The sequence below is a fragment of the Xenopus laevis genome, chromosome 2L (assembly GCF_017654675.1).
Source record: "Xenopus laevis strain J_2021 chromosome 2L, Xenopus_laevis_v10.1, whole genome shotgun sequence".
Taxonomy (NCBI): domain Eukaryota; kingdom Metazoa; phylum Chordata; class Amphibia; order Anura; family Pipidae; genus Xenopus; species Xenopus laevis.
Genome location: NC_054373.1, coordinates 83,484,453 through 83,708,736, shown reverse-complemented (window position 1 = coordinate 83,708,736; position 224,284 = coordinate 83,484,453). Strand labels below are relative to the sequence as shown.

Below are 224,284 nucleotides of genomic sequence, written 5' to 3'. Positions count from 1 at the left end.
CTTTGAATAATAGTTAAATGTGTTTGATGATCAGAAACATTTTGTGTGACAAACATGAAAAAGAATAAGAAATCAGGAAGGGGGCAAATAGTTTTTCACACCACTGTATCCCCCATGTGCCCTCCCCCTCAAGTCACTGATTGGTTACTACCTGGTAACCAATCAGTGGAAACCAAGAGAGCTGAAAAGCAGAAAGTAGTGTTCTGGTTATTATAGACTAATCGTCACTCAATCCTTATACATTACATTTTGGCTAACTAACTATATTAGAAACATGTTTTATTTTGCACAGCCTATCTATTTACCAAATTTTTATTTTTACACTGAACAATTTCTTTAAGTTCATTGATTGAGGGCAAGTTCTGCATCTCTCAGTGCATTCCTCCAAGAAACTGCAGGTTGAAGATCTGTTCTCCACACCGTTTTAGCAATTAGTGCCATGCAGTATTTAAATAAGCATGAATACAAGTCTATCTTTTACTTGCCATAAGCCCCCACCAAGAAACCAGAATATGGTTTTCAGAGACACATTTTAAGTAGCGTACTCAGACTCATGTTATTTAAATAAATCAAATTCACTGCCCCCACCCTGTCTGGCTTCCAGAACTATGGTGGCCACAGACAATGATGCCACAGAGCAAACCCTGTATGGTTCCAAAGATAGCTGTCTAGCTTCCTCATGTTTTTACAGTTTCCCTGTATCTTTACATCAAGCAACACAGATGTTCAATATCTGCCCTGCACATATTAGCTCTCTTATCACTTCCAGCAGGTTATTTGAGGGATTTTGGACTGTGAGGTGCCAATTTGCGTCATTAAGGGCTCTTACTCACGCAGGAATAGACGCATGTCATTATTTCAAATGGGGCTGTACTCACTCAGGCGCGTGTAGGCGCCGAACGCAGGTTGAGACGCAACATGCTGCCTGAGTGAGTACAGCCCCATTTGAAATAATGACATGCGTCTATTCCTGCGCTCCCCTGCGGCTGAACGCCAAAAAACGGAACGCAGGGGAGCGCAGGTCAGAACGCAAGTGAGTAAGAGCCCTTAGTACGGAAGAATGCCTGCATCTATTGCACATGCGTGAAAAACTGCATGAACCATTCTTACCAAACTAATACCAAGAAAATAAATGTTTGCAGTGAACTACCTACATTATCTTGAGGAAACCATAACTGTTATTCATACTGTTTTTTTTACTCAGTGTGCAGTGTAAAAATTCCCATTGTGTTTATGTATTTATACTATGAAAGTTCACTTGCAATAGTGTTAGATACAATTGTGCACAATAAGGTAAATAAAAGGCACATATATTGTGTTTAATATTGACCAAATAATTGTTTAAGCAGCAAAATAAATACTGATATAAGTTCCAGTCATCTACCACCAGATCTCTTCAAGGATCTGATGATGCCAGAGTAATTGGCTTCCTTCTGCATGTTTTCATTACATGGTAAAGTCCACTCATAAAAAAGATGAATGATATGGCAGCAAAGTATCCACCATAAATTTTAAACTGTAAGAAAGAAAGAGAGGGTTTGAATTAATACGCATTAATCAATGTGACATACTGATAATATTCATTTTATCGGTCAAAAAGGTACTTTCCATTAAACACAAAAGAAAATAGGCTAATGTAATGCAAAGTTTTGTGCCTTTTAATATCATCTTCAGTCATTTTGCAGTGGTATTTGTACAAGAAATCCTGGGAGCAATGGTTACAGGCACATGTGTTGTCTGCAAGAAGAAATGCAGAATAACAATGCAGTGCATTTATACTCCCTGCCTCTATTAGGGCACTGCTTAAATTCATGGTGCTGTAGCCACATGCATTTTTGGCCAGTACAAGGAAGCAAATTGTTGCCGAGTCACATTGCTGCACGTTTATTTGCTCAGCACAACCATACATTAAGAATCCATGCAGGCTTCTTAATTTTATTGTCAATGATAATCATTCAGGTTTGGGTCCACATAACCAACTATGTGATTTCATAACCATGTGCAAAGTGCAAAAATGTCCATGCGGTATGCCACATTTTATTTTATATTTTTAATATGCAATGTTCTTATTCGGCATCATTTAAAAGCACCACAAAATGTCTGCTTGCCTGCATCTGGTGTGTCGAACATGTCTCAAAACATTGCCCAATTCACAAATAAAGCAAAAAGTTGCATTGGCCTTGGTGTGGGCATTTAGGGGGCAGAATATGGTTTGCAGATAATTTAACTAGTGCACCTGGAAGCACAACAATCAAAAACAGGCTCTACTGGGAAATCGACAGATGACAAGTATACAGGCCTGCATATAGGTTAGTGTGCAATAAATTGATAGTGTCTAACAATCATGTCTGAAATGTGCATTCTCTTGCATTCATCTATTTTGTGAGCTACAAGGAGATAGCTTGCAATTATCAATAATATTCAGATGACGGAATCAGGAAACAAACAAACACAAAACATACAAAATAGTGATACTCACTTGTGTAAATATATCCAAGCCAAGGCCAACCGAATCCACCACTATTAAGGTCAAAAGGGTTTGCAAAACCAAGGCAATAAATGTATTTACGCCAAAAACAAGTGCATAGCACTCCATACTCAGATTTGCCGCAATCTGAAACCTTCACAAATATATAAGGGGGAAAAAAATATAAGTCATCCCAATACAGCATTGGTAAACAGTGAATATCTAATGTTAACAGTATAGAACAAATTAGTTAATTTACAGGAAAAAAAAACCTTCCGCACTACTTTGCAGATATTATTAACACCAGTGGAGCTTACAACAACATATTATAGTATAGTCAATTTTATCAGAAGCCAATTAATTTGCTAAATGTTCTGGAGTGTGGGAGGAAACCAGAATACCCGGTGAAAACCCATGTAACCACGAACATACAAAGTCATTGAGCTGTCTGAGCTGGTATCAAACATGGGACCCAAGGATCACACTTTTATGAATTGAATGTCTGGGTGCTAGTATAGCAAATAGAAAAACTACACTCAGGACTCAATTTGTGAAATAAAGTGGTTTATTGATCTAATTCAGTGTTTTGCTCACACTATAACTTCAGAATTAATCTAAACAGATGGGCTGCACTTTATTCAGTTGCTGCTGGACTACAAATCATAGAATAATGTAACATTATCAAGGTTAATGCATGCTGAAAACAGTAGACCAGCACATCAGAGTTCTATTTTTAAAGCAATATTGCACAATAAAACATTTAACTATTTAGAGTCAACAGCTGCATTGAAATGAAAAATAAGTATCGGTTTAAATCTGGCCCCATGTTCTTTGTTACTGCAACTGGAGTTTGAAACAACAACCCCATGTTTCCCAGCACTGAATAAATGTGTCCTTTATCCCAAAGTGTGATTAGAATAATATAAAGGAATAACTCAATCTCTGCATGTAAAATAACTGACAGTGCTGGTAATTCAATATTCTCATCTGTATATTCTCATGCGTCTATAATTGCTTTTTGTGTCTGTAAATTCTCACTGGCAATTAAACTTTTCACCTATTTTTACAAAAAATAGGGTGCACAATGGTTGGTTTAAGAACCCCAATAAATTGATAGTGTCATTTAAGTCATACTAAGTGACCTTTTGGTTTGTGTGTGAGCACAGTGAATGGTACAAGCCAAATGGCAGATAATAGACAGAACACAACTTATTAGTCAGCGACTTGAAGGGATGGCCAGACGAGGCACAACTTTTGATCTGGACCTGTGTGCTCAGGACCAAAAGCAAACAAATTGAAGTTATATACAATTTTCACCAGCTTCAAGTCACTGATGAACAAGTTAAAGAGTTGCAAAAGAGAAAGTTGTATTCTAGCTATTATGTTGCACATTCATTTACTCCAGAATTTATAGATTACATTTTTGGCTAACTATATTGAAAAACACTGAACAGTTAGTTTAACATGTGTCATTGTTACTGTGCATATTTATTTTTATTGCAATGTTTGTACCCTAGTTACTGTTCTGTAAACATGTAGAGTGCTTTATACACAGTAGCACTATGCAAATAAAGCATAAATGTGCAACATTCATATCAAGCAAGAAGGGAGATAGAGATTGTGATTGCATCCTTATTGACTCGCCTTTCAACCAGTCAGAAATCATGGTTACCCTGCACCAGGCCCGGACTGGCAATCTGTGGATTCTGGCAAATGCCAGAGGGGCTGCTGTATAGCTCCATAGAAAGTTACCATATAGTGGGCTGGTAGGAGGCTGTTTGGGCCTCTGTGTACTTGGAATGACAGGGCCTATTTTGACTCCCAGTCCGGGACTGCCCTGCACTGGTAAAATGTAAGTGTTTGATTCAGAAACTGTATTGTAGTTTATAATAATGTATGTTACACAGCAGATAACAGATCAGTCTAAATCAATGCTTTTAGCTTTTACACAGGAAAATACTACTCATAGCGCTCTAAAGGACTGCAGCATTAAAGCCTCTATGATAAAATAGGACATCTGATTTTAATAAATTGTATTTATTCATCCAACATTTCCAAAAACTAACCAAGGGCCCTGACAGATGGGGTGCTTCATTGCTCAGTGGGAAATCTCTCTTGCGGCAATGAAACGCCAGACAACACCTGCCCCTTGCATTTGTTTAAATCTCGTCATGTTAAGCAGATAACATGCAGCATTTCTACTAATTGTGTGAAAATATGGAGGAGGCATATTTGAGCGAATACCTGGGATCACCGTATGTAACGTGGTTTGTCTACAGATATTCAAATTAATGTAAAGGGGCAGGTATTGTCAGATACTTTATCACCCACAGGAGTGGAGATGAAGCGCCCTGTCTGTCAGGGTCCTTAAGGTAAAAAAAAGTACCACTTGATAAACTTAGAACATGGAATGCCATGTTACCAACTAACTAGCCTGACAAGCAATAGCATGGTTTTGTTAAATGGACTTAAAAGATAATATAATTTAGAAATAAATTCCATTACTTACGTTGCTATTGTGATTAGAAGCATATAGATACTTCTGAAGAAAACATACGACACATAACAGACCCAAATATTTCTAATGGTGTCCATAATGTATACCGTAATAGCAAGGACTACTGAAAATAAAGCAAGAAGTAATTCTCCCCATGTAGACCATGACGTTTTTATGTATCCAACAGTAAACACAGCAACAGCTCCTGGAACAACAACAAAGCACTCTCAGTAGATCAAATTAGAACAAGAAGGGCATGAAACCCTTGGTTTAAAACTATTGTCAGAAAACACATCAGGCAGGTAATTGTGCAAAAATTCCTTCCAAATCTAAACTTGAATTTTCGGGTTAAAAAAAACTATTTATTTAAATTTTTCAAGATTTGTTATACCCCCGATGCTGGAAATAGCTTGAATCCAAAAATACACAATCTAAAACCTGTGGAGGTCATGTAGAATTCAATTGCACCATTTGGAGATGTTTGTAGCCTTCATGAAGTTTTTGTTGGAGGGATTTCGCTTGAAAACTCGATCAATTCGAGTTTTTTTTCTGCCGAAAACTCGATCAGAGTATTCAAGTTTTTTTTACATTCAAGTTTTTTCTTAAATTAGAAACCATTTGGGTTGGGAGTTCATTAAAGGTCTAAAAAAAAAAAAAAAAAGCTCACAAAGCTCTAAAATTTGACCTTTGATAAATAACCCCCTAAAAGTCTGAAAATATCCAACCACATGGACAGGGGGCAGCATTGTATATTATCTTTACAGCCTTTCCTGAAGTTACAACAATGAACAATCACTACATGGGTTTGCTGAATTCAGTGATATAGCTTGATTCCCTAAACAAGCTACTGTGATCTCATTCAACCGAGGCAGTTTGTATAGTTTAGCAATACCTTAATATGACAAATTGTCATCTGGCATTTAAATGCCCAAATGCAGCTGTTGTATCATTCAATTTATGGCAAGGCACATTTTTACATTTGGGTTGACATCCTTTAAAGGGGACCCGTCACCCAAAAAAAAAGATTCAAAATCCTATTTTATCACATTAGTCAAGTAAAATGAACTTTAATTACACTATATAAATTATTTTAATCTGGTTTCCTTCAGTCTGGGAATTCATAATTATAGCAAGCAGGCAGAAGTTATTTTGTGGGCACTGTTATTAAGGCAAGCCTTGCATCATCTCAGAATCTTGTTTGTGCACCAGAATGGGGGGGGACCCAATGTCCATCCCCATGCCCTGGTTACACAATTAAATAGTGAAGAGAACAGGGGAATGTGTGAAGAGCAGTGACATCTAGGAAGTGCTGAATGGAAAATGAAAGTAATTGTCTGCCCCGCCTCTATGCCCAATATTTGATTGACAGCTGAGATTTTTAAATGAGTTTACAACAGCTATGAATGCTTTAATAAAAAATAGAAATTGGGTTTCATGTTTAATTTGAAAAGGACTTTTATTATACAGATTTTCGTGTCTCTGTGACAGGTCCACTTTAACTGTATTGTTTAAATTATTAATGGTGTACAAGGTTAAAGGGGAATAAAAACATAAGTATTGCTCTGTGGGGCTCCAGGAGAAGAACCCCGGGCCATACAGCTTTCTGCAAACAGGAGAATCAACCCAGGATATCAGGTATGAATACAATAACTGAAGGTACCTAACATTTTGTACCTTCCAGTGTTTTAGACTTTCCTTCTCCTTTAAAAGGAAAATAAACACTGTCAATTTAAAATAAGTTCAATCAACTGAACTTACGATAAACAGGTGTATAAGCCTACTCTATAATGTAAAAAAACTGCATACATTTCTTTTTAACATATATCATTTATATTTATGGACAAGAAAAATGAATGAATAAAAAAACATTTTTGCAATTGTGCAGTGCAGAAGGTATAGAACCTTATACAGTAAGTGCATGTTGAGATAATCTCTGTTCAGACAGTTTATATCAGACCTGTTTTCTGAATCTGTGAACTGGGGACATGCAGGAGATTTGCTAGCTCTTTAAAACTCCTGCGCACAAATCCCCATGCTCAGGATACAATGAGATAAGGCTTGGGGAAATGGGATGGGGAGACAAGTGATCCTGGCCTAGGCGTGTCATATATCTATAAATCCAGCCCTGTTTATACAAAGAAAATTAATACTGACAAAAACTTACCTAGGAGGGTAGAAGCAGCTTCCACACTGCCATTATATATATCAGAATGGGAGGATGGAGCAACTTGTTCCCAGAGACCCTGAGCGTAATTTACCACTTGACAGTAGCCGCAAGTCGATAAAGCCCACCATGCTGACCAGCATACAAGTGTGCGTGACGAGTAACAGTGTAAGAAATACTTCCAAAGGGTCTTCAGAACACTTTGTAAACCGTTACTATTCTTTGTGGAACACTAAAAATAAAAAAAATATAAAGTTAAAAATGTTTTTATTTTTTTGAGCTTTCAGTTCTTATCAGACACTATTACTGTTAACATGCATACTAGCGACTAATCCTTAAACATTCCTTAAATTGCATGTTTGCTAGGGGATAAAAAGCCATAGTTAAGTAGGAGCTGGTAACTGATTTGGAAATATGCAGCTTCCGACAGCATACACAGCATGATAGCATGCTGTAATATTATATGCAAGCACCACACTGTAGGTTGAGGTTTTTTGTTGTGTAATGCTCATGAAGCATCCAGACTGTTATGTGCCATGAACTAATTTCCTTAAAAGGAAATCTACATGATATTTTTTATAAAAAATGTCATTTTGTCAATGGACGTCTACAAAAACCAGCCTTTCTGCTCAACAAATTAAGACAGTATTTCTGGGGCTGGTCTCCTGGTGGTACCTGAATTACATTAAAAGAGAACCAATCCCTTTATTTTATTTTAAATCCCTACCCTGCATAGACCCCCCTGCCTGCTCTCCCCCAGCCTAGGTGTTACCCTCTGTAAATGCCCCTAACTCTTTACTTACCCCTCGTTGCAGATTCATTGCATCTGAATTCACAGGCGCAATCTTCCGGTATCCTTCCGTCGATTCGGCAATTTCCGTGACTTTCGGCGCATGCGCAGTTGTTAAAAACCAAGCAGACTGCTAAAACTGAGCATGTGCCGATACAGCACTTACTTCAAAATGATTACCAAAGAGAAGAAAATGGCGCCCATGAACTCTGATGCGCTAAATCTGCATTGAGGGGTAAGTAAAGAGTTAGGGGCATTTACAGAGGGCAACACCTAGGCTGGGGGGAGCAGGGAGGGGGGTCTATCTAGGGTAGGGGATTTTAATATAAAGGGTCTGGTTCTCCTTTAAGGATGATGGCACATGGTATGTTTTATAACCCATACTTAATCTCCTCCAGCGCAGGCTATTAAACATTAGAAAACAACTTTCCATTGGTGTGGTTCTGAATTGAGAGTGATAAAACATTTGTAAGCAATTTCTGTTGGTTACCCAATTAAAATGTTTTACAACTGGCAATCACACGGACACCAATGCAAAGGTATTTACTGATTTGTGGTTGCCGCTTTGGAGTATATTATGTGCAGGCGACAAACCGAGTAAAGTGTAAGATTTGGGTATAAAGCCTCTTTGCTCTTCCAAATAATCCTGGGAGTTTAGCATGAAATTCAAACAAAGAGGGATATGGGTATTGCCTCTTATTTGCTGTTCTATGCATTGTTGGAACTATAACTGAAATGCTGATACAGTCATTTAACCATGTTGATGAGTTTTTCTTCCTAATAATTTTTAAAGCTAGTCAAACAGCATGCTAAATTTCCAGAGATCATTTGACTCGTTAACAAGCATTTACTGTAGGCTTTATAAAGGTTAAACTATCTAGTATTTTTTTTTTTAAAGGGAAGCATTAGAGGGAAGCATTAGACGTAAATATAAAACATCACCCATTTCTTTTTTTTTTAAACTAGAAGACGGTTGGATGGCACCAGTGCTCAACGATCACAAGGAGCTCTACTGGCACAGTTTCTTATTCACATGACTTGTCTTCTCTTGTCTGGAGTTGAATACAATTGTGTAATAAACCTATAAAATCCTTAAAAGAATGTTGATGCAATATCCTGATTATTCATACAACCCACTTCTAGATTTAGGGGTTTATTTATCAAAGGTTGAATTTTAGAGCTTCACGAGGTTTCCTAATACATCGAATGAACTCACAACGCAATCTTTTTCTGATTTAAGCAAAAACTCAAATAAGTGAATTTGAGGTGAAAAACCTGAAAACTTGAATTGATCAAGTTTTCAGAGGGAAAACAACTTAAATCGCTCAAACTGATTGAGTTTTCAAGCGAACCCACCAAAAAAAAACTCGAACATAATGAAGGCTTCAAATAGTTCAAGGGACCTCTGCCATTGACTTCTACATGACATCAACAGAGTATTTTCGGATTTTAGGTATTTCCAGCTTCTGGGTATAAGTTTTGAAAATGCTAGAATAAGTGTGGGGAAATATAACCCCCCCCCCCTTATCGGACATGAGCTCATTCAGTTGGACTTATATAGAAAGATAGATATTTGAAGTTCAGGGAACATGAACTTTAGTGTAGTTCTGAAGAATCCAAAACAGAGAGGTCCACCAATACAATTTCTTCATAAATATAAAGTATAAAGAGGCCTTTGGGATAAACACCTTTAGAATAAAGTTTAAATAATGTTGAAACATACATTCACTCTCATAACTGTTCTATTCATTCTTTACCAAATCACGAATAGATCATGTGAAGTTTAACTCTCAGGGTTTCTCCAGTGCTATAGAAAAAAATCAAATACTTTTAAAAGTTCAAATAAAAGGTGTCCTCTGCCCCAAAAAAATCAAGAAAATGTAATTCTTAGCAACTTTCCAATATTTTCAATATTTTACATGGCTTTAAATTTATTTGTAATGTGTGCAATTTCTGCGGAAAGTAGTGTTTGTGTATCTCTTTCTGTTCTCTGGCTCTGACTATTAAAACATGGCTCTGACTATTAAAACATGGCTCTAACTATTAAAAACAAAGTAACAGCAGTCTGATCTCATTTAGATCTGTTAATCAGCTGGCTTAACGTATTGTTTCTAGAATCAAAGCCATGAGTGCAGATAATATAAACAATCAGAAACTGCTGTCAACTTTTCTTAAAATTATAATTTTTTTTTACTACAACAAAAAACAGTTTTTGGGTGGAGGACCTCTTAAGAAAAAAAATTAGAAATGTATGGGAAGCCAACATAGGCACTACTAATGTGTGGTGGGAAAATTTAGGGCTTCTCAAAATAAGATTAAGTACCACGTTAATAGGGAACAATCGCAAAAATGAACATGTAGAGGCACATTTATCAAGGGTCCAATTTCAAATTCATCTGAGTTTTTTTTTAAAAACACCATAAACTCGAAATTTGATCGAATTTTATAAAAATCCAATTTTTTTTTAACTCGGGTGAAATAAGATCAACGCAAAATTGATCCCTGTGCATCTTCCATTGACTTAGGGGCTGATTCATTAAGGGTCGAATATCGAGGGTTAATTAACCCTCGATATTCGACTAGGAATTGAAATCCTTCGACTATCGAAGTCGAAGGATTTAGCGCAAATAGTGCGATCGTACGATCGAAGGATTATTCCTTCGATCAAACTATTAAATCCTTCGAATCAAACGATTCGAAGGATTTTAATCCAACGATCGAAGGAATATCCTTCGATCAAAAAAACTTAGGAAAGCCTATGGGGACCTTCCCCACAGGCTAACATTGACTTCGGTAGCTTTCAGCTGCTGAAGTAGGGGGTCGAAGTTTTTTTTTAAAGAGACAGTACTTCGACTATCGAATGGTCGAATAGTCGAACGATTTTTAGTTCGAATCCTTCGATTCGAAGGTCGAAGTAGCCCATTCGATGGTCGAAGTAGCCGAAAAAATACTTCGAAATTCGAAGTTTTTTTACTTCGAATCCTTCACTCGAATTTAGTGAATCGGCCCCTTAAACAGCAATTTGTCAAGTTTTAGATGGCAAATAGTAGAATTTGAGTTCTACTAAAGAGCCAGAGTATGATAAATCTCGAAAATCGAATTTGAATTTTTTGAAAAGCTTGAATCAAATTTAAATAACTCCCTAGCTGAATTTGACAGTTTTAACCTTAAAAAAAAAAAACTAGAAAATTAGAATTTTGAATTCAACCCTTGATAAATCTGTCCCGTAATGTTAGTTTCATCCTGTGGACATAAGGGACTTTGATTATTTCAGAAATAGTACAGAAATCATAATTATAGAATTTATAATTCTATGCAGATGATTCACTGTTCTTCTTCAGGACTTTTTCCGGCCGGCCAGATTGCTTGTCTGCATCCTGAAGGGCAGAGTGGGGTTGTTTTTCACAGAGATGAGACAAACAGTGAAATCAGCTGCACAGAATTGGTTATTTTAAAGTAACAGTACAAAACTTCTAATTGAAGTACATTGCAAATATACTATCTGCAATATTGTTTTTTGACTTTACATCCCCTTTACAAGAGAAAATAGCGGGTATGGGATCCGTTATCCGGAAACCCGTTATCCAGAAAGTTCCGAATTACGGAAAGGCCGTCTCCCATAGACTCCATTATAATCAAATAATTCAAATTTTAAAAAATTATTTCCTTTTTCTCTGTAATAATAAAACAGTACCTTGTACTTGATCCCAACTAAGATATAATTAATCCTTATTGGAAGCAAAACTGGTCTACTGGGTGTATTCAATGTTTACATGATTTTCTAGTAGACTTGAAGGTGGGAAGATCCAAATTACAGAAAGACCCGTTATCCGGAAAGCCCCAGGTCCTGAGCATTCTGGATAATAGGTCCTATACCTGTATAAGGACTCCAAACAAAAATACCATTATTTTAGTACCAAAAAATTACTGAAAAGAAATATATTTACTTACGTTTTTTACATCTGATTCCGATCTGTTTTCAGAATTTAATGCAATTCGAGATTCAATCTCTTCAGCCTCAGTGCCATTTGCCAAGGCATATGTATTACTGTCCATTTGTAACTTGTCCGATATATACATTTCCTTATCTCCAGGATAAAGCAAGTTTTGGTGGAAAAAAAGACTTTTGGCTGGCATTGGTAAAAAACAAGCAGTTGCAAAAGCAATGGAAACGCATGTTAAAGAAATGACATTCAATGAGAACAAAGACCAGTTTGCCAATGAAACCAGAATCTGGCCAATGACAGAACCAACAGTGAAACCAGTTAACGTGGCAGTGCGGCAGTAACTGGTAACTTTTTGGTACAAGCTAGGCTCCACCATGCTGTAGATGTAAGAGTAGTAAGCCACTTCTGTTGCAGTTGCAATTCCATAGAAGAATTCAAGGAATTGAAGAGCCAGGGTACCTTGAGCATACAGTAGCATAAACCATGTGATTATCAGACTAACACCTTGCAAAACAATGACTGGCTTGTATCGCAGATAGTCTGTTGCAAGGAATATAGGAAACAGCAACGCCAGGTAAGAATATGTCCAAACAGGGTATATTTCGTTAAACACCTAAAAAACAGGAAAAAATGGTGTATAAATGCTTTTTGAAAAGGTTTAAGCATTAAAACTTAACCAAACTAAAAAGGAAGGAAGCAGCTGTAAAGGCAAATATTATGGTGAAAGAGTGGATGTGGAAATCATTAAAACAAAAGTAATGTATATTATGAGCAGATATGGCACAAGATAATAGTAGAATGCATATTGTTGTCCAATTGGATTTGTGGCCTATTTTGTTTTGCGACAACCCTTAGCCAAGTTCATATATGGATTGAAAGATCCTTGCCCATAGAAGTACTAGTTTCTCAATAATTAAAATACATGTACTGCACTAGACTGGGGCTACTGTCACCAGTACTCCAACTGCAAATTTAGTGATAACCCTAGGTTGCACAGTACAGTTGTAAGGTAGATTTCTGCAGTGTGTCGGGTACCCTGCGGGATGAGGGAAGAATTTTCCGGTGCAGGTATAGATGCGGGTCTCATCTATATTAATTATCTTATTTTATATTGTCTATATTTTACTCTGATCCAAATGGGTAGATATGTGGGTTGCAGTTCGGGTCGTGGGCTGCTGGTTGCAGGTTCAGGTCTCAAAAATTGGTAGAACTCTACTGTCAGATAACTGCATGGCTTGCTCCTTAGATATATATACATACACATACACATACAGATATAGATAGATATATATACACACTACCATGTACTTGATCCAAACTAAGATATAATTAATCCTCATTGGAAGCAAAACCAGCCTATTGGGTTTATTTAATGCTTACATGCTTTTCTAGTAGACTTAAAGGGGTTGTTCACCTTCAAACACTTTTTTCATTTCAGTTGGTTTCAGATTGTTCACCAGAAATAAAGATTTTTTCCAATTACTTTCTATTTTCTATTTGACACAGTTTTTCTAAGTGTAAAGTTTTATTTTTGACCTTGTAAACCAGCTCTGGGAGGGGAGCTTGCCAATGCTTTAACTGTTCTAAATTGATACATTTAGAACAGTTTTATTAAAGGCAGCTGTTGATACAATAGTTGCTAATATGCCACAGATACAGCTGAGAAATGTATCAACTACATGTAGCAAATTGTAACACTTCAGATGCTCCAGATTACTGAGCTGCCAGACTGAAACACAAGAGACAGGAACATTAAACTTTAGTTTTGGCAAATAAAACAAGTCTTTGTTTATGGTGAACATTCTGAAAACAACTCAAATGAAAAAATTGATTGGAAGATGAACAACCCTTTTAAGGTATGAAGATCAAATCTACAGAAAGACCTGTTATCTGCAATGCTTGGGACCTGTGGTTTTCCAGATTACAGGTCCCATACCTGTATTTAGATTTGGTCACTTAATGCACTTGTCAATCCCACTGCATTGAAAAGAAGGTCCAATGACTAATAACTGCACTCATAAGTCAATTTTCCTAGTGGGGAAAAACCATAATTTCCAGGGAGCAGCAGTTTTTTTAATGCTAAAGAACTGTGACATTTAGGGCATGTGTACTTGAGTGTGCCCCGAATCGGTATGTGCATATTAAGGAACAGCATCTCATGGCAGTGTATTCATATCTATTAGTGGCTATATGGTTTCCCTCAACTGGAGACCAGTTTGTGCAGGAAGACCAATAGGACAGGTATACACCCTATAAGTCATGTGTGACGTGTGTCGTCTCATCCAAACGAATGAGTAAGACAAAAATTGTAGCATAGAGGTAGATTAGAGTGTCACTATGACATGACAAGCAGAGCTGTGGAGTCGGGAGAAATTTGGGTACCTGGAGTGGGAGTCCCCAAGGTTGTACTGACTGATAAAAATATATATAATATACTGTTAGCATGCACTGGTAAATGCTGTGTGTTTGCTTAAGAAAGACTACATAGTTCATATAAACAAACTGCTTTTTTAGCCATGGGGGAAGCCATTTAAGCTAGGAAAAGTAGAAAAGACACAGGTTACATAAACTCTGTCCAAAACAATGGTGTTTTATCTGTTATGCGCTATGTAACCTGTTCCTTTTCTCCAGTTTGAATGGCTGTCCCCATGGCTACACAGCAGCTTGTTTATATAAACTATAGTTGTCTTTCTGAAGCAAACAAACAATGTTTACCAGTGCAGAGAAACAGTACATTATATTTTAATTACTTTGATAAACGTTTAAAGTGTCTGCTGTTACTGTTGCTTTAAAAACGGAGGAGTCGGAGTTTGAGTTGAAAGTACCATAAACTGAGGAGTGGGAGTCAAAGAATTTATGTATCGACTCCACAGCCCTGGTGAACTGGTTCGAACACTCGCACTCAAAACGTAAAAAACTGCTATATATCTATGGACAATAAGGGATGTTCTGGTTCACATTATTTTACATACTGTACATCTATGGATGAGGAGTTACTGAGCAAAGTTTCACAACTAAAGGGAGAACAAATGCTAAGTTGAATGTCTGATCTCCAAACCCAAAATAATAACGTGTAACTTTAGGTGCCCAACAATCTCAGATCTGCTCAGAGCAATTTAGGCAAGGATGATTTTTTAATGATTACTCCTGTAAGCATCAGTTTTGCCAGTCTATCCACATTAAAAATGCCATGTAGAGATTAGCCCTCTAGGGGGTATGTTATCACCTGTATGTGCCTACGCTATGGCTAATTTTTTTTTAACATTCAGTTGTTACAATGCCAACACTCAGCTATCTTCATAACACCCAATTGTTACAAGGCTATGTCCTAGCAATTAAAAAAACATCAATAGAGAACAAACGTTCAAACTGTACAATCTCGGGATCGTGCAATTTAGAGCATCATTTTATGTTACCATTATTTACATTTAATATGCTTTATGAAGCTACACAATTATTGTTATTGCTACTTTGTAATAATTATATTTCTATTCAGCCTCCCCAATCAAATTCCAATCTCTTATTCAAATATGTGCATGGTTGCAAGGATAATTTGGACCCTAGCAACCAGATTCCTGAAATTGCAAACTGGAGAGCTGCTGAATACAAAGCGAAATAACTCAGATTTCACAAATAATAAATAATGAAAACCAATTGCAAATTGTCTCAAAATAGGACTCTTTACATTACACTAAGGGGCACATTTACAAAGCTCGAGTGAAGGATTCGAATTAAAAAAACTTCGAATTTCGAAGTGTTTTTTGGGCTACTTCGACCATCGAATGGGCTAGTTCGACCACGAATCGAACGATTCAAACTAAAAATCGTTCGACTATTCGACCATTCGATAATCGAAGTACTGTCTCTTTAAGAAAAACTTCGACCCCCTACTTCGGCAGCTAAAAGCTACCGAAGTCAATGTTAGCCTATGGGGAAGGTCCCCATAGGCTTGCCTGAGATTTTTTGATCGAAGGATATTCCTTCGATCGTTGGATTAAAATCCTTCGATTCGAAGGATTTAATCGTTCGATCGAAGGAATAATCCTTCGATCGTTCGATCGAAGGATTTGCGCTAAATCGTTCGACTTCGATATTCGATGTCGAACGATTTTAGTTCCTAGTCGAATATCGAGGGTTAATTAACCCTCGATATTCGACCCTTCATACATCTGCCCCTAAACGTTATTTAAAAGGTAAAGAACCCCTTCTACAGCAGAAAAGATTATTCTTTTGTGTTTAATTATCACACTTGGTTTATTACTGAGGTCTCACTGAATGGTTTCCAAAAGGGATAGACGGTCACTCTCCTAGCTGTCCTAATCAAATATTATTATGAATTGCTGTCTGTTTCAGTATAAATACAGCATAGTATGACCTTGAAGTGACTGCCTGGCATCTGATCGGATAGCACATGATACCTTGACACCCTGGCTACAGACAAGAAACAAAGGTCATAATGGTACAATCTGCCACTTCCAGAACTACAACTCCCAGCAGTAACTGCTTGCACATTTTAAGAGGAGAAGTTTAAAGGGGAACTATTGCGAAAATGAAAATTTAATATACGCTTCACCATAGAAACCTATGAAATAAGAAACTTTCTAAATACCATCAATTAAATAATCTGCATAGTTTCTGAAATAATCAAGTTTATCTTTACTATCCCTCTCCATCTATTTCACTTCATTCTGTCTTCATGCAGCAGTTGGGTGACAGATAATCATTGGCAGTTAGACTCCATATATTTTATAGGGGGAGGAGGGCTTCCTTTCCTAGCAGAGATATTAGAGCTCACTCAAATAACTGATTCCAGTACAAACAAAATCTAACAAAATAACTGCCTTTTGCACAAATACTGCATGTAGAGAGACATGATGTCTGGTATTTTTAATAAAACTCTAATACATCTTCTAGGCAAAAGGAATCCCCCTATAAAATATATTGGATGCGTTAATGAATATCTGACACCCAACTACTGCATGAAGAGAGAATGAAGAGAAGTTTCTTATTTCAGTGTGATGAAGCTTATATTAAATTTTTATGATAGTTTCCCTTTAGGGCTAGTCAACACGAGGAGATTCGGCGATTAGTCGCCAGGCGACAAAATCTCCCCGAATCTCCTCGTGTGGCCTTACCGTTAAAGAGAGAGTCAAACTTCTGTGCAGTGTCTATCTGCCTACAAACTCTGAAATGTACAAGCCCACTGGCAGATTCGGGAAGATTTAGTCACCTGGCGACTAATCACCTCTTGTGCGGGGCGACAATCTCCCCGAACCGCTTCCCCCTGCTATAATGACAAAGCGCCAGCGTCAATGCACTCGCGGCGCTTCGATTTCCAAGTCACCCGAAGTTTCCAGGCAACTTCAGAAATCAAAGCGCTGCGACTGCATTGGCACTGACATTTTGTCATTATAGCAGGCGGCAGGCAGTTTGGGGAGATTGTCGCCCCGCAGAAGAGGTAATTAAGTCGCCAGGCGACTAAATCTCCCCAAATCTGCCTGTGTGCTTGAACCCTAATCCTACCAGATTGGAAGGAGGTTTCACACAGGCCACTGAAAGGATGGAGCAAGTGACCTGTAAGGGTAGTAGTGTACAGTGGCAGAAGCAATGTAAAGTCTGGACAAGCTTTACCCACCTGCCTCTCCGTGAGGTTCTTGTCCGGCCCCAGTAGATAAGGCGTGAGAAAAGGCTCAGACGGTCTCAGATTAGCGAAGAACCCGTAGGCACAGAGGAGACATGTGGGAAGGAGCCAGCTACCCACCGGCAGAGGCAGGCTTTTCCTCTTAGTAGGAGCCCCATTCAGCTCCATTGCCACAGGTAGCCACTTACAGCACAAAAACGTGACGAGTCATAAATAACAAGTACTTCTAGGCACGCTAAACACGTATCTGTAGGGGAACCGTGTCACTGCATTCATTACCCCGAACACCTACGCACTACATGGAAGCACAGCAGCCACCAGCCTCCACAGCAAGGTCACACGCACTGAAACCTTCTTGGTTCATGCTGCTAGTATTTAGCAAGCACTGCTGCCAGCAGCGGGAAAAAAACATTCAAACATAAAAACTTTATTAGAAAGGACAAAGCCTGTTGGTTTTGCAAGGTGATTGGGCAGCAGGGGACCCACCCCCTCCAACTGTGCTCGAGTCAAGCAGTTCAATGCTGCACAGGAGCGGGAGCAGTGCAGATGTCCAGAGACAATTAATCCCCTTCTCTTATCTCGATCCTTTATAGTGTCATTCTACGCAATTAACACGGTCCCATGGGAATCCATACATAAGAAGCATAGGCATAGCGGTGCAATCATAGCAGTAGTGGCGGCGGCGGCGGCAGCAGCAGGAGCAGCAGCAGCATGAGTCACATGACAGTGTGTCTGTATTAGTCCGGCTGCAGCTCAGACTTCAGTGATCCACTTGATCTGGCCATGTCACTGTCTGTCATGAAGTGCTGGTGAGGGGCACACTGTGAATATCATAACATTCTGGTGGGCCACACTGTATATCAAGAGATGCTAATGTGCTGTATGTTGTGTGGGTCATATTTAGGCTGGGCTTGCAGGGAGTAGATTTGGGTAGCTTGCAGGGAGTGGCGCTTTGGGAATAAGAGGGCAAGTTGTAAGGGGTGAACAAGTTAATGTTACTGAGTGATGTGCAAAAGTAATTTTATTAATGTGAGAGTATATTTGTTAGAAAAAATTAAAATCTTACAGTGTAATGTGATAAAACAGACACGACATGGTGCAAGAGGATATTAGAGGAAAGGATGCGATACACTACCCCACCATCAGAGGGTGAGTTTTAGAGGTAAAAAAAGGGGCCACACCCTGGTTTTTATGTCTTTGTTGGGAGGAAGTGGTCAGGAATGGAAGACTGGAAGAAAAGAGACTTGAAAGGAGGAACTAGAGCAGGCTGAGAGTAGGTAAGGGGAAGTAGAGCAGGCACTAGGTGCCTGAGATAGGACAGCAAGCTTGGGCCGCCTAATGCACCAACGAGGAGGGTAGTGGGGATAGTACCCTAGTGGATATTTCACAAGATAGGGACCCCAGAGAAAGGGTTTAGATCAGAAAAGGGTGTGATGGGCTTCGGGCCTGAGGTCTGCCAGTAGGAAAAGGCCTGGTCAAAATAGTAAAAGGGTACCGCAGGGAGTACCTGATTACTGAGACATGTGGGGAACAGAATTCCTGGTGATTGGAGACCAGCGTGAGTACCCATTTGAGTTGTCCAATTGTAACCCTCTGGGATAAAAGAGTAAACCTGAGATGCCTGTGTGGATTTACAGAATGTTGGATGTATGTTCCTGGGAAATTCGGATCTGAATGGAAAAGTGAAGAACTTGTTGGAAATAAAATTCCTGATTGTTTTCCTTTTCACTTGGACTCTGTGTCTATGTGGGAGAAATACATTTTCAGCCTAATAAACACCTGCAAAACATTCTGGAATTAGTCCATATTCCAAAGATTTCTCACTAGATAGAGAAACATAGGATTAAGAACCCTATGTTATGAATAAATATAATGTTGGAGGGCAGAACCACGATCAGCAACTTTTGGACCCTGTACAAGTTATTAATCGGAGGCTCGTAGGAACACAAGCACATAGTACGAAACGTTTTGGCCACTCAACTTGGTGTGCACTACACAAATGATCAATAAGCATGCAGGTAAGTTTTGCTAGGAAAAAAGGTTGACCTTGATGAATATGGTTTTTTGCAACCATACTGTAGCTACTACGATTCAAAGCTACAGATCATTTTACAGAGAAGCAGGGTGTAACTATACAGAAAAGAGACCTAGCAACTGCAGGGGGGGGTCCAAAGAACTATAGGGGACTGATAAGCAGCTGCAATGTATGGAAAATGTATTTTCCCCAAAGTTTAAGGGCCCAATGATCTTGCTGTGGGGCCCAATAACTAATCATTCTGCTTCAATTTGTGTAGGTCACAGTTCAGTTCAGTAAATAGATCCCAAACTAAACAGTTTTTATTATTTTTTAATAAGTATTGCATATAAATAGCTCCATTAATTTATGTTATTTATTGGGGGGGGTCAGTGGAGTTTGCACTCCTACACTCCTACTTGCCCCTGTCACACTGTTCTGCATTACCATTGCTTTATACATAAATTATGCAAGTATCTATATAAAATACGTACGTTTCATCAAAATTTCGCTGGGCCCGAGACAGTCCACCTCTCCTCCCCAATGGCGGACCAGTTTTATTTCACTTTGCACTCCTTTGAAACCAGATTTTGTGTTACCAAGTACTGACTTGGGGTGTACACTAATGCAACCAAAGAAAATGCACTAGTGACACCTTCGCCGCACTTCGCCAGATGAAGTTTCGCCAGGGCGCCGCTAATTCACTAAAATCCGAAGTTGCTCTCAGGGAGGCAAAAGGTAGCGAAGTTGCGCTAGCGTTAACTGTCAAGCAAATCGAAGTTACGCTAGCGATGCCTAATTTGCATACGGCGATGCTGCACAGTAACAGAACAGGCACGAAGTCTGACTGTCTGTCTTCTTCTTCGTCGTGACTCAGACTCTTGCCAATTTGCCTATTATCTTAATTGCTTGGCAACTAATCTTGCCCAGTTGCCTGCAGCCCTGCACCTTGTCCTTCAATCCTGCCTAACTGTCTGTCTCAGTCCCAGCTAGCTAGAAAGCGGTGGGCAGCCAGCATGGTAGCAGCACCCCATGTCCTGCAGCAGTCAGTTGTCAGAGACCTTATTTTTTTAAATTAAAAACTCAGGCTCAGGGGTCAGGCAGCAGCAGGTATGCCTGCAGACTATTCAGACTTAGTGCAGAAGCAGCCACAAACATCCCAGCCAGACTGCACTGATTTTCAAAACATTTTCTCCTGCTTCCTCTGACCTTTTCTTCTCTGCAGCCCGACTGTTCTTTTAACAGCTCCCCTGGTGCCCTGGCCACACAGGCAGATTCAGGGAGATTAGTCGCCATGCGACAAATCTCTTCTTCACAGCAACTAATCTCCCAGATCTGCCTTCCACCAGCTAAAATGAAAATCGACTGGGGGCAGGCACTCGGAGGACTCCGTTTTCTGAAGTCACCTGTAATTGCATCACGAGGAAACTTTGGGCGACTCCGGAAAATTAAGTGCTCTGAGTGCCTGCCCCCAGGTGATTTTCAGTTTAGCTGGCGGAAGGCAGAGCGGGGAGATTTGTCGACCTGGCTATATACATCAAACTTGCCACTGTGCCATCCTTTGGGGTCCATGGGGGGGCCCTGTGGAAAGTATAGCCTAGGGGCCTCAAATAGTGTTAATCCGCCACTGGCCCTATACATGTGCCCACTGTATAGTTTAGGTGCCATAGGTTAGGAAATGTAGGGGGGAAGGAGGGTACCCCCAAAATAATGTACGATCTTTTTCAGCCTATCACCCTCAAAAAATTAAACGACGCCAGTGGGACTTAGACTTGGAAAATATTTCAACTTTTTTTGAAGCAAGCCATATCTACTCTATTGCACTTCGCCTGGTCTGAGGTGGTGAAGGCAAGTCTGGTGCAAGAGGTAACGTTCAGTAAAATGCGCAAGTTAAGGAATCAGCATAGTTAGGTCCCTTTGCCATAGCACAACTTCGCCTGGTGTAATGGTGCGAAGTAGCGCTACAGTAGGTCCACTTCGCTAGCAAATTTACACCAGCACCCGTTAGTAAATCGGCGAATTTTCACTAGCGTTAGCCACTTCGCCCTTTAGTAAATTTGCCCCTTTCAATCTTTCAAATGGAGTTCACTGACCCCATCTAAAATCAAATTCTCTGTAAGGCTACAAATTAATTGTTGTTGCTACTATCATCTTTCTATTGAGGCCCTCTCCTACTGTATTCATGTTCCAGTCTCATCTCTCAAATGAGTGCTAAATAAACCACCAATACGTCCAAAACCACAAATAATAAAAAGTGAAGAAAAATTGCATATGGTCTCAGAATATGCCAGTGATCCACAATCAGTAGCTCGTGAACAACATGTTGCTCCCAGTGGCCTCAGAGCAGGTGCAAGTTTTGGTTGTATAAAAACCATGTGTATTGCCAAACAGAGCCTCTTGTAGGCTGCCAGTCCACATAGGGGCTATCAATAGTCAATCACAGCCCTTATTTGGCACCACCCAGAAACATTTTTGATGCTTGTGTTGCTCCCCAACTCTTTTTACAACTGAATGTTGCTCACGGGTGGAAAAGGTTGGGGACCCTCGGTCTACATCATACTAAAAGTTAATTTACAGATGAATAACTTTAATTTTAATGAATGTAGTCACAAATCTTCTGTATTCCACTTCCAATTAACCTAACCATTGTGAATTTTCCCCCAGTTTACTCATTTTAAAAATATAAATTGGAACTCTAATTTTATGCACAGAGCATTGACTGGAGGGATGACAGCATACATTATACAAAAGAGCTGTAACATCTCACCCTGGTGGTACAGTGGGCGGCGGGCGGGGACGCCCGCCAAAGGCTTCCGCTTCTTCGTATCATGGGGCATGCAGCATGCACTTCCGGGTTTTGCGTGTCGTGCACGTGACGTCATCACGCCGAGAGGCATGAAATTTGAATATTTAAAGGGGCTTTGAATCCAAACTCATTGCCCGTTGTTAGGTCTAACTTGTTCAGTATCTGGGTGCGATTCCTGTCTGTTTTGATCTTTGCCTGCCTGACTATTCTGAATTCTGACAATTTTGACCCTTGCCTGCCTGACTATTCTGAACTCTGCCGATTTTGACCCCTTCCTGCCTGACTATTCTGAACTCTGCTAATCCTGACCCTTGCCTACCTGACTATTCTAAAATTTACTGGTATTGACCATTCCCTGCCTGACGATTCCTTGAATGCTGCCTGTACCGACCCCGGGCCTGTTTGACCTTGCTTGAACTCCGCCTGTACTGACCACTGCCTGTCTGACCCTGCTTGAACTCTGCCTGTTCCGACCCCGGCCTGCCTGACTACACTTTTCTTCTATTCCCTGAACTGTTGCCTTCTGTCCAAAACCGCTTTGCTCTTCTCAAGGTAAGACCTGGCGGCATCTGAGTAGCTGAGGGCTCCTCCCGAGCCCAAAGGAGGCTGCTACAGGCGGAAAATTGAGCTGTGACCAGGGAGTTTAGCACTTGTTCTGAATTTAGGGAGCCGTACCTGACAAGAGCCCTTCTAAGTGGTAGGGGGGGGGAATATTTTTTCACACAAAAATGAAAAAAAGACAAAAGACAAAGTAACAACTGTGATTCTTCAGGGTGAATGCAGTGAGGCTGTGGAATGCTCTGCCATATGATGATCCAATTGCAGATTTAATTCATGAAAAATGGTCCTGGATAGGCAAAATATCCAGAGCTTGTTTTGTGTATGTATGTGACCGTAGATCTATGCATGTGCCAATATGTGTAAGTGTGTGTGTAAATTGAACCAAAGTCCCCAGCACCGCAAGGCTGTAACCATCAATTTCACATTGAAAAAAAACTTGGAAGACGTAGATATACATGAAACTGAATGTGAAAATATTTTTTCTCATAGCAAATTAATTGCAGCCTATTGTTTATACTAATCTAGTGTTAAAAGCCCTTAATTACTGTGTTGCTAAGATAAGAAGGTTACAAAGTTAGAGAGGTAACTGATACTGACACATTCCTAAAGCATGCCAATACAGTATTACAAACTTCTTTCCTGTAGATTTGCCCTCAAGCCACCATCCAGGCCAACCTGTGGTACTTAGACAACCTTTAATAAGTTTGGGTATTGTTTACATATTTTATTCAAAACAATGTAACAATCACATTTCTACCAGTCTGGCATGAAGAAAGGAAGGAGCTGACTCTTTTTCAACTCTCTGTTCAAAACACGTCTGGAGGTGGCTTGGTGGCAAATTGCTAGCCAAAGATATTTGCACCAACACTTGCCTACTAACACTGTCAGGTTCCCAACTTTTTTTATAGACTAAAAGACTGGCCAAGTTGGGTTTATTCACACTGGAGAAGAAGCGTTTAAGAGGGGATATGATAACTATGTATAAATATATAAGGGGATCATACAATAATCTCTCTAATGCAGTGATCCCCAACCAGTAGCTCGTGAGCAACATGTTGCTCTCCAACCCCTTGAATGTTGCTCCCAGTGGCCTCAAAGCAGGAGCTTATTTTTGAATTCCAGGCTTGGAGGTAAGTTTTAGTTATATAAAAACCAGGTGCACTGCCAAACAGAATCTCAATGTAGGTTGATAATCTATATAGGGGCTACCAAATGGCCAATCACAGCACTTATGTGGCACCCCAAGAACATTTTTCATGCTAGTGTTGCTCCCCAACTCCTTTAACTTCTTAATGTTGCTCACGGGTTGAAAAGGTTGGGGATCCCTGTGCTTTATTTACCAGTAGGTCCTTCCAGCTGACACTAGGGGGCCCATTCACTAAGCTCGAGTGAAGGAATAGAGGAAAAAAAATTAGATTTTTGAATGTTTTTTTTGGCTACTTCGACCATTGAATTGGCTACTTTGACCTTCGACTTCGAATCGAACGATTCAAACTAAAAATTGTTTGAATATTCGACCATTCGATAATCGAAGTACTGCCTCGTTAAAAATGTCTTCAACCCCTAGTTCACCACCTAAAACCTACCAAGGCCAATATTAGCCTATGGTGAAGGTCCCCATAAGCTTTCCAAGGTTTTTCTGATCGAAGGATAATCCTTCGATCGATGGATTAAAATCCTTTGAATCGTTCGATCCAAAGGATTTAATCATTCGATCGAACGATTATTCTTTCGATCGTTCGATCAAAGGAATTGTGCAAAATCCTTCGACTTTGATATTCGAAGTCTAAGGATTTTAATTCGGCAGTCGAATATCGAGGGTTAATTAACCCTCGATATTCGACTCTTGATACATCTGCCCCTAGGTCACCCATTCTGATAAGAAGAAAGAAGGTTCTGTCTTAATATTCGGAAGGGTTTGAGAAGGGGTTGGATGGATTTTTTTGCAAGCGAGTGAATACAGGGTTATGGAATATAGCTCATAGTACAAGTTGATCCAGGGACTAGTCCGATTGCAATCTTGGAGTCAGGAAGCAAATTGGAGAGGCTTCAAATGTTTTTTTTTTGCCTTCCTTTGCATAAACTAGCAGTTAGGCAGGTTATATATAGTCTTAAGGTTGAACTTGTGGCTTTTTTCAAACTAACTTACTATGTTACTATATGATAGGTACATTAAAAGAATAACGCACAAGCAACTTTAGTTTTCAAATACGTAATTTTATAAAAAAAAAATATTTCTTGGCAAACATAAAACACATTAAGCACACATTTATTCTGCAGGGATGTTACAATGTTTTAATGACCCTTTAAAGGTAAATGCCTCCTCCATTTTTTTCATGTTACAAGCTTCATTTTATTTACTATCACAAGATTTCAGTTTTTCTGTAATACATTTGCCTCAGGGATACTAATATTGCAACTGGTTAAAAAACTCCTTTCCCACAATGCAGAACATATAAAATCAATGTACAGCAAAACAGGAATACTGTCTATATACAATGAAAACATACACCAGGTAAATGTAACAAAAAACAATTATTCACAGAATGGCATGTAAGTATATTTCCTCTTGTTTGCATTTTTCATATTTTATTTCCTTATGAGTCAGCTGAGGAATCCGATTTCCTAAAATATCTTGTGGAACTGGAAAATAACTTTTCAGAACATTCTGTTCAGAAAATATAATGAATTGGTGTTTGTTATTAGTCATAAGTCATAGGGTGTGGATTAATCATAGCCTAGGGGTATTATGCCATTAAAAGCCATTTTTAATTGGCCTTTGTTTTGGACTGAACATGTTCATTGTGTATCATTAGATCAATTTAGTTCCCTAAAAACCGCATGATACCCCTGCAAGTTATTAAAGGTCATTATCCAATGAAGGAGGAATGTTGTACACAATATATTTTATTACCTCAAATCCCAAAGATTCCATTTATTTTATTAAAAATAAGAATTGAGGAAATTCTGTTTGTTTGGTGGTCTATTTAAGTTTACTTGATAGTCTATAACATTAGGTACAGTAGTATATACGGTTGTACTGATTTAATGTACTTTGAATTCAATCATTTTGCAATGATTTCTTCTAGAGCAGATCTAGTAATTATGTAAACTCTGTCCTCCAACATTTCAAGGAATAGGACACAACAATGAATTCTTCATTTAGGGGGTTATTTATCAAAGGTTGAGTTTGAGGTTTGTGAGGTTCTTTTCTACCTCAAATAAACTCACAACTGGAATGTTTGCTTATTTAGCAAAAAATGCGAATGTAAAAAACTCAAATGAATGCAATCAGAGGGAAAACTCGAATCGAATGAGTTTTGCAAACTAAGGAAAAAAACGGAAAAAAGGCTAAAAACATCTTCAAAGGGACCTCTGCCATTGACTTCTACATGACCTCGACAGTTTTTAGCTGTAGTATTTTTGGATTCAAGTTTTTTGCAGCTTCGGGGCATAATAAATCTTGAAAGATTTGAGTTTTTTTTATCCTGAAAAATTCAAGTTTTTTACTGAAACTACCCTTGAAAACTTGAATCTAACATAGTATTTATAAATACTGAAATGTTCTTGGGAATGCCAGAACATGGGAGACATTATGATATGATTGGGATTTACAAATTAATTTTGCAGCATTATTTCATTGTTTTTTAAGATGATGATGATTTTAATCTTTAGCTGTGCCAGTAACACCCCCAGCTTTTTATTGAGTGAGCAATCATAAATAATACTCAAAAAAAAATGAAAAAAAAGTGGTTTTATTCCATTGCCAAGTCTGCACACTTGATAACGTGATGCAAATGAAATCCACAGCTCTGCCTTGTAGCTGTAATTCTAGAGTTGTTTCAGGTAAGTGCATAATTTTCTGTTATAATTGTTCTCATAAAAAGAAACTTGCTGCCATTAAATATTACAGCCAAAGATTTCTAATCTCAGTGTGATGCTATTGTGCCAGGTTTTAGGGATAATCCTTAAGAAACGTGCTAATATTGGTGGTCTGATTTCATTCTTAACATGCCCATTGCTGTTTCCATTTCCTAAGAATACCTGAAATGAGTAAAAAAGAATTATTAGGAATTATGACAATTTTGAGCATTTTTCTAGAAATAGCTCAAGCACAAACCTGACAACAGGGTTTTTTAAACAAGCCATAAGTAAACCATCTGAACCAAGACTAAAGGCTTGTTATAGTGTCTACGTTAATTAAAATGCTTTATACAGAAAGTCACGGGGCAACAACCTCAGACTGCCAACACAAGAATTCTTCTTGTAATGTTTTTTCGTTATATATATTTCTTAGCCACCAGTCTTCTTATTACAAACAATTACAGTATTTGTAGATTTTATCATTAATACATTGAAGCTCATTTATCATCACTGGGCAGATTTGCACCTCTGTATGCTATCAACAGCACATCTGAAATTGTATTGTATTAATTAAAGGGGTATGTACTTTAAATATACACCCATGGTCTGCCTGTGTGTTGCCTAGAATGGCATGAGGGAAACATGGATGTCATTTCCAAACAGGTGCAATTTATATAAAATTGTGCACCAGTTTGAAGCAGATGCTGAAATTCTGGGAAGAAACACTATATTGTGTGAAGTTCATTTTCTGAACTGAGACTGCCTAGTTCTTTAAGTAAGATCATACCTTTTCCAATGGTGCTGATTCATCAGTGTATGGCTTCCAGTCTTTCCCATTGTCACTGTACTGGATACTGTAAGACTTTACATACATATCAGTTGTCATTGCCTTGGCCCCCTGTGTTGCTATACCAGTAATCTTCTTTGTCATCAAAAAATCAATTTGTAGCCACTCGCGGTCGTTACTTGACTGTAAAGAAATCCACATATTTGACTGGTTATAAAATATATAACAGTGGAAATTTGAAGGATTAAGATTTAAGAAAAAACAGTTATCCTTATATTCTAAATTGTTAGCAGTGCTGAGAGAAATAATTAAAACTAGGGGGCAAACTCATCAAATATGGGATTGGGAAATCCAGAAGGATAATAATGTATAGTAATAAAATATTAAGCTCTGCTCAGTACCTTTGCTTGCCAGGCATTGGTTTTGCTCATTTTATTGAGACGAGCCAAAGATGGCACCCACGAAGACAACCAAGAACTCTTGTAAGAAGAAGCCGTGATCTGCTCATCCTTTATAATACTGTTTTCCATGCCCAGAGGCATAAAGCACCCTGTAGATGTGAGAAACCATGCAAAACATATTATTAAGTAATTAATTCCTGCTACAATGTGGTTTTAAAATTACTCAAAAACTTGATTGTCGAAAAATATGCATTTTTTTTAATTTCTGGGATTACTTTCTAGTATGTGGTTGTACATTGCCTTAATACAAACATCCATATTGTCTTGAAGGCTTAGACTGGCAATCTGTAGATGCCAGAGGGGCTGCTGTAAATTGCCATTGACAGTCACTATTTAGTGGGCTGGTGGGAGGCTGTTTGGTCCTCTGTGTAGTTGAAAGGCCAGGAGCTATTTTGTATTCCAGTCTACGCCTGCAATATTATGGCCCTGTCAATAACAAATGCAAGCCTTATAAAAACATACACCCATTTAGCTAAAATACAAATAATGCCCCATGGTTTGTAAATATAAAAATGAATCCAAATTTGATTTACCATGGCAATAGAATTGTTATATGATTTGGGTAAAGATTCTACATTTTAATTTGTTGTATGAATTCTGCAGCAAAAGCTGAATTATATTTAATGCTGACTATATGCCCAAATCCCTGGTATCTGCATGTTAAGGGCATAGGATTACATTTTTTTGCACACATGAAAGAAGGCTGCTTTCTCAGATGAGCCAGAAAAGGAACATTGATTATAGTTGGAGAACATCAGGCCCTAGTTATTCTATAGTTAAACACTATTTTAAAATTCTAGTGTGATGCATCATGGGGCTGCTTCTCAATAAAGGCTGGGAATCTTGTAACTAAAGGAGATATTGGTAAAAGTATCAAGCTTGTGCAGGGAATTGTATGTGAATTTGTGTATGGGATAGAGGGTCTTTCAAAAACATTTGCAGTGTGAAAAATAACAGGATTGGATACGTTATCTGTTATCCAGAAAACACAGAATTATGGAGAGGCCGTCTCCCATAGACTCCATTTTATCCAAATGATCCAGATTTTTAAAAAATGATTCCCTTTTCTCTGTAATAATAAAACAGTACCTTGCAAAACCGGCCTGTTGGGTTTATTTAATGTTTACATGATTTTCAGGTATGAAGATCAAATTACGGAAACAGCCGTTATCTAAAAAACTCCAGGTCCCATGCATTTTGGTCCAATACCTGTATTGCTTTGTGGGGACAATAGGTTTTTTGAACCTGTAAAGTATTGTGACTTTTATAGGCTGCTCCAGTACGCAGTATATATCATAATAATTCATACTGAATGAATGCCTCTTCTGATCTAGGGAAATGGTACACGCTAGACTCCACATTCTACTGAACTGACACATGTCTCTGCAATGCTACATTTGTTAACACATTGCTTACTGTGAGAAAAACTTTTCTGAAGTCAGTTTTTTATCAATGTAAATAATCTCTTTTTAATCTCTGGTGCATAGTAATGAGCATTTTATTCACAGTTTTTTGTGTTATTGAAATCATTTTTAAAAGTATACTTTACCCAGTATTTCACACCCAAATAGCTCCATACGAAGAGTTGGTCTGTTGTAGTATTTGATTGGATATACTCTTATATATTGGGCAGAAATTGGTGGATCAAATACGTTATCCTTAATACTTTGTGCATTGGTATTACCATCAAACAACTGTGGAGACCCAAGAAATAACTATTCACTTTATAAGCACAGCTGAAAAATAAAACCACTAAGCAACAGTATGTAATGAGTAAGCTATCTAGTACCCATGTTGGCTGATGGCAAAAGTAAAAAACAGGAAAGGAAGTAAGATGAGAGTACTACAGAAAAGGGTAAAGAAATAAGAACAACTGGTGGAGGGTAGGCATTAAGCCTTGAATGCAAATAGGACTTAAGGTTCTCAGTATGTGCCTTACTTGTCCATTAACTAAACAGGCAGAGAAGATCCCTTCAGTTACAGGTTACTTTATACTTGTGTTCCATGCCAGATTTATATCTAGCACAGTCCATTGCCTGCCCCTTGTGCATGACAGTTTGTGCTCCTCCACCCCCTCAAATCTGTTGTCAGATTTAGCCACAACTGTCCACTAGGCTGGAAGATTTTTAAAAGATTGTGGATTCTTTATATAAGTACTGTACCTACAGTATATAGAAATTATGGCCCTGCTTCCATAGCCAGCAATACATCACCAGTAATTAACAAACAACATTACTACGACCAGCAAAATAACACATGAAAGCCTAAAAGCTATCTACTGTATGCATTGAATTAATTCACGTCAGTATGTAAGGAGGTAAAATGTAAAATGGGTGATAGCTAGGATATAGGTGTAGACTAGAGACGTAATAAAAGAGGGGCCTCAAGCGGGCAGGCAGGGATTCATGGAAGCAGTAGAGACAGCCCACAGAATAACATGCTGAACTTAGCTAGTGAGAGGCCTAGCTTGTGTCATAGCCCACTATAGTAGTGTGAGGTGAGATAGGGTCATTAACATGGGCAGCTATAACCCCAACTAGGAGTGAGTGAGTTTAGCGACCCATTGGGTCTCCCACCAGTCAGGGTTAAGTGGATAATGAGGCACGGTGAGGGGAGACTTCCACTGGGAGCACCTGGAGAGCCTAGTGTCTAGGCAAGGCCCTGGAAGTGGGGGAAGTGTTGACTGGACCCCTAGGTAGACACCGAAGGCGGAGGGTGAGAGTAGGAAGGGACACCAATAAAACTGGGGAGTGTACTTGAAAGGTACATGCATTCCCCCTGACTAAGTGCAGTTTTTACAGATTTGCCAAGTGGGAATCTGAGCCCTGTGAAAGTGTACCTGCCTGTGTTAAAGAAAAAGTAACACCAAAAAATTCATGTGTTTTAAAGTAATGAAAATTTTATATATTGTTGTGCTGCTCTGGTAAAACTTGCTTGCTTGTTTCAGAAACTCTACTACAGTTTTTCTAAACAAGCTGCTTGCCATGGGGGCAGCCATTCATAGCAGATAACAGATAAGCCCTGTAGTATACAATGGGATTCTTCAGAACATATCTGTTATCTACTGTGTATCCTGTGCTTGGATGGCTACACAGCAGCTTGTTTATATAAACTATAGTTGTGTTTCTCAAGCAAATTTATTATTTTTACCAGTGGAGGCCAACAGTATATTATATTGTCATTCCTTTAAAACACTTTTAAGTGTGTCACCTTCCTTTAACAATGTTAATAAAATCTTGGTTTAACTGCTAGTGTAAGTTCCCGTTGTGATGAACAGCTTATAAGTATATAACATATAATTGTCTCAGTGTATTGTTAAAACCACTAAGATGGAGAAGAATCAAGCAGGATTTTCACATTTTAATAAAGCTTTCCTTGAATTTATTTACTTCATTTGTGTTTGCATATAGTCAAGTTTATTGTATTGTACATACTGTTTAAGCATGTATAATCGTACCTTTTGCTTTGTTATACTGTTTCCTTTAAAAGATATCCAATTCTTATTATCCAAGCTGTACGCAACAAAGAATTCTTTGATGTAATATGACTTGAAATATTTACTTGCACCTTGTGTTTTAATACCGGTTATTAAAAATGGCCTTTGCATATCCACCTGAAAAAGCAATAAGTATACATTCAAATATAGCAGAAATTGGCATCTAGTATTTAATTACTATCAATAACCACTAATTCATAATTATCATGACATAAGTGGGTGGGTTTAATTGGGGATAACCAACTGCAGTTCTCTGGCTGTTACTGCATCAGTACTTGTATCTTAGGGCTGTGTTTCTAATCCTTTTTCTCAGGGGGGCATACAAATTAGTTTATAACAGTCATAATTCTTAGTGTAGTACTAATTTCTACTGTAGGAAGAAACTTCACATTATAGAGGAATACGCGGAACTAGTCTAAACAGCATGGGAACCCATATTTGGGTCTTGACTCATAGGTAAGAATCCCTGACTTAAGTTGCAAACCTAACTGCCAAACCATTAACATTCTCTGTTATAGATATGGCAATGATGATTGTGAATTCTGATCCTGCCTTACCCTTTTCTTATATCTTGGAATGCAGAAAGAGCTATTTCTCTGGCAAATTCACAATACAGGAATATAAAAACTAGAAGATGTTACCCCATTATCCAGAATGCTCAGACTTATGGAAAGGTCGTCTCCCATAGACTCCATTTTATCCATATAATCCAAATTTTTAAAAATGATTTCCTTTTTCTCTGTAATAATAAAACAGTACCTTGTACTTGATCCGAACTAAGATATTAATCTTATTGGAGGCAAAAACAGCCTTTTGGGTTTATTTAATGTTTACAGGATTTCTAGTAAACTTAAGGTTTGAAGATCCAAATTATGGAAAGATCCATTATTCACAATACCCCAGGTCCTGAGCATTCTGGATAACAGGTCCCATACCTGTATATACAAACTAGAAGATGTTAACCCAATGATTTTCTTTTTCTCTGTAATAATAAAACAGTACCTTGTACTTGATCCAAAGTAAGATATACTTAATCCTCATTGGAAGCAAAACCAGCCTATTGGGTTTATTTAATGTTTACATGATTTTCTAGTAGAATTACTGTATGAAGATCCAGATTACGGAAAGATCCATTATACGGAAAATCCTAGGTACTGAGCATTCTGGAGAACTGGTCCCATACCTGTACTATATAGTTTATTCTCCATTATGTACAGATCCTCTTTGCATAGCTTGGATATTGATAGAGTTTATATAGAGGCTACCGTATATACTTGAGTATAAGCCGAGTTTTTCAGCATCCAAAATGTGCTGAAAAAGTCTACCTCGGCTTATACTCGGGTCAGTGGGCAGTAGCTGAGATTGCAGTCACTTTTAATCATTCCTATACCAACAGTTCACTTGGGGAGAGACTGCAATATCCCACAATGCCCTCTGTTGGTTATATGAAAGAATAACAGTGCGCCCTCTGTTGGTTATATGAAAGAATAACAGTGACTGCAATATCACACAGCGCCATCTGTTGGTTATATGAAAGAATAACAGTGACTGCAATATCACACAGCGCCATCTGTTGGTTATATGAAAGAATAACAGTTGCGTCTAGGCTTATACTAGAGTCAATAAGTTTTCCCAGTTTTCGTAGGTAAAATTAGGTACCTCGGCTTATACTCAGGTCGACTTATACTCGAGTATATACGGTACAACAAAGCTGGCTGCATTTAGGAAGCTAAAGATGTAGGAACAGACTTGATAAAAAAAAACTGTTCAAGACAATGTTAAACTGGGAGAATACCAATTTTATGGGAATGAGGGAAATAGGACAGGAAAGGTAGATGTCCCATGCCTGTCTGTTCAAGGATTCCATTTTGATAAAATCCCCTTGCTGATAGCAGATTATTATATATTTATTGAAAAAATACAAGCTACATACCTGGATCCATGGTAATGTTGACATATTCATTTCAGTGCTCCAAGCATTGTACGATCCTGCATTGTTTAACCTAGCCAGTCTCGGCTCCCAATAATCTATAAAATTACATGTATATTAAAATATTTACATTCTACAGGGTATAAGGATATACAGCATAAGAGAAAATACAGGTAGTTATAAGTTCTAAGAATTAGAATTCTAAGAATTAGAAGATTCAAAATACATTGAGGGACAGACGAGTAACCAGTGACCAGGCAGCGGCCGTATGTATAAACACAGAAATGTGACCTTATGGCCAATTAGGCCCCTTATTTATGAAGCATTGATTTTTTTCTGGCGGAAAAACTTGATAATACGCATTCTTGCTAAGTAATTTTTACATCAATTTTAATTTGAACAATGTAATAAAGAAAACATAGAAACGTGTGCTCTCTAGGGTGCGTCTATTAATCTGTATGGTCTTATAGTTATTGCCTGTTTACTTTATGTTTGCTGCACCAGAAGGGGGTGAGGTAGACGTTGGAATTTGCAGTTACTGCGTGTTCCTGGATTTGGCTATATGTTGTTGCTATGGCAACCAGATAGTATTGTGCAATTCTCTTTTATTTTCTCTAGTAGCTGCTATTTCGTCCATTTGTTCATGGGTGGAAATTAATGTGAATAGCTCCTGTAGAGAGTATTCTGTTTTTAGTTGCCATTTCCTGGATATAATTGTGACTGCTGCCGTAAATATTTGAAATAATAATTTCCGTTGTGGAGGCTTTACATTAGGTGGAAGTACATTTAGTAGTGCTTCTTATGGTGGGAATTGTCCATTCTAGGTCAGTTCATAGAAATGTGAATATGGACTTGCGAAATTCGGTCACTTGAGGGCATTCCCACCACATGCGATATAACGTGCCTGGAGTATCACATCCTCTCCAGCATTTGTTGGTGTAAGTGGGATCTATTCTATGTATTTTAACTGGTGTTAGGTGCCATCTGAATAACACTTTTTTGTTGATCTCTATTTGATTTGTGCATCTTGTGGCTCCTTTAGGTGCTGTGAATACTTTGTCCCATTGTTGTGATGTCAGTTGGATGTTTAAGTCTTGCTCCCATCTAATTTGATATAGGAGCTTAAAGGAGAAGGAAAGCTACGGAGGCATTTTATTGCCAATAGATTAGCTGCAATAGTGCAAGCTAGAATGCTATATTTATTCTGTAGAATGTTTTACCATACTCGAGTAAAAAGCTCTAGAAACTCTCTGTTTGTTTAGGATAGGAGCTGCAGTATTAATGTGGGGTGACATCACTTCCTGCAGGAGTCTCTCCCTGCTCTGGGCTCAAATTACAGTAGAGAAGGGAGGGGGAGGGGGAAGAGGAGCAAACTGAGCATGCTCTTGCCCAGGGCAATGAGGTTTAAGCTGAAGGCAGGAAGTCTGATACAGAAGCCCATGTGTACAGAATAGAAGGAAAGAAATGCTGTATTTCTTTTGACAGGGGACTCAGAGCAGCACCACTTTGGGGGTTTACTGGTATATTTCGATGGACCTTTCTGATAAGGCTTACTTAGTTTTAACCTTTCCTTCTCCTTTAAGGTCTGGTCTTTCTTCATAAGTAATTTGTAACAGTCTGATAGTACTCCCTTCCCATACTTGCTTTCCCTGCAGAGATCATCAGATGTTCTTATAGTTCCGAAGATGTGTTTGTAATAGATGGGTTATCTGTATCAGGGGGTATCTTGCATTTTAAGAAATTTGGTATTTCCTTTGAAGGTCTTCAAAGGGTCTTCAAGTGTTGGCAAAGTCTAGGTCCCCCAACGTATGTATACCTTTATTAATTAGTTCACCCATGTTAATATTTGGGATCAATGTGTTAAGCGCAGTCATTGGGGTGAGAGTTGATGGGAAGTTTCCAAAGTTATGCTGTTTGTGACATCTGTCCCAACATTTAACGAGTAGTACAGTTGTTTGTTGTCTTTCTGGTAGTGGTGGACGAGCTTCCATAATATATCTGCTATTGTACGGCCTGATAGATAAAAAGTTTCTGTATCTACCCATTTTTTATGCCCTGGGGCACTGCAATCTTATTACATTTTTGACAATGGACGCCTTATGGTATAGGGAGATGTTAGGTATTCCCAATCCTCCCAAGTGTGTGTGGAGCTGTAGCGTTCTAAGGTCTATCCTGGGTTTTTTGCCTTTCCAAATAAAGATCAGTATTGTCTTCTGAAGGTTCTTTATGAAAGTCTGTGGTATGTATGTTTGTAGTGTTCTAAATAGGTAGAGAATTCGTGGTAATAGTGTCATTTTGTTAGATGCAATCCTACCTATCGATGAAATTTCTAACTTTCACCATTTGTTGCAGTCTGCTTTGATGTTATTTAGCAATGAGATAGTTCAGTTTATATATTTGGTTAAGAGTTTTAGGTATCTTAACACAAAGATAGGTTATAAAAGTGCTTCTATAGTCAAAATGATATTTTTGTTTCAGCTGGTTAACTACGGTGTGTGTGAGACCTATTGGAAGGGCCTGTGTTTTGTTTTGGTTGATCTTTTAGTCTTTTAGCTCGTGTCTTGTATTAGCAATGTAGCTGGATTTGTAATGGTCAAAACTATGTCATCTGCAAAAAGCCGAATCTTGTGGTGACCACCTGCTGCTCTGACACCTTCAATTCCTGGATGGAAGCGTATTTTCTCTGCAAGAGGTTCCACCATCAGGGCGAATATAAGGGGCGATAGGGGGCATTCCTGTCTGGTCCTGTTTGTTATATCAAAGGCATCTGACATGGCGCCTGGAATTCTCACCTTAACAGATGGTTTAGTATATAGGAGCATTATTGCTCTGAGGAAGCTGACTTTTAATCCAACTTTTTGTAGGACTTTTTGCATATATATCCAGTTCACCCTGTCAAATGCCTTTTCTGCATCAAGCGATAGGGCCAGAAAGGGAGATGTCTCCTTTTCCGCAATATGTATGTAGATTTAACTTTCTGGTGTTGTCAGGGGCCTGTCTGCCTAGTATAAATCCCACTTGGTCGTTTTGCACTAAGTTTAATATCTGTATTTAAAAGTGCTATTGGCCTGTAGTTGGTGCAATTATCTGGAGCTTTCCCCAGTTTTGGGATGGTAACTATATGTGCTGTGAGAGAATCTGGGTTTATGCTGTTATTCTCTAACCAGTAGTTATTCTCTAACCAGTAGTTAAAGAGTTTAGTGAGCTTGGGTGCTAATATGTGGGTAAACATTTTGTAGTTTTGTTGTTTGAGTACCCATCTGGGCCAGGAGATTTGCCATTCTTTAAAGTTTTGATCGTATCTGTCACTTCTACTTCTGTGATGGGGTCATTGAGCCTATCTAATTGTTGCCTTGTTATAGAAGGCAGATTGACTGTAGCTAAAAATTCATCAATCTCTTGAGGTGTGGGGTTGTGTTCTTGTCTGGTGTTTCAAACTGTAGAGCCCTGTTTAGTACTCCGTGAAGGTTGCTGCGATTTCTTTTGGATTTGTGGTGTGGTTCCCTTTATGATTTAAGTATTTGATTCTGTCTTGGGCTTGTACATTTTTTAGTTTATTTGCTAGCATCCTATCCGCTTTATTCCCTTTAGTATTTTAGTTTTAGTAGTTTGAGTCTATATTCTGTCCTGGCTAGTATAACCTTATTAAGCTGTCCACTAATTTCATCTGCTTGCTTGTGAATGGTTTTTTCCAGTTTGGGAGTTGGAAAGTTGGGAGATATCTAATTGTTTTAATTGTTTCTCTAGATTCTCTTATTGCGTTTCCCTAGATTATTTCACTTGCTTGCTTAATTTAATTAGCTCTCCTCTAACTACCACTTTTTGTGCCAACAATATAGTGTGTGAGTTGGTTTCAGTGTTGTCGTTAGTGCGGAAGTAGTCTAATAGGTGTTCTTCAATCTTTTGTTTATGTTCCACGTTGGTTAACAAGGAGTCTTTAATCCTCCAGGCCTGAGAGTGTGTTTGTTCCTGTTGCGACTTGATATCTGCTATGACTGGTGCATGGTCTGACCATGAGCGTGTTGTGATAAATGCATTTGTTAAAGCACTTGTTGTTTGTGGGTCAGCAAGGATCAGGTTGATTCTAGAATAAGAGTCATGCCTTGGGGAGTAGTATGTGTATTCTCTAGAGTTATGGTTATGGGCTCTCCAAGTATTTATCAACGCATTAGCAAAAATACATTCCGCTATTTTATTTGCTACTCTGAGGGGCAGATTCATCAAGGGTCGAAGTAAAAAACGTTGAATTTCGAAGTCATTTTTGGGTAATTCGACTTCGACCATTGAATAGGCCAAAATTCGATTAGAGTTGAAAAAACTTAGAAAATTCGACCACTCGAAAATCAAAGTACTGTCTCTTTAAAAAACATAGACTTCAACACTTCGCCACCGTAAACCTATGGGGGACCTCCTAGAATCTATCTGAGGCTTTTGGGCAAGTTTTGAGAAGTCAAAGTTTTTTTTTGTAAAATCCTTTTAATCGTTCAATTAGAAGAATTAAATCGTTCGATTTTACTTCGATCGAATACGGCCATTTCCGTTGGAAAAAATACTTAGACTATCGAAGTATTCAAAATTCGATGGATGAATTTCGAAGTTTTTTTAACTTCGAAATTTGCTCCTTGATAAATATGCTCCTTAATGTATTTGGGGGGGGGGGGGGTCGTTTTTCCCTTGAGGCCTATGGGTGTCTATTGATTGGTTTAATGCAATATTAAAATCTCCTGCCACCACAAGGCGTCCTTTTTTCAAATCATAAATCATATCAAGGGTTTTATGTACAAATTTGTCTTGATTATCGTTGGGTACATATAAGTTTCCTATGGTATACAGTTGTCCATTAAGCGAGCAGATCACTCCCAGTTTCTGTAAAATTTGGGTGGGTTACGACTTGAAAAATGTTTTTCCTGGATTAGCAGCACATCTGCACGCAATCTGCACTCCACTTTTAGCGCTAAATTATGTTTTTGAGGGGTGTTAAGGACCCTCACATTATGCGTAAGAAAACAAATCATGATTACTGTGATTTATGCAAATGTCCAACAGACCGCAGCACACTGACACGTTGTTTCTTGTGAAAAAATCTTTTGTGATTTATTGGCTCAGTAGACAAAAAATGCAACGTTTCGAGTCTCACAGGACCCTTTATCAAGCTTGATAAAGGGTCCTGTGAGACTCGAAACGTTGCATTTTTTGTCTACTGAGCCAATAAATCACAAAAGATTTTTTCACAAGAAACAACGTGTCAGTGTGCTGCGGTCTGTTGGACATTTGCATATGATTGATACCCATGGCAGAGTGGGATTTTGACTGCTAAGCACCTGGTCCTCAAGGGATAAGAAACGGAGGTGAGCGCTTCATTCTTGTGTGGATTACTGTGATTTAGACATTTGCTGACCATTGGTGGTGACCATGTTGGTTTGGTTGGGAAGGTGCATGTCTGGTGCAACAAGTCTCGGCAATAATAATTTGAAAACATTTTCACACCATTTTTTTAGAGCATAAACATATAACATTAAAATAACAAAAAGACATAGTAAATTCTGGTTCCTCAAATGGAGGATTGTTTTCTATGTTCTGCAGTGGTTGTATCACCGCGGGGGTTCCTGTTTATCAACAGGTGTTGTGGGGGGAAATATGGAGCTGGTGGTCTTCTCCAGCCCTTCTGGGTTTAGGGACCCTGTGGATGCAGTCTATTGTCAGATCGATTTGTGACACATCTGGTAGTAAGTTGTGTCCATAAAATAGGCCTCAAGGTCTTCCGGTTTAATCCCATCCAGGATTCCCCGTACTCTAATATTGCATTGGCGGGACCTGTCTTCCAGGTACGCCACTTTATCAGTGAGTCTGGACAGTTCTTTCTCCTTATTTTACTGTGCCTCGGGTACTTCATTATGGGCTGAAGCTAAGTCGCTCAATTTGCACCGCATATGATTGGTGCGTTCCGCGAGGTCTCTTACCTCTTTTTTAATTTCAGCAGAGAAGAGCTTGAAGTCATGCTGCAGCAATGTTCTGAGCTTGGTCAACATGGTTTTAATTTCTGCTGCTATGACTGGAGAAAGCCTTTTTGGATTCCTTTTTCACCGGATTCCTTGGTCCCATCTTATCCCTTGGAAGTTAGGCTCTCAGCCGGTTTGTTGGGTGAGCGAATATAGCGGGGAATGCGCTAATTGGGCACCTTTTTGGGCTGTTTAATGGAGATCTCCGGGAAAAGGCTTCCACTCACATGAGAAGCTTAGCTCGCCCCCCGCAAAAACTCACATTTTTTGAGAAAAAAACTTGAATTTTTAGAGATTTATTATACCCCAAAACTGATAAAAATCTGAAAATACTCCATCTAAAACCTGTCAAGCTCATGTAGAAGTCAATGGCAGATGTCCCTGAATGAGTTTCTTGACACCGCTTTCTGAGTAGGATAATTGGATAATGAGCTGGGGTTTTCAGGCGACAACTTGAAAAGACCTCTTGATTTCAGCGACAATTCGTACGATTCGAATTGTAACAACTTTTTCCTCAAACCAACTTTTTTGAGCTGATTTCTTGATAAATGAGTTAAATTCGTAGATGGGAGTTAGGTCAACTTTGTTTTAATAAAACATTAAATACATTTGAGATAGTAAATACTAGTGATGGGCGAATTTAATCGCCAGGCGCGAGTTCGCAGTTAATTTGCGCGATTTGCCACCGGCGAATGAATTTGCGAAACGGGCGCGATAATTCGGCTTCAAAAACAGCGGCGTTTCGCAAATTCGAAGCAAATTCACCCATCACTAGTAAAAACCTCTTAACTAAATGTGGAGATTTAATAAAAGATAATATTTATAACTTTCTGTTATAAATACAGTGGGATCAGTTGTATAAAATGTAGTTTTGTTGACTACTTATTGTATCCTGAAGGTTGCTGGCTAGTTATCAAAATCGATATCCTTATTCCGTAGGCCTAATTAGCTACTGATCTATCAATGCAATTTCAAAGAATATTTTCACAATAGCACAGGAAACCTAAAGGGCTGAGAGCAGCAAGCATGGACACGGAAGGGAGGGCAGGCACAATGAGAGCAGCAAGCATGGACACAGATGGGAGGGCTAACAGCAGCAAGCACAGAGGGGAAGGGAGGGCTGACAGCAGCAAGCAGGGAGGGCTGACAGCAGAAATCATGGAGGGAAAGGGAGGGCTGAAAGCAGCAAGCACAGAGGGGAAGGGAGTGTGTTCAACTTTCATAACCAGCCAAATTTTGTAATATGAACATGGTAATTAGGGGGTGTGGTCACAAAAATGGGAGTGTCAAAAAATACCCATGTTATCAAGGTAGATCTTCTGATGGGGCCAGGTATCGAAAGTAGATCTCAGTGTAACAAAGTCTGAAATCCCTGCTTTACTGTAAGTGCAATACAGTTCCCATTGATTGCAATTGTTCTGTGTCATGGCATAATGGCCATATTTATACTGGACAAGAAATGAGAGGCCCAAATTTGGTTGTTTTTGAGGTTTTTGAAACCACGATTAAACTCACTTTCTCTAAAATGTCATGAAAGTTATTAATAGATCCCAATATAAAAAGTAAAAACGATGCGCTAAAAAAATCTGATAAAACTCTTAAAATTCAGAAAACCTCTAAAAGTCTGAATTGAATAAAAAAGGTCCAATAAGATCAATGCAGCTCCCATTGACCTCTATAGGACCTCAACAGCTTTTACCTGTCAAATTTTTGTATTAGAGGGTTTTGTGGTTTTAAATCTCACATTTTTTTATCAGATTTAGCAGATTTAAGGTATGGTGATATAAATTACAGAAAGACCCCTTATCCAGAAAACCCCAGGTCCAAAGCATTCTGGATTATAGATTTGTATAGATGTATTTTGAATAGCTGTAACATTTCTAGTGGAGCTCATGGGAGCTCAAACTATGCTTGTAGCTGTACTTACCTATATAGTGTGATGCAGTGATTTGATTGTCAGATATAATTCCATTTGAAAGTCCCATTGGTAAACTGCATTCTGTAAGATAGAGGCATTGGAACAATTATTCAGGGGTTTTAAAGTAACAACACTTTATTTTCACTCTCTCCGTTGAAATATGGCCCAGGATCTCCACAATGGAGCACATTTATTCGTTTTTGCTTTGGCATCTTGTCATGTTTCACCTAAATTGCTTTAAATACATTACAACTATTTTATAGAACTATTGTGCTACCTGTGCTCAGAATGAATCACAGAGAACTAAACTCATTCAGTCATCATGGGGTTCCAGAATCAGGTTCTCAGAATTACCTGAACCTCACTTGTCAAAAAGTCACTACTCTCTCGTACCAGTTTTCCTCAGGCAGAGTTGCATCGTGGGGTTGGCAGCTGCACTTCATTCACTCGTGCCAATTTGTAACCAGGGGGTGGCACACTAGAGTTCAGGACTAGATTCAGGTTTAGGGCTTCTATTGAGTATATTCTCCTTTTTTGGGATCGGCACCAGTGAGAAAAAAGTAAAAGAAAAGTGGTAGAACAAACCCTGCTGTGCATTTCTGCTGAAGTTTGGAGTGAGGCTCAGGTGGTTTCGAGTGGAGAGAAAGGCTAAATATTTTAGCCCTTTATGCTGCTAGGCTGGGGTGATTTTGAAGGAATTTTTAAAATGCAGTCATATTATAGGAGCATGTTGGTACCAATTTAAAAAGGTCTCATGCACTATAACGCAACTTTATGTAAAATCGCTTAGGTTGCTTTTCTACCCCACTTTTGCAATTTAAATAAACTATATTTTTTCTTTGGTTTTATTATTTTAACACTAGAAACACTGCTAATGAAAGTACAACGCAAGTGTTTAATGCTGTTGTACATTAATCATCACCTGTGCGATAATACAGAATAGAGAAGCATCAGGTGATACTTGCTGCATAAATTAACTCCTAGAAAGAACAGAAGGGGTGCTTGTGTTGCACATTCATGTAGTCCAGGACTGGCGGCCAGTTTTCCCCCTTTGTGTGGCCCTCCAAATGAAAGTCTGCCTGCTGTGTCTGCTTACCTTGTGTAAACTTTATTAGGTATCACTACAGAGATTAACTGGCCCCTGCATTGTTTAAACCTCAAATTCAGACTGTAATCCTCTGTATTGTTCACACATGTAATCCCCCCTCTATTGTTCACACCCTAACGCCTGCTGTTCACACCTGAGACCCAGACCTTATTCAAAATGCTAATGGAGCACTGTATGTAGTACATCTTAGAGTGGTCCTGATGGGTTTCTCTGTCTCCTGCTCTGTTCTGCCCTATGCTCCCTGTGTGTGCCATGCTCTACCTGCCATATGATCCCTGTGTGGGCCATAATCTGCCTGCCCTGTTCTCCTTGGGTGTGCCAGACTCTGTCTGTGTGTGCCATACTTTGCCAGTGTGTGCCATACTCTGCCTTCCCTATGCTCCCTGTGTCTGCCATGCTTTGTCTGCCTTATGCTCCCTGGGTGTGCCATAATCTGCCTGCCCTAATCTCCTTGGGTGTGCCAGACTCTGTCTATGTGTGCCATACTTTGCCAGTGTGTGCAATACTCTGTCTGCCCTATGCTGCCTGTGTGTACCATGCTCTGCCTGCCCCATGTTCCCTGGGTGTGCCATAATCTGACTGACCTATTCTCCTTGGGTGTGCCATACTCTGCCAGTGTGTACCATACTCTGCCTTCCCTATGCTCCCTGTGTGTGCCCTGTTCTGCCTGTGAAACATAAACCTGGTATTTGTGGGTGTGGTCTAAAACAGGGAGTGGCTAACACTAGTTTCATTATCGGCCTCCACCATGTAGACCAGAAAAATTCTGGCCCTTGATAGCACAGAAGTTGGAAAGCACTGATGTAGTGTGTGACTGCTAATATTATAAAAACCGAAAATCATAGAAGCATGTTAATTTTTTTATTAGCTAGATGTATTTTTGACACCACTGACATTATTTATCATATAAATATATATAGTATTTTAATAAAAAATAAATCCAACCGCATTAGAATCCAAGATTGGACCTTATTTGTTAATAAAAAAATCAAAATATAATCGGATCAAGATAAACAAGAAGAATTAAAGGGAAAATCCGAATCGTATGATTTTTTTTCAGAGTTTTTTCCTGCATTTCCCCAATTTTTCTGCCTTTATCCCAAAAAACCCAAATTTTGCGTATTTTTGCCCAAAAAGTCTGAAATACTTGGATTTTTATTCCAGCTCAGACCACAAAAACTTCCAAATAGGATAGTGACCTCTCCCGTTGACTTATATACAACCTCAGTAGGTCTGAGATGCCGGATTTTCAGATTCTGACTTTTTCCATCCTATAATAAATCTTGAAAAATTCTAGTTTTTTTTCCACAAACTTTTTCAAGTTTTTGGCATTCAGACTTTAATAAATAACCCCCTTAAAATAAGTGTGTTCTAAAAATGTTTAATTTAACCTACCAGCCTCAACAATGTGAAACATTGCCTGCATTCCTGCTTGCTGGTACTCAGCAACTTCTGTATCCAAGAGCCATTGTCCAGGCTTTGATGGCTTCATTTCCACTGTTGCAAACGATCCTACATACAAAATAAAAGCAGAACTGGGGTTAGGAAAAAGGGTCCTAAGGTAAGGCTATGGCCTATAATATGAAGGATGGGAGGGGAGGAACTATACAGATCATAGCATACATCCTGTATATATATATATATATATATATATATATATATATATATATATATATATATATATATATACAGGATATATATATGTATACACTCATAGGTCTTGCAAAAAATATAAAGGTGTTTGTTAGAAAAAGAACAACTAACGTTTTGGCTAGCACTCTAGCCTTTCTCAAACTCCAGGTGAGTCCAAACGCGTTGATACACCATGCACAAATAAAGACTTGCTGATACACGCTTTATGGCGGTTGCTGTGAGTGCTTTCGTGGACTGTTATAATCAATTTTGGTTAGCACCCGGCAAATTGCTGCACGATTGGTGAGTGCCGATAAATTCTATGTGTATATATATATATATATATATTTATATATATATATATATATATATTTAACTTAAAGTGAATAGTTGCTTGTATGGCACCAGCACTATCATCAACATTTTGTTTAGACTCATTGCCGTCTCAATATATACTGGTATATAGGTATGGGATGTGGTATATGGGTATTACAGAGAAAAAGGTAATAATTTAAAAAAAGATTGGATTATTTGGGTAAAATGTTTGCTATGGGAGATGGCCTTCCTGTAATTCAGAGCCTTCTGGATAATAGGTTTCTGGATAATTTATCTGTACTATTAAATTCTTACTGTTATATTCTAGGAAATATTATTTATAGACCCACAGTATATTCAAACTAAACTTCTAATGAAGGTTGCCTTCTTGGAAAATGTTTTGTTCTGTGTTTAATTCAGTGTTTTGGCCTGCTTGTAAACTTTCGTGAAAAAATGTCCATACACTGGCTGACCTTAAAAGCATCTGACTGATTGGCTGAACAGACTGATTTTATACAACGTTGCCATACACAGCTATGTCTAAATTCTATTGTTATTTTACAGCAAAATACTTGTTTATTTTTATAATGGCCCTCAGAATACTAGGCTTTTTGCCTGCTGTCACAATTAATTGCTACATGTTACAAAGTACTCCCTTTTCACAAATAATTAACACAGCAAGACACTTTGCATGGATGATAACCACACTGACCGATGGGGGCTTCTATGAAAGTAAACAATTTCAATTTTCACTCTATTTACCAGGCAGAAGAGGGTAGACTCCACGTTGAGACTCTCTTTTAATCTTCTCTGTCATGGTCTGACCATGGAAATGAACCACATGTAAATCCTTGGAACCTCCCATATTTATCAAATGCCATCGCACTGATTCATTCTGATACATCACCAAGCCTTTCAGATTGTAGATGATGCCATTTATAGCTAAAAGAGAAAAAGCAAGAAATACAATTATTTAATGAAACTAGAATCTTTAAAATGATTACAAGCTTTTATGGGAAATGCATTAAAAATAGGTTTTGATACGCAAAACAAAGGTTGACAGATTTTCAAGCAGATGAAGAATAACCCTTTCTGAAAAAAATCTTGCAATAGAATTCATGCCAATAGCTTTAGAACGCAACACTGTAACCTTACTAATGTTTCTCCAATCCCCTTGGATACTTTGCCAGTTTTGCTGCACCTTAACGCTGGATTTGAAGTGTTTGAGGTCTGAACACTATAAATGACCAAAAATATCTGGACATGTTTTTAGACAAAAGTGTCTAGACACTGTCTAAAATGCCATGTCCTTAGTTACTCACACTGCTACAACTGGTCTGAAAAGCCTGGGTTTGGCAAATGACAGGAGAACGCTACTTGCCTGAATAAATAATGCTGATAGTAAAGTTTGATGGAGGAGGAATTATGGCCTGAGACTGTTTTCCCTGCTTTCGGTGAGGCACTACGTTTAAATTAAAATCAAACCTTAAGGTTACAGTGTACAATAATATTGTTGACAATTTTGTTTCCTACTCTCTGGCAACAATTTCTGGAAGCACAATAATACCCACATGCATTAATCAATGTCCATAGAGAAGGGGTTTGCTGAGATGGAAGTGAAAGAACTTGACTGATCTACAAAGAACCCTGACCTCAACACAACTGAACACCTGTAGGATGAACTTAAACATTACTGGGAGCAAGGCCTAATTTCCAATATCAATGCCTAAAATTAATCGCTAATGCTCTTGTAAATGAATAGGAGCAAATTCCAACAACAATGCTCCAAAGATTGATCTCATGCCAATATATTTATCTTTCTAGGGAGCTTCGATAATAAAGAAAGAAATCATACCATGAAATGTATGACATTTTGCCACTTGCAAGGGTTTTTCCATGACTTCCGTGCAAGTCTTTTTCTTGTTTTTTTCAAAGTACCAACTTTTCTCTTCTTCAAATGTCATGAATAGCAATACGAATTCTCGGGTATCTAATGGTCTGTTGCTATGTTTATGAAGTGTTCCACTTTTACAGATTAGTAGTGGGCCCAGGAGTCCTGAATGAATATCCCTTTCCTTTGAAAGAGTAAATTTGAAAAATCACACGATTTGCATCCCCAAAAAACTAAAATATTTGTTCTCAAAATCAGGGAATTGATATAGCATAATCAGGAATGTGAACAAAATTAACTTGAACTTATGCTTCTGTCTTTAAAGGAGTGGTTCACCTTTAGTTGACTTTTAGTATATTATAGAATGTCCAATTCCAAGCAATTTTGAAATTTGTCCTCAATTTTTTTTTTTTTAATTATTTGCCTTCCTCTTCTGCATCTTTCTAGCTTTCAAATTGGGGTTATCGACACCAACCACCAAACATCGATTGCTCTGTAAGCTTATAATTTTATTAATATTGTTGCTTGTCATTCCTTATATTTCTGTTCATTCTATATCCAATTCATATTCCTGTCTCTCAAATCATTGCCAGGTTGCTAAAGTAAACAAGATCCTAGCAACCAGATATCTTCTGAAATTCCAAACTGGGACATGCTGACCAAAAAGATAAATAACTAAAAACCATGATAAAAAATAAATATTCTATACTAAAAATTAAGGTCAAGGTGAGCAACTGCTTTAAGTGAGTTATAACCATGGCACTTCCATATTATCGTGCAACATTAAACATTGCCCAAACTGTATTTTTGATCTTGAGTTCCTAATTCTGAACTTGGGTCTATATGATCTGTCTCAGCCCTTGATTACATTGCATTTTTCTTACCGGATTAACTCCAGAATAGTAGATCCATGTTCTGCAATCTGAACCTTCCGATTCAGGTGCTGATTGATGTGTGGCATACCAAACATAGGTGTAGGTTTCACCTGGTTTAACTGCATCATCTTTCTTAAGCCAGTCTGGGGTACCATCATCGTATCTAAATCCTTCAGATGATTTTTCATAAGAAACCCCATGTGCATGAAGAGAATAGGGACGTGACGCTAAGTTTTTAAATGTTATCTAACACAAAATAAAAAAACAGATAAGCAATTTTGTAATGCAGCAGTTAAAGCTGAAAAATAGACAAGGAAAGACAAACTAATGGGGGGGGGAGCCAATTTGTTAAATGCCCAGGACTAAAACTGCTCCCAGGACTGGGATGATTCTCCTTTTCTTTATACAAAATTTCACACCCTGGGTAATAGTGATGGAGCAAATTTGTCCTGTTTGTACCACGAAATTCACAAAATGGCGAAAAACACATTGAAGTCAATGGGCATCAAAATAATTATGACGTGCGTCAATTTCGATGCCCGCAACAATTTTTATATGTGCCCATATTTTGTCCAAATGCATTTAAGTCAATGGGTATCCTAATAATTTTGCCGCAGTTTTGCGAATTTATTCGCTGGTGGCGTAACACGGAAATTCGGCGGAAATTCACGCCTGGGTACTTTATTCTACAGTGCCATGCTGCAATGTCTCCCCTGCTCCCAAGTATCCCTTGCACTATTCAAGCTGGGTGCATGCAGGGGCGCGCCGCCAATGAGGCGAGCTGAGACGCTCGCCTCAGGCGGCAACGCCGGAGCGGTTTCCAGGGGCGGCAAAAAGCCACTCCTGCACCTTTAAGAAATTCGGCTTTACGAAATTGCGCTCTCCGCATTAGTGTTCCTGCCTCCCCTCCCAACAGGTAAGTCGGCGGGGGGGGGCGGCATTGCAGGAGCCGCCTCAGGCGGCCCTAAGGTACGAATCGGCGCTGGGTGCATGTTCAGTACAGTAATGAAAAAGCAATGGGCAGCTGAAGGGATAACTGGAAGTGCAAAAAAACTTCTCAGTGTGGTTCTCTGCAGGAAAATACTGTCTGGTTCAGATCAATGAACAAACCCCCCCCCCCCCGGTGTTTTTACATTTCATTCTGTTTAAAGCAACTCTACGGGGCCAATTTACGAACATTCGGATTTCTATTTTTTTCACAAATCTCAAAATTTGTGTTTTTTCTATATCTCTTTAAAAGTCTAACAATTTGAGATGTAATAAGTGTAAAAATCAAGAAAAGCTCTACTACAAAAAATCACCAGGTAAAAGCTGTCAAGGTTTAATGGAGGCGGAGGCTCCGCTAGGATTTTGCGGACCAAGGAGGAAGCAACTAGTCCAACACAGTTCGCGGTATCAAAGGGGTTAAGCAAAAGATAAATTAAAGTCCAGGAAAAAGGGTCAATCCAGGCAGCAAGGTTATTAATCGAAATAACAGGCCGAGTTCAATAACAGGAATCAGAGTCAATAACAATAGATCACACCCATGAACCTACAATTGGGCAAGGTCAGTAATGTTCTGACGTCTATTTAGCGCCAAACAGGCGTGATTATGTCATGACACTGGCATCAAGACGTTGCATGCTGGCGTAAAGGTTTTGCGCACTTTTGATGCACTGGCGTCAGAATGTGCCACGAGGGAGCCTGGGCATCTTGCCGTAGAGGACCAGAACCGGAGCGAAGACCAGAACAGTGAGTTTTCCTTACACAAGGTCCTATAGAAGTCAATGGGAGCTGTGCTGATTTTATTGGATAATTTTTAATCATTTAATCAAAAATTCAGGATAGTATTTGTCAAAATTCAGAATTATTTATTTTTTTATATTCGGATATTTTAATATCTTAATGACATTCGTTATTATAGAGAAAGTGAGTTTAATCATGGTTTCAAAAACCTCCAAATCACCAATATTCGACCTTTGATAAATTGGCCTCCATGTGTCAGTTTTTTCAGAATACTATAACAATTTACAGAATCCTAAATTGCCAAATATTAGAGCACAAAATTAGTTTTCATAAGAGCAAACAAATTTTTTTATATTTCATTTTGAAATCTGACATGGGGCTAGGCATGTTGTCAGTTTCCCAGGTGCCCCCAGTCATGTGACTTGTGCTCTGATAAACTTCAGTCACTCTTTAAAGGAACAGTGGAAACCAAGGAAGCTGCAAAGCAGGAAGTAGTGTTATGTTAGACATCCAGTCACTCCAGCCTTTATACATTACATTTTTGGCTAACTAACTATATTAGAAACATTTTTTTTTATTTTACACAGTTTTTATTTTCATACTGAACAATTCCTTTAATGCTGCACTGCAATTACCCCCTCTTTCTGAAATCACATGACCAGGCAAAATTATCTGAGGGGGCTGCCTACAAACCAATATTACAACTATAAAATATGTAGGTTTATTGGCTCAAGAATAACATTTTAAATGGTAGATTGAGGTACTTTCAATGCAGACAGTGCCATTTAGTAATAAAAGCTACACCACAAAAACCACAGAATTCATTTCAACTGATATACTTATAAAAGAATATTATACCACATACTCGTGGATGTTGACAGCAGAACAAGGATGTCTTTATCTTAAGGAATGGTAATTAAAGGATACGTTTTAATCCCATAGGGGTCCTTTTTTTGCATAATGAAAGAAAATATAGCTCTAAACAACTTTTCAGTGTACTTTCATTAAAAATGTTAAATTCTTATTTGTAAACGCAATTAACCTAATGGTTTGAATTTATGGGTCTGACTTTTAAAACAGTGTAACAGGGGTCAGTTCTACTATAGGGGAGGGGTTATTTTTGAAAGGTCGAGTTGTGTTTTTCCTGAAAAATTTGAGTTTTTTGAGGGCAATTTCAGAAAAAAAGTCAAGATTTATTATGCCCCGAAAGTGCAAAAAGCTAAATACTATAGCTAAGGTCATGTAGAAGTCAATGGCAGAGGGTCCCTTGAACCATTTGAAGATGTTTTTAGCCTTCATGATTTTTGGGGGGTTTCCGGTGGGTTTCGCTCGAAAATTCAATCAATTCGAGTTTTTTTCCGCCAATAACTTGATCAAATCAGATATTCAAGTTTTTCGACCCGGTTCGAGTTTTTTCATAAATAAGCATTCAAACTGTGAGTTCATTCGAGATAGAGAAAAACCTCACAAACTTGACCTTTGATAAATAACCCCCTAGGTCTTTTAGTCAGTTTTATCCAGCTGGCTTGCAATATTGTTTCAAGTGTCAGATCCAGGAGTGCAGTCTGTAAACAGTAGGGCAAATACAAGCAATTACATTTATATATAAATTTAAAACGAGTGAATATTTTCAATTGATGAGTATAAGAACATGTCTTAGAATTACACTTTCACAGTGTAATAAATTGTTTTTGTGTGCAGGGGACCTTTAAATTAAATGCTGGTATTTCACACCTCATGACTGTAAAATATGAATGCACACATCGTAGCATTCAAGTTTTGTTTTAATAGATTGTTTCAATGTTTCATTTAACCCGAGTAAAAAGAAATCTGTGCTGTATTTTGATTGGTTGATAAAGCATGTGGAAAAAGGGAAGCATGTTATTGATTCCAGAGGTCTTTTAAAATTCTATTCTAGAATGATTTAGATCATTTAAGTTCCATTGGTAGCATGTCATCTAGATTTTACCTGAATGATATCATCAACTTCAGCTCGGATTACAGGACCAAGGATACCCAAGTGTTCTCCATATTCACCAGGAGCATCAGCCTTGCTAAAACTGGAATCGAGATATTGCTGAAACCGTGCTTTGGTGTATTGGGTAGTCCTTGTTTCACTGTCTGGCCTTTCCTTTGCAAATGAACTAGAACAATACAAAGGAGTCAAATTAGAAAAAAAACTTGGATTGCCATAGCAAAAAAGATAATTAAGCACTTAACGTTACTTCACACCTTTTGTAATAATCCCACTGTTCCTCTTCTGCAGCAATGTAATAAATTCTTTTCTTTCCTTTTGGACTACGCAGGTATTGCTGTATTATCTTTTCTGGGTTAATGTACTCTTGTGCTTCTGTTTTGTAAAGTTCTTCATATTCAACTTTTCTAATATGTATATCGCCATCAATTTCATCTAGATCATGCTCAACATAATCACCCTCATCAGCCCCAGGAAGTCCAATTACAATTTGTGGTCTCCTTCCTCTGGGAGAAAATACTGTGTCATTGCCATCCTTTTGAGATGAAGTTCCATTACCATTTAAGTTTCCCAATCGTTTTTTCCTTCGGGGTAAAATTCTAGTTCCATTACTTGAAGTTTTGTACCTGAATGGTCTCACTTGAAAATACTGAAGTTTTGCTTTAACATCTGTGTTTCTTGCTGCATTTTGCTCTTCTTGAGTTTTGTTGATAAAAAGTGTATGTGACTGATTTTGCACACTTTCAATAGGGGTTTCTTCTGTAACAAGGTGCTGTTCGACGTCTGTTTCATGTATTTCCTTCTGATAGACTATGGCTTGGATTATATCTTCAAATATCTGTTGTCTGATTAGTCAAATGATATTTAATAGGATATTTTTAGTAATTCAATTCAAAACAAAACATCAGTCCATCAGTGGAGTTAACATTGAATTTGTATGTATGTGGTGTTATATTTGGTACATCTGCTACTTGTAGAATAAATATACAATACAGGTATGGGACCTGTTGTCCAGAATGCTCAGGACCTGGGGTTTTCAGAATAACAGATCTTTCTGTAATTTAGATATTTATACCATAAGTCTTCTAAAAAATCATTTAATTAAATAACAATAAATAAACCCAATAGGCTGGTTTTGCCTCCAATAAGGATCTATTATATTATTACTATAGAGAAAAAGGAAATAATTTTTCAAAACTGTAATTATTTGGATAAAATAAAGTCTATGGGAGATGGCCTTTCTGTAATTTGGAGCTTTCTGGATAAAGGGATATACTGGATCCTATACCTGTATATACAAAATATCTACAAATGGAACTCACACGGAAAACGTGTTTTGACAAGCATCAAATAGAATATTGTGTATAAATACCTGTAAACTTTGTAGTAGGTAAACTCATTGACGATCACATCATGGCTTTTTCTGTGATGTATATAAATAAAGAATGATAATAACTTACCCAAACAATTCTGTAAATTCTGTGTCCGGCTTCATTTCAGGAGAATCAAAATTACTTGTTGCAGTTTGATTTCTATAATTATTATTCTTAACATCGGGTAGATTACTCTCCTCCGCACTATGTAATGTCCTGTTAGGCAACAGATTTAAATTGCTGTCTACCTTGAAGTATGGCATTACTTTATCATGTGTTTTGTTGTAATCTGAATAATCAGTTAAGTTATTCTTTTCTGAAGAATAGAGCTCTCCATTCATACCACTGGTTACAGTTGTTGAAAGTAGTGAGTTAATAGTTGTTTCATTACTACTTAAGTCACCAGTGATGTCATTGCTTCCAACTGTCTGATTTTTGCTGATGTCATCAATATTGTAATCGCTTTCCCTCGTCTGGTTTTTCATATAATCATGAATAGTGTCATTGCTGTCAGGTGGTTGATTTGTACTAAAGAAATCCACTGTGTCTAGTGAATGTGGCTCCTCGATTTCTGTTTCTAGAGAATAATCTGTATCTAAGGCAGAGTATGTGGGATTCTCTGTTACATGTTCAACAGATCTTTTTACCACATTTTTTGCCAAATGAAGATCATCTTCTTTTAAATCTGTGTCACTGTATAAATCTTCTTTTGCAGGAACAACGTCCGTTGTTACGTGTAACGTATTATTCTTTACAACTGTAGCTTTTTCTTCCTGCCTGGGAACTTTTTGGCGGAACTCATTTTGCGGGGTTTCAGAATTTTCTGTATCATTATCATAGGCTGTGACCAAATAAAAAAATGTTTTGTTAATGCTGTATGATAGTTCTTTCTGTATGAAATGTCTGTTTTCTGTATTTGTAATATTTTCCAATACATTTGAGATCTTATCCTCATTGACCATTCCAGCTTGGTCTTCCTCGCTATAAATATTTGTGTCTGCTTCATTAAAGTAAGTAATGTCATTTAATAGATCTTTGTTTAATATTTTGTCAGTAGTAAGATTTTTCTCAGTGATAAATTGCCTTTCAGCAGTTCCTAAAGGATTATGTAATGTGGCGTTTTTCTTTTCCATACTAGTCTCCTTAGACACAATATTCTCCAAGTGATCTTCATCTTTAGATGGTATTTTGGGTAAGCCATCTTCTGTTAATGTATCTGCTTCACTTAAAACTTTGTCTGTTTCAGACATTGGATTCAAATTAAAATGTTCATTGTCCTCGATAGGAACAATGTCATATTCATCTGAAATATTTAAGCTACTATAGTCACCTGTGTCTTTGATCAGTCTTTCATTGGTGTGTTCTATGGCCAAAGCGGTAAGATTTACACCTTCTTCTCGTGTTTCTGTCTTGTTTCTAAATGACCGGATCTGGTACATAATAGCTAAATTATCTGTGTAGTCTAGCGCTTCATTGTTTTTTACGTCATCTTCTTCACTGTAGTCAGTTTGAGTATGTTGTGCAGTAGGGCCTTCTATTTTTGTACTTATTTCTTCACTCAGTCCAAACTGTATATCCGGTTCATCATAATCGTCTTCTTTCTCTAAACAGCTGACATCACTGAATCTCAATTGCAATCCCTGTTTATTTTTAGAAGACCCAAGCAACCCAAACAGCCATAATCCTAAAATAAAACACAAAGAAACAGTTATGTGTTACTGGTAAAAGTGAAAGATCTCAATAAAACAGCATTCAACTGTTCACGTAGCTTTATATGCCTTTCTTTCTAATTCTCCATAGACATCGGTGTACTTATATAGAACAGGATTGTGACTGCATTGTTTTGAGAGATTGATATAATCTGTATGAGCTAGGGATACACTGAATCTACAATTTTAGGATTCGGGTGAATCACCCGAATCCTTTGTGAAAGTTTCAGCCAAATACCGGACAAAATCCAAACCAGGGCCGGACTGGGGGTAAAAAGCAGCTGGGCAAAAAAAATCAAAGCCGCCCACATGTAAACACGCTTGTACACATCCACTCATATATTGGGGTACAACTGCAAAAAATTTATGTGCATAAAGAGCTGCCTTTCTCACTTAAAGGAGAACCAACCCCGAAATTGAAAAAAACCCTACCCCCTACTCTGGGAAGACACCCCCTCCCTCATCCCCCCAGCCTACCTGCAAATGCCCCTAATTTTTTACTTACCCCTCCATGCAGATTCGGGCCTCCGGAGTTCAAGGGCACCATCTTTTTTCGGTATTCTTCTGAAGTTTTGGCACATGTGCAGTTGTTTCCGGTCCCGAACCACTGTTCATGCACCGAAAGTCACGAAAATTTATCGGAAATTTTCGTGACTTTCAGCGCATGCGCAGTCGTTTGGGACCGGAAATTTACTACAACTGCGCATGCGCTGAAAAACAAAAAAGCCAGTCTGATTCCGAAGAAGACCAAAAAAAAGAAGATGGCTGCCGTGAACTCCCAAGGCCAGATCTGATCTGCACAGAGGGATAAGTAAAAAATTAGGAGCATTTGCCCAGGGGGGCAGATAGGCTGGGGGGGGGAGTAGGGTTTTTCTATTTCAGGTTTGGTTCTCCTTTAAGTGTAATTCAGAGAGAGGGGCAGAGGGAGACAGAGAGAGGGGCAGAGAGAGAGGCAGAGAGTGCAGAGAGAGAGACAAAGACTCACAGAAAGTGCAGAGAGTGCAGAGAGGGACAGAGAGTGCAGAGAGAGACAGAGAGGGCAAAGAGAGAGTGACAGAGCGTGCAGAGAGAGACAGAGTGACAGAGAAGGACAAAGAGTGCAAAGAGGGACCGAGAGAGACAGAGCGTGCAGAGAGCGAGAGAGACAGAGAGTGCAGAGAGAGAGAGAGAGACAGAGAGTGCAGAGAGAGAGACAGAGAGTGCAGAAAGAGAGACAGAGAGTGCAGTGACAGAGAGAGGGACAGAGAGTGACAGAGAGTGCAGAAAGAGAGAGGGACAGAGTGCAGAAAGAGAGAGAGAGTGCAGAGAGAGAGAGAGAGACAGAGAGTACAGAGAGAGAGACAGAGAGAGACAGAGAGTGCAGAGAGAGAGAGACAGGGAGTGCAGAGAGAGAGAGTGACAGAGAGAGGGACAGAGAATGCAGAGAGAGGGACAGAGAGAGAGTCAGAGAGTGCAGAGAGAGAGTGACAGAGAGACAGAAAGTGCAAAGAGAGAAACAGAGAGGGACAGAGAATGCAGAGAGAGACAGAGAGTGCAGAGATTGACAGAGTGCAGAGAGAGAGAGACAGGGAGAGGGACAGAGAGTGACAAAGACTCACAGAAACTATCCGGTCTTCAGCAATATCCACAATCTTAAGGGGGGTCAGCACAGCCAATCCCCCTTTAAGTCTAAATCCTGCTGGGCCCCGGACGACTGTGGCCTCCTGATGGCGCGCGGGTCTGCACAGTGCACGGCAGCACCAGAACAGAGAGGAATCAGAGGGGCAGAGCCCAAGTGGTAGAGAGGATGCAGGAGCGATCCTAGAGCCCGCCTGATGCATTGAAAGTGGCATCAGGAGCTGCCCACTTAAAGAAAAAATAGATCGGCCTCTCAGGCAAATGCCCGAACAGACAGATTGTCAGTCCGGGCCTGATCCAAACCCTAATTTGCATGTGCAAATGAGGGAAATGAGGGGGGAAAGAGAACCGCTTACTTCCTTGACTTCCTTGTTCATGAGATGAAAAGTCACAGGATTTTTTGGATTCGGATTCAATTTGGCCAGGCATTTGGATTCAGCTGAATCCGAATCCTGCTGAATAGGGATGGGCGATTTTTTTCGCTTTGTTTCACCGTGGAATTGACGCCCATAGACTTGTATGGAGCCGTGCGACACAAAAAATTAAATAAAATATAAAATAATGGCGGCTAATTTTTGGCAAAATGGAACGGGTCAAATTCGCCCATCCCTACTGCTGAAAAAGGCAGAATCTTGGCCAAAACCCAAACCAAATGCTGTATTCGGTGCATCCCTAGTTTGAGCAGGTCATTCTACAGAGGACTGCTCAGTGGACAGCTGCTTTGTTTTGACTGTGCTTGTGTTAACAACAGTAGAATGTGGCTTTACTTTTAATTGCAGATATTTAATTTCTAAAAGAATAGGCAAAAAGTATGTTCAACGCAATTCCTATTCAATGAAACAATGGGGTATACGCTACCTTTAATGTGGTTTAATTATTAGGCTGTATCTGTGCTATTAAACCAGTGGTTCAGGATGCAAAGTTGGCCACAGGGACATTAAGAAGTCACTGCATGTCTCCGCCTATAACTCCTTAAGTGAAGGTTAAAGCTTCTCATTATGGTTTTAAGGCGGTGCCACGATTTGCATTATGGTTGCTCAAGGGTATTGAACAAATCAGAAAAGGATTGTTGGGTTTAACCACTGAATAAAATATTATTTAAAGGGCTACTATACATTTTTTAAAAAGTATTTTCTTTTTGTACCCATATTCATAATTTCATAATTATGTAATTCTTACTAGATGTTATAATAGTAAGCACATTATAACATTAGGTATACTTACCAAAATTTTCCATATCCACAGACATGCTTTCACCGCTCATTGGGAATATATTTACTGTATCTTCACTTTTTCCCTTGTATCTGAGGGTATGGCCTGTGAGATGTACTCCAATTATTTCATCTTGGGCACCCACGCTGGAAATATGCCAGTTGATCACCTGGCTATGACAAAATCCCAAAGGCTCAGATTCAAAAGCGTATCCGTTTATGGCTACAAAATAACAGGAAAAAAACTTTGCATTATTGGTATTATTCATAATACATTAAGTCATCTCTTAATTACCCTCTCAGAATCACTAAGAACTAATTATAGTTCTTCTAGTTTTTCTTCTATCAGGGTTAATATTTTTACCCCTACCAAAATGGTCTTCTTCTGTTTTCTCACTCTAGGAAGCCGTACTGCAGAACCTAAGCACCGATACCCCCACCCCAGTTTCTCATTTTATTCCTACCAAAGATCTGTCCAGTTACACCCTCAGTTTTGCTTAACCCATACCGCTGCACACCAATAAGTCATAAACTCATAATGTTCTAAAAATTTTCATTTAGTATGTTCCAGATGCCTCTCAGCTTACTTTGTCCAATATTCTCTCAACCCAGCAATGTCTAAAATGTCCTTATATTCCACCCCACCCAAAACTGCTCCACATTCCTCTGCTGCTTCTGTGCCAGATTCACTTCTTACTGTTATCTTGAGTTGTCAAATTGACATGGATAGGCAACCTTTTACATTCCAGCTGTTAAAAACCATCATTAAAAGACCAGTAAAATCAAAAAACTATTTATTTTTGCAATTAAACTTTGTATTTGTTGCTTAAACACCTAAACAACAAGTTTTTGGCAACAGATGCCATATTTAATATTAGTTTATCTGTTATCTGCTGTGAAATATGTGTTTTCACCTACTCAACATATTTTGGCAGCCCCCATGGATGCACAGCAGCTTATTTATAAAAACTGTAGTAGTGTTCTGATGCTCTAGTGCACAGTAACATTACAATATATTTTAATGTATATAAAATGCCTTCATTATTTGGTTTAACAGGTTCTGTGTACCTTGCAAATCTACTATAGGTATGGGACCTGCTATCCAGAATATGCAGACCCTGGGGCTTTCCCAGATAAGGGATCTTTTTGTAATATGGATCTCCTTACTTTAAGTCAACTTAAAAAATAATTTAAACATTAAATAAACACAATATGATTGGTTTAACTCCAATAAGGTTGATTATATATCAGTTTGGATCAAGTTCAAGTAAACTTTTTTATTAATACAGAAAAAAAGTAAATCATTTTTTTACATTTTTATTATTTGATTAAAATGGAGTCTATGACAGATGGCCATCCCGTAATTCAGAGCTTTCTGGATAACGGGTTTTCCAGATAACAATTGTAACAGTAAGGCACTGTACTATCCAAGTTTCTATATATGACTTTTAGCTTTTGAGTGAATCTGCCCATTTCAATACGCTGATTTGTATAACTGCAGGAAAATTATAAATGGTGTCATTGGTCGTTTTTCTGACCAAACTACATTGAATATAATCCGTAAAGTAACAGAATAGCCAATGAAGTAACTCTAAATATAATAGCTATAAATATGTCACACCTAATATTACAATAGTAACTGCAGCATCTACAATTTCAACAGAAGGGACCTTAACAAGTACATATAATAAATCATGCAAACAGCAACCATTTCCAGGGAGCAAAAATTAGTATACAAGTAGTTCCAATAGCAACTGTTCCCAAATGCTATAATCAAGTATCTTTATCGTATTGCAAGTAATGATGTATCATAACTGATCAGATAAATGCTGTAATAAGGTGTGTGAGAAGGAAAAAAACTTTGGCGCAGCCTAAATGTCTGGACACTTAAACAGATCTAATATACTCAAAAAAGTAAAGCTGGTTGCCCAGATTCAGACAGAACACCAAATAGCCACTTGGTCATACTAGCCTGCATCAGATTAAATGTGAACTTTTACGTTTTAAAGAGTAAGTGTGGTACTGTAAAACCCAACACGTGTTTTTCGCTATAATGGTGCTTCTACCAGGGTCTGAATGTTTTGTTGCCTTTAAAGCGAGTAGGAGGCAACATGGACTGTTTTGGCCATTTCTCCACTCACTAATATAAGGGGCAGGTTTAGCACATGCTATTAGCCTGAAGCAGAGCAATGGTAGCACAATATACTGTAAATAAGGAGCCTACCTGCTGAGTCTGCTTACCATGAGTAAACTTCAGAGATTAACTGGCCACTGCATTGTTTACACCTCAAACTCAGACTATAATTAAACATGTAATCCCCCCTGCATTGTTCACACCTGTAACACCTCTATTGTTCATACCCTAAAGCCCTGTACTGTTCATGCCTCATACCTAGACTGAAGGTGCCCACATTGTTCACCTGTTCACACCTCATTCAAACTGCTGAAGGGGCACCACCACTGTGTCACTGTATGTAGTATATCTTAGAGTCAGTGGTGTAACTAGATAGTACTGGGCCCCAAAGCAAAACATTTTTCAGGCCCCCTAGAGGTTGACTTGTTTTACAAATATTTATTGAAATTGTATATGAATTAGGGCCTTATGGGGCCGCTAAAGCTCATGCCCCCCTGAAAGCCGCAGGGTCTGCTTCCTCTGTAGTTACAACCCTGCTTAGAGTGGTTAGAGTGATAGGTTTCCTTGTCTTCTACTCTATTCTGCCTTCCCTATGCTCCCTGTGTGTGCCATACTCTGCCTGCACTATGCACACTGTGTGTGCCATATTCTGCCTGCCCCATGCTCTCTGCTTGTGCCATACTTTGCCTGCCCTATGCTCCCTGTGTGTGTCATAATTTGCCTGCCCTGTGCTCCCTGTGTGTGCCATACTTTGCCTGCCCTATGTTCCCTGTGTGTGCCATACTTTGCCTGCCTAATGCCCCCCGTGTGTGCCATACTTTGCCTGCCCTATGCTCCCTGTGTGTGCCATACTTTGCCTGCCCTATGCTCCCTGGGTGTGCCTTACTCTGCCTGCCCTATGCTCCCTGGGTGTGCCATACTTTTGCCTATTTGTGCCGTACTTTCCCTGCCCTATGCTCTCTGTGTGTGCCATACTTTTGCCTGCGTGTGCCATACTCTGCCTGCCCTATGATCTCTATGTGTGGGCCATACTTTGCCTTCCCTACTTTGCCTGTGTGCCATACTCTGCCTGCCCTATGCTCCCTGAGTGTGCTATACTCTGCCTGCCCTATGCTCTCTGGGTGTGTCATACTCTGCCTGCACTATGTTCCTTGTGTGTTCCATATTTTGCCTGCCCTATGCTCCCTGTGTGTGCCATACTTTGCTTGCAGTTCGGGGAGATTAGTCACCCCTGAAGAAGAGGAGATTTGTCTCCAGGCGACTAATCTCCCCGAATCTGCCTGTGTGCCTGACCCTTAATGTGGACATGGTCTTGTGGTATGGGTGTGGTTTAAAGTGGGTGTGGTATTAAAACAGGGAGTCTTCAACACCGGCTTCCATTATCAGCACACCACCACCAAATTCCGGCCCTCGGTACCACAGAAGTTGAGCAGCACTGATTTATCGCTCATGAGGACCAACCATGGAGCTGCAATCTGCTTGTTTACCAGTTAAGCAAAAAAAAGTACTGAAAACCAATTATTAAAACAATAACCAGAAGTATGATCAGCACGAGCAATGCTCACTGATCTCATGCTAAAAGGGGTGCGAGTATACTGCATCCTTTAAATTAAATATTCAAAAAAATTTAAAAAAAACAATTTGCTCTTTTAAAAAAACTTATTCATAGTTATCTATGGCAGTATCCCTTTAAAAATAAGATGCCATCTTGAAACAGTTTAAACACAGACTCCAAGTGTGATATCTAATAAACAAAGTGTACACTTAGGGGCATATTTATCAAAGGTTGAGTTGTGTTTTTCCGAAAAATTCAAGTTTTTCAAGGGTAGTTTTCAGTAAAAACTTGAATTTTCAGTTAAAAAAAATTGAATTTTTGGGGTTAAAAAAAACCCCCTCAAATTCTCAAAAAATGCCACGAAGCAGGAAAATATTCCATCTGAAACTTGTAGAGGTCATGTAGAAGTCAATGGCTGAAGTCCCTTCAACCATTTCAAGATCTTTGTAGCCTTCATGATGTTCAGGTTTTTCTCGGTGGGTTTCGCTCGAAAACTCGGTTAATTCAACCGATTCAAGGTTTTTTCTGTCAAAAACTCGATTAATTAGAGTATTTGGGTTTTTCACCCTGAATTCACTGATTCCAGTATTTTGCATTCAAGCTTTTTCATAAATTAGAAAAAATTTGAGTTGTGAGTTTATTCAAGGTAGAAAAAACCTCACAAACTCGACCTTTGGTAAATATCCCCAAGGCTTATATTTAATTGTTGGTATTGATGTATATTCTTTCTTAATGCTCAATAATATAACTTTAAATTAATAAATCACAAGAAATCAGACTTACTGGGTATAATATTAGGGCTGTAGAACTCTGTTTGATCGTTGCTAACGGCATGACAATGCTTATGCTTATTTTCATTCTGGTACCAACTTTTGTTTTCATCAAACAGAGCAAACATTGCAATTTGTTCCAAATCAGCCTTTTCCTAAAAAGCAACAAACATGATAAAACTAAACAATGTTATATGTGCTACATGCTCACAAAGTAAAAGAAGTCCCTGGTGAAGGCTACTTCAAGAAAAATATCCATAGCCTTATTTTAGTTGTTATTTTAATGAGTATAAACCCATAACAATTAAAAAACATTTGATTATACACATCACATCCCGTACTCTTTATAGCCAACGTGGGAAGTGAAAAACATATACAGTATATTTCCATTGATAAATAAACTCTTCATTTCATCTGACACTTTAAGCACCAAGGTCAATGTCACATGGGGAATTTGGACAGCAGAACATCTGCAAGCCAACAGGCTATACTTCCCATTGGCATGCATAAGAAGTACCCCAGGGTAATCTTGTGTAGGTTGACTCACAATGATTTCAATTCATTTCAATGGAAGCATTCACTGGAGACTAATGGGTATTTTGAACAATGGTACAAACACGGCAATCAAAACACCCCATGTGCTACAGGCTTGTTTAGTGTTGGTGGATGGTGTTCAATTTCAAAAATAACCAGTAAACATTTTTAGTCCAAAACCTTTTTAATTTACTGGCCAAGTTAAATAGAAGTGTACAGTATCATGCACCACTGATTTCAATGTGCTGGCCAGGAGAATCAGAATTTCTTTAGTAACTCTACAGCAAGAAACCAGCAGAGAAACTCCAACATATCAGCCACATTGCCCAAGGAGTTTACTCATTAACCACCCCACTGCTGCAGAAAAATAAAGTATTTTTTTTAGTTGCAGAACCAACAAGGTGTATGTAACCTTAAGCCTCGACCCTTTGCTGGTTGGAAGTGCAGGAAAACAGTTGGAGTAGGGTTCACTATGTTTCTCCCCAATCACTGGCCATTTTAGGTATGAAGTATACAGCCCAATACATTAAAGCTGAGCATGCAACACATATTGCAATAATAGTGAACCTATTGAGACAGTTTTGTCCAGTAAAAAGAACAGCATTTAGAGGGGGCTTCATCAGGTATAATGGTGATGAACAATAAGCTTTAGGATCTTGTTCAGGGTATGAAGCATTTCAAATAGAGGGGTGCAATATACCCAAGTATAAATGCATAAAGAAAGTTGTCAGGCCAATCCTCATCATTAGCCAGAGGAAATTTAAAAGCTTGGCAGCAGCATTCATTGTCCACGCCAATGAATTCCCCTGTTCTTTGGAGTAGGAAGATGTACAGTAACAACTTGCTAAACCCTTCTTTTAGGCACCCTTTTAGTTTGCTTATGTGTGTCTTAAGGATGGTATAAAATTCATCCCACCACACTATATCCACATGTCCGTGGGGATATTGATTAGATGTTGAACCCTGACCCATGTTCTGAGTCTTTCTACTGCTATATATTTTGTATATGTATATTTTATGATGATGCTTAGTGAAACAATTTTTTAATTAAATTGTGAATATTCGGCAAGTCTCCATTACTAGGGGTTGGGTAAAATTCAAATTAAGAAAGCTAATAACATGAGCTATTATAAAGCTTACCTGCACACCCCTTATATTCAGAGACCTTGGTTTGCAAATAAGGAGCGGACCGATCAAGCCAGATGCAATATCCTTTGTAATATTAACAGCGCTATGGTACATCTTTGTTAAACAACGGGGATCTTGCGCCGTAGGTTCATCAATTTCAAGAATATTCCAGTAATATGTCACCGTTTCTCCTGGCATTACTGCTTGATTTTGTGTTTCATTCCCTAGTCAAAGTTAAAATGTATTTTTTTATTGATTCCAAAGACTATTGTTTGCTAAATCATTCTTGTGAAAAGACAAATACACAGATGTTTATACATAAAAATCACACAACCATGCATTAGGTAAAAACATACATAAACCCTCCTCAATCCCCTAAAATAAATAAACAGAAGCATCATATAGAGACAGAAATATGCAGAGAATGAAAATGTATGTATGAACAATTTGAAATTTATCATTTCTTACATTCAGGGCAGGATTGGAAGGCAGAGCACAAGAAGAGTTGTATTTATGGGGTATGGTGACTGTAAGCACAGAGATATGCAACCAAAGCCAACCATTCATTGAGGCTGGAAGGTACTGTTTAGTGCAAAGTGCCTGACAATCCGTTTCTTGCACTTTACACACCTTAATAAACCTGAGTGGCAATTCATTTAGGCAGCACACTGTCTTCCCAGTTGTAAATGACCCCAAATAATAAGTTATAAACACAGTACAGTGTGCAAAGTACAATCTTTGGATGTAAATCATTATCTTTTTTTATACACACAATGAAACATTCCCCCCTCCCCCGACTATTCCAGCATCATTGCGGCCACATGCTGATTTGTGTCCATGCAAGGTTTTGTAAGTAGGCTCTTCGGGCAGATTGGTGAAGGCTGCAAGAATTAACTAGTGGTGCACTGTCCAGGGGGAAGGAAGGTCATTCTGAGTGAACACGCACTATAGAGTTGTGTTTGAACACAGGGTGTCATTGAAACCAAATTGTAACTTATTGCACTATATGCTGTTTCTGGTTTCTGATCCACTTTCATTTGTGACTTTACATGTACAGCTCGGAGACTGTGGAAAGATAGGCAGAAGGATTTAACCCTAACTTTCTTTTTTTCCTATTATTATGAATGCTATATTGCAAGACTAGGCCCCTGGTCTGCATAACTGAGGTAATCAATATATTACAAAATTTAGGTCCAAATATAAATGCAGTATCTCAATTTTGACACACAGTTACATGCATTTTAGTGCATGTGTTCTATGGGGCAATATGCAAGCTGTATACCAAACACCAGCACTGATAGGATAACATTATAACTGGCGTAGAGTCAGGGGCGGCAGCTCTCAACTGGTTTACTGGGGCAGCAAAAATGCAGCTCCAGTTTTTAAACTGGAAATTTGTCTCTTCTAGCAACATTGTGGACCTCTCTGGACCCCCTCTGGCACCAAAAAGGTGAGTAGGGGAAGGGGGAGAGGGAGGGCGGCAGCAGCAAGTCGCCTCAGGTGGCAGAGGGGCCAGGATATTCTAGTAACCCAGAACATCCACTTAGATGCTTGCTTATAAATAGCAGACCAGTAAGTGCTACCTGCTATAGGTTAGTAGAGCTAGAATAATCTTTGCAAGTTATTAAATTCCCCAAAGCATTCATTTTCAGCTGAATGTTAAAATTAGTAAAAGGTGTAGAATTCATATTAAACTTACCTCCTAACATTCTGTAAATAAAAAGAGGGACAAAAAAGTTGCCGCACGTAGCGGGTGAAATTTTTTTGGCCACGCAAATTTTTGGGGCCACGGTCCCTAATTACCATGTTCATTTTACAAAATTTGGCAGGTTACGAAAGTTTGAACATATTTCTGTGTTTTTTTTCAGTTATTACAGTTTTGCTAATGAAGGTGAATTGCCCTTTAAGCTGTGAGTCTAGCTTTTCCCAAGGGACCGGTAATCTTATATTGTTACAATTACTTATTTGCTTATCTAGATATTGTTACAAAAGTATCTTATCTGCTGCTGTGGCTGTTCTGGGCTCTCTGCCAAAAGCCAATTAAGTTAGAAACGTTGTTTCTTTTTCTGGCTATTCAGTGCAGAGAAAAAGTGAACTTTCCAGTACAAACAAGGGACTGTCTCTCTAAAAACGGGACAGTTGGGAGGTATGTATTAATTAGTTCTACATGACAGTCTCTTTTTATAATTGCAATGGCAATGCTGTTTTTATATGATAAATCAAATTACAGAAATGAACAAACCTCTTATGTCAGGTGGGTAGCTGGCACCTTCATAGGCCTTTTGTACCGACACACCATGGGGATATATGCTGTAAGGCCGTTTGGCCTTGTTTTTGAAAACAACCTTAAAACATGCAAATATGAAAAAGTGATATATTAGTCATGGGTGAATATAAAAGACAGAATGCCAAGCTATATGCCAGACTTTGTGCACTTTGCACCTGGGTTCCTTGGAACTGCCTCATAGTGGCCAAAGAGTAGGGATGTAGCGAACTGTTCGCCGGCGAACTTGTTCGCGCGAACTTCGACCGTTCGCGTCCGCCGAATGTTCGCGAACGTCGCGCGACGTTCGCATTTTGAGTTCGCGTTCGATTCGAATACAAATCGTTCGACCATTCGACCATTCGAATTCCTTCGACCGCTAAAAATTGAAAGATTTCCATTCGTTCGAACGATTGTAAGCATTCGATCGAATGAAAAGCATTCGATCGAATGCTTCGATCGTTCGATTCGAATGAAAATCGTTAGATCGAACGATTAAAATCCTTCGATCGTTCGATTCGAACGATTTTAGCGGGTGTTCGAAGTTCGCGAACTGTTCGCGAACGTTCGCATTTTTTGCCAGTGTTCGTGAACGGCGTTTGCGAACACCAAATCGGCAGTTCGCTACATCCCTACCAAAGAGCACAACGAGTTGCATCTCTCTGTATACAGGAGGGCTAAGGATAGCTTGTGTGTTATTCAGAAGGTACTATCCAGGAGTTCCAACTGTGTTTTAACACTACACTTATCAAAAACAGTCTGGATTATAATTGTCTTGTTTTTCCAAATTATTTCTACAATAAAAGACAGTCTGTGAGATACTGGATTCATCAGAGAGCGAGATTTAAAAATTACTTCTTTGGTATAGTCAATGTAAATTTGTGCCGATTATCAAAATTAAATCGTAGCTTGTATTGTTTCCCAGTAGGGAATATTCTTTGTATCATAAAATTAAAAAAATGACAATTAACAGCGATAAGAAAACAGGAATATATCAGCCTAGTAACCTCAAGGCATGATCTTTAGGCTACAGGCTACATTATTCACATTCCCATTTTTCTACAGTAGTGCTTTCATTTCCATGTACATGTATGGGACTTGTTATCCAGAATGCTCGGGACCTGGAGTTTTCTGGATAATGGATCTTTCTGCAATTGTATCTTCATTCCTTACTTTTACCACATATAAAATCCTTTAAACCTTAAATAAACCCAACAGACTGGTTCTGCCTCTAATAAGAGGCATGTACTGTTTTATTATTACAGAGAAAAAGGAAATATTTTTTTTAAAAAAAATGTGGATTATTTGTATGAAATGGAGTCTATGAGAGATAGCAGTCCCATAATTTGGAGATTTCTGGATAACAGGTTTCCTGTCCATACCTGTACTGTAATGGGTTGATTATCTGATAATATTAAAACAAATTTGGGGGGGCATACAATTTCTCTGAAATATAATAGAATATTTCATGTTGTATAATCAAACTAGAATTTACAAATCCAGTAATGGATAACCCAGGACATAATTCTAATAGGAATCTAACATTTTCCCAAGAACCAAAAAGATCAATACAATAATTCTCTTTAACTTCAACTCACATGTGGATATATAAATTAAAGGAGAACTGAAGCCTAACTAAAGAAGTAGGCCAAAAATGTTATACATTATATTTTAAGCTTCTGTACCAGCCCAAGGAAACCACAGCCCGTTAGCAGGGCCGATCTGTGCCTCTGAAGATGCCCCAGCAGCTCCCCATCTTCTTTTCTGCTGATTCACTGCACATGCTCTGTGCTGCTGTCACTTACTTGAGCTTAGGGACCAACTCCCAATATATTGTATATGCAGAATAGAAATGTCATTATATAAGTCTGAGTAATTAATACAGATAATTACTACATGTCAGCTCAGAAACCAGTGCAATTAGCACCAGAATTTATAAATCTGCCTTGTAGCGGCATCTTATATTACAGGCCAACCTCATTTTCTCGCTTGATAATTTGCTACGACCCCTAAGCTTAGCTTCTCAACAGCTGCTCAGAGCCCACCGAGCATGTGAGTGTCACAGATGGTGACCCCCTGTGACAAGTTTGAAGTCCTGGATCATCGCTGCTATTGAGACGCTGAAACGTTAGGCTGGTGCAATAAGTTTAGTATATAAAATATGCATTTTTAACCATTTTCATTTTTAGGGTTTAGTTCTTCTTTAAAGAGTGACCAGAGTCCTTACATAAATGAATCTGTCCCTATGCCAACTGGATGTAACTAAAGGCTTTGCAGAGCCTGAATCAGCACCAGAGAGCTCAGCTGATAATATTGGCATTAGGAATTAAATCTATTCTGTGAACTGAAGAAACAAGCAGTAAAATGATACTGGCAGATTAGCCACCAGATTTAAAACGCAGGTAAATCTCCCCAAAATGCTTTTCAAAAGCAAATTGCCAGAGTGAAAACAAATGCAGTCGTGAATGCCCTTGCCCTAATATATAGCATACTAGCTGTATGCTTAAATGGTACAGAATGCTGCAGCTCCATCCATCCATAATAGAATGTGGGCTAAGGCACATGCCACATTTGTACCACTACTCTCAGATCTAAGGACATGATAAATATAGCACTGTGTTTGGTAGCACTGTATTCATGTGGAGCAGTACAAAGGCATTTGTGCCCCTTAGTGCTTTTATGTGGGAGTGGGGTATGGGTAAATGCTTTCTGCAGTAGTTCTCAAATAATTGCTGCACTACTACAGGTATGGGGCCTATTATCCAAAATGCTCGGGACCTGGGGTTTTCTGGATAATTATTGACTATATTATGAATAGACAGCATCGATTTCAGTACTACATTTACTGTGGATGATATAGCTTGCATGTTATTACAGAGGACTGCAAATTTTCTTTATGTAACTTTCCGATACAAAAAAAGTCCTTACCGAAATTAGGAAGCTATATATATATATATATATATATATACATACAGTTAAACAGTGTATGATAGCAATACTTACTGTAATGTTATCTCTGACCTGGGCTCTAATGACAGGCCCAAGAATGCCCTCCTGCCCTCCCGTCAAGCTCTTTGTAAATGTTTTATCGGTATATGCTCTGTATTGAACTTTCTTATACTTTTGTTGGCAGTTTATCCTGTTGGTACACAACACAGTTATGAAACATTTTAAACCAGGGTAACAAGAATAATATTTATGATTTATCTATTTATCAATAACACCATTTATTTTTGAGGAGCTGACAAAATCCACTCACTCGTTTCTCTATTAAACTGCATACAAACGGCATGGGCAAAATTGGCTTCATTTGTAGCAACCCATTGCAAGTAATTAGCAGGTAGCATTAACTGCTTTGCTTTTTGAGAGCAAAAAACTGATTTGTTGCTATAGCTTTTAAGGCTTGCCTGGAATTACAGTTTCTACACAAACTTTTGTTTGAATATCAGCAATTGGCCTATTATCTGGTTGCCCAAGCCCTTTTGTCTAATAATAGCATTCACAGTCAGGGATTTACAAACATACTTGGAACAGTTTTGTTCACCTGTTTCTCCAGACTTTTACACAGTGGCAACTTGGGAACTGAAAATTCAGAAAGTGTGATTATGGGGGGGGGCATTTACTTTTCCCCAGTGCTAGAGCCCTAAGGGGTGCACAAGCATGCCCCATAGTAGTTCTCATCTAACATACAATTGCACCCCAGGGAATCCTGCACTTTGCTCTTCCTCCTCTAGGAGCCGTAGTGTCAGCGGGTGCAGGCCAACTCCTCACTGGCTGCCATAAAGCAGACCTCAGCATCAGGAGGAGCAGATCAGCCCTGCCAAAGGGTCATGTTGTAAGGACAGGGATCCATTATGGCCTATGTCCCCTGAACACAAGCTAAGGGACTGATAGGAGGCTGAAGGGGGTGCCTGCGTTCCCCCCTATAAATATAGTACTGACTAGAGCAGTCAGCATTATATTGTCTGTGGCAATTGCAGATCTCTGTGCTCCAAAAAAGGGTGCAGGGACTTGAGTCCATTCTGCAAGGTTGGGTGACAATGTGCAAAGTGAAAGAAAACTGCCATTTTATGGTACAGATGTATGGTTCAAGTATTTTCAAGGGAATCAGTTTAGAGAACTTCAATGACAGTTCTTGATAACTTATATTTTCTCAATTAATTAATATGTGCAACACATACCTGTCTGTGTTCTCTACATTCGAAGGAACATAGTTCCACTCAACTTCCTCTGCTGCTATGAAGTACTCCCATATTTTAATGTGTCGTTTTTGAAGAAATGACAGTTTAGGTGCTATGTATCCCTTATCATTGCAGTTCTGCACATCAATATATCCATGCATTCCAGCTTTGTAGAGAAAATAAAATGTAATATCAGACCAACATATACAAACAAAATCCAGAGAGAGAGAGAGGAGGGAATAAGAAGGATGTGAGAGAGAGAGAGAGAGAGAAAGAGAGAGAGAGAGAGAGAGATGTATGGTAAAGGGGTTGCTTACCTTAGAGTTAACTTTTAGTATGATGTATAGAGTGATATTCTGAGACAATCTGCAATTGGTTTTTTTATGATTTGTATTTTTAGTTATTTAGCTGTGTATTCAGCAGCTCTCCAGTTTGCAATTTCTGATTGCTAGGGTCCAAATTTCCCTAGCAACCATGCATTGCTTTGAATATGAATATGGAAATCTGTATAGTAGAGGGCCTAAATTGACAGCAAAAAGTAGCAATAAAAATACATTTGTAGCCTTACAGAGCATTGTTTATTAGATTTCCCTTTTGAAAGCTGGAAAGAGTCAGAAGAAAAAGGCAAATAATTGAAAATGAATAATGAAGACCAATTGAAAAGTTGCTTAGAATTGGCCATGCTATAACATATTAAGAGTTAACTTAAAAGTGAACCACCCCCTTTAAAAACACAGGCACTACAAAAAAAAAAAAATCAAATTTTTTTACTGAGGATTGTTTGTTTCTTGATATATTAAATAAACTACTAAACATGTTTAAGATTAGAAAATCACAACACAATAAATGCCCTAGAAGATGGGCACTTACCCTCAAAATGCTTTTCAACTAAAGATGATATTAACCATTTCCCAGTCTGGTATACTGTCATGTTGCCTGTCGTGGATGAAGAAGCAACAAGACTAACTACTGAAACCTTATGTTGGTTTTCTTCTAATGTTTGACCAAAGAAATGAATAGAAAAAAATTCTGGTTCGGAGCTCATTGCTATCAAATGCCAGCTCACCGTGTCCCCAGCACAAGCAGAGATATCTGGAATAAAACATATTGAGTGTTGTTATGCTACAGTACTTTTATTTGCAACTCCCATAAGGCTGGAAACGAACAGAGAAATGGGTGAAGGCTTCTCGTCAATGAATACTGTAGATTTGCTTGAGTTGATCTGATCCTTTGTCCCCTTTGATTGTAACATCATGGGGACACAACAGAAAAGAACTGAGGTTGGATGCCTCCTATTTCTTGCTATTGGTTTATCCTCTCCCCAAGCTGAGGGCCTGGGGCTGGTGCACCTGGACCACCTGATCTATGCGAGTGCTTCAGTCACTGATTCCTGTGCTAATATTTGTTATTTTGTACTATGTGATCCTTGCCCAGTGAATTATTTATACGTGCCCATCACATATCTGTACGATCCTTGGCCAGAAGTTTGTTTGCCCCCATACATAGACCAGTAAGTTATTGACTGTGTCAGGAAGCATTGGAGAACTGAATATTGGCCTCTGAATAGCAAGCACTAAACCCAATGAATGACACTATAAACAAGGCTTCCAGGTTTACAAAAGATACAGCTGAATACTGAACCTAATCCAAACACAAATTGCATATTCAAATTCTGTTGTCCAATGATGCAAAATTATATGACATTGTTGATTCAAAAATATATTCTTCTATAATTATACAATGCAATTATAATATTCTCCTGTGCAAAGCCTTCCATTGGTAGCCTCCCCAAACAAAAATGTAATATTTTATGCAATGTAAATAGCATAACTATAAAGACATAAAACCAAAATACGCAACCTTCATTTCTTCAGCAGTTGCAGGAAAGGGGTATGCTGGCATTTAATCTGCAGTGCTGTAATTTCTTGACTGCAATGTTTGCCTTTCTCTGATCAAAAGATCTCTATTATATTGTGAAATTAGATAGAAGGTGTACCTGGAATTGTCCCATTGATGTATCCATTGATAGTATACATCACAGAGTGTTCTTTATTATTTAAATGTTGCCAGCTTTTGTTTTCATCAAATACGGCAAACATCAGAACATACTCTTTATTGAAATTGAGTTGCTTTCCAAATTCATTTAAACTTCCTATAAAAAAAGACAAATCTTTATTTAGAAAACAAGGGAATCACGCAAATAAATTCACTAGACAAAAACAGATTGTAATAAAAGTCTTCATGCATGGGAAGTTATTTGTTACCACTGAATAACGTAAAAATGAATGCATTATATCTTAATACAATGCCCTTTTCTCTACTGGCCTTTCTACAGCATTCTATGCATTTTGTCTTAGGCATCAAGTGGTTCTTTGTGCAAAGTAAATTCAAATATCTTGTCTTAAATTACACTTTTAGGGGGTTATTTACTAAACTCTGAATGCAAAAATCACAAAAAATTCGTATTAAAATCAGACTTTTAAAAAATCATGAATTTTTCAGAATTTATTAAACCCTGAGGATGGAAAAGTCTGAATCTGAAAAATCTCAGACCTGTCGAGCGAGAAGTCAATGGGAGAAGTCCCAATGATTTTTTGATGTGCACTGGGTTTCGCGCAATCCCCCGAAGTTTTTGGGTCAAAATTCCGAAAAACTGGAAATTCAGGAAATCCGATGAAAAAATCTGGAAAAAACCCTGTGAAAATTGGATTTTATTCCCACAAAGCAAATTGGGAAAATGTAATAATAAATAAGCATAAAAAAAACCCCAAGCGGATTTGACCAGAGGTTGTAGCAGAAAATATTGAGATAAATTCAGACTTTGATAAATAACCCCCTTAAAGTTGGCTGTAGCACAACCTGATTAACACTAAATTCATTGTAATACCTTAATTTAATCGTGTCCTGGTCACCTTGGTGAAATTGCAATACGCAGAACATTATTTGAATGATAGAGTGCTTTGAGTGCTGCAAATACATCTGGTTTACCTTTTTTACAGATAAGCAATGCACCAATCAATCCAGAGTTAAAATCTTTCACCATGTTTTCATGGGAGTAATAAATATTTGTGAGACAAGCCGGATCATATTCTTTGGGTCCTATTTCTTCAGTAATATCCCAGTTGTAAGTGTAAGTTTGTCCCGGTAGAACAAAATCATCCAGCTTTTCAAAAGGTAAAGTGCCGTCTGTATATTTGGCCCCTAAATTGAAGGTAGAAATAAAGATCATGTTAGAATATTTGCTCCACTTGGAGTTATTCACCTTTAATTATTATTATAAAGCGCCAACATAATTACCGGTATATGCAAACTTTTATTATACTTTTTTCATTGCAGAACAAATGCAAAGGCATAACTAGAACCAGAACAGTCGGAATGCATTTTTATGTTATAATCAGGCTTAAATTGTGACTTTTAGATTATTTTTATATATATATATATATATATATATATATATATATATATATATATATATATATATATATATATATATATATATATATATAGTATACAGTAAAGTGTGAATAGGTCCCCAAGCTCATGTAAGTGACAGTAGCACAGAGCATGTATTGTGACTCAGCAGAAAAGAAGATGGGGAGAAATTAGGGCAATATTTAGAATCACAGTTCCCCAAAAACTAAAACGTATATTATTTTCAGTCTGAACCCCTTCGGCGGCCTTGGCGGTGCATGCGCTGTAGGAACATTTGCCGGTTCAACTCTACTGCGCATGCGCCGAAAGCCACAAAGTTTTCCGATTTCTTTTTTCGGAAACTTTGTGACTTTCGGTGCATGTGCAGTAGAGCTGAACCGGCAATTGGTCCTACTGCGCATGCGCCACCAAACGCCGGGGAATCCAGGAAGAAGACTGCACGGGAGAAGATAGCGCCTGTGAACTCCGTGGACAGGACCTGCGCCGAGGGGTAAGTAGCAACTTAGGGGTAATTGCCCGGGGGGGAGGTAGGCTGGGGGGCAACACAGGGGAGGGGGAGGGATTTTAGTGCCGAAGGGGTTGACTTCTCCTTTAAGCTTTAGCTCTCCTTTAAGCTGAGCATAGTTTTTTTCTGATGTTACCATACAGTGTAAAATAGGCTTGTGAAATCTTTGCTCCTGTTTCTAAAATGCTGTGTCCAAAAGATTTTCTCTTTTTTAGGGATTAAATTAAATTCTCATTAAATGGCAGTTCAGAAACCAATGAAATTTGCAGCAAAACTTAAAGGGATCCTGTCATCGGAAAACATATTTTTTTCAAAACGCATCAGTTTATAGTGCTACTCCACTGAAATCCATTTCTCAAAAGAGCAAACAGATTTTTTTATATTCAGTTTTGAAATCTGACATGGGACTAGACATTTTGTCAATTTCCCAGCTGCCCCTGGCCATGTGACTTGTGCCTGCACCTTAGGAGAGAAATGCTTTCTGGCAGGTTGCTGTTTTTCCTTCTCAATGTAACTGAATGTGTCTCAGTGGGACATGGGTTTTTACTATTGAGTGTTGTTCTTAGATCTACCAGGCAGCTGTTATCTTATGTTAGGGAGCTGCTATCTCGTTACCTTCCCATTGTTCTTTTGTTTGGCTGCTGGGGGGAAAGGGAGGGGGGTGATATCACTACAACTTGCAGTACAGCAGTAAAGAGTGATTGAAGTTTATCAGAGCACAAGTCACATGACTTGGGGCAGCTGGGAAATTGACAATATGTCTAGCCCCAATTCAGATTTCAAAATTGAATATAAAAAAACCTGTTTGCTCTTTTGAGAAATGGATTTCAGTGCCTAATTGTGCTGGAACAGCACTATTAACTGATTTATTTTGGAAAATCTTTTTTTTCCCCATAACAGTATCCCTTTAATAATCAGCCTTGTAGTATCAGCTTCTATTACATTCCAGCCTTATTTTCTGCTTGATAATTTGCAACGACCTGTAAGCTTAGCTTTCCAACAGCTGCTCAGACCCCACTGAGGATGTGAGTGACACTGACACTTGTAACAGTATCCAAAATGGTGATGTCCTGCAGCAACTTTGAAGGCCTGGATCATAACTGTTATAAAGATTCAAAACCTTTAGGCTGGTGCAGTAAGTTTAGTATATAAAATACAGCATTTCTAGTCATGTTCTAGTTTAGTTAATCTTTAAGGCACACTATTTTATATTATTATTCTAATTAGAGTAATATAAAAAAAAAATACAAAAACAAAAGTTATTTTTTTACATTCTGAAAGGAATTATCAGATGCACCTATTCAAAGATTAAAATAGCACTATGCTATACACTATGTTAAAGCGGTGGGTTTTCAAGTAAAATAAATACTTTTGCCTCAGCACTTTGCAATGACATATGTTATCCAGAAGAACATGAATGGAATTGACTGTGAAGTTCTAGTACATTATTCTGTAAAGCAATACGGCATGAATGGCTTTGTGAACCAGCACAAGAAAATGTAATAATAAAACTAGTACTAGGTGACAAGTGAGCTTGTATGTTTAAGTGGCTGTACAAAAGCATTCTTGAGTCCAGATGTACCCATAGTTACAATTTCGTTTAGTATGCTAGAGGTATAATAATAATAATAATAATAATAATAATAAAACAAATCACCTTCTGATTTTTTCCCATAAGCAACACCTTGGGGGTGAATAGTTAGCGTTTTATTAGCCATATTTTTAAAATGAACTCGTAGTATGTCTCCAACTTCTGCATGCAATGTAGGGCCCAAAATACCTGAAAGAAAAAAAACATTTGATTAGTTTTCTGTTTTTTTTGTAGAAACACAGTTGCAGCACAAGCATGGCAAAATCTCAGCTAGCAAACAGCACATCATTTCATCCTGTATGGACAATATTTGACCAAAGAGCCTGACTTCAACCAGTATGTCTGCTTCAAAGAAAATAGATTCTCATTGGACATGTTGCTAAATCCCTTTGGCAAATAATCGTATCATTGCTTGAACAAGATAACCTGCCAAACAGATTTACTGTCTCTTAAATTGGGCAGACAGGCAGATTAGGGGAGATTTAGTCGCCTCTTCTGCAGGGCAACAATCTCCCCGAACTGCCTTCCGCCTGCTTGAATGAAGAATCGCCTGTGCTAATGCACTCGCAGCGATTCGATTTCCAAAATCGAAGGGCCGTGAGTGCATTAGCGCAGGCAATTCTTCATTCAAACAGGAGGAAGGCAGTTCGGGGAGATTGTCACCTCGCAGAAGAGGCGATTAGTCACCAGGCGACTAAATCTCCCCGAATCTGCCCGTCTGGCCAACCCCAAAGGGTCACAAAAATAAGTATTTAACTGCAACTAAATTCCAGAATTGGATGTTTTTGCCTCATGCTGAAAGTGTGTAGACTTGCTTCTCCTGATAATATATACAGTAGCTGTATAATTCTAGTAAATTCCATCCAAGGGTTTTTTCACCCTGGCCTACATGTATGTTCTAGCACCTGGACTTTGGCCAATTTAAACATCACTAGTGAAAATACAATCTGGGATACCGGTGCCTAGTTTTAGCAGTAGTTACTGACATTTACAGGAAGTAAGGATTATGCTTGAAACTGCTTTCAAGCAGGCCTTGAAAATGTGGTTGTCTCAAGTACTGTATAAAGTACATTCTGGTCTGAAGTACTGCTTTATATTGTTATTCCAAACTTTTGCTTGGAATGTTCTGTTATCTGTTTAGGTTTGCTTGGCACTTTTAGCTAACTCTGTGCATAAACATTGAATTTACCAGCAGGGACAAAAACCTGAAATGCTAGGAGTACTGAAATGGAGGTCATTAACTGTGATTTCATAAGCAAGTGTACACCAGCTCTACTTTTTTTTTAAGCAATATTCATGATATGGTAACTCTGGTTGTGATCTAGGTGGGAGGTGTTCAGTCCAGTGGTGTAACTACCTGGGGTAAGGAGAGGTACAACTACACCCTGGCCAGCACAGAGTTTTTCATTGTGTGGGTGTGCCACTGTTGAAAAAGTGTCTGTAGGGGGGGGGGCTGGTTGCACATCCTGCCAATGGGCCCAACTAAGGATAGTTCAATTTCTGGTTTAATTGGAAATGCAAGCCACACGAATAGTAAAGCAGCACATTCTCCATTCAGGTAGTTCACTCACATATTCCTGTGACTGAAAATGTTAAAGGGGTGGCTCATCTTTAGGGTCAGGCCACACTGGGCGTTTTGGGGAGATTTGGTCGCCTGGCAACTAATCGCCTTGTTTTTGCGGCGACCAATCTCCCCAAACGCCTTTCCTGACTCTGCGCTGGCTTAAAATGAAAAAACGCCAGTGAAAATCAGACGCAGCGATTCGTTTTCCAAAGTCACCCAAAGTTTCCTCATGAGGCAACTTCGGGAGACTTCGGAAAATGAACCGCTGCGTGTGATTAGTGCCGGCGTTTTTTCATTTTAAGGCGGCGCAGAGTTATTTTCTTCTCCTATTCATATTCCTGTATGTTATTCCAATCAAAGCATGGTTGCTAGGGCAATTTGGACCTGAAAATTGCAAACTGGAGAGCGGCTGAATAAAAAGGTAAATAACTCAATACCAAAAATCATAGGAAATAAAACCAATTTCAAATTGTGTCAGAATATCACACTCTACATCATACTAAAAGTTAATCTAAGATGAACAACCCCTTTGAATAATGGCATTGCAATCTTGGGGACATATCTTACCTGAATACTCCATAGCCGGTTTTGCCTTTTGAAATCCTGCTTCATATTCTCTATAAATAATCTTCTTGTATATAGAATCTGAACTGGGTTACAAAAAAGAAAAGTATTGCTACTTAAAGATATGTACAGTACCTTTCATAGCAGTGTTGTTCCATCTAAATATCATTAGACTGCAGTGTTCAGCATTCATCAGCATTTAATAGCGTTTTCCAGGTAAAGAATCTTTCAGTAATTTGGATCTTCATACCTTAAATCTACTAGAAAATAATGTAACCATTAAATAAACGCAATAGGTTGGTTTTGCTTTCCATGTGATTAATTATATATTCGTTTGGATCAAGTACAAGGTACTGTTTTATTATTACAGAGAAAAAGGAAATCATCTTGAAAAATTTGGATTTTTTGGATAAAATAGAGTCTATGGGAGATTGACTTTCCGTAATTTGGAGCTTTCTGGATAACGGTTTTCCGGATAATGGATCCCATACCTGTAAATTAAATCCGTAGAAACGAAAATGGATACAGTTGCTAGACACCTGCTGAATCCTAACATAATTTATAAGGATATCTGTCCATATAAAATTACAAGGTATCAAGATAATTGCTTTTATACAGGACTTACAAGTGAGTTTTAATATACCCATATATTCTAGGGTATAAAAGAGCATTCTTTTATTGCATGTGCTTTTTTAATACATGGTACAGTATGATTATAATCGAAGCTGTTATCCAGAAAGATCCAAATTACAGGAAGGCCATCCCCCATAGACTACATAACAATCAAATAAATCAAAATGTATACATTGATTTCCTTTTTCTCTGTAATAATAGAACCTTGTACTTGCTAATTAATCTGTATCGGATGCAAAACCAGCCTGTTGGCTTTAATTAATATTTTAAATATTTTTTAGGAGACTTAAGGAGATCCAAATAACGGTAAGATCCGATATCTGGAAAAGGTCCCAAGCATTCTCGATAACAGGTCCCATACCTCTGTATTAACATTATTTACACTATACCATATGGCACATTTTTCCAGGATATTTCACGTATGCAATAGGATAGAGTGCTAAAGCACCTTTGTGAATTGTAGCTGTATGTATCATTTGTTTATGAACATAAATAGTAGGTAATGGTTATGGAGACTAGAGCTCATCTTATAGGGGCAGATTTACATAGGGTCGAATATCGAGGGTTAATTAACCCTCGATATTCGACTGCTGAATGTTAATCCTTCGAAGTCGAAGCATTTACCACAAATAGTTCGATCGAACGAAAAATCGTTAAATTGTTCGATTCGAAGGATTTTAATCCATCGATCAAACGATTTTTCTTCAACCTAAAAAAAAAGCCTATGGGGACCTTCCGCATAGGCTAACATGGCACCTCGGTAGGTTTTAGGTGGCGAACTAGGGGGTCAAAGGTTTTTTTTAAAGAGACAGTACTTCAACTATCGAATGGTCGAATAGTCAAATGATTTTAGTTCGAATCGTTCGATTCAAAGTCGTAGTCGAATGTCGAAGTAGCCAATTCGATGGTCGAAGTAGCCAAAAAAAACATTCGAAATTTGAAGTTTTTTTTATTCTATTCCTTCACTCGAGCTAAAGTTGATTTTAAATATTAGAATCAGTTTATACTTAATATGTTAACTTCACCAGAATTAAAGAAGCAAGTTGTGGTTTCCTTGGATGTTCAGTCTAGAAACATTTTAAATAATAAAAATAAAAAATAATAAAAGCACGCTATAGAGGTGTATAGAAGGCTTAATGCTGTAGTGTGTAGGGTTTTTGGTTTATTCAGATTTTCTGGATTTTCAGGATAAATGAAAAACGTTGGTGGCAGCATTAAAAACTGTTGCCCTGGGAGGCATGTTGTTGTTTAACTATCCTATCCTATCCTAGTCCGCTGCCAGACAGTGCACTATTTGTCAGAGTTATGCATGTATGCTTCAAAGTTAAAGTGGTTTTTCATCTTTAAATTAATCTAAGCTGGAACAACACAATGCATCTTCATCAGATTCGACGCGATGAGAGGAAACGGATGCAACACAAATAAGGTAAGTAATAGAAATGTCGTACCTTGTCGGTGCGTGCATCCGGCACTACACGACTGTCGGATGCGAACACTGCATGTTGCGTCTTCATCCGACAGTCGTGTTGGATGCACGCAGCAGCAAGGTCTGATATTTCTATTACTTACCTTATATTTGCCGCATCCGTCTAGTCGCATCCGTTTCGGATCTGTTGGAAGACTCATTATGTGGTTTCAGCCCTAGAGAGTGATATTAAGTGCCAATTTGGTTTTAATTTCTTACTATCTGTGGTTTTCGATTTATTTTTTCCCAGCAGCTCTCCAGTTTGCAATTTCATCATTATGGTTGCTAGGGTCCAAATTACACTAGTAACCATGCATAGATTTGAATAAGAGACTGGAATATGAATTGGAGAGGGGCAGTATAGAAAATCGAGTAATAAAAAGTAGCAATATCAATACATTTTTTAGACAGGCTCAGTGACCCCCAACTGAAAGCTGGAAAGAGCCAGAAGAACGCCAATAATTCAAAAACTATTAAAAATGAAGGCCAATTGACAAGTTGCTTAGAATTAGCCATTCTAGAACATACTATAAGTTAACTTAAAGGTGAACCGCCCATTTAAAGTGTTTCAGTGCCAGCATCTGTGGACTACATAACCCATAATGCACTGTGATGTCTTGGTTTACATACTAGCGTCAACCAGAAGTTATTATAATTGCCTTTACACTGTCACTAAACTGCAAACTGTTGTTGGAGTGTTTTTATCACTGACTATAGTACATTCCCCACAATGCACACATTCACACACACAAAGAAAGCCTATGAACTGTATATGCCTCGGCAATATTTACCTGTGTTTATATTGATTGGTGTAGCTCCAGTCTGTGATCACAGCAGCAATATAATATTCCCTCACAGCCCCTGAGACTTTGGGAGCACAGTGCAGTACAGTGCCCAGAAGGAACACAATGAACAAAGAAGGGGAGAGCGTCCTCTCCAGGCCCATGATGCTCCAGAAGGCTCTCTCAGCAGGACTCCCTTTAACCTCTCTAAGCAAATCCTTCCCTACAGAGTGGACTGAAGTGATTGCCCCCAGTCTGTTCAACAGAGCTGACCTCCCAGGCACTGACACCAGGGTCAGATGATAAGGGGCCGCCCACTTCCTCCTAGTGAAACAACATTAGTGGCCCAAAGCTGGCAGAATCTGCAAATGATTTCAATCCCTATTACCGACATGCTGAGATATGACAGGGGGAGAGAGTCTTGCAACATCCACAAGAGAGCTGTACACATTTCAGCCTGGGTTACAAGGGGGAGGACGTTACACTCTGTACTGCAAATATTTTCTTGCTTTCTGCACAGAGAGTGGGTGTAAAGGCTTTAAGCAATGCCATCTTATTCCCTCCATCATCAAGTAGTATCTCAAAAAAGATGTCCACCCAAAATAAGTATTAACTTTGCAATAAATATTAACTTTTTAATACACGATAATTACATAGTTTTTTTGGTTTTAGAACTTATTTATTTACTCAAAGTAACTTTCTAGTATATGTTAATTACATATTGTTTTGGTTTTAGAACTTATTAACTTTAAGTAACTTTTGAGTATATGTTAATTACATATTGTTTTGGTTTTAGAACTTATTTGCAAATGCAAGCACAAGTTAAAGCAGTGTCTGCCTGGTTATATTATCTGCACTTCTAGTTCAGACTAACAATTTAGCCTAAGAGCATACCAGACCTGGAGGAGAAATGACTTCTGCTACAAAAATCAGAACCAGAGAAACGAAAGGGATAAACAAATGTTGCTTCCCATTGCAATTACATGTATAAATAGCTCTAAAACTACTCAACTGAGGTATACTGAAAGGTTGCTTTGAGTTACACTTCATAATCAGATTCAGAATTACTGTCTTTGGGTGGACATCTCCTTAAATATATACTATTTAAAGCTTGAGTATTAATGTTGATGTTTTTTATATCAGAAAGAAAACCACATTAGGGACGGCCAAAAGGATGCCTGCATACTACTCCCTGCCTTCTCCTTATGAATACAGAGCTGCAGAATGCAGACAGCACTGTATAAATGAGAAAAGTTCAGGTGTGTGCACTCCATACTGCATCCCAAAACCGTGTGACAGCTACTGCAGAGCAGGCTGCAGAGTGCAAAAAACATGATGGCTTGCACCTTTTTTTTTTACACTTTGGACCCTACTAGTCACTTAAATGAGGACGAATATGTCTTATACAGTATTACACATTTCATGGGGATGCCTCAGGGCTGTGATGGGCTATTTGGAAGTCCCTATGTGGACTGGCAGCCTACAGGAGGCTCTGTTTGGCAGTACACATTTGTATGAAACTAAAACTTACCTCCAAGCCTGGAATTCAAAAATAAGCACCTGCTTTGATGCCTCTGGGAGCAACATCCAAGGGATTAATGAGCGACATGTTGCTTGAGAGCCATTGATTGGGGATCTCCGTATTCAACTAAATAAAAGGCAGAGTTGTTCATTAATTGAGTTTTACTGACTAAATCTGGCTATCCATGTTACTCAAGCGATTCACTTTTAGTGGGAGCAGTGCCCTGGCACAAATGTTACTTGCATGTGCAACTAAGACCTATAATCTCCAGGCTGCATATCTCCTCCCAAATGAAGCATACTGTAGTAGGACATGGTCATTCTGAGCTATTGCTAACATAGTACAAGTAGAAGATTCTTCTTGTGACTATAATATAAATAACAGATAATAGTAAATAGGACACCTGAGGAAGGAAGGGGGTTACATTCCCTGAAACATTGTGTACTGTTGATAAGTTGTCACCTTTTATGCAAAACAAGTTGAACTAAGCATTTTTGTCTATATAGGACTGGGTGGAAGGTACCAGAATTTCCACTTGTGCCTGTTTTTGTGTTTTGGTATGAAATAGTAAAAAGGGTGCAAGGTAAGGCACACTGATGCCACACCAACACTTGTGAAATTCACAAGGAGGTGGAAGGTCGGTACCCATGTTGTAACGTTACTTGTTTCTAGCAACCCATTTACATTTTACAGCACCTTATAATGGGTATAGACTTGACAAACTGCACTGTTTCTTTTGCATTTAGTAGGGCAGCACAAACTAGGAGTCAGGTTACAGATTTTCGCATTTAATTCTAATCTAAGTCTCCACTAAACCAAATCAACAATCTTCTTTTTCAGTGTATGTGGCAGTCTGCACTATAAAATGAATGTCACGTCTGGTTGTTTTTCTGTCCATGTGTTTTCAATAGCAAAGAAACGCCTAGATTCACCCCTGTGGCTTGTCATTGACTTTAATGGGAACCTCATGTCACCACTTCTACAGGTGGCTTTCAGTCCTAAAATTCAGAGAAAAGAAATTGAGACATTATCTTTAGAGCTTCTCGAGTATATTGTTCCATTTCTAATGTAGACTCAATTAAAGGACATGTAAAGTCTAAAATAGAATAAGGCTAGAAATGCTGTATTTTTTATACTAAATATAAACATACTGCACCACAAGCCTAATCAAACAAATAATTTATGCTTTCAAAGTTGGCTACAGGGGGTCACCATCTTGTAACTTTGTTAAACATCTTTGCAAGACTAAGACTGTGCACATGCTCAGTGTGGTCTGGGCTGCTTAGGGATCGTCATAAACAAAGCTGCTTGAGTTCTGCATGGCTGGGAAGTAAGGCTGGGGCTCCCCCTACTGTTCATAAGTATGATTGTTTCCCTGCTCAGCAGTTAGGGACCACCTGACAATTCCTATCCACAGCAGGGAAGGGAGAATTTCACTGCATACAGTCAGGTTTCTTATAAAAACTGTACACATTTTTTAATTAAAGTATATTGGAGATAGGTTTTTTTTCATTAAAAAAAGTAAAAATGGGATTTTATTTTTTTGCCTTTACATGCCCTTTAATGGAATGTAAGAGATTCTGGCTGGTTCATCTCTATAGCGCAGGAATTCAGTTTATACAGCTACGGATTTCTGTCTCTTCTCACCGCTTACAGCTCCTGCTGACACTTGGCCGACCTCTTGCAGAAAGAAGTAAATAAAACAGCACTGGCACGGGGGTTAAATATTCTGTTAAAATTAGCAGTAAGAAATTATAACATTTGAGATATTCATTTACTGTAGAGCAGAACAATTTTAATGAACTATATCAACTAAATCACAGTCAACAATGTCAAAATGCATGTACAGGTATGGGACCTGAGATCAAGAATACTTGGGACCTACGATTTTCCAGATAACTGATCTTACTGTAATATTCTTCATATCTTAAGTCTACTAGAAAATCATGTAAACATTAAATAAACACAATAGGCTGCTTTGGCTTCAAATAAGGATTAATTATATCTTAGTTTGGATAAAGTACGTATAAGGCACTGTTTTATAACTGAATAACAGAATAATCTAATAACTGTTGCAGCTTGCTTGGGTAAGTCCTTGGGTAAGTCTTGTGGACAATTTGGTGCCACTGGGGTGCTATTATTGTGCTTGACCACCACATATGAAAAAAAGAGTTTCTTGGTTGCCACCAGGGACGGTGGTACCTTGACGTGGTATGGTGGCTTATCAATATTATGATCATAACTTTGTAACAAAAAAACCCTGTTTCAAAATTACATGCACTTGCATATTTACTTGAATCATTTAGACAGGGCTCTAAACGTTTTAAAATTGGCCTCAGGTGTGCACCCACAACCCCCCATTTTTGCCACCAGGGACAGGTCAATTTATTTTGGCACCCTAGGCAAGGGCTTCAATCAGCGCCCTCCCCCCAAACCCGTTAAGCCTTACCGTTTCCCACCATACCATTACGGTTAGGTTTTTCAGTGGTATAATTTTATCACATTGCCACATCGTACTTGTACCAGCAAGTCATCATATTGCCATCCTGTACCAGCAGCCATCATACTGCCCCCTGTACCTGTGCCAGCAAGCCCAGCAGCCACCATCATACTGCCCCCTTTGCCTGTGCCAGCAGCCAAACTACCCCCTGTGCCTGTGCCAGCAGCAATATTACTCCCTGTACCTGTGCCAGCAGCCATACTACCCCCTGTACCTGTGCCGGCAGCCATACTACCCCCTGTACCTGTGCCAGCGAGCCCAGCAGCCACCATCATACTGCCCCCTTTGCCTGTGCCAGCAGCCAAACTACCCCCTGTGCCTGTGCCAGCAGCAATATTACTCCCTGTACCTGTGCCGGCAGCCATACTACCCCCTGTACCTGTGCCAGCAAGCCCAGCAGCCATAATATTGTCAATCTTTACCTTGTCAAAAATCAGATCATATTGCCCCAAAGTATCAATGTTGCGGGCAGGTTCCGCCCACAGTATTCAAATAACGCAAGAGAGTGTTGTGGGTTAAATTCTGTTAAAAGAAAACTAAAAATAACCTTTTCTCTTCTCGATGATGGAGTCCTTGGAAGCCGCCTACTCTGCCTACCCTTAGTTCCGGCCCTGGTTGCCACAACCCCACAAGCATAGTGTGGGGGACGTGGGGTTTATTTTGACAATGTGCTGGGGTGTCAGGTGCCACCTGTATAGAAGCTTGATGTGGGTCCTCAATTTGGTTTGTACATTTGCATGTGTGCATTCGGAGTATCTTGCCATTGTTTGGTTGCAAGCTTTTGTTTAAGGTCCTGTTCTCATTTTTAAATGTATGGCAGTTATTGATCCAGCTCCTGTGTTAGTAGGATTTTGTAGCAGCTAGAGATGAGTCTTTTTCCATTCCAAGCATTTTCCTGTTATTCCATTTATGTTGCGTGTCTGGATGTCTTATAGTCTCGGTTACGGTTAAGGGTTTTAAGCCAGTGTATTACTTGGGTATTGATGTAGTAGTCTGTTAGTTTGAGTCCAAACTTCTCTTGGAGGGCCTCAAATGTTTTGAGAGTATTGATGGAGTATAGATCCTCTAGGGTTGAAAGTCTTTCCCCAGTTCATCTTGTTATGAGTATGTTGGGTATTATTTGTTTCAAAGCGGAGAGTGGAGTTAGAGGAGTTGGGAATATCCCAAAATTGTGTTTTTGTGTCATTCCGTGCCAAGTTTTTAGTAAAAGCTTAGAGGTAGGAAGTAGATCAATTGAGGTGGGCCTATGTGCTTTTGGGAGCCAGAAGTATTGGGTAAGTTGGAGTCCAGGGGTGTATTTAGTTTCATGGTCTACTCAATTCCTATGGTCCATAGGGGCATGCATTCGTATGGCTGTTTCCAGAAGACAGGCGATATAGTAGGTTTTAACATTTGGTATTCCCAGCCTTCCAGAAGCCCACAAATATTGTGCCACTTGGAACTTTATCCTTGGGATTAGATTGTGCTATATATATATCTGTTGAGTTGGAGTGCATGGAAGTATTGGTGTGGCCGTGAAATTTGTAGAGTTCGAAATAGGTATAATATGTGAGGTAGAACATTCATTTTAACAGATATATGTCCAAATCACCAGGACCTGTTTTTAAGCCCAATCCAGACCTGTTTATGTCCCCAAATTTACATTTCCCCAAGTCCTACACTTGTACTCTCTGTTTGTTTCTTCCTGGATTTACAGTTTCCCCGAATTTTACGTTTGTTTCGCCCAGTCCCTTGAGAAACCTAAAAGTGGGGTTCTAATGTATATGTAAAGAATTTGCTGTCAACTTTTTGTCGTTATAAAGCAGAGTATAAATGATGTACCCCTGCTTTACAAGTTTTAAGAAAGTTAAAAACATGCTTAGAACCTGAATAGATAGTGAAAATGCCCTATACAGCTCTTTATTCTTGTGGCTTGGCATGGATTTTGCCATAGTGCCCCACAAACGACTGCTTTCCTTTGAGATCTGTTGGTGTGAAGTCGTTTGCACGTCAATAGGAAACCGGCTACAGGTTCGGGTACAGAGGGTGATTGTAACTGGGAATATGGGCAGCTAAGTGGCAGATGATATTCAATGTGTCATGCACCTGGGATGTAAAAATATCCAAGTCAATTATACCCTTAACGAGACTGCAATAGGCAAATCCATAATGGCAATGGACCTTGGAGTTATTCCGGTAAGTCACATCTTGAATATGCTGTGCATTTTTGGCCTCCAGCACTCAAATAAGATATAACTGAATTACAGAAGTCCAAAGTAGGTCAACTAAGCTGGTAAAGGGTATGGAATATGTAGCTTCAAGATGGGGTTGGATGGCTTTTTGGCAATTGAAGAAATACAGGGGTTCAGAAATCAGTTTTTAGAACAAGTTGATTTAGACCAAAAGGTTGAACTCAATGGAAGCGTGTGTCTGTTTTCAACCTAAATTGTATGTATGTATATGCAAAATCTATGTATATATTCAACAAACCAAATTCTCATGTAAATGTGAATAAAGAAAGAGGTGACAGTACAACATAGTTTCATGTGTTAAAAAATATTTTTATCTTTCTTCCCTAAAACATTAGGATCTAACATCATTTGTGACAACCCTAGTTGCACGTAATTTGTAGCCACAAATAGTTGGGTTTTCCAGGACTAGGTTGAGTACATAGTTTGTTTGCTTAAAAGATACGTGCTGTACAGAGCAAGCAAAGACGATATTTGCTCATTTAAACTAGTTAATATTTAGCTCAGGAAATCAATGACGTTCCTATGAAATTTGATAGAAATATGTCAATATTACTGGACAAGAATGGCCACAAACTTATTTTTTTGCAAAATTGTCCTCCCAGGTGCACTCAGCTTTTAGTATGATATAGATAGTGATATTCTGATATTGGACTTTATGTCTTATTATTTGTGGTTTTTGAGTTCTTTTTGGCATTTTATTGAGCAGCTCTCCATTTTGCAATGCCAGCAAACCCCAGCAACCATGCACTGATTTGAATAAGATACTGGAATATGAATAGGTGAGGGCCTGAATAGAAAGATAAGTAATAAAATGTAGCAATAACAATACATGTGTAGCATTAAAGAGCATTTGTTTTTATGCCATTCTATAACATACTAAAAGACAACTTGAGAGTGAACCACCCCTTTAAAAATGATGTGGACAAAGATCTACAGGAGCCGACAGGTCATGGTGTGATCCTACTGAAATCAGGAACCGACTGAAGGATTGCATGGGGTATCAGAAATAAGCACTGATGGCCTTTGCTAGGGATGGATTGGGAGTATTTTTGGTCCAAAAGAAGGTTGCAGTCATTCTTGCCTAGTAATCCTGAATATGATCTATTTTAAGGCATCATGTTCCAAATAAAGATATTACCCCTTTTCTGGAAAACTCAGGAATTCTGTATAACAGATCCCATATGGAAGTTAAACCACAGAATATTACCTGCAGACTTTTAGTATTTTTGAACATTTGTACTCTTCCACTTTAGAGACATTTCCTAAAGGAGACAAAAAATATATATATATATATTTTCTATAATACAGAGAAATCATAATAGATTCCATATGTGTATAGTTGTATGGAGATGTTCCACTTTTATAGATAATACACAGTTTTGCAAAATACACGGATTAATATGTATATCCACTCCAAACTAACTATCTGGGTGATTAGGTCCCGTGTATATTAACCAAATAATTTTGCATTTCCTCTTGTATTTTAAACATGTAAAAAAAGATAGAGAAGCAACAATATAATTCCATTAAATGCAGAAATTTAATCAAAGAATATTATTATACATTACAGAAATGTTGCACAATTGTATGCATGGGAAAACCAAAAACACTTTGCAACAGTCTTAAAAAATGGGGTTTAATGTGATCTTCATGTCGGATGCAAGAGAGTTACATAGTAAAATGCCTTGTGTAATCATATTCTATGGTTGGTATGACCGCCTGTACAAATTTTAGAAAAATAAGAAGGTACCTGGTGCACAAGTTAAAGAAAATATTGGAGGATGTTACCAAAATGCAAACTGCATGTTTATAAAGCAATTTCCAACTGATAGCTGAAGTGACGGAACTAGGTGGGGGCGGGCCCTGGTGCGGGCCGTGCAGCCGGGCCCCGCCCCCACCATCGTCCGTGCGGCAGCTGCAGAATCCAGTCGGCGCGTGACTGCCGGGGGGCCCTGCGGGGGTGCGGGCCCTGGCCCAATTGCACCCCCTGCTCCCCCGGTAGTTACGCCACTGGATAGCTGGCTTTCATCTTACCTTACTAACCGATTATTCACTGTCTCCTATGATAACAAAACCTCATCTCCAGTTCCACTCAATGTGGGGGTGCCGCAAGGCTCTGTACTTGGTCCGCTATTGTTCTCTCTGTACACTCCATCTTTGGGAGATCTCATGTGATCATTTGACTTGAATTATCATCTGTATGCTGATGATACCCAAATATATTTATTAACAGCAGCTCAAATCTCTAACTGCCTCCTAGCTATCTCAAATTGGATGAACCAGCGCCACCTCAAACTCAACCTAACAAAAACTGAACTTATCATCTTTCCACCTAAGCCTGGCCCTACTCCCCTTTTTACTATCTGTATTGATGGCATGCTCATTAACTCTGTCAACTCAGCTCGCTGTCTGGGGGTAATCTTTGACTCCTCTCTCTCCTTCTCTGATCACATTAACACCACATGCTCAAAACCTGTCAATTTTTCTTATGCAATATTGCCAAAATCCGTCCCTTCCAGTCAAGTCAAATAAGTACGTTCATCCCACATATTTTTGGAAAGTACACATTCCCTCGATTCCAAATTGGTTAAGCATGTCTTTGTACCCCAAAGTACCAAGTCACAAAGGTTTCCTAAATTTGGCTATTGTGGTGACATTTCCGAAAACCACTTCAAAACTTCCATTTTGAAGCATCTTATCAATATCAAGGTAAAATACGCTAAATATGAATGCCAGGTATCTGATGAACAGTTTTATGCCCACTGTACATAGGTTTATCAAAATACACGGCATGTAAAGACCCCAAAATCTACCTTGTACATACTTATTTGATGGCTTCCATTTACCCTAATTTCTAAACACACCACCAGTTTTATGTGTGGTAAAAGCTATAAAAACGTATGGTGATCCCTGAAAATCATATTTACATAAGTACACATTCTGACGAATCCAAAATGTGTTATTATATCTTTCTACTTCAAACGACCATACTGCAAAGCTACGCTAAAGGCAGTGTTTTTTTTTACATTTCTGAAAATCACTTAAAAATATTGAAATTTGCTGCATTAATCTCACACAACTGGAAAACACCCTACATATCGATGCCAAGGGTATACTGAACAGTTTGATAGCAATATTCAATGATATACCAAAGTAGCCGTCATGCACGGAACTGAAATGAAAATAGTGCAAAAGTTTTCTCGGCTGCCAAATCGCCTTCTGTGAACAAAGCCCCCTGACTGAGTTTTAGGTGTTGCAAGAACCACCAAACAGTACCAAGACCCCCAAGAACCATATATTTTTGGAAAGCACACATTCTAACCAAAATAAAATTGCTAAAATTGTGTTTCTACTCCAAACGATCCAAGTGCAAAACAACACACAAAAAAAACAAAAACTTGTATGCAAGCATAAAACAATTAGGCAAATCAATGAAATAAAATAACTGATCTGACAGCGTGGTTAGCGGTCAGAATGCTTGATCCAATGGTCGGGTATAATAAATCTCGAATTAATGTATATTATGATGTTGCTTAGAATTACATTTTCTTTCATTATGCAAAATTAGATTTTAGGTTTCCATCCTCTAATTTCAGAGTGCTAGTCTTGCTTAGAGATACCAATTAACATCTACAGGACACCTTGTTAAAGTGAAAACACCATATATCTTTAGTTCATTAAAAAGGATACATGTGTACTCCCAACTCTCCTCCACCTTCTGCAACAGTCTCAATAATTTTTTTCATGACCTCCGCGTGCCTGAAAGAAATAGTATTTCCTTAATGTAGTCAACTTGTCTTTATTCCTACATACATCATCAGATATTGAGGACTACTAATGCCTGAATGAAACTTAAAGGGGAACTATCGCGGAAATTAAAATTTAATATAAGCTTCATCATACTGAAAAAATAACTTTCTAAATACAATCAATTAAAAATTCTGCATTGTTTCTGAAATAATCAAACTCTTCACTATCCCTCTCTCTGCATCGGTTTCTCTTCATTGTGTCTTCATGAAGCACTTGGGTGTCAGATATTCATTGAAAGTTTGATCCAACATGTCTTATAGGGGAGCTCATTTTGCCTAGAAGATGTATTAGAGCTTGCTCTATTAAAACCACCAGACATCATGTCTCTCTACATGCAGGATTTGTGCAAAAGGCAGTTATTTTGTTAGATTTTGTTTGTAATGGAATCAGTTCTTTGAGTGAGCTCTAATACATCAGGTAGGAAAGGAAGATCCCTATAAGATATATTGGATGTAACTGTCAATGAATATCTGACACCTAACTCCAGCATGAAGACAGAATGAAGAGAAACAGATGCAGGGAGAGAAATAGTGATAAACTTGATTATTTTAGAAACTATGCAGAATTGTAATTGATTATATATAGAAAGTTACTTATTTCAGTATGATGCTTATATTCAATTATAATTTTCCCCTTTAAAGTTAATAATAGAGCATAAACCATGCATGCTCATTTATAGACCCCATTCGAGCACAGACTACCTTACAGCTTCCTTCTTCATTGAACCATAAGTACAGTGCATGTGCAGTGTGCTCACCCCAGGGTGCATGGTATTATGGTAATGGCACATGGAGAGAACTACAGTATTTTGTCGTCCCAGCAAGAACTTTAGATCATATTGTATTATACAAATATTCCTAATGCTTTTTTTCAGTTTTAAATGTGGCAATTTCTGCTGGGGACAGAAGCTTACTCAGTGCAACAGAACAGCCGCTATAAATAAATGCAGTTATTAATGGGCACACAAGACAGTAAGATGCTATCATTGTAAAATTAAGTACTGTAACCAGGTAAGTCTGGATGAATATCAAAAACTGAATATCAAAACTGAATTAAAACAAATGAAGTGGCTTTATATGAAGATGTGTGAAGCACAAAGAGGCAATTTCATATTACTCCAAAATACCTGCATGGGTGAACTGAACACATAGGAGGTGGGGGGAGATGGGGATGGTTCTCAATCGTCACAGTTTTCTTCACATGATCTTGACTAATATCTTCATACATGTTTTCTACAGTTAATGGTTGTCGTTGCTACAAATGACAAAATAATCAATTAACAATAATATATCTAAGATAGGAAACAAAGACTTTCTAGCAGTGGCACTGTTATGACAAATATGAATTAATAATAAAAATACAATAAAAAGCCCATCACATAACCTACCTAGGGATTTAAGATAGCCACAATGAATATTTTTATGTGATCTGTTGGCGAGTCTTTATTTGCTGATAATCATATAAGCAGTGATCTGTTATACATCTGCATAGCTTTCCCTATTTTATGTCATTTAGCATCACACAAAATAACGAAACCAACCAAGTGTTGCCTACTTTGCCATGAATCATTGGTGCAAAAATATATTAATGAGAGCTATCCAGGAGCAAATTATCTAGGTCTTCGAACTGACCACAGGGGCTCCTCACCTTAGATCTTATTTTTGAGTGTCAGTGACACTGCACATGTTCAGTGTGCTGTGGGCTGCTAAAGATGGGGCACTTCTGGGGGGAACAGTCAGAGACACACAGATCTTCACAGATTAAAGGTGCATTTGCCTTAGCTTGGTCCAGAAACTCAGAACCTTATTTTCAGCATTTATAGCCTATTTCTTTGTTAAACTTTAGAGCTCCTTTAACTCTAATTAAAGTGATACTGACACGTTCCTATAAAAATCATCGGAACGTGTTAGTATAAAGTAAATGCTGCAACCGTAATTGTTCCCCGAAAAGCCCCCTCCCAGCCCCGCTGTGACTGCCGACCCGCTGATACTACTAACAGATCTTCCAAGTTGCTTCAGTGATGCTGGGCTGGGGGTGGAGTGATCCTTCCATAGGCTGAATTCCTGTTTCCATTCGTAATCAGCCTATGGAAAGATTGCGCCGCCCCTCAGAAGTTCTTTTAGCAGTTTTGGAGGGTTGGGTGAATGCAGGTTTGCAGGGGCTGGGGGCGGCTTTGCGGGGAACAATTATGGGTGCAGCATTTACTTGATACTGACACGTACCTATGATTTTTATAGGAACGTGTCAGTATCGCTTTAAAGCAATATTTCATCTCCATTTAACATTGTAACTGATCTAGAAGTGCCACGTGTCATCCCCGGGGAGGTTTCACTTTAACATTCTTTGCGAAAACGAATATCAAATCCAGATCCTGAAAATGATAGTATACATAAAAATACATTACCTTTATTGTAGCTCCATCTTACCTCATCATAGCCAAATAGCCAAAGTCGTGGTGTTTGATAATACTTGTCATATGTGATATAAAGGTCATAGGTTCTAGTCTGTAAGATGGCATCTTCACCTCCAAGGTCAGCTTTTGGTTTGCAGGCTTCTTTTATTTTGCTAGTGTCCACAGTTGCCTGATTTAAAACAAAGAGTTGCAAATAAAATCTTATACAGTTTTGAAAAATGAAGAGAGTGATCAAACAATAATACTGGTTTAAGCAAAGCAAAGTAACCTCCATGATATTATTTTTGCTTGGAACAGTAAATGCTCATATTCACCTGGAATCTACAGCCCTATGATACTCTACTGTAAAGGAACTACACATCAATATGATGATAGTGTATGTTTTGTAATTTCCCCCCAGTTTGGTCTTGTAGTTAGAATAAAAACATTGACACTGTGCATGTTAAAAGGTCAGCATATGTATAGCTAACTTTATATAACATGGAACAGACATCTGCACAAACTTCTTTAACTGTGTTTGTTCTGTGTATGGATATGGTACAATTTGTTATTGCTGCCTACTCAGTAAAAGGGATGGGAACCCTACCTGTAAGAGGTGTGTTTCCTTGGGGCTAGGGACAATGGGAGAGCTTACTTTAGCACCAATGGTGATGTAGAGCAACACTCCAATACAGCATCCTAAGTTATAATATTGTAATTGTAATGGTATCAACTGAAAACAGAGACATAAGATTAAAAAACAAAAAATGGTAAATATAAATGTACAATTCTTACATCATCATTCTCAAGCAATCCACTTTCCTCATAATCTGAAATGAAAAAGTTCCACAAATGAAGAACTTTTCTACATAAAGCTGCAAACCTCTAATGAGGGCATAAACCATCTGTAAAACTCTCCCCAAATGAACAAAAGTATACATCTCAAAATCGCAAAATCAAAGACACAACAAGATTCTACCATAAGAATCACCCCCTTCAACACTACATATGTTATCTTACTGTTAACCTAACAACTAACCTATCAGCTGAGTTTATACGTGGAAAATACATTTGTATAAATAAGAACAAAAGTTTGCAATTCTCCATTAGATATGTATTACAATGTGAATTTTATTTGTTTATTATAACAGAGTCTCAACATTCTCACTTTTTCCAAAAATGTTTGCAATTTATTATAACGCATATCACTTTCATTCATATTGTATGCCTTGCTTCAGAATATTTAAGCTTACCAGTCACATCACAGTACAAAGTATTTTATTACTCCCTATCCATTTACTGCATATAATATGGAGGTATGCAAAGCTCTGCTTCTCTGTTGTTATATCTCTTTCACAACCATAAAACTGCAGTATTGCATTTCTGAGACTCTGTACATTATGCACTAGGTTGGGGTGAGCGTTCCTATTTTTGCCTATTGTTTTAACTAGGAAATATGTTTTTTTTCTTCTCCTGGTCCAAAACAAATCAGCAGTCCACCAAGAAACCTCTGTATACTGAGCTGATCCTCCAGTCTCACAGACTAAAAAGCTGCAGCTGGGTAAAGGGAGGAGGTTGGTTTATACAGAGGCATCTCAGTGGACTGCTATGATTATGTGTGGAAGAATCAGGAGTAGAATGTGACTTTATTTTAGTTTACTACATTTTTTATAGGAAATAACAAAAAACATTGCTATTTCCTAATTAAAACAATAGGCAAAAGTATGTTCAGCACAAGCACTATTAATTTAAAAAAGGAAGGTATACCGACCCTTTAAATACAGAGCTCTTGCCTGATGCAGCATGCTATGGCCCTATGTCATATACAAATGGATGCTTCTTGCCCAAACAATGACAGAGGTCAACTGCTGATGCATTACAATGTGCAGGAACACACTGTGTTTTGGGGCCTGTACTGTGGATCAGATAATATATACACATTGTACAAACGTTTTTAAGACAATTACCTTCCATATCTGCAGCTTCACCTTCATCATCGTCATCATCATCACAAACTGCAATATTATCTGTTGTTTTCCCAGAATCCTTATTAAACAAGGCACACAAGTAGAAAAAGTTGTGGATAACTATAACTGAATAACATACAAAACTATTTGCCTTCTGGGACATTACTGTTAGTCATGATAAATGTAAGAGGCTCCCACTAGTCCTCTCCACCTTTATCCCACATGAAACTTTCCATACCTCCCTCTATGAAGTATCCTGAAACATGGTGTGAGTCAGGGTCAGACTGGGCCAGGACACTGGGAAAAACATGGTTGGCACTGGCCCAGGCCTGCTCCTCATGCCTCTCCCTGAATTTGCCTCCTGGTCACAACCGCCGTGCATCTTGCAAGAAGAAAGGTACACGCAAGGGGGAGGGCCATCGGAGGGGGTTGTGCCTGGGGCAGGGGGCCTGGTGGGTGGTGTGGGAGCGCTGACATTCGGTGGGTCCCAGACTCCCAGTCTGATGATGGGGTGAGTGCAGCAAATAAATGTGTCAATTTAAAACGCTCTGGATTCTGCTAGTCTTCTTTTATTATTTATGTACACAATACAGTTTGTGCAACCTCACTTGCCCAATTTACAGCTCACTAGTGCTAAATGGGACCCACAATATTTCTACTTTTACACAACAGTGCACAGACCAGATAAAGTCTCTCAACTACCACTTGTTAAACCCAACAAGGACCTTGCACTTTGTACAAAACAGTATATCTGATATCTCACATGACAGAAAATAACAGCACTGTTTTAAAACAAATTGCAATGATATTACCCTATATATATTTTTTTGTAATTTCTCTTTATTGCATTTTGTTGATTACACATTACCAACTTAAGTAAAACAACTTTAACAGCATAATTTCAGTTATCAGTTTAACAGTACAGTTATGAATGCACTTGTTAAACATTCTGTTGATTCAGTTTTAGGCCTTTACATATAATTACAGTCATTGAACAACTGGGATGCTAACTTTCAAAAAAATAAACTAACTTGATACCCACCAATGTATGTGTTTTGCTTTTTCTTTTCCCTGGCTAACTGGGGGGGGGGGGTTGGGTCCCCTGGGATACTGTTAATTGAGATTCTAGAGCAGGAAGGTGCTCTGAGATCCAGGGTGACCATAACTTTTTGATTTTTTTTTTGGCAACCTCTCTGCAAGTATATCAATTGGTAGAGATGGACAGTATTGTTAACCATTAGAATCCATTGTCTTTTTTGGGGGGGAATGCATTGATTTTCACAGCATGGCTGTGAGTCTTTTTGCCTGTATGAAGAGAAAACTGAGGAGGGTTTGTTCAGCTGATGTAGGGGCTGTTTCCTCGACCTGGTTTAACAGTAAGGTTTCAGGTTTACTGGCCGAATTGTGTTTTTAGAGCTTGGTGGAGTTTCAGAAAGCTTAAGAACATTGTGTTGGGTAGATTAAATGTGGTTTTCAGTTTATCAATGGTTAACAGATTTCCCTGCACAACAACCTGTCCCAGGATTACCCTATATATTACCTGTGTCTCAAGTGTTATTTCTTTTACGGCCTCTGTGACACCACTCAAACCTTTAATGAGATGAAAGTGTTAATTTTATTCATTTAGTACCATAAGTGTCTTGTTTATTAACCAGGGTGCAGATTGAGAGCGCAGGGAGGAAGGAAGAAGAAGGAATTAGCTAGAAAGAAAGAGGAAATGAGAGTCTATGTGGTGTGGTCAATATAGATCAGTGAAGGAACAGAGAGGATGGAAAGATACATGCAGGGAGGAGTGGGAGTGTGTACAAAAGATTAGGCGAGTAGTTGGTAAGGGCACAGAGATGTGGGAAGAAGTTACAGAGGGCACAGCAGGGCTGGAACTAGGGGTAGGCAAAAGAGGCACCTGCCTAGGGTGAAATGATAAGGGGGCACTTGGCAGGTACCTATTAAGCATCTTCTGCCTACCCCTAGTCCACGTTCACTGCCCTCTCTTATCTCTCCCCTCCCCGTTGCTCTGTTACTGCGCACCTTATGCAGTCTTGGCCCGGCCCTGGGGCACAGAAATGTCGAAGTAGTTAAGAGAGGACACAGATGTAGGAAGTAGTCAGAGAGGGCACAGAGATAAGGGAGATGGGAAAGGACATAGAGATGTAGGAAGCAGTCAGAGAGGGCACAGAGATGAGCGAGATGGGAGAGAGCATAGAGATGTAGGAAGTAGTCAGAGAGGGCACAGAAATGAGGGAGAAGAAGTAGGGGAAAGAAACATGGGAAGGAGCAGGTGGAGAAGGCTTAGAGATGGGAAAGGAGTGGGAAAGAGTTAGAAGGGTTTGTGTGAATACTTAAAGATACAACCTTCATTTTTTTTACAACCTTCATTTTTTTCTAACTGGATATTTAGTTAGAGCACAATTCTGCTACGAATAGTTAAAAAAAAGGTCTCTTTTCAGCAGTGACATAACTATAGAGGAAGGGTCTGAGTGCCGGGCCTTCCGAAAAATTTTCTGGCAGGGAAGCCCGGCATGCTCTTGTTACTCCCCTGCTTTTCAGTGTAAATAATATCAATCTCTTTGCAGAATATATAATAAGAGATATATATATATAAATTTAATTGCCTGTATGATGAAATGTGTCGACCCAGCCTCCATCTCCATCATCTTCTTCTATAATGGCTTCTAGCTCATCTGAATACTCCATCTGTTTGCATCTTTTGTAGCATGGCACTAGGGAAACAAATGGATTATATAACTAACAGCCGTATCTGATGCACCTTTAATTATTATTTCATTTATTCAATACCATTAATACAAAATATTAATGTTAAAGAATACTATAGGTGATTTAATTTGTGTATATATATATATATATATATATATATATATATATATATATATATATATATATATATATATATATATAAGCACAATAACAGGATTTTTTATACTTACCGTTAAATCTGTTTCTCTGTGATCAATAGGGGGACACAGGGACGATGGGGTTAAGCTCCACCCTCCAGGAGGCAGGACACTTACTAATAAATTTGTGGGCGTGCCTAACCGGCTTAACCCCCACACTCCAGCTTATCCATTCAGTTTGTCACAAAAATGCTGTAACAAGATTACGTAATAATCAAAATAATAATAACACACGTAGAAGGTAAATCAGGGAATTATCCCGACATGACCAAATGGTCAATAAACAAAAGTTTTAGGGCGGGCCGCCCTGTGTCCCCCTATTGATCACAGAGAAACAGATTTAACGGTAAGTATAAAAAAATCCTGTTTTCTCTGTCATCATAGGGGGACACAGGGACGATGGGGACTTAACAAAGCAGCCCCCAAAACAGCAGGGCGGGAAAACGAATTAACCATTACTTCAGCACAGAATGCAGCACCTTGCGCCCAAAAGATGCTTCAGCTGAAGAAAAAATATCAACTTTATAGAATTTTGAAAAAGTATGTACAGAGGACCAGGTAGCCGCCCTGCAAATCTGGTCCAATGAGGCTGAATTACGCCAAGCCCAGGAAGCTCCGATTGCTCTTGTAGAATGAGCTCGAATTCCCTCCGGTGGAATCTTCCCTTTGGCCATGTATGCCTGTCTGATGGTCTCCTTGATCCATCTAGAAATGGTAGCTTTAGATGCAGGATGACCCTTCCTGGGCCCTGATGGTAATACGAAGAGAGTTTGAGACCGTCGAAAAGACCTTGATTTTTCAATATACCATCGTAAGGCTCTAACTACATCTAAGTTGTGTAGTCGACGTTCCTTATCATTCTTTGGTTCCGGACAGAGAGAGGGAACAACAATGTCTTGGTTGATGTGAAATGACGAGACCACCTTAGGAAGGAAAGACGGAACTGTGCGTAGGACTGCCTTATCCTTGTGGAACACTAGAAAAGATGGATCTGCCGATAGTGCACTCAGTTCTGACACTCTTCTAGTGGATGTAATTGCCATTAAGAACACTACCTTCCAGGTAAGCCAAGTATCTGAAATAGATCCCATCGGTTCGAATGGTGGATCCAGAAGGGCTTCAAGAACAACATTCAAATCCCATGCTGGAACTGGAGGCTGATATGGAGGAACTATATGTGCCACTCCTTGTAGAAAAGTGCGTACTGTATCATTCAAGGCTAGTTTGGACTGAAATAGGATTGACAGAGCTGATACTTGTACTTTCAGAGAGCTGAGTTTTAGACCTCGCCTGAGCCCGCGCTGCAGGAAAGACAGAACTCTCGGAATGCTAAGCTTGTGAAAGGATAGATTGAACTCCTCGCACCAACTCCGATAGGATTGCCAGACTCTGTAGTATGATTTTGAAGATGAAGACTTACGAGCTCTCAATAATGTGGCAATAACTTCTTCTGTTAACCCTTGTTTTCGCCAGATGTCTGCCTCAACAGCCATCCCGTCAAAGCGAACAACCCTGGGTTGTGATGTGCCACGGGCCCTTGGAACAGAAGGTCCGGCCTGTTCTCGAGACGTATCGGTTGTGCTATTGACATTTCCTGAAGGTCGAAAAACCAAGTCCTCCGAGGCCAGTAAGGAGCCACCACAATTACCGTGATGTCTGACTGTCTGATCTTCTTGAGGACTCGTGGAAGCATGGGTAGCGGAGGGAATATGTACGCTAGATTGAACTGCCACTTCTGTGTCATGGCATCGACCCCTGCTGCCAGTCTCTCTCGGTAACGAGCAAAGAATCGAGGCACCTTTGTGTTGTTTCTTGACGCCATTAGATCGACCTGTGGTTGTCCCCAATGGAGTACTAGTTTTGCAAACACTTCTGGGTGAAGTTCCCATTCTCCCGGATCTAGACGAATTCTGCTGAGGTAATCTGCTTTGGTGTTTAGAACTCCTGGGATATGGATCGCGGACAGCTGTACTTCGTTGGTTTCTGCCCAACTGAGAATTTGTTGAGCTTCCAACAGCGCCGCTTTGCTGCGAGTACCTCCCTGGCGATTTATGTACGCCACTGCGGTAGCATTGTCGCTCTGTAATCGAACCGGACTTGCCTGTAATAACTCTGTCCATTCGGCCAGAGCTAGTCTTATTGCCCTTAGCTCTAAGATGTTGATTGGAAGTTTGGACTCCCTTGGAGACCATTGACCTTGGGCAGACAAGTTGTCCCAGGTTGCTCCCCAACCCCTCAGACTGGCATCTGTGGAAATTATCTTCCAATCTTGCGTCGCCCAGGATTGACCCTTGGAGAGATTGGTCGGTCGCAGCCACCACTGGATGGCTACTCTTGTCGACTGAGATAGATTGAGCTTGCGAGTGAGAGCTCCCCCTCTCCATGACGTTAGAATGTTCGCTTGCAATGGTCGTAAGTGAATCTGTGCAAATGGAACGGCTTCTATGGTAGCAACCATGAGTCCCAGTACTCTCATTCCTAGATGAACAGTTGGACTCTGATCTCGGAGGAGTAGACGGACTTGCTTCATGACCTTCATTTGCTTGTCCAACGGAAGATGCACCATTTGTGTAATGGTATTGAACTCGAGACCCAGGAATGTCATGTGATGACTGGGTCGCAAATTGGACTTCGACCAATTTATGGTCCAGCCAAAATTCTGCAGAAGACTGATTGCCTTGCTCCGATCTTCCTCTGCCTTTTCCTCTGATCTGGCTTTCAGAAGCAGATCGTCCAGATAAGGAGTGACTGAAATCCCTTGCAGACGTAATGCCGCCGCCGATACTGCCATTAGTTTTGTGAACACTCTGGGGGCTGAAGAGAGTCCGAATGGCAGAGCCACAAACTGGTAGTGTTGGTTCCTGAATGCGAATCGAAGGAAGGAGTGATGCGGCGGCCAGATTGGTACATGGAGGTACGCATCTCTGATATCGATAGACATCAGCAGTTGATTTTTCTCCATCCCTCTTATCACTGATCTCAGAGTCTCCATTTTGAATCGTACTGATCTGACGAACTTGTTCAGCTGTTTGAGATCTAGTACCGGCCTGAAGGAGCCGTTTTTCTTTGGCACAATGAAAATGTTGGAATAGAATCCGGAAAATCTCTCTGAATGTGGCACTGGAACAATCACTCCAGTTTGTTCTAAATTTGTGATGCAATTTAGAAATGCAGCAGCTTTGTCTGGATCTGCAGGAACCCTGGACATGATGAATCTTTTGCCAGGAATGGTTGAGAAATCTATGTGGTAACCTTCGGAAATAACTTCGTTCACCCACGTCTGACGCATGTTTGATCCACACCTCCCGGAATTGGAGTAACTTGCCCCCAATACGCTCCCCCGACTCCGGAAGGGGTACCCCGTCAGGCTGACGAAGACTTATCTGCTGCGGGCTTGATAATCGGTCGATTGGTCTTCCAATGCATGCGACCTTTGTCGTTTGTTTTGGCTCGAAAGTGTGACCGCTGTGGTGAATTGTTTCTTCGTGTGTATCGTCTACTTGAGCCACGAAAAAACCTTCCCCGTCTGGTGGTAGTAGTTGTTTTACTTTTGGCCTGTGGAAGAAAAGTGCTCTTTCCTCCCGTCGCCTGCGAAATAATTTTTTCGAGCTCTTCACCAAACAGGCGCTGTCCCTTGAATGGAAGAGATGTCAAGGACTTCTTAGAACTCAGATCTGCTGACCAATTTTTCAGCCACAATGTTCTACGTGCTGCAACAGAAAGAGCGGAAGTACGTGCCGTGACTTGAACTGTGTCTAGTGCGGAGTCGCACAAATAAGCCGATGCCTCTGCTATTGCATTGGCTGATGATAACAAATCGGATCTGGAAACTGCATTCTGGATGTCCTTGACAAGCGACTCGGACCACGCTTGTATTGCTCTGGCCACCCAAGCCGAAGCCAGGCATGGGCGAAGAGCTGACCCAGACGAAGAATAAATTGACCTAAGAAAACCTTCCAATCTTCGGTCAGATGGGTCTTTGAAGGATGCCGCATCTGTGACTGGCAATGTAGTGGACTTGGCCAATCTTGATACAGGTGCATCAACTGCTGGGGGATTAGTCCACTTTTCTACCAGATCTTTCGAAAATGGATAAGACTTAGAAAATTTCCTAGACGTCTGAAACTTTCTTTCTGGAACACTCCACTCTTCTTGTATTATGTGAAGAAGATGCTCATGAGAAGGAAAACAAACTTCGGACTTTTGCTTCCTCTTGAATAACCCCAAATCATCCTGGGATTTGGGCGTTTGTGATATATTCAACACATCCATAACACCCTTAATAATACCCTCCACATCATGCTGACTATCATGATCTCTGTGATCCTCCACAGTTTCTTCCTCCCCAGACGAAACTTCAGAAGGAAGTAATTCTCCCTCAGATTGTGAGGATGCCTGCTCAGCTGCAGATTCGTCAGACAAACAATGAACAGACGTAGTAGGCACTTTAGTTTCTTCAGACCGCTTTCTCTTAGAGCTAGTCTTTTGATCAAGTCTGGCTAACATTCTTCCTAAATTGTCAGCAATAGAGGGAAGACCCTGCAAGGAAGCAAGGGACTGTGTTAAATGAATGGCCCACAATGGTGCTGGCACATCAGCATCTGAGCTGAGCCCCTGACCTTGAGAAATACTCTCCCTTGAAGGATTCTCTGGCTGAGCCGCTGGTGGGCTTGAAACATCTTCTGAAATGAGCGCTGTACTCTGCCCCACTAAACAGGACTTACAGAGCGGCTCCCCCTGCCCTCGAGGCAGCTTAACATTGCAATTGGCACAGGCAAAAAATGTAATCTGCGCTGTTTTGGCAGCCTTCCCCCCTGCCCTGGTGAATAACCCCTCTGACCTACCTTCTGCCATGGAGATTGGGTAAGTAGGAGTGTGTGGGGCAGTCAGCAACCGCTTACAACTCGCTAGTACTTGCAGGAGCGGAGAAATGGGCCATCCGGTGCGCAGCAGAAGCACTATGCGCAAGATGGCCGCTGGAACGCATACGCGCATGCGCACAAGTGCGCAAAATGGCCGCTGGAACGCATGCGCACAACGTGCGCAAAATGGCCGCCGCATGCGTTCCAGCGCATCGTGATCCGGCCCTCTCCCCCCTCAGTCGTCTCCCTCACTTAGACAGGAGGCGCAGCGAGCGCCCAGACAACAGAATGGAGGGAGAGAACCAGTACAAGAACACGTCCTGCACCCCTTGCCAAACAGTAAGGATAAGGGGGGGAACGGGGGGAGGGCTTCCATGTGCTAGGGGGGAGGCTGCCAAGCCAGACCTGTGAGGTGAGTTGTTATGCCCAAGGCAGGTACTCACCTCGTGCCCATCCCGGCCAGACCATCTGCCATCGCCAAACTTAGCAGGGATACGTCTGGGTGGTCGTTATAGCCTATAGCGGCTAGAAATGACCCCGGTGGGCGGAGAAATACTGGGACTGTACTAAGGACAAACATGCGCTGCCCAGAGTAAGACCACAGAAAGAGAATAGTCATCCTTGACTAACATCGCTGGACGTCCATCCTCCTGGTAACAGGACACTTAAAAAACTGATTGGATAAGCTGGAGTGTGGGGGTTAAGCCGGTTAGGCACGCCCACAAATTTATTAGTAAGTGTCCTGCCTCCTGGAGGGTGGAGCTTAACCCCATCGTCCCTGTGTCCCCCTATGATGACAGAGAAAACATATTTTTCTGAGATACACTGGAGAATTGGAATTAAGACTATTTGCTAGCTTTTCTCTGCACATTATGTATTCCTTGCTGTATAGTGTATATTGCAGTACTGTATGTTTTATTACAGTAGTGTGTGTGTCTATGTACTGTATGGCTTGGGGCAGGAAGGGAAAACATTGTAATTTCATCTCACTATGTATGCTTTCTTTTATGCAGAAGAGATAACAATAAATTGGAATTGACTTTAACAGTTTTATGAATAAAATTGATACATATATACAAAATCACTAACCAAGACATAAATCAACAAATGATGCTAACAAATAATCATTGCCTATAATAACTGCTTATTTAAAAAATATTGAAAGAACAATCAAGCTAGAAATGCTACACTGTATGTTTTAGCCTTCTGTACCAGTCCAAGGCCAACCACAACCTTGCAGCAGTTAAATACAGCATGTTTATGAATCGGAGACGATATCACCAGCGATCTTGCCCATAGCAACCAATCATAACTTAATTTTCTAACTTGTAGGTGACCCCACTATGGTCATATTGTCACTAAGCAGCCAGAACAGCAAACAAGCCTTACTTATAACCTCTAATAAATATAATATGCAGTTATTCACGCATAGCATTTTAAAGTGCAAAAAAAGTAGCAAATCACATCAGACATAAATGTTAAAATTTAGACTCCTTCTGTCCACATAGCTCATGTACGCCTCTTCTTCCTGGCACATTTCACATCACTAGGTACATCATCAGAGGAGGTGTTAGCAGATGTGTGGTGTTACATATGCACTTCCACATAGATCACTCAGTGTTTTTGATTTACCGCTACTAAATACTACAATTCTATCTTGATAAGAAAAAAACAAACCCCTACCATTTTTTGTCATTAAAAATTGTTTATCATTTGGCAAGTAAGGCTTTATCTTCGATTCTTCACCAGCTGACCTGAAGAGGAAAATTTAAAAAAAAAAAGTTTATCATGGGCAGAATCACAGTCAACTAATTCTAAGCAAGATAATAACAGATGTCCAAATATAGCATTTGTAGTTCATAGCAGCATTAAAGTTAAGATACAAACACAATTTACTTAATGTACTTTTTGTCAGGCCAAACACCAACTTACAAAGTGTTGTAGAACTTCTCACCACGTCACAATAAATGAGATACCCAGTGTGAAACTGGCCTTAGTGTCTCTAACCGGTTTATGCTCTGGGAGAATATCAATGAACTGCTGCTTAGAAGCAGTGTTATAAGTTTTACGTACTTCACAGTGACTTGCAGGCAAGCAAATGAAAGTAGCTTTTCATTGAGGATATACCACAGACAGCACAGACTGAATGACAATATTCTTTATTTGCCTACTCTCGTAAAGTGCATGGCAAAGTTCCCTATGTCAAAAATGTTACAGGTTCCAGTAATTAGAATTGACTCCACATGAAACCATCTGTCATTGGAGCTAACAAAATTATTCCTGCAACTGCTTTAATGTAGAAGAGCAGCTGTGGTGCTATTACCTGTAAGATATATATATGCTACAGTCTTTCCAGTTTTTGTAACTGTGATGAAAGTGGTTTTGAGTTCACTGGCCCTGAGGAAGCGGTAAATGTACATTGGAAGATGTTGCAATAATACAGAGAGCAGGCCTTAGCATCTACTACCTTACACATATTTGTGGACACTCATTTGTGCAACTCTTTGTGTAAGTCGAATAGAACATACAGCATATACCACTGGCCAAGTGGCTTTTGGAAATGGTGACATCTGCCAATACTTTTGGGGTAAATCTATTTACACGAGTAGGAAACCAGGTGCACATTTGTAACTGTATTCTTATAATATAATAATGCACAGGCTTTATAATTTGTGTGTAAATTGCCTTGAACTGGTTGGAACAGTTTTTTAGGGGGTTGTATTGTCCACAATTATTATAAAATTGTGTGAGTTGTATATGCTATCTAAATGTGGATTCCTATGATGGTCTGTAAGTTATGGTAACATTATTCATGAATGGGGTACAGTAGTCATTGCTCTCATTTTATATCTGAATGTATACATAGTATTTATGCTTCACTAGGAGTTCTGTCATTGATAAATGGGTGATGGCTCTGCAACACCAACAAAAAATCCCAGAATGGGGTATATATTTAAAAGTGTGGTCTGAGTGCTTTTTAAAAGGGTTGGGCTTTTGCTTCTTCTTCCTCTTGTTACACCTGTTTTAAGACAACAACCCAGCACCACCACATACATCTCCCACTAATTACTTTAGTTGGAGTTTTGGGTTTAAGCCCACTTTAACATAAGAGATGTGGCATTTATTATTATCATATAGCCTGGCTGTTGTGCAATGCTCAGCTGCACCCACCTTCTCGATGAATGAAATAATGAATGCAGTAGGATATACCAGAGCAACAAGTAAAGGCTTTTTGTATCACATTACCCCTAATTTGCCACAGTTACTTTCTGATGAGGCATAACCAATCAACCCCAGCCTGTGGGTATCTGCAGTTTGTTTACCCATGGACTGGGCAGGTTTCAGCTGTCCAATTGCCCCCAGGGTTGCAGGCTGAAATTGCCACCCTCAAAGACATCTCTGTACCAGAGAGGTCCAGAGTTTGTATACTTGTGCTTGCCCCACCCCCTTCAATGACATCAAAGAAGAGACTTGTTAGACATGAGTGTAGTATATTGGGTGTGGGTTAGGTACTGTGCATTAAGGTCAGGTGTGTGTCGAATATATTTTGATCCACATATCACTTGTACACTGTTATGGTTTCCACCTTTTCTGGAAAAAAATACCTGCCTTCCTATATATTTATTTTTTCTCCATATTAATAACTGACACAAAGCATAATTTTTACCAGCCAGACAGCTAAAATACAGGACTGGATGGCAACTATATACACTGTATTCCTTCAAAATAGTGTAGGAAAAACAAGTTAAATTGTTATTCCTCAGAACAAACTGTGGTAAATAAAACTGTGCCAAATACAACTATAATAGTTTAATAGTAACTACAAGTTTCCACCTGAGTTAAATATTAAACATTGTTTTGAAGGATTTAGGTTGAACCTGTACGAGTCTGTCTGCTGCATATCTTACTATCCTTTTACAGCGAAAGCTGGGCAGAAATGATATAGTTATTTGTTTAGCTTGGGAAAAATTAAACTTACCATTGCCAAGTAGGACAGTGGTGGACTATATGATCTCCAGCTGCCAAAAACTGTTGAGAAAAAAGAAAACAGAATGTTTCAAAAACAAATGTTTTAGTTAAAGGAACACCAAAAAATGTAAGTGTTTTAAAGTAATGAAAATATAATGTTGTGTTGCCCTGCACTGGTAAAACTGATCTGTTTGCTTCAGAAACACTACTATAGTTCATATAAACAAGCTGCTGTGGAGCAATGGTGGAAATTGAAAAATGGCTATATGGCACAGGTTAACTAATGGATAACAGATAACACCATTAGTCAGACATAGCTTATGTGCCATCTGATGTGTAACCTGAGCCTTTTCTCCTTTGAATGGCTGCCCCATTGCTACACAGCAGCTTATTTATATAAACAATTGTAGTGTTTCTTAAGCAAACACAGCCGTTTTACCAGTGCAGGGCAACACTGTATTCTATCTACTTTCATTTTTTGACATTATTGTCCCTTTAATGCACAGATGCTAACTTAATGCAGCACAGGCGGTATATATCTTAAAGGAACAGTTCAGTGTAAAAATAAAAACTGTGTAAATAGATAGGCTGTGCAAAATAAAAAATGTTTCTAATATAGTTAGTTAGGCAAATATGTAATGTATAAAGGCTGGAGTGAACAGATGTCTAATAAAACAGCCAGAATCCAACTTCCTGCTTTTCAGCTCGATAACTCCGAGTTAGTCAGCGACTTGAAGGGGAGCCACATGGTACATTTCTGTTCAGTGAGTTTGCAATTGATCCTCAGCATTCAGCTCAGTTTCAAAAGCAACAGAAAGGACCCATGTGGCTCCCCCTCAAGTCTCTGATTGGTTACTGCCTGGTAGCCAGGGTAACCAGTCAGTGGAAACCAAGATAGCTGAAAAGCAGGAAGTAGTGTTCAGACTGACATGTTATACATCAAATCACTCCAGCCTTTATACATTACATTTTTGGCTAACTAACTATATTAGAAACATGTTTTATTTTGCACAGCCTATCTATTTAGCCAGGTTTTATTTTTACACTGAACAATTCCTTTAAAACACAGAGGAAATATACATCCATATAAAAGCACTAGACCATATGCTAAATGCTTTAATACAGGACAAAAACTCTGTGGTAACTTTTAGGGTCTTTGTAAATTACCGTAGTTGGTTGTAAGACACCAATTACTATTTTGAAGGATACACAAATACCAAAACTTCTCTTATTGGAGGATACTTGTACATTACGTGAGCTGATGGGGAGTTTAGGGAGATGTGTATGCAGTTATTTATTTAGCTGTTATGTAACAAATAATACAAGTAGAAAGACAAGTGCAGTTCAGATGGGAGTGGGAATAAAGCTATGGAACCTGTTATCCAGAAAGCTCGGGACCTGGGGTTTTCCGGATAATGGATCTTTCCATTATTTTGATCGTCATACCTTATGTCTTCTAGAAAATCATGTAAACATTAATTAAACCCAATAGGCTGGTTTTGCTTCCATAAGGATTAATTATATCTTTGGTTGGATCAAGTACAAGGTACTAGTTTAATATTACAGGAGCCATTATGGGAGTCATTCAGTAATTCAGAGCATTCTGGAGACCAGGTTTCCGGATAATGGATCCCATACCTGTACAATCTTGCAGTTTGTCCAACACATGGCAAAAAAGGAGGGGAATAATAATAGGTCATGCATAATCATTTTGACAGCTATAGGTCTAGGTTGGAAAGGTGCCACAGTGTGTTGGGTCATCAGGGAGATCTAATATTGAAAGTGTTCAACAAGGAGCCTGTGTATTTTCAAATTTCAACAGGGAGCCTATGGCTATCTATGTATGTTATTTTTAAGGGAAATGGTTTTATTAACAAATGTTAACCAGTCTACCAAAAGGGGGGAATGGGGCTCATCCTCTTCATAACGATTATTTTTTTTCTTACAGGGTAGCGCTCATCAAATTTCTGGAGCAGTTACAAGGAAACCAACTCCTACAAAAAAGTCATATTACAAGGAATTTAACTCTAGGCAGTAAAGTTGTCCAGCTAAATACTGCTTAATTTCAGACACATATTTATCAATATATATACAATCCCAGACCAGATGCACAAATGCTGAACTGACACTGCAGCAACAGGACATTCAGCATTTTGTGAAGTGGGGTAATACATACTTGGTGAAGAAACAATAAGCAAATGATACAGGTGATCAGTACTTCTTCCAACTGTGGAACACACCATAAAGTAAAGTTTCTGTCTGTAGTGGAAATTATAATGCACCTGCTTCCTTCATTTTCTTTCACAAAATGGATTCTATTAATCCATTTAGGCCTCATGTGATAATCAAGAAACACTTGTAGTAAAGCTTTACATCTAAATTTAACCCCTGCAGCTTTAACACTGAAGGGGTCATTTCAAATTCTGACAGCACAATGTGAGGTCAAACATGCAAACAAGCCTGTCCAGCACTACAGTAGATTTCAAAAGAAATGTTCCCCATCCTCATTTAAGGCAATGGTTTCTCAATTGCCTTACTTTGAAATTCAAAGAGAGCATTGGAGTTCTTCTCTGTGGGCAGTGATTAAGCAAGCTCAGAAAAACAGCTTCCCTTTATAAAAACCACAAAACTCCAATAAATCTCTACATGCACACACAAATATATCTATATCTCTCTCTACTAACATTTCAGCTTAAACTTGCAGTTTTGTTAACTACATATGTAATACAATTTTGGAGATTATTTTTAATATGTAAGAAAAATAAAAAGCAATAACAGCAATAACAACACGGGAATAGAAAAGTTGAAAGGCTATATGTAGTTCTTTAACATTTTTTTATCAGTGAGTAGTGATGGGTGAATTTGTGCCGTTTCCCCTGGAAAATTTGCGAATTTCCCGCGAAATGGCGAAAAAAATCGCGAAACCGTGCCGGCGTCTAGTTTTTGACGCCGGAGCCCTTTTTTTGACAAATTTTCGTGGGCGTTTCACGAATTAATTCGTTGGCGGTGAATCGCGCAAATTCACCGCGAATTTGCGCCTGGCAAATAAATTCGCCCATCACTGTCAGTGAGTGCTGTGTCATAAAATATCATATCATTCCTACTACAAATAATTGGTACAGAATTCTTTCAGCTTCCCAATTCCCATGTTCTTAATGAGATTAGTTCTAGCCAGAAATACCACAATTGGCAGCCTCCTCCCCTATATAATGTACGCTGTTGCCTCATGGAGACCCACCATAAACTGCATGGGAAACCAAGACGCTTTGCCATAGTCTGATTCACTAATACAGCAACTGTTCCTTACAGCATTTGTCTTCCATGTATTGTAAGACAAATGACACCCTCCATCACGCAATGGCAATGGCCTAGTCAAGTACTGGGCCAAAGCTACAATAAGCTTATTTTCAGCCACTGGAACCTTTCAGAGATTCAAGTTAAAAAATAACTGTTGGGGAATTTGTGATGGCACAATCTACATATTAAGATCACAAGTATCATACATATCTGCAGATTGTTTAGTGCTAGATGAACATGTATGATTCTCCCAATCTCCTGTGAATATATATACCCCTTTATAATATTCAGCAATACCTACCCCATTAAGAGCTTCTACTGACTGGCATCTACTTCGAGGCTCTCATCCATAAAGGACCAGTAACACCATAAAAAAGTGAAGGGTTTTCTATACATTTAAATGATATACTATTCCCCCTCACTAGTACAAACGAGCTTCATACTTAAATATAGCTTATGTAATCAAGCTGATGAGTATTTTCTAGCAGGTGAAAAATAAGCACAGTATAACATAATTATTCTTATATGGGGGTCTAATATCATTCTCATGGTTTTCTATACAGCTATAGAATTAAAACCAAATAAAACAAGACATTAGCTCCCAAGGAAGGGTTTGTAGGTACTGGATGCACAGATATACATTTTAAATATAAAAATATGTGGTCTAGTTAAAGCTGAAGGAAGCTCTACAACTATTCATGAGTGGATTCCAGGCCTTGTATTAGCCACTGACATTGTATTGGAGTCAAACATTTCATGCTGCTACAGTGCGAGTTCCATAGCAATGGCATCTGTACTGCATATATTGAGGTAAAATTGCACTAAACACATTTGCTTTTTCCACTATAACTAAAATAGTTAAATTTTATAATAAACCCAACACTCTCAAGCTGTTATTACTGTTAATATATTTAATTTTGGGGGGATTGGTCCTGTAAGGAAGGCAACAAATTAATTTTCTTTAACGGACATTTAAGCCCCCACTCAAAAATTTAATCACTGAAGAGCCTCTTTGAAATCTCTAAATACCTGCCACTCTGGTTGTTCAAAGGTTAAAGGGGTTGTTCACCTTTCAACACTATTTTTTATTTCAGCTGGTTTCAGACAGTAAAGACTTTTTTCAATTACTTTCTATTTTCTATGTGTGACCATTCTTTTAATATTGAAGTGTAAACCAAAATTTCACCTTATAAAGCAGCTCTGGGAGGGGACTTGCTGACCCTGTAAATTCTAAATTGATACATTTAGTTGATACATTTCTTATCTTTGTCCCTGTTGAGCAGAATCTCTGGGTTAAATTACAGGCAGCTGTTATAATTGATACAATAGTTTCTAATACTCCAGAGATACTGCTGAGAAATGTATCAACTAAATGTGGCAAAACTGTAACAGTTTAGAGACAACACCTGAATTACTGAGCTGTCAGACTGAAACATATTAAACTTTAAACTTAGATTGTGATAAAACTGTAAAAAATAAAAAATGGAAAGCAATTGAAAAAAGTCTTTATTTCTGGAGAACAATCTGAAAACAACTCAACTAAAAATGTGTTTAAAAGGCGAACAATCCCTTTAAGATAGCAATCCAAAGGCATTGAATTTATGAGGCATGTTTGATCAACTTGATGATTACTAATAATAACAACAAATAAATATTTATCATTTTTAGCAATTGAAAAAGTCTTTGTTTATGGTGAACAATCTGAAAATAACTCAACTGAAAAAAATGTTTGGAAAATGAACAAATCCTTTAAGAAGACAGTCACCAATATCCATTGACAATGGCTTTGTCCACGTCAAGTGAAAAATGACTTAGTACTTAACCATGCAGCTTGTGGGCCCATCTGTAAATAGCGCTTAAGTCAGACCATGTATGGGACAGATCTTAGATTGCAGGGCCGGAACTAGGGGTAGGCAGAGTAGGCACGTGCCTAGGGCGCAAAGCTGGGGGGGCGCCAGGCACGTACCTGCTCTGTCGCCTACCCCATGTCCAGTCCCATCACTCCCTATCTTCCTGCACGGTTTGGCCTTTCTGCGCCTGTGCGCATGCTGATTTGCGATTGTGCGCATGTGCGCCGGCGTCAACACGCGCATGCACATGCTCAGTCGGCACCACAACGGGACAGGTTGCCTAGGGCGCCTGCACGATGTGGCCCGGCTCTGTTAGATTGTAGTTCATTTTTAGATAAAGATCCACCCTGTGTGCTCAGACAGGTGAATTACAACTTTTGCCAATGCTTATAGCATGGGACTGAATCAGCTGTTTCTCTGCCAGTGGGAAATCCCAGGTGAAGAAACTGTTAATGTAACAGCCTACCCAAACAAAAAAAATCACCCTCCGCCTATGAGAATTACATTTTCTTTCATTAGGCAATGCTGTGTTTTGGTTATACATCCCATTATATCTGATTCATTCCTCTGTGTGCCCATAACTTTTTTGGAACATTTCATCAATTCCACATGTAACCCTTTCAACATCCCTTGGTGTCGGAGTTACAACTCCACGTGTGGTGCTTACCTGATGGCATGGGACAAACCTGAGCCACTCCGCAGTGGTATTGGGAGAGACTGGGTAACTGGTACTTATTAGTGCAGTGCCTCCACCTAGTGGGATCCGGGAATGCACCTACAGGTGGGCCCACTAGGACACAGTAATAATGCACAAACGGTATTTGGTAAACTGAATAACTGTTTATTGAAAATAAAAGTAAGTAAAGGGGAAATACATACAACACTCCTGACAAGTGGTCATGGGGCCTCACTAACTAACTAGGACCAGGGCAAACTATCTCTCTAACTAAAGAAATAAAGTTCTTTACTCAGTCCCAGACACACAGTCTGTGGAATCTTCTCTTTGCTATGGATAATGACAATACTCACATGCCAGGCTCTTAGGATGCTGTACAATCAGTCTTCAGGCGAGTCAAGCACTTTAACACACAGTGTGACTCCAGCCCCTTTGGATGCTCAGATGGGAATCTCCTGCTCGTTGCTCCTCTTTTTTCCTGCTTGGGTGCTGTTCTTATTTTAGCAATGCAAACAAATCCTTCAATAGAGGTGTTGGATAGCTACTATCTGGTTAGCATGCAAACACGACCCATGTTGTGATGTAATACAATGGAAAGGGGAGTAACAATAGCTGTCTCAAAGCGGTTCCATCCTGAAGTGCTGGCTCCTTCTCAAAGCTCAGGATCAGGTACAATGCACTGAGATGGCTGCACCAATATTACAGCTAAAAAATACATTTGTTCTTTCATCCATCTCCTTTTTGCTTGGTGACATTAGTGCACTTCTGTTGACTTGTCCTGGGCGATGAGCATGCACAACCAGCTTGTGGACTTTAGGAAGATGCAACCTAATGAATGGCAGCCATGATATTGCTGGGATTCAGAATTTCAATGACACTGTACTGCTTTCCTGTTACATTTTAGTTAAAATTGTTATAGCAGTTAAATAAACCATGCTGAGAAAAATCTTTTGGAAAATGTTTGTGTGTGCATTTTTCATTCTCCTTAAAGGTGTGTCTCCATAACCCCCTTTAAAAAGTGAAATGTTCTTCTACAATAGACAATAGCAAAATTCGTGCTTAATTTGCTCTTACTACTAGAAGATTCTTTAACATTTTATATTCTTTTTGTCCCAATATATATAAAAAATGAAATCATTACCTATTTTTTTTTTCATATAAATAAATTTTATACTATTTTATGAAAATACAACTGATTTGGAAAACCTGTCTCACAAATGAGTTAATATTACTTTGTCTCCTTATGTTTTGCCTACCTATTTCTGTGTAATTTGTAAAACATCAATAAAATATAAATTATAAAAAAAAATGTGTGTGAGTGTATATTGATGCGGACACTTGTCAAATTGTGTATGTGTTTAAATAAGTGTGTGTTAAGGTCTGTAAGACTTACCTGGGGTCTGTAGGCTGGCAGGAGACACTGAAGGGAAGCTGAATTGCATGGAGGGTGGCCATATACTCCAAATGGCAGGGGGAAGCGGTATTGGGGAGTTTAGGAAGTACAGACAACAGCAGCATGTCTTCAGTGAATCTCCGTTAATACAAATCCAAATTCCGTGGATATCCTTTAGTGGTGCTCTATCTGGGAACTACGCTGCTCCTCAATTCCTTATACATCACAATAACAACGAGGCAATCAGATGGCACTCACTCAACAAACTGTGCTTACAATTTGTGCTTTATTCAGATCTCCACACGTTTCAGAGGCTCTTCCCCCTTTCACTTGGAATGCACTTGAGAAATGGGATAGAGCCTCCAAAACGTTGTTTGGATATCTGAATAAAGCACAAATTGTAAGCACAGTTTGCTGAGTAAGTGCCATCTGATTGCCTTGTTGTTATTGTGATGTCTTCAGTGAATACATAACTATTATCAGATGAAAATCCGGACTTCATCAGATTATCCATCATAGAAAAAGATGTCAAGAAACAACTTCAGTAACATCTGCCATTGACTCTCCTTGACAGGTTTGAAATAAAGTATATTTGGATTTTAGCAGATTTGGGGTATAATAAATGTCTAAAAATGTCAGTTTTTATTTTTCCATAAAAAATAAAAGTTTTCCCCTTAAAAAAACTTGACCAGGATTAATAAATGGGCCCCCTAAACTGACTCACTGGTGCATTAATGTGCAAAGATCAACTGACAAGTTTCTAATAAATAACTATTGTATGTGATGATGTACCAGCTGTCCACTTTAAAAATCTTAATCCAGTTACAATTTACAGCTTGCAAATTTTCCCAGACTTGTATTTGCTAAATACATAACATGAATATATTAACATGATTAAACCTAAGGCCAAAAAGCCTTTTGTACTGATATCAAGTTGTGTCAAGATGTGCTATGCTGCCCCAGTTGAATAAAATACATTTAAATACTAAATTCCATTATCAGCCCTCCACTATGTAGGCTGGAAAAAATTTGGCCCTAGGTACCACAGAAGTTGGACAGCACTGGTATAGGTGATACACTATGTTATCCTTGTGTTTGCACCAACTATGTCATTTAAGCAGTCACTACAGATTACTTACCCAATAATCAAATCCTTTTTATCATATTTAGATATAATCAAAATAATATCTTGTGGTTTTAAGGGTTTGAATTCAGCTTCACCAAATCCAAAAATTAAACTAAAATTTCATCTATTATGTGATTTTTTACAATCAAAAGCATACAGCTATCTACATATATGTGTTTTCTATTAACTAAGGGAAGTTGGATTTATATCATTTATATTTTCTTTTTTGTGATTAAACTTTTTTTTGTCTTCATTAGAAAAAAATAGACCATCAATCAACTAAATAATCTGTTGTGGTAAGTGATGAAGAATTGAACAACATCAAAAGAAGTGACACAATTTTCCTATTTGTGCTATCAAAACCAGATAATTCCTTGACTATATATTTATCCCTTGATGAATCTGCACCATATACATAGTCAATTCTTACTGGTCCAAAAGAAAATGCTGGGTAAACTGGATTTAGCCAGTTTATTCATAATTGGCAACATTTTCCAATTATTTCTCAGATGAATAATAATCAATTTCCATGACTTGATAAACATGAGCACCTTCCTTACTTTTAGGGGGTTATTTATCAAAGTCCGAATTTATCTCAATATTTTCTGTTACAAACTCCAATCAAACCCGCTCAGCGGTTTTCCGCTTATTTATTATTACATTTTCCTGAAAATGTGTTTTGCAGGAAAAAAAATCAGATTTTCACCATTTTTTTCGGATATTTTATCAGATTTTCACGATTTTTTCAGATATTTTATCTGATTTTCACACATTTTTCGAATTTTTCATACGATTTTCACACATTTTTCACCCGAAAATGCAGAAAACTTTGGGGTATTGCATGAAACACAGCGCACATCAAAAAATCATTGGGACTTCTCCCATTGACTTATATGCAAACTCAACAGGTCTGAGATGCCAGATTTTCAGATATTTCCATCCTCTGGGTTTAATAAATTCCGAAAAAATGTGTGATTTTTTTTAAAAGTCCCATTTTATAAAAAAAAACAACAAAACACTAATTTCTCGTGATTTTTGCATTCAGAGTTTAGTAAATAACCCGATAAGGGTCAAATTTCTGAAAATGTGAGTTTAGAGTTTAATAAATACAAACTCACCCACATTCTATTCAGTCCTATGGGATTTTTAGAATTGTATTCATCAATAGGTAAAAGTTAAACCTCACCATTTGATAAATACGGTTCTAAAAACCCAATAGGAATGAATAGAATGCGGGTGAGTTTTTATTTAATAAACTCTAACTCCCATTTTGATAAATCTGGCCCGTAATGTCATTTAATAGTGACATTCAGCTACAGAATTATTCATTACCATTTCCATAGATGGCACATTTCATAATGGCATTGACTTTATTGTTAAAACCGTTTTCTTTGTTGATGAAAACTCATTCTCTCCTGTCAAAAGAAAAATACCTTGATTTTGCATTATCATAATAAATAACTATACTGACCATGCATTTATTTAGTTATTATTATTATTATTATATCATAATTACTAATATTAGTTATATCTAATCAAAAGCATATTTTTCCAAAACAAGCCACACCCCTTTAGTGATAACTAAGAATAATTGATAGGCCTTTAATAGCATGAAGTAACACCACCATTTTTTCACTCAACCAGGAGAAACCCATTGAGGAACGCCACGAGATGCCTGGTAAGCAATAAAGGAGTTGCTATCAAACAGACCTTATATGTTATCTTCCTTTAAATGTTGTGCTTACTTAATATTATTAGTATCATTACCAAAGTTCCTTTTTTAATGATTAGATTCCTGGGTCTGCCCCCCCCTCCATGGCCAAGTTCCAAAAAGCTCCAAAAGTTTGTAACCACATTTTGACATGAGAGCTGTTAGCTCAGTGCTCCCCATTGGAACATCACAATATTCCTAGAGATGAGCACTGATCTAACAGTCTCTTATATCATTGCCATTAACCAGGATAACCTGGTGATACTTTGCAAGAAAGCAGAAAAGACGTGGTGTAAAGCCATGGGGCTGACCTCGGCATAGTTGATTGGGCAAAATGGTTACTATTAATGGATACAGAAGAATTTACCATTTAATATGCTGTTTAAAGAACAGCTAACTATAACCGATGAACCCCAAATATGTGATATAAATAAGAATTGCACCCACATTTGGATCTATTATAGTTATCCCCTTGCTCCCCCGCCCCCAATACATACCAGAGATATGTGGCTCTAATCTATTTTCCTCTCAACCTGTTGGCAATGCCACTTGTCAGGTATGTTGCACAGAAACATAAAACCAGGAGACTCCAGAAACCCCTGATATTGACATCGTTCAGGTAAGAAGAAATTATATGGTCGTAATATAAAAAAACATTTTAAGGGAATATTAAACCCAGATTTACCCTGGGGAGCAAATTTGTTAGGTACCATCAACTTTGGCACTGGTGAGCCTATCCCACCTCCCGTTCAGAATTGCCTGCAAGTGCAAGTTGCTTATGGCCTCAAGCAGAGGAGTTTGGATGTTGCAGTTCTTCTTTAATCAAGTGGGTTCATTATACATTTTCTCTCCTCTAAAAGGAAACAGCGCAGGAATCTGGTGATAACACCTGCCAGCCTGAAAACGCGGAAAATGAGCAAGTGAATGCTCAAATCAACTATTAGAACCTCGAAGCCTTCAATGAGGTATGAACAGAAAGATCTAATTAAACCTTTATATTCATTTACTATTTCCTGAAATGCATATAAATACTTGCAGTGGACTTGTGCCTTATGAATCAGGTGAAAGAAATATTTTCACACTGAGCTAGACTTAAAAATCCCACATTCAAAATAAAAACACAGGGAATGCATTACATACACAATGCATTGACATTATCTCACTTAGGGGCAAATTCACTAAGCAGCGAAAATGCGCAAGCGACGCCTTCGCCGCACTTCGTCAGGGTGCCGCTAATTCACTAAAATACGAAGTTGCAAACGGTAGGGAATTTCGCTAGCGTTAATTCGTCAAGCAAAGCGAAGTTATGCTAGCGAAGCCTAATTTGCATACGGCGCCAAGTTAAAGTTGAATGGATGTATATGTAGCAGCAAATACATTACACAAAGCTGGAAAAGCTTCATTAAATAAAATAGAGTTGATATTTTGCCCTATACATGTGCCCACTGTATAGTTTAGGTGCCATATGTTAGGAAATGTAGGGGGGAAGGAGGGTGCCCCCAAAAAAATTATGATCTTTTTCAGCCTATCACTGTACATACTCCTTTAATCAGAGAAATTACGGTATGTTTTTTAAAAAAAGGACACAGCCAAACATAACAATCATTCACCCTGCACCACAACTCCACTTTCTTCCCTTACTTATGGACACAAACATAGAAGTTTGAGTGTTGCAGTTCTTCTTTAGAATCAAGGGTTCAGTTAATCTAAAAATACATTTTCTTTGTCCTAAATAGGAGATAGCAGAGGAATCAGGCACCAACACCTGCCAGCCTGAAATATCTAACATCTATGAGGAGCAAATAAACGCCCAAAACAGCCAGGTAGGCCTTAAAGCCTTTAAAAAGGTTTGAGCAAAATTATTTTATTAAAACTTTTCATTAGTTTATATTTAAATGGTATGTCTTTCTGTATAATGAGCTGCTCTCATCTCAGAGACTGTGTTTTATTTCTTCAGGATGCCAAGCTGGAGGTCCCTGGTATAATGGATATTTCGGAGCCACTGGTGAGCTTTTGTGTAAAAGCAAATGCATATGAACCACCAGCGATGTCAATACAGAGCATAGAAGGACCATCTAACAGGTATCTGATTTGTGTTATATTCTCTTGTTTTGGCTCAGTTGCTTATTTATAGAAAAATATTAGTAATTGCCTGATTTACACCTTATGTAAAGGCTACTCTCATCATTTCCCTTTTCATTAGAGGATATTATTCATAACTGGCCAATACCCTCTGCAAATTGTATGCCCCAAAAAATTCAGGACTATATAAACATGAACAAAATGTAAACTTTTCATTCTATTATTTTTTAGCCTTGTTGAGCCCAGATGCCCCATCGCACTTGAACATTTCGACCTGGGACAAGTGTTGGGAGAAGGTGGATTTGGAACGGTAAGAGTCTTTAGATAATTAGTTTTAAGTTACTATTAATGTATCCAGAGTAATTCAACTTGCTGCCTTCCTCCAGGTGGTCCTTGCAAAGCACAAGAACACCAAAGAACTATGTGCCATCAAGGCCTTGAAGAAAGATGACATTTTAGAAAAGGGAAATGTGGACATGTCAGTGGGGATATTTTATTTTTGCCCATCTCTATTTTTTTTGGCTTAATATGTAGGACAGTTTTCTTATTTTTTATTTTGTATGTTTTAGCTCACATTGCTTTGAATGATTTCCATTTGGTTATTTTCTATTGCACTGCCCTGTGTCTATTCATAAGAATAAGTGTACTGATAGCTTGCAAATTAGAAAACAAGTGAAGCAAACAGATTCTCACTTATTTTTTGCGATGGAATATCTACCTGGAGGTGACGTGTGCGATTTCCTCACATGTGTAGAATTACAAGAATCTGATGTCATGTAAGTAGAAATGGGGGGAGGTTTCAAGGGTTTCAGGGTAGCATTACCACAGCATATATCATTAAAATGTAATGTATTACAACTAAAGATATGGCTATGATACAGGCCTTCCTTCTCAATTTGTTCACCTAGTTTCTCACACATAGTTTCTTTATCAAGAAAAAATTACATACTGATTTTTATTTTTTCTCTATTCAGGTTTTACACCGCATGTATAGTGCTTGGCCTGGAGGCATTACACAAGATGGGCATTATCCATAGGCAAGTGCTAATATCAATAAATCATCTTTATTGCAGAAGGAGTTGGTAACACTACTAAGAACACCACTGCACTTGCTGCTAACTAAGACTAAGGATTGCATACAGTTTGTATTTCTACTAAACTATTTACTTTGTTTTAATTCAGAGATCTAAAACTTGAGAATTTGATGTTGGATCAAGGCGGATATCTTAAAATCATTGATTTCGGCCTCAGCAAAGACAGTAAGGGCTCTTACACATGAGCATTCCGACCTGCGCTCCCCTGCGTTCCGTCGAACGCAGGTTCAGACGCAACATGCTGCATTTTTCCTGCGTTCGGCGCCTACACGCGCCTGAGTGAGTACAGCCCCATTTCAAATAATGACTTGCGTCTATTCCTGCGCTCCCCTGCGGCTGAACGCCAAAAAACGGAACGCAGGGGAGCGCAGGTCGGAACGCTCATGTGTAAGAGCCCTAAGTGTTGTTCTGGACCATACATAGCATAAGTTCAGGTTTTATTGGTCTAAAATTTGCTTTCAACTGGCCTACTTCCTTGGGGTGCCAAATAAGGGCTGTGATGAGGACTGGCAGCATATAGAAGGCTACTGGTTGGGCATTACTGGCCAGGTATAGCATTTTTATGTGTCATTACTCTCAACTTGGAGATTTTCTGGGGATATGTTTCAGCCTAGGATATAACTCATTACTATAGGCAAAGGCGTGTAGGAGCCAGTCTATGGGTATGTACACTGGCCAGGTTCAAGAGAAAATCTTTTTGTAGTCTTCTCTAATATACTAATATTGTTATCAGGATCAAACGAAAGTGCTATTTTTTTTATATAATATATAATATGTAACTGGCATAAACATAAGCACAGGAGAAGTAGGCACAACGTCGCACGACACCAAATCACAATTCTGTGAAAATCACGATCTCCATATCCTGCACACCCAGCACCGCACTTATGACAGTGATTACACCCCCCCCATCTCTTCTTCAACTCTTCCTTCACCATCACTCCCTTCGGAAGACTTACAAATTATTAATCTTTCTCACCTTACACTTACACCTTCCTTGATTCACACTCTTCAAAGGGGTCTTTCCTTTGTACCTTCCAAACCCCTGGATCACTTTTCTTTAATTAAAGATATTCACTTGTTTGCACGCAAATTATTATTGCAGCTTCACTGGCACAAAGGACACCGGGGAGAATTCAGAGACTTCAGCCACTTTGATACTCGAGATTTTAAAACTTTAAAAATCTTATTAGATTTATGGGATGACCCAAGATCTGATGACCAAAATTTACAAGACACATATGAATTATGGTTTGAAAACTCTGAAAATCTCGTCACTTTACCTTCTTTTAAGAAAAAATCACGAAAATATCCCAATATCACTGAAAATGGGGCCATTGAGACTTCTATACGTCTAGTCACTGACGACATTTTACAAATTAGAAAAAATGTTAAATATCCGAACTTATCGCACGAAGAGATATCTGAACTAAAATCATTACAATCCAATTCTGACATTACAGTAAAACCCTCAGATAAGGGATCGAATGTGGTTATAATGGACTCGTTACAATATGTAGCAATGTGCAAAACTAATACTGGTATGAACTTACCTATCTTTAACATCTTCAGACCCATGTAATCTCAATTGCTGTTCCTCCACCTACCACTTGGAATCACTAGCTTTTCCGCAAATGTGGACGGCCCCTTGGAGCTCTTCTTACATTTCCATCTCAATATGCCCCCCCTTTCCAAATATTATGTTTATGATAGTACAATTGTCTTCCCTGTTAAGGTGGCATTTATATTGTATATTATATTTCATATGCCTTTTTTTTTTTTTTTTTGGGACTATTACCCTGCTGTGACAGATCCTTACTATTGTAAATAATAGACATAAAAATATTTATTTCGCTTCCTTGAGAAAGGTAGCGGGCTCTATTTGAGCGATATTGCCTTCCATAATACTTATTAATCTTTAATCTTAACTTTGCTTACTTTTTTGTTATTTTTGTTGTTTATAATAATTTTTATTTCAATTACTAATGTTATTATATGTCAATCTTTAGGATATAATACCATGCAGTGAATGTATAGCAATCACGTACTGTCCCTCTAGCATTTATGGATCACAGAGATATAACTAATGTTATTTCAGCGCACTTCCAACAGTGCGAATAGCAATTGAAGTGAAATGATGTTTCCAGGCATTTCTGGATACAAATTTAACTCTGAACAAAATGCAACAGCTGAGTAGCATGTGGATCTGATTCTCTTGTCTAACAAGTGCAGTCTACAACATAATTGCAATGACACAGCGAGAGGACTGATCACGTGATGAGATGTTTAAAGCCCCACTTGATTTCCGACGCTTGATCTCTTGACAAAGCCACTTTCGTGGCGAAACAGCTGTCGAGTAGTTCGGCGCTGCTGGGCTCTAAGCGGTGTTTTTTCCCTTGCGGATTGGATGCAGTTTTTATCCCGGGGATGATCTGACGGATATTTGTGAGCGTTCCACACCACGGACGATATCCACACAAGGGCAAGTATAGGAAACCTTTTGCTGGCATACTGAACTGGGGTTCTGCATATATAGCCTTTAGGCTACTACATTGGATACAGCGTTTGCTACAGCTAACTCCTTACTTACCCTGCATTTAACCTCGGCTCAAGGGGCTTCCCCTGAGGGACTTGCAAGGGGAGCCAGCCCCTACCCTGCTTGGGATATAGTTCTTATACAGAGAAGAAGGGACATTTTGGCACACATGCCCTTAATGTGGTTTCTGCCGGGAGTTCACATCTAATACGCTTTACCAAACTATCTATACTGCTCCAACCACATTTTTTTACCTACGCAAGGTTTTTCAACCAGTATAAAAAATAGTGATCACTAATTAACATCAGGGTATTCCCCGTTTTTTGTTTCCAGCAGCGCTGTTGGTTTTTTTAAATATGTTTTAATTTGTTTCACTAGCATGGTTATTAATAAATATTGCTTTTTACTGTAATACATTGTGTCTAATTTTCCACAGTGCAACGGGATAGGGGGATAAGTCCTCTTTTGTATATAGGATAATTGCTTTAAATGTGGCGGACACCCCTCCCCCCTTGCACTGATATATAATTGAAGGCTGGCGCAACTGTGGATGTCTGCTTCTTTTTAACCCGGCGTTCTAATTTATCCAATTGTGGGACTCGAATTCCCTAGCAGAACCCAAGCTGCGCCAGCAGCACTATTCATATTTATATCTATACTTGTCACATTGTATTTGTACAATTTATGGTTAGATCTGTCACAGCAGGGTTTGTTGTAGTTCAACAATGGAATTTTTCCAAGATGATACAAAATGGGCACAGTTAGCCAAAACTGTTTTTTCGGGAGATTCTGCTAATACGGGGAGTGGCTCTCCCTCCATATCTCATCTCATGACTAAAAGCAAAAATTTATTACGTAGAAGGTTAAAAGTTTTCTGGAACGTTATTTGTCTAGAGGAATATATGACACGTCACATTGTTCCCAGGGGATTGCGTATCCAGATTTTTCCTTCCTTCGAAGACATTCCGACTGCGTTTAAAACCGAATGGGAAAAAATATTACAGGAATGTTCCAGTAAATTAATGTTACTTCTTAAACAACATAACATGGAGGAATTAGAAATCATCAAGGCCCAACAGAAACAAATCTGGGAACAAATCTGGGAACAAATAAAGGATTATGAACTAAATGAGGAGTTTAAACAACTAGACAATAATTTAAAAACCTTCATGGAAAATTTAAATAGCGAGGTCATGCAGATAAAAAAGCGCAAATTTGAGAGAGACAATTTAGATTATGAAAACAATCAAGCCTATCTTTGGAATAAACAAAAGAGACATTTTCCTCATTACATAAGAGATAGACAGGGAGGTGTAAAAAGACCCCAGGGGGGTCCACATACTAGAGGACCCCCTAAACACTCAGATAGGGACACTCAGTCAGAAAGTGATATGAGTGGATCAGATTCTTCTTATAAAACATATAATTTTGCAGATCGGAAAAAACGTAAATTTAATACAGTGTTCCATAAAGAACCTAAAATGTCTCAATTGGTAGAGGAGAAAAACACCCGGGCCCCTTTTTCACTTAATATTTCAAAGGATACAGCACTATTGGGGGGGGCGAGTTTTTTACAGACACTCAACCTGTGAAAAGCACAGGAGAAGTAGGCACAACGTCGCACGACACCAAATCACAATTCTGTGAAAATCACGATCTCCATATCCTGCACACCCAGCACCGCACTTATGACAGTGATTACACCCCCCCCATCTCTTCTTCAACTCTTCCTTCACCATCACTCCCTTCGGAAGACTTACAAATTATTAATCTTTCTCACCTTACACTTACACCTTCCTTGATTCACACTCTTCAAAGGGGTCTTTCCTTTGTACCTTCCAAACCCCTGGATCACTTTTCTTTAATTAAAGATATTCACTTGTTTGCACGCAAATTATTATTGCAGCTTCACTGGCACAAAGGACACCGGGGAGAATTCAGAGACTTCAGCCACTTTGATACTCGAGATTTTAAAACTTTAAAAATCTTATTAGATTTATGGGATGACCCAAGATCTGATGACCAAAATTTACAAGACACATATGAATTATGGTTTTGAAAACTCTGAAAATCTCGTCACTTTACCTTCTTTTAAGAAAAAATCACGAAAATATCCCAATATCACTGAAAATGGGGCCATTGAGACTTCTATACGTCTAGTCACTGACGACATTTTACAAATTAGAAAAAATGTTAAATATCCGAACTTATCGCACGAAGAGATATCTGAACTAAAATCATTACAATCCAATTCTGACATTACAGTAAAACCCTCAGATAAGGGATCGAATGTGGTTATAATGGACTCGTTACAATATGTAGCAATGTGCAAAACTAATACTGGTATGAACTTACCTATCTTTAACATCTTCAGACCCATGTAATCTCAATTGCTGTTCCTCCACCTACCACTTGGAATCACTAGCTTTTCCGCAAATGTGGACGGCCCCTTGGAGCTCTTCTTACATTTCCATCTCAATATGCCCCCCCTTTCCAAATATTATGTTTATGATAGTACAATTGTCTTCCCTGTTAAGGTGGCATTTATATTGTATATTATATTTCATATGCCTTTTTTTTTTTTTTGGGACTATTACCCTGCTGTGACAGATCCTTACTATTGTAAATAATAGACATAAAAATATTTATTTCGCTTCCTTGAGAAAGGTAGCGGGCTCTATTTGAGCGATATTGCCTTCCATAATACTTATTAATCTTTAATCTTAACTTTGCTTACTTTTTTGTTATTTTTGTTGTTTATAATAATTTTTATTTCAATTACTAATGTTATTATATGTCAATCTTTAGGATATAATACCATGCAGTGAATGTATAGCAATCACGTACTGTCCCTCTAGCATTTATGGATCACAGAGATATAACTAATGTTATTTCAGCGCACTTCCAACAGTGCGAATAGCAATTGAAGTGAAATGATGTTTCCAGGCATTTCTGGATACAAATTTAACTCTGAACAAAATGCAACAGCTGAGTAGCATGTGGATCTGATTCTCTTGTCTAACAAGTGCAGTCTACAACATAATTGCAATGACACAGCGAGAGGACTGATCACGTGATGAGATGTTTAAAGCCCCACTTGATTTCCGACGCTTGATCTCTTGACAAAGCCACTTTCGTGGCGAAACAGCTGTCGAGTAGTTCGGCGCTGCTGGGCTCTAAGCGGTGTTTTTCCCTTGCGGATTGGATGCAGTTTTTATCCCGGGGATGATCTGACGGATATTTGTGAGCGTTCCACACCACGGACGATATCCACACAAGGGCAAGTATAGGAAACCTTTTGCTGGCATACTGAACTGGGGTTCTGCATATATAGCCTTTAGGCTACTACATTGGATACAGCGTTTGCTACAGCTAACTCCTTACTTACCCTGCATTTAACCTCGGCTCAAGGGGCTTCCCCTGAGGGACTTGCAAGGGGAGCCAGCCCCTACCCTGCTTGGGATATAGTTCTTATACAGAGAAGAAGGGACATTTTGGCACACATGCCCTTAATGTGGTTTCTGCCGGGAGTTCACATCTAATACGCTTTACCAAACTATCTATACTGCTCCAACCACATTTTTTTACCTACGCAAGGTTTTTCAACCAGTATAAAAAATAGTGATCACTAATTAACATCAGGGTATTCCCCGTTTTTTGTTTCCAGCAGCGCTGTTGGTTTTTTTAAATATGTTTTAATTTGTTTCACTAGCATGGTTATTAATAAATATTGCTTTTTACTGTAATACATTGTGTCTAATTTTCCACAGTGCAACGGGATAGGGGGATAAGTCCTCTTTTGTATATAGGATAATGGCATAAACATATGTGAGTGTGTAGTTTGTAAGCAAGCAGCTTATTACATTACATTACGTTCGCGTCACCAGATCTGCAGTTTCCTTACAGTGTTTCTTGTGTTTAAGGATTTGGATACACAGACCGCACAAACGCCATGTGCGGCACAAGAACTTACATGGCCCCGGAAATGTTAATGGATATTGGATATGGCATGGCAGCCGACTGGTGGGCCCTTGGAATCAGTATATACGCTGTGCTCATGTATGAGGTAAAGACAATCTCTTTATTTTCAGCCTACATTGGTAAATCCTTGCCACTGTCATTTCATAGCGAGACTAAACATAGTATAATAATTTGTCATATATGTGTAATATATATTGTAATCTCCATGTTTACAAGCATAACTTCTCCTATATTATTAGTAATAATATATAGTGTGAATATTATAGCATTTGGCTTCCCTTTGTCAGATATAAGAGATACCGTGACAGATGTATAGCTCAGATACAGAGGCTGCTAAATGGATATTGTGACAGATGTTTCAGAAATGTTGTTTTACTAAAGAAGTCATGATTTTCTTTTTCAGTTACCATTCAACAATGAAGATCAGAATGAGCTAGTGAACAGCATCCTTTATGATGAAATCGAGCTGCCAGAAGAACTATCAGAGGATGCCTCTAATTTAATATATGAAGTAAGTTGGCCCTAGCACATCAGTGTCATGTGACTTTATCAACCTGTTATGCTAAGGGAATACACATAATAATATAGTTATCATTTTCACAATATCACTATGTCTTTTATTGTGCTTTAGTGGTAGTTTTAGCTTTAAACTGAATATTGAAATGCATATTACCCCAGTGATCTCAAAGAAACAGGCTGTGAACATCAGAAGCAGCGATTACCCACAAATATAGGGGGATGTTAATCATAATTGAGTGTCACTTAAATATGTAACTTAATCTCCGTTGTTTTGTTTTTTGTAGCTCTTGGAAAAAGATCCGGATTATCGCCTTGGATCTGGGGAGGCTGGTGCTGAAGTGATCAAAGCGCAACCCTTCTTCAAAGTAGGTTTCTATTCTACTCATTTTAATTTACTGATAGAAATGCATTATTCAATACTGATAACACTTTAATGTTTTATTCAACATAATTTTTTAGGCTCAGGCTCATTGTGCTTTATAATTTCTGGTTCCAGCAATTTTAGTTTTTGGAACAGATACTCATTGTGAAATATCTCCTGTCTTTTAGGATATTGACTGGGAACAACTATTACATAGAAAAACAAAGCCTCCATATGTGTTCAACAACCAAGGCCATCTGGAGAGCTTCAATAACCCTAAATGCCAAGCTCCAGCATTGACAACACCTGCTGTAAAGATCCCATCAGAGCTGCAAGAGGCATTTAGAGAATTTGATTATACACCTGACTGAACATCAAATAATGGTTGGTATGGACGGGGTAGGTGGAGGGCCAGTCCATATCTATATGGACAGAAGTCCAAGTCATATAACGTTAATGTCAGATGTCCCAACTCAACAAGTTCTAAAAGAGAAGGCTCATGTTGGAATATTCTTCTTCTTGTAGAGGAACATGCGGAATAGGTATGTAATGTAAATACATCAGCAAATACTTTTATGGCAAAATGATAAAAAGCATGCAAATACACAGTTATGATAGATGTAAAAAGGGTTTCATTTCTGGTGTCATTAACTCTTTAAGTCACAATTAACCAAGCAAGATTTGTAATGTGTTTGTGGTACTAAATACGGGGCAGCAAGTTTTACTTATATATTTGATCAAGTATGAAATATAAAGTATATCATAAAATCACCTGCAAAGTGTAAAACCCTTCATCCTTCTTATTAATTTATAATCAGCTCATAAATTGCATTTTAGATGTAATTCCTTCTGTGATTTTGTTTTTCAGATGTGAGACTTAGCAGCGACAGTCAAAGGGAATCTTATTTAGAGAGGAATATCATGGATCATATTTCATACATAACGTGCTTGTTATATTCACTTTGTGTACATAATAATACAAATAAATAATATTGTTATTCAAAATTATGATCTGTGTATTTATTAATGATTTGGGTGGATACATTTGCATCAGTTACTGGCCAATGGGAGCTCACAATGGTTTTTTAGGAACCCTGTAGTCCTGTCCTTTGGTTTTGTCAAAGAAACCTGGTCTGCTCCAGGGGTAGCTTATCAGAAAATTGCAAACAGAATGGACCAGTGCTCCAAGGAGCACAGCAAGAAAGAAAGAGAAAACCTGCACAAAAATGCTTACAAACGTTTGCGACCATGTTTGCATCCTTTTTGACCGATTAAAGCATGTAAAGCCTTGCAGAGCTTTCCATTAAGTTCAATGGAAAAAAATAGCATTAGCCAAGCCATGTTGTGCTATAGCCTAAAGGAAAAGCACAAAGCCAGGAGTAACAGAATATACACAGGCTTGTGCAACAATTAGGGGGTTATTTATTAAAGTCCCAAAAACTCAACCTTTTGACTATAAAATCCAAATTTTTAGTAAAAAAAAATTGGAATTTTTTTGTGATTTATTATACCCTGAGGATGGAAAAAGTTTGAATCCGAAAATCCGGCATCTCAGACCTGCCAAGGTTGTATATAAGTCAATGGGAGAAGTCCCAAAGATATCCTGATCTGTGCTGGGTTTTGTAAAATAATCAAAAAAATTAATACGATCTAAATTTTTGTACGATTTTCGTGACTTTTTTGAGTTTTTTCCCGCAGTGGAATTTTTCAGTTAAATGTATTGATAAATAAGGGGCAGTTTGTGCAGATTTGGTCAGAGTATATTTCAGAAAATAATGAGATAAATTTGGATTTTGATAAATAACCCTCTTAGACATTAGCACTACTCTAGGTGACATGATTTCAATCATGCTAAACTAAATACAAGATACACAACCCAAGCAAGTTCCACCATTTCAGCCCTCCATTTTCTATATTTTAGGCACATACATGTTAAGGACCCGGTGCCTGTGTACTGCAAAATCCAGGATATATGAGTAAATTGCTGCACAACTGAAAAGGTGTATTGCAACTCTACAAAATTAGAGAAGTTAAAGGGGTTGTTCACCTTCCAACTGCTTTTTTTCAAGTCAGTTGTTTTTAGATTGTTCCCCAGAAAAATACTTTTTGCAATTACTTTCCATCATTTATTTTTTACGGTGTTTCTAAAATCTAAGTTTAGGGGCAGATTCATCAAGGGTCGAATTTCGAGGGGTTAAAACCCTCGAAATTCGACCATCGAATTGAAATCCTTCAAATTCGAATATCGAATTCGAAGGATTTAGTGCTAAAATAGCATTTGATCGATCGAATAAAAATCGTTCCATCGAACAATTAAATCCTTCGAATCGAACGATTGGAACGATTTTTAGCGATCGATCGAAGGATTTTTATTCAATGCCAAAACTTTAAAAAATGCACTGGAAGGTCCCCATAGGCTAATATAGCAATTCGGTAGCTTTAATTTGGTGAAGTATTGAAATCAAAGGATTTTTAAAGAGACAGTACTTCGACTATCAAATGGTCGAATATTCGAACGATTTTTACTTCGAAGTCTAAGTAAATTCGAAGTCGTAGAATTCAATGGTCGAAGTAACCAAAAAATTAGTTCGAAATTTGAACTTTAAAAATCCACTCGAGCTTAGTAAACATGCCCCTTAAAGTTGAATGTTACTGTCTGTGGTGTTTGAGTCTGGCAGAGCAGTAATTCAGGTGCAGATTCTAAACTGTTACAATTTTGCAACATTTAGTTGATACATTTCTCAGCAGCATCTCTGCAGTATTAGTAACTAATGTATCAATTCTAACAGCTGCCTGTAATGAAACCCAGAGATTCTGCTCAGCAGGGACAAAGATAAGAAATGTATCAACTAAATATATCCATTTAGAACAGTTTACAGGGTTCGCGACCCCCCCTCCCAGGGCTGCTTCAGAAGGTGAAAAATGACACTTTACACAATATTAGAAAAACGGTTACACATAGAAAATAGAAAGTAATTGGAAAATGTAGTTATTTCTGGTGATCTATCTGAAAACAACTAGTTGTTTGAAGGTGAACCACCCCTTTAACAGTAAGTCTGCAGCATCCCTTAATAATTTAGGATTCCTTCTGCTCCTCTAACCCTCTCAGCCCCCTCCCTGGAATTTATTTTGGCTGTTGGCTCATGAACATGCTCAGTTCTTCTCAACTTAGATTAATAAACACACCCTCCAGTCTAGCAGCCAATGAAGAGATAGCATTGCTGATTCCCATAGAAACTCTGCTCTAGCTGTCTGCTCCTATTTTTAATCCTAACCTCTTTTCTGAGCTCAGAGTAACCATTAGTGCTCAATCCAAGCAGGACTTGTCATCATAGTAAATTCTGCCAGTGTTAGCCTGCATTCTTTAATTGCATGAACTTTTCATTGCATATGTGCTGTTTGCAGATATAAATGCACTGATGATGTGTCAGAGGGAAAATGCCCCCCCCCCCGTGAAAGCTGCAATTTGTTTTAGAGAAATGTAATGATGCTGGCAAACAGAGGAGATGTATGCAGTACAAATAATGCCAGTTGTGTGGGGGAGATGTACCCAGCTTATATACATGGTAGGAAAGTGTAGGCTTTACATGTCCTTTAAAGATTTCTACATCTCAGAATTTAATATCTAATGTACCATAGGCTGTACAGATATACCCCCTTTAAAGGAATAGTTCAGTGTAAAAATAAAAACTGTGTAAATAGATAGGCTGTGCAAAATAAAACAAGTTTCTAATATAGTTAGTTAGGTAATCAAAAACTTAATGTATAAAGGCTGGAATGACTGGATGTGTAACATAATAGCCAGAACACTGCTTCCTGCTTTTCAGCTCTCTAACTCTGAGTTAGTCAGCGACTTGAAGGGGGGCCACATGGTACATATCTGTTCAGTGAGTTTGCAATTGATCCTCAGCATTCAGCTTAGATTCAAAAGCAACAGATATGACCCATGTGGCCTTCCCTCAAGTCTCTGATTGGTTAATGCCAGGTAACCAGTCATTGTAAACCAAGAGAGCTTAAAAGCAGTAAGTAGTGTTCGGGCTATTATGTTAGACATCCAGTCACTCCAGCCTTTATACATTACATTTTTGCCTAAATAACTATATTAGAAACATTACTTATTTAGCACAGCCTATTTATTTACCCAGTTTTTATTTTTACACTGAACAATTCCTTTAAGTAATAATAAATTAAGTCTCAACTTTCCAGCACCAGTCTGTTTAGTAAAAAACAACAAAGCTCAAAATGTTATTGTCCCGAGTGTCAAACATTAAACGGCTGTTAACAAACAAACAATATATATATATATATTTATAAGAATAAAGGGGCATACATTATATTGTTCTGGGAACTGAGAACTGTTATTCTTAAATCCCAATAACTAGTTCAACACTTAAATACCTGAAATGCTACCCACCTCTTCTGGAGTAATGACACCAGTCTCCTTGAATTTTGATTCCTGCAAAAGATAAAACAAATGTATATATTATATTATAAGATTATATTACAGGTAAAGGATCAATTATTTGGATTGCTTAAGACCTGGGTTTAATTGATAAGAAGTCTATCTTTTTGTCGTTTGGATCTCCATACATTAATGCTGCTAAAAATCATTTAAACATTAAATAAACCCAATAGGATTGTTTTGCCACCAATATGGATACATGTAATTTAGTTACCATCAAGAACAAGCTACTGTTTTAGTATTACAAAGAAATAAGGTCCTTAATGTCTATGCACTGTTGGCACAGGGGACAGTGTTCAGCCATTAAAAATATTTTCTTTATTCCTGAAAACCCATTTTCATTTTGCTGGGCACATACGGGAAGTCCATCTCCCATAGACTTAATTTAAAAACAAAAAACAAACAGTAAAATGTCTGAAATCTGCTCCAGTCAGTAATCACAGTCATCTATCTCAGCTCTGGCACAGTCAAATCACTTTGACTTCCCCAACTCTCCCTCTCAGCTCAGGCTTTGTTTTTTCTGCCTGCCACCGCCTCAACAGTGCTAGCACTTACTAGTACTAGAGGTGGGTACAAGCCCACCAATTCAGAACAGTCTTGTAGATATGGAACTGCTAGGAAATTTCAGATTGATCACATATTTGTAACTCTCACATAAGAAATTTGATTTTCTCATGAACAAGTTTTGTTAGTGGCTACACCACTGCAAAAAAATAATAGCTTTTGCATATTTTTACATATGTTGTGTAAAAAGTAGCAGTGTACAATGGTATGGTAATTAAAGGAGAAGGAAACCCCCTGGGCGCAAAACCCCTCCCCCCTCCCCTGTGTTGCCTCCCCTCCCTCCTCCCCCCTGGCCTACCTGTCCCCCTGGGCAAATGCCCCTAACTTGTTACTCACCCCTCTGCGCAGGTCCTGTCCACGGAGTTCACAGTCGCCATCTTCTCCCACACGTGTCTTCTTCCTGCTTTGACCGGTGTCTTCTGGCGCATGCCCAGTAGGAACAGTTACTGGTACGGATCTACTGCGAATGTGCCGAATGTCACGAAGTTTTCCGATTTCACTTCATGACATTCGTCGCATGCGCAGTAGATCCGTACTGGTAACTGTTCCTACTGCGCATGCGCCAGAAGACGCCGGTCAAAGCAGGAAGAGGACGCGCCTGGGAGAAGATGGCGACTGTAAACTCCGTGGACAGGACCTGTGCAAAGGGGTGAGTAACAAGCTAGGGGCATTTTCCCAGGGGGACAGGTAGGCCAGGGGGGAGGAGGGAGGGCAACACAGGGGAGGGGGACGGGTTTTGGGCCCAGGGGGATTCCTTCTCCTTTAAGGCTGCTCTCACAGGGGCAGTGTATGAATGTGAGAAACATACAACCTATCCAAGCAAAGCAGAACACAGTACATCACATGAATTTATTTATAATGAATTGTGAGTAGAATTATAGCAACTTCGCACCTTTTATATTACCCCCAAAAGATTTTCATGGTGATCAAAGTTTTTCCTACAAAACACAGGTTCTGCAACATTTTGTAGCCCTGAAACTTTAAAGGACACAGATATCAAAGAAAAAGGCAAGCAATGTGTTTACTTTCAGGCCTAACAATCTCTGGCACTCGATTTCCAGATATCCTATTGTCAGCAACCTGAGAACAGTTAGTACAGGGAGGGGTGGTCAGAACTGGATAAGTCATGCAAGGGTCTTAAAGGAAGGATGGACACACATTATTGCTGTGACTCCCTTGACAGCTCAGGAAAAGGAAAATGACCTCAAACTATTGCAAAACCCTTGGCAACTGAACAATTTTGCAGACTATTTTCAAAACATTTGTGAACTTTCTTTTTTTAAAAAAAATATGCCCAAAAGGTAGTCAATCAAATGCAAAAGCTCTACAAAATACCCCTTCAACACAAGTATTAGAGTGGTGAATCCATCCCTCATATGAGTCCACCCATCCCTATAGTTTTCCAGACAGTAAAAAAAATGATGCTTGATGCAAGTGCTATGTATAAAGGTAACAAAGATGCGGAATGGTAACAATCCAACAGGGGTGTAACTGCAAGTGATTCATATCATGTGACTGCTGGGGTGCTCAGGAATTATAGGGCCCCAATGGAACACTGACTGATAATGACTTTCAACATATAGTTAACAAAGTACCCCCTATTGTAAAATAAAAGGATATTATAAGTTACAGAGGAGTTCCATGAATATATAAAAGCAAGGCAAATGTTTATAATACATGAGAGCCATGTAAATATCCTGTAAATTATTTGCTTATAAATGGTGCTTAGTGATGTCATTTTTTTTTTATAATCGGAGCTTAGTGATGTCATATCTGTCACACGACTCACTGAAACTTGTCTATTATAATAAATAAAGTGCCCCCAGTTGATATCCCAGAGGATATTAGAAGTTACCTCGGAGTTCCGTGACCTGTATAAAAACACTCGGCCGTTTATATAGTCATGAAACTCCTCGGTAACTTATAATATCCTTATAATTTACAATAGGGGGTACTTTATTCTCTATATAATCGGAGCTTAGTGATGTCATTTCTGTCACATGACTCACTGAAACTCGTCTATTATAATAAATAAAGTACTTCCGGTTGCAAAATATGAGGATATTAGAAGTCAAAATATTTATATCAAAAGATATATGTCCCGAGCCTTGAATGCAGTAAAAACAATTAGTTTATTAGTACTCACATATTAAAAAACAGATACATACTGACCCCACATGGTTCACCTTACGCGTTTCGTACCCTCCGGCACTTATGACACCTATGACTAAGTGCCAGAGGGTACGAAACGCGTAAGGTGAACCACGTGGGGTCAGTATCTATCTGTTTTTAATATGTGAGTACTAATAAACAAATTGTTTATACTGCATTCAAGCCTCGGGACATATATCTTTTGATATAAATATTTTGTGCTGATTGCCTTCTGAGCCGGGGCATGTCCCTCTGGCTGAGCTAGAAAATACAAGCAGCTGGATGGACTCCCAACCACATAATGATTTAAGATATTAGAAGCCACCCATTAGTTCCATGACATTGGGCCTTGTGTTTTTATACGGTCATGGAACTCCTCTGTAACTTTTAATACCTTTATATTTTACAAGAGGCTGTACTCACTATATAATACACAAAATATATCTTTACACACTGTGCTTTGTGATGTCCTTACTTATAATCTGAATTTCACAGCCTGTCTGAAAGCACTCTGCCTCTAGCCTTGGGCCATTATATGGTAATGTAACTCCTCTGCAATTCCTTCTATCCTTACATTATACAATTTAGGCTACTTTTCTGGAACTCACTCCAAAAATCTCGGCTAGTTCCGCCATTTGTTACAACTATAAAGAAATGATAATAATAATACAAGATATTTTACAAAGGGGCTGATAGAACAATTTGTTGCAAGGAAACAGAATAGAAGAAAGTTGTTGTTTTGCCTGGTGGTATCCCTTAAAATCATTCAAAAGCAACACACGTTTCTTACTTTACTACCACAGCTGCTATGGAAGGTGTATAGTTGTAGCAGTCTACTGGAGCACTGGGAGTGTAGAGGACTTGCAGGGAACACACAGGTGCAGGCAGCTGATAATGAGCATCATCAGACAGGTAGATAGGGTAGTACCAACCTTCAGCACAGGTGTCAGATACTCGGCCACCTCCAGCGCTTTGCCCTTCACCGTGTTAAAAACGCTCTGCATGACTCCTTTTTACAGGCTCTAAAGACAACACAGAACAGATCAACAGTGATCCATCATCCGGGTTACACTTTCGCTTTATGCAGCCCTGCTACTTTACAGGTTCCCCTCAAGCGCGTCGCACTCAGAAAGTAGCTTCAGATGAGAGCTGCACCCGTCGTCATGGCAACGCCCCCATAAGTCATTTCCCATTCTCACCTGCACCCAGGGTCTTCGCCTTCGGTGGTACTCCTGAGTCTTCCTAGCCACACCCACCTCCTTCACCGCTAATCACGTGGGAGAATAGCCCGGAAGCAGCTGCTGCGCAGGCGTGAATAAAAAAAAAAAAAAAAACAGGTTAGAGAAGTTGATACCGATTTGTGTGATTTTTGTTTTTCAGTGTAGTTTCATTTGTCGAATTCACTGCAGGTATCTCGGTGTACGGACATACGACGTCACCTGGATGGGAAAGGGAGGCTTGGAACGCATGATGCTAAGTCCGTGAACCCGGAAGAGTGGATTGGTAGGCGTGGGTTGTGGTCTGTAATGTGAAGATTGTAGTAGCATGCTTACAAATCAAACGATGACGTGTTCCCTAGGTGTGAGAGCTGATATAATAAACCCCAAGGTAGCATTTGAACTTTTCTTTTAAGGCACAGCCTGCTGGGTATAAGGGGATTTGAGAAAGGACTTGATCACTCGCAGTCCAATGTGCATGAATTATACAGAACCATGCACGCTGTTGTCTCATTGATGCAGGCTGGCTATTCCAAACTAAACTTCAGCAACGTTGTGTGTGATTGTAAACACATGAAATGCATGTGTTGTTTTGCAGAACACTCTTGCACTGCTGGATCTGTATCCTGCAAAAATGTAGCAGATGCCAGCTGAATAATAAACCTGGCGGTGTCAGCTGACCTTTCCTACATTGTTTCAAGAGTCAGAACCAGGAGACAGAACGGAATTAACAAATACTTTTTTTCAGTCGCAATTAAATTACAAATACAATTTAAACCATTGGATATTTTTAAATATAGGTTGGAATCCCAACCCTTAGACCTGACAAGTGAAGTGAAAATGCTTTTGGACGAAAATTCTTGGTGTGCAGCCACTTTTTTGTAGTTACTGGCTGTTACTATGGCTTCCATACAGCCCTCCATCTATTGAACTACAATCCTCTGCATCCTAGAGACAATTAAAGGAACAGTATGCGAAAAAAAGGGTTTTAAATAATGAAAATAAAATGTACTGCACTGCTAGAACTCATGTGTTTGTTTCTTTAGTTTAGATCAGTGATCCCCAACCAGTGGCTCGTGAGCAACATTTTGCTCACCAACCCTTGGATGTTGCTCCCAGTTGCCTCAAAGCAGGTGATTATTTTTGATTGCTATACTTATTATTATTGATATTATTTTTGAATTTTGCTCACAGCTAAAAAAGGTTGGAAACCCCAGTTTAGATAAATAAGCAGCTGTGTAGCCATGGGGGTTAATCTAAAATAGGACTTAATGGCACAGGTGGGATTCTTCAGGGCTTACCTGCTTTGTAACCTGTGCCATTTAGCCCTATTTCAGATTCTATAGCTTCCCTTGTGGCTAAACAGCAGTTAATATATATAAAGTGAAGTAGTGTTTCTGAAGAAAACACATATTTTACCAGTTTAGGGCAACAGTATATTATATTTTCATTACTTTAAACGCTTTAAAATGTTGGTGTTCCTGTTGCATTAAAGGCTTTCAATCTATTGCTGCACTATGGGGCAATCTTACCATATTTTAGATGTGTCAGTGTTATATGTATATCAATTTATAGATATTTATTCACTGCATTGTGGGCATTTTTTTAAGTCCTTTACCTTATCTGTGCAGTTTGAGCCTTATGTAAACATGTCAGCAAGACCTTTGCCTTTTATGTGTTGTAATGGTAATGTAGCACTCAAAAGCCCTCATACATTCTTTTTTTCTTTTCGTCTCCTTATTTCAGAACATTGGAATGCTACATGTCAAATGATTACCATGAGGTATAAATGCTGTCTAAACAGAGCATGGCTTTCCAAATCACATTTACATACATTCCTGCTCGGCTTTGCCTACGTCAGTCTCGGCTCAAGTCGTGTTCTTCTTGTAAAATTTTCCGCTAATGAAGGTTGGTTTATTTACCATTTGGTTTCGCATTTAATAATGTCATATATTTACTTGACCTCTTGCTAGTATGGAGCTATAGAGGAATGTCATTTGTGCCGGAGATCTGCAGAAAAATCTCAGGCACCTGGTAAGAACACTGCAGTGAAGGCTATAGTATACAGAAATAATACTGAAGTAGAAACATTGTTTTCTTGTTTCATAATAAAGAGCTTTATCAGCTAAGGAATTTTACGGAGTTAGAGTTTATAACTTGCAGTACCACTGCATTACTGGGAGGTATCCATAAGCCACAATAAAACAGAGCTGCTATCTGAATCATTTAGCGATGCCACGGTCTGGTTCATTTGCAGACAAAAGAGCTGTCTGAACAATCTTTCAGAAATGGTACAGTTGTTGAAAGGGTCCTCATACAAGAGCTGGCAGTCTAGGTTCTAGAATATAAAGAAACAGGCGTCCATTGCATTCAGTATTAACTCTGGGAAGGAAGATTTGTAGATTAAGCAGGAAAAGTTGGGTGTTGTTCAGTGAAAGCATAGGAGAATCATGGGAGATATGGAGATGGAGATATGAGTCTGGATTCCACCAATAGCGTATATTATTAGACCGTAAATGAGGGTAAGATAGTGGATGGGTAATGCTGACTTACTTGTGCAATCCAAATATTCAGAATCTTCGTTGATCTCAGTTAGAAGCTTGAGGAACTGTGGCATTGACATTTATAATAACTGACATACACAGTACTTATTAAAATGGCTGACCCCCAGTGGCAGATATTTTAGCAATATTCAAGTTTTCACAGAACAGACAGACACAACAGCGTAGACACTACTCCTTCAATGCTGGTGCCATAGGGAAAGCGAGAGCCATTGATGTTATTCAGCCCCTGGTAAAGTGCCAAAAGCGTCTGGAATGGCACTGAAAAGATCATAATTAATATCTGTAGTAATAGATCGCTGCAAACCTAGAAAGTCATTGATCTGTAGGAAATATAGAAAGGACTGATTTTGCTGCAGAGATTGCAGACTGTTAAAGTGATTTAGAAATAACCCAATTGCACCTTTCACATTTCAAATTATTTTTCAGAGTTTATAGTTATGACTCTAGTATAAAAACCTCTTACAATTATTATAATTACTTTTACAGATAATAAATATGACTATGTTCCAGTGACAGTGAATGTTTGCGCAGAGGCTGTAAAGCTCCTGTTCTGTATGGTGATGTCTGTTAGGATAATTATGAAAGGTAAGTCCCTATCATGTGCTTTTGTTACTATGACTCCTAAAAATACTACATACTTTATAATATAAATTAAATTCAATTGCTATGCCTGGTGCTTCTGGGTAGCTGGCATTATACTGTATACTGAAACTCATTTGTGCAGGTATGGGACTTGTTATCCAGAATGCCCGGGACCGAGGGTCTTCTGGATAAGGGAACTTTCTAGAATCTGCATCACCATAACTTCCTTCTACTAAAAAAATTGTCTAAATGTTCATTCCAGTAGGATTGCGTTGCCTCCAATAAGGATGAATTATATCCTAGCTGGGTTCAAGTACAAGGTACTGGTTTAGTATTACACAGAACAGGAAATAGTTTCTAAAAATTAGAATTATTTATTTAAAATATAGTCTATGGGAGATGGCCTTTACATAATTAAGAGCTTTCTGGATAATGGGTCCTATACCTGTATACTGTTTTGTAGGTTGTAAACAGTTAGTCCTTTGCTAATCAACAGAGGTTCAAATTAATTATCCACCTGTTGGATAATCAGAGTTATGATTGTAGTTTAAATGAGTTGTTCACTTTTTATGTTTGGCGTATTTTGAGACAAACTGCAATTGGTCCATTTTTTATTGTGTGTACTTTTCGAATTATTAAGCTTTATGATCAGCAGCTATCTGGTTGATCGGGTTCAATTGATCCTAGCAACCGGGCAGTGGTGGTAATGAGAGATTGGAAGATAGGGCTTGAATAGAAAGATTAGTTTTAAAAAGTAAGAATAACAAACTGTAGTCTCAGAGAGCAATAGTTGTTTGGCTGCTGGGGTCAGTGACTCCCATTTGAAAGCTGGAGTCAGAAGAAGAAAATAAAGACCAACTGAAAAAGTGCTAAATAAATTGCCCATTCTATAACATGCAAAATTTTAACGTTAAAAAGGTTTTAAAAGGTTAAAAATGTTAAATGTGAATTACTGCTTTTAATTTTTCAGAATTGCTTAAGGCCTCACACAAGGTATGATTAAATCTAATCTAAACCCCACAATATTTCATAAAAGAGCAGAAACCATGCACTCTCGTGGTAATATGCAGCTAGGCAGTGCATGAACTAAATAATAGGGCTTGTATTCGAATGTGTTGGACCTATTCTTTAACTGGATAAAAACTATATTTTCTTTATTATAAATAAAAACTATCACCGTAAGCAGCCATGCCTGCAATTACCATACACGGTTTCCTCTCAAAAATGGGAGTCATGTATTTCAGTTTAAAAATAAATATTTTTGGCAGCTTTGTTTATGGTATGGACCCTTTTACCATAAACAAAACTATCGACTTATCTCAAACAATTTGTGAATATTTACCATTTGTTATGTTTTATCCATACTATACACAACAGAGAATAAGACTTATTCTAGATAAAAAGGTGTATTGTACTTGCTTATATAGGACTTTTAGGTTAATGTTAAAGAAGACATATTTTCCTCTACTGTATTTCCACTGTGAAGTCCGAAAATGCCCATGCTACCTCCATTGGATATAGCGAAAAACTAACTCACAATAGACAGGCAGTTCTTGGCCTAAAAATATTTGTGTGCTTTTTTTGGGCAGAAAATCCTGTGTGAGTGGTAAGAGTAAATTTTCATTATTCTCACATGGAGTGGCAGGTTTGCCTGTTTCTGTTTCAGTGTAAATATGGCAGTGAAGAAAATGCCTTATCTTAAAGCATAAAGGTTGACTACACACAGTACATGACTGGTCAGCCCCTGGGTTATTCCCATCCCAATTTACCCAGGCACATTGTGCGGGCACTCCATAAAACAACTGTGAATCTTTGTCAGGGACTCCGAAAAATTACGCAATTAAAATGTTTTATGTACATTATATAAATACCTTGGTTAAAGGTCCACACAAACATGCACCTGACCTGTAATCAGAAGTCATGATTGTACTAAAAGCATCAGGACAGCTGGCATTATGCTACTGGCACTTGTGTATATATTTTTTTAAATGCCATTGTGCAGTAATACTATACTGTCCTTGTTTTCTTTTAGAAAGACGCTCATTTAGATGGAATGCATCGTTCAAGGAATTTTGTCTGTACATGAAATGGGCCATTCCAGCATTTCTTTACTTTTTGGATAATTTGATCATCTTTTATATTTTGGCTTATCTGCAACCAGTAAGTGTGAATGTACACATAAATGAAAATATTGAAAATCTGTACATTTGCATTGCTAAACTCCACCCAAAACTTTCCGGCATAAATAATAAGTATTTAATCTTTACAAATGTTTCAATGTATATTATTACAAACATATTTTGCAAATAATTATTTGTATATTAATTATTCATATAATAATAATTATTACAAGCTGACCAATATCCAAGTCTTCTGCAGATATCGGTCGTCTCTTTTTCCACCATACACCCACCGAATATCGTACGGAAATTCCTTTCATACGATATTATTTGTACGTCTATGGCCACCTTAAGAGTTGTAGCTCCACCTTCCACTAGTATCCTCAGGGCCTCCTCCTCCTCCCTCTGGCAGTATCTTTTGTCCTGCCACAGGAGGAAGGGCTCTGGGGATTCTTCCCAGGTAAAAAGCTTAGTGTAGTCAGACTTGCTTCGTGTTTTCAGGGAATGCGCAAGTCCATTATCAAGGGGTCTGTGCTCCCCCTCCTTGCCAACACTGTCTGCCAAGCGGCGTATCAATGCACTTTATGAGTTTCATGTTTGCGTGTGCCACAGACAGCTGGATCCAGGAGGCAAGAAGAGGATACAAGCAAATTCCCCATTCAAGGACTGGGGATGAATTGCTATGCCATGGTGCAACCATTTCCTCCACTACCATGTCTGGTCGGGTGGCTATTCACTGGGGTTGCTAGCATGCAGGGTAAGTATCCTTTCACACTGACTACCCAGTGTTTCTGTGGCAAACATTCCTGGAAAGCAAGTTGCTTCCTCTAGTGCCTTTCAATTGCAAGTGCCCCAACAACCAGAGGGCAGAGTTACTGACAACTGCTTTTGCACCCTGGTGCCAGCATTGCCATTACAGCGGCATTTAAAATTTTGCACTGACCAGTGACAACAGTCTTGACTACCTGCACACTCTGAGTAGTTTTTGACACCTTCACTGTGGCTTGCAGCTCTTACGCTTCCGGCGTGAAAGCAGTACTACTTGTCCTTTGCGCGTCTGAGTCCTCTGCATCAATGCACACACAGCTCCGTGAGTAACCAGCACAGCTCTGCGAAGCTAGTAGGGGGCAGCTCCATACCACTCTAACGGTATCCAGCAAACAGGCAAACACCCAAATACAGGTTAGCACAGTTGGGGGGCTGCAGCCTCGTGGGGGGTCCTCTGTCTGAGACCTCTCGGTCTTTCCTGTCATATGGAGGTACCTCAGGTACTCATAGACCTCATACATGATATGCCAACTACTGAGGTCAAAGAGAGACTCCCAATGAGTCAAGAGGAATGAATTGGCAGACGCCCCCCCCCTTTGCCATGCCCGCACCTAGCACTGATTCAGGCTTTACCATCCAATCAGCCCATAGTGGGACATCAAGCCTCGCTACCCAACAAGCTGATTCAGGGTTTACCCTGGGAGGGACCAGTCTCAGGCTCCATTAGATGGGCAGCCATGTCCATCTTCTTCAGCATCGTAGCAAAATCAGTTAACTGAAGTTTTAAACTATACAACAATCCACTGATCAACAGACACACTCAAAAAGGAAACCGGGGTCATCCTCTTTGTCATCAGAGTCAGAATCATGCTCTGAAGAAGCATCCAGCCAATCCTCAATTTCCCAGGCTCAGGATTCAGGTGCATGCCTGTCAGGCACAGATAGTCCATCCTTACATCCAAGCAAGTAAATGAAGTACTAAGAGACATGCTTCAAACATTAGACATAAAAGACACATCTACTCCGGTATCAAAAACTGACAAAGTGCTGGGTATGCAAACAAAAAATGATTTCCTGTTTTCAAATCCATCACTCAAAGCATTGAAAGTGGCACACACAAGATAGAAGGCTGAGCCTTAGAAAACATTTTCCAAGCATCCAGTGCGGCAAGAATTCTGATCCAAATGGGATAAAGCACCCAAGGGGGATTTCACTATAACTCAGCTTTCTAGTATACCACTCTCCCAAGAGAAGATGCATTGGCATGCAAAGACCACATGGATAAATGTATGGAGAATAACCTCAGGAGCAGTTATTTTCAGGCCATTGACCTTAGCAGCAGGCCTAGCAAACAACGTAAAGTTGTGGACCTCTGTCTCAGGGGCCAGTGGCCCATGACAGCTTGCAGATTTTTCAGCTGTCGGAGTGGAGCTTGAAGCCCAACTCTGGAGAGAAAATGGATTTTTTCAGAACAAGTAATTGCCACACTCCTTAAAGCAAGGAAGCAGACCATGTCAAAAAGGTACCATAGAATGTGGTTCTGGTGTAAGACCATGGGGTTTCCATGGCAGCAATATTCTCTCCTGCAATTCCTGAGCTTCCTACAATGAGGCCTGGACTTCAGCCCTTTCCACTCTCTTTTAGTTCCAATGGACACTATTCCCAGAGGTAAAGCAATTTTTCCAGGCATTGCTCCATATCAAACCACCCTTCAGGGATCCTACTCCAAACTGGTGCTTCAGGCCTTACAATGTGAGCCTTTCAAGCCCTTAAAATCCTGAGAGTTTATGTACCTCACGGGAAGGTAAGCCTTCCTACTGGTGATCTGCTCCGCTCTAGAGTTTCTCAGGCCTTCTAAGTTTCAGGTGTTGCACAAAGACAATGTAGTCCTCCGAACTTCTCTCGCGTTCATGACCAAAGTGGTTTTCCCTTTTGCCACATTAATCAGGAAATTGTGGTATCATCCTTTATGTCCAGAACTGAAGAATGGCACAGAAAAGCATCTGCACACCCTGGATGTGGTCTGAGCCCTTGTGAAATGGATCAACTTTCATTGGACAGACACCCTGCTGGTGACTTACGGGCCCTTCAAAAAGGGCCTCCAGATGGCTGGCTGAGACTATTTCTTTTGCTTACAAGCAGGGCAGAGGACCAATGCCTTTGAGACTTCGAGCTGGCTCTACAAGAGCAGTCAGTGCTATGGGCCCTCATGAATATGGCTTTGCCAGAACAGATGTGCAAAGCAGCCACCTGGTCCTCTGTGCATACACAAAATTACCGACTCCACACTTTCACTTCTGCTTAAGCAGCCTTTGGCTTCTGTTTCTTCCTGATGCCCTCCGGGTCTGAGCACAAGACTGCTTTTGAACGTCCTCAAACAGGACGGGCCATCCAAGGAAATCTTACCCGTAAATCCTTTTCTCCTGGGCCCATACTGTCCATGTAGTAAATACTTTTATGGAGTTGTTGTCATTTTGCCAAGGGTCCTTTCGGCCCACTACTGGTACTGCTTACAGTTAGGTAAAATCAGTTTACAGTTATTGTTGTTTCACTGTTACCTTAGCCCTGTCTTTGTTATGAAAAACTGCCAAGGGAGGAGGAGACCCTGGGGTTCCTGCATCCAGAGTTGTCCAGGTTTAACCCCAGACGTCTGCACAGTACGGGCCCAGTAGAAAAGGATTTGCCGGTTAGAAAACGCCCTTTTCAGTAGTAATTATATTTACAAATGACTCCACTGAAAAATTCTTATTAAAATGAAATGGGAAACCTGGGCTGTTCCACATAAAAGGTCTTTACGTAATTTGGAGCTTTCTAGATAGCAGGTTTCCAAGAAAAATATTTTTCTTCATCACTCACTCCTCTTTTAACTATGGAGATAATGTTGATTTTTAGCTTTGTGCTTATTTTGTTCCATCTGATTTACAGGAAAATGATGAATAACTAGACTTTGTTCCCTTTTCTTTTTTAGGCTATGGCTGTGTTGCTGTCCAATTTTGTTATCATTACTACAGCAATTTTCTTCAGATTCATATTAAAGTAAGTACACAGTGATACGTGGTTTATTAAACAGAGCCACTTTATCCCCATAACATTTAGTAACGTTTTTGAGATTCGTGTGACCAGCTAGAATACTGGGCGATTTGCCTTTAAAATTAATATAAAGCAAGCCTTAGTATTTTCCCCCCAATTAATCCCCAGAGTTAAAGATGTCAGTACACTGGGTGAGATTTGTTGCCCAAGGTAGTGAACAATAACTGTGGACGACAAAGCTCTCTAAAAAGACTTTTCATAGCACAATGCTATAAAGATTGCTGTAGGCCAGTGCAAAGGGAGGCAATTTCCTGCATTTAAGGCCGATTGCCTGTAGCGAAGATTTAACCACAGGCAGCAATTATACCTGTGTCACATCACCCTAAAGGTGGCCATACACGGATAGATCCGCTCGTTTGGCGATGTCGCCAAACGAGCGGATCTCCCTCCGATATGCCCACCTTGAGGTGGGCAATATCGGGCTGATCCGATCGTGGGCCCTAGGGCCCAACGATCGGATCCTAGCGTTCGCCAAACGGGCGGTCGGATCGCGGGACCGCATCAACGAACAGATGCGGCCGCGATCCGACGGGATTTTTAACCCCATCCGATCGAGATCTGGCCGACTTTCGGCCAGATCTCGATCGGGGAAGCCCGTCGGGGGCCCCCATACACGGGCCAATAAGCTGCCGACTTGGTCTGTCGGCAGCTTTTATCGGCCCGTGTATGGCCACCTTAAGGGTCTGGCCACATGAGCGGATTCGGGGAGATTAGTCGCCAGGTGACAAATCTCTTCTTCTTCGCGGCAACAAATCTCCCCAATCTGCCTTCTGCCAGCTAAAATGTAAATCAACTGGGGGCAGGCACACAGAGCGTTTCGTTTTCCGAAGTCACCCAAAGTTTCCTCGTGAGGCAATTACAGGCAACCGGAGAACAAATCGCTTTGTGTGCCTGCCCCCAGGCAATTTACATTTTAGCCGACGGAAGGCAGATCGGGGAGATTAGTCGCCGCGAAGAAGAGGAGATTTGTCACCTGGCGACTAATCTTCCTGAATCTGCTCGTGTGGCTAGACCCTAAAGGAGAAGAAAATACCTAGTCACTCCCCACTGCCTAGTTATTATAATTTCCTATCTTAGACCCAGACTGGAATTCCTCTCTCCTCTATAAGGTTGATAGCACCAGGTGAGATTAGTCACCTGAAGTAAATTTGCTCTTTTGCGGGCAACAAGTTTACTTAAATTTCCTTCCTACTGACAGTAATATAAATTGACAGTGAGGAAAAAATACATACCACATAGCAGACAAAAGTTGGTGCACAAATCCAGAAAACCATTTAATGCAGAAACAGCAGAAGTACGCAAGTATGCATCATTGTGCCAAATCTGCTTTGTGTGCCTGCAACCTAGCCAACTCTGTACCTCTCAGTGCAAACATGCAAAATGTGGATTGTGGAGTCCAGTGGATCAGTTGAAGCAGGCTTGAAAATCAGCCCCGTCTGGCAGTAGCCTCAAATGCACGCAAGATAATAGTGGTAATTTACAGTGTGCCAAGCAGTCATCATGGGTTATACGAACAGTGCAGTGCACTTTCCAACAAATCTGTTGGGTTCAAATGTGCATTGTTCTGTATGAACCTTGGCGCAACCAGCACTTTTGGAGTGTACCAGTATCACTATGACATCCTAAAACATATAACAAAATATCTACAGCATTTTATGCACATTTTTGAGGGATTACATGTTTTGAGTGTTTAAGCAGAGACAATTCTCAGTATTGTCTATTTTCTGGCACTTTGTAGCCATGGCAAAACGTGGGGGACAAATACCACCGGAGTCATTGCCCTAAAAATCCAGATTTCAGTGCTCACTTATAAGATAAAACTTTTATATCGCCACTGTCATCAGTAGAACAAACTGTTTCAGTCCCTACTGCTGAAACAAACAAAGGAAATGCCTTTATAACCACTAATTAGATCATGATGACTGTGGAATCATATCCACAACAACGTCCCCACTTTTCACCAAGCCTTTGCTTATAACATTGTCAGCGTATAATCTGCTTTCCATCTTGTAATTTGCACTGTTGTTAAAGGGTTTGTTCCTGCTAAAATTAGTTTTTAGTATGATGTAGAAAGTGATATTCCTAGACCATTTGCACTTGGTTTTCTTTTTGTTTATTATTTGTTGTTTTGAGTTGTTTAGCTTTTTATTCTGCAGCTCTCCAGTTTTCTTTTTTTAGCAATCTGGTAACTAGGATCCAAATTGGAATACGAGACTGCAGTATGATAGGGGAGTTCTTAATAAAAAGATGAGTAATATAAAGTAGCAATAAATAACAAATGTGTAGCCTTACAGTGCATTTGTTTTTAGATGTGGCCAGTGACCCAATTTGAAAACTGGAAAGAAGGCAAATAATAAAATGATGGCCAAAGTTACTTAGAATTAGCCATCCCATCACATACTAAAAGTTAACTTGAAGATGAACCATCACTTTAAAGAAACGCTATACAGAATTTCTTTTCATAATTAAAAAAATATATAATCCATTCATCTATTTAAAATAGATATTCAAATAGACTACATTGGCCAGAACGTCGACATGGTGTGTATATTAAAGGAACAGTTCAGTGTAAAAATAAAAACTGTAAAAATAGGCTGTGCAAAATAAAAAATGTTTCTAATATAGTTAGTTAGCCAAAAATGTAATGTATAAAGGCTGGAGTGACTGGATGTGTAACATATTAGCCAGAACACTACTTCCTTCTTTTCAGCTCTATAACTCTGAGCTAGACAGCGACTTGAAGGGGGGCCACATGGTACATTTCTGTTCAGTGAGTTTGCAATTGATCCTCAGCATTCAGCTCAGATTCAAAAGCAACAGATATGACCCATGTGGCCCCCCTCAAGTCTCTGATTGGTTACTGCCTGGTAACCAGGATAACCAGTCAGTGTAAATCAAGAGAGCTGAAAAGCAGGAAGTAGTGTTCTGGCTATTATGTTAGACATCCAGTCACTCCAGCCTTTATTCATTACATTTTTGGCTAACTATATTAGAAACATTTTTTTATTTTGCACAGTCTATCTATTTACGCCCAAAAATACAAATAACTTGTTGCCACAAACCGTATGTATCAGTAATAGCTCAATCCGATGATCTGGTTTTGCCACGTCCAGAAAGGAGGTATCATGTAGAAAATGAAGATTTCACTGGAGAGCTGACTTAGTGAAACAGTGAAGACGTTTATTCAAGATGCATTTAGCACTACATGTTTCGGACCTCTAGGGTCCTTCTTCTAGTAACTGCACCAGAAGAAGGACCCTAGAGGTCCGAAACATGTAGTGCTAAATGCATCTTGAATAAACGTCTTCACTGTTTCACTAAATCAGCTCTCCAGTGAAATCTTCATTTTCTACAGTCTATCTATTTACCCAGTTTTTATTTTTACACTGAACAATTCCTTTAAAGTCAGTTTGCAGGCACAGTTCAGTGATTTTAAAATGGCTGAAGGTTGAAGAGGAGCGTCAAGAGCTGGTAGTGAGTGGTGCCTACTTGGGGATGTGCATCATGTGTCTACTTGCCTGTCTCAGAACTCTTGGCTTTTGTTCCCAGGAGTGGGATCAGCATACTGGGCTCTACCCTGCCTCTTCAATGATCCCCGCTTGCTTTCCTTTTCTACCGGATCTTCACCCGATCAGATTAAAGATTATTGCACCCTGTTCATTTCATCCCTTATTCCCCAACAACTCCGATACACCACCCGAGCCTCCCTCCCACAGCTAACTAACTCTGCCTGGTCCAAATCACAATTTATCCTAGCTAATGTGCCTGACACGCGTTTTGCCCTGTTTGGCTTTGCCAAAAGGCCACACAAGCAACTGAATTTTAAAGAAGTTTAGTTACTATGTTAATTGTGTAAAATATACTGTATATGGGATGGTATAAAGAAAATATTGATTTCTCCCATCCAGGTAAATTGTTTTTCTAATTCAAACAATACTTTGCTTCCTACCTCAATTAAAATACATTCTCTTAACTGGAGACATATTATATAAAGAACAACAATGTACCAGTGCGTTATACTTTTTTAAATATAGAAGGAATGTGCTGAAAGAAAGTGGTGTTTCTGATTACTTTATTGAAAATTTCTGCAAAAACACAACTCATCCCGGCCATCTGTTGCACTCCCTGCTGCCTTCTTTCCTAAACTGTGCAGGGGAACCGACAACACTCCGCACACTGCACTGTAGGATGGGAACAAATAAGCAGCTAGGCTGACCTGATAGAGAACTGGATCCTCTCTTTCCTTGTGTGACTGTGATTGTCTGTCCGCCTCCTACTGTGCTTCTGGAATGGACCGTTACGTCACGCCAAAAGAAAAACCAGCACCATATAATATATATATACAGAATTAGGGGTTTTCATTTATCCAATATGTCTCATTTAAGCCTTTTTGTGTGTGACTGCAGTGCTGTGATTGGCTATCCCCCTCCTACTGTGCTTCTGGCAGGGAGCGTTAGAAGTTGCCTACCCCTCATTTGAAACATAAACGGGGACTGTAGCAGTTCTATAGGCAGCTCCAATAAAGGGGGCATTTTAAAAAAGATAATATTGACTTTTAGCCCAAAGTCAAACCATATGTTATTCAATATTGCCTATTGTATTAGGATGGGTTTTGAGCTGCTGCTATATGTCTCCTTTAATGAAAATATTTTTCTCTTACTAGACGGCAACTGTCCTGTGTTCAGTGGGCTTCTCTAGTGATTCTGTTCCTGTCCATTATGGGGCTCACGTCACGAAACGACACTGCTCATCATGAAGTATCTGTCGATGTTCATCACCACCTGTTTCATTCTGCCCCCTCAAACAGCTGCATTTACCTAAAAAAGCCAGACACAGAAGCCCATACAATCAGCCTGAAAGCATTTGCAAACTTTCAGTTTCTCCATCTTGGCCTGGGCCACTTCCTGATCCTGCTGCAGTGTGTTATTTCTGCATTGGCAAATATCTACAATGAAAAAATTCTCAAGGAAGGAGAGCAGATCTCAGAAAGCATCTTTATACAGAACAGCAAACTTTATGTCTTTGGTGTTTTATTCAACGGCCTTACCCTGGTTCTTCATGAGGAACACTTCAGTAAAATCAAATCCTGTGGATTTTTTTATGGTCACAATGGATTTTCTGTTGCCCTTATTTTTGCGTCAGCCTTTGTTGGACTGTGTGTGGCTTTTATATTGAAGTTCAGAGACAACATGTTTCATGTGCTCACAGCGCAGTTAACCACTGTGATCATTACCATTGCATCATACTTTGTGTTCAGTTTTAAGCCTTCCCTGGACTTCTTTCTGGAAGCGCCTGTCGTCCTGCTCTCTATATATATTTATAATGCAAGCAAAATAACCGAGTCCAGCACTACCACACAACGAGAGAAACTCAAAATAATAAATGGAGATGTATGGGAACGCTCAAATGGGGTAAGGATTTAGAAATCATTATCTTTTATAAGCATATAATGTCTTAAAGGGGTTCTTCATTTAAGGTGTTCTTCACCTTTGAGTTAAATTTTAGTATGATCTAGGACTAGGTAGTGATATTATGAGACAGTTGGTTGTATCATTTCTGGTTTTTGAGTTATTTAGCGTTTTGTTCAGTTTCTATCCAGTTTGCAATATCAGCAATCCGGTTGCTAGGGTCCAAATTACCCTAGCAATTATGCATTGATATGAATAAGAGACTGAAATATAAATAGGAGAGGACCTGAATAGAAATACAGTATGATAATAAAAGCAGCAATAACAATACAGAGCATCTGTGTTTTTTTAAACTTAAAAGCTGGATAGAGTCAGAAATTTAGTTTGAAATAATTCAAAAACTATAAAAAATAAACAACAACCAATTAAGACCAATTAAAAAGTTGCTTAGAATTGGCCATTCTATAACCTTCTAAAAGTTAGCGTAAAGATGAACCACCCCTTTAAGTTCAAGAAAAAGGAAGACATTGGCTTGGATATATTAACACATTGATATAAAACACCAACCAGTCCTAAACATAGTCCTATCCAGAAGGGTAACACACTATTTACAATTTTCATGGACAGATAGAAGATAGACATTTATAATACCAAAAGGAATGGAATATGTATCTCCTAGTTACACCCACAAAGGTACTGGGGGAGAATCACGTAAACAACTTCAGAAATTAAAACATAATGTTAAAGAAATAGTTTACCTTTAAGTATGTTATTGAATGTCCTATTCTTTGCAACTTTTCAGTTGATCTTGATTTTTTTGGTGTAAAATCGGGGGAAATGCGGTATGTGTTATGTATTGGTGAGACCACATAAAAACAGAACAGGTACAATGAGGGTATGTAAAATTGAGGTTTCACTGTATTTATAACTGTTCTTTCTATTTAGGCCTTCTCTAGTCTTCCACTGAAACCCAGTTGCTAGAATAAATTGATCCCTAGTAACCAGATACTGTAGCTGCTGCTGCTGCAATTACAAACTGAGTGCTGCTGAACAAAAAGCTTTAATTAGGAAATAAGCATGTCTTTGGTCAATTCTTGCAATGAACAGGGCAAAACCTGAAACTGGAAGTATTTTTGGCAGATTTATTTTCCCAAATACAGTGAAACCTCAATTTTACATACCATAATTTTAAGTTTTCCCTCATTTTACACTGTATTCATATATCACGCGGCATATTTATTATACTGTGTAGAAAAATAGCAGGATAATACACCAATCAGTGCCAGGCTTTGCTGTGTAAGAAATGGCATAACATTTTTGCTCATTTAATTCTTAGTGACTTCCGCTGGAAGTAATGTAAAAGGTGGCAAATTTGACATTCGCATGACATAAAATTATATACACCTTGATAAATTCGCCATTTATTTTACACAGCTTTTACATAGTTTTTTCAGTGAATTTCATATGAACACAAAATAATAAATAGGCCTCCCCATATTTTACCCTGCACTTTTGTATTATTATTATTATAAGCTGAAAATAAAAATCATTCTTTTTCCCAGTGATCGCCATCAGGAGCATGTGAATTCAACCTGATTAGTCTCTGACCGCACATGCTCCTGGTAGGCGATTGCTGGGGAGATAACAAGAAATGCAAGATGGCATCTGCCAACCCTACTTTATAATCACAAGTGTGTTGTTGCCTCTGGAAGGAGCCCAGGGATACAAAAGTGCTTTTGTTCTTTTTTTAAGAAACCTCTTCTGCCACTATGTTTAGAAAACCAAGAATGAGACATCCTATTCATATTTCAGTCTCTTGTTCAAATCAATGTATGGTTGGTAGAGTAATTTGGACCCTAGCAACCAGATTGCTGAAATTGCATACCTGAGAGCTGCTGAATAAAAAGATAAATATGTAAAATATCTCCATAATAAAATAATGAAAACCAACTGCAAATTGTCTCATCTCGACATCATACTAAAAGTGAAATTAAAGGTGAACAACAACTTTAAATAGTTGATAAAAACTTGAACAGCCTTATAAACACAATTGTATCATTTTGTTCCCATAATAGGATGGTCAGGAGCTTGAGAAACTGACTGCAACGAATGAAGACTCTGAGACAGATGAAGAAATCTTCTAGTAAAGCAGAATCACATACTGATGTCAAGCACCTTGAAGAACTAGTGAAACTTTACTACCTGTACAAGGATAAGCAGTATTAAATCATGCCATTTTTGGCTGCACAGGACCATTCAACGAGAAACACATTATGATACCAGTTGTGTTGTGGTGCTACAGTTGGAGAGCTTCTCCCCACTAGCGTTTTCAGCACTGGTGGAATTGCCAGAACATTATGGGAAATCAACATTTTATTTACAGCCTCTTTTTTTTGCCGGCGGTTTCACTTGAAAAAGATTTGCATTGGGATGCTGTGTTTACTAGATGAACTCCTATCATAAATGTGCCTTAGAATTTGATATTTTTGTATGTCTAAAATAGGTCACCCCGTTATATTAAAATGAAAATGAATTTCACTCTGGTTTGTGAGTGTCTGTGTGCTTTATATACACACGATGAAAAATGTAGAGACATCAGATGTGGCTTTGTATTGTAGCTCTTGATTATACACTTCATATCCTTTATTAGCTGTAATTAGACAAGCCATTAATTATGCCACCTTCGCTGCACTAAAGCAGATGGGCTGCTGATAATACGCCTAGTTGTGACAGTTAAAGGGAAACAAAATGCAGACTGCTTGTCGGAAATTTCACCTTTTTTTCTTTTTCACTATTCACTGGATTCTGACTTGCTTTAAAGGGAACCTATCACCCAGACATAAAAAAGCCATACAATAAAAGTCCTTTTAATTGAAACATGCAACCCAAATTAATTTTTTATTAAAACATCAATGCCTGAATTATTTCTTAGGGTCACAGTTCCCCTTTAAATTACATATATTCTTTACTTATGTTCTGTAAACACAATACTGCCATAAAGGGGCTTATTTACTAAAACTCCAATTAACTTCTTTTTTTTTTTTCTTTAAACAAAGTCTACCAAAATCACTTCCACTAATTGAACTCATTTATCAATCATTTGTATCGCACGATTGACTCTCCAAAAACTTGATTTTATTGTTGCTGTGAAAACTACTTTATCGGATTATCAGACAAAAATCCTGACTATCTGATTATCTAGTACAGATCACGATGTCAAGAAACAACTTCAGGGACATCTGCCATTGACTTCTACATGACCTCGACAGGTTTTAGATGGTGTACGGTTTTTTACCAGCTTTAGGGTATAATAAATCTCGAAAAATTTGAGTTTTTATTTCTTCACCAAAAATTCGAGTTCTTCCCCTAAAACAAATGACCAGAAAAAAATTGAGGTTTAATAAATAGGCCCCCAAGTCTGTTGACCGCACTAGTGGCAGTTTGAAAATACAGAATCATTTTGCATTTACTGTGTTGTTTTTGTATCATAGGGAGATAGTGTGAAAGACAACATTTTCATCAGATTAGTGCTCAGCTGAGCACCAGCCTGGAATGTCACTTAGTAACTTGAATAGCTTTGTCACCCTAGCTCCCACCAATGAGAAAAGAACCACTATGATTGAGACAGGGCATTCTACACACATTTGGGTGTTTTGTTTGTTTTATTTGCCAGAAAATGTATCAGGGTTGGACTGGTGCTGACTGTGCTGGTTCCACTGGCCCAGACCCACACCCGTGTGTGTGTGTGTGTATGTGTGTGGGGTGTTGGATTGGGATGGGGGGGGGGCTGTGGTGGAAGCCTTCCAGTCTGACGCTGGTATATATAGTAATTAATTAGTTCCAGAACAAATTCTCATTGTTTCAAAGTTTCTCTCTCTGATTGGGGGATGTGAAATCTCCAAGCCAATGATTCATAGCCAGTGTGTCATCTTGCTCTTTAGAGAGGGTCAACATAATCCCTCTGAATAAAGTGAACTTTTATTCATCTTAAAACAAAAATTATTAAAAGAGCTCTAGGGTTATTCTTACAAGTTCTTCAGCTACTGCTACAGCATGTGGCTCTGTAGGTGGAACAGCTCCAAAGGGCTTTGCTCGACATCTTTCAATCATATACACTGCCCTTCTGTCGTATTTATGTAACACAATAGTTTCTTGACCACAGCAGCTCCATTTAACTATCTGTTAAACAAATAAAAATTTGACTCTTGATCTCTGGGATGGACCCTTGCAGACTTAGTGGAGGAAGGGTGTTGAAGAACTTTAACCCTCAGGTTAATTCAATCAATTGGGTGCCAGTGGTTCTTTATTTACATGTATGTAGAACAACGTCCAGGAAGATAGCTGTAAATGGTCTTAAACTATAGTCATTAATAAGTTCAAATATTAATTACTCATACAAAACTCCCAAAACCGTTTACCCATAAGGGGTTAATAATTGGTGTGGACTGAGTCTCCTAAGAAGTGCCAATCCCAGGTAAAGGCCTTCCAAGTGGAACCTAGGCAGAACACATTAGTCTGTACACTTGAGTACCTATTAAATAACTATCTACACCTACTGGGCCTACCTCTACCCAAGCTCTGACTTTCATCCACCTCTTGCACAGGTAGAATCCAAAAACAGACCCAACGGGGCAGATGTATGATGGGTCGAATATCGAGGGTTCATTAACCCTCGATATTCGACTAGGAACTAAAATCGTTCGACTTCGAATATCGAAGTCGAACGATTTAGCGCAAATCCTGCGATCGAACGATCGAAGGATTATAATCCAACGATCGAACGAATATCCTTCGATCAAAAAATCTCAGGCAAGCCTATGGGGACCTTCCCCATAGGCTAACATTGACTTCGGTAGCTTTTAGCTGCCGAAGTAGGGGGTCGAAGTTTTTTTTAAAGAGACAGTACTTCGACTATCGAATGGTCGAATAGTCGAGCGATTTTTAGTTCGAATCGTTCGATTCGAAGTCGAAGTAGTAGTCGAAGGTCGAAGTAGCCCATTCGATGGTCGAAGTAGCCCAAAAAACACTTCGAAATTCGAAGTTTTTTTTATTCGAATCCTTCACTCGAGCTTTGTAAATGTGCCCCAACATGTTGCCTACCCCTTTTAAAGAATAGAACAGACATCTCCTGGGGTAGGGGACTACCTGAATAAAGGGTAACTAAACCTTCAATTAGGTATTTAGGTTTGGGACTGCCCACTAGTGGACATACAGGCCAGAAACATGTTCAGATCAACTTTGCTCAATCAATTTATATCCAGAGTAAGGGTTGATGTACAATATGGTTGGTGAGGCTGCCAATCTATCTATATATCGATCATCTATACAAATATCAGTAAGGGTTGAAATGTCTTTGAAACCCGGACAATGGAATCAATTGGAATAGTTTAATTCCTTATTTAGAAACCCTGAGTTTTTGCTCAGGCAGTTTCACCTATATATTTTGACACCTAAGTGGTCCTTTGATCCACCCAGGCAGATATTGTCTCCTTTTCTGGATTTATTGCAACTGATCTAGGTTATTAGTTGCTTAGTAGGTGGCAATGTTTAAGGGAGAGCACTATTTCATAGGGCTCTCTTCCTAGATGCCACCTTGCGATTGAGGTGGGTAGAGAAGTGGGTCTGAGAATGTTGAACTTTCCCTAACCAGGGCCTCTATCTAGTGGTAGAAGTTTGTGTAATAGTCGAGAAGTGAAAGGCAGTGTATTTAGTGAGCAGCTTTCTGGCTCCAACAAGGAGAGTAGTTGGGGTCAGCACACTTACAGTGATCAATCCGCCAGACAGGGACACGAGTGGGTGAGCTCAGGAGCAGGGACAGTGCCAAGGAGCAAGATATCCCTAGTTCTGGAGAAAATCACCAAGACAGGCTGCACTACGCCCCTTACTACGAAGTTGCCTCACAATGAAGTTGCCTCACGAGGAAACTTCGGGCGACTTCGGAAATCGAAGCACCATGAGTGCATTGGCACAGGCGATTTTTCATTTTATCAGACAAAGGCAGTCCGGGGAGATTGTCGCCCGGAAGAAGAGGCGATTAGTCGTCAGGCGACTAAATCTCCCTGAATCTGCCTGTGTGCCCCTGCCCTTAGGAATGTTCCCATGTGCTGTGTTTTATCATTTTGTTATGTATTAAAGACACCAAACTTATGATTACATTCCTTGTTTTATTAAATAAACAAGAAATTGTCCATGGCTAACACTGAAGATCGGATGATGCTTTATTGGACATAAATACATGAATAGCATACACTGTGTCTGCATTTTGATTTTAGGGAGGCCAACTAGACCAACAATAATCCTAAAATTTTTGGTTGTTTAGAACCAGTTACTAAGCCTAGATATACAAATTTTCTCTTTCCCCTCACATAACTTTATCAATTCTCAGTTACCTTTTTCCATTTATGCAAAGTTTAGTTAATGCCCCTATGCCATAATTAAAAATTTAGGCACCCAAACTATTACCAACAATTCACCCCCTGGTACCACTATGGATAGTACAGCCTTGCAAGATGTGCACATGTAAACTCTCACATTTATTTTATTTAATGTAAAGTAGAAATTTGTTTTACCAAACAGAAAAGCCAGCGTTGGTTAAGGAAAATAGTTGCACACAAAAAAGAAGCTATGGACCATATCTGTGCTTGTAAAATAACACTGTATGTACGTGTGACTAGCTCCACAGATGTGTTTGTGATGCTGGGTGTATCCAAGTGTTTTTCCAATAAATAAAATATATTCATATACTGTATAAAGAGTAAAGTAGCCTAAACTAAACAATATGCTGCCATTAACAATGGTATAAGGAATCTTAGCAATCATGGTCCAAACCAGTTTCTTAAAAAAAAATCTACAAAATATGTTTTTTTTAAAGCTGTGCTAAAGAAAGAGCAATTGTATTGTCATTTACAATTTTAGATTATTTTTTGTGACACTTTTTGTCCTTTTTCTTTTGGTTAGTCTTGATATCTGTGGTAGTATCCTTCATGATGTCGATAATCATCCTGGTAACCTTCTTCGTAACCTTGATGAGGGTATCCATGGTAACCATATCCACCATACTCATCCTCAGGGCAGCGCATACCCAGTGATTGCTGAATAGCCATTTCCTGTCTCCGGAGTTGCATGGAGTCCATTAAATCATACACAATGGCCATGGACCACATTGGAGAAGGATACCATGATTTCACATTGCCATCTTTGCCAACAAGCAACATGGAGAAATATTCAGGGCTGACTTGAAAATAGTTTCTTATGTCTTTCACCAAACCAAAAGAAAGATCTTCCCTTTCAACACTGGAGCTTCCTGGAGTAGAAAAAATGAAATTATATTTAATAAGCAATTTTAAAAAGCAAAGATGCTGTTTTTGGCTTTTCTTGAAGAGTTGAGTAAATGTCTCCCCGTCCTTCAGGAATGCTACATACAAAAGTAAATTCATGGTAGTGGACATTACCCAAGACTGCATCAGCAAAATAAAGGGCCTAAGGAAAATGTAAAATGTTAGTGCACTCAAAGGTCTAAAACGAACAGGCACAATGTTTGCCCAGGTTTATTATCCTATAGCAACGAATATTTGTTTTGAAACAGGTGTCCACTTAATGCTGATTTAAAGGGGTTGTTCACCTTTAAATTAACTTTTAGTATGATATAGAGAGTGATATTTTGAGTTAATTTGTTAATTGGTTTACATTTTTTATTATTTGTGTTTTTTTAGTTATTGGGCTTTTTATTCAGTAGCTCTACAATTTGCAATTTCAGCAATCTGGTTGCTAGGGTCCAAATTATACTAGCAACCATGCATTGTTTTGAATAAGAGACTGGAATATGAATAAGCCGTATATCTCTGTTTATATTCTCTACCAGAAGGGCAGAGATATACAGCTTTTAATAGCAATTACATTTGAAAATTAGTTTATAACCACTGAAATTTTTTAACGACTGTATATTGGAAAGTTGTTTAAAATTTTCTTTCATTATACAAAAAGGTATTTCTATTTTAGTTAAAACTTCCTGTTAGGCAACTCAGTATGTATGTATTTACCAATAGCAATCAAACTAAAAGATTTATGGTTTGGAAATGTGCTAATCTCACCTGAAAACCAGATCCAATTGGTTTCTTCTTCATGTACGAGGGTAAAAGGTTTTGTAAACCTTTAGGTCCTTTGGTCCCCAGGGCATAATTTAGTCAGCTAGATTGGGTCCTCAGTTCTAAACTGGATTTACATAGCTGGGGCCCCTAGGCCCGATGTCGTTCGTCGCGCCCATCCCCTACCTATTTTTCGCTCAAATTTTCATCATTGGGATCGGACCAATGGGGATTGGTGCACGAGAAATTAAAAAACGATCGTATCTCCTGCTCATGTGGGTGTGGTTGGGCAACATGCCACCCCCTAAAATCCTGCCACTCTAGGCCCAGGCCTTGGTGGCCTCTCCACAAATCCATGCCTGGTTCTAAGGGAAGCTGTTAACTTTTTCCAATGTGAAAGTATTCTGCTGGCAGTTCAGTGACTGGCCAGTAGATGTCACTATTATATTTTATAAAAGGGGAAGGTTCCGTGTGCTCACTCTCTTTTGGGCTGCACACTTGCTAGAGAGAGGACAGTGGTGCTGCATAGAGCCTGGAACAAAGGAAGGTTCCAGAATAGGTGAAGTAAATATAAGGGAAGATCTGTTATAGTCTCTCTAGGAGTGAAATACAGGATCAGGAGTTATTTAGAGAGCAGCCTGAGGCTCCAACGAGGAGACCTGGAGGGTTAGTACCCTGCAGTGACAAGGCCGCCAGGTTAGGGACTCAAGTGGTTAGGCTCAGGGATAGAGAGATCCTTGGAGTGTGGGACCCCTGTGAGATTCACCTTCAGTGGGGATTGTGCACCAAAGACAGGCAATACTACCTCTGGGGTGCTGTGAACACTCATGCTGAAGTTGTGAGTATACACTGGATGATAATTGTGGGAAGCCCTTACAGATTATTTGTGTGGCTACAAACAGCACCATCAAAAACAGACTGTAAAGGGATCCATATGGCTGCATGTATTTAAAGTTACAGTGTTTTACAAATAAACCTTTTTAACCATATGTGTGTAAATTTTGTGGATCAGAAAAAAGTTTCCCAGGGAGGGGAATTACAGTTTAGTCTGTCCTGACCCTGGGTGGAGGCATGCCATTTTATAGTGTACCTGTTCTCCCTTATAGTGGAGGCACAGGACTCCTGTAGCGCCACACGCAAGTAAATATGTGCTACATCTTGTGCAGTAGTAGAAGAGGGCTATATTTACATATATAACAATTCCTTATCAGCAGGTCATTGTGGGGCCATCAGCATCCATTTTTCTTAACATTAGCATTGTTAGTATACAAATACAAATATAGTTTCTATAGGTAAAACAGCGTGGACAACTTAAATACACTTACCGTTAATAGGGAAGAGTTCTAATACACCGTTCCCATCAACTCCCATGCCAACCATTTTTAGCACTGCAAGGTGACGAAGTCCTATTTAGAGGATAAAAAAGAAAATTGTTATAGACAAAAAGAATACCCAATGCAGAATTAGTTATAGTTGTATTCATGTGAATGTTTATTCAAGTAAATTGTCTTTATAATTTTACATAGCTTTACAGAGATGTTCCTTTCAGGTATTTTCCTGCCACTAGGTGGAGACCAGAGAACACATGCTGAATAAGCCGTAGAAGTTATCAACTTGGCATGTTTATTGATGTTTCCAAAATATCCATGATATGCAGCCAATCTTTCAACAGAAAAAAGACTGGCACAACCAGTAAGTAGCTCTATCTTCTTTCTATGTCTGACCTATGATAGGCCTTTTCAGTAAAATAATTCTTCTATCCCTTATTCATTCTCCCTTTACATAGCAATATAGTGGTCATCATTATCATTATCCATTTATGCAACAACAGCAAGTTACGCAGCACTTTACAGAGGTTTATAACTTTATAACAGACATGGAACTTACATGAATTGAACAAACAAAGGTTCCTGAAGAAAAACATGATAGGAGAGCCCTGCTAGCAAGAGCCTACACTCTAAAGGGATGGTTTAGCTGAGCTCTTCATATATTACTGAACTAAAACTCACACCAATGCCAGTAGCCTTTGGCATCATCTGCAACAATTTGCCTGTTGTGCTAAAAGCAAACTGAGAGGGACAGAAGTCATCACAATAAACTTTATATTTAAACTGCTATGTCTACTACGAAAATGCATCAAACCTTATACAGTAAATAGTGCTCAGTGATGTCACTTTTGTCACATGACTCTTTCAAACTTATATTAGAGATAATATACATGTTGCAGTTGCTTTATATGGCCATGGTACTCCTCCGTGACATCAAATATCCTTATATTCTACAGCAGGGGTATATAATTTTGGATTCAGTAATTAAAATAATATAAATGCTTGAACATGTTTCCATTTTTTTTATATGCAGCAGCTCACTGAATACTGTTTTTTCAAGTTTACCATTGCTGAAACTTGTATCCTAAAATGGAAACACTTCTACGATAGTTGTTGCCACTTTATTATAACAGTTATCCATCACCAATTGCACCATATCAGACTTGTCTTTGATAATAAAAACAGTGCTATAAAATGCTAGCGGAAACAGCGGAGATTTGTCTACTTGGTACTGACTCCAAAGACATATTAGTTTGAGCAGAAAGCGGGCTTACATTCTGTTCCCATAGTAACACCCGTCTAAAAAAACACTTGGCTAATGGGAGTCAGGATTTTGGAAGCCAAGAAAAACTAGCAACGTCATCAAATATTACATGAAACCTGATGCTGGAATAAACATCTTATTAATAAACCAGAGCACTAAATACCCTGTAAAATATATGCTTATAAACAGTGCTTAGTGATGCCACTTTTGTCACATGACACTTTCAAACATATATTAGAGATAATGTAAACAACAGAGTTCTAGGTTTCTTGCTTTATATGAATGTGTTGTGCCTTGGTGACTGCTAGCAGGTATAACCTTGCTCGTTTATTGCGGATGCAACGTTTCGGGGCGTGACCCCTTTCTCAAGCATCAGGGGATGAGAAAGCGGTCACGCCCGGAAACGTTGCATCCGCAATAAACGAGCAAGGTTATACCTGCTAGCAGTACCCATGTTGTGCCGGTGTGTTCTGTTTCTACGTTGCTTCTGAGGTTGTCAAGTTCCTCTATCGCCGAGCACCTGGGATTCGTTTTTCTGGACGGCCAGGGTGTGCGAGTGTAAGTTCTTTCTTTCTACAATCTCTCCTTCCCACCCCATACCTTCCACATCATGCAGCTGCACAAGGGATAGAGGGACGGGGTGCAGGCCACATCCAGGAGCTGTTCTTAACTTCTGTTCTAGGACAGGCAGTAAGGACATGGCTAGGATGCACCTCCTGGTACTGCTTTTTGCAAAAGTGCTCTTAGAATAAGCATGAAGGAGTGTGCTCTTGCACCCAGGGGGCTATCAGAATGACCTAGTGTATCTTTTCTGGTCCACACCAAGAATATTTACAGCTGTAACGGGTGATGGTTTATAGACAGTTTTTACAAAGTTTAGTAAACCAATGGTTTAGTCTAGAAAAACATGTTTCTTTTGGTTTATTACTTTAATTTTCAGGGGTAGGGTAGGGGAAACTTGCTGTTATTGAGTTGGTGGAGCTGTAGAGTTGGTTATAGCTGCTTTTATATTATCATCCTTTATCCTCTCTGTCATTAAACATGACACATGCTCTGCTTTTAATCAGTTAAAGAGGCCCTTAGATCATGTTTAGTGCATTAAACATTCTACATTCTCATGCCTGAAATCCAAAATGCACAAATCATGTTTTACAGTGCTTGACTGCCTTATAACATATCTCAATAAAAACATGTTCTTCCTGGAAAAAGCCATATAAGTGAGATGCCTTCTCTTTCGGCTAGGAATTTGCAAGGGAATTCTTTCTTAAAATAATGGTTTTGTAAAAACTTCCAGCAATTTTTTCGGACATGTCTGATCTCCTTGGCTATGAGTACATGTATAAAATGTGCCCTAGAGCAAGTTATTCAGAAATGTTTGATGTTTTACATTTGCAGCCTTTACATCTTAATCCTTCTCACATATGATATGAATTCACTGTTGTGGTTTGCACATATGATATGCATTCACTGCTCTGGTTTGCACATAGTATATGGATTCACTGCTCCTGTTAGCTCATATGATATGCATTCACTGCTCTGGTTTGCACATATGATGTGTATTCACTGCTCCGGTTTGAACATATGATATGCATTCACTGCCCCCGTTTGCACGTATGATATGCATTAACTGCTCCTGTTTGCGGATGTGATATGCATTCACTGCTCCCATTAGCACATATGATATGCATTCACTACTCCCATTAGCACATATAATATGCATTCACTGCTCCTGTTTGCACATGAGATATGCATTCATTGCTCCTGTTTGCACATAAGATATGCATTCATTGCTCCTGTTTGCAGATATGATATGCATTCATTGATCCTGTTTGCACATACGATTTGCATTCACTGCTCCAATTAGTACATATGATATTCATTCACTGCTTCTTTATGCACATATGATATGCAGTGACTGCTCCCATTAGAACATATGATATTTATTCACTGCTCCTGCTTGCACATATGCATTCATTGCAGATATGATATGCATTGACTGCTCCTTTATGCACATATGATATGCATTCACTGCTCCCATTAGCACATATGATATGCATTCACTGCTCCGATTAGCAAATTCAGTATGATATGCAATTACTCTTCCTGTTTAAACATATGATAACACAAGATTTCTAGCTCTTTTTCTGCAACACAGATTAGCATTGCAGTTCCACAATTCTTTGCACTCGGGTTCTGACATTTTCTTGGGAAAATAGGGGCATGTATTTCTTATTTGTATTAAGAAAGTTTGAGAAACCCAGTGATAACAGGTCAACATCATAGGAAATGTTTTTTATTAATAGTGTGTTGAATGAAAATGCCAGAGAAGTTGAATCTATGGGGTACGGTGGTTGTCATTTTGGTATTATAATGACAATCTGTACCTGCACATTATAGTCCAATACAAAACCACTCTAGCTGATACGTGGTGGAAGTGACGTCTGCAGAAGTGATTTCACTTGCAACGTAATTATGGGGAAAACGTATTGTTGTATTTTACATGGTTATGCACTCAAATTGCACTTTGCAGACCAACTTGTGTTAATAAATTAGCCTATTACTCTATTAATTTACTATTACTATCTATTACTCTATTTATGGCAAACACATATAACATACCCATATTACATGCTTGTCCAGTTAGTGCATAAAGCTGCTGCTGATAAGCCCATTCTTCATCATTTGGAGCAGAAATAACAAGCAGTCTTCGTCTCCAGCGGAACCTGCAAAAACATTTTCAAAAATATCAGATTGTTCTCCATTTGTATTGTATGCAGAAGAGCAATTATTACACATAACAATATTCATTTACAATTTGACAAAGGGTACCTCTGTGAAGTTGAAGACCCACAAGAAAGAGACAATTAAAAAAACTGCAAGGGAAATTTCATCAGCACAAATTCCATACTAGGTTTTTTTGTTGATTTCATTTGTTTTTGTGTTGATTATGTGGTGGTCACACACTTGAATGGTCAAATGAGTCTCTTGTGAAGTGAAGACCTTGTCCCTTACAGGTTAGCACACACACCAAAAGCTATGTTTGCATGTATTGAGGAAGTATAATTTCCATCAACCTTACCTTTATTTATGCCATTTACAGTGGGGTAACTAGATGTTACTCGGCCCCTAAATTCAATTTAGAGGCCCAGAATATTGGTAAATTGACCTATTCTACAAAGATATATTTAACTTTCTCATTAATGAGGACCTCTCTGGGCCCTCTACACTCCTGGGCCCCATTGCAAATACAGGGTCTGCTTCCTCTCTTGTTATGCCCCTGGCCATTTACAAACAGAAATAATTTTGAATTAAACATAAGGAGCACATGCCAAGCTAATATACATACCTAATAGATATAAAACCTGCAGGGCTGATTGATCAAAAATAGTTACGGCATGGATCAGTTGATTTGTTCTGAACCCTAATTGTGCTTGACATATTGTAAAGTGTTGTGTGTAAATATTGACCAATATCAATATTTAGTGCGTAAATGAGAGAAACATTGAAAAAAGTTACAGATCCACAGCCTTCCAAGAAATTTAATATTGCTGACAGGTTGTTATTTTTATGATATGGTGTAACAAACCCTGAAATGCTAAATATTGCTAAATATTGATCAAACTGCCCTAGCAAATCAATTAACCAGCTAAATCACTTTCTAAAAGTTCCACCAAAATTAAATTTTTTTTGCAATAAATCAGTTCCATAATGGTATAATTTTTTTCTTACTTTCTAACTTTTCAAACCGCTTTTTTCGCTATGATATAAACTATTAACTTAGCATGGCAGGGAAGCTGTAATAAATAGGTAAAAGGGGAATTTGCCTAGGGCCGACCAGGATCGTAAACCCCACCACCAGGCTTTTCATCTGCATTTACTTTGCACTATGCATTATGCAGAAATGTCCCTTTCAAAATCCCATGGTGTAAATTACACTGGGGCACTTTCTTCTTAATTTTTTCGTTTACATAGTGCCTTCAGACAAGGTACAGTTAACATATTCTGTGTACTTCATTAAAGACATTAACATTCCAAGCTTTTGAATAAATGTGTCACTTTAAAAGCTGCCTAATGCTAGAAGAATTTTACTGCCACAAAATTGTTAGACTGCCAGGGCACCCAATGGGATCTTTGCCCTGAATCCACCAGTGTGTTAATGTAACAGAACTGTCTCTTTTTATTAGCTATAATTTTAGATATTTGTAATTAGATGATTTATTTTATCTTTCTAGGATTGTAACTCAGGGGGGATGTTAGATTACATATAAAACTGTTGGTTTTCTTTCCTTGAGTGTGGATATGTGTATTATCTGTAATGACAAAGGTTGGGGAGAAAGAATTTGTGGTAGATTCAATTTGATGCACTTTGTACAGTGAGTGCACATTTGCAAGTGAACATCTATATTGACTGTGCAAATTGATTATAAATGCATAATATCAGTAAGTAAGGCAGGTTTAATAACGTTTATTTTACCTTGAGCTGTACAGTCATACCGTGTTTGACTTTTAATTATCGTGTGATTGGGACACTTTTAGGCTCCTGGAAACTTCATGTGAAATAACAGTTACAACTATCAACAAAAAATGCTGGATGGAAAAAACAACACATTTCCTTATAGTATATACAGAACTGAAGAAAATGATTTGACCAGTGAAGGGACCAATTCATTGCTTTCACTTTGTTAGAACTTAGTGCGACCCATAACTACCTTGTATGATGCAAAAGTAAGATGATATTACTCAAAGCCTAATTATACCAAGGCCCTATTTTTTTTACAGAGATTTCCTTGTATTTATTTGGTAAAACAGTCTACATTACACAAGGCGCTACAAGGAAGGCAGGATACTGTAGCTGTAAGTCAACTGCAGAATCAGTTACACTGCTTAAACATGATTTTATTTTTCTACAGTTTTCTACAGTAAAAAAAAATGGCCTGGGACTTAGGGGCTAGTCTACTACAAATATTTTATTCTTAAATCATTAACTCATATACCAGCTGTAGATGCTACTGGACATTTTTAAAGAAATAGTACTGTACTTAGTAGTTCTACTTTTAAAAGTGCCTAAGTCTCAAAAAGTTGACGTACAAAAATATTGATGGTAACATCAAATTCAAATAAATGTACAGTATTAATGAATAAAGAGCTGTTTATGTCCAACATCTCACTCAAATAATCCATATATATATGGCCTGCAAATAGGTGAATAACACACAAAGCTAAGGCAAAATAACCAGAAACCATGCTCTCATGTATAGGGTATCACTGTGACCCCAAGCAACCTCAAGCAATAACCAGTAGTGCAAGCAGAAGTAAATACAGGTGCTCCATTAAAAAACAGTTCTTTGCATTTATGCAATTGCAAGCAACTTTGATATATACATTATTTAACATATTTCAGTGGATTTAAAGTTATTCGCAAATGATATTGCTAGTGAAAGCTGAATCTGTATGCATTTTTTCTTGTATCTGTAGGTCTAACTCAGGGGTCCCCAATTGGCCGGGCCGCAGACAGTCTTGAACTGGGGTGCCTAGCCTAGGGAACAATTAACACGGCGCACCAAATTGGACGCCGACCCCTCCAGACCCCCTCCCCTGGGCCTTGAAAAAAAATTTGGCTCTGCACCGGTCCCCGGGCCAAAAAAGGTTGGGGGCCGCTGGTATGGTTGCCACCTTTTAAAAAAAAAAAAAAATTACCGGCCATGGTGGGGTAATAAAAGAAAGGGGCGGGGCTTGACGTAAAAGGGGCAGAGCAGATGAGGGGCGCCACAAAAGGGGCGGAGCCATGGGGGAAGTAGTGTCACAAAAGGGGCGGAGCCATGGGGAGTAGCGTCACAAAAGGGGCAGGGCCACTGCCCGAAGCCGACGAAAATGTTTTCATCGGCGGGTAGGGGATTTTGTAAATGGTATTACAAATTACCGGCAGCTACATTGCCGGTAAATTTGTAATACCGGCCCCGGCCCTGGCAGGTGTTTTACCGGCTAGGCCGCTGGTCTAACTAATGAAAAAAAAACATAGCAGAAGCCATTTGATCAACAGATCTTGCTACTTTTTAAAGACAGAATAGAAAGGGAAAAGTAAATACTGCTTTTAATTGCAAATTCATTTATAAATAACTAAATGTTTTAATCAGTGGCGTAACTACGGGGGAGCAGGGGGTGCAATTGGGCCAGGGCCCGCACCCCCTCAGGGCCCCCCCGGCAGCTCGCGCCACTGTTCTAATGCGGCCGTTTCTGGCCGTACGGAGGGGGCGGGGCCCGGCTGCACATCCCGCACCAGGGCCCGCCCCCCTCTAGTTACGGCTATGGTTTTAATGTATGTTGTATGTTGCTTAGAATGACTTATTTTAAAATCCAGAGCCCACTGGGGTTGCCACCTGGGGACCCCTATCCCAGTTGGGGGGGGCAATGCGATCTTTGCCTGCTCACCAGGTGAGAAAGCTGACTTAGGTCGGTGGGGGCCCCACGCGCGCAGCCCTCTGGCCCAGGTCAGCCCTGACCATAGTTTGTGAATGTGATTGGAACATTAGATTGTAAACTCCACTGGGGCAGGGACTGGTGTCAGTGATGTATAAGCTCTGGACAAGCAGCAGACAATATTAGTGTTACATAAATAAAGCAGAATAATAATGCAGTATAGATACTACAAACTTTTAAAGAAATTGTGTAGCATAAAAACTGGGTAAATAGATAGGCTGTGCAAAATAAAAAATGTTTTCAATATAGATAGTTAGTAACCATTCAGTGACTTGAGGGGGGCACATGGGTCATAACTGTTTGCTTTTGAATCTGAGCTGAATGCTAAAGATAAATTGCAAACTCACTGAACAGTTATGACCCCCCCTCAAGTTAGAGAGCTGAATTATGTTAGACATCCAGTCACTCCAGCCTTTATACATTACATTTTTGACTAACTAACTATATTAGAAACATTTTTTTGTTCCTATAAAAGACAGAATTCACAAATCCATGAGAAAACAACTGGCATAACAGAGAAAATACAAAGTAAATACTTTAAATTATTACATAAACACGAATGAGGGATTTAATTCACAGGCGCTGTTTGATCATATTATTAATAACACTGGTTTATTTGGGTCGTTCAGTAGTGCTATATTTATATTCTATGCCATGCTGTTCATTTAGAATGTATTTTTTTTTGCTTAACAAAAAGCTGCTATGTTAATATTTCATTCCTGACATCCAATTTTCCAAAAGATGCCTGACTTCCACCCCTGCAAAAAAACATGTGGGCCAGTGACCTTATCTGACCTGGCAGAAAATCAGCACCTTATATATTTCACTTTGAGGCTTGCTTCTGTGTGCATGAAAGGAAAACACAATTTTTGATATTTAACAGGTCCATGTAAATGAAACTGAAACATAATAAACACTCCCTTTCCACACCAGCAAAGGTTGAGATGGAGCAGACTTTAGTGATGTACATGTACAAACTGCTCCCAATTTATTTTAAGGCTGAAAATATGGCTGCATACTCTGATGATTCACTATTACTATTTCGAATGTACACAATTAGAAAAAAGGAGGCTCAGGAAAATGCATAAAGACTGGGGCCAGCTAATAATGTGGAGAAAAAAATTGAGATGCCGAACCTGTAACTGTTCAGTTGTTCAGCTCCAATAAGCCTTTACTGCTATCGGTATGCTACCAGGTTATAGCTGAAAGAAAGCTTGCGGCCCACAGGTTTGACTTCCAGAACATAAGTTGCAAAGGAAATCTAATATCACACAAACTAACAATGGTGTAATTAAATGTTACTGGGCCCCATAGAAAATTCAATTTGGGGAACCCAAAACATTTCTTAACCTATTGCACCAAGATTTGTGAATGTTGCATATTAATTTTGGCCTTTCTGGGCCCCTTCCACTCCTGGGACCCCCTGCAACTGCAGGGTCTGCTTCATCTGTAGTTACTCCCCCTGCAAACCAATAATATAGACTCTTGAAACCCACCTTGAAAGGAAATTTTCCAGAGACCTGGTTTTGTCTTCCCTTTTGCATGTTATTCCATCCCGCTTCTGCTTTTCCATTTCCTTAATTCTGGACTGAAAAGTATCTGCTAGGTCAAACACTGATTTCATGCTAATAGGGACTTCATAGTATTGCTGTATGGAAAAAAAATTGTAGAATTTCTTAAGAAATGATGATTAAAACGAAATTCTTGAAATATCTTAGAGAGTAATATGAAAAGATAATAATAACAGATAATTCAAAACATGGCCTGTACCCTGGATCTCATTTTATTAGATTTGGGCAAGGAATAATATTTCTTGTGGAATATATATGCTTCATGTTTTACAGAATCTCTGTCCTCGCAAAATCCTCGTGCTCACAACAAGCCTGCTGAATTGGGGGAGTGTAGGCAGTGAGTCACAATTTGTCTTTCCAACAAAAGAGGCAAATGTAGGCATATACCTGCTGCTTTGTACTCAGCTTTAGCGGCACCACGCAGGTTAAAGGAGAGCACTTCTTGCAAAATTATAGAAATTACAACAATCACACCCAGAGAAGACCAAAACCTTTCTAAATCTTGTATGCCTAATGCATTCTTAACAATTCTTACAAAAAATAGCTTTTCACATTCTTCAGACATTTCTTTGCAGTAATCTTTCAAATTGCCTAGAACGCTGACCCCCCTCTGCTTACATCTGAAATCATTTTTAGCTTGACCGTAACCTAAAACTGCAGTTAAGACCTTTTCATAGAGTCTGCAAAACATGTAACACATTGTTCTATGTGGGTTAAATGACTGGACCATACATGTAACCAGCAGCCTTGGCCTTTTGACAAAAATTCTTTCTTACTCGCCAAATGGATTCTTTTTTTTGATCCGAGTTTTCCGAGGAATTTCCAACAGTGAAGCTTTTATAGGAAGGAAGGTATGGTATGTAGGAAGTGGTACATGTAAACTTAAAGCAAAGCCCCAGCCCTGCTTTCAGGACTGTAATATTACTTTCTTTCATGCAAACTTGTAGATAGGGTTTATAATCAAAAGCTCTTTTCTACGGCTGACTTTGTAGCTGAAGAGCTGCAAACAGCTGAACACAACTTTTTCTGTCTGAAAATGTATTCTAAAGCTTAATTTACCATGTAAGGCCACAGTGCCATTATTCACTACTGTTGATGTAAGAATAACACTGATTGAATCTAGTAATCAGAGCTATTCTGCCATAATGAAATCACTGAAAAATACAGTATGTGTTTATTTTAAAATGGTGGAAACCAAAACTGGGGAGTTCTACCATGTTACTCTTTGGAATAAAACATTATGCTTCTTACCTTGACTTTCATATCTAAATCTGTTAGCACCATAAAGAAATCATTGTAAGTCATGCCATATTCTTTCCTTAATTCAGTTATGAGATCAACATCCAGCAGATCATCCTCTCCAATCACTTTCATTGGCTTCTCGTTATCTTGATTAAAAAAAACAAAGAGTTAGTAGAAAAATATGCTTTTTTTGCAGCATATCCTGTAGACTAATGTAAAACAAGACTGCAATTAGTTTATATTCTCTGTGTCTATGCCTTGTATCAGTAACACAGAAATCCTTAAGGGTAAGGACACACTGGACGATTTGTCACCAACGTTTTTAAAAAGCAAATCGTGGCGACATATCGCTCGTTTTGTCTCTGAACAAAACCAAATGAAAGACGCCAGCTCCTGTGCCCACAGCACGTTTGTGAATCGCCTGTAGCTCCAAAACGCACTGAGACCCTTTTCCGAGCAATTTATCAGAAATAGGATGTACTTAGAAAAGCACTGAAATCTCCTAGACACGCACACACATACAGATAAGTAGCAGCAATTGTATTCAAATTACAATGCGAACGCAATGACGCAAGAACGCAAGCACGTAAAGACGCCAGGTTACAGCGGGAAGCACAAAACGTTTCCGGTTTGGGTGGAGCACGTACCGTAATGGGATACAAATCGATCTGCGCCAATAGTCGATGTGAATCGTCTGTTCAAAAAAGACGATAGTCTTGTCGCCGCGATTTACTTTTTTAAAACGTTGGCGACAAATCGTCAAGTGTGTCCTAACCCTAAACACTTTCCAAAACACTTTGGCCCTTTAAACTATCCATATGCAGAAACAATACGCTAAACAGCTTTTAGGTTCAATTACACAAATGTTACTGGCTGGGCATGCCTCCCCCCACCCATTTTATTGGTGTCTGGTGGGTGCTTGGTGTAGGAGGCATACATTATATTGATAATGCTGGTTGAATGTTTGAACAGGTTGAAAGCCACTTCTGTGCCGTTGGGAAAACTTTGGCAAGACAATGTTACTAATGTAATGTATACTCAATGTGCCAAGCACACACAAAAGCCTTAAAGAAATTAAAAATTTTATGCAAAACGAAAGAAAATATAATTCTATGTAACTTTCTAATATTCATTCATTATAATAATATAAATGATATTCATTATACATTTCCATCAGTTTTACACTTTCTAAATGTAGTTGCAGTTAAAAGCATTGTTTGTAACCCTTTTTATTCTGTCTGTCTCTGGCACAGGAGTCAGGTCTCCTTTGGGTATTTTAATCAGCTTTAAAGGGGTGGTTTACCTTTAAGTAAACTTTTAGTACGTGATAGAATGGCCAATTCTAAGCAACTTTACCATTGCTTTTCATTATTTATTTATTTTTAATTGCCTTTTTCTTCTCTCTTTCCAGCTTTCAGATGGCCTTCGCTGACCCCATCTAAAAAAACAAATGCTCTCTTAATATTACTTCTACTTTTTATTGCTTTTCTTTCTAGTAAGGTCCTCTCCTATTCATATTCCAGTCTCTTATTCAAATCAATGCATGGTTGCTAGGAAATGAATGTATATTGGAAAGTAACTTAAAATTACTTTTTCCTTCATTACACAAAAACAGTAATTCGCCACAATGTCTCCAGAAGTCATAGCTATGACTATTTTACACCATTATGCCTGCCAACTCGGTCAAAGGGCTCTCCATGTGTCTACATAAGTTTATTAGCATTAGGATCACAACTAGTGACAGAAGTACAGTGTATTTAGAAATTAAAGGCCATCCCACCTAAGGACACATGAGTTTGGACTTAGTGCACTTTAAAAAGCTTCTTTACATTGCATTCTTAGCAATTTCATAGGATGACCACATCTGTAAAGCCAGACACTGGTAATGAAGAGTCAGAGATGACTCAAGTGAAATCTTGCATGATGTGTTCCAAATGTGGCTAATACATTCAGATGGAACCAAGCCCTAAGCAGAAATGTACAGGTCACTACTCGGTCAGGATAGTCACCTTTTTGTCTCACATGTCATTTTTAATTGCAGTTATGTCTGTAATTTAAGAGTTCGTTTACGTAAACAGTAAATTAGCTATTGCTTGACAATTACTTAAAAAAATTATAATTGTAAAGGTAAAGTCTGTTACCAGACAAGTCCATTTTTACATTGCTGTAAGTTGATATTCCAGTCAAGAAGGATTTTTCCCTTTCTGAGGCAAACTGAAGAAAGCTAAATCATTTCGAGACAGTTGGGCTTGACCAATATGTTAGCCACAACAATTATGTTACAATGCATGATAAATGAAATACAGATGTGGTACCTGTTATCCAGAATGCTTGGGACCTAGGTTTTTCTGGAGAAGGGATCTTTCCATAATTTTGGTCGATATAGATTCTATAAGAAGTTGTGCTACATTATAATTGTCATTGTTGTACAATGCCCTTGATATTTTTAAAATGTGATTTTTAGTTTGAAACTAGAATAACTGGAAAATGTTCATGTTGGATTTAGAGCACTTGGAGAAGCTTCTTTACATTGTATCCTTAGCAATGTAATTCAATGACCCCGTCTGTAAAGCCAGACATTGGTAAAGAAGAGTCAGAGATGACTCAAGTGAAATCCTGCATGACAACCAGAACTAGAGAAATAGGAAATAATTTTTAAATATATGAACGATTTGCTTATAATGAAGTTTATGAGAAATGATAGTTTAGGTATGGGTGGTAGTTTAGTACAGGTATAGGATACGTTATCCGTAAACCCATTATCCAGAAAGCTCTGAATTACAGCAGAGCCATCTGTCACAAACTACATTTTATCCAAATAATCCAGATTTTTAAAAATGATTTCCTTTTTCTCTGTAATAATAAAACAGTACATTGTACTAGATCCAAACTAAGATACAAATCTTTATTAGAAGCAAAATAAGCCTATTGGGTTTATTTAATGTTTACTTGATTTTCTAGTACACTTAAGGTATGAAGATCTAAATTATGGGAAGATCCATTATCCAGAAAACCCCAGGCCCAGCGCATTCTAGAAACGTATAATTAATTTGAGCAAAGTTTCAATTATACTATTAATTTTTCCATGTTATCATTTTCACTGTTGTATAAAACCCTTGATAATTTTTTAAATGTGATTTGTAGTTTGAAACTAGGACTCATAAATGGGAAGCCATAATGTACCATGAAGAGGAATGAGCAAATAGTCACGTGGCAATGCTTGTATCAATTTCTTACATTTTATTAAAAAAATGTATTGCTTTCCTATACACAACTCAAATATAGTGTTAGCAGATTAATTGTAAAATGTGTGATTTTTTTAATTCACCCTTTTAACATCTTGAGCTTTTCATTAATTACAAAAAACTCGTATGTCATTTGTTATGATATACCCACCCCTTATTTATATATTAATAATAAAATAAATATTTTTTGTGTCATGTATGCTGTGCTCAGGTGCAAACACCATACAAACAGGCTGATAAGCTGCCAACTCAGTTGCTTGGGCAACTTTTATAGGCCTATATAATGGTCAGCCTAGTGTATTAGGCTGTGTATGGGGCCCTTGGGAGGGCCAGCCTTACTTATATATTTCTAACAAAAAACCCTGGTCTCCGTGAGCCTGAATTATGGACCAGTCATTGACTAATTATTGGATCAGCCCAATCAGTGGAGTAACTAATACACAAAGGGACAGCACACTGCAAATCTATATCCAACCAACCTACACACCACCCCTGCCGACCACTTGCCTACTTTCCTTCCCTGCCATCCTACTAAAGAAGAAGCAGACCCTACAGTTTGGGCCGCCCTGTTTTACGACCCCCCCGCTCGCGGCAGTGGGATCTTCTTCCTTTATAATAATGGCACTGAGCCCAATTTGGCCAGGGCATGGGTGGCCAAATCAAGCCAAGGAATGCTCATGTGGTTACCTTGACCAGCTTTATAGTTTATGTTTCTCAAAGCATAGCTAAAACACACACATGTGATAAATTTTAATTTTTTCTCCTATAAACTAAACTTTTAGCTTCATTTTAGTGTCCTTTTATTTATGAAATATAATTTTTCTTATAATTTGTTTTAGTTTACAATAGACAATACCCTGCCCCAGAATAAAAATTTAACTTGAAAAGTTATAAAACATTGCAAATTTAAAAATATGGGTGACCAAGTTAAAACAACATTTCCAGTGTTCATATATACCAATTGCTAATGGTGACTGAATACTGTACAGAAATGTTGTCAAATCATGTAATATTCCACGGCTTGTGGTGATACATAAGTTATGTTGGCAGCCCTCTAGAATCAGTTAATCACTACTGTATGTATCTGTCAAAGCTCAAAGGTTTATATGTTTTTTATATTTCATGTTGTTTTGGTAAAATATAAATACAGTGGTTCGGCCTACTCTTTGGTACTAGAGACTTTCTGACCACTGAATATAAGAGACTGTTCTGTTAAGAGAGGGAGGCAAATATCTCCAGCAAAATATAAAACCAAGCCCACACATACACAAGTGCATGACTCAGAAGGAAGGCAAATGTGTCTACCTCTAAATACATCATTATGTGACTTTAGATATTTGGCTTATGTCTGCGGCTGCTTAAAGGGGACCTGTCACCAAAAAAAATTATTCAAAATCCTATTTTTCAGATTAGTCAAGGACAATGAACTTTAATTTACACTATATAAATTATTTGAATCTTGTTTCCTTCAGTCTGGGATTACAAAATTATAGCAAGCAGGCAGCAGCCATTTTGTGGACACTGTTATTAAGACAAGCCTTGTATCATCTCAGAATCTTGTTTGTGCACCAGAATGGGGGACCTGATGTCCATCCCCATGCCCTGGCCACACAATTATATGGTAAAGAGAACTGGGGGAATGTGGGGAGAGCAGTGACATCTAAGAAGTGCTGAATTGAAAGTGAAAGTAATTGTCTGCCCCACCTCTATGCCACGGGCATAGAGGAGGGGCAGACAATATTTGATTGACAGTTGAGATTTTTAAATGAGCTTACAACAGCTATGAATGCTTAAATAAAAAATAGAAATTGGATTTCATGTTTAATTTGAAAAGGACTTTTATTATACAGATTTTTGTGTCTGGGTGACAGGTCCACTTTAAGTTATGGCAAATGATAAAAAGGCTGGTAACATTAAAAATATAGTTGCTGCTTGTGCAGTTCTACATAATCCACACTCCAGAAAATGGCACAGGCAGTGTACTTCTAACCAAAAAATAGCATATAAAATTCCTGGAACTCATGGGGGCAGATTCACTAAAGGGCGAAGTGACTAACGCTGGCGAAATTTCGCCAGCGTGACGTCATTTCGGCACTTCTCCAATTTACAACGGTAGCTGGTGCGTTACTACGCAAATTCACTAAGTTTTTGATTTTACTGACCCTTACCTCTATCGCTAGACTTGCCTTCGCAACCTCAGACCAGGCGAAGTGCAATAGAGTAGATAGGAGTTCCTCAAAAAAAAGTGTAACATTTTTCTAAGTCCCAAAAAACACTGGCGTTTTTTCCTATTTAAAGGGTGATAGACTGAAAAAGATTGTAAATGTTTTTTTTCGGGTATCCTCCTTCCTCCCTACATTTGCTAACATATGGCACCTAAACTATACTGTGGGCACATGTGTAGGGCATTATAACAACTTTTATATAATTTTATTAAGGTTCCCTGGCCTTGTGTAGTGTAATGTATTTGCTGCAGCATATACGGCCATTGTACTTTAACTGCACGCCGTATGCTAATTAGCCAACGCTAGCATAACTTCGAACTGCTGAGTGTAATTTCTCTGGCGTAATTTCGCCAGCGTTCGGTATCCTGTGCGCAACTTCGGATCTTCGTGAATTAGAGTTGTCCATACGAATTTACGCCTGGCGAAGTTTTGCGATGTGCGCAAAGCCATCGCTGGCGAATTTTCGCCTGTTAGTGAATTTGCCCCATGGTATGGTAAATATAAGAAACTCACAATGACAACTGCAGTTCTGTGCCATAAACAACAAAATTCCCAGTCTCCAGAATGAGAAGCCATTTGAGACAATTCCTGCATTTTTGTCTCAATAAAAGGCCAATTTGAAACTCCACAAAAGCTGTGCCTTTTGGTCTTGTTTGTATTTGATCCAAACTAAGATATATTAAATTCTAATTGGAAGCAAAACCAGTCTTTTGGGTTTGTTTAATGATTAAATGATTTTCTAGTAGACTTAAGGTATGAAGATCCAAATTACGGAAAGATACATCATCCAGAAAACCCCAGGTTCTGATTATTCTGTATAACAGGTACCATACCAAAAATCACTTTGATGTGCAGAAAAATAACATCTTGGTAATTAATGACATAACAAAATGTAAAGAAGCCAAAGTCAGAAAGTGAAATTCTAGCACTCTGCTCTCTGACCCTATTATTATTATTATTCCACATCAAGTCATTTCCCTTTAGTCATAATATTGACTTAGCCGAATGCCCTTCCCATCATTTATGGGAAATAAGGCAACAAGTACAGCACAATTTCATGAGAAAGTGTATAATTTGCCTTGATCTTTAGGTGCAGATTAGTTGATCAGAAACACATTTGTTAGCCTCTCTGTAGAGTATAAACATCCAGCATAAAGATTAGTGCATTGCATACATCTGTGCCATCAGTAAATAGTGATATTTTACTTTCAGTGCCAATTTCAATGTTATTCATTATCAAATTCAAAATAAGTGCAAAGACTGAGCCCTAAGGTACTCCATTGAAAGAACTGACCCATTCATAATACTTGCTGTTTGATCCTGCAGACAGTTTTCTGTCCAAGTACAAATAGTTGGCTGCACAGTTATTTACTGTACACACTAACCTCCTGCATGTTACTGTAGCATTGGCTTTAGCAACATCTTAGAACTTATTGTTATTCACTGCAAAACTTGTATTTGTGTCAACTTACTCTAAGGCTAATGGCATAGCTAGCATTTTGGATTTTTTGGATAAAATGGGACTGCCTTTCCATAATTCCATACCTATACTTTACTATTTGACCTATGGCTCACCAGGAAAACTCTTAGCGGACCTAGTCATTAATGTGCCATAGAGTTCACCAAGCTAGTCAGCCTTCCATCTGTTATGGTCCTTCCATCAACTGGGCTTCAGTTACTCCAAGCAAACTAGATAAAGGATAAAAACAACTGAGAGGGGAGCCAAGAACTTAAGATAGAGCAGTTGCTGCTGCCCCCCTCCCCCAGAAATATGCTCTTAAAGTACCAGGAGCAGCATTTTTGCTGCCCCTGGTACCTAGTGGGGCGCTGCCGTCTGAGGCGACAGCCTCAACTCGCCTCATTGGCGAAGCACCCCTGGGAGTGAGCCAGGAACTGGGAATGACAGGGCCATGACAGGGCTAGGAATGAGGGAACCAGAAGAGGAGGTTACGAATTATGGGGGTTGTAGTTCCTGGGTTGCTATTGAGATGGGTGGAGACAAAAAAGGGTTAAGAGAGGAAGGAAATTACCTTTTACCTTGAACAAATTCCGCCTGCCCTAAACAGAATAAAGGGGAGAGTGTTAGCCTAATGTCACAGCGGTAGGTACTTCCCTAAGGGGGAGCCAGTAAGAGTGGTAACAAGTGTAGGGTATAACAGGGGTTAGGCCTGGGGCCAAAGTGATGGAAGGAGCCTTGTGGAAGGGGCATGAGTTATGGAGGAAAGCCGCACCTAGGAAGGACAGCAGACGGGCTCCTCGCTATTGGGTACAATTCTTTGCAGCCTTCAGGGGCTATCAGATGTTAAATAAGTTAATAGTTAAATATTTGATAAATGTGGTGGTACATTGCACTATCCTCAATGCTTTTGGTTTATGTTGGTCGTTATTAATGTGATTTAATAATAAGCTTTGGCCTTTTTCACCCAAGATATCAGATGTGGTTGGTTTGTTATTTAAGGAAAGGGGGGCATGCTTGGTGTTGTTGGAAGATTGACACTGCCTCTGTCATGGTATTTCCCATTCCACCGGTGCAACAGATATCATGTACTGCAAAATGAAACTGCACACACACAGCTTTACATTTCAAGCCTTTAAAATATTGAATATTTTGGGATGGGCGAATTTTTTTGCAGCGAAAATGCCGCCCATAGACTTGTATGGCGGCGTGCGTCAAAAAAAAAAAAAGACGCGTGTCAAAAAAAAATTCAATGCAACATTTCGCCGGCTGCAAATTTTTGTCGAAACGGGTCAAATTCGCCCATCCCTACACAGTATATAAGGTGCTGGAAGGTGCTATTGCTACCATAAATAAATATAGACAGGTACAAAACAGGTTTTATATGGTAGAGAAAAGCATATACAGGTTTTATTTACCTAACTGAAAGTGGTCAATCTTCATGGTGCTGTTTGTCAGAGTTCCAAATATTGTGACAATAGATATTTTCCTGACAGCCATTTCACATACTGCCTCCAAATACTCATCGCGCTGCTGAGAATACATCTTATTCTCTTCTCTTGGTGCAGTTATTAGCTACAGTGGAAAGAAAAGAACAAACACTTATGAGTCTAATATGTAACAGTAACGCATATTTTCATATAAACATAGAAATATGTATATATGAATATAGAGGTAAGAAATATCAATTTATCTGGACAACAGGAATCTCTATATTTCAGTTATTTAACTATTTTGTTGTCTAGCACAAATAACAAACACATATTTGGGTAATTTGCTTAATTTACTGTATAAGACATAAGAGCATTTCTATACATATTTAACAACTTATTTACTCAAGAAGGATGCAGAAAGAACGATGCTCTGCCTGTGTACAATAGCAGGCCCAAAGTTGTTGACATAAGAAAATTAATTGAGAACTAAAGGTGGCCATACAAGGCCAGATCAGACGTTTTTTTGTTTGAAAGATCGTTAAACAAGCTGATGTGGGCAGGACCGCCATCAGAAATCGCAGGGCCCCATACAACAAAATTTCCTAGGCCCTCTGGGCTGCGCCCACCACAAGCCCCACCTACAGGTCCGCCCTCCCCACCCCACAGGTCCGCCCCCCAGAACACAGAAAAAAAAAAAAATATTGGTGGCTAGGGTTCCCACATGTTAATAAAAAAAAAAAGATATTGGTGTTCAGGGCCCCCCATAAAAAAACATTTGTGGCCAGGGCCCCCCCATTAGAAACTATTGGTAGCTAGGACCCCACATGAGAAAATAAAAATTTGTGGCCAGGGCCCCCCCCCACATTATGAGAAAATTGGTGGCCAGGGCCCTTTAAACGTCCATGCCTTCCTGAAGTCAGCAGCTCTCAGAAAGATGGTGTGCCCGGCTAATCAAGTAAGTGTGGCGTGGCAGGGCCCCCTTACCCTCAGGCCCCCCTACAACTCTCCCCCCTGTCCCCCCTGATGGCTGCCCTGATGTGGGTCCGATTTGGCCACCGACAAACTGGGCCAAATAGGACTTTTACAATTGCTGGTCCTAAGGTCAACCATTGGATTGTCCATTGGGGCCTACTGAGACCCGTTGGCTGAGGACTTAATCTGTCAATGCACTCTCCCCTCTGATGGGATTTTTAAGGCTGCCTGACTGATAAATTGCTACATTTAAATTGACAGTTTAAGGTAGGGATACATCGCATCCACTAATCCTTTGCGAAAGATTCCTAATTTGCATATGCAAATTATGGGTGGGAAGTGAATAACATTTTTGACCTTGTTTTGTGACAAAAAGTCCCATGATCTCCCTCCCTGCCCCTAATTTGCATATGCAAATTTGGATTTGGTTTGGCCGGGCAGAAGGATTCGGCCGAATCCTGTTGAAAAAGGCCGAATCCTGAACCGAATCCTGGATTTGGTGCATCCCTAGTTTAAGGGTCATATTTATCAAGCTGTGTAAAATAGTTTATACCAATAAAAACTGTGGAAAAAAAATAGAGTAAAATTAAATTGCAATTATATTAAGATGCTATTTTTGTAATTCACCATCCATCATCATTTCTGATATTAGCAGGCAGAAAGTAAAAAGAGGTAATATTTATGTAGTTGTGTATTTTTATTTAGTCCAGATATGCACACCATTATTTAACACCACTTTAGGGTTGGTATAACCCTTTAATATCATTGAAGCTGAAGAGAAATTCCTGAGTAAATAAGGCTGTAAAAAGTTGTAAAAAGTAGTTTATTTTAGCAAAGTTTGTATTTGCATTTACACCATGATTACACATGTGGTTTATTCTTATTCCACTTTTTTACATGGCTTTATAAACATTTTAACCCTTGTAAATATTCAGAGTGGAAAGCAAGGGTGACACTAATTCTTGCTACAGGTGCATTGTTTAAAGGGGTTTTTCACCTTTAAATTAACTTTTCGTATGATGTAGAGAGTGATATTCTGAGACGATATGCAATTGGTTTTCATTGTGGTTTCTGACTTTAATTCAGCAGCTCTCCAGTTTGCAATTTCAGCAATGTTAGTTGCTAAGGTTCAGATTACCATAGTAAACATGCACTGATTTGAAGAGACTGGAATATGAATAGGAGAGGGCCTGATTAGAAAGACGAGTAATAAAAAGTAGCATTAACAATAAATTTGTAGCCTTACAGTGCATTTGTTTTTTTAGATGGGGTTAGTAACCCCCATTTGAAAAATGGGATGAGTGGCAAGAGAGAGAGGCATTAAGTCTTCTTCTTCTGCCCCCACCAGTCCCCTCACTTGCACATTATTCAATGCCCAGGTTCAATATCCCTATAAGGCACTTTGGAACTCTTTTTTCCAGTGTTCTCTGTGTACCTGCCTCAGTCACAGCTATTGGTATATTCATGTAGCAGGAAAACAAATAAAACATATTTAATTAATTTTAGTTTCAGGAAATACACAGATATCTCTGCCAATTGTACATACATGAATTACCTAATACAGTGGCCAAACACAACCTTAGTGAAAATCCAGGGGCTACTGGATCAGTGACAGCAAAGCTTATATGGATGTATGATCATAGTAACATTGTAAGTTAGGTTGAAAAAAGACACACATCCATCAAGTTCAACCTTTTAAGTCTATATATTACCTGCCTAGGTGCTAATTGATTCAGAGGAAGGCAAAAACTTCTGTTAATGTGTTTTTTTCACTGTACAACGCTCAATTGTGTCCTCTCCATTAAACAAGTCTACCCCTCCCGCCCTGGTCCTTGCATTGGAGGTATATCTGGGGAAATTGGGTTACAGCACACCCAGATTCTGCCTTTAGTTAGTAGCAGTTAGAGTACATCAAGGAGGAAAGTATTCCATGCTTCAAATGATGATCCAGGCCTTAGAATGTTTAGGTTAATGTCACACAATGCATGACCTTATAGCCATACCTGAAAGATCAATCACTGCATTTCTGTAGAAGCATAGACATTATCTGTCTTCCTTTCTCCGATCCATTGCACCTGTGCGGACTAGAACAGAAGACTGAAGAAGCCAAAGAAGATGGCAACTTCTTGTATTGTACCCCCAGGTGGGACTAATGCATCCACATAAAGCAGAATAAATCACATTTCATTGCATTCAGCCCAACTGTAACCAACAGCCCCACCTCGGTACCCAAAATCATCCAATACATTGTGCCTTAAAAAAGTCTTCTGAGCTGAAATGTTCCCCTGTGTCCCTCAGGTAGCTGTTCAACTACAGCACTATCTAACTCTCCTAAGAAAAGAGATATTTTTTTAAAAAAAAATAACACATAATTGGGGGTACATTTCCTTCCTTAAATTTCAGCACCTGATATATATGTATTATAAAAATATTTAACCAGATGCAAACAGTTACGCCTAGCTGGAACAACTGTAATATGAAGGAGGCTAATGCCAGCATAGGGACAGACACTACATACATTACATAATTACATACAGTAACCTGCTGTACAATTTGACAAACCTTAAAGCCGCATTATCATTTCAGAAATACTAACAGTCATAAACTAAAAGTAACTAAACAATAGAAACCTTTACCTAACCCTTAAAGGAAAACTAATCCCTAAAAATGAATATGGCTAGAAATGCTATTTTTTAAATATTGAATATACTGAACCAACCTAAAGGTTCAGCATTTCTATAGCACTAATGACCAAGCCTCACAGGATTCTTGGATTCTGTTAGGAGTGTCTGTGACATGCACATGCTCAGTATGCTTTGAGCAGCCACTGGGAAGCTAATCTTCGGGGTTGTCACAAATCATTAAGCAGAAAATGCTTGTCATATAAGCAGATGCTGCAGGACTGATAATTAAATTCAGATGCTATATGCGCTGGCTTATGAGCTGCCATGTACCAATAATTATTTACTAATCAGCTTCAGCCTTATAATGTGACATTTATATTATATATATTCAGTATATTATGCTGGTCCCTAAGCTCAGTGACAGTAGCCCAGAGCATGTGCTGTGAATCAGCAAAAAGAAGATGGGGAGCACTGGGGCATCTTTGGATCCACAGATCTTTACTGATAAATGGCTGCCTTGGACTGGTATAGAAGCCCAAAACATAATGTGCACCATACTACTGCTTTAGCTGAGCTTATGTTTTCATTTAAGCTTTGCAATGTATTACTTAAGTAATGCTTTTAAGATGAAGAACAGCAATATCCTCTGTAACTATTTGATTGGCTAACGCTTTTACCAGTTTATACCATAAAGGACAAGGAAGGGGTTAATCTCTAAGGACTGTCAACCCCTGCACATTTGCAGTAGAGTAAAATAGGAGCCAAGGCAACCACAAAAGATCTCTGGGTCAAGGCAGAATATTGTGGCACTATGCTCAGCTGTATGGTCCCCTGGGCTTTGTGCGCACCACAATTTGTTGTGTGCAGTGGTCTAAAAATGTGTGTGCGCATGCAAGAGCACACATCTTAGAGCAGGGATCCCCAACCTTTTGAACCCGTGAGCAACATTCAGAAGAAAAAGAAGTTGAGGAGCAGCACTTGCATGAAAAATGTTCTTGGGCTGCCAAATAACTGATGTGATTGGCAATTTAGTAGCCCCCATGTGGATTGTCAACCTGCATTGAGGCTCTATTTGGCAGTGCACCTGGTTCTTATACAACCAAGCCTGAAATTCAAAAATAAGCAACTGCTTTGAGGCCACTGGGAGCAACATCCAAGGGGTTGGAGAGCAACATGTTGTTCACAAGCTACTGGTTGGGAATCACTGCCTTAGAGGTCTCATACCTGTATTACTATGGCATTTAGTTACAGTTAGCAGAAAAAGTTTATATTTGATGTGTGCTCTGTGCTGATATTTGAAAAAAAAACAAAAAACACTTCTTAGACTAAAAACAGACACATCTAGGGGCCCATTTACTTAGCTTGAGTGAAGGAATAGAATAAAAAAAACTTTGAATTTCAAATGTTTTTTTGGCTACTTCGACCATCGAATTGGCTAGTTCGACCTTCGATTACGACTTCGACTTTGAATCGAACGATTCGAACTAAAAATCATTCGAATATTCGACCATTCGAAGTCAAAGTACTGTCTCTTTAAAAAAAAATTTGACCACCTGGTTCGCCACCTAAAACCTACCGAAGTCAATGTTAGCCTATGGGGAAGGTCCCCATAGGCTTTGCAATCTTTTTTTGGTCGAAGAAAAATTGTTTGATCGATGGATTAAAATCCTTCGAATTTTTCGTTCAATCGAACTATTTGCGGTAATTCCTTCAACTTCGATATTCGAAGTCGAAGGATTTACTTTCGACAGTCGAATATCGAGAGTTAATTAACCCTAGGTAAATCTGCCCCCTAGTGTGAAAATACACAGAAGCATGCTTGAATTGCTTTGATGGGTGTACACTTACCAGCAGTCTTCTTTTTCCTTCAAAATTTGAAAGCAATGTTGCTAATGATCTTTTGGGGCTTTCAACAAATACTTTTTTCTCTGGTTTAATAAATCCATCATTATCATTTTTGCCAGTCTTCTTGTTCTTTTTATTGCGATCTTTTTCAGGTTTATCTTTCTTCTCGGTTTTGTCCTTCTTTGCCTGCTTCTCTTTTTTGGGGGGCTTATCTATTTTTTCGCTCTTCTTTTTCTTTTTATCTGTTTTCTCTAGTTTTTCCTCTTTTCTTTGATCTTTTTCCTTTTGCTGTGGAACATTTGATGTTTCTACAGTATAATCAACGTGGGGGGTAGTAGCTTTGCCAGTGTCAGTTTTTTCTTCATATTCATTGTTTAATATTTTATCCACCTCTTTCTTTTTGGATGGCTTTGTCTTTGTAAATTTCTTTTGATTCTGAGTGACATCATGTGTGCTATGATCCTTTCTGTCTGTCTGGTTATCTACAAACTGTGCTGTGTTTGCTTTGGTAGTTATCTCTGTCCTGGTTGTTGAAATAACTGGAGCCTCTGTATGGAGTGCCACTTTATTTGTTCTACTTGTAGTAGAATGACTCTGTACATACTGTCTATTTCTGTTCTTATCGGTTCTCACAGGGGTGTACCGACTTTGCGTGTCTGGTTCTTTTGTTGTTTCAGACTGGATGACATGTCTGTGAAGCTCTGGAGTAGTAAACATTTTAGTTGTCCATATTTTCTGTGTTGTTGGACTCACTGTTGTAGGCATAGTTGTGGGTGGCCTTGATGCTGTAGTTAGTATTTGTGTAGTTGCCTTTGGTGATGGAAAAACTGTTGTTGCTCTAGTTGTTGATGACTGTGTTGGAGGTGCTATTGATTTCCTTGTAGGTTTCAGTCTGGAGAATCGCGTAGGCATTACAACAGTCTTCTTTGTCTCCTGTTTTCTTGATGATGTTTGGATGGTAACACTAGATTGTGTAGGTTTTACATTTTTTGTGCTGCTACCCTCAGTCTGTCCCTCTTCTTGTACCTGTCCTTCAACTCCAGCAGCCTTACATTTTTGCACAAAACCTTTTTGTCTAAGTTTCTCTATGCGTCTTATAGGGCTTTGGTCAACAACCTCATACATAGCTTCCAGACGTACTGGATAAGGATACCTTTCTTCTACTTGTAAAGTCTTTTTGAGAAGAACCATTCCAAATTTTCCTTTTTCTAGCTTTAATGAATTCATCAACTTTGGTATAAGAGTTTTGTCCAGAGTCTGTTCCATAATTTTTCCTTCGTTAGTAATTCTTCTTATTGTACCCCCTTCCTCACCTTCTTCATGAAACATTATTATTTGTTGAATATGCCTTTCAGCAAGTTCACAGTACACATCATTTTTCAATAGACTCATCATGAGCCTGTAGTAGCCATCAGATGCATGTGGAGCAGAGATAATCCAAACTCTATTTTTTCCAGCAAAACTTGCAAGGATATTTGGAGAATTCGAAGTGGAAGGAAAACGTGCCATTCTTGACCGCACAGCTGTTCCACTATCATCTTTTACCATTCGCATTGCATTTCTGTTACCAGCATGTCTCCGACCCTGATTTTCATCTGTTTTGTGTCTTTGACCTTCATCATTTAACATACTTTGAGACAAACTGCTTTTAAATTCATCTTTGTTATTCTGAAAAACATGAGGTCTTGCTTTAGGATATTGTCTTTGAGAATGAATTGCTCTTCTTGCAGAAGAACCTGGGTTGATGACTCTGTGTGATGTCCTGTGCTCTTCAACATCTTCAGTGCCCCTACTTGAGGATGTCCCTTGTGATATATCCGAAGAGCATACTAGCCACACTGTTACCAGAATAATTGGTCGTAATATTACTATCCAGTTCATCATGTACTTGCCTGCATCATACAGAAAAGAAATTTAGAAACAAAATACTATTAAGTATGTAAATAGTTACTTATGTCATACTGATTTTGGCATAAGGTTGATACAGGTATGGGACCTGTTATCCAGAACTCAGGACCTGGGATTTTCTGGATAATGGACTCTTCCGTAATTTGGATCACCGTAAAGTCTATTAGAAAATCGAGCAAACATTAAGTAAACCCAATAGGCTGATTTTCCTTCCTATAAGTATTAATTATATGTTAGTTTGGATCAAGTACAAGTACTGTTTTATTATTACAGAGAAAAATCATTTTTAAAAATGTGGATTATTTGGTTAAAATGGAGTCTATGGGAGACCGACTTTCCATAATTTGGAGCTTTCTAGATAACGGGTTTCCGGATAACAGATCCCATACCTGTACTTACATATTTTATTATAGTCTTTATAAATAAGACCACATTAGCAAAATTTTATCCAGATATTCAAAATTACTGTTGCTATCAACTTTGCCCATACACGGGCCCATGTAAATAAAGGAACCCTACTAAGCAGGTATATTGAGCTACAATAGACAAAGACTTCTTTAGGGATCAAACATAGATCCCTGGAACATAGAAGAGCCCTGTAAAGTGTGGTGGAAAGTGGTGGAAAGTTCAATGGCATGCCATATATAACTGCTCCAGGCTATTGACACTGCAGCAGCACCCGTAACAGTGGGATAATAGCATCTGGGAAGGTATTGTGTCTATGGCATAATGGTATAGAAGAGGACAAAAAAAACTTGATGCTGTAAAGTTGTTGCGCAGCCTATTATTCATTTGTCATTGACTTAATATTCCTACCAACAGCTCAAAGCAACAGGATGGACAGTCTAGCGTCCTGACTATGTTTTGCCAGGCTCTCCCACTTCTAAAAGGCATTCCTGAATAACCATGTAAGGCTATGCCATTAATTTATATCTGGGAGCAGGTATAATTTTTCAGTTATACCTTTCCTGTATTATAAAGTCTACTGTCAGAAATGGATTATGGCCCTCAATTAAAAGCATCACAATGGGGGTAAAATGACCTATGATTACGTGTGGTCACACACGAAATGCGTTAGATGTCTGCTACTGTATGTGAAATAAAAAAATAGTTGATCTTTGCCGCCTCTGAGAAGTCTGTGGTGTGTGCCCATAGCAGAATATCGGTGCAACATTATCTCCCCTTGCTATGGGTTCGGGCTCAGCACCTGGTCCATCATCGGAGAGCGGTGAGTGACCCTGATTTTGAACAGTACAAGAACAGTCACTTTGTGGTTACCTGCTGAAGTACCCCATGCCTTATAATCCCACTATATCAATCATGGTAACATTTTAAAGGGGTTGTTTACCTTTGAGTTAACTTTTAGTATGACGTAGAAAGTGATATTCTGAGACAATTTGCAATTGGTTTTAATTTTTTATTATTTAAGGTTTTTGAGTTATTTAGCTTTTTTATTCAGCAGCTCTTCCATTTGCATTATAAACAATCTGGTAGCTAGGATTCAAATTACCCTAGCAACCATGCATTAATTTGAATAAGAAACTGAAATATGAATAGGAGAGGACCTTACTCGAAATATTAGCAATAAAAAGTAGCAGAGCATTTGCTTATTAGATGGGGTCAGGGACGCCCCTTTTGAAAGCTGGAAAGAGTCAGAAAATAAAAAGGCAAATAATTATAAAACTATAAAAAATAAATAATGAAAACCAATGGAAAAGTTGCTTAGAATTGATCATTCCATTATATACTAAAAGTTTATTTAAAGGTGAACCACCCCTTTAACGTGAACAACCCCTTTAGAGTTGGTGTGCATACTAGGGATGTACCGAATCCAGGATTCGGTTCGGGATTCGGCCAGGATTCGGCCTTTTTCAGCAGGATTCGGATTCGGCTGAATCCTTCTGCCGGCCGAACCGAATCCTAATTTGCATATGCAATTTAGGGGCGGCAAGGAAATTGCGTGACTTTTTGTAAGAAAACAAGGAAGTAAAATTTGTTTCCTCTTCCCACTTGCATATGCAAATTAGGGTTCGGATTTGGTTCAGTATACGGCCGAATCTTTCACAAAGGATTCGAGGGTTCGGCCAAATCCAAAATAGTGGATTCGGTGCAACCCTAGTGCATACCTGCGTATATACCAGTCATGTACAAATATAATAAAGCCCTGCTGACAAGCTGAACTTACCTCCACTTTACTGCTTTACTTTTCTTTCTCTGCCCCTACTACATGTTTGTTTGAAAGCTACTAAAAGTTGTACTGTAGAGTCCACCAACATCTTATGCCAAGAGTGCCCAAAAGGTGGATACTGATCTTACATTTGATCTTTACCTTTAGATAACAGCAGTATACCATTGTCCACAAATAGTTACACTGCCCTTTTGTGTATTCAGATTTTACATAAAATGGCTTGGTATTACATTTAAATACAATCATTGGGATAACAATAACAATGCGTGGGCTAAGTTTAGTGACGTTATAGCATCAGAGTCTACTACCTCAACTTTTAGAGGATACTGTAACTTTATGCCAGAATAACACGTTAGTAAAGTCTGGGAACCTACATCGTAAATGTTACACAGGCATTTACCAGTCTTCCTGTCATTTTATCTTTCTGCCCTATTAATAACATTGGCATCAAGCAGCATTTGTACATCCCCACCAGTAAAATATCCAGCCAGGTGACAACCCTAGCTACACATCAGCTATGATAAAGAAAGAGCAGGAATGATAATGATTAGAACTATTTTTGACAGGCCTTCATTTTGCCTTGTCCAAAGTGAACAAAATACAGGAGACCAGGCATTCTTGCCTCCATGTTTTTTTTACATCTCTTATGTATATTTTCCTATAAATGGTTCCATATTGAAAGAATCAATAAGTTAAGACTCAGGAAATCTATTTTAAACAAAAGACGGGGTAAAACTGTAGCTTGAGAATGATCTCTTCTGGCTGCAGGTTTTTAATATGAAACATATTACCGTTTGGTGCTGTAACATGACACGTATAGAGTGATAGATTTCTGTGACAAACTTCTGTTTTTCAGAATATTCCTATAAACCCTTCAGACTTCAGGAAGGCATAATTCCTGAGGTGCTCGAGGGATAATTTGGTTTTTAACCCTTTTTGAACATTTTACAGAAGTTTCTGTTTAATGTGCATCGAACTGAAGTGATGTAGCAGCCGTGTGGAGTAAATTACTCCACAACGCCATGACTGCTGCCAGCAGCGTGAATTTTTATTAGTACAAGCCAGCTAAGGTGTAAGGGAATTTTTATAAGCGGTGCCGGTTAGAGGAACAATGACGCTATAAACGTATAGTAACATATAGAAATGTATTGATACATTGCCAGATAAACTATTCTTGCATGTGCAGTTTCCTTTATTTTCCCATCAGACTGACAGGATTTATTTTCATTTGCACGGCTCACTTCCGTTGTTTTAGTGTCACACTATAGACATGAGAAAGTATGGGAAGAGAGACAGTTCTCCCAGACTCAGAACAACTCAAGCAGCTATGTCCTGAAACTTAGAGACAATTTTCCATGTTTGGAAGGAAAGGGATATTATTAGTAATTGTTTCTAATTCTCTCCTTGTCACCCCCATAACCTGCATCTGACTCATCTCGTCCTTACCCTCCCCCAACATTTTTTTGCGTCTTCATCACTACAGCACAGAATGTTTGGTTTCCTGTAATCTTTTGGTAGTCTCTGTGTATTGGCTCTGAGAACAAAAGCGACAATGTTACGCCCCTAGTTTGCCATCAGCTGTACCAATAAAGCGCACTCACATAAAAATATGTTTGTTGCAGATTGTATTATAATGGGTGACTGGTATATACAGTATATGATTCCCATAAGTTAATGCAAAGTCATCTAAGCTCACGTTAGTAGACAGATGAAGAGGAAACACATTGTTTGCATTCTAAACATTGGGCTGAAATAAACCCAGTGACATGCACACAGCTGTGTTGTACTACAATTCCCAGCAGCCACTGAAAAACTCAGATTTGAAACCTTCCTGATGGTTAAAAGTTTGTGACACCCTGTAGCATCATATTGTACGGCTGCTAAATGTAGCCGATGCTCCCAGATCATATAGTCTGTAGTTATATAATCTTAATAAAAATCTAAATTTGTGTTTGCACTTTAACACTTTGGCAACCTGAGCTCTTTTTACATGTGGCTTACAAGTTTGCTCTGACCTATGATGCCCATGAGCCACACAAACTAGTGGAAACGTTTTCCCTTCTAATAGTATAACAAGATTTGTATTTCGAAAGACAGAGCAACATCACAATTTAAAAAGCATTTGAAAGACTAAAAAAAAAATAAAGAAATAAAGTTAATTACCTGGTGTTTTTTTTTGTAATTAAGCATCCATATCTGTTCTTTAGCAAGGCCAAGCTGCCCTTTCAGTCCATGTGCATTCAAACTGTTGTAATCCTCTGTGTCATGCTAGTTTCTTGGTCCTTCTTTGTTTCCACCAAGGGTGACTAGGGGTTAATATACAGTAATGCAGTTACAAACCCAAAGGAAATTATATAAATTTTATATCAGATTCTTTTCTCCTTCGGCTATTTTTTTCTTTTACTTTTTTACTTTCTTTAATAGTTGGGTTTCATGTAAGGAAATTTAGCTGTGCTCCAAAGCAAATAGAGAACAGCAGCAGCTACTGCAAGTCATAGAGCAAGTTAGGGAAGAATTTAAGTGATCAGCACAACACCGCCTCCTGCCCAACTAAAGCACCAAGGCAGGGCTTAGGGCTGACATTTCTAAGGGGGCTGAGACATTACACAACATCAGCAAGCACTTTAGGAAAGGGTGATTGCATTACACAGATGTTCTGTTAAGGAACTGTTCTTCTAAGCTTTTAAAAACTCCATAGAATGTGTATAAGTATGTATATGATAGGCTGCTACACGTTGTCCACTTGTCATCGAGACAGATTTGTTTTAAAAATATTCTATTGATTTTATTCCAGCCAGGGTACCAGCCCCAAAGAGTTTACTTATCCTCCTTGTGCTTGGGTTGCATTCCTCTGGGTACTCCGGTTAACTGCCACACTTCAAAATCATACAGGCTTCACAGTGTGTGTGAATTTGAATGCAATAGGGACCTTCGATTGTAAGCTCCTCTGGGACAGTAGTGATTTGCGGGTCTGGAAAAACTCACCCCGCACCCAACCTTAACCTGCAAAACGTTATAACGTGCGCTGGACCCTAAGCCACAAAAAGTTTGCATTATGAGGCCCAAGCCCAACCCTTACTTGTTTCATATGCTACTTCTGTGTGTGCCTCTACTTACAAGACAGGGTCTTCAGGAGCAGAGAAGGCGTGTGCTTCCTTAGTCTGAACCGCACCCAACCCTAACCCACAATGGTTGGCCAAATTTCAACCCAAACCCACCCAACCGGCAGTAAACTTGCAGGTTTCTGTAGGTTTTAGGTCAACCCACACATCACTATGGGACTGATGTGAATGATATATAATTTCTGTAAAGCGCTGTGGAATAAATTGGGGTTTCATGCTGATAATAATAATATTGATCTGACCAAATGAAAACAAGTCTGAAATTTTAAATTCAGATATGAAAAACAAAATTGTACTGTCTGAATCAAAGGCAAAGAGGTGATGTTATTAACAAGGATAAAGGACATACAGATTAGTAAATGTAAAGGGTGCTCTAATGTTTATATATATAAAATCCATTTTACTATAGAATTATTATTTGTTACATAAACAGCATGACTAATATTAGTATTGATATTTGTCATACCCCCAAACATATGGCATAGCACACTTTTCTGTCTATTTATCTGTCTAGGGATACCCCTATAGTTCCTATGCTACAACTTTCCAAAGGAATCCATAAGAGGCTAATGTTGTGTTGAGTCTGACCCTCAACACAACACTAGCTTTAAAAAAAACTCTAGTCTAAAGTTGATTAAACACCCAAAACATAGCAACATTCACCCAAACTGAAAGTTTATGGTGGAGCTCCTCCATCTTCAACAGAGAAGAGTGAGGGCTCCAAACTAAGGTGAAATTTGGGGTGAATGTTAATTTGCTGCACTGATTACTACTGATAACAAAGGCAGCCTTTGCAACCCGCAACCAATATATATTTTAAGATGTCTGCATACAAAAATTATCTTTTGTACACAGTTAATCTTAACAGTGTGCAAAGAAATACAAGAACGTACTCAGCTGTACAAGCATACATTGTATGCTAAACAATATGGTGGTTGCACTGGTGGCAAAAATTGTTTGTTTGCAAGAAGTGAAGAGATAGAGGAATCAAAGAACTTTAACTGGAAAATATTTTATTCTTTGCACAAATTTAATAAAGCTGCTTGCATATCCAGAAAGTATTTAGCATTCCCACCCACCAGTGGAAGAAAAAATAAGAATGTTTAGTGCTGCTTGCAATGTAAAATAATTTGCTGTTGAATATTACATCGCTAAGCAAAGGTTAGTGTTATCACCTGCTCTGGAGTTTCATTAAATAAGTCACAAAATACACTTTGTGATTACTAGATTTTATTACATACACTGTGAATGTTCGCAAAAGCCATTTAGTTGCAAACTTTGCAAGGAAGTATTTGAGGTCTGTAATTAGTCTAAAACTATGAGAACATGGATGGTTTTTTTGTGATACTCAAACATATTACATTCACCCAAACATTTATTACACCTTGGCCATGGAAACAGTTCTAATTAGAATATTCTCCACCTAAAACCTGACGAGTTAATTTACAAGTCAATGGCAGAGGTCTATTGAACCATTTGAATATTTTAGAACACACACCAAAAACATACCAGACCCTTCATTATAGTGATGCTCACACTAATAAAACAAAAACACAGTATCATCTTGGTAATTCAATGGTGGCGACATTTCTCTCCAAAACTCCCTATTTTCAGCAGGCACAATTTTTAGCTTTAAGACTAAGGAGCATCTGAAGTTGCTTGCTGAAAGCTTTTTCTTATACAGGCGTGCAGCAACCTGACATGCTAAGCACTACTATGGGGTTTTGTAATAAATGGGACAAATTGTGATACAGGTAAAGTCTCCAATAGATTCTGGCAAATGTCAGAGGGTCTACTGTTAGATACCATAGACAGTTAGTGGGCTGATAGGGGGCTGGTTGGGCCTCTGTGAACCTGAAAAGCCAGGGCCTGTTTTGAATCTCAGTCAAGGCCTGAATTTACTATGGGTTATTGCACCTGGGCAAAATGTTATAATATGTGGGTGCAATGTTTCAATGTGAACTAAGGTCCTGGGGATGACAACACTTTATTAATAAAGTGGTAGTATCACTTTAAACGTGATGGAAACACTGCTAACCATGACTTACCCTAATATTGCTGGACTACAACTCACAGCATTATTGATAACATTATCAATAATTAAATCATACTGGGGGGCTGAGGCCCATTTACTCTATAACTGAATTCTTAAAGCACATGGGTTTTGATTTCCACACACACTGTAGCACTGCTGTACAAAATAATGACGACCTGAAGTTATAAACCATTACATGAAGTCTAGCAGGAACCCGAACAGCTGGTCTATGCGTTTTACAGTTCTCAAATACAGACCTCAAGAGATCTGTTTAGCCAAATCTTTCAAAATCATGTACATTAAGAAACATAAGTTATAATATTTTCTTGCCTGTGTTTTTCTAAACCTGGCCACACACTGGGAAATGAACATGCTGTCTGATCTGTCTGTCCACAGTCAAATCACTGGAGGTATGCAGTCACCATCTGCCTACAGGTCAGTATGTGACCTTGCAGTCTAATGTAGAGTGCAGCAGAGGTAGGCCTAGCCAGACAGAAAGGCAGAACATTTTGGATAAACACTGTCTCTATGGTCAAAACTGAATTATTGGTGCTTATTCTTCTTCTTCTTGTTAATAATAATACCACTGTTATATATTAATATAGTACTGTTTAGATGTGGAAGCTCCCTGGAGAGCTGGAGTAAAGTGTATTGAGTAGTGCTGTGCTAAGCATCCATCTATGATATTGCCGGACTACAGCTCCCTGCATGTTTCAAAAATTATTTAAAATTGACTCTTTTGCACCCCCTAACTCTCCAAAGTAGGAATCTCAAACTTACAAATGCAAAACGAATTTCTGGTTAGAATATTCTCTACTAGTGCTAAGCCATACTGACCTTGGCAATATTACATTTCAGTCAAACATGATTGATATCTGATTGGCTGTTTAGAGCTAGAAAAAAATACGTCTTCAGCAGCAATTGTATCATAGACAAGAGGGTCAAGTATAAACAGAAGAGGCAGAATATTTGTTCTTGAGACAACTATACCACAGGTCCTAGAGGAAGAGCTGTAATGTGCAATGTTGCTTTAAAAATCCACCTGTGTGGTTTCTGGACTACATCTCCCATTGAACCCTTGTTGCACATGCTGTAGAATAATGGGAGTTGCAGTCTTGCAACATTACGGTACAGCAATACTGAAGGTTGTACCCAGTTGTACCCATGAAGTATTCATAATATTTTGGCTTAAGCTGGAAGTTGCAGTTTAGCAACATTTGGTTTGGCACAACACTACTAAGAAATTTTATATGTGGTCATGCCATGGTTTGCATTGCTGCCTGGCAGCACTGGGGCCCTAGGTTTGATTCCAGCGACAGCACTATTAGCAAGTTTGGATGTTCTCCCTGTACTTGCATGGATTTACTTCCATCCTTCAGAAAAAATGTTAATTAGATCCTGATTAACTTGACCAAGATGTGTGTGAATGTGATAAAAGACATTAGACTGTAAGCTCCATTAGGGCAGTAAATGATGTATAATCTTGTTCATCAGAATCAAAGACTTTTTCCAAATGTTTTCCATTTTTTAGTTTTTACTGTTTTTTCCAAAATCTAAGTTTAAATTTTAAGGTTCCTGTCACTGGTGTTTGAGTCTGGCAGCTCAGTAATTCAGGTGCAGATTTTGAACTGTTTTGCAACATTTAGTTGATACATTTCTCAGCAGCATCTCTGGAGTATTAGCAACTATTGTATCAATTCTAACAGCTGGCTTTAATGAAACTCTTCTCAGCAGTGACAGAGATAAGAAATGTATCAAATGTTTAAATTTAGAACAGTTTAGAGGGTCGGCGCCCCCCCAAAGCAGATTTAAGGTGGCCATTCACAGAAAGATCTGCTCGCAATGTCGCAATGTCGCCAAATGAGCGGATCTCTCCCCGATATGCCCACCTTGAGGTGGGGGATATCAGGCTGATATGATCGTGGGCCCTAGGGCCCAACGATCAGATCCTAACGATGGGAAACGGGCGGTCGGATCACGGGACCCTATCAACGAACAGAAGCGGCCGCAATCCAACTGGATTTTTAGTCCCGTCCAATTGACATCTGGCCGACTTTCGGCCAGATATCGATCGGGGAAGCCCGTCGAAGGGCCCCATACATGGGCCACCTTTAGAAGGGTCAAAAATCTGACTTTATAATTCAATATTAGAAAAATGGTCACGGATAGAAAATAGAATGTAATTGGAAAAAGTCTTTATTTCTGGTGAACCATCTGAAACCAACTGAACTGCAAAAAGTTTTGGAAGGTGAAGAACCCCTTTAATAGAATCAAAATATTTAACAAAGTCCCTGACCCACTTCTTCCATTAGCATACTAGCAGACATAACATACAAGGATGTTGGCCAAACCCTACCACACTGGTCATATCGTTATCCAATCAAATTTTCTGTTTTGGGGCAATTAACACCAGTATATTTGCATAGGGTCCCAAAGCAGGAAGAAACTGCAATGGAGACCCAGACACAAAGCAGGCATAAGGCAGTAGTTTAAAGGGAACTGATTAACTTAGTTGCTCTGTGTGTGGCCTTCTCAAGACTTTGATGACTGAAACCTTAACGTCACCTAATGTGTTCACCATATTGTCCTACAAATACAGAGAGCATTTGCTGGGTTGCATTTAATGGTTCAGCTATTTTTCTAACCCCTTTAAGACCCTTTTTGGCACTGTGATAAGGTAGGGAGAGGTGCTCAGTATGTAATACACACTTATGTGTTTTCATATTATTTTCTTTGACTGAATAACTGCAGAACATGTGTGAAGCAGACAACTGACAGCATGCTTATATTTGGGCAAACTTGTAAATCTTCATTTTTGTTTCTGCTGAAAAAACATTTACCTCAGCCAATGACACTTAAACAAACATATTTGGTCATTACAACAGTTCAACCACAGATTTTTTTTTCCAGGTCAGCTAATTCTATGTTCCATGCATTCCTTGTCATTGCCTGTGAGGCATGCAGAGCTCAATGGATAGTCATTATGGGGGAATGTTTGGCCATTTGGTAACACATTTGAGTTATACCAGGCATATGTCACAGTATAGAATTATTGTAGCCAGATGTTTTATCCTTCTCCTTCACCTTCTGGTCTACAGTTGCCCAGAGAAGTAATTTAGCCTTCTACAAAACTGGGGACTGTGTGACAGCCAGCTATTGTTCTAATTTGTACTGTAATGTTTTCCCTTTGGCTTGTACCTGCCAATTAGAGCCAGTGGGGTTTCACATATATGATATAAGTTAAGAAGCCAACAGTGAAATTCTTTGCTGAGCATGTGGTGTTGCTGTATGGGAAGTCACAAACAAGGGCACTAGTACTGGCAGCAATAAGTACTGGAAACATTTGAGACTTGGCACCTCTACATACACACACACACACACACACACACACAAACTAGCAGTATTTCTAAGCTACACAACTGAGACAAATAGGGGCAGATTTATTAAGAGTTGAATAGTAAATTCGAATTCGAATTTCCAAATTGTTTTTTTGGTGTCAAAATTCACACATTCAATTTTTAATTCAAAAGTAAATTCAAATGTGAGATTTATCACACCTCGGCCATGGAAACAGTTCTAATTCGAATATTCGCCACCTAAAACCTGCCAAGTTCATTTACAAGTCAAAGGTAGAGGTCTGTTGAACCGTTTGAATATGTTAATTGCCTTCCTAACTAACATTCAAGTTTTTTTCGGAGGGAATTAGATTTGAATTTTTGGGTCAGGACCCATCCGGGCCGGAACTAGGGTTAGCAGAAGAGGCATGTGCCTAGGGTGGAAAAGTAGAGGGGCACCAGGCAGGAACCTATTCTGCCGCTTTCCCCCTAGATCAGACCCCTGTGTCTCTAATCTTGGCAGCTCCTTCTGTCTCTTTATCGTGTGCTTGTGCTCTTCCACGCATATGCATGCACCCCTGTGCTTGTGCTCACACTCCCCGGCAGCAACAATGGTGTCCTCTGTGCGCATGTGCACCTCCGCGTGTGCATGTACTCGATTGAGAAGGGGGAGACGTAGCTGGCCGGGTTGCCTAGGGCGCCTAGCCGGCTTGATCTGACACTGATATATATATACTATATATATAACAACAGTTGAAAACATCAGCATACTGCCCCCACAATACAGATTTAGGTATTTTAAAATATATATTGTTGATGACAAAATAAGGCAGACAGAACACATGAAAAAAGCAATGTGTTAGTAAGAACAGCCTGAGAATGGGTGTCATATGGGAATTTAAGTATCATTTCATAACTGATTTAATATACATGTATATCTTTATAGATACTTTTTAAAATGATGCCTAGTAATTAAACATAATAGAACCTCTGCTTAGTAGATGAATTTTTCCATCCAGTGATGTAACTAAAGGGGAGACGGGGGACAACTACACCCAGGCCTGCTCCCTCCTAGGGACAACAGTGGCACTGGCCTCAGAACAAACAAGGCCGCTCCTGTAATGAGGCAAGGTGAGAACCTTGCCTCAGGTGGCAGTGAGCGGCCAGTTACAAGGGGCGGCAAAAAGCCACCTCCTGTAACTTTTTTTTTTGTAACTTGCATTTTATTGAGTTTTATAAAAACAAGAAAAGTACAGACATTTCCAATGATGCCAGACAGTCAAGGTAAGTAACAGTGGAATATTACTAGCAAACGCTGGTTACATGCAATACACATCCGTGGAAAGGAAAATCATAGATAGCAAACAAGTGGGGGAAAGGGTTAACAAAAAATAAAAAAATAAGAGCCAGCCCCACTCGATGCCTTCAAGTATACACGGTGGAGCAAACCCAGGGAGCCAGTCCCTTACACGTACAATTAGACACAAGGAATCATCAGCTATTGTAAGAGTGGGCATCTGCAGTCGTTAGGAAGTAGTTCCAGTTACCCCAGACTCTATCATGTAAATGTAAGGTGTTACTTATTCGGGAGGTCATTTCCTCAAATTTCTTATTACTGTCAAGCCTAGAAATAACCTCCCGGATAGTGGGAAGGGCAGGGGACTTCCATTTGGAGGTGAAAGCCAACCGTGCCACCGTCGACACCTGGTTAACCCACCTTTGACCAGCATTACCTATACCCGTGACAGGGAGGGCCAATAGCAAATGGGGCATCTCAATATCCAGAGATTTTTTAAAAACCTTCGTTATCAGCTGAACAACATCTTTCCAAAAAAGTGTTAGTTTCGGACAATCCCATAAAACATGAAATAGAGTGCCCTTTTGTAGGCAGCCCCTCCAGCACATAGGACTGCATTGAGCAAACATTTTAGAGAGGTGGTCCGGGGTGAGATACCACTTCATCATCGTTTTATAAATGCTCTCTTTCTGCTGGGTGCACACCGTCATTTTCCGTGCGTTCTCCCACATCCTCCCCCATTGGGAATGGGACCATTCCCTCCCCCAAGCTTTTTCCCAATATTGCATATAAGTGTGCTTAGGGAATGGCTCGTCCGGGATGGCATTAAGTAGGCTATATAATTGTGAAATCAGCCCCTTGTAAGGGAAACCGCCACCTAATATTCTCTCAAATGGAGACAGCTGTATCTGAGGATGGTGCCCAAACAAAGATGTAATGTAATGTTTAATCTGGAGATATTCCAACTTTTTCCCCGTGTTCCAACTACATTTTCTAAACAATTCGTCGTATGTGTATAACTGCTTCCTCAGCGGGTTAATAAAATCATGTATCCTATGAAACGCATGGGCCGCCCAATCCAATTGGTATGATGGCCCTTGGCCAGGCTGGAAATCCGGATTAGCAGAGAGCAACAGTAAGGCAGATGGGTATTTGCTAATCCGGTATTTCTTCATGCAACTTTTCCAAATCGAGAGGGTGAAAGTTATAGGCTTCGGGGCCAGTGCTGATAGCTGGACTCTAGGGTGGTTAGTTAAGATCAGGTTGCTGATATGGTAGGGGAGGGTCCATGTGGCTTCCAATCGTGCCCACTTAGTAGGCGCCTGAGGTTGTAAACAGGCCAGAGTTTGGCGCAGGTGTGAAGCCTCGTAATATTTGCTTATGTCTGGTACCGCAAGGCCCCCCTGATGCCGCCCCACTAAAAGCACTGAACGCGGCAATCTGGGTTTCGCCGCTCCCCAAATGTATTTAAGTATCAATTTCTGAATATGGCCCAATTTAGTGACAGGGAGGTGAACTGGTATGGTTTCAAACAAGTATAAAAGTTTAGGAAGCACTGTCATTTTGACAGCGGCTATACGCCCAAACCAAGATATACTATGGGACCCCCAATCCTGCATGTCCTTCCGAATCTTATCTACCAGAGGCACAAAATTCGCTTGGTATAACTGGCGATAATGTGGTGTCAGTCTAATTCCTAGGTAGTTTATGTGTGATGTCTGCCACTTACAACGGAAAGTCTCCTGGAGCGCCCTTTTAACCTGACCACCTACGTGAAACATGAGAGCCTCCGATTTAGCCCAATTGATCTTGTAACCTGCCACTAAGCTATATTCCTGTAACGTGTGGTGTAGATTAGGCAAGGTGATGGAAGGATTACTGAGAGTGAGCAGGACATCATCAGCGAAAAGTGATATCTTATATGTGTCGGACCCCACTGTAATTCCTGCAATGTCTGGGTGGTCCCTTATTTTGGCAGCCAACGGTTCTATGCTGAGGGCATAAAGCAGAGGAGAAAGTGGACAGCCCTGCCGTGTACCATTCCTAATGTGGATAGGCATGCCAGCATCACCATTCAATTTCAGATAGGCAGAGGGGGTCGTATATAATGATTTGATAGCCTGGAGGAAAGGCCCGCAAAATCCCATATGTTGGAGTAGCCTAGTCATATATGCCCAATCCAGCCTATCGAAGGCTTTCTCCGCATCCAAACTCAATACAACAGACGGAGCGCCCCGTGATTGAATAATATCAATAAGATCAATGGCCCTGCGAGTGTTATCACCAGCTTGCCTTCCCATCACAAAACCCACTTGATCAGAATCTATCAGTCTGGGCAAGAGTGGGGCTAGGCGCTGAGCCAGTATTTTAGTGAATATTTTCAAGAAGCGCTATAGGCCTATAGCTTCCGCACTGCGTCAGATCCTTGCCCTCCTTAGGAAGTACCGTTATGTATGAGGAAAGCATAGAGGTAGGAATTTGTTCTTTGCCCTGCAGGAAGGCGTTAAAGAGCTCAGCCAGAATAGGGGCAAGGGTATCCCGAAAGACTTTGTAATACGTATTAGTGAATCCGTCAGGCCCTGGAGATTTGTGGAGAGGGATAGCTTTGAGAACGTCAATAACCTCATCCCCTGTAATCTCCTTGTTTAATTTCTCTAGGTCCTCTTCGGTCAGTTTGGGTAAGCGGCACCCCTCTAAGAACTGAGCAAGATATTGCGATTTGGTATCGGTGGCTCGGGAGGAGGGCGGAAATAGATTATATAGTGTGGAGTAATAGGAATGGAAAGCTTGCGAAATTTGAGTGGGGTTGTGGGTGGCCTCCCCGTTGCTGGGACAGATAGTTAAAATTTGGGACTGCCTGACTCGCCTTCGTAACTGGTTGGCTAGTAAAGTGTGGGCTTTGTTTCCCATTTGATAATACTTTTGCTTAGTCCAAAGTAGTGTTTTCTCTGCATCTAACAAGGCAAGTTGTTTCAAAGAAGTGCGTAAAGTGCAAATTTCTCGCAGCAGAGCCGGGTCGGGGTTATGGTGTACTGCAGATTCTAACCGATACAATTTGGATTCCAATTTGTGAATTTGTTCTCTTCTAGTAAGTTTCCTAGCAGTAGAGATTGAGATAAGGTAACCCCGAATGACAGCTTATGTGCTTCCCAAGTTAGGGCCGTAGAATCAATAGACCCCCTGTTCTGCATAAAATACTTCAAACGATTCTCAATGACTTCCTTAGTGTGAGGGTCATTGAGAATCGTTTCATTCAATCTCCAATGAGGCTGCTTTGAAATCACCGGAGGGATCGAGATATTTAAAGTAATGGGAGCATGGTCCGACCATGAAATAGCCTGGATAGAAGTGGTGGTCGGATATTTCAGACAATTTTGGGAGACAAAAAAATAATCTAGTCTCATGGAGGTCTGAAGAGGGGAGGAGTAAAAGGTGTATCTGCGGTCTCTAGGATGACCAATACGCCACGCATCAAACAGGGCATTGGATCTAACAACAGTGCGGAACTGTTTGGCCTGTCGTGGAACCGGGGAAGTGCATGAGGGGCAGACATCTCTATCTACCATCTCAGAGAAAACTAAATTAAAGTCACCCCCTATTATTAGAATCGTGGAGAAATGTTTGGTAGCCAATGACAAAACTTTGCGTATCGTACGAAGTTGTTTGGTATTAGGAACATAAACATTGATCAAAGTTATAGGAGTACCAACGTATGAGCCCTTCAACAACAAGTAGTGACCATTAGGATCTGCGATGTGACTAGTTATCGTCAAGGGGCAATCCTTATGAATCAGAGTCATGACCCCTGCTCTCTTGTGGGGGCCAGATGCCTGATAGGTCCTAGGGTACTGTGAAGAGTTAAGTCTATTATTGTCAGATGCTTTAAAGTGCGTTTCCTGGAGGAACGCCACTTCAGCTTTAAACCTCTGGATTTCTTTCAAAGCCAGCGTTCTTTTCCTGGGACTATTAAGTCCTTTCACATTCAATGAAAATAGTCGGACCATTGGAAAACAGTGGGTGAGAGTGCTATGTTAGAAGGCTCATACGCTGGTGAAATCATACATTGCACAGAAAAATAGACATAAAAATCAACTGTAATCATAGAAAGCAGCCAATCAAAGCATATAACCGTCCACTGTAGACCAATATTGGTACTATTCCGTCCCAATGTGGAAGGTCCAGAGTCTACTGAAAACATGGACCCCTGTAGAGTACCAAACGATAATCCAAAAGCAGAAATGAGCCAAAAAGTGAAAAGAGTTGGTATATTCGATATCTCGTTTGCCCTGATAGCAAGGCTATCAGTGTGGCTCAGGAAGGTGTGCAATCCAGGGCTCGTAGAGGGAAGGAAAAAAGAAGGTGGCTCAGGAGGTAGCGAATCAAAAAAATAACAATAAACAAAACGAAACACAAAATATGTACAAGCAATGGTGTTACCTGAACCCGGTAACCTGGGACACTACAGAGATACCCCATCCGAGTATCAGTGTCGAGAGAAGCGTCTAGGCAAAAAACAACTAGGGAAGGTGTCCGTCCCTCCACAGGAAAGGCTTGCTAGGAACAAACACTGTAGATCCAATCCCGCATAACTTCCAAACCACCCATAAGATCAAAACCAATATGTAACCGTCGAAGGTTGTCTCAAGTGGGAGAGCCAGATCTGTGCGGAGGGGTAGACGGCAGCCGAGTCTTGGCAGAGCTTGTCTTTTCCCATTCTGGAGTCATCCGAAGAGATCGTGAAGGAGCAGCATCTTTAGGCATCGGCAAAGTAGGCAAGCCAAGCCCACTCAGAAATGTATTGCTTTTCTGCAGGTCAGAAAGAAAGTGTTGCTGGCCCTTTATGGAGACAATTAGTTTGAAGGGGAACCCCCATCGATATGGGGTGTTGTGTGCTCTTAGATGCTGAGTGACAGGTTTAAAGTCCCTTCTTCTGGCCAATGTGATGGGTGATATGTCGTTATAAATTTGCAGCTTCACCCCTTGAAATTCAATGTGTGTCGAGTTCCGTGTCACCTGAAGTACTTTCTCCTTACTCTCAAAATAGTAGCAACAGAGTACAATGTCTCTCGGAGCTGACTGGTTGGGTTTCTTAGGCCCCAGCGCTCTATGGGCCCTATCAAATCTCCAAGCCTCAACAGGCAAATCTGGGCAGAGTTTGGAAAACAGAGCTCTGAGGTATTGCCTGATATCTTTTGGCAGAATGCTTTCAGGGACGCCTCGTATACGCAAATTCTGCCGTCGGTTTCTGTTTTCCAGATCCTCGCAGTGCGATTTGAGATTGGCCAGTTCTTCTTGGATAGTGAGCTGGTCGTCCTCTAGGGCATTATGCCGCACTATCAAGTTGTCTGAGATAGTCTCCAGCTTATCCACTCTTTGGCCCAGTGAGTGAACCTCAGTCTGAAAATCGTGCACTGCGTCTTTAACTGCACCCGCAATCGCAGCAGTCAGCGAATTACGTAGGGCCGAGAGCTGAAGTGCAAGTATGTCAGCTGTAACAGGCCGAGAAGAGTAGGGGTCGTCTGCCCTATTCGAGGAAGTTTCCATCCAGTTGTCTGGAGTGCGTGGGCGTGAAGGAGCATAGGGGCCTGTCCCATGGTCTAAATCCAAGTCGCCATCTGTGGCCTGGCTCAGCATGTCAGTAGCTACACGTGTAGGCTGGGGCAGTGTATGCGAGGGGGCCCCACCTGGAGAGCTGGAAGCCGAGGAGTGGCTCATAGCTTGATCCCCCATATCAGTCCCAACCCTTCACACCTGGTCCGTGGCCGAAAGTGCATGCTTGGCGGGAGACCACGCAGGGTGGGGCGAATTGGAAGCCGAAGCATTGCAGCCATCAGAGTAGTCTCCCCCTTCTCTAGATTTGCGAGGCCTGTCGGCGGCTGCCAGTCTGTGAAGTGAAGCTGCACGCTTGTGAGAGCTTTTGGGTACCTTGTCCGGGCTAGCGTGCTCCGGATCTGAGTCCGCGCCGCCATCTTGGGCCCGCCGGTGCCTGTTAGGTGCTGCGGATTTGTTGAGAAATGGCGTCAAAGTGCCTGTCAGTTCTAGGTTCTTCTTTTTCCCCATTTCCAGAGGGTGTAGCTGCGGGATTCCCCGATCTTTTGTGTGCCAAAAACTGCCAATATTTGGGGATTTAAGGCCTCTCACTGCGGAGCGACGTAGAACAGCGTCTTCACTCGGTCATGTTGCGCATGCGCCCCTCCACCTCCTGTAACTTTAACAGATGAATTTACGGTTTTTAAACCGGAAACTTGGCTCTGCTAGTGTAGAAAGCGATGTAGCGCTCGATGCAGCCCCTTTTGACCCTTGGCGGCAGCAGCCCACGAATCGCCCCTGAGAACAAAGTTTTCCACCAGGCCCACAGGAGATGTATCTATGCTGCTGTTACAATGTTACTACCTTTGTTTTTCTTTCAAAACTTTTTTTATTATCCATCAATATTGACAAACCATTTCAATTTTTCTTTATAAAATGCATTGGTTCTCCTACGCAGAGGAGAATTATTACATCGTATGAAAAGATATCACATAAAGCTACATTGCCACATTGACATGTAAATAAACATAATGTAATATTCATATCAATAAACAAATTAACTTGTTTAACAACTTGTAATGTCAGTATCACTTTGTATACGTCTCTGTGTATATTTTGTCACGTAATAATAAATGTCTCCCTACATTTAGTCATTTCGTCCCAGGGTTCCAACCTTGTTCTATTTAAGGGCTCTCCCATCATTCACAATTAACAGATACACCCACCACTGGCTTGTATACCTAATCCAAGGGGTCCAGATTTTCATATAAATACTGTATTTGTCTGAAATAATACTTAACAGTCGTTCATTCACCATAATCCAGTTCATTTTGGTACGGAACATGGATATGGGAAGTGAACGCTTTTTCCAGGAAGAGGCTATAGTTTGTACTACCTTTGTTTTTAAACAATTCTTTTTTGCTTCTAGGGCTTATAGATATTCATATCAATTCATATCAATGTTGCTTCACCCATCTATTATTTGTTGGATTACAGTTCCCAGCCTACTCAAAAATATCATGAAATGTATAATCACACTGGGAGTTGTAGTTAATAGTTTTAGTTAATACACATATATACACAACATATATATTTATGCAGGTGTGTAACTACAGAGGAAGCAGACCCTGCAGCTGCAGGGCCCATGAGGTATAGGGGTTCCCATGAAGCCCTAATAAATGAGCCATTTTAATATGTATTGGTAAACAGGAAAACCTTTGCATATTTGGGAGCCCCTAAAATTAATTTGCTGTGGGGCCCAATAATATGCCACTGTATTTATGTTATGTAAGTTTTTGCATATGCTTATATGTAAGTTACACAAGTTTTGCTACGCAGCTGGACCCCCCCTCTCAGTTAGGGTTGAATGGAAGTCTGACAATAGTCCCCTCCATAACCCCTGATCGAGGCCCTGATCTCATTTATTAAGGTGGTAAAGATGTACTAAAGTATAAAAGCAAGTGTTAAAATATTGCATGAAAATGTTTGTTTTCTGCTCACATTTGGACAGAAATCTGCAATAATTGGAGCCAAAGACGTAGCATGATGCAAACTTGGCTTCACTCAAAGGGCTCAGATCAGAATAATAAAACATGCGCCAGTGTGCCTTGTGCGTATGAGATGTAGTGATACTTTAAGCATTAGTGTAACTGTTTATGACCTCCAGAGCAATGTTGTGTGTACAAAACAAAGAAGTGAATAGATTAGTAATAATAATCATTTGTGTGGTTTCACATAAAGGGCAGATTCAATTCAGTGAGAAAAAGATATCTCATGGTTTTTTTTTTCACTTCAAAACTCATGGGCAAGATTCGATAGACTTCTATTGAGTTTTTATGTGATAAACTGGGAGATAGGTTTGTCTGAATTGCATCTCAAATTGAATCTCATTCATCAGTTGTCACGTGCTGAACCTTTTTCTCTCTGATTTCGACCCAAAATTATTTGTACACATCACAGTCTGTTGTGTGCTCAAGATTTGTGTGCAAGAACCTTGCACTAGAGGTAGTCTTGAGGGAACTAATCTGTGTATGAATGCAGATGTGTCAGTGGATTTCTTGTGCAAAATAAGATACTGTGTGAATTCTAAGGGCCCATACAAATGGGCGTTTTGACCTGCTTTCCTCTGTGGTAAGTTTTAAAATCAGCCTAAAGCATTCCACTAAAGGGGAGCACAGAATGAAATTCAATCTATTAACCTGAAGCGGTGGTCATATATGTGGCTATACATGCTGGAACTAATATAGAGGTCAAAAAGTCCACTATATGGGTTATATGAGAGAGTTTACCTAATATTTCATTCATAATGAGAGACATATTGGGATAGTTTAGAAGCAGGACTGCCAAACAGAAGCAGAACACCTAACTTCTACTTACAGAATCAATACAGAGGTGCTCTGACCGGGATTTGGTGGCTTCCCAGGTGCTATACTCCCCCTATTTGCTGTAAAATAATGCACTTACACACAGCTTCACACTCAGTTTCACAGACACAAACAGATTAAGCCTCTCCCTAAAGCTGGCCATAGATGCAAAGATCCGATTGTACGTATCGAGGATTTGTATGATTTTCGGACTGTGTGTGGAGAGTCCCGACATTTTTCGTCCCACGGAGATCTGTCATTTGGTCGATCGGCCAGGTTAAAAGATTTTTCGGCTGCCGATAATTTCTCTGTATTGCCGATCATATGATTTTCAGTAGGAGACCAGCTTTGTCGGACATAACTTTCATACGATTGCTGTCAAGGGCAGAACATCGGCTGATCTGTTCTTTTACTACTTTATTTGATCGGAATGGTGACAGGTTGGGAGATGGGGGAAGTCAGATCGTTCGAGGATTCGAATGATCGGATCTATGCATCAATGGCCAGCTTTAAGGTGTCCATAGACTCAAAGTTCCGCTCGTTTGGCGACAGCGCCAAACGAGCGGATCTTTCCCCGATATGCCACTAAACAGCATGGCTATATCGGGGGTAATTTGAACGTTCGGCCGTATGGCCGAACGATCGAATTACGATGCGCCAAGGGGCTCCGACGGGTCAGTTGGGTAAAAATCAAACCTTCCCGATCTATATCGTGGCCAGATATCGATCGGGAAGACCCGTCGGAAACCCCACACACGGGCAGATAAGCTGTCAAATCGGTCCAAACGACTGATATCTGCAGCTTTATCTGCTGTGTATGGCCACCTTAAGAGTCGTTTTCTTACACAGTTTCTCTCACACACAACATCATGTAGCCAGGCTGTAGCACAGAAAATATACAATGTAAGATGTTGCAGGCCTGCTGCAGAGACATGAGAGTGTATATATGGTTATCTCTAAAGTGCAGTTTCTATGATTGTATTTATTTCTACCAAAAGCTTCCATCTGACAAGACCTATCTGCAATGGAAAGAGTTAGCTCGCCAGCAAATGGAGTTAATTAATGACAGCTGTACAAAGGGAAATAAGTGATTTATTAAGAACGGCACAGCATAAACAACAGCCTGAGCATAACAATCCCACAGATCTTCAGCTGTTCTGAATTAAAACTACCAGCATTTTCAGGCAGACTTTTTTGGTAGAACTACACAGGCAATTTTAAGTGCGATAGCTTCTGTTCCGATGCAAAAATAGACAGTGACGGGCTCCCCTGCCGAAAACCCTTTAGTGGGGCCCAGTGTGCATGACCTCTCCCACTCTCTGCTGGAGGGGGAATTTATTATATAATAATATTATTCAAAAACCTATTTTATCACATTAGTCAAGCAAAATGAACTTTATTTACACAATATAAATTAATTGAATCTTGTTTCCTGCAGTCTGGGAATTCATAATTATAGCAAGCAGACAGGAGCCATTTTGTGGACACTTATTAATACAAGCCTTGTATTATCTCCGAATCTTGTTTGTGCACCAGAATGGGTGACCTGATGTTCATCCCCATACCCTGGTTACACAATTAAACGGTGAAGAGAACGGGGGAATGTGTGGAGAGCAGTGACATCTAGGAAGTGCTGAATGGAAGTGAAAGTAATTGTCTGCCCCGCCTCTATGCCTAAGGCATTGAGGAAGGGCAGACAATATTTGATTGACAGCTGAGATTTTTAAATGAGCTTACAACAGCTATGAAAGCTTTAATAAAAAATAGAAATTGGATTTCATGTTTAATTTGAAAAGGACTTTTATTATAAAGATTTTTGTGTCTGGGTGACAGGTCCACTTTAATACAGAGGTTATATAGAGGATGCCACCCTACTTGTTCCCCCCCCCAGTGACTGCTTCCTTTATAGTTACGCCACTGTCAAAATGGCTCAGTATATATTAGTATATTAGGTCCATCATTTACGTTACCTTATTATGCTATGTGTAGCACCAATTCTACCCTTTTGTCCTAAAATTCATATAATTGAAACATTCTTTAAAAGTATCCCCTAGAGAAGGAGTTTCACTTATCTCTATTCAGAAGTACTCAAATATGTTGAATGTGGTTGAGGTCTGATGACTGGTGGAAAAGCCCTGTTAGTAAGCACTCCTTGCTCTTCCTTGGACATCTGACATACCAGGCATGTTAAAATTATTGTCCTGCTGGAAATTAACCCTTTTCCACAAAGCTTGGAGCCAGAGGGCATGGCATTGCTCACAACATTTATTAACACAGGGTAAATCTAAACAGTTTCCGATGGCAACCAATCAAAGCTTGATAAACCCCAACATGTGTGTTTGATCTTGTGCAAATAAACAACCTTTGGACAGGAAAAAAAAACAAACCTAAATGCTACCCTCTGCATCAGAAGGAATTATTGCCATATTACCCTTAGAAGATATATATATATATATATATATATATATATATATATATATATATATATACCAAAGTTATAGTATGTTCTTTCATTTTCATTTTCAGCCCAAAATTCTTTATGCAGAGTGAAAGCTGGATTGTATCCATGTCACTGCACACATAATCAGAGCAGATGAGGGCCAAATCAATGTTTTCTCTGCTGGAGGAAAAAAGCCAACAGAGACACTACTCCATGTGCCGTTAGCATTAAGCAAATCATAAGCTGCAATCTGGCCCAGTAATAGCTTATTTTGAAAAAATAAAGGAAATGGAAAATATATGTTCAAAATTAACTTTTATTACCTATGTAAGCTCAGATGGAAAAAAAAGCATACTGGCCCTTTAATTAAATTCACAGAAAATATTGTGGTAAGCAGAAAGCACTGTAGTGAGTGTAAAAATGCTACAAATCTGACCATCTTACAAACAACAGGCTATTTTTTATATGCTCTTCTACTTGATGGCTTTTATCTGGTGGTGTTCCACCACATGGGTGTCTGTAACAATGGGACTGCACTAAAATGGGGTCTGGTAATTCATCCCATTTGGTGCCTGTGCATATAAGAAAAAACGGTTTGTAAGAGCCCTGAAGCAACATTTTTGAGTTATTAAAAAGTGGGTGATATAAGCAAACTATGATTATCTGAAATTAGATTTGAAGGCTGAAGGGTCATGTAATTAGCTTAGTAACAGTACAGATTAGTGGGTTGCAGGCAATGCCGGCTTCCAGCCCCTAAATTTATGGATTGCGTTTGCCCCTGCCCCGCCCCTTTCAGGAAATCACTGTGGAGCAGATCTATAAATAAAGGGGGAATGGTGGCTGGGCCAGTGCAAAAAAGCAAAAAAACCTAAAGTTAATGAAAAAATATATCTCCAAAATATTTACACTCCCTGCTGAATTTGGTCTGCTAGTGATGGATCTTCTTAAAAAACGTAGGTTACTTAAGATACCCGATTATCTGCTAATGAAGTGCTATCCAACTTCTGCGGTAACAAGGCCCCAACTTTTTCTGGACTAAATGGTGGAGGGGCAAAAATTGAAGCCAGTGTTAACCACTCTCTGATTTTAAACAACACCCATGTTACCACAAGACCATGTTCATACTTATCACTCATATGTGAAAAAAGTCGTCATATTAAGACATACCCTTAAATCCATATGCCTCATTCTCCCCTGTGGATAACACAGCACCCCCCAGCACATTAGTGATGTGCGGGCCGACCCGATACCCACTGGACCCACCTTCAAATGCCGGCATCCGACTTCCGGTTCTATAGTCTCGCGTCTGCTCGCCCCGCCAACTTTTGAGACGTCATTGGCGGGGCGGGTTGGCGCGGGTCTATAAAAGGACCCCGGAAGCGCGGGTGTGGGCAGGCTGGGTGGGTTATGGTCGGCTGCGGATCAGGAAAACATCACTACAGCACATGATTAAAAACCTTAGGCGGGGTAGCCATCACAAATCACTGGGCCCTGTACAATATAATCATCTGGGTCCCCATCCTAAAAGTTATTTAACAAACCACACATAAGTGGCCACGGTTTAAAAAAAAAAAAAAAAAAAGTAAGATAGTAAGATTCAAATATGTTTATATAGTGCTAAGTAGCCCAATTTTATCTATGTTAAACATTTCTACTAAAATACAATTGTGTGTGGTTTAGCTTCACTAACAATCAATTTTAAAGGACATATTAGAAAAAAATGCCTTTCTTTGTCTGGTTTGTTGCCTAGTACCATTAAAAATTCTCACTCTGTAGCCGAGTCCCCACTGATCTCAGGGAGCTGCAGAATCGGGTAGGGTGGGCGGAGCTGTAGTGCCTGCACGTTCCTCTCCAGCTTCTATACCATTGGTTTTCTCTCAAATCCCGGTAGATCTACACAGGTATTGGATAGGATGGAGGGTAAACTTTGACCTTTCCTCCCAGTTTATCAAATCACCATGTGGCTCTACCGGGACTTCATGAAACTACCAATAGTTTAAAAGCTGGGGAGGGGAAAGAATTGTGCAAAAGAAGCTCCGCCCTACCAGATTCTGCAGCTCCCTGACAGCAGTGGGGGCCCAGCTGCAGAGTGAGTACCACGGTCGGGAACCCTTGAAGGAACAGCAACACCAAAAAATTAAAGTGTTTTAAAGTAATGAAAATATAATGTACTGTTGCCCTGCACTGGTAAAACGGATCTGTTTGCTTAAGTTCAGAAACACTACTATTGTTCATATAAACAAGCTGCTGAATAGCAATGGCGGAAATTGAAAAAAGGTTATACGGAACAGGATAAAAAATGGATAACAGATAACACAATTATGTTCTACAGAGCTTATCTGCTATCTGCTGTGCAGGGCCAGAACTAGGGGTAGGCAGAGTAGACATGTGCAAAATGGGGGGGGGGGCGCCAGGCACATACCTGCTCTGTCTCCTACCCCATGTCCGGTCCCGTCTCTGCCGCTGGTATCTTTCGCGTAAATACACTCATGCACATGCGCGCACGCCATCTTGCGTATGCGTGCTGGAGTGCAGTTTTGCACACGCGCAGTCGAGCGCGCACTGAGCCGGTGCTGTGGCCAGCCGGGTTGCCTAGGGAGCCTGGCTGGGCTGGCCCGACTCTGCTGCTGTGTAACTTGAGCCTTTTCTCCTTTGAATGGCTGCCCCCATTGCTACACAGCAGCTAATTTATATAAACAATAGAAGTGTTTCTGGAGCAAGCACAACAATTTTACCAGTGCAGGGCAACACTGCATTATATATGGATTATTTATGTATTAAATTAAATTTTTTGATGTTACTGTTCCTTTAAGACCCATAAAGCACCAAGCCCTTGAGATCTGTCCCCCCAGTCCCCCGCTGATGGCGGCCCTGACCTTAGCGGCCCCTAACAACAATTTTCAAATGCTAACAAACCCCAGAACAAACCCCTACCAGGCTTATGTTCCACAGGCAGAGCAGGGCACACACAAGCAGAGTATGGCCCACACAGGCAGAGTATGGCACACCCATGGAGAATAGGGCAGCTATAGTATTGCACACACAGTAAGCATGAGGCAGGCAGAGTACAGCAGGAGAAAGAGATACCTATCAGGAACACTCTAAAATTAACAGTTCATACTGTGCTACATAAAGTGCCACAATGCTGGTGCCCCTTCAGCATTTTGTTGGAGTGGTGAACAGGTGAACTATGTTGGTTGTTTCAGTCTGGGTCTGACGTGTGAACAATACAGGGCTTTATGGTGTGAACAATACAGGGATTTATGGTGTAGACAATACAGGGATTTATGGTGTGGACAATAGGGGTGTTACCTGTGTAAACAATGCAGGGGGATTACATGTGTGAATAATGCAGGAGTTTACAGTCTGAATTTGAGGTTTAAGGAAATAAAGATTATAGTCTGAATTTGAGGAAACATCGAGCGATTTCGGAAAACAAAGCGATTTGAGTGCCATCCCGCCTGCAATTTAGATTCCGACCAACGGGATGGCAATTCGGGGAGATTAGACGCCCAAAGAAGAGGTGATTTGTCGCCGGTCGACTAATCTCCCCGAATTTCCACGTGTGTCTCTGTCCTTAAAGTTTACACATGGTAAACAGGCAGACAAACTTTCATGTGGGGGGGGGCACACATGCGGCCTGCTGGCAGTCAGTTGGAGGGCACTGTGCTAATTTATTGAAGTCCATTCAGTGCACTTATTAATTTCACTGAAAGCACAACATATTTGTGTGGCTGCCCTAAGGTGGCTCCCCTAAGGTGGCTCCTTCAATGCCACCCCCTTTCCCCTCAATGCTTACCTTTCAGTGCTGGGGGTTGGGTTAATGGGCATTTGAGGCTAGCCACAGAAAATGGGTGTGTTTGCCTTATATTAAATCGCAGTCAGATGGGGGGAAATGGAAGTTGAGTAGAGGTCAAGTGTGAGTGATAGGCTTGGTGGTTGAGGTCTAGGCTTTGGTTTGGAAAATCAGTCATTATTTAATGTGGTTTTTTGCAGCTGGCATCAGTTTATGTATTTTGTTATAGGTAATTTTAGGTTGGATCTGATGGGTAGTTAATAATATGGATGCTAATTACAATACCCTTGTTAATAAATTAAGCTGTGGCCTTTCCACCCAAGTAATTGGTTTCAGTATGTTTTACTGTGCAAGGGGTCGAAAAGGGTTGGAAAAGGATCTGGATTTGAGTCTTTGAAAGTCAAGTATCTCACAGAAACCAACCTTTTAAATTCTAATATAGCCTCTTTGGAGGCCAGATTGTGTGATGAAAGTTATGATACCAAAGCTCATAATAAACTGTGAATCTTATATGTTAGCATTTTATTTTTACTTGCTCTGAACCATCAAAATATTTGTATATATATATATATATATATATATATATATATATATATATATATATATATATATATATATATATATGTGTGTGTGTTAGACAAAAATAGACATATCTTGTAGTGTTTGAAGTAAGAAAATTGATCATTTTAAAATGGTTATATATTGGTTTCTTATGGCTGACCTAAAGAGTCTCTGGTTGCCATTATGAATACAAACTCTAAAGTCAGTATATAGCTGAAAAAAAGTTGTCTGCTGTCCAGAAAATTGCAAACTGTAGGCTCTTGCATTTTATTTTGGACTGCATTTGGTTCTCATCTTGTACCCTGTAAAATATACTTGTAAAAACGCATATGGTGTGCCCTTTACCATGTGAAAGGACATTTTCTATAAATGCGACTTATTACATAGTAGAGGTATTGATTATGAAATATATATCAGACCAAAATTCTTTGGCAAGCACCTGGCAAAGGTACATTGTAGTCTAGGGAAAATATGTGGACATGGCTGCAAGTTTCTGAATAATCTCATTCTAAACCTTAAAATGCTGGCTGTTTATATGTAGACTAGAACCATGTATTCTTAGTATGAGTTTTTTTTCCTGCCAAGCGACTGCCAAGCAAGTGTTTTAAACCTGCTCATCAAACTGCTGTTTGCTGATGGCTTCTTTATTATTCCGTGTGAAATTGTCCTATGGATCAGATAATGAGAATTTTAATTAACTTCTTGACGTAAACTCCTTTTCTTCTAGTCCCTACATGTCACATGGGTAGTATTGCCCCTCCCAGACCTGGAGGAAGGACCTACAACATAGCCAATCAACATTAATCATGACCTATATGACCACATGACTTCCTCCTCAACACTGTTATACTTTTTCATAGCAGTACAGTAAAAAAGAAAAATAACTTGGGATGGGAAACCCTGTACTGACATGTCGGGACTAGAAGAAAAGTAATTTATGTCAAGTAGGTAAGTAAAATTCAAATTTTTTTCTTCATCCCTCCATGTCAGTACACATGGGATCTACCAAGCCATGCCCCAAAAGCAAGTGGTGGGAATAACCATCATAAGGCAACAACCTAACTGATGCTAAGGAGGCCCTTAGTAATAAGGCCAGCATCACATCCATCCAACAGGGGAGCTGATAAAATGTAAAGCCCCTGAAAAGGTAGATAAAAGGCACAAGAACATGAACTACATGTCCTAGGACATGGTAAATGATTGATAACAAGAGCTACAAAAACCAACCACCAAATTACAGAGACCCGCACGTGAGGATCAAGCATTGCAGATCAAGAATAGCCATATTCTGCTTAAAAGGTACCCTCAGCGACTAGAGGGATACCTGCAATATGCAAATTTATCTGACATAAAACCCCACCTGGGGAATAACTAAAATGTTGCAACTGTTAAAACAAAAGGCCCCCTAGAACAGAACCAGAATGATGTCACCAGCCATTTCAGAACTTAAACACCATAGAAACCCCCAGAAACCAATATATCCAGATCAGAAACTAACCACTACTTGGACGTAGCCAAGGGCCACAGCAAAACAGTAGCCACGCCTACCACCGCCCCTTGCATAGCCGGTAGCCAATGTACCATCGGTCACAGCAAAGGCTGGCAGCCCCATGAAAGCCAGCAACCTCAACCTCAAACCCCCAAGGACTATAATAAAAACTAGTGGCCTCCTTAGCCAAGGGCCACAGAAAAAGGCCAACAGCCCAAGAGCCCTGGTAAAAGGCAAGCAACACCTGAGCTAAGGGCCACTGGTAAAAGGCCAACCAAACAAACATGTCAAGGGCCCTGGTAAAAGGCCACATGAGCCAAAGGCTTGTGCAACAGCCCAGCAGAACAAGGGCCCTGGTAAAAGGCCAGCAGAACCATGAGCCAAGAGCCCTGGTAAAAGGCCAGCAGAACCATGGGCCATGACAAAAGGCCAGCAGAACCATGAGCTGACGGCCATGGTAAAAGGTCAGCAGACCCATGAGCCTAGGGCAATGATAAAAGGCCAGCAGACCCATGAGCAGAGGGCCATGGTAAAAGGCCAGCAGACCCATGAGCTGAGGGCCATGGTAAAAGGCCAGCAGATCAATGAGACAAAGACCAAAACAAGGGCTCTAACACAAGCCAAGGGCCATAATGAAAGCCAGAGGCCACACAAGCCAAGCTCAATGGTGAGAGGCCAGAGGCCACACAAAGGGCCATAGACTACAAGCTGGCTTTAAGCCTGTTAAGGTCCCAGCAGACATTACAGCAAGTGCCCTTCAACATGCCATCAATTAAAGAAGGGAAACATACAGCCAGCAAAACTTAGTAGATGTAGTTGAACTACAACTGAGCTCCCAACTAAAACCACCAGATGGGAATAGAATTAGGGATGTACCGAATCCAGGATTCGGTTCGGGATTCGGCCTTTTTCAGCAGGATTCGGATTCGGCCAAATCCTTCTGTCTGGCCTAACCGAATACGAATCCTAATTTGCATATGCAAATTAGGGGAGGAGAGGGAAATTGCGTGACTTTTTGTCACAAAACAAGGAAGTAAAAAATGTTTTCCCCTTGTCACCCCTAATTTGCATATGCAAATTAGGATTCGGTTCGGTATTTGGCCGAATCCAAAATAGTGGATTCGGTGCATCACTGAATAGCATATCTAAGAGAAAGCCTGCATCACACAAAAAGGCACCATATAAACAGGAAAACTGCCTTTTAAGTGCGGAAACATCATAGGAAAAAATGGGGTACAATGCTGCTACAGCAGAACAAACCCCTAGCCAGTCCTGGAAATACCAGGTGTAATAAGAGCACACATACCTACTGTGTCTGCACAGAGAAATCAGGCTCACAAACCTAAGACCGGATGACATCAAAACAAGAAGTCAGAGGAACACCGGCACCCAACCAGATAACATGAGCTAGACAGTAGGAATACTCCAGTTAGAGCCCTGGTGGCAGGCTGCTTGTTAGGAGCAGACTCGTTGTAAGGAAGGGGCTACCATACTGCTTCAGCAGTGCAAGCCTCCAGCCAACCCTGGAAGCACCTGTGTAATAAAAGGCATATACTGTATATACCTATGTGTCTGCACAGAGGACAATAGAAACAACAATAGCAAAGAGGCCCAGGAGTATCTGCACCTTACCTGATAGCAGTGACTTCAGCAAGATGAAATCTCCAGCTAGAGCCCTGATAGCTTTCAGCTGAGGGACATAATTAGCTAATTAACATGCAGACTTCCCAGTGTAATGAACGTTTCAAACACAAAGTGGATACTGAGAAATCATACTCGCCGGATTCATGTGCCACACTGCTTCAGCAGAGCGATTCAGTAGCCAGTACTGAAAGTACCTTGTTTAACAAGAGCCAATATAACCACTGTGTTTTGCACAGAGCTCACAGGCTCACAACATAAGACTTCAGATAATACAAGAAGTCAGAGGAACACAGGCACCTTACCAGATAGCTCAGGCTTGTCAGCAGGAATACTCCAGTCAGGTAGAACACTGCTTGTTAAAAGCAGACTCATTATAAGAAAGGAAGGAGGTGCCATACTGCTTGAGCAGTGCAAACCTCTAGCCAGTCTTGGAAGTGCCTTGGAACATGAGCCAATAAAACCTCTATGTCTGCACAGAGGATGCAGGTTCACCTATAAAACATAAAATATTAAACAGCAATAGCAAAGGGGCCGAAAGGAACACCTGCATCTTACTAGATAGTGACTAGTCAGCAGAATGGAAACTCCAGCCAAAGCCCTGATAGCTCTCAGCTGAGGGACATAATTAGCTAATTAGCATTCAGACTTCCCAGTGCACTGAGAATTTTAAACATACAGTGGATACTGAAGAATCATACTCACCAGCTTCAGGCTGTTATAACTAGGCCATATCCATACCCATGGCCCTTCTGCAGAAGTTCTGTAAAGCCTCACATAACTCAAAAGAAAAGGGGAGGCCAAAAAGCTCAAAGGCAACGATGTGGGAAGCCCACACCTGCGTCTCTTCCCAAAAAGATCTAGATTGAAACATGTGCCTCACTGGGCATATAACAGGGGGGCTAGGACCATGGGTATGCCCACACTTGCATTTCTTCCCAATAAACGATAATTTACAGATTATGCGTCTTGGGGCATCAGGTAAATTCTTCTCCATTACCTGGGAATTATTCCAGTAAGACAAAAAATAACAATGGTAAGGAGGAAGTCATGTGGTCTTATAGGTCATGATTAATTGAGGGGGAGATAGAAAACGTCTATTGTTGCAAACTGAGGCAAGATGGATAGACAGAATGAATACAGTTGAACCAAGGGGAATGAACGAAGCTATGAGCTATAAATGCTTTTTATAATGGTTATGTATAATTGAATTTCCACTTTTCTTACAGATACACTTTGGAATAATATACATTGTAATACTGAAAATGGCCTGACACTGGTAGGACAATACCTTGTTACTGTTTCAAACTTCTGCATATATTGTGTCAATATGTATTACCATCGCTACAAAACATTTGCAACTTTTGTTGGTGCTAATTACTAGTAGGCCACAAGATGGCAGTACTATTGTTTTGAATATGCTTATAGTAACCTGGCCACTCTGTGGAGCTGGTATACAGTTGTTGGTGAGGTGAGGGGTTAAATGGCTTGCTTTGTTAATTGATTTTATGCACCTGATGAAGGCCTGAAGCCGAAACATGTTGTGCAGTAAATGCCTGCAAAATAAAGAAATGATCTTTTAAACTGAAGAAATAAGTGCTCTCCGGCTACCTCTTTTTGCATGATTAATTGTGACCTATGTTATAGGTCCTACCTCCTGGTCTGGGAGGGGCAATACTGCCCTTGTGTACTGACATGTAGGGACGCAAAAGAAATACTGAATTTGGTGTATGCCTGCTTGCCTTTAACTCCCTACTCCTGGAAAAGCTGTACCTGCTGGTTCTGCTTGCTTCAGGAGGCAGGGGGAAGGCAGTTCGGGGAGATTGTCGCCCCGCAGAAGAGGCATTTAGTCGCCATGCGACTAAATCTCCCCGAATCTGCCAGTGTGTCCCTGCCCTTAATATAGTGCTGAGATATTCTACAGGGCATTACAGAGATATCATGTGCATCAGTCCCTGCCCCAGTGGAACATACATTCTAAAGGTGGCCATACACGGAGAGATCCGCTCTCCCCGAAGTTTGGATATGCCCACCTTGAGGTGAGCAATATCGGGCTGATCCAATCGTCGGCCATAGGGCCCAATGATCGGATCCTGACGATGCGGGACCGCATCAACGGACAGATGTGGCCGGTCGGTCTGTCGGCAGCTTTTATCGGCCCGTGTATGGCCACCTTAAGTCCTTGTCAAATTTAAAACACTGTTGCCAATTTCCAAGAGCCAATAAAGCTGCCTATTTGTTTTTGAAGTGTAGGAGGAAACTGGTGGACCAAGGTGGGGCGGATGCAGCAGTGCCCAGCCAAAATATGGATACAAGTACCTTAAACTAATAGGGGCAGATTTATCAAAGGTGGAAGTGAATTTTTGAATTAAAAAACTTCGAATTTTGAAGTAATTTTTGGGTACTTCAACCATCGAATAGGCCAAATTAGACTTCGATTCAAATTGAAAATACTTCACAAATTTGAAAAGTACTGTCTCTTTAAAAAACTTTGACTTCAACACTTCGCCACCTTAAATCTGCCGAATTGCTATGTTAGCCTACGGGGACCTCCTAGAACCTGTAGCCAGTATTTGGCTATGTTTTGAGAAGTCAAAGGATTTTTTTGTAAAATCGTATGATCGTACGATTTGAGGTATGATCGTACGATCTTAAAAATCCTTCGACTTTAAATGTCGGACTTCCCTATTTGATGGTCGAAGTTTTTTTCACTTCAAAATTCGACCCTTAATAAATCTGCCCCATAGTGTCCATTTACACAACAGCTGCGTCCAATTTTGCCTGACTGCAACTGCAATGGCAATTTAAAGAGGAGGCCTTGGAGCTATAGCTACCTTCAAGTTAATGGTAATTTCAAACTTGCTTCTAAACGATCAGTAGGTGTGCAGGTTTGTGCCTAAAGAATCAAATGCAGATATCATTTTGACAAAATCGAATATATTTTTGCAATTGTGGCCAATTTTATTGTATGCGTGCATCACATCAGACTCCCCCTGGTGGCCACAACTATGCTGGAACTGTGGGAATTGTATTATGCAAATTCAGAGGGGCCCGGCACACTTTGATCCCTATCCTACTGCCCACTTACTATCCTGCCTCAGGGTTAAGCAACATGTTCTGGTTAAAAGGGTTGTTCACATTAAAATTAACTTTTAGTATAATGTTATTTGTTATTTGTTTTTTTTTCAGTTATTTAGCTGTTTATTCAGTAGCTCTTCAGTTTGCAATTTCAGCAATCTGGTTGCTAAGGTCCAAATTACCCTAGCAATTGTGCTTTGATTTGAATAAAAGACTTTTATTCTAACCTAACGTGTAACCTTACAGAGCATTTGTATTTAAGATATGATCAGTGACTCCACATTTCAAAGCTGGAAAGAGTCAAAATGCAGCAATGAATTCAAAAACTATAAAAATAAAAAAATTAAGGCAAATTGAAAAGTTACTTGAAATTAGCCATTTTATAACATACTAAAACATACTTTATGCTCCTGAATGCCTATAATTTAGTAAAACACTGAAAGGCACATTTGTAAGGTGGTGCCTGTGAATTATCTTCTTTACACAGCAACTTATTATTTTTTTAGTTTTTAAACCCTGTTCCAAATTTTTAGAGCAGAATTGTTAATGTGCACAGCCCAGTTGTTGCAAATTGAATAATTGTAATGTTCACTAACATTTTCACTTATCTTTTCAAACTGCCTCATCATTCCTGGATTACAAAGATGACTACTTCATTTACCCCCTCAGCAGGTCTAGATTCAGAGTCAGACTCAGGACAGGTCAGGGACAGGCACTTCTTCTGTCTTATATTTGTAATCAGACATACAGGGCAGGGCAGCACTGGCAGACAGTTCTAATCTTGTAGTTCTTCTCTCTTATGTGTTATCAACCAAGCAGCAAGTCTCAGACTCAGGAGTCAGGACAGGTCAGGGACAGGCACTTCTTCTGTCTTATATCTGTAATCATAGAGGGCAGCACTGGCAAACAGTTCTAATCTTGTAGTTCTTCTCTCTTATGTGTAATCAAACAAGCAAGCCAAGCAGCAGCAGCTCTCAGCTCTAATACCTGCTGCCTGTTTGATTACACATAAGAGACAAGAACTACAAGATTTGACAGTCTGTGTCTGCCATGTAATTGTCTTGCAATAGTAATTTTTGAAATCCTCCAGTAGGGGGAGCTGCAGGCAGACATCCTCGCGGTTTGGGTGCGGGTAGCGGGAACATGCAGGTCGAATTGTGGGTTGCGGGTCCGGGTCCAGGAAGCAAGTACGCGGCTCGGGTGCAGGTAGCAGTTATATGTGGGTCAAATTGTGGGTTGCGGGTACGGGTCGGGTACGGGTTCCAAAAAATGGACCAGCGCAGGACTCTACATTGTATGGGCACAGGTATGAGTTCTGTGCCCATGTTGCAGCATAGCCAGCACTGTGCTGGCTATGTACTATTTATTGCGAGAAAATACACTCATTTGCATTTTTTTGTGCCCTGTCCCTGTTGTTAAATGAGGTCCACTCTATTTACTTATTTACTGATACTTAGGTCAGGGAGCAAAAGGACCTGATAGTTGCAGGCTTGAATGAGGCATAACAGGAAGGCTGTTGTTTATAACAGGTCCATCTACAAAATAGTACATTTTTATTTAATGTCAAACTTCCCCTTTAACCCAAAAGTGGCTGGTGTGTGACACACTTTTGTCAACCAAACCCATTTCTGTTCAGCAGATCCTCGTATGTAACCTTGGCAGCAATTCCAAAGCACAATTGGTAAAATAATGTCCTTTTGAATCATTTGCATGATCCCAAAAAAATAGAAGGGATCTATTTAGGAACCTTCATACTTTTGCAGTATGATTAATGGTGTACTCCTCTAAATCATTTGCCTTAATTGTGGCAAATATTTCCTGGTACTGAAGAACACAAGATGGGGAATTATTTACAGTCTATATTAAATGAATGAATATATATATATATATATATATATATATATATATATATATATATATATATATATATTAATTTTACTCCAAAAGTGTCCACCCAGTTTCCCTTTGTGTAAAAGCTCCAGAGCACCTATTCTTAAATATACCAAAATGATGCTGACAATTTTTACATTACCAGGACTTTGTCCACTGAAATCAATTAAAGACTAATATAATTGGTATTGTCAATGAGTTAGGTGCCTTTGTGGAGGGCATCCCTCATAAAATATAATGACAAACCTTAGACCCTGTGCTGCTGTCTATTGTGAGGCAGAAGTAGTTCCCTCAGCCACTCTAACATTTCCAATTATATTTATTGGGGCATGCACTTGTCCTTTACTACTAAATATTTAATTTGTAAGAATCATTTTTAAGGTTAAAACACACAAGAGAATCACAAAGATGAGACTCAGCACAACTAAAATGAGAAGGGCTGCCAAAATTATGGCATATCCTTCCATCCTTTCATACATTGCAGTCCTTGCTATCAGTGCTATGGCACTGTCATTGATATCTGCAAAAGGGAAAACACATAAGATAAAAAATAACCAAATGCTACTAGTAGAGGACTATAGAATTATTCAAAATGAAATAGTTGTGGTTGAAAAAGGACATGCATTCCTGATGATCAAAATTTTACCCAAGTAAATTCTAGTTGCCGCAGACGAAAGTAAAAGAAAAGCTACAGCTTGTCTCAGAAGAAAAAAATTCTTCCAGTTGCAAAACGATTGATACTGTATTTCAGGAGATTATGTAATAAAAAATGTCACAGCTATCACTGTAAAACCTTTTTTCAACCTTGAGATGAAACCTTCTTTCTTCTAATGTCAAGAGATGCCCTTGTATCCTCTGGAAAGATCTACCTCTTGAATAAGGCATCAGGGAGTTTATTTCCAGTCTACATAACTAAGACCTTCCATACCCAAAAATATCAGGGGTAAGGTGCAACATTGGCGTTTGGTTTATGAGCTTAGTTGCTGTTCTCTAATTCAGTAATACAAGAAATAATTTAATTCAGTAATTCAATAATATCCCCTTGAGTACTGGAGGTCTAGAATGTGCTTAATTTAGTCTCATAAACAGTAAACTTATTCTAGATATTTTTAAATGCCAGGTGCACAATTTACTTTGAATTAGTAGATACAGGTATGGGATCTATTATCCTGAATGCTTGAGACCTGGGGTTTTCTGGTTAAGGGGGTTTTCTGTAATTTGGGTCACCATTCCTTAAGTCTACTAAAAACATTTAAGCATTAAATAACCCCAATATTTTCCTACCAATAGGGATTTATTCTGTCTAAAAGTGGCCATACACTGGCAGATTAAAGCTGACGATATCGTCCAGTGTATGGGGGATTCCGATGGGTCTCCACGATCCATATCATGCCAAAAAATCGGGCAGATATCAATCGGGAAGGTTCGATTTTTGTAGCAATGGAGGACCGCATCGGCTAGTTGATGTTGTCCTTCAATGGCGACCATTCTCTTCGTTGTTATGCGATGTATTAAGTCGATATTGGTGAGCATATCGGGGAAAGATCTGCTCATTTGGGGACCTCGCCAAACAAGCGGATCTCATCGTGTATGGCCACCTTTAGTTAGCAACAAGTACTGGTTCATAATTACAAAGAAAAAAATGCTATTTGGGGTTTGCACTAGTCAGTTTGTAGTTTGTTTTCCCTAAGGAACTATGAAGTGATAGTGTATATATATTTTCTTGTGCTTAGGAAATCTAGTTGACTTTTGGGATATTTTGCAATACATTTAAACTCACCTGCACATTTTGCTACTGTTCAAAGGTCACAGCATTATACCCTGGCTGCAAATGGGCAATTTCTTTTTGTGTTTAAAACAATTGTGGTTATAGCTGTCAAAAAATATATGCATGAGATGTGCTGAATATATATATATATATATATGCTTTTGTGTTTTATTATTATTGTCTTTCCAACTTTTAAGCACTATGGGTACCACTGTATAGAAATATAGCCGCTGGTTTCCATGGAGTCTAAAAGCATTTTGACTTTTGTAAAACATTTTTTGTAAAGTGCTTATGATTGCATCACCCCATGATTTTATTTTTTATGTGCAGATTTTTCTCCTTTATTTGTGGTATCCCAGTACCCAAAAATAGACATTTTACAGTAGTATACAAATTATGCATTTGTGTATTTGCCAACACTCTCGGAATGTTTTTGGCAAATGCAATACATCAACATGACAGATAAACAAAATACCATCACTATATGTCTATATAGCTGGGTCATATGTGAAAAAAAGCTCAGCAGGCTATATCAATCACTTCTAAGTGAAAGCAGACTCCTAACATTGTAACATTGTTATTGGTGAGTGTCAGATGTAATACTCTCAGTGGTTCTTACACCATTCTTACAAAGCTATTGTAGCAAATATACACTCACCACAAATTTCAGATCAGTTGAACCTGTAGGTTGCCCCTGCTCCTTCCAATTGCAAATTGTCTCAGAATATTTATCTCTGTTATACCTTAAGTTAATCATTTGCTGAAAGTAGGATGCAGTTGTATGTATCAGAACCTACTCATGCAGCCTGTCTGATTTTGGAACTGCCTAGGATCCAGGTATTTATGAAATACTCTGCATTCCTCTGCAGAAAGCATGCCTATGCTGTAAAATACTCATATGTGATAAATATGCAGATAATTAATAAATAAACCTTAAAGGAGAACTATGATGAAAATTAAATTTTAATACAAGCTTAATCATACTGAAATAAGAAACTTTCTAAATACAATCAATTAAATATTCTGTACTGTTTCTGAAATAATAAAGTTTATCTTCACTATTCCTCTCTCAGCATCTATTTCTCTTCATTCTGTTTTCATGCAGCAGTGGGATATTGATATCGATAGTTATTGACAGTTAGATCCAGTATATCTTATAGGCAGGCTTCCTTTCCTAGCAGAACTCACTCAAATAACTGATTCCAGTACAAAAAAAAAAAATAAAATAACTGCCTTTTGCACAAATCCTGCACGTAGAGAGACATAATGTCTGGTGATATTAATAGAGTGAGCTCTAATACATCTTCTAGGCAAAAGGAGCCCCTTATAAGATATACTGCACTAACTGCCAATGATTATCTGATACCCAACCCCTGTATGAAGAGAGAATGAAGAGAAACAGATGCTGAGTTAGGAATAGTAAAAATAAACTATATTATTTCAGAAATGGTACAGAAGTTCTAATTGATTATATTTCTAAAACTTCTTATTTCAGTATGAGGAGTAGTTCCCCTTTAAAAACAATAAAATACATTAAACATATTAACTCCCTTCTACCACACAAAAACATGCATACACATATTTATGTATGTGGTTATGTGAAATACAGGTTATTTGCATTTCCCAAGGAGTTCCATTACAATATAAAGGCAAACAGCTTCAGGCTCTTTTTACAGGTCTAAAAAAATTGTAAATTCTAATAGTGGATTGACTTCAGGAAGTATATTATCCATTATAATACAGAGCACTAGAAGCACCAAACCAGAGGGTATTTTTCACAGTATATTTAAAGCTTTTATGTGTAGTACAGATATGGGATCTATCACCTAGAATGTGTGTGACCTGGAGTTTTCCAGATAATAAATCTTTCCATAATTTGGATCATAATACTTTGTCTGCTAAAAATAATTGAAACAACTTTTTTTAAAAAAAATGCATTTAAACAATAAGAAAACAAATACGGGTTTTTTTTTGCCACCAATATGA

At 39.2% G+C, this 224,284-nt stretch overlaps 4 protein-coding genes and 1 pseudogene across 9 annotated transcripts; 1 reads left to right on the top strand and 4 right to left on the bottom strand.

Moving 5' to 3' along the window:
• Window positions 1–1,294: 1,294 nt before the first annotated feature.
• Window positions 1,295–17,914, bottom strand: slc19a2.L (annotated as a pseudogene). The gene is made up of 6 exons (XR_005965407.1): window positions 17,501–17,914; window positions 11,870–12,478; window positions 7,129–7,360; window positions 4,977–5,169; window positions 2,480–2,621; window positions 1,295–1,516 (listed from the first exon to the last, which is right to left on the bottom strand). The product of XR_005965407.1 is annotated as a solute carrier family 19 member 2 L homeolog (transcript).
• A 7,169-nt stretch (window positions 17,915–25,083) lies between these two features.
• On the bottom strand, window positions 25,084–80,175 carry f5.L (coagulation factor V (proaccelerin, labile factor) L homeolog). The gene is made up of 26 exons (XM_018246671.2): window positions 79,884–80,175; window positions 76,998–77,080; window positions 74,933–75,055; window positions 72,327–72,539; window positions 71,335–71,490; window positions 70,209–70,430; window positions 69,339–69,504; window positions 68,161–68,296; window positions 65,137–65,239; window positions 62,907–63,118; window positions 61,246–61,387; window positions 56,787–56,996; window positions 52,324–53,920; window positions 51,121–51,708; window positions 50,858–51,032; window positions 47,173–47,409; window positions 46,253–46,472; window positions 45,160–45,339; window positions 43,846–43,962; window positions 41,352–41,423; window positions 33,429–33,523; window positions 31,457–31,612; window positions 29,549–29,693; window positions 27,940–28,088; window positions 27,539–27,721; window positions 25,084–26,931 (listed from the first exon to the last, which is right to left on the bottom strand). The coding sequence occupies exons 1-26, from the start codon at window positions 80,036–80,038 to the stop codon at window positions 26,788–26,790; spliced, it is 5,979 nt and encodes a 1,992-aa protein (XP_018102160.1). The 5' UTR covers window positions 80,039–80,175; the 3' UTR covers window positions 25,084–26,787.
• A 7,473-nt stretch (window positions 80,176–87,648) lies between these two features.
• On the bottom strand, window positions 87,649–135,171 carry atg3.L (autophagy related 3 L homeolog). Its single transcript, XM_041582118.1, has 13 exons — window positions 135,042–135,171; window positions 134,775–134,864; window positions 131,080–131,121; window positions 106,050–106,099; window positions 103,754–103,824; window positions 96,909–97,016; window positions 95,837–95,886; window positions 94,297–94,375; window positions 93,125–93,159; window positions 92,364–92,519; window positions 91,064–91,191; window positions 89,818–89,886; window positions 87,649–87,877 (listed from the first exon to the last, which is right to left on the bottom strand). Exons 2-13 carry the CDS (start codon window positions 134,844–134,846, stop codon window positions 87,796–87,798), a joined length of 942 nt encoding a protein of 313 aa, XP_041438052.1. The 5' UTR covers window positions 134,847–134,864; window positions 135,042–135,171; the 3' UTR covers window positions 87,649–87,795.
• An 8-nt stretch (window positions 135,172–135,179) lies between these two features.
• On the top strand, window positions 135,180–152,129 carry slc35a5.L (solute carrier family 35 member A5 L homeolog). 4 transcript variants are annotated; one of them, XM_041582116.1, is made up of 8 exons: window positions 135,180–135,345; window positions 136,106–136,192; window positions 136,806–136,967; window positions 138,110–138,208; window positions 140,238–140,365; window positions 144,062–144,129; window positions 148,847–149,594; window positions 151,667–152,129. In XM_041582116.1, exons 3-8 carry the CDS (start codon window positions 136,829–136,831, stop codon window positions 151,733–151,735), a joined length of 1,251 nt encoding a protein of 416 aa, XP_041438050.1. In that variant the 5' UTR covers window positions 135,180–135,345; window positions 136,106–136,192; window positions 136,806–136,828; the 3' UTR covers window positions 151,736–152,129. The 4 variants fall into 4 exon arrangements, with proteins under 4 accessions (XP_041438050.1, XP_018102159.1, XP_018102157.1 ...); XM_018246670.2 differs by lacking the exon at window positions 136,106–136,192 and having other exon boundaries at window positions 135,180–135,450; XM_018246668.2 differs by lacking the exon at window positions 136,106–136,192 and having other exon boundaries at window positions 135,182–135,345.
• Window positions 152,130–155,741: 3,612 nt separating this feature from the next.
• ccdc80.L (coiled-coil domain containing 80 L homeolog) lies at window positions 155,742–190,549 on the bottom strand. 2 transcript variants are annotated; one of them, XM_018246666.2, is made up of 9 exons: window positions 190,533–190,549; window positions 189,617–189,759; window positions 183,361–185,249; window positions 177,902–178,058; window positions 169,567–169,703; window positions 168,241–168,392; window positions 162,887–162,990; window positions 159,001–159,081; window positions 155,742–156,894 (listed from the first exon to the last, which is right to left on the bottom strand). In XM_018246666.2, the coding sequence occupies exons 3-9, from the start codon at window positions 185,239–185,241 to the stop codon at window positions 156,545–156,547; spliced, it is 2,862 nt and encodes a 953-aa protein (XP_018102155.1). In that variant the 5' UTR covers window positions 185,242–185,249; window positions 189,617–189,759; window positions 190,533–190,549; the 3' UTR covers window positions 155,742–156,544. The 2 variants fall into 2 exon arrangements, with proteins under 2 accessions (XP_018102155.1, XP_018102156.1); XM_018246667.2 differs by lacking the exons at window positions 189,617–189,759; window positions 190,533–190,549 and adding an exon at window positions 187,451–187,564.
• Window positions 190,550–224,284: the final 33,735 nt, after the last annotated feature.

Bases quoted from the DNA above. Each gene is read 5' to 3' on its own strand.
- f5.L (XM_018246671.2), bottom strand. From the start codon at position 80,038: ATGGGCCTGGAGAGGACGCTCTCCCCTTCTTTGTTCATTGTGTTCCTT. The intron at 68,297-69,338 runs GTATGTGTTGCA...GTGTACCAACAG, and splicing joins AATGTAGAGAACACAGACAG to GATAAACTGCCAACAAAAGT. The intron at 47,410-50,857 runs GTAAAATCTAGA...ATTTTGTGTTAG, and splicing joins AAGTTGATGATATCATTCAG to ATAACATTTAAAAACTTAGC.
- atg3.L (XM_041582118.1), bottom strand. From the start codon at position 134,846: ATGCAGAGCGTTTTTAACACGGTGAAGGGCAAAGCGCTGGAGGTGGCC. The intron at 95,887-96,908 runs GCAATTAAATTT...ATCTCATTAAAG, and splicing joins CGACACATTTCATCATACAG to GTTTGAGTGGTGTCACAGAG. The intron at 87,878-89,817 runs GTATCCTTTTTA...CTTGTGCACCAG, and splicing joins GGAGAGTTGGGAGTACACAT to GTACCTTCTTATTTTTCTAA.
- slc35a5.L (XM_041582116.1), top strand. From the start codon at position 136,829: ATGATTACCATGAGGTATAAATGCTGTCTAAACAGAGCATGGCTTTCC. The intron at 140,366-144,061 runs GTAAGTGTGAAT...TTTCTTTTTTAG, and splicing joins TTTTGGCTTATCTGCAACCA to GCTATGGCTGTGTTGCTGTC. The intron at 149,595-151,666 runs GTAAGGATTTAG...TTCCCATAATAG, and splicing joins TATGGGAACGCTCAAATGGG to GATGGTCAGGAGCTTGAGAA.
- ccdc80.L (XM_018246666.2), bottom strand. From the start codon at position 185,241: ATGATGAACTGGATAGTAATATTACGACCAATTATTCTGGTAACAGTG. The intron at 178,059-183,360 runs GTAAGTGTACAC...TTTCCACTGTAG, and splicing joins AAGGAAAAAGAAGACTGCTG to CTAATAACTGCACCAAGAGA. The intron at 156,895-159,000 runs GTAAGTGTATTT...TTTCTACTCCAG, and splicing joins AGAACTCTTCCCTATTAACG to GAAGCTCCAGTGTTGAAAGG.